General features: G+C 45.3%; 5 protein-coding genes across 6 annotated transcripts; 3 read left to right on the top strand and 2 right to left on the bottom strand.

The window, feature by feature from the left end:
* Positions 1 to 42,257: 42,257 nt before the first annotated feature.
* On the top strand, positions 42,258 to 176,718 carry LOC136299954 (sphingosine-1-phosphate transporter SPNS2-like). Its single transcript, XM_066201988.1, has 14 exons — positions 42,258 to 42,652; positions 79,153 to 79,218; positions 104,804 to 104,940; positions 125,152 to 125,303; positions 127,149 to 127,215; positions 129,755 to 129,897; positions 131,031 to 131,183; positions 132,824 to 133,013; positions 138,521 to 138,586; positions 145,655 to 145,753; positions 156,207 to 156,370; positions 166,116 to 166,227; positions 171,968 to 172,014; positions 173,771 to 176,718. Exons 1-14 carry the CDS (start codon positions 42,358 to 42,360, stop codon positions 173,931 to 173,933), a joined length of 1,854 nt encoding a protein of 617 aa, XP_066058085.1. The 5' UTR covers positions 42,258 to 42,357; the 3' UTR covers positions 173,934 to 176,718.
* A 4,317-nt stretch (positions 176,719 to 181,035) lies between these two features.
* MYBBP1A (MYB binding protein 1a) lies at positions 181,036 to 235,707 on the bottom strand. Its single transcript, XM_066201890.1, has 28 exons — positions 235,693 to 235,707; positions 235,213 to 235,494; positions 234,960 to 235,055; positions 233,672 to 233,755; positions 233,206 to 233,280; positions 232,678 to 232,785; positions 231,674 to 231,864; positions 231,215 to 231,382; positions 230,924 to 231,041; positions 228,175 to 228,464; positions 227,429 to 227,536; positions 226,724 to 226,852; positions 225,781 to 225,984; positions 225,038 to 225,146; positions 224,551 to 224,641; positions 223,313 to 223,464; positions 222,518 to 222,607; positions 221,726 to 221,851; positions 220,849 to 221,013; positions 219,649 to 219,806; positions 218,678 to 218,812; positions 217,371 to 217,476; positions 215,017 to 215,148; positions 213,447 to 213,515; positions 194,521 to 194,634; positions 183,302 to 183,403; positions 182,128 to 182,252; positions 181,036 to 181,681 (listed from the first exon to the last, which is right to left on the bottom strand). Exons 2-28 carry the CDS (start codon positions 235,408 to 235,410, stop codon positions 181,183 to 181,185), a joined length of 3,942 nt encoding a protein of 1,313 aa, XP_066057987.1. The 5' UTR covers positions 235,411 to 235,494; positions 235,693 to 235,707; the 3' UTR covers positions 181,036 to 181,182.
* A 1,505-nt stretch (positions 235,708 to 237,212) lies between these two features.
* On the top strand, positions 237,213 to 248,708 carry EIF4H (eukaryotic translation initiation factor 4H). 2 transcript variants are annotated; one of them, XM_066201734.1, is made up of 7 exons: positions 237,213 to 237,318; positions 242,632 to 242,813; positions 243,719 to 243,783; positions 243,892 to 243,991; positions 244,647 to 244,712; positions 246,562 to 246,720; positions 246,839 to 248,708. In XM_066201734.1, the coding sequence occupies exons 1-7, from the start codon at positions 237,260 to 237,262 to the stop codon at positions 246,973 to 246,975; spliced, it is 768 nt and encodes a 255-aa protein (XP_066057831.1). In that variant the 5' UTR covers positions 237,213 to 237,259; the 3' UTR covers positions 246,976 to 248,708. The 2 variants fall into 2 exon arrangements, with proteins under 2 accessions (XP_066057831.1, XP_066057832.1); XM_066201735.1 differs by lacking the exon at positions 244,647 to 244,712.
* Positions 248,709 to 255,503: 6,795 nt separating this feature from the next.
* LAT2 (linker for activation of T cells family member 2) lies at positions 255,504 to 270,063 on the top strand. The gene is given in 15 exon segments (XM_066202109.1): positions 255,504 to 255,527; positions 255,529 to 255,552; positions 255,554 to 255,643; positions 260,470 to 260,572; positions 261,170 to 261,209; positions 262,657 to 262,700; positions 263,538 to 263,589; positions 264,229 to 264,272; positions 265,023 to 265,061; positions 265,590 to 265,620; positions 265,755 to 265,825; positions 266,244 to 266,309; positions 267,045 to 267,107; positions 267,937 to 268,021; positions 269,248 to 270,063. Coding segments are annotated over 15 exon segments (795 nt in total). The 3' UTR covers positions 269,267 to 270,063.
* A 3,702-nt stretch (positions 270,064 to 273,765) lies between these two features.
* Positions 273,766 to 281,545, bottom strand: RFC2 (replication factor C subunit 2). The gene is made up of 11 exons (XM_066201672.1): positions 281,377 to 281,545; positions 280,274 to 280,343; positions 279,425 to 279,466; positions 278,939 to 279,045; positions 277,700 to 277,801; positions 276,849 to 276,949; positions 276,027 to 276,184; positions 275,587 to 275,652; positions 275,078 to 275,158; positions 274,633 to 274,746; positions 273,766 to 273,984 (listed from the first exon to the last, which is right to left on the bottom strand). Exons 1-11 carry the CDS (start codon positions 281,493 to 281,495, stop codon positions 273,874 to 273,876), a joined length of 1,071 nt encoding a protein of 356 aa, XP_066057769.1. The 5' UTR covers positions 281,496 to 281,545; the 3' UTR covers positions 273,766 to 273,873.
* Between the last annotated feature and the right edge of the window lie 1,577 nt (positions 281,546 to 283,122).

Here is a 283,122-nt window from a genome sequence, read left to right as displayed (position 1 = left end):
GTCCCTGGCAGTGGTGCCCTTGGATTTACAGCACTTTTCCTACCATAGATGAGAGGAGCAATGGAGTTTTGGTGTCATTCAGCAAACTGCCCGTGCCTGGTGGGGAGGGGAACTCATGGAACTGTGATCCAGCCTTGCATCATCATGTACTTTTGAGGTGCTCTGCACAGATCTATTTAGAAAGGCTTCAAGAGGGTTCCAGAGTAGCTGCTGATAATTATAATGCTAATTAAAAATATTACCAATGGTATTCATTGATAGTGTTGCCAGAACAGGTGAGATTTCAGTTCTCTTGCTATTCCTTTTAGAACTAGAAGAGTGTCCTGCAATGAGTTGAGATGAACTGCCTGAGCCATGGCTATTTCATGGCATTTTACTGCTTTAAGATTTCTTCAGTTTCTCTTTTTCATCTTCTCAAGGCTGTTCTGAAAGGCCTTGAGGTAACAGCCACCAGGGCAAGGATGTGCCAGTGAGGGGCCCCCAGACAGTGCCATCTCCAAGGTCAGACCTTCACAGACACCAAAGTAAAGACTTCAAATGCTCAGTCCTTGCAGCCTAAAGCAGCAGAAAACAGGTGAGTGTTCTCAGGAGAGGCCCTTGCTCCGCAGGTTTGATTGGCAGGAATTTAAAAGGCTTAGAGCGCTGTAACCTGAAAGTAGAAATGGCACAGAATGTTGGGACTGTTAACAAGAAGAAAACCGAAGACAGGAAAATCAAAGGAGAGGAATTTGGATTGGAGGGATCCACAGAAAGAAGAAAAGGGGCTGCCACATGTCTGAGTAAAAGATGTTGGCTGTTGGGCAGCTGTTGGCTTTCACACAGGAATGCCAGGACAAAGGTTGCATGACCTCTGTCCCTGGAGCCTGTGATCTCTGGGACTGCAGGACATGGAGGTTTCACCAATTTTTCTTGACTAGATCCTGTGTCATGAGGGATGTGGACAGAAACTTTCTCCAGAATTGCAAGTGAATTTAAACTTTACAAAAATCAATTTTCTGTAGCCAAGAGGAATGCTGCTTTCAGCCTTCCCCTGGAAGGCTTTAGTGCCAGCTGAAGTATTTCCAGAATCAGCAGGTTTTACCAGAGCAGTGTCCAGAAGTGCTGGTGGAAGCTGCTGCTGGTGTACAGCAAAGCACTCAGGAACCATCTGACAGGGGAGGGAGGAGTGCAAAAGTGGAAGAAGGTGAACATATGCTAAACCAGAATGTCTGAAGCTAATGAGATGTAAACCAATTCAGGTTAATGAAGCTTTTAATGAAATAAATTTATGCTAAACTCTACCTGGAATCCTGCACTGCCTCTTCCTTAGATCAAAGCGCTTTGTATTCCTCTGATGCTTACAGGTAACAATGAGGAATGTTATAATTGCTGCCCAAACACTGCTTTCCTTCACGCCTTGTGATAACCATGGGCTGGGTTTGGTGGTAAAAAGTGATGTCTGTGACACTGCTTTTTGAAGCGAGGTAGGAAGTTTGGAGACAATTTAGGTCTGTTTATGAAATCAGGATGTTGTTCAATGTCTGTTACTGGTTGCATTATAATTTTATGGGTACATTAAACATTGCAGTCTGATGTTTAACATGTACACACACAAAATATAGTCCTGAGGAGACAGTGGGACACCAGCTTGACTTGAGGCAGCGGAACAGCTGTAAAATACATCTGTACCTGCCGTACCCACAGGACACCTTCCTACAGCCCAGCAGCGCTGTGTGCACTGCAAGTAAACATTTCCAAAGGGTTTTGGTGGGCAACAACAACAAAAAAATCCCTGACATGAATGAAAGTTACTTTAAAGATCCTTAGGGAAGCGTTTTAATCTAAAATTAGGCACTAGCTTTAAACCCTGAGCAGTTTCTTTCATTTTTTCCCGAAGTAACTCCAGCTGGTCCCTGACTGAGGCAAGAGACTGTTTTTTCACTGATCTGATAAAACTTCTCCTTCATCTCCCCTGATGGAAGATGCTGCAAAATTTCAGTGAAAACAGGACTTTTTTTGTTAATATCTGCAAAAACTGCTGATACACAGCAATGATGTACAGTTTGAGACTAACTTTCAGTAATTTTGTATTACCGTGGTCTGGCTGAACAAGGTGCAAGATGTCACTCTGAATGACGTATAAGAAGAATATGGATTTAACCACTGGAAAATTCATTGAACAATCCCCAGGAGCTTCCTAAAGACATCCTGAGTGTTCCAGAACATTTTGTCTCTTCAGAGGAAGGGAAGACCAGCATTCCTACAGGATGGAGGTACTGTGCAGAGGAGTTGGGAAAATCCAATCCCATGAACTGGGAGGAGGTAGATAGAACTGACTCTTGACTGTTGCTTCCAGCTGGAGCAAAGCAAACTCTTACTTCCTGGTGGTGCTCAGATGGGCCATCTGTCCCTCTGTGACAGCAGCAGGGACACGGGCAACACAGAGAAGGGTCTCTTGGCCCAGCACAGCTCCTGCTCTTAAAAAGTCTCATCTGGTGAAAATCAGCTTTAGTATTTTGTAGAGCAGCTTCAGTGGTAACAAGCCCATTTTCTGAATGACAGGATAAAATACACAATAAAGGATGCGTGTTGAATAATTTTAGAAATACGTGTAGTGATCTGAAGGAAAAAGGGAATTAGCTAAGTGGAAAGATGAAACAGGAGTGAAGAGCTTTTTCCACAGGTGCTGGAGTGTGTCTCAGTCTGTCAAGAATAAACAAAACAACCCTTGTGTCTGCTGGGAGACTGGCCAAGCCCAGTGTCACTCAGAACCGTGCTTTAAATATTAGTCTTGCTCTGTTCTGTGGTTAAAAGGCTTGAAATGACACAAGGCAAATAGATCCACCTGCTTTTAAAGAACTGACCTGGCTGTAAGGGAGGGAAAGAGCTGCACACTCCCGGCGAGGCAAGGGGAGTGATATTTCAACATCTCTGTGTGAGACTCTCAGTCTGGGGCTCTCCAGGGTCAGGATTCCTCACCTGGGTGACAAAGAGCTGGTTTAACTCCTGGCCTAGCCCTGCTGGAGTGGCAGCTCTGGATTCTCTGTGTCATTGAGAAGCTCCAACTGAGCGATTCACTGTGTTTAATTACTGTGCAATTAGTACAGCACATTCTCCTTAAAACAGTTTCTCAGAGTGCTGCCAGACAGAGACATTCGATGTGTCATTAAATTGCATGTCACCTCCAAAACGTTCCACCAGTTCCAACAAAATAATGCTAAATTTTGTTTGTATAGCAGAAACCAGAAGAGGGATGTTAATCTCCGGTCACTGACATCCACACCCCAGCCATTGCAGCATCCCCATCTCCTTGGCTTAGTAGGGATGTAGCAGGAATATTCAGGGTATTCAGCATTGAATTTGCAGAAAAACTGCTGAAACCAGAAGTGCAGGTTTTTAATGCATGTATTACATATTTTATATACCTGTAAACCTGGGCAATGTGCTTTGCCTGTATTTAGGACATCGATCACTTTGTGTTGCACTTGCATTACTCCTATTTTAAAATCCTGTCAAACACTCTGCTATCAAATGCTAACTTTGGAATGGGTTATAAAGGCACAGGTGCTCAAACAGCCTTATTTGCTACTTTATAGGTGCTCTAAATGCTCAAAGGCGACCAGTGATGCTGATGATGCCTTTAATAACAACCAGAGGTTCTCTCATTTTAAATTAGACCACTACAACTTTATTTTTGTCTCGTCTCAAGTACAGGCAGTTCTCTAAGTCTTGTAGGAGGTCACAGTGTTTTAGCAGGGCTTTTTCTTATTTCCTGTGGGTGGGCAGGGTTTATTGTAAATCACAAATTGGTTATTTTTGTTTATTGTAAATCACAACTACTCTACTGCAGCTGATGCACTCAGGAAACATTTCTGGTTGGGCACACTCAGGATCTCACTAACTTGAGCCTCCAGCAGGAGGGATGTGTTGGGATGCTCAGGGCTGCTTTCAGATATACAAAACCCCCTGAAGCATCAGATTTCAGTATCTACAGAGAAGCAGGAAATCAAAGGGCTTCGAGCCCTTGCTCACACCTGTGAGACAGAAGGTGTAAGAAGTGTCATGGAACAAAGAACAATCCTGGGGGGGAAAAGAATAAAGCCTCTGTCAGCAAATGCATCTCTCCGGCTACAAGAAGACACTGAAGGGACTCAGTGGTGGTGCTGGTAAGTTTCTGGTTGTTAACTGTGGTTTGAAAGTTGTTGGTCTGTGTGGGATTCATCTGGAATACAAAACCTGTGGATGGAATGTCTGTTGTGCTGGGGGTGACCTTACTGGTGCTTAGGAGAGAGCATTGCTGTCCGTTAACCCCCACAGCCCCAGGGTTTCTGCCCCCTTTCCCTTTGGTGTTCTTCCCTTCAGACAGGGGGCTGGGACTCAGACATGGCTGGCACGTAGCTCTGTACTCTGTGTGCTGTAAAAGTGATCCCTAAGGAGCAGGATGATGGACAGCTGATATCCCCAGAATGGCACCAAGTCAGTTTGTCATTTGCCAGCTGAAAGAGGAAACCCTGGGAAGGGCATTTTTTGTCATCTGTGGGCAGTAAGTGACAGCATCCCCCTGTAACTGGGCTGTCTCACGCTGGGGGTTTTGCAGAGCACCGGGAGTGTCCCTGGGCTGGGCCATTCCCCTGCAGCAGGGGTCACACCAGAGCTGCTGTGGCAGGCAGGAGCTGCCTGTGCTGGCACAGTGGTACCTGGGCTGTGCCCTGAGGCACACACTGTGATGCAGGGGTTACCTGGCCCTCAGGATGGCTGCTCCATCCTCCTCCCTCTGGCACATGGGGAAACTGGAATATGAGTTCCTAAGGGACAGAACTAAATGCTGACTCTGAGGACACAGGTCCTAATATGCCATGAAAAATTATGAACTGGGAGACCTAAACATGTAGAACCCAAGTAAGTGTGGGGGTGACAAAGCAGGATTGTGTGTGTGTGTATTGGATCCGTGGTTTGCAGTGCATCCTTTGTGAGACTTACTCCTGAAATGTGTATTGGGCCAATTTATTCTTTGCTGGTGCCAGGCTGTTTCCTCTAATTTTTTTTCCTTAAATGGCATGTCAGCTTATAGCTTTTGATTGTCTTAGTTAAGTGTATCAAGAGCATTAGTAAACAGCCTTGTGGATCTCCCCATAAATTTATTCTTTGTCTGAAACTCATCCCTCCTAATGTTGTCATACAAATCCCACGTGTTAGCCTAAATATTTCCACATATACCTTTCAAGCCCTTCTCGTTCTCCCTTCCTAACCAATCCCTCCAGTCTTTTTAATTACATTTACAGTTTGCATATTTAGTTTGTCTCTGCTCTATGGAACTGTTGGAGCATTCAGTGGCAATCTTCCTTGGACTGCAGCTCTCCAAACAGCCTGCCAGCTTCCCATCTGCTCGGGAGCCTTTCTGTCACATGTAAATCACTGTCAATAGACTGGTTCTGGGAATTAAGATATTGCCTGAAGTCCCTGTTTGGCTGACAGGCCCATTTTCTGGAACACGTTTCACTGGTGCCATCAGTGAGAGCACTGCACATGCTGCAGCCTTTGTTTAGCTCAGTTCTCTCCCCAAACTAGCTGTAGAATAATTGCAGGGCTGGCTGGGGTGCTTTGGGAATCTCTTCTCCTGCAGATATTTTTTTTTCCATGTGGTTTACCACAGACTTGCTCTGAGCATGATTTTCTGTAATGAAGCACACACACATCAAAATGCTTTCATTTCTGAACGGCAGCAAGGTCCTTGAAGGGTGGGCAGGGCATGAACTGGGTAGCATAAAAAGAAAATGGGACTTTTCCCAGTCCCATAAGCTTTGGACAAGGAGCTGGGATGTGCTTTCCCATTGTGGGGCACCATGAAGGGGCTGGTGCATGTGCTGGGCTCTGCTGACTGCACTGAGTCAGCCCTGTCAGTTCTGTTACATCTCGCTGTGTAAGTGATCACTGAGGGACTCTTCTCTCTCTAATAAGGAGTAATGACAGATAACTGGAGATTACACAGCATTCTACTTCAGCTTGGAACCGCCTTTGGAACACCTTTTCCCAGTAATTCCCCCATGTTCTGGCTGATGGACACTGCTCTGTGTGTGCTGTCACACTGTGTGTGCTGTCAGGAGGGGAGATGCTGCTGGCTGGGGAAATGTGCTGGAATCCAGCATTCCTGGACTTTTTTTTAAAAAAAAAGCTGCCAAGTTTATTGTATTTTTCTTGCTTAGTGGAGATAGACAATGCTCCCTGCTCAAACCGTTGCACTTGTCTAGAGTTTGCAAAGAGATCTGATAGCTGCTTTGGTAGAAAGCTGTGGAGTCTCCTATGGTTTGTGTGAGGCAGGTCCTCTCCAGATAGAATTACCAGGAATGAATTTTCAGTTTTGGCTCTGTATGGACAACCTACATGAATGTTCTACCCTTGCTCAGGCTGTGGAAGGGAAACTCCAACAGCCCAGAGCACTGTGGGGCTCTGACCCTGCAGCTTTAATCAGTTGGCTGGGTACAACAGCCCCAAACTTCTCCTAAAACTTATGTCAGGTAATTGCTGAGCAGTGAATTTTAACGACTGTGTAGATGAAAAGAGAAGACTGAAAGCTGCTGCTGTTATCAGGCAGTGGATACAGGCAGCAGGGCTGTTCCGAGCAGGGAGGGGATGCAAAGACGTCAGCACCGATTACAAACTGTCACTGCACCCGTGCTCACCTCATTTGCGTTCCTGGCGATAATCCCTGCAGTGAATGCCATCAGGATGAACAAAAGGATTCCCTCTGGCATTCATGTCGCTTTTGCAACTTCCAAGTCTCTAATGGTGCGCTGCTGAGGAGGGCCGCTCATCCTCAATCCCGCCGGGAGGACGCGGACGCGTTTCTGCCGCAGATTAAGGTGCCTGAGGCGGATGCGAGTAGGACCATTCCCCAGTCATGTTTTTAATTACTTTGCCCTGGATCCAGCTTCATTTTATCGTAGTGCCCCAAATTAGATACTGAAGGTTGACAACTCCCTGCTGGTCACATCCGCGTTGGTCTGAAAACCGGGGCGAAGCAGGAGCTGCGGGCTCCTGAAATGAGCTGGGTACCGTTCCCCCAGGGCAGGCGGCGGTGGCACCGTCATCCGGGCCGGTGCCGACCCCGCTGGGCTCCTGTCGGGGCCGCTCCCCAGCGCCCAGCCCGTGCGCTGGGCTCCGGAGCAGGCGGGCAGGAGCTGCGGGGAGCGCCAGGAGCCTCGGCCCTGGCTGCGAGGAGTTCGAGCCGCAGCCCTCTGCGGGTGCGGGCTCTGTTCAGCTTCAGAACTTGCTGCAAAGTCCCTGCCGACACAAACCTGGGGCTGGGGGAGGGAGCCGGGAGGTGTCACAGTGATCCCCGGCACACGGGAAAGAATCCGATGGCTCTCAGTGGGTGAAGTCCTTGGGGAGCAGAGCGGTAGCCCTGTCCAGCAATAGCACCTGGCAGGGAAGGGGATGTGTTGCACTGCACCAGGTAGATGTTTTCTAAATAAGAATTCCAGTGTCACTTTAAGACTTTTAAAGGGAAACCACTAGAAGTTTCTTTGCTCTCCTGGCAGTAATTGGCTCAATGTCAAAAACACTGATAGGTCTCTTTAGCTGTTCCTCAGAAGTGTAGCTATTCTCTGTTGGGCTGTTAGCCAAAAACCCCACCTAAATAGTTCAATATTTAAGGCAGAGCACAAGGCTTCTCAGTGGATTTTTGGGGTGTTGTAGCAGGTGTGTGGGACCTGTCTCTACACTGAGTGTGGCGTTGTTCTTTTGTTTTGTATTATTTTCTTCTTTAATTAAAACCTTTTTGCTTTGTCAAGATATATTTGATCATGCTGTCTTGCAAAATATTTTAAGTAATTTCTGTGAGGTGCTGGACACCCTCAGAGTGTGTTGGACCCTCGTGGAGCTAAAAACACCTTGGTGAGAATTCCAATAGGGATCCACCCAGGCTGGTGCCTCAGGAGACCACTAGCGAATTACAACCTGAAAGGATGACTTTTGCAGGCTTCCTCTAAGGTTAGACCAAAGACAAAATAAAAATTGAATTTGCATTCCAGACTTTGGTTAAAGAGTAAAGAGACTGTTCCACATCACACACGAGCTTTTGTTGGCAAACAGTGAAATGAGAATTGGATTCATGTCAATTTAATTTTGATGCAGTTGTATAATCTCCCTGAAAGATTGCAGGGCAGTTTTCTCTTTCTTTAATGGCCTCATCCTCTCTGCAGCAGCTTTTCTCCACACAATCAGTGAGTGGTGCTGCTACAGGAGTGAGCCAACTGCTCTGCTTGGTTAATTAAAGGGTTTGTTCATCAGGGGGATGAGATCACAGGAAAGAACTGATTCCTGAGCTCTCATGTAATACCTGTAACTGCTGACTGCCAAAATACTGGACTCTGCTGCATGAGGCTGTGTCGGAAGCAATCCAAACAACTCCAGTGTCTGACATCAGCTTTAAATGTTATTTCCTGGACAACATCTTAATAATTAAAAGAAATGAATGAGATTTCAGGAATCTTCACTGTTATTGAAAGCTCTGCTTGGGAAGGGAGGGGCTCATTGTACAGCACAGCTCAGGACATCATTCTTGTGGATTTGTCTTTAAGTTTTTAATCAAAACTTTTTTCTATAGTTTTTTTTAGTTTAGCTTATGGGTGAAAGCTGGTATCAACCCCTGCATAAAGTGGATCTGGGTTCACATTCATCACCCATGGACATTTGAGACCTTAATTAACGATCTAGAGTTGCTGGTAATTTGTCATGCTAATGCTGATGATTGACTTCAGTGTCACGGAAGACTCAGTTGAGCTAAAACTTCTAATACATTGCAGGTAGGTTTTTTTTGATCTTTCACTTTCAGAGCACTGGAACATCTGGAGAGTCCTGAGCTTTTCTCCCATTACTGTAAAACTTCTGCCTTCCTCAGACTCTGTGGCTGTGATCCTGAGGGATTTGCATGAGACTTTGCACCCTGAGTGATGGTCAGGACCGTTCTCCAGCCGAGCCTCTCCGGGGCTCCTGGCAGACGGTGCCTGCTGGGCTGAGGCCTGAACCCAGTGCTTGTGCTCATCACTCCCTCACTTCAGAGGGAATGTTCCCAGTGCTGCCCTGAAGGGAGGAGAGTCAGCTACAAATGGAGCAGACTGCCCAGCAGGAAGCAGGCTGAAAGCTGGAGAGGTACCAGGCGCTCCCCAAGAAACAGCTGCTCGTGGCACGAGAGGAACAGCTGTCCTCCTCCAGAACACCAAGTGTTTATGTCTTCACACACATTTAAAGAACAAAGTTAGGTGGAAATACTCCTGTTTCCTTCTGAAACATGCTTATCTGAGCCTGTCTCTGCTCTCCTCTCTGTGGGAGAGGCTGCGCTCCAGGATTGCACCACAGTGATAGGAAATCCCTTAAATCATGTGGTGTGTGTGCTGGACACCTCTCTCACACACCTGGCCATGCAAACAGGGGAAGGCTGTGGCCTGGTACAAGTTCAATACACCCTCATCTCTCGTGTCATACAGTATCTGCCTCAAGTATTTAACTACTGAGAACAAATTTAATGCTTCATTCATCATTGAGCATGCTGGAGGGGTTAGGGAGGCTTTTGGCAATGGAACGGTGCACTGTCATTACAGGATACAGGGTTAGACCCAGCCTGCATTGCTGGGCAAATTCAGTTTGGGAGATAATGCTGCTGTTGTTATGGAAGAGAGAAGCAGCTAGCTTGAGAGTGTAAATCCTTCTGGTACCTGGCAGTGTGCAACCCTGGCAGTGGCTGGCCTGCTGAGTCAGCAGCTGCCATAGACTCCAAAGGGTGAGAAGGTCATGGAAAATGCAGAGGAGTCATTGCTGCTGGCCAGGCCTGCACCCAACACTGTCCTGCTGCTGCCTGCTCTGCTGCTCAGTGTGGAAGCAATGTGGATCAGAGACATCTGATGCCCTTTGCTGGTATCAAATGTTTTGGGTCAAATGCCATGCTGAATGTGAGGCTGTTGCCTCAGCCTTGGCCAGCAGTGGGTCCATCGTGGAGCCAGCTGGCTTTGGCTCTCTCAGACACACAGACTCTCTGGCAGCTTCTCACAGAGGCCATCCTGTACCCCTGCTACCAAAACCTTGCTACACAAACCCAATACATTAAGCTGGGCAAAAAGAAACTTTTCCCTGTTTCTATAAAGGAAATATGTGTCGGTGTTGAATCCTTAATGGTAAGCGGATTAAAAAAAAAAAAATTGGTTTAAATGACTTCATTTCACTACTTTTCTGGTGCTTTATATTTTTTTTAGCCACAACAATCTGGCGAGGTTCTGCCTTCCCCGTCACAGCAAAGGGTCACAGACAAAATGTGTCAGACAAGCTTGTTCATGCTAATGGCAGCCGTCCGTCTCCGCTTACAGAAAAGTGCTCTCCTTGCACAGTTTTAATTTTAATCCGTGAAAAAGCCTTTCTCTCATGAGGAGAGTCAAAGGCCTCTCTGCCTCTGATTTTCTCTCTTTGTCCTCATCCTTCACTCCCTGGTAGCACAGGTGCATCTCTTTCCTTTCTGCTGTAGAGTTTCGATGACTTTGACCTATGACTGACAAGGGTAATGGAAACTTGATCTTCCATTGAAAAACACATCCCATAGCTCATCATTTTTCCACTTCAGACAGCAAAATGTATTTCCTATACCTGTGGCCTCATCTGCCTGTGTGGTAGAACAGCTTTGTGCTTTATAAGATTTCTTCACTTTCTATTTTTTTTTTTCCAATTTCATCATTTAGATTGATTAGTTTGGTTAAGATTTGAAGCCTTGGCAAGCCTTGCTTGAAAAGTAGGCTTTGGTGACAATGGAGAAAGCAGTTTAGAAATCTAAGCTCTGGACTCATTTTGGCACTAGTTTGTCTGAGTCAAATTGACTGTCTGCCTTCGCTTCCTACAGGTTTCCCGGATGGGGTCTGGATGGGGGATGCATTGAGAGGCAGATCCTCTGCAGCCCTGGGAACAGCCTGGGAGCCTGGAAGTGTCTGAGTTATGGAGGGTGTTGCTTGTTGCCTCTGCCTGTTGCACTGTGTGGTTCCCCCGTCGTTAAGTGTAACACAAAACCAATTCTTCTCAGAGGGAGACACAGAAGGCTCCTGCTGGGATTGCTCTGAAGGGAAAGATTTTGTCCCTTCTGTCAGCATTTCCAAATGCTTCTTGATAGTCAAAGAGTGACAGGAGAAGGTGGTGTTTCTGAAGGTGGGTGTGACTGTGGTTCTGATGAGCTGTTCTGATGAGGGCACAGGTGCAGTGGCAGTGCAGGGTGGGCAGCAGCAGCAGCAGCAGCACAGGGGTTGTGGCCCAGCCCGTCGCTGTGCAGGTGTCCAGCCAGGGCTGCCTGAGCAGCTGCTCACAGCCACTGCCCTCTGCATTTCAGTGTCCCAATGGCTTCTCACAAGTCTCTCTTCTGAAAGGTGCATTTTTCCCTACAGTTGATGGGGAAATGGATCCTGGAGCAGCTGGGAGTGGTGCTGAGGGGAAAGCTGTGGGTTGTGCCTCAGGCCAGCACAGATGAGTGGACACAGAGTTCGGGGAGGAGCAGTAACTCAGTGACTCCTTCCCTGTCCCATCATCTGATCAGTGCAAAGCTGCTCCGAGTCAGGCACAGCAGCAGAGCAAATTGATGGCTCTGCTGTCCTGTCACTGTCCATTTCTGGGAAATAACCACCATAAACTCTTGGTGTTTTCTCTCCTCATGAACAGAAGTTGGGCATTCGCTCCTTAGGTAAGTGTTTGCATCCAGCACCTGAGGGAAGAAAACCCAGTGGCCTGTGATACAACAGTTTTAGTTTAATCTCTGCTGCAGTGATCAGACAGAGCTCCTCGGGTTCTTCTTTGCCACTTAGCAGCTCAATTATAGCCAGATAAAGACTGTGCTGGAAGGACAGTTGTGGAAAATCCTGGACAGTACAGACACAATGGGGTGCATTCAAACACAGGGAGCTTTAGCCATTCTTTGTCATTCCTCTTCAGTTCAGCCTTCTTGGTCCTGTTGTGCTGACCAGAAGTTTTAAAACAGACCAAACCAGAAATTGCAAGGGTGTCCTTAGATACCGAGTGTTCAAAGTCCTTGATAACTTAAAAACTGTTATCAGACACGAATACAAAGGATGTGTCTGTGCTACATCGTGCCTTAATCCCAGACAACTGGGACTGCGACAAGAAACACCGTGGCTGTGCTCAGCACTACATGCCTGACCAGCTGTGCCGGCCTTTGAAGCAGTTTGCAAATAATTTTAACTCAAAAGGATAAAGGACAGCACTTCTAAAATACCAAAGCATTTTGCCCTAAGACTGCCAGTTGAAAAACTTACTTTTACTTAAGAAGTATAAAGTTTGAAATCGGGGGGGAAGATTTTAAAATTATATAAGTCATGCATAATACAAAGGCAAAGTAAAAAACTTAATTTGGGCTGGAAAGCTCTTCAGTCAAAAGCTACAGGCTCTTTCTATGCACCTGAAAAACCTCATTTATCCCCAAGCAAATTTGTCTCTACGCCTCCCCACTCTGAAAATTTGTCTCTCCCATCCCCCAATTTCTCATTTGTCTGTGCAATTTCACTCTTGGACTAAAAGAGAAATCTTTTATTTGCTCATCTCTGGGTCCATAGAACCTGAAGAAGTTTGTCAGTTTTCACATCATGCTGATGTATGGAACTGATCCCATTGCCAGGGCAGTGTTGTGAAAAGTTTTGTGGATGATTTGCCAAGTCCCTTTTCTGCCTGGTCCCATGTTCATTTTGAGCAGAACTATCAAGTCAGTGATGCTTAAAACGTATGGCAGCCAAGTAACTCCACTTTGCTCTTGTCCTTTGGGTTTTTTCTGACCCTGTGTAGAGAGGCAGAGCTGGGACGTTCCCTGTCATTTGCTGATGCCCAGTGTGAGGATACTCTCACACTTCTGAGCACTGCTGCTTTATGGAAGCTTCCGTGGTGGAATTTCAGAGCTTGATATTTACAAAGATCTCAGCAGTCCTGCGTTTTTTCACCTTAAGGTGATTTTATTAATCATCCTTGTCCTGGACTGCTGCCATGGTTTGGGTGGACTTGCTTTTCTCCTGTAATTTCTGCACTTATTTGGAGGAGGAAGTGTTGCCAAAGGAGTCAGGCTAACCCTGATTTGAACCCTGAAACATTTATTTCACAGGTTGCTGTGTTTGGAAGGTGCTGTCGGGCTGAATTACAAGAAAGCTATTGCAGTTCAGGGAAATGTAAGCTGAGTGCTCAGCCCAGAGTCCCTGTGGCCTCGTCTAGGCTGGCTGAAGGGACAGTGGCTGTGCTGTGCCACTGAAGTGCATCAGCAGAGGCAGAGCAGACTTCAGTGCTCGTGTTCAAATGCACTTTCCTTTTCCTATGCTAACAATAGCCCAGCTACCACCCCAACATCCCTGTCTAGACAACCTAATGTGTACCCGAGGCAGTGGGGGAACCTGGAGAGGCTGCTGTATCCAGCTCTTCCCTCAGCTCCAAAATGAGAATTTGAGTGTTCTAAGTGAAGGCAAAAGCCCTTGGTAAACTTGACAGCAGCACCCATCAGTGAGAGGAGGAGTGAGGGCTTAGGCTTGGCTTAAACTGCTTGCCTCAAGCTCTCATCAGCCTCTGTCTTTTCTCCAACACAAATTGGCCCAGAAGTCCAGAAGATCCCTCCTTGCCCCGATGACAATGCTAAGGACTTGTCTAGACTACCCTAAAAGATGTATTTAAAGGCCATTAACTAAAATGACTTAATTATCATATTAAACAGGTGAAGCAGGCAGGAGGATCTGTTTTCTGTGGCTGCAGCCAGAGAAGGCTGCAGTGAGTCCTGGCTCTGTGTCTAATGGCCAACAGTTCTGAGCTGAGGCTGAAGTAGCCAAGAACCTGGGCTTCACCCAAATCTTGGAGAAATCAAAGGATACAGTATCAGTGTGCGCAGCTCTCACTGCAGAGCATCAGTTAATAACATAAATAGCTTTTTCACTCTGCACTCTCGCAGGCTGTTAGGTCAACTGGCATTTTATGGCCCTAATGGCTTGTGAGTTTGCTTAGTATGTCAGAATTGGTGGAACAGACTGTGTTTAAAATTCAAAGAATCCATTTCCCTATGAAATCTGTGTGAGATTTGAGCAGTGGCCAAATTAATGCATGGCACATTTGAATACTGACTAATTAGACTTAACAAATGAGTAAGAATTGAGCACTGGTGAGAACTAAACCTATTAAAGAAACAGAACATCAGTTTATTAAAAAATGAAAAAATGAGAGAAAAAAGCCCTGACACTTGATGTAGTGTTTTCCATTCATGGAGGTTTAAAAATGCTGATTAAAACAATGACCTCTGGGATAAACCTTGGCTGTGATGTGCAGAGCAGCAAGGTAAAATCTGAGTGAGAAAACAACAGGATTGAAGTCCCAAGTGATACAGCACAAAGCTCAGGTCTGTTGTTGCTGAAGGATTTCTTTTCCAGACAGTAGCAAGAGAAATGAAGTAATTGCTTAAATGACAGAGAGACAGAACTATTGATGTTTTAGAGTGGCCCCATCCATCCTTCCAGGGCATAGTGAATATTGGATTCCAAGCTAAACCAGGCTGTTTTAACCATCTGAAAGATGTGGTCCAAGGAGTTCCTCCTGGGTTTCCTCAGTGGTTTTTGCAGTGCTTTAATGGTTGTCTAATAGGAAACACCTTGGGACCCAGGATAAAGTCTCACAGGGAAAAAGACTCCAATACACCCTCATTTTCTGTCATTAATGATATGGGTCTTAGAGCTTCTGTCAGAATATATCTTGTACCTGGGACAGGAGGTGTCTGAGGCTGCTTCACTCAGGGTTTCTTGGCAGCAGCTCTGTAGGAGGGGTTCCTTCTCTGGAACTGGTTCTTTCTTTGGAACTGGGCTGCTCCAAACTGTGAACAGGAAATTCATTATCTAGGTATCCTCATTCTGTACCACTGCCCTGACCTGCAAAACCCATGAGCAGCCAAGTTCCCCCCCTTCAGCTGCTCCTTATCTGCCCTATGGAGATACTTTGCCATGAGCAGCAATCCCAAGCATTTGAGAATACCTGCACTGTGTGTGGAACTACAGTTTGCAGCGATATTTTCATGCTGCAGAAATTAACTCCCATTGTGCTTATTTTTAAGTTAGTCCTTGCTGTCTCCTAAGAGTTTCAAAGCAGTAAGTGTATCATTAATCTGACAGGCTAAATGTTGTGACACAGAAAACACTTCAGACTTTTACTGACAGCATTGCTGTACTGGGAACCACAAGTGAGGAGCTGTTTATCAGAGCCCAGAGCAAGGCTTTTGTCTTCCTTGTGATGAGGAACTTCTGTGACTTCCAACAAAGCAGCAGAATGGAGTGAGAGTGAAATATCTTGGGGTGAGAATAAAATATCTGTGTTATCATAGTCTTCAAATCAGGCTTTCTGCTTTTCTGTCTGCTTACTGCTGCTTTAAATTTTGGCATCCCTGGAGGATCCCAATTGGCAGAGGCAAGGCAGGAGACTCTTGGGTGTATCACATTTAAAGCAAAACAATCTCAGCAGAGACACAGGGGACTCCTGCCAGAGGCTCTCTGGGATGTCCCCATGTGTAAATCTGCAATGTTCCTGTTCACCACTACTCCTGTGAGGTGCAGGCCTGTATTTGTAACAGTATTTGCATCACCACAGCTTGTTCCAGGCTGGCAGGGAACCTGGTCCACCTGAAACTCCACCAAAGGATGGCTTCTCCAAGAGAATGTCATGGCCTAGTGACAGATGTGGATCTGCTCCCTGCTGGAGCCCTGATGAAGCAAAAGAGCTGGGTTCCAACCAAAGCTCCATCTTTGAGGGAACCCTCGTGAAAGGACTCCTTCAGCTCTTCTGCCAAAGAATCTCATTTTGCCCCAGTGAAAAGGAAAACTGTGGTGGGTTTGTCTGGCCTAGACACTGTTCTGGTTACTCAGGAGGGATTTACTTTAGCCTGTCTAGATCCACTGCTTTCCTAAATGCCTGGTAAGTCTTTTACCACCCAGAATTCCCTTGGTGAGTTAGCTAATGTATAGAAACGTTTTATGTCAGCCCAAAGCAGACTACTTTTCTGCTTCAGTAAGAAGACACAATTCCATCTTGTTTTCTGTTCTTGATTATTTCCCTGAAGGCTAAACACAAAATATTTTCAATCTGAGCTGTAATCATAGTCAGTAATTGCTTTTAAGGGGTCAGCACACATAAGCAGCATTTGCAGTGAACATTTTCACAAACACAGTCACATTCCAAATCAAGCTTCTTTTCACAAGCAGCCTCACTACCAACACAGAGGCACTGCTCCTCCATCCAGCTAAGGATGTTCACCCCAGAGGTACTTCCCTGTGCTCTAAATACAACTGATCTTATATCCAGAGGACAATTGTGCAGGGTTTGCTTGCTGCCTTGTGCGGAACCTGGAATTGGAGCAGTGAGTGCAGTGAGGTTTGGAACACGGACTTGGAAAAGAAATGTCTCTGTTGTAGTTAATTTTATGTAGTTGGCACTGCAGATGAGATTCTAGATGATGTGCAGATCAAAAAATTTGATTTTGCCGTGGGTGAATTTGTTTCAGTGCACATATCAACTACATGTTGGGACCCCAGATGCATTAGGGCTTTAGTATTAGGCAGGGAAAAATAGTTGGAGGATGAAAAAGATTCCTGTACAAATTCAAATTATCTAAGAGAAGCAGGACAGATAACAGTCAAGATCATGTAGATGCAATGGAGGAATTTCATATATTATGTATGTAAATAGCTTGTAATGGGTTTGTTTTCAATGGCTTGTATGAAAATTATATTGTAATAGCAACAGTGAGAACTTGCCCACTTACAGAACTTGGCTTTAGAAATGCAGAGACCCTGGGGAAAAATCTGTGACCAAAGCAGGTGTGATACCCCCTCATCCCTCAGTGGCATCTCCACAAACTCACTGGGAGCACTGGGGCCCTCTCTGGGCCCTCTGTGACTGTCACACCAGCTGCTGTGGCCTCAACTCGTGCCACTCTGTGCTTTGAAGCTGCATCTTCCCACGGAGGGAGCCTTTATCCCCGATGGCAGAACACAGATTTGAAGGAAGAGGCACTGTGTGTTCCTGCCTGCCTTCCCTGGCCCTGTCAGGAACTCCTGTCTGCCATGGACACTGCAGGTTTGCCCAGTTCCCAGATTTCCTTTATAGGAAATTGGAGACATTTGGGCCACACTTTGCCTTGTACCAAGAAGCCAAGGGATGATGCCTTTGCACTGGGGCACTTTGGTTACATTCACCTGGGTTTTGGTCAGCCTGCTTTGCCCTGGAGGGTATTTTTTTCATGGGTGCAGCCCTAAAAACTCAGATGTTGTACAGCAGAGAAACATGTTTCCTGGGTGATCCCAGGCAAGCAGAGATAAGTGCTGCTGACTCTCCTGCCAGTGCAGGGTATTACTACATCTGCACCACTGTAGGAATCACCAGTGAGCTCCATGAGGTGGAAAAGGAAAGTCCTCTTCCTTTTTTTTTTTTTTTTTCTTCCTTTTCCTTTCCTCTCCCAGCCTGGGCTGGGAGCAGCAGCTCCCCAAAGCAGTGTCACTATCCAGGTGCTCCTGCTGCTTCCTTCCACAGGTGGGATCTCCACCTGAACCTCACTCAAGGATGCTGCTGGCACCCCAGGAAGGGTAAAGAGCTCTTGGCAGTATTTCACAGTATTTCCTCATGTAATCTAATCTTTAGTGCACAATGCTGTACATGCTTGATATTGTTCCCATTTTATATTTATTTCATTTTGACTGCTACACTAAAGATTGTAGGTGTGTGTTTTTGGGTTGTTAATTGGTTGATTGGTTGGTTAGGTTTTTTTTCCCCCCACCTCCCCTCTCTTTTTCCCCCTCCTGATTTTTGCTCCAGAGTTTTGTCACCCAGATTTCTCAATTCACTGAGTTTGCAACACTCACAAGCATTTAGCATCACATCCTCATGACACTGCAGGACTATGATCCACACACATGCTTATATTTCTGTGTGTATCCTAGACTAAGTAGTATTTCACAGTAGTAAAAAACTTATAAACAACAGCACATAAATATTTTGGTAAAGAATTGTTCACTTAGAGGGTTGTCATTTTCTATGTGTGTACAATATGAGCTGTAAATGCATTTATATTTCTATCCATGTATTTAGTGTGTTAAAGCCTATTTGTTGCACACCCATGGGACTAGGGTAAAAATTTGGATAAAATACACAATTGTCAATATTAAATAGGAAAATGAGTGAAAGACCTAAAGACCTGCACACCTTCTGGAACCATTCCTGTTTAGTTTTCACTGAGTTTAGATTTTTTTTTTTTTTTTTTTTTTTTTTTTTTTTTTTTTTTTTTTTTTTTTGCTTTCTGTTACAAGGAACTTACTCAGGCTACACCTGGGACTACTTCATTTCCCACTCTGTTCAGTTGCACAGTAAATCTGAGCTATTTCCTTGGAGTTGTTGTTCCATGGTAATGTACCTCCTGCTGCACAGTGGCTAATAGACCCTGGATAAAACCCTCTTAGGGGTTGCAGAAATTACCCTCAGAGCTCAGAAGAGGACTCAGCTGGGCAGCTGGTGGTGAGCTTGTATTTAAATCTCTCCTAAAAACCAACTTGAGCTGGTACTGATGAACACAAGGCACCTTTTTCATTCAGGTAATGCAGGTTGTGGCTCTGAGTTCAGATGTTTAGAGACTAAGAAATAAAATACCCTTCCAACTGGTCTAAATGGGGTGGGAGGGTGTAACAGCTCAGAACACTGGGCAGGGAAGTCACAGGTGCCATTGATTCCAGGGCAGCAGGATTTCCTAAGCTGAATTGAAATTCTTCTGCTCTCCGTGCCCAGGTGCTGCTCAGCAGTGACCAACTGGCACCAGTCTGGCCAGTTTGGGGCACAAGGGCTCCAGTCTGCGTCCTCCAGGCTGAATGTTCCATTTCTGTCACTCCAGCCCTAAAGCTGCAGTGGTGGGTCAGTGATAGTCCTGCTGTTGGCACAGTATTGGTTCAGACCCTGAAAATGCAGGTTGGAACACTGGGCTGGGAGGTGTTTTGGGGGAACTCTGCAGTGCCTTACACCCCTTCCAGTCTCTCTGGCAGCCCAGCATCAGTGAGTTTGGCTGTGGGGTTAGCACAGTCCTAGAAGCTGAGCCAAGGTATCAGTCTGGGTGGCTGCTTCTGCCCTAACTTTGATGTAGCCAGAAGCAATAACAGCTTCTGAGAGCAATAACAGCTTAGCTGAGAGGAATTGATTTGGAAGTAAAGTCAGTACAGATTCATCTTCATGCTTTAAAGCATGGTAACCAATTTGCAGGGCTCTAGAACTCAGATATAATAATGAAAAGAGTTCAGATCACACCTGCAGAGAAATCAAAGCGAGAGATTCTTCCCTTTGCAATTTATTTAGCAGGAGAGATGAGCAAAGTGAGGAGGCATCACAGTCTAGAAGAGATATTCAAATATTGCTGGTGCAGCAAGTGCCAGCTGTGCTGTGAAGGGCAATGATGTGCTTTGGAGAACGATGTTCTTCATGCAAATGGAATACAGGCCCAGCCTGAGCAAACAGAGCTGTGAAAAGCTGATTTACTGCAAATGGGAGTTATTTCAGAGGAATCTAGGAGGTTCCAAATGTTCTTGCAGCTTCCTGTTCTCTCAGGTACTGGGGTGTGAGGAGGAAGATGGGCAGAGGTATTTGTTCTTCATGTGCTCCAGGGCTGGGTAACCTACCAAGTGTCCAACCCTGGGCTTTATCACCCCTGCTTTCAGAAATGGTCACTCCAGGAGATTTCACCGGGCACCTTGTAGGACTTCACCTAATCAGTATTGTCAGACTGCATGGGCACCATGCAACAAAAGAACTTCCTGACTATTTAACAGCTTTTTCCTTCTTTTTCCAATCTTAAACTTGCATTTTATATAGACCCTCGAGTCAGTTTGCAGCTTACCCTGCATCCTGTTTCTGCCTTGGAGAAGTCAGATGACAGTGCAGCAAAGTGAATCAAAGCCGCCACTGCTCCTGGTGAATGCCATTTCTGTAGATGTTTAAGAACTGGGATTGTATTTGCCAGACTAACCAGGTGGGGTTACAGAAGAGTAACATACTAGCTTGAGAGTGATGCTCTTTCTACCAGCTGTACACTCAGTCCTACAAACACTGACCCATTTCAGTGGGGTTTGTATCTCCATATGTTATTGATCCTATGGGCTTTAATCCTTCATACAGCAAAACTGACACAGTTCAGAAATCATAACTGGATGATGCCATTTTCTCTGGTCCTAGGATTATGAGCCAGACACAGTTAGGGTGATTAAAAGGGGTTACCTTTCTATAAGGATCCTTAGGTGCACAATTTGTCAGGTGGAAAATGCCAAAGACCCACCCCTGCATAACGTGTATACAACTTTTATAGATTTTGCAAATTAGCAAGAGTCCCCAGCTAGAAGCACACTCAGTGAAGTCATGCCCCCAGTTCTCGTACCTTCTAAATCCTCCCCCCTTAGATGAGGACTAAACTTTATTTATAAAAAATATGTCTTGAAGAGCTGGTCTCAACCTTGGTTTCTAAGGAGAACCAAGGTAGGATAAGGGTCTTGAAATGTCTTTTGTCTTTCTGCCTATTGTAGTTAAGCTACAATAATAAACTACAGAGCTACAAATATATGTGTAAAGAATACAGAGAATATGTAAAAGAAAGAGGCAAAAATCAACACAGCATCATGGGCTCTGACAGCAATTTCCAGCAAGAAAGAGCTGAGTCACCTTCATCTGAAGGCAGCTCCCTTCCCCTCCTCCTGCAAGGACAGACATTTGGGGATGTGCTTCACAGGGATGGAGCTTATGTGAAAGTGGTCAAAAGCCGCCATTCTGCCTCAATATGTTTATGAAAACATGTCTAAGCTTCCCTCTGCGGGGGTAGAAGTCTGTTGGTCCTGATGGGCAGATGGGGACCAGTGCTAGAACATCATGACAGAGATCTCTGGACTTTGCTGGAATTTCAAGCATGCCAAAGAAGGCTCAGCATCAGAGAAAGAGGACAGTGTGTGCTGAGGATGCAGCTCAGCCCAGATCTTTCCAGACTGCATAAAAGAAGCTAAACAATAATTGTTTTAGAACCCTAAAATAAACTGTGTTTGAAAAATTCCAAAGGATCCTGTGGAAGTGAACTGCTAACTCACAATCCGTTCCATCCCGGGGAAAGGGCAAGGAGAACTTTGTGCAGGAAGGATCTATTAGCACTTGTGTTTCCTGCCTGGCACTGAGAGAAAGCTGCCCCCACACAGAAAGTGCCCTCAGGAGCCCAGAGAAGGGGGAAGGTGAGAGATGGAATGAACCCTGCTGCAGAGCTGTGTCCTGGTGCTTTTGGAAGTCCCACTGCATGGAAACCAGGGAGGTTTTTACTGTTAGAGTCTGCACGTGTGGCTCATAATGGTGAATTTAAAAGCAAAGAGCTACAAAAAAGTATAAACTCAGAAGCAATGGTAGGAATTGAACAGGGACAGATGTGCAGGGAAACACCAAAATGTCATTGATGTCTGACATGTGCCCGTCAGAAGTCAAAGGGCTGAGGGCTGAAGTTCAGTGCCATGCAGAAGAAACCCCTTGTGAAGCTGTATAGATTGTGGTGCTTTCCTGACAGGGCACAATGAACTGGGACAGAGATGTATTTATACCACTTGATATTTTATTTAGTGCACATACATATTTTAACAAACCCCTCATTAGCTCCTACAGCATATCTTCAGTAAATCTTTGCACTGTGCCTGGTGAGGAACTCTTGCTTGTCCTGTTCTCCTTTCATAGCAAAAGAGATCATTCCTGCCTTAGCCTTCAGAGCAAACTGTGCTTTCCCTTTCTACTTTTTTTCCTAATTCACTTCTCCTGTGAAGGGCAGAGTCCTTCTGATCAGGGAACCACGTGTAACCCCAGCACAGGCTCTAGAGCTTTTTTATGCCAGGCAGTTCCTCTTCATTGACATTTTTCCTACTGCCCACTGCTCTTTCCATTTGAATAGCAGAAAGACAACAACTGTCCTCATACTGTTCTTACTCCCTGTCCCATGCAGGAATTCTCTGTTCTCTTCTCCCAATGCAGATTACTACTTCTGCCTTCCCTCTGCACATCTAATTAAATGTCATTTACTAAGCTTGAAGGATTTTCCTAAAAAAGATCAATACTTCTTGCTGTGTAAACTGTGCTTTTCACTTTATAGCAAAACTGCATTGATGTTGGGAGAATCCTACTGCGGGGCAGTGCTGAGGGATTTGGAAGTCTGGGATGCTGTGACTGTCGAGGGTGAGGTATCATTGTCACACATACAAGGTAGTTGCATCCTTGCTGTGACTTCCCAAGAAAGAATTAAGAGCTTTGCAATACTGACTGTGCTTTTTGGAGTTAAATGCATGGGCTTTATGGCTTGCAACTTGCTTTGCTAAATAGCTTCTTACTGTCAACAGAGAAAAAAAAAAAACAAACCAAACAAAAAACCTTCAAAACAGTAAATTTTACTCTTTCTTTTTGCATTGTTATGTGGAAACTTCTTGAGGACGAGCTGTCAGATCTGTCACGAAGTACACAGAAGAAATCAAAACAAAATGCCAGGAGAAATCTGCTGTCACACCAGCAGCTCTCTGCACGCTTTCTTTCAGAATAAAGCTCTGTGATGGCAATGTTTCTGTTTGTCTTCAGTGGGGTGAAAATGTGCTTGTAGGCTAGCAGTGAAGAGAAGCTGGAATTGAATTGCTGTATGGGCTGTTTTCACCCAGTAAATGTAACCAGACTTTTTCCTTTTATTTGTTTCTCTTTTTTTTCTACTAAATGTCACAGCTCCACTGGCTGTTTTGCTGAAAGATGAAGATCTCTGTTGTGGCATCAGCAGCAGCTTCTTCAGAACCTACAACTCTGCAGTCATCTCAAGGTTTTGCTGGAGTTCCATCAGATCTAAATCCAAGGGGCATTTCTTGCTCTGGCTTGGAGTGTTCCTTCACTCTGTGAGCAGGAGGAGCAACTCGGTGCACTCTCAGTGGGCCAGCTCTGCTCTGTAACTCTGGCACTGAGGTTACATACAGGAAGAAACTTTTCAAGTATTTCTTTTGTCTTTTTTTTTTCTAAGTTCATACCTGGTACCCCTGACTGGCCCCTGCTTTACTGGGCCCTCTTTCTTCCAGCCAGCATAAAGATCTGAACAGCTCTGTGGATTCCTTCCTAAGTGTTAAAACAAGGCTGCCCAACGTGCACTGCCTGTGCTCACCCTCAGTGGCTGATGTTCCCTCTGGGAGTGGGACATCCCAGCCTTTTTTCAGCACTTGTGTTGGTCCAGTGGCTTTGTTTCACATCACTTCCTCTTTTTTTCATATTATATTTTTCTGCTGACCTAATAATTCCTTGGGTCTTTGTAACCATCCTTCCCTAGTACAGAAAATCATGCCATGGAGTTGGTTTCTGTCTCAAAGATATCCTGGCTTGAGTGATGCAAATAAGGAAGATTTCTTTAGGTCTCCTCTGTGTCCATGATGATGATTCCACTTTATGCATCTCCCTGTAAATGCAAAGAAGCTCCTGTGTTGTGGGAAGGTTTGTGAGCAACAAAATTGAGGGACAATCAAAAGTACTTCATCAACAGGTGAACTTGTTGAAACACAGTGTGTTAATAACTGCTATAGTATATCAGGATGTGTTGATGCAGATTCTGTTAATTAAGTGATGGTAAGTCAATCCAGCCTGTGGATAACAGCATCATTCCTCTCTCCCTTTCCACTACCACTTGATGAGGACAGAAAGAAAGGGGAGAATAGGCAAGGAGAGGCTCCCAGCTGCGTTAACCATGAGTAATAAAAATCCAAAGTGTCTGGCACACACAAGAGTCATCAGAAACAGATGGTAAAAGAGAAATGAGTCGGAACTGAGAGCATACCTGGAGTAACCTGTGCTGTCAAAACAGAAAGGAAAATAATCACTATGTACCACTTCAAAGGGACCACAGGGAATCTCTTCATTTGCTGGAAGACACCCCATCTCCCATATTTGAGGAGAACATAGTGGCTCTCACCCATCTCGATGGGCTGGGTAGAAGAAAGTTGAAAATAACCTCTTCTAGGAAAGTTCATGGATGAAGGCAATAATAAAATGCATTGCTGTAAACCCAACAGTTTCAACCAACACTTTGATTTTTGTAATTCTTGTAGGAAAGCTGGAATACTTTGTGCTCCTCCATGCACCCTCTGCCCTCACCTTGGATGATTTATTTTTTACATATGTGATGTGCAGTGGTACCTGCCAAGTCCTGTGTGACACCTGGATGTTCTGCAGGTGTGGGACTGATGTGAAGCTCAAAGAAAACTGGATGTCTGTTGCAGCAGCTTCCACCCATGTGTCTTTTATTCTGACATCAGAAAATGTATTTTGTATGGAAGATAACTCCTACTTACCTCAAGGAACCCTGCCTGGTGCCAGGAACAGGGAGAGTTTGAAAAACTGATTGCAAAGAAATTCCGGGGAAAATTTTTGTTCTCTTTCCGTTCACAAGCGGATCTCAATCCTGTAAATGGTTTTATTCTTAGCATTCCTGACAAGTGCATGCAGGGACTCCTGCTGATATCTCAATGTTTCAGACATCACCTGGAAGGGCTCTGAAGGTAGTCTGGGAGCTGCTTTTTTTGGCTGAAATTCCAGACTTGAAGTTGGGAAGGAGAGCAAGTCCTTGGAGTTACAAATACAGGGAAGACCTCCTTTGTCATTGACTGAGCAATAACACATCTTTTCCAGATTCCTTTTCCTACTTCTCTCTTGTTATTTACTACATCCTCTGTACAAGGAGATTATGGGAAATCTATTTCTAAGTCAATAGCAACTTATGAGCCATTGACTACCTGGAATTATTCCTGGTTAGAAAACACAGAATCAATTTCTCCTGTAATCCTTCCCACACATTGGCATGTCTGTATTTGTGCTACATAGTTTTGATTGCTAAGGCACAATGACCTTGTAGTTGTATTTCTAAGCACTGCATTATTTCAGCAAATAAACTGGATATTGGGCATGTTCTGGATCGTGTGTTAGTGCTTCATAAAGTACCCAGACTTCATAAAGTGTCCTACATACCCCTGCAGAGGCCAGCAGGACTTTGTGTGTCTATCACCCTCCACCCAAAATTAAAGCAGGCCATGTTTTCACCCATTTACCTGGGCAAGAATATTTCCTAGGCAGCCATGTCTGGGTTACAGGAACATGAATGTTTTCACTGGCATTGCTGTGCTGGTCTCTGGGAGACTGTCCCAGCTTCTGTCCCTGTGTTACCTGGGTTTGTCAGACACCTTCTCTATTCTTTCCCTCCCATGTTTAGTCTGCACGAGGAACAGACAAATCCCTTAGAAACCTGCACATGCCTGAGCTTAGGAAGGGCTAAGCCAAGGTTAATATTTCCTCTGAAAAGCCTTCTTTGCTTTCTACAGGAACAGGCTTACAAATAGTAAAAACAAACCAGGCTTGTCTAGTTCAAACTCTGCAAGTTCCAAATGTCATTTGAAGGTGGTTAGGATTCAGCTCCTGTTTATACACTCTCAGTAGAGAAAGAGTGCATTTTACTGGGCCAGAACTAGCTGAGTGTCTTGTCACTTCAGCTTAGTAAGTCTTCTCTTTGAACAGAGCCTAAGCCACTAGAGGTCAGGGGAGGGATGGACGGGGAGAGCTTCTGAAAAATGTAGTCAAGGATAGAATTTGCCAGGGAATGTATTTTCATCCATGCCTGTATCACCTAGGTGAAGTTTTATAGCCTGGATTTTTAGATAGTCCCCCGAGGAGAACACAGGAGTGCCACTGGTATTTGACATCTTTATTCAGTCCTTGGCTGTGCTACAGACTTACAGTGACACCTTTAGGATGTCACCTAATTGCTCCGTGTCACAGCCCCCATCTGCCATGTGAGGGTTCCCACTGCACCTTGTGTTTTCTCAATTCACACAGAGCCACACGTGGCAGTGACAGTTTTTCACTGTGTGTGTGTGAAGAATGGGGCCCCACCATGCATTAGGGCTGAATGAAATACAGATAACTCACCACCTCCTTTATCTGCAAGCATTTCCTTCACCTAGAAGGAACATTTGTAAACTAACCTGGCCTGGTTGAACTGCAAGGTGAGGGCCATCTGGTTTTGATGAAAGATTTACTACATGCTGTCTTCTAGTTTTTTTCCTATTTTTGCTTTTTTGTCTGGAGATCGTTGGTTATATGCAGAGAGGTCAGTCTGTGCTTTCCAGATGAACTCCCACGGGACTGGGAAACTTGGTCCTTATGGAATTATGTCCATAAGTGAGCTGGAGCTGCAGGTAACCCTTCACCAGGAGAGGGGGCTGCCTGCCCTCAGAAGCAGCAGGCACGGGGCTGTGGTTGTAGGGGAATGCAGGACCTGGCCGTGCCCTGTCCCACCGCTCCTGCTCAAGGTCACTTTGTCACCTGAGCCTTCAAAGGCAAAGAGGGAAGGGAAGCAGAGAATATGAACGGGTCTTGCATTGGCCTTTCTCAAGGCCAGATAGGTGTTTGTTCCCACAATTTTCGTTAGACAATGAGGCTCGAATGGGAGTGACTGATATTCTCCTTGGCTGCCTGGTTGGGATGGCCACAACAAAATCCGTGGGTCCAGAACACTGCAGGGTATGACCTTTGGGAGCCCAGTAAACACAGGAAAGGAATGCCAGTATTCACCAGGATATGCATTTAAACTGCTGTGACTGAGCTGGTGTTAATAGACTTCACTATACAAACACCTTCAAATTTCTTTGCGTATTCTTCCCCTTGTATTTGTTCCGACAGAAGAAATTTGGGCTGATCCAGGAAACCTTACTTGTGTTCCAGGCTGAGCACAGCCACGAGGGCAGTGCAGGGCTACACCCAGTGGAACATTCCCCATGAAGGTGTGCTCTGCACCTGCTGCTGCCCTCCCAGGCTGAGCTCATCACTCCTGGATCATGAACAGGGCCTGTGCTCTCAGCCTCTGAGAGCTGGGAAACAAAAGGTGAGGAAGCATCACAGGGGATGTGAGATTTGTGACTTCTAATGCATCTGCTTGCTCACACTGTTCTGCAAGAAACAGAGTATTTCCTTTGTCCTACGAGGTGGTTTGATTACAGTACTGAAAGCCTTCTGCCCCCCTTTCTCTTACTTCATGCTAATAGGACTGTGACCTGTCCCCTGGGGGTGCAGGAAAATACTTCACATATTTTTCCTCATCACTGCTCCTGTGTTGTAACTCTCAGCCCTGGTCTCTCTGAGCTCGTGGCAGCAAGGAGCCCCCTCCAAGTGACCAGGGAGCACTTGTGAGCAATGTTTTCTGGATTGCTGAGCAAGGGCTCTGGCTCCTGTAGTAGTGATGGTAAGCACACTTTTCTGTACTGGAAATAGAGATTGCTACTCAGAGGAGTATTAGGCATGTGTGAATGATTGCACCCACAGCTCAGCGTTAGTGCTGCTCATTCTCCATCTGCTGCGTGGAAGAAGGAAAGATGCCAGGAAATATAGTGGTAAATAATGTTTCTATTGCACCTGCTATCAGAAACATGCAAAGTGTTTTGCAAGCTCTGCCAAAGTCCTGCTGCCACCAGGAAACGGGAGCATGTTCTTGTGCTTTCTTGTAATGTGATTAATGGGAGGTGTGAGGAGAAGACTGAACCCTGGGCAGTACGGACCTGGTGGAGTCTAGCTCTGTTCCCAGACTTGCAGTATGAACTTGGTTATGAGAGAGGCATAAAAAATTAGTTGGATGCCTCACGGCAATTTGAAGAATCTGGAAGTGCTACCAGACTGCTCAGTGAGGTAAAAATGCTGCAATGACAGAAATATTTCTGCTCCTGGGCTTGTTCTGCCTCAAACACCCATGGGGCAGGACCTTGCCCCTTCCTCTGCATGCCAGGAGGATGGCACTCCTCCACTGGGACCCTGCAATGATCTCATGGATCATTTCCTGAGGGGATACTGCTTCATCCAAAACACTGTGTGACTCTCCTGCAATTTCTTTTATGAATCAAATAAAAGATTTTAAAAACTTCAAATATTTTAACTAAAACTCCTGTCTGCTTCTTCAGCTTGCTTTGATTTGTGCCCAGGGTTTTGCCTCCTCACAGAGCATATTATGTCATGTGTGTTTGTTTGGGGCCTTACATTTGATGAGTAGATACATTCCCCTAGCAGGACACCTGACCTGAAGCTCTTTGCCGCTCTCAAGGACCAGAAGGACAAGTCAGGTTGCTGGTATGTCCCTTCTGAAGGGATCCTTTCTTTCTGCATCTACAGACCTAGATGATGACTCTGGAAGAAATGATCCTCTAGCCTTGGATTTCCTATGTAAGGAATGAAAATGCCACTGGGATGTCTCCGTAGCCACTACGCAGTATTTCTGGGAACTCGTGTTGTATCCATTTGTAGCAGGAGCTTTCCTTGTCACCTGTTTTCCAGCTGCTCAGACTCACTGGAGCCCAGCAGAGTAACCCATTTCCCAGCTAGACTGGGACTCACCGGGTGCTGGAGTACTCGTGCATCACTTTAAAGATGATTACAGACATTGAGTTCCCTTTGGAAATGCTCAGAGATAAGCTGGAGATTGTCAGCATGAGAAAGTTGTACAGGTATAACCTACAGATGTTCGATTGGACCTTGAAAGGGACACTGCTAATTTATTTTTTAAGTGCCTGTGAATAAGAGAGCCTTTCAGTGGGTTTATCTGTGCAAAGCCTTGCACCCATTTGGCCTCATTTTTTGACTTGTTTCCACCAAAACGGTCAGTCTGATCTCTCTGAGGCCACCTTGGCTGGGTGCCTATTGAATGGAAGAACAAAGGAAGTGAAGCAGCTTGTCCGGGGACAGGAATGAAATCTGTCAGAACTGCATTTATGTATCTGGTATAATTTTCCCCAATGCTGTGCCAAAACCACACCTCTCCGGTGAGCTGGTTAGATGGAGCAGAGCATTCTTACGGCCTGGAGTCACCTCGGGTTTTGCCTCCTATAAAACTAGTTTTTCTCACCCTCTTGCTGATAACTGACAAAAGTCAATCAGCTCCTACCTGTGAGACCCAAAGCTGTAAATCAGCTGTACATGTTTGTGTGGGAGGAGGATGTTTCCAAGTGCTTGGGAGGAAAGCTGCAATTGAAGTCAGTTACTTAGTGATGTTGTTTTTATGGCACACTTCTCCATGGGCTGGATGCAGAGGGCAGAGCTATTCCCATGGTGCTCAGATGTGAGAAAGTTCATTTCATTCAACCACCTGTTCCTCAGGGAGTGCAGTCCACCAAAAATCAGGGAAAAGCCCAATTTCTAAAAATACTTGCATGGAAGAGAAAACCCACAACACATTCATGTGGTATCAAGGGCCAGCTGCTTTGTGCTGGTAAAAGTTCTGTGGCTTGTGTATTGTAAAGGACTTCACAGTTCAACAAATTGTGGCTGCTTCAGAGAGAAAGATGTGGCAGCTTTCTTCAACAGTACTATTTCCAAGGCCTTGGTTTTGCTTTTATAGGCAAAAGCTGGAGATTCAGATTCAAGATATCACTGAGACTATTTTTTCATAATGGTAGAAAATGTTTTGTGAATGAATAATAAAATCAGCTTTCCCAGCTATTCCCTTCTGTCTGGGGCACAGTCTAACACTTGTGCAAACAGAACTAATGGCAGATGCCCTGTTATTTGTTTGTTCTAGCATGAAAGGTTGACTCTGTGGTGAGTTTTCAAACTTCTCAATCTTCCTTGTAACCCGGATTTTGTCTAAATTACTTCTCTGAAATCCATCTGTATTATCCAGAAAATTCAAAACATGACAACTGGTCCCCTTTCTATCTTCTGCTCAGGACAAGGCAGGTGGTGAGGAACCATGAAGGACTGCATGGATAAAGGAAGGAACCATGCAGGACTGCTTGGAAAAAAATGTTCTGCCTATTGGTGCTAGAAGGCTTCTCTCTTTTATCAGAATGATATCTGGGTAAAATCTCTGTGGTGTTATTAAAGAACCATACATTCCTGGGAACTACTGCACAAAGACAAACCTCCCAGATTATAGACTGGAGAGCAAATGCTCATCAATGTGAGGTCAGATAGCCCTGGATATAACATCTAACAGATCTTCTTTATCAGAATATGCCTGAATCAACAAGGGTGCTTGAGTACTTCTGCATCATTATAGAGATGATTACAGACATTGTATCAGACTTATCAATTATACAACTTCAAATATGGTTCTTCTAAGTGTTAATGATATGATAAAGAGGTTGCTGAAAAACATGCTAGCTGGGGTGATCATAGATTGATTCTGTTTAAATTAACTGTGAGGATAAACAAAGTAGGTTTGCGATTCAGATTTTCTGTTTCAAAGGGAGAACTGATTAGGGAAACCAACACACTTGAATATGGATAAAGGTTTGGAATTTCTTTATCAGCTGTTGTACAATTATTACCAGGATCTTACCCAAGTATAGGACCCTTCACTCCAGCATTCTGAAAGAACTGGAATATAGCAGCAAAAAGGGTTTGAACAGACTTGTCCTCTGAGAATAGAACCATCCAGGTAGAGGAGACAAACCAGGCAGTATTGAAATGAGATGAGGGTAGAGAGTAATGATGTTCCTAACAATACATGTGATATTATTTAATATTTGTATTGGTTTACTTTCATGGAGGATTTAAAAATGGAATGGAATTGAAATGGATACAATTCAGCAAGACAAAACCTGTGATTATGAGTCCACAGATTGAGGGAGATTTCTGCTGTACATGGCCTGTAAGGGTAATCAGAATGAGGAGAGGGATGGGAGGGACAGTCAAAGTCTGGATCTGACCTCCAGGAGGAAAAAATGCAATTTCAGTCCTTCCTCAGGGAAGGATGAGGGGTTATTAACGCATTGTACAAAGCAGGAATGAAGTTTTAACTACCTTTTCAGGTACTTAACTCTGAAAAAAGTGCAGAAAAAGGTTATTAATTCCCAGAGACCCTAGAAAGCCCCTTGATGAGAGAAGGAAAGAGTCTACCATCCATAAATACACTGCAGGAATGAACAACAGGAAGAGAAACATATTTAAACCAAAGGATAGCATTAGTCAAAGAGCAAAAGGATATGACTGGGCCAGGCATAAGATAAATACCTATAACCCTCAGAACAGGGAGACTTTAAAAGAGTCTCCAAACTGGTGCTGTGGGAGAAGAAATTATTCTACAAAAGGGAGGTCTGGAAGGCCTTTCCAGCCCCATGTTTTATGAAAAGGACAATGCAGATACAGTTGAACAAGTGGACATTAAAAGCACCAGGTGCCATCAGGAGATAATAATTTTGTTCTAGGTGACAGGAAACTGAACTATTTTTTTAGAAGTGCTATTGAGGTGGAGTCTGGTTATCTCCACCACTGTTTGCCAAAGGCCACTCACCTCTGTTTTTTGGGACAACAGGGCAAGTTTCAGGCCAATACACATTTTGCTACAATGCTTTCAAACCTGCCTGGGAACCAATGTTGAACATATGCATTCTTAAAGAACACGTGCCTACACCATCATCCTCTAGATCCCCTAGAGAATGTTTCCTGATTCTACAACCTGACTCTAATTCAATTAAAGGAACTGCTCATGTCAGTTTGTGCAGTTTCTGAATGGTAGGAAAACATGAGCTACAGTTGCATTGAACCAGATCCTCCATTGCAGGACACGGACCTTGCTTGCAAAGGTTTCATTTTTAATGTTCTTTACAACTAGACTGATGAACGTGTGGAATTTGTAAAATAAGCCATAGGATACATCTGTGGGAATATTGCTGCCTGTGTCATTTTAGGAAATGATGCAGGTTGGAAAGTTTACCATATTCTTCCTGCTGCAGTGAGTATTTCCCAACATACAGCTCAGCCCTCTTTACAGTGAAGCTGTCTGCCAGTCAATGCCCAGTGGTAAACTGCAACGTGGCAAGAACTGATCTGCCACAGGCTGCACGACCTTAACTGTGTCTGGGATCTGGTGCTTTGAAGGGAAGGAGGGTTCCTGCAGGTGTTCAGGCAGATGAACAGCAGGAGAGTGACAGTTCCCAGTGCTACACGTGCAGAGAGAGTTTACCTTGCTCCTTTTACCTGGCTTGCATGGTTGTGTGACTGGTCTTGCTGCAGGTTACATTCCAGGAGGAGGTTTGAGCTGCTCCAGCAGCTCAAATGAGCACTAGCTACGCTGATATACATCTTAGAAGAATTAGCTGCTAAAAAGAGCTAGTTGGAAACAGCAATCCTGAGAGGTTTGTTCTATTCTTGAGAATTAAGCACTTAAGCAATGCCCTCTAGCTTTGTTCTGACTTTGTAATTCTCTGTAATTTAGCAAAGCTTACAAACTTGCCCTCTTGCCACGTATCAATTGTGGTTCATTAGACTCTGCAGCAATGAGCATAGAAATAGACAAGTGATAAGAGGAGTTGGCATTTATGCTCTTCAGTAGCACCACTTGCCACTGCAGTTTTAAAGCCATTTTTTTCCATCTTTGCACTTGCTCAGAAAGAAAAAAGCATTTGAACAAACAGAAACACTTGCCCTAATTTATTCTTATTTTATATATGTGTGTCTGTGTGTACATATACATATATATGCATATGTGTATATATATTTGAATTTGACTCTAATTGAAAACAGATTATCAGAGCAGATGAGATCATTTTTGCCTATTTAATCTGATAACCTCTATGTTTTAGCTGTAGACTTCTGTAAATTTTGTTCCTGTTTGAACTACACAGGTTTTCAGAAAAACATCCAATTTTGACTTGAATAATTTTTGGTAAAGTAGAATTGCTACAATTGCTGGTGAATTGCCCCAGCTAATTATCCTCATTACTAATAAACATGTGCCTTGTTTGCTGTTTGTATCTAGCTGGTCAGGGGTTTTTTTACAGTTTTGTTACACAGCAAACTGTAACAATTCAATTAATCTTCCTATGTACATGCACAAACCCTGTGCAAATCAGCCATTGGCCGAAAAATCCAAACCCATGGGTGCTTCTTGAATCTGTTTTTATCAAACATCATTCCCAGCCCCTTCATCTTTCTTGCAGCTGTTTCCTGAGTGCTCTTGTGTTTATCAAGAGCCTTCCTGAGTGGCAGTCAACAGAGCTGCACTTGCCGTGTCTGGGGTAGATGTGACACAGCAATTGAACAGTGACAGCACTCGCTGCCTGTTCCAGTGCTGAGAGCACATTTTCCTACAGCTCTGGGCTGGGAACTCCTGAATTTGGGCTTCTTGCTGCCAGCCTAGTCACCTTTCCAAAGGGACTGCTTTCCAAAGCAGGATCCTTTGGCTGTAGGACTCAGATCTATGTTCTTAGACACTAAAACATTCCAGCTTGCCAAGCAACCCACATCATTCCAGCAGTGAGCTCTGCTGTCCTCATTTACTAAAAGCTATAGCATTAGGAGGCGGTTGTTAATTGTGTCCTCCCTTGTTGCTAACAATGTATTAAAGAAAACAGAGCGGATATTCCTGAGGAACTCCTTCAGAATTACACTTAGAAAAATATCCCTGCTTCTGTTGTGTGACTTGTTGTATAGCCAGGTTTAATCCCTTTAATGTCTCCTGGTAAGTCTCAGCTGCCATAGTTTCCTGATCAGCATGTCACATAATATCAAGTGAAGTGTGCAAGAGTCCAGTCCAGTGACACTGATACCTTTCAGCAGGCAAGGAAGATTTTGATCCCTTTAAAATAAAAATCTAATTCATTTGGCAAGTTCTGCCTTCTGATAAACACTTGTTTGTTGCTACTAATTAGGTGATCCCCCTGTTTTTTTATTAATCAAGCCAGCCCCTACACTACTTTACTCAGGACTGATGCCTGGCTGGCAGGCCAGCATTTCTCTTTAAAATATTGGCACAACATGAGCATCCTTCCAGGCTCCTGGAAGTTCTCTCTGTGAACAGTTATCAGCAAGTCTCGTGTCAGCAGATCAGAGCACCCTCATCCAGCTTTTTTTATGACCTGGGAAGTCCTGTCTAGGTCTCCTCAGCCTGCAGCCTGGGCTACTCCTGACAGCTCTGTCCCATTAGCTAATGAGGAGGCACTGTGCTGTCAGCACTGCTCTTGTAACAAGAATATTGCTTACAGAATGTTCTGTGTCCTTCTGCCTGTTATCAACTTGTTTTATTTTTATATTCCAAGTTATCAGAATTTGTCCTTTCTATGGTAATAGTATGTTTTTTGTAGCCTCTTTCTTAGTAGGTGGCTTTCTAGACTGTTTCAGTTCTCTAACCTTTCTCTTGACAAATTGGACTCATGATTGTTTCAGCTTTATGGAACAGTCCCTATTAAAACACCAAGCACTCAGTGGCTACATTCTGTTTGCATCCAAGAAAGATGACCCAAGTAAAAGCACACCTACAGGAACCACAACCCACATTTAGTTATGTGGTCAGTTCCCTCTGGTGTCAAAAATAAAGCCGAACTTAAAGCTTCTCTAATATAGGATACAGGATTATTTGCACTAAGAAATAGAAACTGCTAATAATGTCCAGAGTTGCAGCTAACTTTGTAATTGGCAGCACACATCCCTTTACTTAGTATCTAAGTTTTTTTATTTCCCTTATCTCTCCATTCTAAAAGAGGTAAGTTCAAGTGTACCTATCCCTTACCTATGCTACTTTACCTAGGCCGTGGATTGAGAAGCTCATTCTTTCTCTTTCCTTTTAAGGTGTGAATGATCTGAGAATAATTTGGATATTTTTTTCTCTAAATTGCCCTTGAATTCCCCGATCCTGACTATATTCAAACTGTGACCCCTTCAGAGCTTCTCACTAGTACCTGCAAGAACGATTACCTTGAGTAGAAACCTAGCTCAGCTTTCTAAATTTGGAGTAGCGCTTTGGTTTTGAAGAAGGCCTGCCTTTCTTTTGCTTTCTTTTTTATTTTAAGGCTCATGGTATGGAATTTGCTGTGATACACAAAGAGCTCTTTGACAGACGTTTCTGGTCTCTTTACAAGCTGGGCAGGGCAACCCAATAGTGAAGTAACCCCTGCATGCTCTGTTCTCTTTGATCAAGTGAATCAGTCACCAGTGTGGCCTTCAAGCTGGAAACTGTTGAACTAAGTGTTGAACCACTAGGAACAACTTCTGTTTCCTTCCATCCTATCTACCTGATTGTCAAATCCTGTCCCACAGAGTTGTAGGCAACCATTCAGCCCCAGGATGTAATTGCTGGTAGTCTAGAAGGCTGCATTCCCAATAACCTATTGTAAACCAAATGGCCTCACTGTAAATGCTGGAAAGGCATGAAAATTACTAAGTGTGAAATAAAATAATCCCCTCTTCAGAAAGCCCAGATTGACCCTTTGGGTGATGAGGTTATAGATGTATTTTGTTTAACTGAAAATGCTTCAGTCTGCTTAGAATCCAATAAATTCAAGTGACCCTGACAATGTATTAACATAAAGTACATGATGTTATGAGACTGGGCTTGCAATTTTCACAACAATGTCTGAGGCAATGAATGCTCAGTCCCATTTAGAGCTGCTAGTATTAATCCAGAATTTTCAAAGTTGCTTGAGGAAATTTGGTCTTGAAATGAGTTAAGCCAGCTGGATTGAGTAAACCACACAGTTAGAGCTGTGCAGTTCCTGCCTGTTCCACTCTGCATGACTGCATTTTTTAACTGTCCTCATGTGAGCAAAGCAAAGCAGTGGAACCATTTCTGTTCATGTTTTTGCAAGAATCCCCTTCTCATGGCTTGAGCTTTTCTGTAAGATGCCAGGAAGCTATTTAGGAATTGGTAACTGCTGGGTCTGTCCTTATTGTTTTAGGATTCCTCTGCTCCCACATGGATCTGGCAGTCTCTTCCCAAAATGCTGGGGTAGTGCAAGAATGCTATTTCTGTAGCTATCCATTCCACACTGGGTTCTTAAATGCTAGTTAATCAGACCTCAAGTATTTGGCTGTTCTGAGAAGTGGGACTAAAGGCAAAGATGCATCTTATCATCTGTAGAATCCAACTCCTCCAGTGGGCGGAGGCAGAAGTTCAGAGCCTACATCCTTCACTCAAACGGAACAAAACTTGCCAAAAATGTGGCACACTAGTAATTGTAGTTCCTGCTGGGACTTGAGGTGACACCACAAACTCCATTTATTTGGAGCATTAAGATTCCTCTGAGTATAATGAAGACCAGGACTTCTAGAGATGGGTCATGGCATCCAACAAGCCTGAACATCAAAGGCCATTTGTTAAGAAATCACAAAGGACAGTGGCAGTGTTCTCCTTCTGTACCAATGGCCTCAGGGAGTGGAGAGAACAGGGTTGTTTGGAGTGCTTGGGGTTTTTTTGGTGTGTCTTTTCCCTTTAATTTGGTTTTGGTTGGCATGGGTGATTCTAAGCAAGGCAGCCTGGAACACTATACAAATGTTGTAACTGAAAAAATCACAAACAAATATTCCAGCATTTATGTAGGATTGTAGTGGAGGGTGAGAGCAGCTGTTTGTATTGTTGCAAAAGCTAAATGTTTTCATGGAAACACAGCTTCTTCTGCATCCAATTTATCTTTTCAAGCACAACAGTGTGAGGATCAGAAAAGAACTGGGTCTGGGGATGCCAGCTTCTGTTCATGGATTTTTCTTTTGATTCACTGTCTTTGCTTCCATCATGTTTCTGTTGAATTCAAGGAATTAAAACACTGCTACACTTTCAATATTAAGTCTAATTTGGCTTCTGAGAGATTTTAAAACTTCAGAGCATCTTGGGGCACTGTTTGTATCTTCTTTGCTTAATGAAATTGTTCTGGAGGTGCCATGGTGAGTGTCCAGAGCTCTCCTCAGTGAGATGTTGTATGTGAATGTAGAGGAAAATGGATGATGACCAGAAGGTTATTCACATCAGTGAGCACTGAATGCATCAAACAGCAAGATGCAGGGGTTGGTCTCCAGAGGTAGTTTAGAGTAGAGAGCCTGTCTGAGAGAGTGACTGCTGGAAAACATGGAGATACGTGCTAATGCATATCCCCCTTCACTGCTGTGGGAGAGCTGTTTGATCCCTGTCATGTCTCCCTGGTACAGCATCTATCACAAGAAACCTCATAGCTGGATGAGCTTGTAAATGCGACTGTGTAATATCAGGTGTCAGTAACACAGGTTAATTCAGCTGAGAAATTTGTGAAGAAAAAAGAAGCCATGAGATAATCATGGGCATAATGGGAATGTAGGTGTGTAATTGCAGGGTTGTGATTCTTGTTCTGCAGAGCTGCAATCTGTTTGAAGCCCAAGAATGCACAGTGCTAGGCACAGCTGTGTCATTGTCCTGTGTTTTGCCCGCACAGCCTTGATGACCACCTGATGATATGACTTTCCATGGAATTTGGTCAGTTCAAGGCTTATATCTGGATAACCCAAAATCTGGGGTTTGTGCTCTTGTAGTGTAGTGTTCTGTGTAGCTCTGTTTTTTCTTAAGTGAGAAGCTGTGTCTCTGTGTGTCTGTGTTTGAGTCCTGATTTTGAATCAGATAAAGCAAAACACAGGAAAAGGACGATAATAGCATTGAGTCATAATTATTTACAGTTGAACATTCTAGACTGTCATATGCAGTTACTGCTCCTGATAATGACAGTGGCTACACTGGTGTACATTTTGGCAAAGCATTACTTCAGCCAGACTCCAGCCTTTTGACAGTTCTGGTTTAGAGATTGTTGTGACTTTCTGAAGACAAAAAAGTGGGTTTTTTTTCCCCAAGATTTTTATTAACTGAAGAAGAAAACTGTATTTGAAACAAGTTAGGGTAATTTCCATTATTTCCAAAAGGGCAATGTGATGTTCTCTTGATGGTTCAGTTCCTCAGGCTGTGTAAGGTCCAGCCTGGTTATCAACAGAGATCACATCTGGGTTTTGCCTTCTGCAGGTGGTCCAACTCCCTATTCTTCTCTGCAAACAGCCATGTTCCCTTGGGACAGAGGGTGGGAGTCCGGTCATGAGCTCCCTGCAGGTCAGCAACAGCCCCAGGATCAGCTACTGGACTATGCCACTGAAGTTAACACTGGTGCACTGGCAAATGTGGGTTTGTTTCCTCAAAGATAAGTTCTGTTGTCAAACAGAAGCACTTCTGCTCTTATTTACCCTCTCTAGAACTCCAGAGATGAGGAAAAATCAATAAGTGCAGACTAGGATAAACTAAAATAAACATCTTCAAGCTTTTAAGATACTAACAAAATACTGAAAGACAGAAAATAATCCCTGAAGAGATACACTCTGTTGACTGCCCTGGGAGAGAGCAGGGCTACTAACAAGTCAGTCTGTTCTTTCCTCACTGAATATGCAGCCAGATGCCTGCAAGTCCCCTCAGCACAGGACTAGTGCCTGGTTTGCTTTGGTCTCACCCTGTGTTGTGTTTGTGGCCACTGGGACCAGGCAGTGATGGGGCGTGGGCTGAGGGGCTTTCAGAGACCAGGAAGGCTGCTCATTCTCTCAGTCCTGCTAATTAATGCCTGTTAGCCTGACCGTGCAGGAACTGGCCAGGGCTCATTCGGGAGCAGAGATGATGTACATAATGTGGAAGAAGCAGGAAGATGAGCTAGCTGAGGTAAGACTTGCTTTTCAATGTATGCACAGAGCTCTTGGTAGTGACCCCACCACGAAGGAGATCCCTAGCTTTTAGACAAAACACAGTGTCCCCAGTACCCAGGAGGATGCTGTCTGTCCATCTTTACCACCTGGGCTATGCGGACACTCCTGCTTTGCAGTCACCATGTCAAGACTAGGTTGTTGTCATATGCTTTCCTAGGGGCTGTTCTCAGATCAATCTAGTGACTGAAGTAGGTGTTAGAAAATGTATGCTTGGAAATCAGAGTAAGAACTGGTATCTTCAGGGCTAGGACTTTAACCCACATAGCCTGACCTCCTGTATCATCAAATTACAGCCCATTCTCTCTGCAGGGAGTGTAAGAGCTCATTTGAATTCAATAATGCAGTTTCTAGAAAGGCAATCAAACCTGGATTGGAGGACATAAAGGGATAGAGCATACACTCCTTCCTTAGTATTTTGTTCCAGAGGATAATCACTCTGTAATAAATGTGAACCAGATGATTCATTAGAATTTTTCTAACTCCAGCTCTCAGCATTGTTCTGGTTCTTGCTATGCCATTCCCCCCTTGATTACAGCTCTCAAAACTGGCATTTTTCTCCCCATGTTAGAACTTGCACAGTGTAATCAACCTGCCTCTCAACACCCTGTAACAGCCAAGCCTAGCAATGTCTCTGAGCTAGAATCTCTGCTGTTCCTCTTAAAAGCAGCTTAGTTATATGATTCATCCTGCCAGTAAAGACCATTGTATTACACTTTTTCCAGTTCCCTCTGCTTTCCCTTTACACAAATCTTGTGACATGGATGCACTGGCATTTCTGTGTTTGTCTGTGAGTTTTCCATGGACAGTTGAAGGTGTTAGGGTTGGCTGCAAGACCCTGTGTGTCCACATAACTCACTGCCCAACCAATGTCTGTGTGCTGTATCTGTGGTTCTCTCTGAGCTGAAATTTCTCTTTGCATCAGAAAGAAAAGGATGCTCTTGCTGCTCCTTCAGCTTGGTCCTGCATTGCTCCATGTTCAATGGCCATCAGAAGTCTGCCTGAACTCTGGAACATATATGTTGACCTTTAACAGTAAGTTGGTGTTTGGAATGATTTTTTCTTTTCTTGGGGATATGCTGGATTGAGGAGATTTGGAGAAGTCACTCCACAGTCTTTTTAGGCAGTTATTCTAATGTGCACTTAGCCACCATGGCTCCAGTGTTAGCTGTGTTTGTGTGCTTGATACTGGTTAAATGAAAAGAAAAAATGAAATTAAACACCTATTCCTTAAGAAAACCATGCTTTCTTAGCTGCTTTCAGGAGAACCATCTGACTCAAAAGACTAAGGTCTTTAATTTTACCATACCTTTTAATCTCATTGACATCTTCGGAACATTATTTTCTGTGTGCAGAGCCTGGGGTAGAGCAAGCAGTGAGAAAACAGACAATGATAGTCTAATAGCAGAGAACAGAACAGACTGTGGAGTGTACCATTATTAACTGAGGGCTCCTGGACACTTTGGCTGCTCTCTGTGGAGCTCCTTGAACCTGCAGTTCAGCTGTGTTTAGTGCCTGATATGTCTGATATCTTAAAAAAAAGTGAGTTTTTCCGAGCAAGTCGAGTGGTCCTTGTGAAGCCATTTCACTTATTTTGTCCTTTTTCTCCTTTTCTTCCTTTCCTTTTTTCTTTCTTTTTCTTCTTTTCAGTTCTACCATTTTCTGTTGGTTTTGGTTGGTTTGGTTTCTGTTTGTTTGGTTTGTTTTTTGTGTTTCCTTTTGGGCTACATAACATGAGCACTGTCACTAAACCAAATTAAGTACACCACTAGAATTCTGAAATTACTGGGGACATGAATAAGCACTTTCGTCAATATAACTGTTCCCCTGTAGTCCCATCTGAACTGCAGATGCTGCTGTGGAGCAAAAAAATGATCCCCTAGACTTCAATAAGTCAACCTGAACATTATCATTAAACCAGATATGTTGTTTCTGTTACTGAAATGAACCCTGGAACATCTGTGCAGACCCAGTGTTAAAATGTCACCTCTCAGTATTTGGGAGTGCCACCTATCACCGGAAACGGTGTTTACTCCTTTCCTCAGCAGTGTTGCACAAAGAGCCCTGAATTGCAGCTGACTCACCAAAAAGTGCCCTTTTCTCTGGGAGCATCCTGAGGGTTACCTTGGTGGTATCTCACCAGATTTCTGGCGTAGTCTGAATCTGGTGTCATTGGTGGGCAGGGTGTGACACAGCCAGGCATGCTGAGCACACACACACGGGCTGTGCTGCAAGCAGCTCTGCGTTCCTCACAGAAAGGCAGTGAGGATTTGTTTAAATACCTGAGAGACAAAGGCTTTAATCACAACACATTTTCGTAGGTAAGATCAACAAACTGAGAGAAATGTGAAATTGTAACATGCTGTTCTTGGACATGCATTGGCTCCCCAGCAGCCTTTTTATTTCTCTGGTTTTAGTTACCTTTTGTAGTTTTATGACAGGTATGACAGGCTGGAGCCACTTTGGTTGCGAACACTTCTCTTTGAAGATTCTCCTTTTGAAATGAAATGTTTCTTGGCCGTTCTTAGCTCAAAGGTGGAACTCTATAGGGAGCGGGATAGAACTGTTTGCAGTGGGGGGAACTCCAGAGCAATTTTACTTCCTTTGAAGATGTGTGTTGTTCCTGAAGCTACTCCTGTGCAGTAGGAAAATCATCTGGGGCCAAGCAGGAAGTTGTGAGGTCGGTGGCATATCCCGGCGAGCCCTCACCCTGCATCACACCGTCCCTTCCCAGCCAGCCCGTGTCACTGCAGACATCTCTGGGCACTCAGGATAGGCAAGGAGAACTTTTCTATACATTTATTCGTAAAACCCACATCTGAGGGTGGGCCTGCACAGCCCACGTGGAGTTCAGTGGTTGTGCTGGAGTCATTGGTTTTGTTTGGTGGGTTTGGTTTTTTTCCAGCTACCTCCACACTTCTGCCCACCCGTGTGTTTGAAGCTCGTTGCGCAGTGCTGAAGAATCACAAAGGTAGATAAAGGAAATTCATTACATGACCCGCTGCGCTGGTGACGCTGGGTAGGTGAGCCCCGGCCCCTCTCGGGCTGAGGGGAGCTGAGCTGAGGGGGAACCTTCTCATGGCGGGGAGGAGGTGAGCTGAGGGGGAACCCCCTCATAGCCGGGCTCAGGGGATCACCTGAGGGCCAAGCTGAGACGGGCAGAAGGAAAACCTCCCCACGCCCGGGCTGGGCTGGGCTGGGCTGGGCTGAGGGGCGATCCCCTCAGGGCCGAGCTGAGGTTTCCGAGGAAGCGCCTATCATGGCCGGGCTGAGGCGGGCTGAGGGAGGACCCGCTCCTGGCTGAGCTGAGGGATTCCCTCAGGGCACCTGGGGGGTGCTGAAGGGACACCCTCAGGGCCACACTGAAAGAGACGAGGTGCCGACCTGAAGCGGCTGACGGACCTCTCAGGGTCGGTCTGAGGAGGCGCCCTGAGGGCATACCCCTGCGGGCTGGTGTGTGGACGGCTGAGGGGCCGGTGAAGAGCATGGCTGAGGGAACACCTATTCGGGCCGGTTCAAGGGCGGCTGAGAAGCCGCCCCGCTGGGCTGACCCGGGCCGCGCTCACGAACCCCTGGGGCCGCCGTGGCGGGGCGCGCACGGCCGGTGGGGCGGGGCGGGGCGGGGCGCGGGCAGGGGCGGAGCCTCCCGCGGGCCCCGCCCCGCCGGCCCCGGCCCCGCCCGGGCTGTCAGAGCCGGCCTGTCCCGGGCAGGCTCGGGGCGACCGCGGGATGCGGCGCTGAGCGCGCTCCGCTCGCTTTCTCCGTCCGTCTGTCCGTCCGTCCGCCGGTCACCCCGCCCGGGCTCCCGCACGCCGAGATTCCTTCCCGCAGCCCATGATGTGCCTGGAAAGCGACGGCTCCTCCGGCAGCAGCCCGGGCTGCGGCGGGCGGCTCCGAGCTGGCGACGAGGAGGAGGAAGAGGACGGCGAGCGGGGCTGCTGCGGCCGGGGCGCCGAGGGCGAGGTGCAGACCCTGTCGGGCAGGATGAACCCTCCGGCGAGCGGCAAGCACCCCGACCGCCCCGCCGCCCTCCGCAAGGCGCCGACCCTCGGTCGGGCCCGGGTAGCAGCCGCCGGCATCCTCAGTGTGGGCAACGTGCTCAACTACCTGGACCGGTACACGGTGGCAGGTGAGCGCACCCCGCGGCTGTGAGGGCATCCCCCGCTGTCCGGGGACAGCCCTTGCCGGGCACGGTGCAGCCGCCGCCGGCCCCGGGGTTGTCCCGGGCTGGGGTCAGCGCGGCTCGCCCGCCGTGCCGGGGCTGGAGAGGGAGGGATGGCGTGAGGGATGCGGCGCGGCCGGTGCCCATTGTGCGGCCCCTTAGGTATTGTTCTCTAGTTTGTCTGAATTTTATCGAAAATAAGAGGAGCGCCCTTTGTTTGTCTGGGCTCGATGGCGGAGTCGGTGCTCGGTGGCATCCGGGAGGGAGCGGCGGCTGCGGCGCGGTGGGAGCGGAGGGCGCTCGGCTCGGCTCGGGGTGATGGCAGACGCGTTATCGATCCCGGCAGAGGGTGAGCGCTGCGGGCGACAGGTGCAGCTGCGGCCGGAGAGACACAGCCTGCTGCCAAACGGGGGGAGAACGACTTGCGAGCGCGGGGTGTCTGTCCCTGGGTGAGAATCGCAGCGAAGCAAATCCCCTTTGCTTTGTTTCTGCGGAGTGCGTCCAGCCTAGGACACCCGGCTGCCCTTCAGCCCTGTGCCAAGGAGGGTCCCTTCCCTGCAGAACTCCCGAGCAGGTGACAGCAGAGCTGGCGGGAGCGGGCGCAGGAGGAGCAGCTAGGCAGCTGCAGTGCACTTTGCAAAGCTCGGTTTTCTTGAGGTAAACACGTAAAGTCATGCGCTGGTGGATGTGTGACCAGCCGTACTGTGTGAACCACTATGTTCCTCAGTACTTACTACTACTGTGAAGCTCAGCTCCGGAGCAAATGTCTGTTTGGATGTTTACTGTGCCATCCCTAGAGAGGACTCCTTGTTTATTCTTGTCAGGCAATAACAGCAGGGAAGCAGATCATCACTGAACTTTTTCTAATTAGAAATGAAATAGGCTTGTTGGTAATCAACTGTCTCATGTCATTAGAATATAATACATATTCTCTGTTTGGCAATACTGATAATTTTATCTTCAGAGCTTACAAAGGGGTTTGTGCATGTATAAATTTTTCTCTATGCATATATATGTTTTAATCACTAGGACTCAACGTGGTGTTAAGCAAATCCGGTATTTGTTTATACTACATTAAAATAATATATGTTTGTAGGGCAATGATAGAGAGCAAGGGACATAAATCTAAGTCGCTGTTGTCAGAGTAAGTTGGCCAGGTTGTATTTATTTTGTCTGGAGTAGGGAGATGGGGAGGATTAGAAGGAAAATTAAGCTGGCACCGTTGTGGCTTTTTTGTTTTTCTTTTTAGATGTGGCTTGTTCCTTCAGGAAATGTAAAGGCCAGTATTGGGAGATATTGAGTACTTGGCTGGTAGTCAATCTGTTACAGAAGAAAGCTTGAAGATACAAGGTTAATCTGCTATTATTGAAGGAAATTGTAGTGTGCTCCCTTGACCTCAAATAGGGATCTCTCTAAATAGAGTTTTACTACAAAGCATCTTTAATGCATGGGAAGTTTCCTTTTTAGAAAGGTATACCCCCTCATGCATTCTTAAAAAAAAAACCAAACCCCACAAAACACATCTAGTTCAGCTATTTGCTCTAGCACTTCCACTGAGACCTTTGCAATCTAAATTTTCTGCCTGCAAGAACTGAAAGCATCTTCTTTTCTGGAAAGGCTGGAAGGTGCCTGACCAAGCAGAGACTAAAAATGCCTGCCTAGTGTAATGTGGCATTGCCAAACGCAGTGCTGTGATTGCTGGTATTTCTAGGACAAGCTCTGGTATCACTGTGCTCAATAACTGCCCTGTGGAACTTATCTATTAACATTCAGCTTGATATCAAAGGTTTAAGATCTCAGACATCAGACTTGCCTATGGGGACAGAATCAAACTTTGCATGGGCTTTTTGTCTTCTGTCAATTGGTATTTACTTTTCAAACTGGTGTTATATAAAGTGCTAATCTAAAACATGAAATAATTTAAATCCACTGTAATGGAAGAGTTGTGGTAATAAAAATTATATGTTTTGAGCTCAAACTGACTTGATTATAAAGTCTTCTCTAAAAGTAATCTTTACTTTTGTATTTTGAGTCTTAGTACATACCACATGCTTATGTGATGTGCACTTGCAGATGAATCAAGCTAGCACTTTGAATATTCAGCTCATGTCTCAAGACAGGTAATAATTAGTAAATACAACTCTCCAGACCTTCAAAGTACATTTCAAATATGAATTGTTGCAGCAACATAATGAGGGATTTTAACACCAGCCACATTATGGCAGGGGAAGTAGCATCAGAAATTATGATTTACCTAAGGCCACTGGACTGTTGTGAGAACTGGAATTAATTTCTGGTTCCAGCTCTATTTGAAACAAGTGTTAGAGGAGCAGCAGTACCAATGGAAACTGATTTCTGAGGATTTGTCTCTAGGGTGATCCCTGCTGTGGATTTTCTGATGTCAAATAATAGTTGACCTTTGTCATTAGCCTTTCTCTTCTTGTCTTATAAGACTCTTGCATCTACCCAACAATTTTTTAAAATGAAAGTGTTGGAAGCTTTGGGACTTCTTCCTGCTGTCAAATTTAGTCAAAGGCAGGTCAGTGGCCTCAAAAGCAATTAGCAGGCAGCTGACAGACAGACAGACATAAGCAAACAGAGTGTCCAGCTGCATGGGCATGATACTCCAAATACATCTTCTGCCTTACTTGAGAACTTGGTTGCAACCATTTTGGTTTTCCAAAAAGTATAAGCAAATGCAAGCATATATTTAGTGTATATATATATATTTAACAAGTATATGCAAGTATGTATTTATTTACTGTGAGGAAAAATCATATACAGAGTTATTTCCAGATGTAATTTCCTGAGTATCTTCCACCGTTTTCTGGCAAATCCTCCCAGAAACTGGATAGTATGTATCCAGTCAATGCAAGCATGCAATAGAAAGATCTAGGCTGGCCTGCCCTATAGCACATCTTGCCCTTAAAAGTAAAAGCTTTTGCATTGCTACAAAGCAAACAGCAAATGTTTTACTTCTCGGTGTTTACACTCTGGACACATAAACATTGTGTATAATGAGTTGGTTTTGGATAGTCTTTTTTTTCAAGTGCAGCACACAAGGAAGTAGCTGCCTGTTGCCCTGGTTTTGGTTTAATGACTTCCCAGAATGGACTAAATGAGTTTACGATGGGATGTGCCTTTTTCGTATCTGGGACAGAGCTTGAGTGCAGTTTCCAAGATACAGGGCATACACAGCTTCACACCTGACACCAAGTTTGCAGCTTTTTTGGGAATACATGATGAAAATGGGCCTCCACTGAGGACTGGCCTGTTTCTTAAGGTTTAAGAATAAGTTTCTTCCAGTACTTAAAGAGTCTGCGCAGCATAGTGGGTATTTCAATAAGGTCCTTATGTTTACAAAGAATTGGAAATTTCCAGTGTGTGTGGAGTATGTTGGAATATACTGATATTTGGGAGAAGCTGTCCCAGACAAAAAGTGCAAGTGCCTCTGCTGTGGCTTTTGTACAGAAAAGATTGAAAACTCAATCAGTGCTGAGCATTATCAACTTGAAGGGAAATGATCGTCTGCAATTTTCTTAATAGGTCTTTGATCATACTGAAAACTGTTGCCCGTGGAAAAAGCATTCTTTCAAAAGCTGTGGTGTTTCACTGCCATTGGGATAGCAAACGAGCAAGAACAAGGGGAAAACAAAAGTAATGAAACCCTTGTGATTGAGATTTCCTGTGAAACTGCAGGATTGCAGCCATGCCATGATGCTGGGACATATCTTCTTCCTTAATGAAGTTTTGGGAAAAGTCATCTTGCCTTCAGAAGCTTGGAATGTGGTTTCACAATTATACCACGGGTGACCTTTTACTGTGCCTGCTGTTGACGATGAAAATAGTCTTGCTTCATTAGGGTGTCACCTCCACCTTTTAATTCAGGTGCTACTTCCTGGCATTTCTGTAGTGCTTTAATTTAAAGGTAATGATTTAATTAAGCTGGAGAACTACCCAGCAAAGTAAATGAGTCTCACTATCCCACTAGAGAAGGGGAAACCAAGTTGCAGAATATCGGTGATTTGCCTTTGGTGATAGAGTTAGTGGCAGAGCCTTGGCTGGTATCAGTTCATCCTTGAGGTTCTCTATCTCTGTCACACAGTATGTCACAGACTTCGGTCTGTTGGTTTTGCCCTTTAAATGTCTGCAACTTGCTAATAACTTCATTTGTGTTAATTAGCCTCTCATTACAACACATAGTTGCAAATCAAATGCCATTCTTTGAAGATACATACATGCAAATGATCACTGAAAGTTGAAAGTCAAGTTTACAGCTACGTAGTACAGACTCCAGCTGAAGGGTTAGGAAAGGTTCAGCACTAACTCTAAAGTGCAAAGACATTCAAGAGGTTGTGAGCCAAAACTGCTTCTTTTTACTTGTGAGCTCACATTTCTGATAGTCACATAGTGCCCCATTGAGTGTTTTTTAGTGAATGTAGTCAGAGAATTCACATGGAATGGGATAAAAAGAGCCCCTTCTCCCCTTTTAACAAGATTATGCTCAGTGCTTATAGCTTCAGGGAGGGAAGTGTTAAGAGGCAGTACAAGCACCCAGGACAGAGATCTGGAAGGAATGTAATGCTGGAAAATATTAGAAAATAATACTGACAGAATGCACTTGAGCCAGCAGTGCCACCAGCTCACACATCTGAGAGTTTGTGAAAGGATGACTGTTTTACTTGGGCTGCAGCGACCTGCTACTGACTCAAAATTCAACAAGTCCTGCTTTGGGAGCAGAAGTTAGATGTGAACCCCGTGCACTTCAAAAGCAGGAGACAGAAAGTGCACTGCAGCACAGTGACAGGGACTGTGCTGTGGCATCTTGTTCCCTGGTGTTCTGTTTTCCCTGTGTTGGGCTTTATTGCAAAGGCTGCTGCTTCCTGTTTGCTGCTTCTTATGCGACTTGGCAGGATTTGTTCCAGAGTATTTTACATTTCAAGTGAAGTCTTATTATGTTTAATGATAGTATTCTTTTTCTTCCTTGTGCTGTAGGTTTGCCAGATACTAACTATCTTTGTTATTATGTGCAGATTTTCCTGTTTGACTCTGAGATCCCCTTTCATGCATGTTGATTAATTTTATCCCCAAAGCATCCAAGTCGTCACAGCCAGAGAATGTGGCCTTTATTACATGGAGTTAATATACTCATAAATATTGAGTGTGTTCTTAAGAATAATGTAATGATCTCATTAGTTCCTTGATCTTTGTGACTGTCAATACCAGAAGCTTTGTGATAAAGCTTCTCTGGTCAAAAGTGTGGGAAATCTGTAATCAGTCCTTCAGAGTTTTCAGATATCATACCAACCTACAAGAGGGTTAAATTCTATCACTCAACTTGTATAATAAATGGGAATAAGTGAGAACATTTACTCTTCATTTTTTCTGCTACACTGTGCATGAGAAGCAAATAAGCTGCTGATGGCATAGCATGGTGGGTTAAAAATTTGAACAGATATTGTTAAAAACTGGTGACTTTTCCTGTAATACAAAATCCCATAGCTCTTGCTTGGTATTTCAATTGCTGAGGAACTTGTGGTTGAAAGGTGTTATAATGGATCACCTACATCAAATAAGGTTTGTAAAGGTCATGAGGTTCCTTATAACTATCAGGAAAAGCTCCTGGTACCTCTTCAGGAGATTCAATGGGAAACCATGATTTTGTTTGACTGATAAAAAATTAGGAACCCCAGATTTTTTTATTTTTTTTTTAATATCAGAAAAAAATGGAGGGTTTTTTTCTGATAAAAATCAGAACTCTTCTGAGTTACTTGTTTGCATCATCACTGCTTGATGTGTATTCCAGACCAGGACATTGTTGTGCAGCTTCTATGGAGTAAGATGGTGCACCCAAAGTACTTGTAATCCACATCTATCTCCACACCTCCAAGATATATCAGAGAGCTGCAGGCCAAGGATGGAGAGTCAGAGGGACACAAGAGACAGCATTGGTCAGTGGGAGAGGCCCTGGAAAATGAGCAGCTGGGGCTTTTTGGTAGGCAGTATAGCCAAGGGGTGAGGAGGGATTTGTGGGAAGAAAAGGGCAGCTTTCAACAAGAGTTTTCAAACAGCATCTTCCAAGCATGATGAGTGTCACAGGAGAAAGGATGAAGATGTCTCTTGGAAATGGGTAAAGGAGGATGATGCCCTTCTGGCTGAGAGAGTTTTGTGGAATTTGGCTCTATGGATGTAGGGAGGTGAGTGTTCCAGAAAAAATAATGTGTGTGCAAAGTGAGTTCTACAAAGAACCCGTGAGGTGCCTAAGGGGCATGGAAGTTAATGGGAATTGAGCAAAATGGGCTTGGGCTCAGCGCCCAGAGAGGTGTAAGTGAGGTGAACGATACCTCATGGTTTCCAGAGAAGTTTGAGTGCAGATCTTGGCATGGACTTCTCCTGTAAATCTTGACATCTCACCTCTCCTGGTGAACTGGTCTGAAATTCTTGGTCTGAAAATCAAGAGGCAAATCTGAGACAGGTAGGGGCAAAATAAGAGAAAGAAGCCCCCAAACAACCCAAACCAAACAACAATCCCCCAGTCATTACTAACTACTGAGTTCTTAACTACTGGATGCCCCCTTTGACTTAGGTGCTGTAAAACACCTCACCCTGTGACTGGACAAGTACCCAACCTAGAACTGCTGAGCACAGCAGGCAGATTTGGTTTTTCTTTTCTTGACACATCTGTTCTCGTTGTTATTTCGTGTGTGTTTTTGTCTGATGTAAGCCAGCTATTTCTGTAGGGTTGCAGGGAAAGGAAGTGAAAGGGAGGGTGCACTAATATCCGTGCTCCTGCTTTTACAGCAGTATATTAAAAATCAGGAGGATGAGAATGTAAGGGATCCTGGCTGACTGAAGGGATGTAGAATCCTTCCTGCTTGTGGTCATGACTTTGGACCTGTCACCAGTCAGGAGGGGCTGGAGGTTTCTTTTGGAAGGCTCTTGAATGAGCTGCTCAGGATGCTCTGGTGGCTCTTTCCACTCTTCATGGTGCTATGTGTTTCATGGAAGCCCCTGCACAAGGCATGGCTGGAACCACCAGGTTATCTCTCATTATATAAAATGACAGAGTAAGGAATGGAATTCCTCTGTCAGGCTGAACCTTCTGGCCAGCAGTGAAGTGTGTCCTGAGAGCAACGTAGCTGCTCCCACCTATTCTGTACTTCTGGTTTGAGGGGATAAGTAGCAATCCTCCTTCTCCAGAACTGATCTGCTGCCACAACTGAAATCATAGAGCAATTTTAGCTTTAGAGAAGGGACAGAAGCACAGAAGAAAAACTAGGCTTTATGCCTTGCCTGTCCTAAGTTCAGGCTTGAGCAATATGAACATACCAGGGTTATGTTGCTGGTGAGCAATACTATCACCTATAGAGATTTTTTGTTTCTTTCTTTGTTTTGGTTTTTTTAAAAAATACATTTCTTATGCTTCTGCTGGTGGCCAGCAACTGCAGTAGCTGAACAGAAGAGCAGGAGGAAAAGATCAGTGTTTATCTGGAGAATAGCTGCAGTAACAGCGTGGAGCTTGGCTGGCAGAGTGAGAGAACCCCATGCTGGAATGAAAATCCTTTCAGCCTTGGCATGTGATGATTTTTTCGTTTAATTTTTTTTTATTTTAAGGCTGCCTTGAACCAAAACTGCAGTAATCCATCTTACTCCTTGTTTAGGCTTCTGCCAATAATTATGTAAATAACAGATCACTGTTAATTATTTGTTTCATAGCTTCCTATTTTCTCTATTTGTATTAGTAACATGTCATTATTGTCTTAGAATACAGCTCTGTGTTCTTGGCAATATGGAAAACAACAAAAACGGGTGAACTGACAGTGGCAACAGGACTCGTGTCTGTGTGAAGTCTGCAGGGCCTGAATTAAACCTGTCTGAAGGTTGACTCTGATTCCCATGGCTGTCCTGGGATTTGCTGATTTGTGCTCTCTGCATATTCTCATTTCAGAGAAGTGATCCTTCAGGAGGGTTTGCCAACAAAGCAGTATGGATCTGAAAGGGAGGGCACTGGGGGGTCTTGCCCTGTTGTTGATTTGCAATTTCACTTCTCTCTGCCTGTCACGTTTGCATTTCGTGATTTGTGCCTGTGTGGTGGTGATGACCTTGGAAGTTTTGCTTTTAATCCTGGCTTAGGCAGCTGCTTTAGTACCGCTTTCCTACCAGGTGGGCACTTTGGGAAGTTCACAAATCACTGTGTGCTCTTGCTCTGTTCCTCTTCGGTGAGACTTTTCATTTGAAAATGGGACACTATGACAGGATTTCTTTTCCAGTAATTTTGCATAAGATACTGTATTCTCATTTTCACATTGCCTTTAGTGTTGGGTGTTTTTTTCCAACAGACTGGTGCTTGTAAACTTTGCCCCAGCCATACCCACGGGGGCTTGGCTGTCCCAAGCTGTAGGATGTAAGTAATTTGATGTGACATCAGCTGACCAAGTGCCACTGCTGTCCCAGCTTTAGTCCCTGAGCAGGTTGGTGGATGAAATGTTGCTTATGGGATGCTGAATCAGAACTGCTTAAACACTTTGGGCCAGGCACTAATTTTGTGCAGTTTCAGGCGTGTTCTCAGTGCAAAATTATAATTAATACAGAATTGCAACACTATTAATAAATACCAAGTGTGCAAACTATGCAATAAGGAGAAGTTCTTTCTATTGCAGCAGTGTGGCTCATAAAGAGGAGTCATTGCCTGTGTTGGTGTGCTGAGCTATTAGAACTCAAATTCTGCTGCAGTTATACCAGTGTTCAAACATTTCTAATAGTCTTGTTATTTCCGTCTCACAGCCAGAAATGCTGACTAACTGTCAGGATAACAATCTTTTATATATTCAGGAAACAAAATACCCAAGGGCCACTGGTGACTGACAGCTACAGTGTTCTGATTAAAACTGACAGTTCCTGATCAGCTCCGTCTTGGATGTGTTAGTTCCTTTTCTTGGGAAGACAGAGGACAAAAAAATTATTTAATGGAATAGTATTAGGATATGAGACTTTTATTTTTTCCTTTGCAACTTTTCAGGGATTTGTAACTCAGAAGTACCAAACAAAGTACCTGAGTAATAGTGCTTGGAAGGGCAAACATTAATCTCTCCATGATGACTTTCCTATAACTAGATACAGAAAATGCCAAGTGTGGCTTCTAGTCATTGATTTTTGACTGTAAGCACAATGTGCTGAGGTTCCTGAGCTTCTGATGATTAGTTAATATGTGGTGTTTGTGTGTTTTATTCCCAACTGGTATTAAGACAAGGAAGATTTTTTTTTTCCCTCTAGCTGAGAGGAATTGTGGTGTTTTTGTTCATCTGCACTTACGTACAGACTGCACAAGCAATGACTCCATCCCTAATGAAAACCTTGAGTCAGTGGTCAGAACATGAGGTTGTTGGGAGCCACTGGGCACTCAGCCACTGGTGCCCCACAAAGTGAGTGTATCTCCTGCTCTCCTCCCTTGCCCTTCTCAGCAACAGCATTTCTTAGTCATTAAGGAAATAACCAACTTTATTTCCTTTACCTCTGTGTTTATTTAATCTCCTTTTTACACATATAGAGATGCTGAATGCTCAGGAGCATTTAGCAACACCTGCCCAGCATATGTTGCTGTGTGCTTTTCAGCTCTGGGGTGTACCTTGAACTGTACAGAAGCTGCAAAAGCAATAAAATTAATGAATTCACTTCATTACTTCATTATAGCAGGGTCTTGGCAGATCTGCTAAAGTTTAGGGTCACCTGCTATTTCCTTCATGAAACGTATATTTTTAAGTAGTTGGAATTTTCACCTCTTACATGTTAGCAATTCCAGCTGGGCATAAATGAATGTTGCTCAGTTACTTTGTAAGCTGGGGCAATTTTTTGAAGGTCATGCACTGTTTTATATGTGCTTTAACACCCATGAAGGCAGACCTTCCATGACTTTAGTTTTGGGTCATGCTCTTAAGCTGCTGGAGTTGGGAGTATTGGAGAAGTGGCATTCTTAGAAGCTAAAACACTTTTCCAAGTCAAGTTATAACTATGTTTGTTCTTAAAGGTGTATTGAGATGGTATTAAGGCACATTTTTGTCAGCTATTTAAGGTGCACTGGAAGTGCTTTATGTTTCTACAAAGCTACCAAAATTTTCAAGTTTTTGGACTGTGAATCAAGAGAGTTGCAACAGTTGCTGGAGAAAAGAGAGGTAAATCAGTTTGGGTCTGTGTTTCATTGTGTTTTTTTAAACTTCTATCTGGAAGTGACCAAAATTAGTAATGCTTCTGTAGTCATATTATGTTCAAAAATATGTAATGGTTTAAATGTCAAACTGCACTTTATTGCAAGCTTACATTTGCCTCTCAAGTGTGCATTTAAATCACTTGCATTGCTGAAAGCCACTTAACAAGAATAAATTAGAAGTGGAGCTGATGTTTGAATAAAACCAGAAGTTATGAGAGTGGCTGGGGAAAGGTCTCTGTCTGTAAGCACGTGCAATAAAATCTGATTCAGGATTTAACATTTTTGTTTTAAATATTTAGTCAAGCTCTATTATACCATCCGTTCTCATTTTCTTTGTGAATGGGAAATGCGTTCATCACCATTTAGAAATTACTGGGCTTTGTAAGCTGGTGATGTTTGGTTTTATTCACTCAGACTTGTGCAATTGAAGCACAAACCACTTCAGTCCTGAGTGGGAGAGATTTCCTTACCTGCAGAAGAGGTTTGTGTGTACAGCATGAGCCCAGCAGTGGGAAACTGGGATTGTCCAGGCAATCATAGATGTTCTGCCTGTGCTCCCTGCCCAGAGACTGCCAGGAAACAACAGGCAGGCTCAGCCATGGTGTGGACACCACTAGATAGTAGATTTGTATCACTGATCTGATAATTAAGATGTTTGTAAATTCCTTTAATCACCCTTTTGGCTGGCAAGTCCTCTATTTTTCAATGCACCAGTTCTCCTTGTAGATTAAAACAAATGCATAAAAGTTTTTGCTTTAATGAAGGAAGCTGCTAAGAAGAAAATTTATTATTATTAATTATTTTATTTTATTTCTCTACTGTTTTCAGGCGTTTCTTTTATTCTGCAGGAGCAAGGTTTTGGTGGTTTTTCTGATCAATGCCTTTGACATAATATAGAAGATCCCTGTTTGCAGCTTCTATTCAAATATGTGGACTCCAGTTGCCTCTGGTAGTATTGAGTCATCAAGACAGGAGAACTAAAATACAAATCTTACAGTCATGCAGGAAGTTTCTATTTAAAAAAAAATAGGTTTGTAAGTATGGTGTTTCTAAAATATATTGAGTCCTTTGTAATTACACACTTTAGATATTAATACATATAATTATGAAAGTATAATTAGACTCTGGTAGGTAGTGTCATAACAATTTTAAGGTAGATTTAAAAATATCTTGTATCTAAATATCCCAACGAGAGCAATTTTTCTTCATTAGTGATATTCTTGGGCTTAGTCTGGAGGACCTGATGCTAGACTGGGTTTTTTGCTTTGGGTTGTTTTTTGGTTTTTTGGGGTTTTTTTTCCTTTTTAACCCATAATTCAATAGAAACTGAATTGTACTGTCTTTTAAAAGAACTGTGCCAGGGTTCTTCTACAAGATTTCAGGGCTAGAGGGAAGCAAGAGCACACTTTGGATAATTTTAGGTTAGCGATTATTGTTACAAAAGAGTCTCTTGGCATTTTTTAAAAAGCCAGGCAGTAAAGGGCACGGTTGGTGCCAAGTTGACAGAACGTAGCACCTACAAGCGTTCGGGCCGAAGTGTCGCCGTGTGTGTGAGGGACGTTCACACAGCCGCTCCAGACCCTCCTGCCCTGGGACCCGTTCCTCTGAACAGACTGCTTTCCCTTTAAATCCGGAACAGCATCTTTCCACTCCAAATTGCTATGCGGCGTGTGGTTTGCTGAGGGGAAAGCAAGTCGTTTTTTGTCTCCCAGAGGCTCGTGCCGTGTCAGCTGTCTGGTGCTCCTGTAATTTCTCGGCGGTCCCGCTCGGAGCCCCGCGCTCAGAGCCCTGTGCTCAGACCGCAGCTGCGGGCGCCCCGCACCTTCCGCATGGGTGCCCAGAGGGTCCTCGCTGCTGTCCTTGCTTCCCTCCCCCTCTCCCTCCCCCCGGCTCTCACTTGTGTGTAATCAAATTAAGCAGCGGCAGCAGCAGCCGCAGCGGAGAAGAGCAGCTCTGTTTGAAGCTGTCCCTCCAGAATGTGCGCGCAGATTTCATCGCCTGCACCTGCCGTGTCTGGCTGCTGCGGTGACCTCGTGTGCCAGCAGCCTCTGCTGATAAGCGTTCCCTGTTCCTTCCATCCCAATTAATAGTTTTAGGGACACTTAATTCTTTGCCAGCCTTGTAAAGCTTGCCTTTGTCCACAAACACTCCGCATTATTTTTGTGAAGGTCCAGTAGAAGAGTGCTTTCAGAGCATATAATGAGGGCTAGAGCAGGCAGTGTTAGGAGGTTTCTGTTAAACACATAAAGGCAGCACTTGCTGGGCAGTGATAACTGTGTGAGGATGCTGTGTCATTGGAGCCGGAGCAGTCACTCATGCAGCACTGCAGACTTCTCTTTGAAAGCCTTTGTAGGTCGGTAAAGCCTTTCTTGCTGCTTCTTTTGAGATCCTTGGCCATTGTGCCTTCCCTGGAGTACAAGGCTGGTGCCCTTTCCCTGTGCAGGACCCGGTGCCAGCCACAGCAGCTGCCGTCTGGGCAGGGTGGAGATGCAGCAGCACATGAGTGTGGAACAGGCACCAGGCTCTGAGATTGCCAGCGCTGTGCAATTCCTTCCTCTGTGCTCTTCACTGCCTGATGAACTCCTTGGGGTCAAATCAGCCTAAAACCACCTCCTCCATCACTAGCTACAGGGTATTTCCTCATGTCACGGAGCCATCTCATTGAAGTATTTTATGCATCAAAGTACTGACTGGTTTCAATCCAGAGTTCTTTGGTTCCATACAGATGTGTGTCCATTCCCTTTCTACCACTGAAGACCAGTGAGACAAGATGAGCTCAGGGGATCTTTATAAGAGCCCTGCTTAGACTAAGCATTAAGCAGTGGTGTTTGGCTTCCTTTGGAGTTCATTGCTGCAGCCCTCCCACTGAGGGTAACTTTCCATGGATGGATAATTTTCATTTATGCAGCAGATGATGCACATCCCATGAGTGAGTGTTACAGGTAACAGTACCCATGGAAGGGTGGCTCTCTGCTGGAACTGGAGAACATTAGTGGAACTGCACAGGGTGCAGCCTCCCTCGTTGATTCTGCTGTTGCATTGTTAAAAACACGATAATCTTTTTAGCTGCTCAGTCTCTCCCATTGGTAATTGCTAAATGTAGTTGCTTATGTACAAGCAAGCTCAAACAATGGAAAATATATGAAATATGAGCCCTTTCTTTGTGCTGGGGTGGGAACATTTATCTTGCTGTGGTGAGGAATGTTCACCTCACATTTCCTAACATTGTGTTCAGCAGATGAGCTGTTTCCTCCTTCTCCTTCAGGTTTTGGTCTCTCCATTGGGGACAGGGCTCAGGCCATGCTTAGATGGGCTGTTAGAGTAATTATCCAAATGAACAGGCATGGCTTTAAAGATGCTGTTGTGTGGTTTTATTGTTATTGAGTGGAGCGGGTGGAAATTGGCTTGGTTCTTGTTTTGTTTTTCCATAGTTCAGTCTATTGACATGTAGATGAGTGAGAGTCACTTTGGCAAAGATCTGCCTTTTGACTTTAGTAGTCACCAATTGGGAGAAGACTGAAAGAATGCAAGGGGACCTAAAAAAAAATCCCAGATCTGACAGCCTCCAGTCAAGCAGCATATTTGCACAGATGATGGAAATTTTCATGTGGCTACTAAATTTTATCTCTGCTGGGTGACTCTGTCACTGTTAAATGGCTGAGAGAAACCTCCTTGTACAGGCATGGGCATAATTTTACACATCCTAAGGTAAAGAGAGTAAATGATGGAGAAACATTGTTCCTAAACAGTCTCAGCCCAATTTCATGGAAACTTGAACAACAAAATATATACAAACCCTCTTTTTTTAAAAAGAAGAAAAAAAAACCTCTTAAAATAGAGATGAGGTTAAAAGGAGACTGTGTCTAATTTTGTTTGTCGCTTCTGGTGCCTTGAATTCCTCACAAATTGCTGGTTTGTCTGCAGATCTGTAATTCCCACATGCTATAATTTTGCCTTTAGAAATGTTGGCCACGGGCAGCTCTCTCTTTCTGAGCTGGAATTCTGAACACTTTTGAACACTCTTCAGCATGGTTTTTCTCTGTTTGGTGGAGGCTCCTGCCTTGCAGGGAGGATGAGCAGCTCTGGGTTTGCTGGGACAGAAAGCCCAGGGAAGGCGGTGAGGATGAGCAGGGGTGCAGGAGGTGCCTGCTGTGAGTGCCGAGGCAGCAGCGGGGTTGTGTGTTGGCTGTAAAGTTTGTACCCTTTGGAAAGCAGTGGAACCATCCAGCAGAAGGGTGTGCTGGACAAACAGGCTGTCCTCTTCTGCAGTACTTCAATATGTGAGATCAAGATACTATGGGAACAATTCTGAGGCTTTTGTTATGGAAAATCCTAGAATATTCCAAATAATGTGCCCTGCTCTTTAATTCCTATCAGCTGCTGGAAGGATCAGCTACTGCTCTGAGCCCTTGGCTGGTTTGAAATCATTATCTACATGCTTTGAGGTCAGCTAGCACCCAGTCTCTTCATTTTATGCCATATGTTTAACTGTTATGTCATAAACTGAAAGAATATATCATTTTTTATCAAATCTCAGAACTTGAAATGCTGAGATGAAAGGAGAGATGTATACGAGTTGCACTTTGATCTGGTTTTCATCGTTTCAGTTTGGTTTCATCATGGTTTTGTTGGGGTTTTTTTGGTTTTTTGGGGTGTTTTTTTTTTTTTTTTTGTTGGGTTTGGGGGTTTTTTTTATGAGTCCAAAGAAATTCAACCTTATTCTTTGTTGTTTGCTTTTTACATCAGTTTCATCCTCTTGGCATCTCCTGTTGTTATGACTGTTAATACTCTCATAGCCTTAGTATGGATCTCCCAAGTAAGAGTAAATGCAATTAACCAACTATTCAGCTCTCCAGGGGCTTATGAGGTAACTGAAGCTGTGGATGGAGGTCAGTCTCAAAGTACAAAGACACTTTCAACTCTTGGTATTTTTACTTTTCTGCTCAGCTCTAAAATTTACTGAAGTTGTGATGCTTACCAAAGTAGTCATGGGCGTGTCTTGAGTCTGAAATGGCTGGGGAAGGCTCTTTGGTTATACAGGAATTAGGAACTGTTTCCATTTACACCTAGGAATTGCAGTTAAGGACACTGTCCTGCTGGTTATGTCAGGAGACTGGAGCTCTGCTTAGCACACAGATCACCTGTGCCACAGCTGTAGGCATGGATTCCTTCCCTGGAATTTCCTTTCCTCAATCTCTCTGCCCTTGGCAGCCCTCAGTGATAAGGCTGACCATCGTTATCTGCTGCTCAACAAACTAATGGGGTTTTATGTTGATTAATATGAAGCAGAATGTGGGCCTGCAGTGTTCTCTCGTGCAGGCCCAGGGACAGAGGGAAGGCAAAACCACATGCTGCAATTTCATGAAAGGAGAGTGCGTAATTTAAGCAAAATGCTTTACTTGATAGGCTGCAAGCATCTATTTTTCAAATGTGCTGTGAAATGTTAGTAGTGGGTTTCTCTGAAGGCATTTAATTGTGAAAGAGGAATGTTTATTTTGGGTTGAAAAGTTTCAGAAAGGAAAGGATGTGCATATCTTGATCAAAGTTGAGTAATGTCAAGTTTGGCAGGAAAATAGCTGGGCTTAAGTCTCTTCACCTTACTCTGAATACAGGGCAGTTGCAGAGTGTTTATATTGCACAACTGAGATCTAGATTTTACTACTTAATTTTCCTGTGTTAGGACAAATAGGCAAAGGGACAGAGAGCTCAGACTTGGTTTTGGGCCTGCCCTGAAGTGTCCACAGGAGCAGATCCCGTTGCAGAAGTCTCTGTGCTCTCCAGCTGCTGCATCCTGGCCGTGGTGCTGTGGCAGCAGGACATCAAGGATGAAAAGGAGAGAGGGGAGGCTCAGTCATGTCAGGGTCCTGCAGCAGGCACACATGGAATTCACAGGTGGCTCTTCTTCCAGGGGGATCATTCTTCAGACCTGCTGTATGCCCTGGGATAACTAAGCCTCTCTGGCTTTGCTTTCCCACCTAGCACAGCCTCTCTGGAACATAAAAACTCCTCCCAAATAATTGGTACTTACAGTGGCCCTGTAAGTTAGTTGTTTATCATTAATACTGTAGTGTTGGTGATGATGCTGATGTCTGCCTTGTGCTTGGAAACTGGGAACAGCAACCAGGAGGAGTCGATCCTGAAATGGCTTCTCAGAGAAATGGAGGTATCTGTCATCCACCTGCTCCAGTTGTTTCCAGGCTGTCAGAAAAGCACTGCTGCTCACCTCCTGTTATTTGGCAGGGCCTTCCAGTGCTCCAGCAAATGAATAAGCAGCTAATTTGTGAATGAGCTGTCTTGCAGGCCTAATTTCCTTTCACACCTCTTGTTTGCAACTGATGGAAGTGTGCATTAAAGCAGGAAGCTTTCCCTGCTTTTTCTGAGTGTGTGTGTGTGAAAGGGAGAAAGAGGGCGAAGGCTGTAAGGAAATATATGTTGATGGAGGGCTTTTAAATACCTGTACTGTGACAGAAGTGGATGTGTTTCAGAACATATCAGTCGGTATAAAGGACTTGAAGAGGAAATTGATTCAACTCAGAGCACTTTAGGAGGCTCTGGAACCAGCCTGTATCCTGCTGGAGCAATGGAGGTTAAGGATTAGGATATGCTTCAGCTGGAATAGTGTTTGCTCATTTTTGGAGGCTTTCTGGAATATTTGTAAGCAGGAGCATTGTTGATTTTGTCTTGTAGGGCAAATTCACAGAATTCACAGAATCACAAGGTTGGAAGAGACCTTCAGGATCATCAAGTCCAACCCATGCCCTGACACCTCAACTAAACCATGGCACCGAGTGCCAAAATCAGTCTTTGTTTTCTGCAGGGAGGGGAAAGCAGTGCAGTAACATACATCTCCCTTCCCTTTCCCTTCCAGGTGATTTTGCTCCCTCTCTACTCTGGGCAGGCCACACAAGTAGTTGCTTTGGCAGGTGACTTGGGGAGCAGCAGTAAGAGGATCAGGGCAGGGCAGGTTTCTGGGAATAAGCAGCTGATAAGCAAAGTACTGCAACACTGCTGATCGGATAAGATTAGGCAATTAAATTTTTATGGGGGCAAAACCCCAGACAACATCCCTAAGGCAAGGTAGTGTTTTGTTAACACAGCAAAGGGCAGAGGATTTTATTTACTTGTAGCTCCATGGACGCATTTTGCACCAGTTATATTAACGAAAAGAGCCTTGAGTTGATCAGCATAGAATAATAAATTCATTTGGGTTGGGAAAGATCTCCAAGATCGAGTCCAACCATTCCCCCAGCACTGCCAAGGCCACCACTAACCCATGTTCCCAAGTGCTGTATCCCCATATCTGTTAAATCTCTCCAGGGATGAAGACTCCACTACTGCCCTGGGCAGCTGTGCCAGGGCGGGACAACCCTTTCAGTGAAGACATTTTTCCTAATATCCAACCTAAACCTCTGGATACCTGTTAGAGGGACAGAAATTATACATTGTTTTCTTGTATTCGCCTTCTGTTTGTGTCTCTATTAATCTGTGGCCTTGTTGTCTTATGTCTGAGCAAGATTTTTGTGTCAGGAATCATCATTTTTTCTGTTTATAAAAAAAAGAAAAGATATGATGCTGATGTCTGATGGAAATTTACACCCTACAGATAATAATTGCCACAACTGTGGCCACAATAACGAGTAGACCTTTCAATTTTGCTATGAAACTTAGAGATAAATAGGTTTTGGATGTGACAGAGTTGTATTTTGGATTAGGAGCCTGGTTTTTTCCTCTTTGGGGGATTTTTTTTGTACAACCATGTGGGTTTGTAGAGCTTAGTCTTAAAGCATTCAGTAACAGCTGTTTTAAGGAGAGTGCCAAATCTCACAGGAGATGGCATTTCTTAAATCCTACTTCTCTAAAACTTTGGGCTGATTCTGTAAGTGTTTCCTTGGAAAGCCATGGCATGAGGCAGAGCGTGTGTGCTGCTGTCAGATGGAAACTAAAACACGACAAATGTTTGCTGGTGACTCAGGAAAGATTTGCCTTATGTGGAACTTCTGTGAAGCTTCTGCTTTCCTTGCTGAAGTGGGGAGGTTTTTCAGGGAATCATAGAATTGTTTAGATTGGAAAAGACCTTTCAGATCATCAAGTCTGTGTATTCCCAGCACTGCCAAGGTCACCATGTCCCCAGGTCCCACATCTACCTTTATTACTCCATCTACCTTTATTAACCTCCTTCCTCCAGTTCTACTTTCAGGCTCATCTTACACTGAGTTGGCCCATTTTCCTAAAATTTGTTGTAAAAATAAGTACTTAAAAATTATATAAGCATGAAGTTTACTAGAAAAATAAGTAGCAGGGAATCAAGAAATCCTTTGCATATGTTTAAATAGTGCTTGCAGAGTGACTGCCATTAGGCTTAGACTATTTTGTTGATGCTGTTGCTCCACCACGGCAGAAATCTCATTCCAGCTGCGTATGTGAAGGGTGTAAATATCAGAACTAGCAATTTTCCTCAAGCATTTTCTTTGCATTTGAATGGAGCATAGAAAAAAGCATCCGATCTGACAAGCAAACCTGATGATAGCTCCAGGAAAGCAGTTTTTTGTTTTTGTTTTCAAAGCAATTTCTGTAGTTTTTCTCCACTTCTCTATTGCAGCATTTAGCTGAATGGTGATACATTCTGCCTCCAGCACACAGCAGGAACCTTATGTCTATAGATGATTTCTGCAGTCTTTTCTTTTGGCAGTATCCTAGGGTGGTGTGCCCGAGGTGAATGATTTTTCCTCCTCTTTCCCCAAAAATGGCATTAATAACAGTATAAAAAAGAGGAAATTATACAAAAAAGAAGGTAGGAGTAGGATGGAGTGTGTCTTCATGTGATGTCTTTCTCATTTCTAACACTTGAATTTTTAACATCTAATGTCTATTGTCCCTCAATATCTGCAGTCCTCCTCTGGGCCCTTAGTGTATCAGAAGAGAGGGAAGAGCAGTTTTTGACCCAACATGTGAGGAGATGAATTAATAGTGTTCTCTGAAATTATAGGCCATGTAAAATGCATTAATTGCAAGAGATTTCTCAGTTTCTGCCACTGAAGAAATCAAGCTGTATTTTCTTACCTGTTGCAGACACTGATAGGGACACAGCTAAGGCAAGAAAGAAACTGAAAGTCAGTTCCAGGTTGGAAAAGGTTGTGTGTGTTTTTAAATAATGGCCATATAAAAGTCAAACTGTTGATCATGTTTCTGAACACAGAAGGAAAAGCTGCTCTGTTTGGTTTCAGTTTCAGGGTGCAAGGAGCAGCTTTGATTCCTCAGTGTCAGGTCCATCACAAAGCGGGAGCAAAATGAGCAGGAGACAAAACAAAAATAAAATCCATTGCATGGAAATTTGAGTTGACATGGAAGGCAAGTTTCTTCATTTTGGGAGGAGCAGCCCAGATTCCTAGGAGCAGAGAAAGAAAAAAGTTAAACTGATTTATTTCTGAATATATAATATATATCCTGCACTCCATGTAAATATAGGATTTTAGGATTTGATTATACTTACATGTCGAGACTTCTTATGGTTAAAACAGTGTCTTGAGGAAAGCTGGATGGTAACTCTTTCCCAGTCCAATTTCTGTACTGAATAAATGTGTGACTGTGATCCTTCTGGCTCCTAGCAGTTATGTATATTAGATAATTTTCCATGTGTTTGCTACATCTTGGATTTCATGCAACAAGTGCAGCACTGTGATAAGTATTTCAAAGCAGTAGATACATGTTAGGCACTTCTCCAACCATTTTTGTTCTCGGTCCAACATTTCCAGATCAACCAGCCATATGACAGGTCCTCCAAATTGCATCCATTTCCTTGAGGATCACCAGGTGCCCTCCAAACATGCCATGGGTATTTCAAGCAAGGTGTTAATAAGACTCATTTCCTAGGCAGATTGCTGCTCCAGGTTTATATATGCATTAGCACAAATTATTTTCCTCTTGGTAACTGCTAGTTTTCTCTACATATTTTTTGATCCTTATTAAATTTATGTCCGTGGTTGGGGATTGCAGGAGTCTGAGGAAGTATGAACAAGACTTTCAAGGTGATCTGCTTGTGAGTTTGTGTTCCTTATTACCATTGCTCTAATGAATGAACAGGTGCCTCATAGAATGAGAAGTAGCACAAAGAGCAGTTTTTCATTTTTCTAAGATTGCATGGCAGATAAAGAAAGCCTATTGGTTTGTTTCCTTTCTCAAAACACTTGCATTTGGTCCTTCCTCACTTCCACTTTCTCTTCCCTGCCAAACCAGGTGGAGCACAGGGAATGTGCAGTTTCTCAGTCATGCACAAAGCACTTCCAGGCTTGCCAGAGAGAGGAAGAAATTGGATGACATAGATGGAATTCTCTTTTGTTTGATTTCCTTCCTCTCATTGCTGCTGTCATGAACATGTGAAAATTACCTCCAGCAAAACACTTAAGCTGAGATATAATCTGCCAAGGGAATTTGGGCATACAGTACCTGCTTAAAATAACAATAAATTAGACAGTTGGATGCCTTATTCTCAGTGCAGCTTTGAAAGTCTCTGGCTTTAAGTATAATTACAAATAAGATTTAAACGATGTCATTATTTATACAAGCTCGCGATGAGTCATGAATTGCATCTTTCTAAATTAATAAAAAAAGATTAATTTTCTCTTGTTTTCACTTCCATCATCCCCAATACCTTGCGGGGGAGAGCTCATGGAATAAACTGCTTCTGGGGCCCTGGCTGCAAACCATCCCAGTGTGGGGGCTGGTGAGGAATGCTGCAGCTCCCTTGCTGGAGTGCATCCCTCCTGGGGGCACCTGGCTGCCTGTTCAGACCTGCACAGGGATTTATCTGCTGGCTTTGGGTGGCACTCACGGCGGGCTCTTGGACTGACTTGAAAGCTCCCTCACAACTTGGCTTTGGCCTGTTTGGAAACAGCTCTTTGTGCTGGGGCAGCTCACCTGTCTGTCTTGTCAGTCCTCGTGGCTTTACCTGCCACCCTTATGTGCTCCAACATGTTCAGTGGGACCTGGATCTGCACCACGCTGGGTTCTGCACTTCCCTCCACAGCAAACTCCTCCTTCACCACAGAGGGACTGAGGTCAGCAGTGGCCAGCAGGTGCTGCGCAGCCCAGCAAACCCCTCATGCACCGTGAGGGTGCTGGGAGCCAGCCATGATTCCAGTGTCAGGAGCAGGATTGTCGCTGTAGGACACGAAAGAAAGATTCCAAATACTTCAGAAGGCAAAGAGCATAGAAAAAGAAGGCCTTTTTTGTCTAATTCTTACTACCTTTTTTAAGGTGTTCCGATACAGACTTTACATGATTGGTGAATAGGAATGACACCTCTCTAATCCCGTTGGTTAAACCAGAGTAACAGCAAAACACCACCTGGAGAAGGATTGTTTTGAGAAAGGAGAGTTGTTTGCCAAGATGGTTTTGAGAAGAAACCTTCTTGAGAAATTCTTCCTTGGGAAAAAGTTAGCAGCTGCTAGCAGGCTAAAATCTCTCAGATCCAGAAATCTCAGGCGCACACAGGATAAAGTCTGTGGGACACACCACACTTAGGCAAGACCTTCAGCCTGCTCTCCACCTCCAGCATGCATGCCCCACAGCAGGAAGCTTGATGTAGAGTTTCTTATCTCCAATATCACTTTTTCTGATGGTATCAATTTCAGTGCCCAGAGTTTGCAGTACTTCCTGAAGCCTCATTTACTGTAAATTGACTGACCATACGAGCATTTTGCAATACTGTGCATTGCCTTCAATACCCAAACAGCACCAAGGCTGGTTTTCATTTTGCTTCAGACTGGCACTGGTTTTATGTCCTCCTCTCTATATTATGCAGCATTCTAATGGGCATACAACTCAGGTGCTTTATTTTCTGCTTCATGTCTAACTCCAGAATAAATGAACAAAAGGATTGACATGTAACCTGAAAGAAGTGCTTTTCATACCAGTGACTGAAGTGCAGGACCAGTGTGTGGATTACTGACTGTCCAGATTTAGGACTGAATTGCCTTTTACTTTTGAAATTGATCTTTTCTTTTTCTTCTCTCAGTGAGAAAGGAAGTTCACAGGACACCAACAGGCTTCTTCATCAAAACTCTGCCTTTTGTGTTTCATTTGGTGGCTAGGCATGTTCTTCCTGACCCCATGTCTTCAGCTGTTTATGTATTTCTGTGCAAAAGAAAGGTGTGGGTAGGCAGGGACAGATTCTATTTATTTCAGTGTTAGTCCCTTGTGTGCAGCATCTGTGACTGATCTTGATTATCTCTGAAGATTTAACAGCTTTCTATTTGTTACATAACATCCTGAGACAAGGAATGGGAGTTAGGGACTAGCCCAAGAGCCAGCCACCACCAAAGTTTCGTGGTGTTTATCTTACTGAATGACTGAGAGCATTGATTAACAGGAGAGAGAGTTGTAAGAGACGAGGGATAAGGCACACATTTCCAAGTTTATAGATGCAGTGGAATAATACTGGTGATTTGCTTCTGTATGGACAGGAGGAGCTTCTGTGACTGGCTCTGGACCTGCAGATGGCTGTTCTGAAACAGAAAAGTCACTATTGCAGAGAATGTGGAATGAAAAATAAAAGAATTTCAGCAATTCCAGTAAATGGAGACATGAATTGCAATGGAAGCAATTTCTTTTAAACAGAGAGTGTTTTTTAAGTTGGTTTCTCTCTGGATTATTCATTATTCCCCTTCTCCCTGACTGTTTTAATCCATTGGCAATTTCAGGCACACTTGAAGGAAGACTTCTTCAGAATACAATACTGCTGGAGGGTTCGGAGACATTTGGAGCCAGGGAAAGGAGGCAGTCCCTGTAACGTGAACTTAATGTTTATGAGATGTGAAAGAAACCACAAAGGCAAAAGATTTTGAATACGCACCACCTCTGAAAAAGCTTGGAGATTGCTGTCTCGAGCATAAAGCCATAGAAGAACAGGCATCATTATTTCTACTCTTAGGAAACAACCTTTTGCTATAAACTTGCTGTGATCTGGCTTGTGGGACCTTGCCAAGGCTTTTTTTTTAAAAAATGTGGGCTTCTCTGAGCCCTGTACTGTGGTTAACTCCTGATCTAGTGATTAGCTGTCCTGACTCCAAGGTGCACCTGTCATTAAGGAATTAATGCACATTTCATGAGCAGAAGCTGAACAAATTAGAGCCTTTTGCTGTTTATAGTTAAGGGGTGAAACTCCTTTAGCTGTATTGCAGTGTGTCCTGAAACAAGTGGAGGCTATGTCCTTTATTTCTTCTAGTGCATTGTTAATTATCACAAATTAAGGTATAGGTGACTCGCTGACAGCAATTTCCAAAAGTTTGACTCTTGAGAAATGAAGGGTTCAATACCACCCTATTTTTTAAAAAACCTGAAAACTTTCTGTGCAAGGTGAAAGCAAGGAGTTTTTGTGTCCTGGAAAGAAAGTGCAATTATTAATTTTTTCCCAGGTTCCTGTACTCATTTATTTTTTAAGGAAGTCATTACTGATTACCCCAAGGGATATTTAATGAAATTTGGTATCACAATGAAGTTAGAATTGGAACTGTATTTGTCACTGGATGATGCTGAATTTAAGTTTGGCATTCATTGAGGGGCTGCAGGAGGAGAGGGAACGGCCTCCGGCTGGGCTAGGGGAGACTCAGGTTGGACATCAGGAGGAATTTCTCCATGGAAAGGGTGGTCAGATCTTGGAAGGAGCTGCCCAGGGAGGTGATGGAGTCCCCATGCCAGAAGGTGCCCAAGGAACAACTAGAGGTGGCACTCAGTGCTCTGGGCTGGGTGACAAGGTGGGAATCAGGCACAACTTGGATTCCCTGATCTGGGACATCTTTTCCATCCTCAGTGACTCTGGGATCTCTGGGACACTTTCAGCATGCTGCAGGAGAAACAGGGGTTGATCTCTGGCAGAGGAGGAAGGAGCTCCAGGGGAGAGCAGCCCAGGCTGAGGCTTGGGGAAATGCTCAGGTCTCCCTGGGCTGTGCTGCTCAGTTAGATGTGAGCTCAGATGTATCACTGTGCCTTTCCCTGTGTCCCTCTCCCCATGTTGAAACAGACAAAGATACTGACCCTAATGAGAAATACTTGGTACTTCCTGAGACCAAATCACTGTAGAAAAGATGTTTCCATTTGCACAAGTTTTTGTTAAATACCCAAGTGCTTGTTAATACAATTTCAGTGTAATGTTTCCCACTATGACTATGCTCACCATGGTGTGTTTAGCCACAGGAAATGTTTCCTTTTCTTCAGTCCTGGTCTTTCCTTCAGAGTGGCAGTAAATTTTTGCTTCCTTGTTTTGCCTCACAACAGTAAAAACACAAGGCAGGCCTGTCATCACAGACAGTGGTTGCTGTGAAATCAGACCTTCAATCAAAGGCCTTTATGTCTGCAATATGAGAAGCTCAGCAGCCTTTATCACCTACCCACCATCTACAAATAAAATTTGAACGTGGAAAGTGGTTAAAATCGGTCTGCTTTACCAACAGAGAAGTAAAAGCTGGCCTAAATCAGACAGACTCTTCACTAATAACAACAACAACAATGTTCCTGTCTGGTTTTTATTTGGGATGCACATCTTATAATTAATCTTCCTTCTCCTAATTTCTCTTTCATCTGTGGCTCTTCCAAGCACTTCATGAGAACATAATAACCAAGCCCAACTGTATCTGTGACACACATGATTATTGTTATTATCTTCATTAGGCTAATGCAGACTCTGAAATTCTGCATGATCAAGTACCCAAGGTTAAATAGTGATGTAGTGTCAGGACTGAGAACAGAGCAGCCCTGTCTCCTAATTCAGGGCTGAATTCAGGTTTTGCCCTGTCATCTAGGAGTGTGCATCACTGTCCTGTTACCACAGTCCTTCTCATGGAGGTCCTGTGGCAGTGGAGCTTGGCAAATCAAAAACCTTGCTGTGGAGGGTGTTTTATCTCCAGAAACTGCTGCAACTTGCACTGACTAAAACACCCTATAAAAAAAAAACAGGACAAGCCCTTCTTGTGCTGTGAGGACTTGCTGGTCTCACTGTAGCCACATGCCCACACCACTGACTCCTTGCAGTTCTGGAGAAGGCCTCTCTGTCATGTTTATTTTGGTGTGTCCTATTCTCATCTGGGTACACACTCTCATTCAGGTATCAGGTTTTATCCATGGATTTTTGCTATATCAGCTATGGACCTACTGTAGAACATAGTAAATGCTTTACTAGATCATTTTAAAAAGCTAGACTGATGCATTTAAATATCTCCTGTGATTACTCCAAAGCTAGTTTCTTTCCTCTAATAGTGCTGTGGGTAAGCTGTGGGTTCCTTAACAAGCTTTTGTGTCCTACACAGATCTTTAAATGCCTGTGTGCTCTTACTAATTACCTGTACAAAGCCACTTGCTTTGTCAATGAGATTAATTTAAAGACATTCTGCTTAGAATAACTAATGGACAGCTGGGCACCATAATCAGTTGTGAACTGGCACAACTTGACCAGGACCCAGGATGAAATAAAAACATTCAGTGTGTTTCTGTGGGAGATAAAAGCATGTGAGGAGTGTCACATTGCTTTGTGCTCAGGGAAAGGTGTCAGTCTGTGGGAGATGTTGGAGCAGGCAGTGGCAGGAGGGCATTTCCACTCATACATAAATTAAAAAATGCCCATGGTTAGTGCTCTGCAGTGGCAGAAAGGTCAAGGTGGTTCCAGGAACCAACATGGGCATTGTGTAGGAATGTACCGCCATTCAGCCTCATCTATGGGAAAAACATCTCCCTCAGAGCGCATGAAGATAAAACAGCACTTTTTGATTAATTTACATCATGCAGGTAGTAGAATTCCTGCGCATCAGTGCTCTTGTGATAAGACAGTTCCCCAAATGAATAGCAGAATGGAGAGAAGGAGCAGGAGGAAGGGAATGTTGGATATGAGAAGCTGCTGTAGGGATCATAGTGCCCTCCGGATCAGGGTGGGTGAGGAGACCCCAAAAGTCCTAAATATGGTTCTCTAGAGAGAACAGGGAAAAGAGGTGGATGAAAGGAAGCATTGGGTTATGGTGGCCTTGGAGCAGCTTTAGCCTCCATTCTTATCCTCCCTCTTATGAACACAGGCTAAAAGAATTGGGCTCGTTCAGCCTGAAGAAGATCAGGCTCAGGGAGACCTCAGAGCCTAAAGGGCTCCGAGAGAGCTGGAGAGGGACTTTCAACAAAGACTTGGAGTGCCAGGACAAGGGGCAATGGCTTCCCACCGCCAGAGGACAGGGATGGATGGGATATTGGGAAGGAATTCTCAGTTGTGAGGGTGGTGAGGCACTGGCACAGGCTGCCCAGAGAAGCTGTGGCTGCCCATCCCTGGAAGTGTCCAAGGCCAGGTTGGACAGGGCTTGGAGCAACCTGGTCTTGTGGAAGGTGTCCCTGGCCCATGGCAGGGGTTCAGAACAAGATGAGCTTTAACATCCGTTCCGACCTAAATCATTCCGTGTTTCTTTATGCAGGATGACAGATTCATGAACCTGCCTGCCATGTTCAGCAGCAGAGTCTCAGGGGTGTTTAAAGCATATGTCTAAGAGTAAAGGCTCTTCTGAGATTTCTAAAGTTAGGGTAAATATTTTTGTCTGAGTCCAAAAGCTTCTTCATCTGGAATTTTAAACAAGGTTTAGGTAGCTACTTGAAATACTAGGGCTTTGGGTTCTTTTACAGATTTCCTGTTGTCTTAAAAGTGGCAGCACACAGTTTGTACACACTTTTATCCAGGTTTTAATCTGTGGAGGAGATGATATAGACAATTCCAGCTTTTCCTGCTTGTGCACTTAAAGCCCCATGAGCCTGTCCAGATCCAGGTCACAGAGGGAGATTTGTGGAGTGGACACTAACACTGCACAGCCACTTGTGGAAATCAGTGCGCAGGAGCACTGAAGGTGTGCTCTTACATGCCCGTACTGGCATGAAGTTGATGACAGGAGCTCCTTGTTAGCTCAGGACCATGACAGTGGATGTTTCATTCTCTGACTGAAATCTGACAATCATGCAGTGCAGAAACCTGCCTGGAATGTGCCTGGCATTCCCTGATGGGCTGCTTTGCTCCTGGCTGCTGCTCTTCTGCAGATCTCTCTGTACAAGGTACCTCTGCATCTGGCATCTCCCTTGCATTCTGTAAAACATTCTTGGTGGTAAAAAAAAGAGTAGGAAGCCCCTTACAATTACATACAATATACCAATGTGCCCTGGACAGCTTGTGATGTTCTGAAATAGCTCCGAGGCATTGCCAAGCAGAAGCAAAATGCAAATGAGAGATGAGATGCAGTCACTTGGAAGTATGTCCAATCTGAGTGCACATTTCTACAGATTTGATAGAAACCTTCTTAACTGGAGAAATTAGCTGTCATCTGCTGTAAGTCATCAGTCACTAATTACCCCAGTTGTTCATTCAGTCTCATGTGTCACAGAAATGTGCATGGCTGTAGGAGAAAAGGAAGTGGGTAAAAACCCCTCACTTGCTAGAGTGTGGAACTAGAATATTCCTTTCACCTTCACAACCTTGAAATTTGCTTTTTTTCTCTCTCTTTTTTTTTTTTTCTTTTCAGTTTAACAGTTCGAATTTGATTTTATTATTGTGAAATAACATCCATGAGACACATCTGCTTGTACACAAAAGTGCATATAATAGCCCAGGCTTTTCGGGGGGATTTGTGTTCCCAACCTGCTTGAAAACCTCAAATCCAACAGGTGGTGTGTCAGAAGGTGTAACAGAGCAAGTTGTCGTGGTCTGTGTGAGTGAGGTGGCTGCAAAGTGGTTGTGCTTGCATAGGCTTGGGTTTAGAACTGTTACCCTCATGCCATGCACGCTATTAGTTCTCAGTTCAGTGCTGTTAAAATATTTGCATGTGCTTTGACTGGTTCCAAGTGATCAATACCCACCTATTTACTTGATAAGGTAGTGTCAGGCATTCGGTAGAATATGGTAATATGCTTCAAATGTATTTGGTGAAAATATATACTTTTATAAAAGTGAAGGCATCAAACTGATTCTGAGAACAAGAGCCCAATCATTATGTATTGTCTCTAGAACTCATAAATGCCACTTCTTGATTTTATCTAGTCAGAAAACTGTGAGGTTAGAACTGTGAAGTCCATAACCACATCCATACAAAGCCAGCAAAAATCTCCAAAATCTCTCCAAAAAGAGATTTTGTAGATATTTATTTTAATTTCCTTGCAATTTGTGGCTCATGCCAGTTTCCTGACTCATCGTCACCCTGGTATGGTGATAAGCCAAGTTTTCCAATAAGGAAAACAAGGGAGCAGTGAGTCACTGACTGAATTCATATGCACTTGATTTGCTCTATCATTATCCATACTGGTTTTATTTATTTTAATTAGTTCATATACAAAGTCTCTGAGATATGTTTCACTGCATGAATTAGCTCAACTTGTTAGTCTTGTCTAAAGATTAGAAAGGCAGAAGACAAGTAGAGCTTTTGGTGGCAGGCCCAATTTTTTCTGCTACAGAGTCCACGAGGAGAATGTGAATTGGGGGAGTATCTGAATTTTCTGAGATTTGAATAATTGAAATAATAACATTTTTTTTAAGGCTCTCCTCTTTTATGTGAAAATCTGGTGAGGCTGTTGCTTAGATCTAAAATGTCCCAAGAGTAGTGTTTTCCTCTGGTAAAGATTGTGTTTCATTCTGTGTTTGCATGAGATAAAAAAACCCAGAAACTGGGTCTAAACTGAGTCCTGAGCTAGAGATGCTGGGTGTGGGAGAAAGGTCTGGCTAGCATTGTCTGAAAGCTGTTAATGATTCCTATCCTTTCAGATGACTAATACAAACCTCAGCTACTACTTCAGTTTCTGTTTTTTCAGATTTGTAAGAGCTTCTGATTTTTCCCATTCCACATAAAGGAAGTGCTCCAAGTCTCAATGAATAAGTTTGGTTTTAAGTTCTGGTCTAGGTGCCAATTCATTTTAGTCTGTCCTTTGAGCCAAATCCTGTCACTTATCAGTAATTGAAGTCTTCCCTTGGCTTGTGGGAGCTGCCAAGATTAAGATAGGCTAAGCAGGAGTCTGCAAGTGAGATGAGGCAGGGGTGAAATTAGGGATCTCCCTGTAGGGAGCTGTGTCCCAGGTGGAGAAGAGAGTGAAGTGACACTGTTTCTCCTCAGATTTGGCCCATGTCATTTTGAGGTCTTACTGCTGAGAGCTGTTGTTGCAATGGGTCATACCTGGAAAATCTCCCATGTGTTGGAATTTATTTAAGCTCTTTTTTTCATGCTGGCCGAGTATCCCATGTTCCCTATTTGACAAGGACATCCTTCCCAGCCACAGTCCTGGGAACAGACATACACTGTAATTAAGGAGATGAAGGATTTGATTAGGGTGTGGGTTTACCAATGAGGCACCCAGCATTTGGCAGCCATGGTTGCATTCAAACTCCTATTTGTTTTGTTTTGTTTTGTGTTTTTGTTTTTTTTTTAATCCCAACAGGACTGGCTGTCCTGTGCTGCCTTCCCTAGACGCCCTGACCCTGTGTTAATGATGCCTTGTGCTAATCGATTCTACACCTGATGAACTTTTTTATCTCCTCCCAGTCTTGCAGGCAATTTTGTGCTCAGACTTTGCATACCACATTACAGTGGAGTTTGAGCTGTGTTAGAGAAAACATCATTTATTACTGCCAGAGTTAGAAGTTGCTTTTTTAATATACTTCTTCTCTATGTTCTTGATTAATCACGTTCCTTATTTTTTTTCCTGATGCTTAATTACTTGTTACATGCTATGCAGGTAAGCCAGTAGTAGCCTTTGGGAATGAAGGAATAAATGAACAGCTCAGATACTTCCCTACTGATACTATAATAATGACAAAAACATTGAATGGAAAAAGTGGGTGTGACAGGTGGTGTGAGTCTCCAAGGATAACATCAGTTTTGATTCAGAACAGGAATGTCACCTCAGACAGGCATTTCTATTCCATTTCCCAAGCAGTAGTGTGTACTTTGCAGAGCTCACAGCACCTGTCCTTCCAAAAACCCACTGCGAATGCTGCTTGGAGTGAACAGCAATTCCTCTGCTGTGCCCTGGCAGTCCAATAGCATCATCTGAGACGAGCCTCCACCTCATCACCTTCTGCAGGTGGTGGGAGGCTCCCAGTGCCTGTGAAGGCTTTGAACTCTCATGCTTCTCTGGGGTTTTGTTAGGAAATGCCTGGGGCTTTGTCAGTGGAGGTTTCTGCTGGGTATCAGGAGAACCTTCTTCCCCCAGAGGGTGCTGGGCATTGCCCAGGCTCCCCAGGGCATGGGCACGGCCCCAAGGCTGTCAGAGCTCCAGGAGCGTTTGGACACTGCTCCCAGGCACAGGGTGGGATTATTGGGGTGTCTGTGCAGGGCCAGGAGCTGGACTGGATGACCCCTATGGGTTCCTTCCAGCTCAGGATATTCTGTGATTCTATTCTGTGATTTTGAAGCAACTGTCTCGTGTCCTGTGAATGACATCAGGACCCTGGCTCACTCTGATCACAGCTTAAGCTGCTGTGATTGTCTCTTCCCAGCACTCTATTACACAGGGAAACCCCTTCCTAAGCACGCTGCTGTGGGTGTTGGCAGTTGCTTTTCAGTGCTTTCTAGGTCACAAGTTTCATGCATTCCAGTGTGAGCAGATCTTAGGAAACCCTTGTTTTGATTTGTCTAATTGCTGGGTTTGTTTTGTTTGTTTCTTTTTAATCCTGCAGCATTATTTCGAAACCAAAGACTGTTTCACCAGTGTATATTGTCATGTCATGCAACAGTGGAAACTAGTTTTGCAGAAAAAAAGTCGGTGTTTATGTCCTAAGGAAGCTCCTGTCAATGTTTTCAAGCCAGATGTCACCAGGCATTTATCAGTACTTGAAGAGCAGGCAGGGAATGCTTTCATGGCAATCCAAAGAAGGCAGTACTGCATTTATATTCTAGACTTGCTAGTTCTGGCAGCAGTGGGAATTCATCTTGAGGTACAAATATCAGTAGGGCTACCATGGTGGTTTTCTGCAGCTGAATATTTAAATGGGGCTCAAATTGTGACGCTGGTGTTTAATAGCTGGTGGGTGGCTGAGCTGAAGCAGCTCGTTTGAAGCTCAGGGATCGCTGTGTGAACTGCTGCTACACCTTGGGGTTGCAGCGAAGATGTAATCACAGAGACTTCAGAATAAACTTCTCTCCACCTAATCTTTTCACATGTCTCTGAAGAGACAGGTGTGTTGCACCACTCCTCTGCCTCCTTAATGCTTTATTTGAAGGAGGTTGAATATGGCTGCAGGCATGAGGAAGAGCCTGATGTGAGGAAGGTGGTTTGTGTCTTTAATGGATTGAAGTCCAGGGCTTGGCTATCCCTGCTTAGCTACCTGCTCCTGAGGGAGCTGGTCCTGGAAGTACCAGGGACCAGTCTGGGGAAAGAAAATGCCTTTATAAGGAAGAGAGGTAGGTAGCAAGAGGTAATAGAAGAAACAGTATTGTCAGTACAGATTCTGTGCTGGCTCTCAGGGAGCTGAGAGAGTGAATCTGGGCTCCCTGAAGAGAGGTGCAGACCTGCAGTGGGGCAGGAGGGAGGCTGCTAGGGGCACCCATCCTGTGGAAAACCATGTGCCGGTTCCTTTCAAGCACCATCATTTTTCCCCGTTAAAAAATGCCTTTAAAAGTGAACATCCTTTCTCAAGTAAGTAGTTACATTGGCCAGTGGTGCTGCAGCACACACACAATATTTAAAGAATGTGAGCTGCAAACCTGTGCCTTTACTTCTGTAGCTCTGCACTCTGTGCACAGGCCAACTCTAAATTTTGCACCTGCTTTGGAAGCAGTTTGAAGGCAAATCGTGATGTTTTGTTTTGGTGACTGGAAAATGGGGCTGAGCCAGGGAAGTTCTAATGTATTTTTGCTTTGAAATTGTCATTTCACTGTGGTTTAGCTTGTGGATACTGTTTCTTAATGTGGCAAAGCATACAGGCAGCAGTATTTGGTGAAGAGCCCACGTAGAATCCTGCAGCTTTTGATTTGTTGTAGCTCAGATCAGGGACACAAAAGCTATCTGGGCAAGCAGTTTGCCTCATGCCTCATCTGTACCTCCTACCTCTCTGTTTGAAGTGTGAACTGCACGCTTCCAGGAAAACCTGGCTTTCCCAAAGTAGTTCCCCTAAAACAGAGATAACATGTGCCATTAAATGTGCATTTGCATTCCAAAAGCCTCAGAATCAGGTCTTTTGCAATCACTGTTTGTGAAATGGTCATTAAAAATATCAGCAGTACCCTAGAAACTTCTGACCCTGTGAGTGGATGATGTCAGGCTCTGTATCTGTAGCACTCCACGACCTTTTATTCTCCAAACTGCTCCTAAAAGTCCTCTTTATGCCCAGTGCCCACAGAAGTCTGATAACTGCCTTGGTGTCTGTCAGGTGCTTAGACATTAGGCCTGGTAAAAGTCCCCTGGAGACGGCTGCAGTAACCAGGCTTTGCTCTTCTCTCTGGGTTCCCAGTAAGTCCTGTCCCTGTGCCCATCTTGATCAGCACTCCTGGCTGGGTGCTGCCTGTGTTTCATCTCACCGAGTTCCAAATCCACATCAGCATTAACAGCATCTGGTTCAGCTGCTGAGATGCTTTGGGAGATTGGCACCATGTTTCCTGTGCGTTTGCCCAATCCTGAAAATACAGAATGTGCTTAAGAAATAAAAGGGGGGAGCACACCGGGTGCCATGTAATCATACAGACATCCCAAATGACCAGCAGCCCTCCAGAGAGGTTCTCAGGAAGACTGGTGCCTACTGGCTGCTCTTGGCTATTTTGAGATCCTCCTAGGTCAGAGGTATGAGCTTTAATCCAAGAAAGGCCTTGCCAAGTGTGGTGGCTTCACTCTTGGATTACGTCAGGTGCTGTGAGACACAGCACTGCAAGCAATGTGGTCACTGTCTGGAGCCTGGCTCCAGCTCTCTCCCTTCCCATCATCTAGAAGCAGAAGGGAAAGTCAAAAGCTCTATCATTTTCCTGTATTCTCCCCTGGTCTATCATTGCTTAATTGTATCCCTAAATCTTATTAAATTCTGGGGTGAGTCATTGCCACAGTGAGGTGGAAACAGAGCAGGGTGAATTTAGGAGAGGAGGAGTGTCCTCCCAGGTGAGTGGCTGAGCAGGAAAACTCCCACAGCAGGGAACTACTATCACTTCATAGGTGTGTTGCATCATCTACCTGGTGTTGCCTCTAATTTAATGCTCTAAACCCAAATCAAAACACCTGTAGTCCAAAGAGAATATAAAATAACTTGGAGTAGGAAATCCATGCCAATTAGACATGCAGATCTCTCTTAATCATCTGAGACCTTCTTCCAAGATCACACAGGACTTATAATTGTGGTTCTCCGTTGTCCTGTTGCATTGGCTCTCCACAGAACCCACTTTCCTCTCCACCACCAGGATAAAATTGTAGGATTAATCCGAGTGTCTGTACATCTGTGTCCTAAATGTATTTCATTTGTGGCTACAGACGTTCGAGCTTGTAAAACTCATTATGGTCTGTAGGACTGTGAAACCACTGTCACTGGACAAATAACTTGTCTTGAACTGGAAACTCTCCTCTGCTGTTTTGTATGCACCATTATATTCCCCTCTGCTTTCTGTTCTGGTTTCTGATGCCAATCCATAAAAGTCTGTTTTCCATCACATCCCAGGCTCCTGCTTCTCGGAACTTTGAGAAGTTTGGTGTGCTTCTTTGGCATTCTGTCGTGGCTGAAGGCAGAGAAGCCACCTTTCAGGGTGCTGGATGGAGCTCTCAACATGTGTGTGTATTCCCTCACGGAATATATTCCATCTAGTCCAAGCCCCTGCTCAGCTGCAAGCAATGAGTAGATATTTCGTTTCTGTGCGGCACAACTGAGTGATGATAGGAGAGCACTAGAAAATACTGTACTCAGTATTTCCTCTCTTCTTCCACATTTGTTCTTGAGGATATTGATGAGTTTAGTGTCCCTAAAATTGGGATTTTAGGGCCCAGGAGTTGTTCTGACATGTTGAACTTTGCCTGATGTGGGCAGTCTGTGAGCAAGCAGTACTGGAGCACAAAGTGCTCAGAGCTGGTTAAGCTCAGCGAGGTTTCTCAGTTGGGTTGCATGAGAAATATTTTTTTTTTTGTGGAAAGGTGGTACACCAAGGGGAGCAGGGAAGTCAGCTACACCACAGAGGGGTTTGCTAGGCAAATGCAAATTTATTTTTGTTCATCAGTTGCTGCCTGGATTATGGTGTCTCAGTTGTTAATGGAGCAAACCAGGGAAGCCCAGTCAAGAAATGCCAGGGCACTTTGTAAATGGAGTTAATTCTGCCATCCAAGAGGAAGCAAAGAAATTCCTGTTGGAATTGTAGTAGACACCAATGTTCCAAAGGAAAAGAAAGGCCAGGGGAACATTGTCAGGATGGATGTAATTGGGCACTTAGTGCTTCAGGAAATTATAAAGTCACAGAATAATTGAGGTCAGAAGTGACCTCTGGAGATCATCTAATCCAAGCCCCATGCTAAAAGCAGGGTCAGCTAGAGCAGGTTGCACAGGACTGTGTCCTGTTGGGTTTTGAGTGTCTCCAGAGATGGTAAACCCACAACCTCTCTGAACATCCATGCTTCACCTCCCTCACAGCAAAAATTCATTTTCTTGTATTTAGGGGGAATTTCCTGGATTTTGGTTGTTGCCCTTTGCCTCTCTAACTGGGCACCAGTGTGAAGAGCCTGGCTCTGCATCTACCCCCTTTTTATCAGTAATGACAGACATTGATTAGGTTCACAACCTTCCCCACCCTCAGCCTTCTTGTTTGCGGCTAAACAGTCTGATGAGAGAGTAGGGAAGTGGGAGTTGTTGCAGGAGATTGAACAAATGTTTCTGGGCAGATATTGAAGCCTAAAACCCACCTGAATTCTGTCCTGAGTAAATGGTGATGTACAAGTAGTACAGAACAGCTCGAATGAGCTTTTTTGCCTTTTCTTTCCTTCTCCCCATCTTCTTTTCCTTTAGTGTCTTTAATTTATGACTGTTCCCTTGGCATTGTCCCAGATGTCTTCTGGGAATAGTTATCTCTGGGTCTTTTATCTCTCTGTCATTTAGTGTGATCTTGGCAGGCCCAAAAGCTAGGACATTTATGGTGAGTGATTCAGGTTGGTGCTCAGTTGATTTCTGTAACCTGCAGAAATGAGAAGAATGACTTTGGATAAAGCCTTGGATCAGAATTTGAGCAGGGGGTGAATTCTGTGGATCTTCAGTATAGTTAGAGAATGGGCGTCTTGTTTTTAAAAAAGAAACTTGCCTATCCTCAGGTTTGGGGAAGACAGTAGTCTAAATAAAGAAGTCCCAGATCTAAAGAGAGAGACAGCCTCTATTCCAGACCCAGGAAGTCAGATGCTCTGACTTCCAGATAACTCCAGATAACCAGATAACTCTGGTGATTTAGACCACTGACAAATATTCAGGCCTACGGATCTGCAGCTGAGACCGCTGGACCATGTACAGCTTGTCAAACCTGTGTGCCCCCAAATGAGTTATTAAAGTTCTGCTGTGGGTTTTCCTCTTGGTTTTTTGGTTACAAAAACATGGCTGTCCCATATACCTGATGTTACATGTGTCAAAATGCTTGGCACAAAAATGTTAAATCTAATTGAATGCGTAAATACTTCAAAACCTGTTAATTTTGCTTGTGCCAATTAATATATTGGGGTTTAAGGAAGACAGAAGATTTGGTTTGGTTCTGCTTGTAGTTGCTTTAAATCTGAGCATCTGGTCACTTACCCACCTTTACTAAGGTATTTTAAATGTATTTGTTCTATTTGCTTTGAAAGTAAAAACTCCCCAGTACTAGTTAAATATGAAACCTTTCATCATTGCAAATCTGTCATATCTCCTCTCAGCAGAGATTTGTTAAAACTTGTCTTGGATTTGATCTGTCTGTCTTGCCAAACCATTTAATAAGCACCTTGGGTGCGGAATCAGTTTCCCTCTATTTCTGTGAAATAACAGAATTAAGCGATCTGGATTATGCAAAAAAACACACAAATAGAAAAGCTTGATCTTATTTAAGTAGAAAGGAAAGGCCAGTTTCCATTCATGAGGATTTAATTCCCAGGCTCATTGCATGATGTTACATCTGCCCACCTCTGCTTTTATTGTAGTAGCCCAAAATTACTGAGTGTGCATGTATAGGGGAAAAAAAAGTGCAACCTTTATGTGTTTAAACTGGAATTTGAAGCTTTGCTGATGTGTCACAAAAGGTTTGAGTTGAATGCTTTTCAAAGGCTGAAGGCACTGAGCATCTTCTCTGTTTTCTTGTAGGTGTGTTACTGGACATCCAGCAGCACTTTGGAGTCAAGGACAGTGGGGCTGGCTTGTTACAGACAGGTAAGAAAGTGTTTCTTCTCTCACTGCTCTTTGTGACATTCCATTTGTCCAGTGGGTGCGTACAGATTTCTTCATCATGATGCATGGGCACACTGGTTGTGAAATCTACTCTTAGAAAGGTGAATAAATACATTCCTACTGGGAAGCTAAATGAACGTGAGGGGTTTTTTGGCCTTGATTTGCTGTTGGGCAGGAGTTTGGGTCTCAGAATGACTTGAGTATAGAATGGACTAAAAGGAAATAAACCTAATGATTTTATTTGCAGGAACTACATTCAAACAGGAGATAGTTACTTCCCCTAGATCAGAAAACCCATGATAAGCCAACAGCAGGACCCTGTGCACTTCTTTAGGTTGGTAATAAGTGTGATGTATTTTGCCCTTCAAGTGCTTGACAGAGAATCTGCTGACTGGACAGTCCCTGGGAACGTGGTGTGGCATGAAAATGTAAAACTCACTGGGGCAAGAACATGAGGATGAAAACTCTAGGCAAGGCTAGCAGTCCGTGAGAACTCATGGATTAACAATAGCCCTAAAATTCTGGTGCTGTTAGCTTCTGACATTTCTCTTGTTGTGTAAGGAAGGATTACTGCAATTCTGATATCCTCCTAATGGAGCAGGCATTTCCATGTCTCAGACATCTTCAGGCAGAGCTGAACAACCCCAGGAGAACCCCAGCTTCTCTGGGCTCTGGTCCTGAGGTGGCTCAGCGCAGGGCCTGTATCCCTGGGCTGCACAGGATGACATTGAGTACCACTCTTGTTTAGTCACAACAGCACATTTGGTCCCCATGGAGAGCTGAAAGGAGCAGCAGTATTTTTAGTACCACTGTATTTTTAAGAAATGCAGTATTTTAAGAAAACAGTCTGGTTTGAAAACCTCCTACGGAGCTATTAACTAAAAGTCACGGATTTGTGGTGCTGTGGCTGTCTTGTCACTGTCATCTGTCTGAGGGAACCACACTGGAACAATTATATCTCTGAAAAAGTGAGAATTCAGTTAGGTTTTGAAATAGTGTGCCAGCAAGACATGTTTTCCCATGCTATCACAGTGGGTACCAAACACCTGTCAAGGGCTTGTCTGTGAAATTGTGGCCAACACTGAATTGTATAAAATCATTCATTCTTTATGATCGCACTAAAGGTGAGAATATTCTGGAGCTCCATCAATTGGTCTTTGATTTCAAACTATGTGAAGCACTGCAATATCCCCTCCTTTTTTATTTCCTGCAGCCCATGGCACAGCAGGGTCCTCATCTGTGGTTGCAGCTTCTTGGTAATGTTGTAATACAAACAATTAATTACAGTTTGTATTAAATGGTTAAAAAATGCTGCCCTTGTGGGACAGCAGAGCTCAGCTCAGCTGTTGTGAGCAGCATGTGTCCAGAACAGAAGGTTTCAGCTTTACAAGTGTCATTGATTATAAGTAGCATCAATCAGTTATGCCCAAAATGGCACTGGTTGTCTGTCAGATTCTTTTCTACAGCAATTATTTGTATTTATTTATTGTACTCAGAGGAGCAGGTCCTCAGTTTATCATTAGACACTAAGTGCTTTCAAGAAAATATTCTGGTGGAAAAGGACACTTGCCAAAGCATGTATTTAATCTTCATCCTTCTGAAGATTATTCATTGACAGTCAGTAAAAGCTAACTTCAACAGGATATTCATTTGTTAATTGCAAGATATGTTATTTATTTCTCTAGCAAACACACAGGGCATCTGAAAACAGCATCAGTGAAGTATTGCAGGATTGCTCTTGAGTGTGTCAAGTTTTCTAACAAGTAATTGTTGCCTTAAGAAAAGCAGTCTTTTCTCTTGGGTATTTTTTCTGATCTGAAAACTGAGGGCTTGTCTTTGCTTCTGCAGTATAGATAATAATGTACTAATCACAGTGCTATCAGAGGAAAAGAGTGCTCAGAAAGTAAAACACCATTTCACGTAAATAAGGGTAGAGGCACATAACTGAAAGCTTATTAATTCTATTACTCCAGCTTACCAAGTTTCTGTGTTGGCAGGCGGTCCATGGCCCAGGTATCCTTAATCCTGGTTAAATAAAAGATGCTGCCCTAAACCACCCCAAACATTGCTTCTAATCTTTTGTCTTTTCTCTAAACCTGACTTCTCAATGTTGAAATTAGGGGAAATGGTGCAGGGTGTAAAAGCACTTGCCCAGGGTTGCAGAATGAGCCTGGAGCAAAGCTGGGGCCAGATGAGGCATCTCCCACTCCTCTGCCTTAACCCTGAACAGTTCCTTTGCCAGTGGAGATACAAATATTGTTTTCTTCCCATGAGATGGTCCTGCAAACTAATTGAGTGATGTGAGACGAAAGACTGTTCATCCTGATTATGTCCTTTGAATAAAGAGTGGATTAGTCCTCAGGTTGTGAATCCTACATCTAAATCAGTCCTAAATTAATTTACAGTGTTAATGAGGGGGATTGAAATGTAGTATTTGCTGGCAGTTCATATCACTCATCAAAAAGGCAATAAACTAAAAAACTTTTAAAAAATTTTAAAAGCCATTTAAGTGAGAAACAAGGTTGCAAAATTTTTAGGAGGAAATGGTTCTGAAAATCCAAACAGAAAGTGGGGAAAAGAAATCCAGCAGGGGTAATGTTTGACCCTGTGTTCGTCCCACACCCCACTCTTTGCAGGCACAGCTGATCTGGTATCTCTGTCTCTTCAACCACTGCAAGCCAATCCATACTCTCGGCTTCTGATGCTGTCTGGAAAGCAAAGCTGACTTACTCCTTAGGAACTGCAGACACAAAAAGAATTTTTGTCTTCTTTCATATTAATCCTGACATACAAGCTGTTCTTTAACCAAGACATAATGCAAACTGGTTAGAGGGACACTGTAGCTCCCTGTGCAGAAAAATCAGAGAACAATCCAACCTCATCCATAATGGAAAGAAGCAGACCATGATAGTCTCTACAGCAAGGATCCTGTGACAGCAGAGGACACGCTGACAGATGGAGCACAACTGCTGCTTGCTCAGTAGCATTCTAGAGTAGCACACATAAAACTGTGGTGATTTGAGCTTCACTTAACTCCAGATGATGCTGTAATTGTGTGCTGATGTTCCTTTTTGAAGCATTGCATATGCAGTTGTGTAAATGTTGGTTTAGCTCACCGTCCCACAGGTCTGCATCCAAGCTTTCTTGTGCTTTTCAGTTCTTACTGGCTGCTTTTCTCAGCTGAAGAAAGGATAAACCTGGCTGAACTCAGAAGGTGGTAGAGCATCTCTGTGCCTGCTTGTGTGTACAGCTGTAGTCAGTCAATACATTCATAAACCAAACCATACAAAAAGTCTTATCTATGTGTGGAGTTAGGTAGGAACAGCTACAGAACTATAGGCCACTAGGAACACAAAGAATAAGAAGGTGGACAACTGGATTTGTAGAACTGCTTCAAAATAGTGTTATCCTTCCATATACACTATACCATGGGAGTAATGCCCCAGTGCTGTACTCTGGTTTTGACTAGATTTTATTTACCCCTTCTTTCTTCAATTTTTGTGCTTTATTGCTCTGCTCTGTCTGCTCTCTGTGCCTTTGAATTTATTTTGCTTTTGTGTCTCTTGCCAGTGTCTCTGTAGCATGCAAGAGCTCTAATAATAGCAGTGGCTGGCTTGTAATACAGTTTGCTGTGCAAAAATCTCAGGATGTTTTATATTGGGAGGGCTCTTAAGGCTGACCCTTACAGCTGGGGAAACCAAGAAAGCCAAATGGGAAAAATTACCCGTCCAAAGGTGCACAGCAGGTCTGAGGCAGAGCCAGGATGAGAACTACAGTTCCTGAACATGCAGCATTAGTGTTAAAAATTAATTAATTAATGAGGTTAATGCTTAGACCCAGAGATTTGGTCCTCGTTACTGGACACCTGAATCCTCCAACCCAGACAGCTCCAGCTCAGGGACCTCTGCAGGTGGAAACTGGGAGGTATCAAATGGAGGTTATTGCAAGAATTCTATGGAAGTGCAGAGGGGCAAAGTGTCTGTCTTCAGAAAGAGCACAGAGGTGTCATTAGAGGAAAACCTGGCAGGCAAAAGTGTGTAGTGTAAGGTCACAAGCCAGGAAATGTAAGGAGGTGGGAGATCTGCAAGCACTCATTAAGGTGAATAATCATAGATAACTGAGGCTCTGAAGGAACTTGTCTTTCCTTGTGTGCAGAGAGATGGGCATTCCCCCAGATGCCTTTCAGCCTCTGGTTTCCCAGAAAGCCAGGCAATGCCAGGTACTTTTTCAAAGTCTTGTTGTGAGCCCACTTTTCCTGTAAGGGTCAATTCCATCTACAGTCTCTGTTCATTTGAGAAGTGGAACTTTTATCTCTCTGTGTTGCCCTACCTCTTGAGCTGAGGTAGTGTAACCTTGCTGTGGGTTACAACCTTGCAAATACACAATCAGCTCTGCTGTGCTGTGATTGTTCCCATCAAGCTATAGACACATGCTCTGAGAAGGGGTCTCGACATAGTGGATGCAGCACGATGGTGAGATAAATCAGGCTTGATGAATTCAGTTCCCTTTGACTCCCATCTTCTTGTCATTGGCAGCTTATGGTGGCAGCTCCAACATTTTTATTTATTCCATGCAGAGACCACATCCTCCAGGTGCTACCCCTGAATATGTGTATATTACATGAGTTACAGGTGCCGCTTGTCTCTTTTCTACCATCTGCTTCTCCCTAAATGGACACTGTCTCCTCAGCTGCGCTCTGCAGAGCTGAACTACATCTTCACGTTTTGCTTCCTACTGCACCTACTTAACTGTTCTTGCTAGAACAGAGAAAATCATCATCTAAACACTTTCTATTTTCTATTTCAAGTTCATGGGCTTTCCTTTTGGGTGAATGGCTTCCTGCACCCGAGCACTTCCCAAGGAGGTGGTTCCTCAGGTGTCCAAGCCAGGAGGTGAGATAGAATGCTTATAGAATGCTTTGTTCTTGCTCTTATGACTGCAAATGGTTTGGTCCACCATGTCCTACCCATTGCCTTCCTCCCTGCTTCCAACAGCACTAAACATTCTTCAGTCCAGGTTACTTCTCTGGCATTCTGGTGCTCAGAATGGCAGGACAAGATGAAGCTGTCTTTCTGCCAGGAGATCCTCTAAGTCCTTTCAACAATGAGCAAAACCTTTCTCCCCATTTCCCCCTCCATGCCTGACTCTGTGTCCTTTTCTCTGACATTTTTCCACCTTCTGTAGGATGCTGCTGATGTAGGGATTAAGCAAGGTCAGTTTAAGCAATGAAGAGAAAGAGAGCAGGGCTCATTCAATATGAGCCTTGATTAATGTTGTGACAAGGGTTGGTCTTATTTTACTGCATTGAGTTGACATAGTCCAAGGCTTGATTATTTCCCACCTAAGTCCTTTACAAGTTCAGACAGTCCTTTTTCCCTGTGTGCTAGAATGCTGTCTGATATCCTGAGAAGTCATGGCAGTCTGAGGGTCTGATTCATGAAAGCAGTTAAACCTATTTGGAAATGCCTCTGCAATCAAGAATGAAATTATTGTCTTGAATCAGTGGGCAGGTTAGAGGAAAACCTCTTTGTGCCCTGGCCCAGTCCCCATGCACCAAGGACTGAAGTATAAAAATGGCATTTACAGCCTGTGTTCTCACTGGACAGCCCTGGATTGCAAAGTAAATATTCCTGGGAGGGGGATAAAATGGTCAGGGTGGGAAGGGAAGGTGTCCTTGCTTCCTGCTGAGAGGAGGGGAGTGCTTCAGCTGGGGTTGTATTTTGTCCTTCTGTTGTTCGTGTCAGCAAGTGAGTGCAGGCTACTAGAACAGGGAAACTCTCCAGACTGCCTTGTCTTCATTAATATCTTCACTTTATGATACTGCATGGCCAGTAGCACAAGGTCACCATTCATTTCCCCATCCTGCCTTTCTGCTTTGCACAAGGAAAGTTTGTCCTCACTATTGGCCCTTCAGGTACTTGGGCTGGGTGTTGCGAGGGAAACTTGTGCTGCCTGTGGCACATCTGTTCTATCAGTAGAAATTGGCCTATTTTCCCTCAGGCTGTAGTTCAGGCACCTCTTGCCAAGGTTGTTTTCACTTCTGTAATTCATTATAATAATGAGGGGAAAGATTTCCCACAGATTTTAGAGAAGTAGTTATTATTCCACCCCAAGTCCCCACATCTTTTAACACAGCCTGTCCATCCCCTCCATATGTTCCTCAGACCTCAGAATTTGATTCAGGCACTGTATAGTGGAAGACAGGATTTTTGTTGGTATTGTGCAGTATTTTCAAACAACATTTTCCTCTTAGTACCAGCAGTGCAGTCTCATGTAACTGGTATCTGCGTTGTTTTGTGTACAAATAGTTCAGAAGGGCTGGTCTGGCTCCCTTGACTTTTGTTGATTACCACCATAGCTGTAATTATGGAAGAAGGAGATGAACATTTACATTATCAGTTATTTAATGGCTATCAGTTGCTGGAAGGGAAGCATGGACTTGTATTCAAAAACCTTATGAGTAGGTTACTTTCTTTCCTCCCCTTCTTCAGGCACTAAAAGCATTTGGTAGTAAAGTGGAAAATCTGCTTACCTTTAATTCTTGCTTTCACTGTGCCTATAAGTTTAATTTTCAAGTGTGGTGACCAGGGGGATGTTTGTGTATGGTCTCAGTTGCTGTTGGTATATCTTGGGCCCAATGCAAAGGGAAGTGTTAGCTCAGAAGGGAAAGGCTGTTTTTGCCTTCATCTTCAGTGAAGTTGGATCAGGGTCTTCTATGAGCTGGGGGTGAGAAAATAAACCTATTTTTTATAGTGCATTTTATACATTTATAGTACATTTTATATATTTAACATGCTTCGCCCCAGGGGAGCCTCAAGTGCTCTCTCTGAAAAGATTTATTTTAAGGTTATTTTGTCTCTCACACCTGGAGAGCTCTCACTTTTTTAGAGCTCAGACCTGCAGTTCTGCAGGGCAACGTATGGTGTAGTGAGGATGTGAACAGCAGGGTGGGATCTGGTGTTAATAGGGATCAGGCTTGGTCTGTGTCCACTGGGAGATCCCCAGGGTGATACAGCACCGCTGGAAGCTGCTGGAGGTGATGCTGGATTTGAGGGAGAGATCATGTGGAAAACCCAAATAGTCTTGGCAGAGTGTGAAGGACTCTGGAGCACTGAAGGTGCTGTCTGGGAATGGAGAGCTCTGAGGTTGGTTGCTGTCACACAGCAGGCATCCAGAAGACTGGAAGTGCAGGGGTGTGGTTGCAGTAGTGGGAATGTTGGGGTCCTGGACCAGTCCATGCAATTGTTTTGCTTCTCTATTGTCCTATCTGGAGTTCCAGGTGACTTTTCCTCCAAACCAGTGCTTCTCAAAGCTTTTGGGCCATGTATCAGACCACTCTGCATCCTTCCAATCAAAGTTGTATGGTGATTTATTACCACTATAAAAGTAGCATTGCTACATGTCTGGCTGGAAAGAACATGCTGTTATGTTGTGGGCCACAGTTTTGGGAACCGTAGCCATGGCAGAAGCCACAACAGGTCAGCAGGGCTGCAGTGATTCCCATATAAAGACCCACATGCACCTGAGGTGGAGTGACTCACTCACAGACACTTGTACCTGGCTTTGAAAATGAATTCCAGGGCATCACTTACGTAAAAAGGGAACATTCTTCATGGTATTGGGTAGTGTTAGCAGCCTGCAGAGCTGGATTCCAATTAACACAAGTAAGCCTGACTTGCATGAATGGTGTATTGTTGTATCAATCTCCCAATGCTCTCCCCTTGCCCCCAGTACATGCACATATTTGGGGATGTTTCCTGTAGGCTGATGTAGGATTGTTGAGCAAAAACCCATTTTCTGCTCAAATTATGTGGGGAACCTAGTTTTGGAGAGAAAATATTACTGATCATAATCCATTACTTACTCTGATTCACTTTACATTTACAGTCATGTGAATGTATATAAATTTTTTTGCTGAAACTCTCTTCAATTGTTTTTAAAGTAGCAAATGACTGTGGAAGGCTCAGGATTTTAAATCACAGAGGAAAAACAAACAAGTTCTTTGATGGGATGAGTTGTAGGAGGAGAGGTTCACACACAGTCTTGTGGTCTTTGCTGCTGCATGCAGGGAAGTCCTTTGGTTTTCAGTGGAGAGGATATTTCTAGGGAAAGTTCAGTTCTGATGCCTTTTATTCCCCCACTCTGTTATACATTAGGTTATTAGTAATTAAACATTTGAACAGTTTTAACCATTTGCTCCTTCCAAACTTTTCATCCACTAATGTTTACAGAAGACTTACTTTACATATTCTCCTACTGCATCATTCTCCTTGCTCTTTGTAGGTGAGCTGAACTGGAGATGAGGCACCTGTGATTTATTTCCTTGTGGGACAGTGGTGTTCAAGTGAGAACATTAATAGTAATACACCTTTCCTGCAAAGAGTTGCCCTAAAAAACTAAAGAGTTACAATAACTGGCTTATCTGGAGCTGCACTAACTTTAAATGGATGGTCACAATAAATTACTATGGGGGGGGACTTGGGAGTGAATTAGGGAGGCAGTACAGGTAAAACAATTTGAACTTTGATTTCTTTCTTGTGAATTCTATGAACTGTGAATCATGGAGTTCTGAGTTGGCAGGGCGCCACAAGGATCATGAAGTCCAACTCCTGGCCCTGCACAGGACACCCCAGCAATCCCACCCTGTGAGATCATTGCACTGACAGTGGTGGCCAAGGTGCTCTCTTCCCTGGGTCATTTGCCTGTTTCCTTCTTTGTCTGGATCTTGCTAAGAGTTACACAGTGAAATTCCCAGCAGAGGATTTGTCTGTCTGGGGTTGAGTTAGATTTGTTTTGTTTTTCTTGAAGGATGTTCGAAACACGCTCTGAATTCTTTGGTTTTAATTCTGCCTAATTCACAGTTGCTGGATTTTTCCTTGGCTCTGCTTCACCCTGGGATGTGAGGGGTCCTGGTTACCTCAGCAATTGATGGTGTCAGTTGTCAGCACTGTGTTTGTGTCTTCAGCATCCTGTGGTTTTGTCCAACCTACCTGGCAGTATAAATTACAATAAATTGTCTTAAGTGCCCTTGGCCACACCTCTTGAGCACTAGAAATCATTGACAAAGTCTGACAAAGAAGGGTACTCTTTCATGAGAGCCTTTGTGATAGAATGAGTCACATTAAGAAAGATGGGTGAGTTAAAGAATAACTACCATCCATTAAGAAAAGGAAAGAAGAAAAAGAGAAAGAGAGAAAAAGTTTTACTGAGTTCCATTCAATTTAAGCGTATGGGCTTTTTTGAGAAGCAGCCTTCCATTTTACAGGTGTAGTGTAGGATATATAAATGCTTAACTTGCTAACTGTGCCCACAAATCAAAGTGAAGTGGCACTAATTCCACCAGAAAAACTGCTCGCAGGGTAAATTAAAAGCTCAAAATTAGTGATTGAGCTAAGAATCTCTTAAAAGCCTGATACTAAAAAAATGGATATTAGTTCAGAAGGACTGATGTAAATGGTTATTATGGTGAGAACCATGCAATGTTTCACTAGATAAATCCATCTCCTTTATCTGTCTTCTTGAAAGTAGAATTACAGAACAGGAGCTTGAAAATGTCTCATCAGTTTTGCTGGTTTAGTTCTCGCCATCCCCATCCTGCTTTATTTTTGAGCTGGCATCTCCCACCATCACACGGGTGCCCACGGTGTCACTGGGCAGGGTTCAGGGAGCACCACTGAGGTGCCCCCGTTGTTCTAGCTCAGGGAGCTGAGACTGCCTCAGCTCCTGTGGAAACAGGGTCTGTCTCTAAGGGTTATTGGGTTGCATTCCTTAGAAAATTCTTACATTTTTATCAAAGTGTAGGTGGATTCATTCCTGCTTTACCCACCCAGAGCCTTCAGTTACTTCCAGCTTTTGGCTGATGTAGCAGTCCTGCTGCCTGCCAACTGCTTTGAAACCCATGGATGTGATAATGGGGAAAATTATTAGAGAGTGTGACTGCAAATATGTCAGAGTGAGGGGGAGGGTGGCAAAACAAAGAGAAAATATTAAAAGAAAATATCTCTGGGAAAAAGAAAATGTGAAGAGAGCAAACATTTTCCTGAAAAGCAAATTGTCTAAAGTTGTCCTTGTTCTCATAAAGGATGTTTTATGGCAGAAGAGGTATAATATAGGATATTATATAACAGATGTTGAATTTTCACTAAGAGCTCCCCAGTAAGATATTCCTACCTGCTGCTAATGTTACACCTTCCAGGGATGTGGGCAGTATATGACACACTGAGCAGAGAAAATACTTGCATTGTATATAACAGATGTGTTAATTTTCCTTGTTTGTACTTACTGAACTTATTCTTTCTGGATTCATAGTCCAGAAACTGGTTTCTTGTCTAGTCACCAGACAAACAAACCTCTGGCGGCTCCATGCCAGGTTTTCCCCCGTGGTTCAGTTCCAGCTGAAAAGGACTCTGATAGCAGAGCTCAGCTGGCACCTCGGGGCTTTCCTGGTCTCCTGGGAGGGGAGTGGAACAGGCACTGAACACAAACCAGCACCAGATGGGCCACTGGTCACTCATCAGGCTCATCTTCTACATTTTTCGACCTAATTGAAATGGGCTTCTTTAATACCTTGACAATCCCTGGATTTACCAAATATTGCCTTTCCTTTTTTCCATTAATGTAATTGATGATGCATGAAGGAATTGCATTTGCAAACCTTGCGCATTGCAGCATTTGTTTCAGGATGGGTTTTTTTTCCCAGTGGTACTTGTTCTCCCAGAAAAATACTGGTCCAAAGAAATTTAAACTGAGGGATTATTTGAAACAGGGTCCAGTCACGCTCCATGGATATTGAAACTGTGATTAACCCTGGAGTCTTCTACAGATGTCATGTTCTTTTATCCATAGGGGCAAGTTCAGTTGCAAAGCTCACTCCTGGAACTGCAGCTCAGCTTAGCATTAGAGTGTTTTTCCAAGTCAGGAATGACACATGGGTGATAATCTTAGAAATAACATCTTGTACAACAGAGATTCTGTAAGACACGCAGAGATTCATTCTCCATTGCATTGTAGCTGTGATCCTTTTCCAAACCGTGGCAAGTTAAACACTGGCACATGCCAGTATTTCAACAATTTCCTTAAAGTAATTTCTCCCTTTTTGAAGGCCCCCACAGCCACTGTGAAACTCTTGCTCTTTGTCTAAATTGCCATTTATAACAGCAAGAGGCAGGAGCTTTTCTAAATACTGCAAGCAACATTGAATTGGCAAAAAAATTCTGTCGAATAGCATTTACAATGGTGTGAGAGGCTTCCCTACGTCCTGTGATGTCTCTTCACTGCGGGATGAAGGCTGCTCATCACTGCAGGTGTTTATTTGTGGCCTGCTGGTTGTTCATCTCTTGTCCTAGTCCTCAATATACAAACTGCAAATTGCAGTCAATGATGGTGTTTCTTTGCATTTACTTTGTGATGCAAAAGCCTTTTGAAATGTCACTGGCATCTGGAAAAAGGGCTCTGTACCCTGGCAGAGAGTTCTTCAAGTGCTGATGAGCATCGTGTGGCATTGGATAGGAAGGAGAAAGTATTTATGGTCCCTGAGCTGTTCTCAGACCACTGGGGCTTGAATGATGGTAAAACTCTTTCTAAAGCTTGCTGACATACAAAACTGTGGGAGGCGAGGGTATTCTGGATATCCTAAGATCATCTTCAAAATGCCTCTGGCTTGCTTATGGCTCTTGTTACGTGGGGTTTTGTGGTTGTTTGGGAAGCCTGTTGTATTTTAAAATAAATATATGTCTCTGTATATCTGTGTCTAGGTAGATAAATCGATAGATAGTTTTTTATATCTATACCTGTGTTATAGTTTAGGTGCCAGACTCTCAGAGGAGAATCGGTTGAGTTACCTCATGTGTTTAACACAGGAGAAAGCAGCTTGACAACTGCTGAGAGGCTGGAGCCTTGTTTTCTGCCAAAGGTAGATCTTGCTGTCTGGTGGCTCAGACTGCTCCCTGACCCTCGCAGTGCTGGTAATCAGACTAGGAAGTGGTTCAGCATTTTATTCCCTGTCTCTTGCAGCTGGTGGTGATTGTGTCCGAGCACACGGTTTCTGTGGCTGTGTGAGTTTAATGATAGGTAATAAATGAGAATCAGCTCAGGGCTCAGGGTAAGTGACAGCAAATGGTTCCTTCCTTGCCTTGTGGAGGATTTGTGATTCATAATGAAACCAGACAGCGAGTGCATTTAAACACAAACCACACTTTGGGCCAACATATCTGGTCCAGACCAGCTAGCCCCAGCCCCTGCTGCACTCACATCATCTCACGTACACCCCACTTCCTTCTCACAGGAGAAGTCTCAGAAATTATTATTTTTAATCTGCTTGTCCTCAGAAATAAGAGGGGAGTAATGTAAAATCGCATAACATAATGAATGTCCTGAAAAGGATGTGGGGTGTATGTTTTTCTGATTTTTTTCCTCACAATGCAGAAACAATCAGTAGGGGTCAGTTTGCTGGAAAATATCCCAAAAACTTATCAGGGAAGGGTGGGAAACTTGTGGAAATGAATGTCACGAGGAATATTGTCAGGACCTGAGCTTAAAGGATCAGATCTCTATGTGGATAACCCATTATAATTCTTGGGAGGGCTGAAGCCAGCCTCTGAGTGATTCTGCTGTCTGTGTAGGAATTCTGTGTACTTTCCTCGGAAGGATCTGATTGCTGTCCCTGTCACAGACAGGATGCAAGACTACATGGTTTTCTGATCTGTTGTCATTGTTCTTGTGTTCTTAGGAAGTGGTCTCCTGAGGTTACATGAAAGATATTTTACTGGGGGACTTATTTATTCACTGGCAGTGCCTCAGGCAGAAAGAAGGACACGGCTGTTAGGGAGAAACTGTGAGATTCCACAGCGAGATGATTTTTTTTCTCCTTCTGTGTTGGTGCTTTGAATTGAAACCCAGTCATCACTACAGAAATTTCCCCTGTAAAGTTAGTGTGGTTCTGGGCCAGTTCCTAATGGGTGGTAGCTTATATAGAGACCTGTCATTGCACAAGACACTTCGCATTTTACAGGCAACTCAGAAAAAAGTAGGTAATTGAGCAGGACAAAATACTGAAATTCCCTCTGTGAGCAGCAAATAGCTCTTTGGAAGTAAGGATTGGCTGGGCAGTGTTATGAAATGTGTGGGTTTCCTCTGCAAATAAAGGTGAAGCTATCAATAGCACTAACAGCCCTGGGAGGAGGGAAATCTTTGAGGAAAATAAGACAATTCTGGGTTGTTGGATTAGCATCAAACCAAAGCAATTACCCACAATGGCTTTTATATCCATATCTTCCATGAATTTTAGCATATTCCCATTCCACAATGATTTCTACTCCTAAAAAAGGTGAATTAGCATAAGGCTGCAGATGGCAGGGTTTTAAGAGCAGTACCCCTTGCTGGCACTGCCTGCATCTTAGAGCAAGTGAATAAAAATCAGATCTTTTAGATGTCCTCTTGAAGTTTTCGTGATGAGAAATAATATCTTTTCATCCCTTAGAATTCAGTTTAATTTGATAAATGTTTGCTTTCCTCCAGATATCTAGAGGCACGCAGTGTGAGACCAGGGTGAAGTCAGTGTGTTTAGAAATCCAGAAAGATGTGAACTGACCCCTGTGAAGGGAGTCAGCTGTAATACAGAGATGAATCTATATTTTTTTCCCTTGATAATTTCCTTAGTTATTGAGTTTTATTGATTTTAAAAGATGGCATTTTACTGATCTGCTAAAAGCACTCTTGGAGACGTATGGCTTGAGTTGGAAAGGAAACAGTTCTGTGAAAAATGGTGTGGAAGGAGTTTGCCACCAAACTCTGACACACTTTTATCCGCACATGCACAAACACACACTATGAATGTGATTCCTTGTCCTTCCCTGTCCAGACATCAGTGCTTCATTCCTGTGCCGTGGTGATAACACTGAAACAAGATCTGGGGTGTCCTGGCTGTCTTTCATTCACCCCAGAGCATTTCCTGCCCATTTGCCTGTGCTCACGTGCTTTCCTGAGCAGTTTTGGGAGCGTGTAATCTGCAGAAATGTCTTCAGTTTTAACTCTAGGACAACTTTGGTGGGTGCCAATGATAGACATGAAAATTAAGGGCAAAGTTTCGTTTCATCCCTGTGTCCTACCTGATTAGATGCTGTCCTGAGGCTGTCAGTGCTGTGGTAGTTGACAGCCAGTTCCATCATTAAAATGCAACTATGGCCATTTTCCCTTCCAAAGAGGGAGCATGTGTTTTGCTAAGCCCACTATAGATGGTACAACAGCCCCCTAAAGAACTGTAAAAATAATTAAAAAGGAATCAATCAGTCCTGCTGCCAGCCTGGGGAGAATGACAGCAAAGAGCAGTGTCCCCCTGCCCATTCCCAAAGCAGAGCCATGTGGATTTCAAGGCTTTGATGTAGCTTTTCCTCACTACTCCCAGCATTTGCTTGGCTCCCAGCAGTGTAGCCATCATGACTGGTAGCTCCAAAATCCCCCCAGGCTTGTGGCCCTGGTGGAAGGCAATGGCTGAGGGTCTCTTTCTGGCCAAGACTGCTGGCAAAACGTGCCCCAGCCTTCCCCAGATCCCTCACTCCGTGACGGAGCAGGTCCTGTGCCCCGGCTGCGTGTGGTGTGTTTGGGGAACAAACGTTTGGTTACTGCAGAGTTTCTCACTCTTTGTAAATGCAACCAGCAGATATTGAGAGCTGTGTGTAGAGGCCACCAAGGTATTCCCAGCACAGAATAGTAATTTATTTAGGATTTTCATTTTAAAAACAAACCCAAACAAACCTTAAGTCTGAAAGCTGTGGGATGAAAACATATCAGATGATCTCCTGCAGTAAGTTGTTACAAAAACGTGAGGAGCTCTTGATTCCACCCTGAAGAGAAGGGGAAGCACTTCCTATTGCCTTGTTTTTCTTTTCTATTTTCTTAGGAAACTGCTGTTGTTGGTAAATTACATGTAGCAAGGAAATTTTTAGTAATACCCAGTACAAGTGTCTCCTCTCTATCCTGTTCTCTGTTGCTGCAGGAAGTAGGTTTCGAGAGTGAGACAGAGTAATTCCTACTGCATCCTAGTTAATTATTTGAAATGAAAACGTTAGTTAAAGAAGGATGCAGGATTAGTAGTGCTGTCGTAAAGAAGCTCATTTTTAGATGAAAACAGTCTTCCCTCTCTATCTCAGATTAGGGACCAGGAACATTATTTCTCTTTTTACCAGATACAAATGAAGCATCATTCTATTACGACAATAACAGATTTAAAGTATTTTATTGCTAGTTAAATCTAATTCATGGTACTCAATGCAGATTTCAAGGATCAAGGGATTTAGATTATCCTGCATTACCAGCTTTAGGCTGTCATTTCTTGGTGTGTTTAAGTGTCTGCTGTGCTTGAAAAGCCTTTGAGGACAAAGGTGCCCATCCTTGTCCCTGCCCCAAGGGGACTCAGTGTAGTTGTAGCCACCAGCTCATGCTGCCTCTCTTGGATCAGGGAACTTGCCAGAAAAGAGACAAGATTAGTTTTCAGCCCTCAGCAGGCCCCAGATTCTGCTCTCCAGATGGTCACAAGCTCTGTACTGGCACAAGGGAAAGTCTGACCAGTTCCTTGAGGAGATCTCACCTTTGCTTCCCAAGGCGGATGTGGCTCTGTGTGTGTGCCTGGAGTCATCATTGCAATGGCAAAAGAGAGAGCTCTTCGAGTAGAGGAAAGGAACAGAACAAAATAAAGCTCTTTTGGGGCTTGTGGTTATTTAAATGCTTTTTAAAGACACCTTTCTCTGGCTGTGAGCCCTGGGTATAGGTGTTTCATCCTCCTGGCGAACAGGAGCAGCTCTTCCCAGCTGGAGGGTTATTTGTGACTGTGGCTCTCAGAGAGGGATGGCAAGGGGGCAGAACATCCTGGAAAACTGCATGGAAAGGGAAAAGCAAAACTGCAATTTGTTCAGATGCAGACTTTCATGGGGGCTTGGAGTGATTGCTGCCTGTGTCTGTAACAGCAGCCAAGACTGGTTTAGGTATACTTTAGTCATGTCACAGCTGTGTCACTCACAATGCTGCCGTGCTGCACAGCTATTGACCAGTCTCTGCACCTCTGGGATCTCATGTCTAATTCAGGATTGACCAGAATGGATACAAATCCATCCTAATTGGCTAACTGAGTTAATGAACTTTCCCTGCAACTGATTGCACAACGTTGAACCGACCCTGTCACGTACTGTGTGAGCGCCGCAGCCGGGCAGGGCCGGCACGTCCTGCTGCACTGTGTCACCACAAAGTTCTCAAACTCTCAGAGCTGCTTAAGGCAATTGGAGGAGAAACTGCAAGGGGACAAAGCTCTGACTGGGAACTTTGTAACTGCACCTTGTGTATGTACAGGGTCACAGTAAATAGTGGGTTTAGAAGTGTAACGGGGAACCACATTCCAGCTTTTGGAAATAATTTCGGTGCAGCTTGGGGGATATGTTAATAAGTTAGTACCTGATCAAGCTGGTGGAAATGATGCAGATGCAGTTTTGTCTTGCTAACGTTTTTTTTTTTTTTGTTCAGAATACTGTGGGAATAGTTGTAATTTCCAGGCCACCCGTCCTTTTGGTGTATTAGCCAGTCTTTGGTTGTTATAGCATGCATAGGAAAGAAAAAGATGAACAGGACAAGATTATGGTGATAGTTCCTGGGTATACCAAATCAGCTAGCTAGCTGAGGATGTCCTGAACAAGAGGAGTTACCTTTAGCAGCCTTTTAATTAGTATTCCTAAACTCAGCTCCTGGGGCATCCTGTGATAAAATTCCAGTGTTTAGTTAAGTTTTGTGAATGAAGGGTCTCCTTTGATTTGCATTTTTCAGCTGCCAGTCTTATTTGACCACCTGGCTGGTCAGTCTTCTAAGAGAGGAGGTGATTCAGTTTTCTCCTTTTCCTTGCTCCTCATGGTGTTAGATCTCCTCCATATCCCACACTGGTTGTTCCTTTTCCAGATGTTCCATGTTTTACTGTAAAAGGACTTGTTTTGTCCTTTTGACAATTCTTTTTGATGCCTGCTGTGCCTTTCCCAGTAATAACCTTTAATATTACAGGGATGCAGTAAACTTACTAGTATAGAAGTGTTTTTATTGGCAAAGAGGTTCTGATCTCTGCTGCCATTAGAAGTCATAAGGAGTTCTATCTAAACAGAATTCTCAGCTGTAATGCCCACTGAATCAAGGAGTCCTTCCGTCAGCTTTGGTCAGGACTGTAAATGAAACCACACTGAAAGCATTTTGCAGAAAAACAACTCAAAGTGGAAGTGGCTGTAAAACAGAATTGGCCCTGGCTTATTTAATCCATCACTTCTGAACAGTAAGAAATGCAAAAGCAGAGTTTAAACACTGCCAGAAGAGCACATTTTCTGGGCTCTGCTGACAAGTGCCAGCAATCCAATGCTGTCTTAGGCAATAATCTGCATGGCTTTGTATGGCACTGCCATGGAAACCCAACTGTGCCTCCTCTTCGTGGAATGAACCAGATTGTGGAACCGACCCCAATGTCAATATTATATTTTTAATTGGTGAGGAGAGGTGGTGTCTGCTCCTCCTCAAGTGTTCTCATAGCCACAGAAGACATTCTGCTACAAATACACTGTTATTTCATTGGAAAAGCTGCTCCTTGGGGCTGGATGGCTGCTGCTCTCCCAGAGCCAGCTCACTGCAGGGTCAGGCACAAAGAAAGTGATGGACTGAGAGCTGGACACTGGAACTGTTCCTTGGAGTTGCTGCATTGCCTTACAGAGCACATCTCTAGGAACACAGCAATGATTTTGTTGATGTTCAGGTTACCCAAATCCCTTTAAACCAGTGCTAATGTGATCACTGTAATTCCCACAATGAAAAGCAGAAGAAGGGGTTTTCCTCTTTTCTATTTAAATGAAGTTGTCTGTGTGCAGCTGTTCAAAATTTAGTCTTGTAGCAAGTTAGCTCCTGCTCCAAGTGAATTTGCTGGACATCCAGAGAGATAAAACAGTACAGTAGAATTCTGTATTCTGAATTTTCCACTGTACACTTAGGTAAAAAACGTTGAAGTACAGCAGGATGGAATTGAACCTCCACGTATAAAAGGGTTGTGAATTGATAACTGTGAGTAACTGTCTCCTTATGACTTCAGCAGTAAGGAAGATATGAATGGCTGAATCTTTAAGCTGTCTGCAGCTTCAATGGACATAATATAGGAAATTAATAAAAAAAGCAGTTAAAATTTTGAGTGCTGGGTTCCTGGATATTCTTATCTTACTTTCTGTTTCCAAGGAGTGGATTTCCCAGCAATTCCCACTGAAGCAATTATTCTTGTTAGTTAAGGTGAACAAAGCAAGCCTCAGGATATCCTTTGCTGGGAATACAGGGACTAACCCTTGGAAGACTCTGGTTTCTGCAGTGAGGAAAAGGAGAGGAATTATCAGTATTGAACTCTTCCAAGCGCTGCATCTTGTGTATTATTGAGTCAATGGTGAACTTGCCAGGGAAACTGTGTCCAGGCCTTGTCTGGCTTCTGTTTTTCTAAGAAGGTTCTGACCCTGTCTCAGCAAATGGAAGTGAGTGGTATTGTACAACAACCTCCTTCCTTCTCTGTGTAAATATATGTGTCAGTTGTGTGTGCACATATTCACCCTAAACATGTTGTTTACATTTTGTATCAGTTTGTGCTAAGGGAAAAACTGGCACCTCATGGTGCAATGTACTCCCTAAAGAGGAGACAAGATTGGAGCTTGAATACTGATGAGTGGCATCTGCAGTGAGGAAAACACGACCTAGAGTGTCCTGTGAAACAGAAACACACACTGGAAAACACAGATTGTGTGAGGAGTTAGGGCCACACCTTTAAAACACTTATTCTCCTCTCTTTCCAACTTTTGGCCCATTTCCGCCTTGTCACCCAGCCCAGAGCACTGAGTGCCGTGTCCATTTGATCCAGGAACATCTACAGGGATGGGGACTCCACCTCCCTGAGAAGCCCCTTCCAATGCCTGACCACCCTTTCAGTGAAGAAATTCCTCCTGAAGTCCAGCCTGAGTCTTCCCTGCCACAGCTTGGGGCTGTTTCTTCATGTCCTGTCCCTGTTCCCTGGAAGCAGAGTCTGACTCCTCTGGCTGCCCCCTCGTGTCAGGGAGTTCTACAGAGCCACAAGGTCCCCCCTGAGTCTCCTTTTCTCCAGGCTGAGCCCCCCCAGCTCCCTCAGCTTCTTCTTATCATCCTTGTGCTCCAGACCCTTCCCCAGCTCTGCTGCCCTTCCCTGGCCGTGCTCCAGCCCCTCAATGTTCTTGCAGAGAGGGGCCCAGAACTGGATGCCGCGCTCAAGGTGTGGCCTCACCCATGCCCAGAACAGGGGGACAATGTCCCTGGTCCTGCTGGCCATGCTTTTCCTGGCAGGATGCCATTGGCCTCTTGGCCTCCTGGGCACACCTGGGCTCATGTTCAGCCCCTGTTGAGCAGCACACCCAGATCCTTTCTCACTGGGCAGCTTTCCAGCCGCTCTGCCCAGCCTGTGGCACTGCCTTGGGTTGTGACTGAAGTGCAGGACTTTTCACTTTGCCTTGTTGAACCTCAGCTTGCTGAGGAAACAACGAGGCATTTATAAAATTCTCCATTTTGTCCTGTGGTCTATTCTGGGAGAATGTTTCAGACCACATCCAACCCAAACTTTCATATACCTCACTCCAATTGATTTGGTGCATTCTCAAGTTTGTGTGTTTGTTTTTTGGGGTTTTTTTTTTTTGTGGTTTTGTTTGTTTTTTTTTTTTAATGATCCTGTGTTCAGCATTGTCAGTGTGTGACAGCTTTGCATGACATATGGAACTGATGGTGTTTCAAAGCTCCTTACACTTGTCAGAAACTTCTCGTCTGCATGGGAGTCTGGAACCCGGTGCTCTGGTGTTTTGCACCCGGCAGAGCGCAGTAACAGGATCCATCTGTTGGCTGTTGAATTAGCAATGAAGTAAAACAAAGCCCTGTGCAGAGTGATGTAACAGAGTACTTAGAGTAAAGTTTGTGGCAGGGATGGTTTTCAGGGGGATATTTTCTAAAATCAGTTGTATTGTATTAATTAATCCTCCTTCAAAAGGTGAATGTTTTAAATCACGTTGCCAAAGTTCCCAGGGCCTTGGACTGCCCCATCACTGGGTATCAATTATACCTTGGTCATATCATACAATCAATAAGGTTGAAGACCTCCTAGATCATCAGGTCAAGCCATTAATCCAGCAGTGCCACCTCCACCACTAATCCATGCCCCTCGATGTCACACCTACACAGTTTTTGAACACTTCCAGGGATGGTGATTCCACTGCTGTCCTGGGCAACTTGTTCCAATGCTTGACCATCACCACATTGTTCCTGGACTGTGGCTCTGGTTAAGTAGCATGAAAGCATCTTTGTTCTTTCTTGGCTTGAATGGTGCAGTAAAAAAAAAAAATCACTTTGAATTGTGGTTGTAGACCTTCAGAAATCCCTCCAGCATAGAGATGATCCTATAAACAGGACACTGCTGAAGCTGGAAGACATGTGTGGGTTCCAGATGTCTGTAGTTCATCATGGGCAGGTCACTTTCCTGTGTCTTGATTTGCGTAGCCCTAAAGTAGAAAGTAATGTTTAACTTTCTTTCTAAATTGTCCCACGCGTCACCGTGATTAAATGTGCTGTGTTGTATGTGCTGAGTGGTATTATTATAGCATAAAAGTGAAATTAAAAGAGGGAAGCATTGCAAAAACATGCCTTTGGAATAGAGGAGCTGGCTGGGCTGTTGGAGAGTCTTTATTCACCATTGCAGATAGATGGTAACTGGTGTCACAAGCGACTAGAGAAACACGTGCACTCATGACTGAAAGTCCCTGTGGTAGAAGTGGCTCGACCAAATCCCAGGGTTGTACTTGTACACACCCATAAATTATCCCACCCAAGGCAAGCTGCCTGTTTAGGTGTTCTCATTGTTTGGAAATTTGTTGTTGAGAAGATATTATCAACCTCTCAGCACACAGTTCTCAGCAGTGTCTCAGTGGATGCCAGTCCCTTGAGGCAGAGGCTGTCTGGGTTTGCCTTCCACAGAGCCAAGCTCACTGTCAGCACTCAATTAGATGTGTACACATGATTTGTGCTGACTCAAAGCTCAAAGATACCCACTAGGGTTTTTTTGTTGAGCATCCTTCTGTAGATAAAGCTATTTTCACCTGACCCTGAACCCTTCTTGCATTATTCCTGATAGGAAAAAATAAGCCCTGTGTGCTTAAAGTCAAAACCAAAAGAAGGGACCTTTTTTCAAACGTGTCTGTGATCCACACAACCTTCCAGAAACTGAGAAACGGCAGCCCCTGTGTGTGCCTCTGTCACTGCCTCTCTTCCTCCTTGATTCCACTCTGTGGATGACCTGCTGGCAGGAGAAGCCCCTCTCTGAGGTTATCTCTGTGTTGATAAGTCCACTAAACAAAAGTCCACTCAAGAAAAGAGCAAGTGAGATGGAGGCAAGTGTCTTTGGAATCACAGGGTGGAGAGCTGTCAGGTCAGAGCCTTTTCAGGGAACAGCTGTAGAGTCAAGCTGGTAAATTTTTGTTCAGAGAGAAAGAAGAGGCAAAATAAGAGTGATGGTGTCTAGTTCCAGGAGGCGGGAACTTTTTGTGACTATTAAATATAAAGTCTACAGTTCCTTCCTCTTCTCTCATCTCCTTTGCTTCCACTATTGGGGGATTTATTTTTCCCCTGGGTACACCGGGAGCTCTTGAGAGGGGAAAGTGTGTTCTGAATAGCAGCTCCCTGGCCATAATCCTGAAACAGCCCTGAAGCTGCAGTACATGCAGCAGCAATAGAGGCCTGGGAGGATGATTTCCTTCTCTGGTGGGTGTTTGGGTGGGACATGTAAGACTTTTTATGCTGCACATTGTTGTAATTCCAGCCATGCACAGAAAAAGCTGGGCAGTGCTGGCTGAGAAAGTGCTCATGCACCTGTACAGGGTGGGACAGGCATCCAGAGGCAGAAATAGACACCAAGCCATCCTGTTTGGGCAATTACACTCTTCCTGCCCTCTCACCACAGTCGGCTAAGCCACAAAGGGAGGAATAAAGACAAATGGGTTCTCCTTTTGAAAATACCTGTACTTAAAAGAACCTCCCTCCTTGATGGCATTCACTCTGTGTCTGTTTGTTCATCCTTTGCTCACATGATAATTTACTCCTGCAGAAATGTATCTCAGCTCCACCCTGTGCTGGGACTGAGCCACTTTTGCTGGCACTGCTGGAGATCATTTACCAGGAGAAATTAGCTGGACACATCCATAATGGGACTGCCAGAGCTATCGTTGCCCATAGCTGCTCCTGATGCCATCACTGCCTTCACAGTAGCTCATCTTAAACCAGGGTTTCTAACTCTGCCCTGACTTGCACTCTACGTCTCTTCAAGAGCTGGTAATATTCTCAGACGTCTCTCAGTGAAAATGGGAAGAGGAGCTGCTGACTGGGAAGAGGAAAGTGCAATGCCAACCTCTGTCCCACTGTTGCCCTAATAGAAAAGATTTGTGGCTGTGGTTGAGCTGAAGCAGCAGCTGCTGTGGTGTCACTTCAGTTTTATTAATTTGGGAGAGGGTGAGTGCAAGGAACAGAAAATGCTGTGGAAGAAGGGAGAGAAGCCGGAGAGGAAGAGGCTGGCACAAGTGCCAGGCTCCTTTACTGGAATGCAACCCTCTGCCTTATGCTCAGCCCTGTTCCCTACAAATGAAACGTGTTTCTGCTGCCCCTCTCTCCAGCTGAACCTGCTGCAGTTTTGTGTCTTCTGGATGAGGTCTCTCCTTCGTGGTGCTGAGTTGTCACGGAAGCTCAGCTCCTGTTCTAGAGCAGCTCAGGTTTCCATCCTACCTGGGAATGTTGCCCTGCTTTTGTTCACCTCTGTTCTGCCAGCCTAGGCTGGGGTTCAGGAGTCTCGGCTGTCACTGGCAGGAGTAATTGCAAAAATTGATTCATGAGCAATGCCTGTAACAGGCAAATCCTTTTGACAGACCATACAGCCATCATACTCTGCATTTATTCGAGTCAATCAATGCTCTGATGCATATTTGGGTCATAAATATTCTGATATAAATTGCATTTATCCTTGTGACAGCTGTGTTCCGTTACCTGTTATTTATTTGGCTCTGTTGTCCTTTTGTTTTACACCTTGTGGAGCTGTCAAGTCAGCTGCTTACCACTGACAAAGCTCACAGCTCAGAGTCTTCCAAAAATAAATCCTCCAAAGGGATTTGAGCAGCAGAAGGATGTATGTTGTTGGAAAGTCATTGAACAGACTTTTTTTTTTTGGTTTATTTGAAAGAGGAGCTTTGTACATTTCGTACATTTTGCCCAAATTCCAGAATTAGACTTTTCATTTATGATCCAGAGGTCATTGAAGCTAATAATCCCACTGATTAATGTGAGTTTTGGATCACACCCTGCATGTCTCAAAGTTGAATTAACCATGTTATTTGATATTTGAAATGGCGGGATGCTGACTTGGATGTTTCTACTTTCTAATTGGGAAGCTTTTTCAGTTTTGTTTCTTTTTACGTCGTAAAAATGGCAGAATATGGGATTCTGAGATGAATGAATTGTAGTGTCCTTCCAAGAGAAAGATCAAATCGCAGTGGTCACACTGGTCTGGGCGAGTCACAGTTATTTTCTGCTTCTCATTCCCAATGAACGGCCACAAAGCCTTCGTGCCAGGTTGCTGCACCAGCTTTGCAAGGTGCCAAGCCCTTGGTGTTAATTCAGGAAAGCACTTAATCATGGAATTGATGACTCTAAAGTGCCTAATATAAGCATGTGCTTAAGTGCCTTGTTGGAGAGGGGCCAGTGCAGATGTGCCCTTGCCGAGCAGAGATTTGTGAGCCACTTCTGCTCTAGTTTCTCTGTAAAACAGAGATGAAAACACTGCTCATAGTTTTATTTGTAGGTTTTGTTTGCACAAGGATTTTGGGATAGATGCAGGGACTGAGTTCTATCAGTAGGGTTTATGTGTGAGCTAAGCAGCAAAACTGTTCATAGCATTGCTGTTGAAGTCTGTATGATGTGTTGCATGTGCTGCATTTCAGGCCTTAACATTTCCCTATTGTCTCAATTTATTTTACTCTAAATGTAAAAAGAGTAATCCTGTAATTTAGTTCAAATATCACAGTGCAAAATACACACTCACATGGGTCACAAAACACAGATGCAAATGGATATGCATTATTTATAAAGCAGCTTTGACATCTCAATATACTAAAAGGAGAAAGACATTTAGTCATAGTTCAGCATTCTGCACATTTTTGAACTGTCGTATATCATCATCCATGAAAAATTCATTATTTGGGTCTTAACCATTTTAATTTTATATGCACATTCCACCCAAAAGGGATGTCCTCTGCTCTTGTCTTTTCTTCTTTTTCTTTATTTTTTTTTAACCTATTCTATCCCCCCACGACATTTTATACAATGAAAAGTAGACAGCTGGGGTCAGGCTATGCCAAAAGCCCACAGTGCCCTCCAAGACCTACCTGAAAACATATGAGTGTCAGGAGTGTGTGACTAAAGAGAGACCTCCAGGTGTTCTGATGCCCCAACCAAATCCTTCTGGATTTGCTGAATCCCAGACAGCCAGTTATAGTCAGAGTTCATACTACACACCAATAAAATCCATGTAATTGCCCCGATCCAATTCTCTAATGTGGACAGACAAAAACCAGCTATAAATCAGGTTAAAATGTGGCAATTTCTGCCAAAATCCAAATTAATCAGGAACATGGTGTGAATGCCCCATTTGAGGTGTTCTCAGGGGGTTCACAGGCCAGATTTTTTTGAGATGGGCAGAGGAGTGAACTCTGAATTGAGGTGATTTTGCAGAAGTTACTCTGTCAAGAGCCTCATTCCTACATGACAGAAGGTTTAAGGTTAATGCTTTGGGGGTTTTGGAGGGAACAAAGGGTGAACTTGAATTCTTTCAGGTGAGGACAATCCTGGCCTGTTTGGACTTTGTGGGTTAAAACTGTTCTAGTGAAGATGTTGCTCAGTGATGGGTTTAAATACAAGTTCAATGACGGTGAAGGGACCTGGTGAGGAGACAGGGCTGGTGTCAGTAGGATGATAGTGGTGTTTATTGGTTTTCCTCACTTTCATAATTTCTTTAAAATAGGGAGGATGCCAGGAAGGATGAAAGAACCTCAGCTTCTGTGGCCCATTTCCCTCAGGTGTCTGCTGCAAGAGCCAACAAGGAGCCCTTGGCTTGTTTTCTGTTTGCTTGAAGCTCCTTCCAACCTCCACTTCACCTTCTCAGTAACATTTAAGCAGAAGCTCTTAATTTATTCTGTCCTGGTTTTGCCCATCCCCAGATCTGAGCTCAGCTGACTGTGAGGGGCTGGTGCTTTCAAGTAATATGAGTCTGAAGTTTCTCTGGGAATGAAAAATCTGTTTGATTAAGGAAGCACTGACTTCAGAAAGCCTTCGGCCTGCACTACTCTGCAAGGCAGGGCTGCAGAATGTCTAATTATTTGGAACTGTTCTCTAGAGGCTTTGGCTTGCAGAAAATTAGTCTTCCTGCTCTTGGTCTGATGTTTATTAAACATTTCTTTCCTTTTTGTCTCCTTTGCAGTTTTTATCTGTAGTTTCATGGTCGCGGCGCCGATCTTTGGTTACCTTGGTGACCGGTTCAACAGAAAGATCATTCTCAGCTGTGGGATCTTCTTTTGGTCAGCTGTCACTTTTTCAAGCTCCTTCATCACTGAACAGGTAAGATCTTTGCAAAGACACTTTGCAGGGACAATAAATTCCTAATAACTCCCCATCCCAATGTGCTCAAGGGGAACACATCCCTCTCTTGTGTATTTAATATTTAGCCTGTTGTATTATCTGACCTTTTGTGGCAGAAGTGTGCTCTGTGTAACTGTGTTTGTCTAACTGTGAAAGCTGTCATCCTTTGATTGTGCATATTCATAAAAAGTAACAGATGAAGCATGTCCAAGCAAGAGTTTCTGTTGACATAAGGGCTTTGTTTTGTGGGAGATCCTAAAGAAGCTTTAAAAGGCTTTACAAAAGTCTTGGGAAAATGAATCCATGGCTACACAGTGGGTCTCTTGTCTTCTGATATGTAACTGAAGCCATTGGATTTTGCTGGGAAGTCTGCTCATAGTATGTGGAATAACAAAATTTATCCAGCAGTGCTTTTACAGATGCACTTTGGTTTCTGTCCACCAAGACAGAGAAAATGGATGATAACATGGAAATCAGACACAGTTTCAGCTCCTTTAACACTTGTCCATGGATTTGTCTGGGGAAACTGGTGATGGAGCTGTCAGGCTCACTTAATTTTGTCAAGATCTGCATCCCTCTCCTGCTCCCAGGACAGCTGCAGTGCCCCATTCTGAGGACTCCTCACTGCTTTAATTTTCTTGTCTGTCAGAGACATTTGGAGGAAACAATGATCTGGCAGTTTCTGGGGGGAAATATCCTCTTATTTAAATCATATTATAGCAGAGATTTAATTGCTACAGGTGGCAACATTCCTGGAGAGACAAATCACAGCTCCTGGCATCATCAGACTGATTTTCCCAGGAGAGGCAGGGGCATTCCTCATCCTTTCTGTCCAGCTGCGTTCCAGAGATTGCAGCATTGTGGTCACACCCAAAGAATGACAACCCTGGACTAAACCTCTCCACCCTTCTCCATCCTGCCCACCCACATGCTCTTCAGTTTTTATAAAAAGAGAGTTTCCACTTAAAGCAGGCAGTGGCACCCAAGTCAGTCTGGCTTTCACCAGGATTGGTTGTTGCTGCATTTCTAAAGCAAAATGCATATGGCCAAATGTGGAAGCCTTTAACTCAGTAAATTGTTCTGGGTTGCCCTTGGCCAGGAAGCACCTTTTCCAGAGAAAGAATGTCTCGCATCTAAAATAAAGAAGGATTTTTTTGTTTTCTCTATAATTTTTTTTTCTTTAAATGTTTCTCATAACATTCTGCAAAAGCAGCTTTGATCAGAGCCCAAAGGGAGAAGTATTTTAGAGAGAACCAATGACCTTTTTATAAACACTTGTTGTGTTATGGACATATATTTATTCTTAGGTTCTCACTGATCTCCCTGCAGTCAACTGGGTCCCACAGCTGGAAGTGGAGGAACAATGGAACTGGGCTGATGTTTTCAGAGCTGAATTTCAGTTTAAGGATTTGGGGCTTACTAGCTGAAGTAGTTCAGGGATTAATATATATGGTTATTTGTACACAGGGGCTCAGAGTGGCAGTAGCATATGCTTGGAATCCAAACCCCAGTGTTTTGGAAGTCATAAGAGAGACAAGATCAAAATAGCCAGACCTGTGTTGAGTCATCCAGGATATGCATCAGTACTAACTCTGGACCCCAAAGACCATCTTGACAAAATCCACCCTGATACTTAGAAAAATCCCCTGTCCTAAATTTCCTGTGATCCTCAACTCCACCAGAAGACTTAACTATCAATCCAGAGTTCTCATGCCCAGCTCCTGTTACTGACTCCAGGAGGTAATGGAAAAAGTTGCAGCTGCTGTAAGGATGTTCTCTACCCAGTGGCTGCTTAGGTCCTAAGAGTAATCCAGCTTCCCTTGTTCTCCCTCCCACCTTGTTGTCCATGTTGGAGGCCTGGTCTCTAATTGGGACGACATGCCACATTGAACAAGGTGAATTCCTGACATGCTAGAAGGGTCAGAAAAGAGCTTTTTTTTTTTTTTTTTTTTTTTTTTTTTTTTTTTTTTTTTTAATGTAGGCATTTTTTCCTGACCTTTGTTGTCTAGGATTCATTTGAGGAGTAAAATGTTGCCTTTTCTCTCAAGATTTTTTTTCCTTTTAAGACAGTACATGTATTTGTTGGGAAGGAGGACGGGGAGCTGAAATACCAAAAACTCTTTGCTGGCACAAATAAAAGCAGTAGTAAAACTGCTGCGAGTAGAGAAGTTTTTACATCCAAGTTCACCTAAGAATAGAGGGCTGGAAGGAGCAAGTTGACACAGGCTGAGCCCATTAGGGAACTCCTTTATGTGGCAGCGCCAAAAATCCTGAATTAGGTGAGAAACAGTAGCCATTCAGGAGGGACAGCAGTCTGCCTTCAGGGATTGCCTTTCTTCAAATTTTGAGGGTTCCTCATGCATCCTGTCAGTGTGCAATTAGATAGAATGCACAGCCACACAGCTCAAATTTGGAGTGCAAATGGAAAGAGACAGCTTCACAAAGGCTGAAAGCAGCTCCAGAGCTGGAGAACTCTGAAGGCTCCCAGTTTGTAAAGCTCTTTGGTAGTGTGTCAGTTCCTGGCTAAAATTTGAACATCTAAAGGAAGCCATGAAAAATGCTGTTGTTTGAGTCAACGACTAGATTGTTGTGCAAACAAATTTACAGAAAGAGACATGTTCATTCTCATTTGTCCTACTGTCTTCCCACGACTTCATCTGCTGAGTATGATGCCCTGTGGCCTGGGATATCCCTGGGCTCAGTTGGAGTCAGCTGTGGCTCTCCAATTCCTTGTGTCCCTCAGCCCTTCACTGGGGAGTGAGGAGCAGAAGAGACCTTGACTCTGTGTGAGATGCTCAGCAGTAATGAAAACATCCGTGTGTTATCAGCTCTGTTCTCAGCACAAATCTAAAACATGCTCCCTTACCAGCTACTGGGAAGAAAATTAACTCTGTCCCAGCCAAAAGCAGCACAAAAGGATTGGAGGACAGTAAACAGCTCATCTAAGATACTGTCCAAATGCTATTTTGTTTTGCTTGAGTTAAAAAAGTGACAGAAAATCAGCAAATAAATCAGGAATTGGATATGTGTGCCGTGCAGACAGTTGCTAGAGAGCTCTGCCCTTTTTATTATCATTAGTTATTTGTTACCAAGTATCTCTGGGTTCCTAGCATGGAATAATGGCTGTCAAATAAATGAAGAATTAATCTCTTATCTGCTGGTAGCTACTAAATAGGTAGAGAATAGGCTCTCACACTGAAAAAGAACATCAGGCCAAAATCTGGGGGTAGTTCCAGTGCATATAGGGGGTGACAGAAAACAGCAATGCATGAATTCCACACACAGCAAAATAGAAACAGGACAGCTCACGCTTAAAAGTTTGGTCACTGTTCATGAGATCTTAAATTAATTTTGAAACCAATCATAGTAAGAAACCAAATAAATACTGTATCAGGGTGATTCCATGAATACACCTGTTTCCATGGATAAAAAACAGCTAATGGTAAATTTATCTAAAGAAAATCATCAGAAGTAGTAAGACTGAGATAATATTGATAAGTTCACTTTTCAATGTGGTTTGATAACTTATGTTAGTGCAGAGTTTCTCTATAGAAGAATAAGACATGAGGCCTCCTCTGCTTTGGTACCTTGCCCATTTCTGCTCTATAACACTGTTTAGCACTTCCTAAAATTAAAGTTCCATTAAGAAATCATTAACAAATTTGTTCCATAATCTAAAATTAGGTAAAGTTGGTACATATTTAGACATATCTCCAGATTAACTCCATTTATAGAACTTCAATAAGTAATGTATGTATTTTAATTTTTATTTCCCAAGTACAAACACCCGCTTAGAGATTTACTCCCTTTAAGCCTGACTTTAAATCAGTTCTGCACCTACCAGCACAACTTTTGGCACTTTCACCTGCAGAATCCTTTCTTGTGTTATTTTTGGCTTTTGCCAAGCATTTGGAGAAAGCATTTGCTGGTTGTTGGTTCACGAACTGTAATAAATCAACAAAAAATCAGTAGCCTTCTGTGTGGTATAGAGTCATATCCCAAAGTAATGAACCAAGTGCACAATCTTCATGGAGTTTCTTTACCCAGATGTGTTTCCAACCCCACAAAAAGCTAAATATATGTTTGTCTTCATCCGTATCAATATAACCTCTGATTTAATAAGGAACCAGTGTATTTCCCTAGGCAGCATTTTGATGAGCACAGTGCCTGATTGCATCTGGTGGCTGATCACCCTGAGGTGGTTTATATTCCAAGCTGTCATTGGAAAGGGTCTGTAATCCCAATTGCACCATTTCTCTCTTTCTGAACAGCTTAACATGAAGCACCCTGGTTATCAGGAGTGCCCATGCCATGTGCTGAGAGTTTGTTTCTGGCTCCTTGGATATCTATTTCTGTTAGTCACGATAAATGTTCTCAGCTGGCTTGTTTGAGTGGCAGATAAACGTGGGGTTTGGTGCTAGACTCCCTGCCCCTCTCAGCACAACCTCTGGGACATCAGGACCTCTCTCCCTCGTGGGCAGACACCCCTGAAAGGAACGAGCATGGAGGTGAAAATTTGCAGACTGTTCTCTAGTCTTCGAAAATACTGCTATGTCCACGTAAATATCTTGAAGAAAGCATATTTCCGTGTAAAAGGCTTACAAATGAGCAAAGGCTTCTGCTCCACCAGGCTGGGAGACCCACTGTACCTAATAAGCAGCCAGAGCAGGCTGTGGTAATGTGGATTGGCTGGGAGACACCAGAGCTGCACATGCTAGAAAGCTGGGAAATGGAAAAGCAAAGAATTAACAAGGCAAGCCAGGAATGTGCTCTTGAATTCTCCAGTTCTTGGTGAATATTTCTGTTCAGATTTTGATACAGCTAACATGATAAAACCTTTTTGCTCCCACTGCAATTTACCTCTGGAAGAGGAAGCAAATTGTCCATGGTGGAGTTCCAGTTAGTCTGCAGTGCTTGCTCAAGTCCTGTCTTTTAGACTTGCCAGATGTATTTTTATTTCCAAAGCTTGTATTTCAAGGAGTTTCTAAAAGAGAAGCAACAAATTGTGTGCAGCATGGACCAAATGGTTAGCTGGGTTAATTTTAAAAAACACAAACATAATCCAGCCACCCCCTACACATGATGATTCACTATGGGGGGAAAAAAAAAAGCCTTTAGTCTTAAGTCCTCGGGCAGAAGTTGTAATATAAAACATACAGCTCCTGTGCCTGTGGTTCCACTGTGCAAGACAAATACACAGCTTGAAAAACATAAACAAACAAAACTAAAAATCCCCAAGCCATCATTTCATATGTAAGAAGGAGACTGAGTGTTGTCTTTGAAGTCACCACGAATTACTGGAATGTTTACATCCTACTGTTCCGGCCTATTCTTTTTGAGCAGAACTCTCTTGTAGAAAAAAAGGCAAAAGGGATTCTCCCAGCACTTTGGGAAGTCAGCTGAATGTGCACTGAGTCCTTTCCCTCAGAGGCAATTCCAGGCAGGCCCTGTGGCTGTCACAGAAGTGGTGCTGGGACTAACAAAGAGGTTCATGGCCAAAGCTCTGGGCTGGCTCTGCTGTGTTTTGCCAGCTTTGATGTGGCACAGGAGCCCTGCAGACGAGCACGTGCTGTTGACATTTGGATTTCTGCACATTTGCCCTTCGCTAGACTGCTCAGGAAAAATATTACCTACTGTGGACTCTCTGATCAGGAGGTCAGGTGGGTGCTGGGTGCTCTCTGTGCGGGTGCTGTCAGCTCCCAAATCACTCTGAGCTGCAGTTCTGGCCCTTTGTGCCGCCCCAGTGCCCCCTGCACCACAAGACACCCACAGCCTCCTGCTCTGCCTCTGCCCTCTGAAGTGAGATGGGGCAATCTGTTCATCTCCTCTTCTTCCAGCTATCAGAGCTCCCTGCTCCCCACAGTGGAGCTGTTGTGCCAGGGGCACTGGGGTCAGTGGGTGCCAGGTGAAGGGGGTGCTGTGCAGGGCTTAGGTGGCTCAGAAGTCCCAGTAAGAGAGGGAAAGGATAAAGGCTCTTGTCTCTGCTTTGCACTGCAGAGTGGAATTCTACATGAGCTGATTCTGCCTCACTGTCCCACTCTTGTGTGTCTGAAAGGAGGTAATTTAAAGACAGAGAGTTCCCACAGCCCCTTTTAGAATTATTTGTTAAGGCTGGAAAAGACTTCTGTGATCATCGAGTCCAGCCATTAACCCAGCATCAGCACCATGTGGAAATTGAACGGCACCATTTCTTTGACCCCTCACCTGCAAGAAGGCACCTGCTGTTCCTTCCAAGTGCTGTTCCCTGTGCTCTTGTAAGTTTTACTACCTCACATCTTTTCATATGGATTGTAGGAGGTGTACTGTAGGAAAAAATACACTATTGCTTATTCCTTTAATAATGGAGCACTGACTGAGCTGGTCTTAAGATATTGTGGGTATCTGTCAAGTCTGCTATCATCTTCAGTACAGCTGATTTCAAATACTGCATAGGAAACTGTTTTTCTGTAAGAACATCTTCCCTTGCACAGACAAGTGCAATGATTTGAACTCTGCAATCTTGGGTCCTCACTGTTCCCTCAGATATTGCTAACCAAGGAGGGAAGTATTGAGAAAAGATTTATATAAATGAAATAGTTGTAGAGTGCAGAATTACTGTTATGTGTTTGTCTCCTGGTCATTTTATGTTGCTACCTTGTCCCTTTGTACGTGACACTCTTCCAAGAGAACTATAAATGAAAACCAGATTAAGGTGTTCTCAGAACATCAGACCCAAAAAAGCCAATCTATGAGAGGAGGCAGCTTTTCAAAGGTGTTATCAGAAATTGAAGTGTATTTTCTGCTCAGTGTTGGGGTTTTTCCATCCAGTATCTGTGTCCATGTATCTGTGAAGCATTTGGGAAGAGTTATTGAAAACACAGCTGGTGGTGGCTGCCAGGAGACGCAGCACAGTTCCAAAGCTTACTCAGAAAGCTTATTCCTGTGATGAGAAAAATGAACTTCAAGTAACTATCGTAAGGAATATCTCTACCACACACTGCATTTCCCACCTGCAGAGTGTCTGGAGCAGGAATGGTTTTCTCTCCCTTCTGGGAGCAATCAAGATGCACCCCCAGTCCCACCTTCCCCAGGTGGGGTCAGTCTGGCACCACGTCCTGTTCACATCTCTCAAATCACCCCAGCTATGTGCAGCTATGTGTCCATCAATCTGCCTCCTGCACCCTGCCACTTCCTTTTAGGTCGTTAATTGCTCTGAAATCACACAATATCTGAATCAAACGCTGTGGATGCTGAAAGAAGAGATGTTTCCATAGCTTAGCATCAGAACTCACCTGCATTCCCGTGTGCTGCTGCAGAGGCTGCGATTCCAGCTCAGTGGAATGAGCGCAGTCACTTGCACTGAAATGCCAGACCTGCCCCTCAGAGCTCAGGCATTTTCTAGAGCAGGTGGACAGAGGTTTGTGCTGGGAGAGCATCCAGAAACAGGCTCAAAGCTCAATGCTAATTTGCACAGGATCTCAGCAAGGGCCCTCTGCAATTGCCTGTCCCGTTTCAGAGTTCCATTGGTTATCTGGGTTACTGGAAGGTGTGGAAACTGTGATCACAGGCTCTGTGATTGTGGTTCTGATTCAGCTCCTTCTTTGGAAGTCTGTGGTAGCCTTTTGTGTCTGTGGCAACTGAGATGAGACCCTGCATCAACACATATTTGATGCTGTTTCATTGGATCATGGAAATGCTTAGACACAACAGCATGGTGCATGAAAGATTTTTGCAGACCAAAGACCTTTACAGGTTTGTCCCATTTTTTTTTCAGAAAGCTGAATATATAGTCTCTAGGTTTAAGAGCAGGAAAGTTAATGCTGTGTGGAAGCAATGCCTGCCTGTAACATTCCACCTGTCCTGCTTTTGTTGTGCCTGAACAGGAAATCTTACCTGGGCCAGTTATTTGCTGAGGAGGCAGAGGGAAGAAGGCATGTTTGTTTTATTTCCAGACTGTGTGTGTCTTGGTAACATTCCTTCTTCTTGTGTGTCTATTAAAATGTATATTCTGCTTGTCATGCTGCAGCAGAGGCCTAACCCCAGGGCATGCTGATGGAACACAAAATAATGTCTTATTTCTTAACTCTGTGTAAGTGCATGTCTCCATAATGCTTTAGCGTTATGTTCTATAAATAATTATGACAGTATCTTAAGCTCAGCCTTGTTCAAAACATTGAAGGAATGGAAGAAAGGGAAAATGCTCCTTAAATAGACTGGGCTTTAATCAGCTGGTGAAAAAAAAAAAGTAGTCGTGCTGCATTTAAGTTTCCAAGCAAATGTTAAAATATGAAGGAATTGTAAAATTTCCCCTCAGCCTGACAGGATCCTTGCAGTAGTGCTGTGGCCTGAGGGTCACAAAGCATCCCTGATGTGGGGCCCATGGGTGTGTGTTGGGCTTCCATAGGGGGATGTCTGGCTTGGCCAAAGGAGTTCAGAAGGCAAAGCAAGTCACTGCGGCAGTGCCTGGGTGGTCCTGCTATTCTGAGAATTATCTTCCCAACCAGCTGTGTATTGAGAGTACAGAGAGGGTGCCAGGCTGGTGTAGAACGTGTGCCTTCATGATCCACTGGGATGGTCAGATACGGGTCTGGAGAAGTGTTACTATTTTTGAAGGCTGGAAATTGATGTGTGTTTAGCATGGATATACATGAGGCAGCTTATGGATGGTGTTCTTGAAGCTTATGCCTTGGGAGGAAGCACAATGCTTGAGCAGAGTTTGGTTAATGATGCCTCACAAAGAAAACAATCAATTCATCCCGGGTTTAGGCTCATTAGGAGGCCGGGAAACAAATCTAACCTTTCTATGAGCAGGGTGGTTCTTGAAGGTGCTGCATATTGTCCTGAAAAACAGGATGCAGGAGAGAGAGAGAATGTGTCATTCAGGCTCTGGCTTCTGTTCAGATGCAAAAGTATGGATTTGAGCCTTTCTTTGGTTGAGCTCCTGGTTGCCTGCTGATCCAAATGCATCAGTCACTCCTTGGGGAGTGGAAGTGCTTCCTCGATGGCCACACAGTCTTTGGCCTCCTGGGTTGTGCATAAAGGCTGGGAAAAGGACCATTATGTTCTAAGTCATGTGCAAATAGTGGGAAGAAGGGAAATGTCTTACAGTACCAGGTGCTAAATTAGTCTTTTGAAGTGTTGACATTTCTTTTAAATGTATAAAGTTCCCAGGCTACACAAAACACTGCATTTGCAATTCAGATAAGTCAAATTAGAGTACTAATCTCAATCCTATGTAATAGATCTTGAGCTGGAAATCCCTGGGAGTGGTGCTGATCATCAAGTCTGAAAACATGAGTGATGAAGCCTCATGAGAAGACAGTCACAAAACATCCAAATGTGTTTAGTGTGGTTTAATAGGTTGTCATTTTGTCAGATAGGCTGGATTTAAAGAATGAAATTAAGCTACAGCATGACATAACCTTGTCAATTAATAACACTTCAAAAAGGAACATGACAACTGTTCAAGGAAGATCATGAATAAGAAGCTGCTCCTAAGTAGAAGGAATTGGTGGATGCACCACTTTCTCCCTGGAAATCTGAATCTAAAAGTGAGGCATCTCTCAGAACTGGGCCAAACATACTGCAAGGTCAGCCTTGTTCTTGGGGGCCTCTGGATCTTGACTGAGTCAGCAAGCCAGGGAAGCGTGAAAACAGAAAGCAGGAACAAAAATCAGAGTTTGGAATGATTTAAATGGCTCTTCAGCAAAGCTGCCTACAAGAGCTGACCTGCTGGTGTACTTGACTTTTTAGCATATGCAAAGCAAAATATGCCAAGAATCAGCAGAACCAACAGTATGGGAAAAGTTGCAGGGACTGTAACTTTGTGCTAATTTCATTTAAACCTTGAGAAATTCCCTTAAAATGTGTCCTTCATGCACTCTCAAAACTTGTTCTACACTTGAAAATGCATCTAGTGAGGGCAAAGTTTTCACACATGGGTGTCTCAGTCAGTTGGCTGAAGCTTTTTTCAAAGGGTGCTGAGAAATCACAGTTTCTGCAATGGTCTCAGGGACAGGGACATGGGGTTGTGCTCTCCAAGAATCTCCAGTCCAACCTGTCTGATGGATTTGACTAAATTTTTGCTCAAGAATTGGTCCAAAACAAAGAGTTTGAGCCATGATGGCCCATCGTGTTAAATGGGTTGGATATCACACATTTCTGTGGACATCACTGGAGGTGGAGATGTTGTTAGTGCCAGGTATCAATGCCTATAAATATTTGTTCTGAAAAATCTGGCATCTCTTTGTTGCTTGGATTTCAGCTTTGCTTGTGGCTCATCGGTGGCCGGGACACAGTAGCCCATTGTGACCTGTGAATATCCTTCGGTTCAGTGAATGCCACCCCATATTCCAGCTGCCTTTGGGAACCTGCATGTGTCAAGAACCTTGCAGTGTTTCCACAGTTGCAAAAATTCATTGTATTTCTTCCAATCCTTATTTTAGTGATTCTGGCTGTGTTTGCAGGTCTCAGGAAGGAAACCATGATAGTGCCTAATGCCAGAGAAATTTGAGGCAAGTGCTGGGAAGTGTGTCCCATCTGACAGATCTGGAACAAAATGCAACAATTTGCTTCCGACCCAGAACTCTCAGTGTTCTTAGGGGGACAGTTTTGGAAGATACATTCTGGTGTAATGGTTTTGTAACAGGGATAAATGACCATTATTTCAGCCGTGTGAAGGGCCATGGACTCCTCTGGGCCTTACACCAGAGCCAAGGATGAAAAGAAGTGTTTTAACTCTGTTTTCTACCAGGCACTGGGAACATGGGGCTCCTTATGATCCCTGTGATTTATTAGAACATCAGCCTTTTTCTTTAAGGTCTGTTTTACAGCAACGAGGCATCTGCTGGATGGGCTTTGGTGAGTGAGCAGCCTGGTACCTTCCTCCCAGCCGCATCCCAGGTCCCTGTCATTAATCCAATATTAATGCCCAAGAAACCAAACTGAGGAGAATGTAAATCCCACCATTTGCATGTCCTAGTATTTTTACCATGGGCAGGTCAATCAACTGAAAAGCCCTTCAGTTAGGGATCTGAAATGCTGCTTTGTCTTAACTCATTTTATAAATAAACCATATTTATATATGGTTTGTGCATATATATATTTATATATATGGTATATATTTATATGAATAATCAATAAACCCTGTTTATTGTCAGGGCCTGGTGGTGCTGCTTTATCACCCAGTGTCTTGTAATTACACTACCTAATGGCCTAATGGGATGGAGAATGGGAATTGGGCTTGCTCTGTTTTTTGGGGGTTTTTTTGTGCCGCTCAAAAATGACTGAAAAGCAACTGAGGATTCCCTGAGGACTGCCACAGCTTTGAAGGGGGGAGAGTGATGGGAACCTGAATTTCAGACATTGCGATTTTAGTGTTGAAAGGGAATTTCACATTTGCAAATAGCTCAGTAAACCTTGCCACAGATTTTTGTCCCTGTGAAGCACAAAGCAGCTCTGTGTAAGAAGTGCTGTGGGAGTCTTGCTACTTCCAGGGTGGTTTGAGTTTGTTTTTTATCTCCAGAGCATTTAATTAGGTGTTTCACTTTAGAGCCTCCCTGTAGGTATGCAGTTGTTAAACACTTTAGTTGCTGATTGAAGGGTGTGATGAGTGAAAGAGGAGTATCTTACAGTTTTATTGGTTATTTTTATATACTAAATAATAATAGAAATCTCACAAGGATACTTTAATCAGCCAGAATCTTAAGTGCATTCCCAAATAAAACTTTCCACATTCAATTAAGTGTGCCTGAACAGGCTACCTGGGAGAACTGAGGCCATTAACAAATACTAGAGACAATCAAAGGAAAGGTGAGTGGACTTTGCCTCATCTCCCTTGCTCATTTTTATATTTAAATATGTATTTTGGTCTCTTCCTGCTTGCTGTAGTCTCTTTTCTCCGTGTAGGTCTCTGAGTAGCAGCTGAATTTTCCCTAAAGGGAATTGTTCAAAGGTGAAGTGTTTAGAGCTGAGAATCAGCGAGACACTTAATGCATCCAAATGAGCTGAAGTTTGGAAGTGTTTGACAAAGTGTGAATGGATGCTGCAGAGGAATCAGATCTGCTTTAGGAGCTGTTGTATAAGTCCATCCTAAATGCAAAGGGGTTCAGTATTGACCCTTGAGCAAGTGATTTAATCAATGCACTAAAGTTTCAGTAATTCAGGAGCTTGTGTTGAATCCAGGTGTGGTGAAGCGGTCTCATCTGTAGAACAGTTATAACCTCCAGCCAGCATATGTAGAATAAGTACATGTGAATAAAACTAATATGAATGTGTGAATAAAACCTGTGAACACTTGAAGGAAGAAGGCCTGGGGCATTTGCACTTGAATTTTAGTGATGTGCTTGTCAGAGCTGAGGATCTTTGGGTAAGAGAAGCATTATTTACCAGACACAAATATTCAAACTAGTATAGTTTCTATGCCAAGAAGGCTTAAGGGAAAAGGAGTGAAGAAAAACCTGGTTAGTGTGAATGTGGCAGAGACACAGCAAATGTGAGATGGTGTCTGCCATATGGATTTAGCTGAATTTAAATACTTTACCTTTGCCCAAGTGGCAGCCTCACTCTGGGACTGCTTCTGCCCCCACAGAGCCCAAAGTGCTGCTTTGGTGCATATTGATACCTGATGGGAGGTGTAGAGGTGGAGCCAGACTGTTCCCAGAGGTCCCCAGTGAAAAGATGAGTCGGGGCACAAACTAAAATACTGGAAATTTCACTTAAACATAAGAAGAAACAATTTTACATTGAGGATGGTCCAACACTGCAACAGGCTGTCCAGCGTGGTTGTGGCTCCTCCACTTTGGAGATGCTCAAAATTCAATTGGACATTTTCCTGATTAGCCTGTTGTAGTTGATCCAGACTATCTCCAAACTCCTTCAAGTCTTGGGTATTCTCTTATTCTGTGAGTCCTTGCAAAGGAGAAGAGCAGTTTAAAAATGGTGATGGAAGATGGACTTAGCATCAAGAGTTCAATTTGAAGGGAGGAAACTGTAGAACTTAAATAGAATCCAATGGTGATGGAAGTTCTGGGAAATGTGTGCAGTAGTGACTTACAAAGTAGTTGTGATGGTAGAGATGGGGAGTGAGAAGTAGGCATGGGTGAGTGACAACACACACAACGAGGGGAGAAAAGAGGATTCTAAACCCAATCACTTCCCTGCCGTGGGATGAATGGCAGAAGAAGCAGCAGCTGCATCTGCCCTGGGCTGCCCTGCCTGCAGGGCTCAGGGCTGATAAGGGGAGAACTCTTGGTGGAGGTGAGAAGGGTGGTTTATAATTGTATTTATCTGACAGGTAACTCTAGCATGAACTTCTAAGTGCACTTGTATCCCTACAGCAAACAGATAAACACTGATAACTCTCAGCATTGACTCACAGCTGATAACCCATCAGTCTGTCTCCACCTGAGCATGTGCCCTGCTGGTCCCTTTGTATCACCCAGAGACTGAGCATAATCCACTCCCTTTGGCTGTAGGAAATCCTGAAGCCAGTGCTTAGCCAACCTCTGAACAGGGGAGAAAAGTACTGATCAACAAAACATCTCAGTGCACGGTTTTGCCGCATGCTGGTTTATGTTTTGGTCTCTTGGCTGGCAGTTCCCATGAGGGATTAGGTAAGATTACTTGTCAATAAAGATAAAAGTTTTCATCTTCCTTTGTTCCTGCTCAAAGATCTCCCAGATGGTAAGACATCAAATGGCCAAAATTTGTAATGAATATTCAGTTACTTCAAAATCTGGGCTGGACTTGACAGGAGGACTTGTTCTTCATGATTATCATGGGACAATTCACCAGTACTACGTAGCCCCTCTCTGGCTCTTTACGATGTTTATTCTGTTTTTATTAGAGGAGAGTTAGAACCATCGATGTTTGAGAAGGTGAGGTATGTAACTTTGAGTTTCATATGTAGATTTGACATAGAACTCCCATCAAGTATTTGGGCCCAGGACTTGTATCTGCCAAAGGAAACCAGGTGCATTGGTAATATATATGCAAAATTCATAAAGCTTTAGGGGTGCACAGTGTTGGAAGATGTATTTAGGCTTGTCTCTTCTGCTGTGGCCTTTGTCACCCATCCAGGCACAGAATGGAATTCAAAACAGCAACCTCATTGTTTAATGTCAGCTTGTCTCTGGTGCTGTCAGTGTCCCTGTCTGACTTGGAAACTTTCAGATTCTTCAAGGTGAGCCCTCATTCCTGGGAGAGCTGAGAGAATTGGAGCGTTTAGTGTTTAAACAAATATGTAATGTCATTCCAGTGCTCAGCTCTTCAGTGACTCTCAGCTAACGAGCTGGAATTTGAGCTGTGACTGTGCAGGAGTCAATGCTCTTAGTCACCACCCCGATACTCAGAGCAGGTTCCTGCTTCGGCTTACCTCATAGTTAATAGTGCATCTTTTGGCAAAAGGTGTGGTGTGTCATCATTAACCATTTAAATCCTGCAAAGTGCTGGGAAAACTTACTGCAGCAGAGGAGGAAGTGGTGTTTGCCTGGCCAGAAAATGCAGGGTCTGCTCAAGGAGGGCAAATTCTTGCATGTGAGTGCAGGTGTCAAAGGGGACCACTGTTGTGCAGCCCCTGAATCGATATTTGAGCCCTGTGGGGTTTACTTTGTTCATCTGGCTCCAGCAGTGTCTCAGTCACAACTGATCACTTGTGACTGCTGTGCTACCCTGGCTGCCTAGTGGAAGGCTCAGCCAGCTGGAGAAATACAGGAGTGTAACTCCGGGAAATTAGGTCAATCCCGGTGCTTTCCCCTTAGTTTATTGTCATTTCACCACATTATAGGCTGTGGGGCAATGTAGGAATGCCTTCATGCTCATCTTCTTTCAAGGGGTGCAAACCCTGATTCTGTATTCTTGAATTTTGCATAATGTCTATATAACAAAAGAAGGAAAATGTGGCACAACTCAGCTCAAAGTGGAATTTAATGGTACTGAGTCCTCTTTTACATCAGCTAAATGCATTATCCACAGGAGTTTAACTCAACATCCTCACACAGGGAAGGGTACAGGTGCAAGTGCTGTAGCAGTATAAAAGATTCTTCTTTTAGACCAGCAACAGCAGGTTTAAACATGGTTTGCATTGGTGCTGTGCACACACAGGAATTCATGACTCTGGAGTGACTCTTTCTGTGGGATCTCCTCAGTCCCTGTGTCCCTCATCTGAAAGCAGCATGTGTTCAGCTTCTTTTGAGACCCTTACAAGCTATTCCACATTCAAATGCAAATACTTAATAACCAAAGCTTAAGGATCATATGATTCTTTAGAGAGTAAATCTGGTGGTTCAGAGTTGTACACATATTTGGCAGATTATAGGTTTACCACTAGCAGATAATCTTTTAAAGAACAGTGGCTTTACTCCTTTTGTTAACTAATTAAAAAAGGAGAAAGAACTTCAAGCTGTAATTAGACCTCTTAAAACACATATTACTCCCTGAATGGTCTGTACAACTAGGATAAATGTATAATTAGGAGGTTTCACCAGACATGATTAAAGCCAGTCATGTGTCCTAGGCCATCAGGCATTTATGTGTGCAGGAGATTGAGAGTAAAGTCAGTATGAAGGTGTGAATAGAAACCACATCACACATTTTATCTGTTGGATCTGATGTTCTTAGAGGTCTTTTCCAACCTAAACAACTCAATGGTTCCGTATTATAAATACTTAACTGTAACCATGAAAGCTTTTTTTTCAGGTGTAAATTCTGAAAGGATTGTCACATCCATAGCTTCTAGTGTTTGGTGACACTGGTGACAGTAATGAGACCAGGTCCCTTGGACCCCATGATCTGTCACTCTTGTTGTCTATGGCTTGCTGATAGTTCAAGAAATGTAGAAGTTGATAGGCAGAGTTTTCTGTTCCTCATTGGTACATTCCCAAGCCATAAGGATTTCTATCCCTTCTATTTTGAGGAATTTGGTTTCTTTTGCATTATGGCTAGAGGGTGTTTTTCCTTCTATATATTTAGGAGATGGGATGAAGAGAGCACACCCATTGACCTTTTGTACCTCCCATTGATAGGTATGAGTGCTTTCACTGTGCATTAATTTCTGGTGATGTCATCTCTTGAAGGGAAATTCCCAGGAAGGCTGTGGCACTTCTGGGTCTCTGCAGCCACCATTCTTTCCATATGTTGATGTTTATTATGTACTGGAATCTTCCCTGGCTTGTGTCTCACCAGCCACACAAGCTGGAGAGAGGCACTGGAAGCCCTTTTGCATCCTGAATTGCTCCTGGAACTCGTAGCAGTCCCGTTGTGTGGCTCAGGTGTTCACTCCCAATGCCACATCCAGGCTGGTGCCTTGGAATCTCAGCACAGCCACGGAGCTGCACTTCGGGCTGACACACAGGCAAGGAGGGGGATTGAGGCTATGCACTCATTCCAAGAAACCCGTGGCATCTCTCCAAACCAGATGTTGGCAGCTCTCATGGAGGTGCACACAGTCTCTGATATGACTGCTTTGCAAAATTAAAGACAAATTATTGCTTGCCCTGATAGCGCCTTGTTTCAAAAAAACCTTCAGGTTCAAGCCTTTCATTTTAGGAAAATACAACTGATAAGTGTTGAGGTTGCTGGGCTTAACCTATGGGGAAGGAACTAGTTCAGGTCCTGAAAGCTGACTCAGATATTTTCAGTTTTTCTGCCGGAAACCTACTTGCGCAGATGAACAAATTACAGCAGAGTTACCAAGTCACATAGAAAAGAACGAGCTTCTTCAATTTATATCAATTTCTGCTTGGGGAAGAGTGAAATTCAGTTAAAGTCTGAGCTGCCTGTTCTGCTTTTGTGCACTGACAGAATTGAGCTGGTGTCAGCCCTTTTTCTCTCATTTAACTCCTGAGAACCTTGAGGTAGGAAATAGATGGAAAAGCAGTGGGAGGAAAATCCAGTGCAGAGGAAATGGCAGAGGTGTCCTGCTACAGCTGTGGAGGAGAACAGAATTTTCCTCAGCATGTGGAATATCTGACTTCGCCATGTGATTGTGCAGGTTGTCCTGTCTACATACACTTGGAGAGGAAAAGGGATGTTCCTATGGGTGTACGTGTATAAATGTACACAAAGAATAGCAGCTGTCTGTGTTGCATTTGGAGTGGTTTCGGGACCAGTTTCTGAGTGGGTCATGGAATGCCTGTGGTCCAAATGAGCAGCAGCATAAGAATTTTAGAGTTGTTTTGTTCTTTGTGTTTTTCTTATATGAAAACCAAAAAGACAAGGCCTGTCGTGGCTGGGACCACTTTTTGCCTTGGGGAGCTCCCCAGCTGTCCCTCTTCAGAGACAACTAAAACATAAATTTTGAGTGACTGATTAGAGACAGAAGATGGGAGGCCCGAGCTCATTTTAACAAATTAATTTCATCATATGAGTTCCAACAGGGTGCATGCTAGCCAAGGATCCCAAAGAGCTGGTAAGAAGAGGAATCAGCCCTTTAATCCTAGATATAGAGCTCCAAAATGAGGCACAGTATAGAACCAACTATAAATAATTCCCTAAATTGTTTTAGATTTTCGGATGTTTAATCTAGTTGTCACAACATAATGGCTGCGTGGTCCATAGTCTTGAATATCTGATCTCAGAAGGGCAATACTATTCAGGTCTTTATGTGGATTATGCTTTTTAAGACTGCTTTTATTCCCAGATGAAGTCAAAATCTCATTACTTAAGTTTGAATTCCACTGCTTCTAAAAACATAGTTTAAATATTAAACAGATATTTGGAGCATGGGATAAGCCAGGGAGGAGGATTTGAGGAGGAACCGAGAGGGAAGAGTGAATGTGTTACTTGTTGCAGATGATTTCATTGTATTGGGCATCTGATTCCGTGGTATTGATGAAACTGAGTCACTCTACCACAAAAGGAATCCTTGGTACAGTTTTCCTGCTTTGCACAAGGATTGTAAGAGGGACCTTCTAACAACATTGTTTGGAGGAAATTCCTACCCAGTGCATTCACTGGGAGCAATACTGGCTGGTGAGCACAAAACTGTGTCATTTTTCTGTAGGTATTTCAAATTTGAGGAACATCCAGTGCACTTACAAACTTGTCATTGTTTAGGTGTAAATAACATTGTCCATGCTTATCCCAGGCAGGTGACTACTTTGCCTGTCACCCTCTCTGTGATCCAGATCTAAACTTCCTCAGAAACCACAGCCAGCCTCCAGTTCCCTGCTTTCTAATTCTGCATGACTAAGCCTTTCAGCACGTTATGAATACTGTTGCTCATTCTAAATACACTGGTTACCTGTGCAGCAATGCCTGCCAGCATATTTCTGCAGTGGAGTGGTTGAGCGTTGGGAAACTGACATAAATTAAATCACTTGAGTCACAGTAGTGCCCTTTCTGCTCACACCCACGTGCGTGAGTTACGTCTGTGCAGCTTTTGGGAGATGCATGAATGCCAGCAGCACTGCACACACCCTGCCAGCCAACAAGGAACTTGTACTCCTGAGAAAATGGGTATTGTTCCAGAATTCACACCAAAATATGAGGAAGTGAAGAGTACACAAAAGCGTTTTGGTTTTGTGGCTGTTGGAATCCTCAAAATATTCTTTTCAACCAGGGATTACAGTGAGGAAAACAATGCAAACGTCAGTGGTAGATTTTTGTCTGCTGATGGATATATTTGTGACTGAGGCACGTGGCTTGGAGTCTGCATGGCATTTTCCATGTTTGTGAATGAGACTTGTACTCTAGCTTGGCTTTGCTGTAGGGCACAAAATCAGTCATTTCCCTTGACTTTTTCCTATCTGAAGAAGGAGAATTGGTAATTGCTTATTTTTCCCAAAGCACTTTCATGGTTAAGGACACATCATAAGCATAGAATCACAGAGTGGTTTAGCTTGGGAAGGAACTTAAGACCCATCTCATTCCACTCCCCTGCTATGGGCAGGGACACCTTCCACTGTCTCAGGTTGCTCCAAGCCCTGTCCAACCTGGCCTTGGACACTTCCAGGGATGACGCAGCCTGTGCCAGGGCTTCACCACCCTCACAGGGAAGAATTTCTTCCTAATATCCAATCAAAACCTGCCTTCCTTCAGTTTAAATCCCTGCTGTTCTTCCCACAAATGATCTATAGAATAATGACAGTAAATTGAGGATTTGTAGAGGTTACATTTGTAGAAATAGATTTCCCTGTGCCTACATCTTTCTGCATTGACTGGTTCATTTCTGCCCCTGCAATTATTTCTGGGTGTAGCTCAAGCTGCTTAGATGGCTGAGAGTTTGCTTGTGCTCATGTTTCAGGTATTCAGGCATCAAAGCATTGTGTCTTAACCTGCACTCAGCAGCACCCAGAAAACTGCAGGGGCAGGGAAAGAGCTTAGGTTGAAGATCAGGTCCTCGCTGTTCACAGTAGTGTTGCCTGAAATGGGCCATTAAGAAAATTCTATTAGATAAACAATTCCTTTTTGATAATTTTAGATTGTGTTGTGCTGAATGTGAAGTATATCCTCACTCTGTGAGATTGTTACCCAGAAAGGGGCACTTCCCTGGGCAGCTGAGTGTCTCCTCCATGCCCCTGCCCTGTGTGGCTCCGAGTCATTCCTTGCAGTCCTGCTTTCAGAGTACATGGATGCTCCTGGGGCTCCCAGGAAAGCTCAGGTCTCCTCTGAGAGTTTTGGGGAGGTATCTTCTGCTGCTCAAGGCAGGTGGAGTGAGATGGGTGCTCAGCAACTTGGAAAGATTCCGTTATTCCCTAGTTTTTAATGAAGGAAGACATTTAATTTGGGGGATTGCAGGTTCAGCCCTTTCCCAGCTTTGAAGAGCCTTTAGGATTTCCCAGTCAGAACCTGTCCTTGGCATGCTGGGGATGGTGGCTTGTCCTTGGCAGGAGTTGCTGTTTCTGGATCCCAGAGCAGGGTTTGCTACACTCACCCACCTCCCCAGACCTTCCCAGCTCAGGCTTAGCAAGAGTGGGCTGGGATCTGGGAACAAACTGGGGGTCTTCTGGCTCTTTTAGAATATATTCTTAAATGTCACTGAGTAAATGTTTTATTATTACTTTTTTTTTTTCATGCCTACAAATCTTTACAAAAAATACAGTCCCTTTCCTCTGGGCAAAAGACAAATGAAAGAGCTCTGAAGTTCTAAAAATAAATGCATACAGGAGGATCATTTTCCAGTCACATGAATTCATATTTCCCTGTCCGTTGTGCATCCTGAATTAAAAAAACCAAGGGGGGACCTGCTAATGTTTATATTTCTTTTCTCAGTATTTCTGGCTCTTTGTGCTCTCCCGGGGTTTGGTTGGCATTGGTGAAGCGAGTTATTCCACTATTGCACCAACCATCATTGGGGACCTGTTCACCAAAAACACCAGGACCCTCATGCTGTCTGTTTTCTACTTTGCAATTCCTCTGGGCAGGTAAGTGACACCAAGCTTCTTCAACCTGGTTTTGGCTTTTCTCTTAAATAAACTCACACAGATTTGAAATTGATAATGATGATAGCTCTTGACTTTGGCTGGAATGGTTTAGACAGGAAAGTATTGTGAGCAGTGACTAATTAGTTGCAGGAATTAGATTCTTTTTTGGCCCTATTACTGGTTCATGTGTGACTTCTGGGAACTAATGGGAAGTTTGTTGTTGGTTTATTTTGGTTTTTTCCTACTTTTTTACAGCAATGGAATAAAAATATTTTAGCTGACTTTTTCTTTCAGTGGAGTTTCTTTATCAGCCCAACACTGTATCTGATTGTTGGGATGGGAGGGAATCTGTCATTGTTTTTATTTTTTAAAATAATGGCTGACCCTCTATTGTGAGATTGTCAGCAAGGTGGCTTTGCATAGTTTGCATACCAATCCCCAGAACTGGACAACATCCTGGGCAAAAGGGTTTTATGGGTTCATTTCCAGCAGGGAATACATGGGCAACATGTCCCAAACTCAGAGGAAAACTTCTGGTGGTGCATTTTACAAGCTGGAACACTTTCCTGTGAGATAAAACTCACAAACATCCTTTTGCTTTTGAGGAAAAAGAGAGAAACGGATCTTTAACTAGTGAAAAGAATATTTTGCCAAGAGGACCAAGGACTCCAAGTATTCACACAGAAAATTCAATGAACTAGAAAGAAATTACAAATATTCATCCTGTTGGGTCTGATTCTGGGACTTCATTATCTCAATATCCAGCTGCAGCGTGGATTACAAGGCCACAGAGGACAGCACAAGGGCTGTAAACTGAAAGAGGTTTTGATTGGATATTAGGAAGAAAATCATCCCTGTGAGGGTGGTGAAGCCCTGGCACAGATTCCCAGAGAAGCTGTGTCCCCCCCATCCCTGGAAGTGTCCAAGGCCAGGTTGGATGGGGCTTGGAGCAACCTGGGCTAGTGGAAGGTGTTCCTGCCCATGGCAGGGGTAAAACTGGATGGATTTTAAGATCTCTTACAACCCAGACCAGTCTGTGATGATTCATGATTTGATTTGGGGGCCTGTCTGGGTAAAATGTCCGGTTTTAGGGAGATTATAGCTGGCAACCTCCAAAGCTTAGCAGACTCTTCAATAAAGGGGCGCTGGGGAGGCCTGGGGAGGGGGGCTCACAGTTGCCCCACTGCAATCCTGGCAACCTTTTAGCCAAGGTAATCTCAGCAACAAATGCAGCAGTTTTGAAAAAGGGTATTTCCCTTCAGTTCATGGTGAGAGAAAGGTGGCTGTGTTCACCGTTAGTCTCTTGTCACACACCTTTTGTCTTACATGTGGCTGAAGGTCTCCCATCAAACTTCTTGCATGTTCTTCTTGGTTTTTCTTCCAACTAATAGAAAATAGTCTCTTCCTGTATAATTAGAATCAAGTACTATTTAGTGGCAAGGAAAAAACCTAATGATGGAATATGGCCTGTCCTTGAAGGACACTTTTTAACTGAAAGCTTGAGCATAAAGTTGTTTAATATCCATATTAGCACAGAGAAAGGCCTGATGTAGAAATGAAATTGGGAAATAAATTCTTTTTAAGTCTTTGTTTCCATCCACTGTAGATTGAAAGGTCAGCTATAAACTTCCAAATTTCCATCAGATTTGGACATTTTTAGATCAGCAGTGCTGGGTAAAGTCACATACTAGCCAACATCTGCTTCAATCCCCATACTTATTTCTGTAGGACAAGGGAGCTGAGGACACACAGTTGGTTGTGCCTCTCTTTGCCTTTGTCCAAGAACAGCTGTGACTGTGGCACACCTAAAGCTCTGACCAACTCTCATCTTGGCCTTTCTTGCAGTGGCCTGGGATACATCACTGGGTCCAGTGTGAAGCAGGTTGCTGGAGACTGGCACTGGGCACTGCGGGTAAGTCCCTCTTGATGACACCTCTTAGTGAGAGCTGGTTGGTTGGTGTTAGGAAGAGTTCCATCACACAGTGGCTCCACCTGTTACTAGATCTGAAAGGAGAAGGATTGGAAATGACATTTGTGGATGTGAAGTGCATGGCAGATGCACTCTCTAAGCAAAGATATGTGGGCTTGGATTGTGGGACTTGGTGTTTTCCCTGCTTGGGAGCAAGAATTTTCCAATCACTTCGTTATCAATCAATCAATCATGAGTTCTTGATGGGGACAGGAAGACGAGGCATTGGCCTTAAATCAACTCCACAGTCTTTCAGTCCCCTGCTGTCAAGAAACTCTGAGAATGGCTTCCTGCTTTGAGGAAAAAACACTTTGTTCCAGTTTCCGCTTGTTTTTCTGCCCTGAGACAGTCAGTTTCCTTCTATTTTAACCTCTTGGGACCCTGATAAATGGGCTGAAAAGATAATCCACTCCAATCACATACTCACAAACAGCTTCTGCACACAAAGATGTCTTGAAAGAGCTGAGAGGAAGTGTCCCAGCAGAACTGGTTTGTGACCTTTGGTGCTGTGGGTGGCATGTGAGGTGCATTCTCTGGCTGTGGCGCTTCACGGAGACCACGAAGCTCATGAAGCTCAGGCCAACGCTGTCTATAACAGTAGATGATGAAATACAGGGTTTCCCACCTGAAGCAAACATTCCCTCTGTGACACAGGCCATGCCCAGGGTAAGCAAAGCCAGGAACATCACCAGGAATGGTTCATCTGTGGCTGGGAGAGTGGAGGGCAGTTTCCAGCTGCGCACCTGGAGTGGAATATGGAGTAGCCTGAAGCTACCCACCAAGAGGATGCTGCCTCATTAGCAGAAATGTTTAAGAGTGACATGAACTTCTGAGCAGAGGCCAACACAAGGAGTGAAAACCCCAAAGCCCCTCCTCTGGTCAGTGGGCTTTAACTGGAGCAGTCTTGGAAAACCCAAATGGTTAATCTGTGAAAAGGGATCATTACTAGGACTTTTCAGATGGCATCTTCACAGTTATCCAGAGAAATCCGGGCTGTCTGCAAGACTGTACCCCTTACAGGTCATGATTTCCACTATAAATGACACACTGGTGCAGGATTCCCTGGTTCTACAAAATCTGGGGAATGTGATGAGCTGCTCACATCTGTGGTGTTTGCTTTGGACACCATTGCTCAGTCTTTGTAGTCACACAGCACAGAATGCATCCAGACATCAGTGTAAAGCAGCTTCCATCCCTGTGGCAATTATTGCACTCTTGCAAGATGGGAATGATTCCCCAAGATGATGCTTCCCTCCATGATCTCCTGTGGGCTCCAAACACAGAAGAGGTCAGGAATAAGCTGTACTTCGGTGGGCTGAAAAAGACAGGAGGGCACGTGGACAACTGCCAGCTTTGTCTCTGGATCTAATAACAAAGCAAGTGTTTCACTGCAGCATTACTGAGTGTTCATGGATATTGTCCAGGTGGCTACTTAAGCTTTTAGATAAAAATCAAAGAGACTTGCAATCATCTGGATATAGAAAAAACAGAATTTCCAATTTTTTTTACCAGTGCTGTGTCTTCTGTTCAGCTGTCATAAAGATACTGTATCAGGCTTCAGTGTATTCCAGGATGAGCGATTTTCCTGACTTTTAAGTTCTGAAATACTCCTGTCTTTCCTTCCCTGTGAGTTTGTCATCTTTGGACATAAAACACTGATCCATGTGTAAAGGCCATTCTCAGGTTAATAATGGAAGCTTTTTCTTTTTTCTAACAGGAATTTATTTTTTAAATAGCACATCTAGATGAGATGATAGTTCAGTGAAATCCGTGTTCCTGTTTTCCTGGTGCAGCTATTTTCCATTCTGACAATAATGGAATTTCAGTGTCAAAATAAGAACAGTTTTTATAGCTTGCAAAATGCTGTGGGGTCTTTGTATTTTTGCCTAGTGCTTGGGAGAAAGGATTGGATACTGGGAAGCCAAGCCTTGGATGTGTTGTTTTCCTGTCTTCCAGCCTGAATTTTCCATGTTTTTTGGTCTGTTGTACTGAGGTAACCTGAGGAAGATGCATGAAAATAGGAAGCCATTGTGGGGTGGCTGGAAGAGGAATGTATGTCAAGCAAGGGTTTTCAAAGCCAGCATGTTCCCTACATCCAGAAATCTTTCAGCTGGTCTAATTGCCTTTAAAAGGTTTCTGCACTCACCCAGAAACCAGCTGGTCTCTGAGCCCAGCTGGGAGCAAGTTTCCAAAGAGTTAAACATCACTGAAGAATCATCTCTAGATGAATCTTGGTATATATTAACACAATGGACCGCCTCGCTCAGAGTGTTTTCAAAGCTGCATGTTTCCAGAGTGAGATAAGAGAGTCCAGGGAATGACATGGAGGAAGGAAAGGAGCAGATGCCTCGACACTTACAGGTTGTGGCTGGCTGTGAGGAGCAGCCACTGAAACCACACGGATTCTGTGTTCTGCTTCTTCCTGGCCAGTCAAAGCAAACCCCCCTGACTCCTGTGCTAATTCCCTGCTCCTTTCTTGCAGGTATCTCCACTCCTAGGAATGATAACAGGGACACTCATCTTGATATTTGTGCCTGCTGCTAAAAGAGGAAATGCTGAACAACTTGGGGGGCAGCTGAAGGCTCGGACTTCGTGGCTGAGAGACATGAAAGCATTGATTAGAAAGTAAGAGCACGAGTGAAAACCGTGTTTTGCCTCTGATGCGTAATTGGAACATCCAGTGGTCTGGATTTAGCACAGTGAGACTGGAAAGTGACGACATGCAGGGAATTGCAGGAAGTTTAGTCTGTGGACCTAGGAAAGAAAATCACAGTTACATGAGGTATCGACTACTGTGACAATGATGCATTCCAAGTTTTGCTCTAACCTTTCCAAGATTGACATCTAAGAAAAAGTCTGCTTTGTTTGGCTCATACTTCACACAAATCAGGGCTTTTGAAGTGTAGAAATTGCCGTGTTCCTCTACTAATTGTTGTGCCACTGTTGTTCAGACACTTAGATCTTTTTTCTTCTTTAAAATAGCTATTCTGCTCAGGGGGAAAAGAGAGTTCTAGCAATCTAAGATAAAAGACACACACAGGAGCTTGCACTATTGCAAGTTTAAACACATGTGAACAACCACATGTGACTAAATCCATGAGAACTGACTGTGCTTGTATGTGTGAATAAAGGTTCACATGCTCATGAGTGTTTAAGCAGCTGCACTTCCTTCCAGAAAACTGGCCTGTGAATGTGCAAATACTTTCACTTGTGAATTCAGGGTTACCTTGTAATTCTGATGGGAAACTTGTGATGTCCTTCATTTTTAGAACTATTGGCTAGGGTACCTCCCTGGTATAGTCATCCAGCGCCAAAGGACTGTGAAGTGATGTTAGATAATTTATCATTATTTGAATGTTACTGCTTTTGGTAGTTTATATAAGTAGTAACCATATGGTGGCTTGGATGGGGAGGGAGAAGGGAAATTGCTCATCCAAGTGAACCGGTGACATTAGGGTGAAAGCCCTGTAATTCACATACCGTGTCTTAGTGACCAAGCACTGATTGTCTTCTCAAACAGCCCTGAAACAGTCCTGTGAAGCATCTCTGATGAGTTCAGTATATTGTTATCAGTGGAGCATCACATGTGAATATTCCATGCTTCTTATTCTCCACTCCTTTGTGCCTTTTGTTACCTCTGCCCCTTGCCAAAGGGAGGTGGCAGCTGTGGAGGAACACTGGGCTTTGTCACTGTCCTGTGTGGGGGTCCTGCCTTTTCACTTTCCCCACTAAACCTTCTCTTGCTTTTGTCTCCACAGCCGCAGCTATGTGTTCTCATCCCTGGCCACCTCAGCTGTCTCCTTTGCCACAGGGGCACTTGGTATGTGGATCCCTCTGTATCTTCACAGAGCACAGGTGGTGCAGAAGACAGCAGAGACCTGCAGCTCCCAGCCCTGTGGCACCAAAGATAGGTGAGAGTCAGAGTCAGCTGCTTTACAGAGGGGGAGGGGGCTTATTTACCAGAGGAAACAGGCAAGTCCCACAGAGACAAGGCACTAGAATGTCTGTAATTTCCTCTAGGTCCCTGCAACAATGATAGGAAATGCTGGGATTGTAAACTAGGCTTTATTTCTCTTCTTCATTGCATGGAGTCAAACCAAGGGAGAAGCAGTGACCTCAGCTCTGTCTTAGTTCCCAGGCTGCAGTGCAGAGGAGAAAAAAGAAAAGAGAAATCCTCTAAGGAGAATGTTTGGAGAGCTGAGAATTTGGGTTCTTAAGACCCATCTGTGATAGCAGCAGAATAAGCTGGCAGGTTAGGAAGCCCCAGTGGTGCCTGTAATTCAGAGGTTGGGATGGTTCCCCTAAAGCTGCAGGGGCTAATCCTGCAGGCTTTTGTTTCTGTGTGAGGCAGGACTTGCCTGTTTTATTGCTCTGTAAACTGCTGTGTTTGCTGAGTTTTGCTGAAGAATGTCCCAGAGATCTGGGACACCTTGGGCTGGAGTGTTTGATGTTATACAGTGGTTTGGGTTTTCAGTCCTGGTTATGGAATAGCACTTGCAACACACAAGCTATGGAAAGTAATTCTTCATTTTGTGATTTACAATGGTGGCAGACACCAGAAAATGCTATAAAAGCATCCCACCAGGTAAATAAAAGACATTAAAAAGCCTTTTGTCAGATCTTTTGCTTTTTAGCTCATGAGGGAAAATAATATTAGGAAAACCTTCTTGCCATAGCAGACAGAATCCCATCTCAATTAAAGTAGTTAGTGCTGTGGAGTCCCATCAACCAACCAGAGTGTCCAGCAGGCAATTTCGGGCTGTTCCACAAAAATGCACTGAGCAAAACACTCAGCTCCAGCCTGACTGCACATCTGCTGTTTGCAAAGAGAATTTCCCCTTCCTTGATGACACCTCAATTTTCAACTGTCCTCAAGCTGCTCTAATGTGGTTGCCCAAGACCCTGTGGTCCAAGTCCTGCAAATATCATATGGAGAACCCTCCAGGTGCTTTAAATTAAAATTAGCACATTTCAAATGTGTAACCTGACAGCAAAAAGCTTCTTTGAAGTGGCCTGAAAGGAGTTATAAAGTCAAAGTATTTTGGAAATCACTGGTATTTAAGAGTCTTGTTAGGTTTCCTTGCCCTGAAGCTTCCTGGTGCCTGTCCATGATATCTCCTTACATGATCAATGTACAGGTTATTAATTAGTTTTGTGTACACACAATTAGCTATTCAATGCACTTTGTAGGAATCCCAGTTCCCCCCAAAGAAGCAGTGTGAGCCTTTTGCACCCCTTTGCCCACAGATCAAGGCCTGTGTACAATGCTAAATTGCATACGCTGGCTTTTTCTTAATTGCAGGAGAAGAGGGCTAAAATCATGAGCATTTATTTTATTTAAAATTTGTAAAGCCATTTTGCAAATTGTGCAAATTTCCATTAGTCAGTTTACCCTAATAATTTGTCCAAAGACAAGGCCCATTTTGAGGAAAAACTAAAAAAAAAAAAAAAAAAAACCTAAAAAAAAAACCCCAAAAAACAACAAAACCACCCACCTTTTTCTGATTTTGTTTCTTTCTTTCCTTTTTTTTTTTTTTTTTTTTTTTAATAGTTTGATCTTTGGAGCAATCACTTGCTTCACTGGCTTCCTGGGCGTGATCACAGGGGCAGGAGCAACCAAGTGGTGCCGCTCCAAGACGCAGCGAGCCGATCCTCTTGTGTGTGCTGTTGGAATGCTGGGATCAGCCATCTTCATCTGCCTGATCTTCGTGGCTGCCAAGAGCAGCATCGTGGGAGCCTATGTGAGTATAATAATCCTCTCCATATTCCAGACTCCTTACAAGACTGACTGCATTGTCCCCTGCAGAAAGCCTGGGATGTTTTCTTGCCTCTGCCTTTCCTTCTTTTTGCCTCTTGGCGTTCTGTGCCTGACATCTACAACTGCTTATCCCTGCTGCCATCAGAATTCAGAGCTCCATGGAAACCCACAGCCTTTGGGCTGTTCTATCTGCACCTCAGTCCGCACCTTTATTGCTCTTGCCTAATGTTTTGGTACAGGAAAATTGAGCACTTCCCTTGCAGTGAGGGTATTGTAGCTGCAGTGGTACCAGATGACAATTACAGTGATTTGTCTGTGGGCAAGCTTTTGGCTCCCTTTCAGTACCATTCATTTCCATAACTAGGTGGATTGCACCAGGCCAGTATTAATTACCCAGTAATTTCAATTTGTTATCTGCAATGCCAAAGCCCAGGAACCTACAGTACTTGATGCTACACAAGTACAGATTAAAATACGGCCCCTCCCTGAGTGCTTAGAATTGAATTATATAAAAGATATCAAATAGATCCAGATAAATAGAATGGTCTGGTTTGGAGGGGACTTTTGAAGGTCATGTAATCCAACCCCCCTGCACTATGCAGGAACACCTTCCACTAGACCTTGGTACTGAGAGCCCCCTCCAATCTGGCCTTGGATGTTTCCAGGAATGAGGCATCCACCACCTCCTGGCCACCTTGTGCCAGTGCTTTACCACCTTTGTAAAACACTCCTTCCTTACATCTCATCTAAACCACCCCTCTTTTAGTTAGGCTGAAGGGAGAAAGAAAAGCTCAACTATAATAATACAGCCTCGGGCTAGAATCTTGCTTTCAGTAGGAAGTAAAAATCCTGAACAAGTCTCTGGTTCCCTTTTAATGTCAGAATGAGAGAAGCCTGGGACCTGGGAGAAGTTTATGAAGGGAAAGAATGAGATGTTTGGAGTAGTGGGATCCCTTCTGAAAGCCCACCCTTCCCTTGCACACAGCAGCACAGGCTCATCCAGCAAGCAGAATTCATTTGCAAGTAACCAGCCAAATGCTGTTCCTCATTTCTCTGTTTTTGGAGCACTGACCTGGCTGTGGTTATTTGGTGAGCCCTTCAGCAGCTGCCACAGTTATGGGGAAGCACAACCAGAGGGAGTGGAAGTTCAAAATCGTTAAGACAGACCCAAGAATACCTCCTCTGCCTATGTAAGATTCAGATCTCTGTTTTGTGACCGTGAACTAACATTTGAACTGGCAGAAAAATGATCACCTCAGACAACCTGTGAGAGGGTGTTACTGGTTGGTGAATCATTAACCCTCCTTTCACTGATCTATCACACCCCTCACCTGCTCCCTCCACCTCTTTGTGCAGACAGAGCTGTGATTTTCTCCTTTCTCAGACCTAGTGACAGACATGTTCATTTGTGCTGTTCAGTCTCTTTATACAGAAACCTCTCCCTTTTCTGGGATGGAAATACTGTTTTCAAAAATTGTGCAGCAGGAGGTAGCTATTATCAAATATAAAAATATCATTTTTGTATTTTTCCTATTTTTTCAGATAGCCATGCGACTATTCTGCATTGCTTGAGTATATAAATATAGATGGCATCATTTAAACAGTCCTAGAAACAATTTATTTTATTATGGATGAGCAGTAAATCTAATAAAGAGTCAATGATTTGCAAAGGAAGTTACAGCTGCATATGGAGAGGGGTATAAGGAAAATGAGCCTGTTTGTGATGCTGTTGGGCTGAAGCAGGAAGCATTGCCCCCCCATAGCCCTAAAGACTCTGCTGCTGGGAACCTGATGCCCAGAAAGAGAGGCCAGGTCTGGGCTGGAGCTACCAGTGTCTCATAACACAAGGTGTAGTGGCACTGCCGAACTGAATTGACTTTACAAGGCAAGTTTCTAACACAAACTCATGTTTTTCCGTGCTATTCAAAGAGCTGTTGCAATCTTGCAGAGTTCCAGAGTGTTTAATTCCCTTGTATTTCACGGAGAATAGGAGTAGGAGACCTGCATTGCCAGGTTGCATGGTGTAGCAGTTTTTCATTGACTTTATTTTAAGTCTTGTTGGTCCATAATGAAGGGGAGAGTGTTCTGTGACTGGTGGACAGAATGATGGGCTAGGTACCTTCCTTATCTCAAAATCCAGGATAAAATCTCCTTCTGGAAACAATACAGTCAAATTTATGGGCTGATTTTCTTGTCTCTGATCTCTTCCTTGACAGCTTGTCCTGGCTCACGTCCTTGAGTTCTGTGTCTGTGAAAGGCAGGGCAGTGTCTGTCCCCCAGCACGGTGGCATTTGCCAACCTTCTGTACTGTGACTGTCCTTAGGCTTCTGTCATGGATCACACGGTGCAAAAATTGACAGTGAATGTTTCTGGAACCCTCATTGGCTCAGAGCCTTAAAATTCTCACTTCCAAGCAATTAGGTGGGTCCCCATGAGGGGATGTTCTCTCTCACTGTGAGAGAGAGCTGTGGTGGCCACCAGATCACCAGCTCCCTCCCTGCTTTAGCTAACAGTTGGGAGCTTTAATGCTGACTGATACAGGCATCAGCTTAAATGAAGTGTTCAGCACTCCAGCAAGAACCTGCAGAGGCCTTGCTTTTTAATTTCTTGGGTTTATAGGTTTTATTTTTTTTGGAGAAGACCTGCATTTCCATTAACCTGGTCACTCTGCCCCTTATGTGTTGTGTGCTGTCTGCTCTCTTCCTCCCCTGAACACATTTCTCTCCTGCTCAGTCCTTTCTTGCAAGTGATTTTGGTCCTTGGGGGCAATTCCCATTCTGTAGCATCCACTCCCATTTGAGGCAGGTACACAGATGACTTTTTTCCAGCCCATCTTTTCATACTCATCCAGTAAATTATTGGCAGTGGTGAAGTGGCTGGCAAGGTGGACTAAAACAACAATTCTGTGTCATTTATCTGCCCAGACAATTGTATTTCTCTCTTTTAAGTATCTTACCTGGCTGCATAGTCCAATCACTTCTCACTCAGTTTTCCTTGCAGCATGTGGATTTGTGTGTTGTAATTCAACTCGTTAAAGCACCAATTTGCAAATCTGTAAGTCCCACTTTTTCTGAAATACAAACTCTTTGAAACTTGGTTTTCAAACCTGTCTCTGGAAACCCATTATATGTGTGGCATCATCATCTCACACTGCTCAGGCATTTCAACCGCAGATTTTACACTTGTTTAAATAGCCAAGTGACTGGAGAGAGAGATGTTCTGCTTTGCCTTCCTTTGACACTGTTCCAGCTTCCTCAATTTCAACATCTATTTCAATTCCTCAAAGACGTTTTATGATCTTGCAGAAACAGCAAATCTCAGGGTAAAACCTTGCCAGAGAGCTTTTACAGCATCTTAGTCTCAACCCCAGGGATTTTCTGTTGTCATATTGTTGGTGACCTGCCTACTTCTGAGGCATCAATATTGCCCAGAACTGAGCTGGAGTTAGAATTGCTCCAGATTCAGGAGTACATGAGGGTGTCTTACCCACCATTTCAGAGAGAAATACAAATAATGAAGATATTGACAGATAAACCCTTTGCAAACAGTCATGGAAGGCATTTGTAACCTGCTTAGAACTCGCTGTGAGAGCAGCTGGTGTGTCCACTCTGAAACCTTCTTAATTATCATTTTTGGGAGTCAGAATTGGCTAACTGATCACTTAAACAGAAAAGCACAGATGAGCAATCAGATGCCAAATGGACATGGTGAGATGTTATACAGCACAGCTAGAGTCAGAAATAGATGTATATGTAGAGGTGAAGTCTCAGTGTAAAATGAAGCTTTAAAAAGTGTGTGAGGAACCAAAACTGAGCATTTCAGGAGCTATTATCTGCTCTGGGGCTGCCCTATTTGCTGTAAGCATCCCTGGAGTCTCCTTTCTGCAGAAATGCCACATATCCTCACATGCCCTTTGCAGTGGGGGAACTCATTTTTATAAGCCCCCATCAGCAGCTGAAGGACAGACATTTTTTAATGTCAGTATCTTCTATCCTACTTTTTGATCTTCCTCTTGTTCCTCTTTTGCTTTTACCAGTACCCACCTATTAATCTCATGTTTCATGGATTGCTTGAAATACACATTCATCAGCTCAGAACTGGTGTGCTCTGAAGTTTGTAGGATTTCAGTGATTTATTTAAAGGACTTGTGCTAAATTCCTGCACAAGGGACAAGTTCTTGCAGCCTGTAGCAATTCAAATGTGTGCAGTTCATATCAGCTCAAGGCAAGCAGTTGCTGTTTGCAGTGCTGGGAGCAGGCAGGGCGCGTCGGTGCTGCATTCAGAATTGTGATTCCATTGTTCCCAGGCTCAGTTTAGTCTCTCCAGGCACAGAACCCCAGCAACAGCAGCTGCCAAGGTGTAGCAGGACAGATTTCAGAGCAGGTCTGAGGATGTACCTGGTACCCACAGGACACGAGGCTTTGCTCCTGACAGCACCTTGGTTTATTGGATGTGTTCTCACCTTGGCAGGTGTCATTTCCAGTGAGAGGCAACCCCGAGGCAGACACCAGTGGGCAATGGGAAAATGGAAATAGAGATTTCCTAACTGACCACCTGGGCTGTAATGCCTGGCTCAAACACCGTCACAGAGGAAGCAGATCCAGTCACAGAAAAAGGGGATAGGGAGGGAAAGTATTTGGGAAACAAAGACGGTTTTAGAAACAAATAGAGGAAGCTTCTGTAGGTCAGTGTGTAAGACTTGCTAAATAAAGCAAATTATTCCTGGCAATGACAGGGTGGTCTGAGCGGTTTAGGCAACCTCAGCTGGTGTGTGGGAAAGACAGTGGCAGTGGTCACATCATGTCACAGCTGCCATTCTTGCAGCTCTGTGGCTTTTAATGTCTCTTGCTGACCATCTCCACAGAGCCAAGGATTGTATTTCACCACAAGACACTGCTGTTGCAAAGCCCACACTTAATTCCAGTCTCCACTGGACAGATATTCCCATGTAATGCTGTCAGGGAGGGAAGGGATCCTCCACAGTTCTCTACAGAAAATCTCAGCTGGTTTGCTACTGAGCTGAACACATAACTGGGTTCCCAGGAATGGAAATGGCTGTGCTTTGGGGAGCTGTGGCTTTCTTGCCTTTTCTAACAGGCTTTGTAGAAAAGAATAGTGCAAGTTGGACTTGATGATCCTTAAAGGGCTTTTCCAACCTCAAGAATTCTGTGATTCTAAGTATTCAAGCCTGGGGCTGTCTCTTCATGCTGGTTTTTCATGTTCTTCTAAAATCAAATGTGTCAGCCTTTAATTTAGCTGCTCCGTAGATCATAAACTTAGTTTACAATAACAGCATTTCAAGCCAGTCCTCTAGAGCTCTGATACAAGTCTATGGTTTGTTAATAGTCAGGATAAACCACAACAGCAACAAGGAGTGTGCTGTGTAGGTATGAGAAAAATAAGCAAAAAAAGAAAGTTTATGACAAGTTATTTTTCCTCTGAATGTCAAGTGAATAAATCTTCTCCTTTTTGTGTGTTTTGTTACAACAGATTTGCATTTTTATCGGAGAAACTCTTCTGTTTTCAAACTGGGCTATCACAGCAGACATACTAATGGTGAGTGCACTTTGGAACAGCATCTTTCTGTGTTCAGAGCAGTTTGTCAACTTGAAATAACCTGAAGTTCACAATTTCTTCCAGATCCTACTCCCTACTTCAGCCTATTCTGTATTTTTATTATTGTTCTTTTTGCTTACTGAAAAGTGACATAGGGAGAAGGAGAGAAAAAAGATCCTTTTTGTCCTTTGTTCTGAGCACCAGAGAGAGATGTCCAGAAAAGACAACATTTCTGAATTCTGAATAATTATTCTGAATAATTTCCCAAAATTTTAAGTGTTTGTGCAAAACCCCACACGCACAGAATTCAGGCAGCATTTCCTAACAGTCAGCATGTTCGTGGATTTTGTTATCAATAATTCAGCTTTGTTCTGCAATAGGAAATCCCTCCCTCCCTCCCTCCTCTGACCACAAAGGCAGCCCATCTACCTACCATTCAACACATGCACAATAGAAACCCACCTCTGGGAAAGCAGAGAGGAAAAGAAAGTATAAAGAATTTTTGGACTATGTCCACCTTGTCCAAGAGGAAACTGTCAGGGCCTTTTCAACTCATGTCCTTCATTTTCCATTCTTTCTCCACCGCAGAGCTTTTCAAGTCTTTCAAACCAGCAAGCTGACCTCAGCAGCCCCATTTTCACATGAAATAGTCTGGACATTTGTTTAAGAGCTCTGCATGTTTTGCAGAGGTTTCCATCAGAGCCCATCAAACATAATATATGTTGAAACCCTGTTGTGAAGGAGGTGTTGCTAACTGTATGAAAAGAAAGGCACAGAACCATTACAGGACCTTCCCGAGGTCTTTTGTCAGCTTGTTGACAGAACTAAAAATATCAGCCTGGCATCAATAGAAAACTCCCTTGGCTTGTGTTTGTTGGTTATGCAAACATCAGTGAGGAAACAATCGGGCTCAGTATTCTTAGATGTAAAGATAATGGTGTTGATATATTGATTCAGCAAAGGACTTCAAGCCTCTGCTCAAGTTCTGTTCATGCTGAAGTTCAAGGTTGTGTTTATATCTTAAGGTAGCTCTGCAGTTGCCATCACTGCATTGCCAGATGATCTTTCTGTGTCTCACTCATTTTGTGAAGGGAACGCTCTGAGAGGTGGGGTGGGGTGGTTAAATCCACTCCTCCCAGGGTGGGTAAAGCACAGAGAAACAAAGGGTGTCAGTGGACTCTGGTAGCACTGGATGGCTTTTCATACCCATGGTTCCTGCTGCCAGGTCAGCTGTGGTGGGACAGAGCTCTGTGGAGCGTCCCTGGGGCTGAGTTCAAGGCTGCTATGGCCATTTATAATGTGGTGTCTCAACACTTGCACAGATGTGCAGCCTGGGGACAGCTGTGCTGAGGAAGAAATTACAGTGCAATATGTGTAGTTGCTCATTCCTGCCTCCTGCCACAGCTTCCTGTCACATCCTGCCCCCGGCTGTGGTGTTCCCAGGAGCTGTCCCAGTTCTCTCCACTCAGAATTAGTGGAGAGATTTAAATTGAAGCTGATTCATACCCTCCTTAATATTGGCTGGCAAAGGTAAGGGCTCAGCTGAGGTGGTCCCAGCTGCCAGGAGGGAAGATCCTGTCAGACATGGTCAAGGTCCTCCAGAAAATCTGTGCCAGAGACAGACCTGAAATTTGACCTGTGTTTTCTCAAGGTAACCCCAAAAGATATTTTCAACCAACTGCTCTGTTATATCAAGGGTATTAAGGGCTGCCATCACTGTCCCATTTAATTACAGAGGTTTTTTGTGTTGATTTCAATGTGACTTCAATATCCTGTAGCTTTTTAACAGCTTTTATAGGATTTGCCATCTGTCTTACCAGCATCCTGTAGTCAGTTGCAGTTTGTAGGGATGCATTTGCAGTTATTTATGTTACTTTAGTGCAAAAGAGTTCTGTAAGAAATGATTGCAAATAATAGTTCGATTTTCCAAAACATGGGAAAGAAACTAAAGCCGTGTTAAAAAACGGATTTTGGTAATTGCTGCCAACTTTTCAGCTCACTGTTCTCTGGTCTGTTCAGGAAAATGAACTGAGTGCTGTATATAACGCCCAGCCTGATGCATTAACAGCATGGGTGGACGTGTGAAAGTTTTAAAGAAATAAATGTAAACATCACTTAGATGAGGCCAGGGCTGGAAGCAGCCAGACTGAAGTGCAGGCAGATCACACAGGGGATGACAGGGGGCTCAGGCTGTCAGGTGAGAGCCAAGGCCACAGCCACGTTTGACTGACAGCTGGGTGGGAAGTCCTTGCCAGAGAAAGATGTGGAAATGCTTTAGCAGATGCACTTTATATGTTTAGCAAATTAATTTGACTGATTACTATTTATTTGGTGTAATCAGAAGGGTGTCTGTTCTTGCCCGAGGCTGGGAAGGAGTTTAAAAGCATTATTAGCGTAAGCTTAACAACACTTTCATCCTATACATAAATATTACCCTGTTTTCATGGATAAAAGCTCTCAATACTGGCTGAACACCGCTCTTGCTGATGTCATTATGCCAGGAGTGAGGCTTTTTGGAAACTGCATCCCCAGATGATTTCTCACAGCCTTCCCAAGATTTACAGATCCCATGACTGCTTAAGAATCCTATCGGACAAGTTGTTAAGGACCTCCAGAGGTTTTGCAAGTTCCATTTCCATGGCAAAACAAAGGATGTTTGCTTATTATCTTCCAATTTAATTGTTGGCTCTTCCTAGCTCTGTGCTTGCATTGCATCCACTGCTCCTCCTGCAGAAGGGTTGGAGCTCAGCTCCTGGGCTTTCCTGCAGTCCAAGGTGCCAAGTGCTGGCTCTGATAAAGTGTCAGTGCTGCAGAGCTCTGCACTGCCTGAGATGCTGAAAGGCTGATATTTGCTCCGAATGCAAATTTGTACAAAACAGGTCTTATTCTCCTGAGCACAACTCTCCATATCTCCTCCCAGGCACATGCTCAGATGGTGCTTGGGGAAAGGAGAGATGTTTTGTATGGAGCTTGCTAATTATGAAACAGATTTCATCAGCCATCTTTGCAAATTGGCCTTAGAATTACCAGAACCCCGAAGTAGCATTAAAACTGCCTCGTAACAGCAGTAATGAATGAGCTTCGGTGCAGCAGGCAAGTCTGAAACACTCAGACATGTGCAGTGTGTGGGGCTTTGTGGGAACCTGGTGCTGATAGTGGGGGTTTCCTCCATACCACATCTCAAAAACAGAGATGACGGACAGGGGCTTGGAATTTTTGTGTAAGAGCCACGAAGCAATTTAAAGTGCCTCTATTTCCATCACAGTCTCTTTAGACTCTTTCTCTTTGCTGAGAAAAGCCACCCTCCACTTTATGCACAGTCCTGACATCCATGCCAAAAAAAAAATTGCTCTGCATATTTCTGTTTCCTTTTAAAACATTAGTTCTTTCTAAATGGTCATGACCTGCCATGGAGGAGCTGCTTTGATGTTTTGTTGTAAAGTCAAAGTCTTCCTTTAGGCTGGAAACAGGCACAGGCTGGTGCTCAGCTGTGCCATAGGCATGTAGGAATGTTGCTTTTATTCTGATTACCTTCCCTAAAAATAAAACCCTGTTATTTATTTAGTACAAAATGCTGCCCTATTTTTATAGCCAAAGATAAATTGCATTTCCAGAGGTTCTTGTTGCTTCTCTGAGTGCCTCCACACAATACTCCAAGTGCTGCAGGTTAGATTTGAAGGCAGGGTGAGGAATGCCTGAGAATGAGCCCACTCCAAACCATCCAAGGGCTGCAGGTGGAGGTGATCTGCTCCGTGGTGTGCTGGGAACTGGAAACCACTGCAGCCTCCTTTCACTTCATTTAGGAGCATTTGTTTTAGACAGTGTCTGCCTGACTTTTGTGGAGGGTCTCTGGATCCCAGCCTTTCCCTTTTCTGAACAGCAGGGACAACTGGGCTGTTTCCAGGTTCTGTCAGGGGCTGGAACAGTGTTAGTGCATGTTTTCTTTGTCTTTGGTGCTGAAAGAGGCCAGTATGAATTGTCCTGACCCAGAAAGGGCAGCAGAGTGCTTGAAAGAGTAGAGTTTCTATTAAAGCTTAGACATAAACATCAGAACGTACCTCTTTGGCACTTGGCCTTTTCCTGGGAGAATGGTGATCTCTCCTTGGCTTTCCCCATAAACTTTTTCCAGACCAACTCCTGCTGGTTTCATCACAGGAAGGAGATGTCAGCAGTAATCCCTGGCCTTTCTGAACTTCTATTTAAAGAGCAGAGGTTTTCAGAGCTGCTTGGTCAGCCACCCTGCCCATCCTTTGTGCTGCCTGCCTCTGAACCTGGGATCAGGGCTGAGGCAGGACAGTCCCACAGGCTTCCGCCCTGGCTGCTGTGGGATGTCCAAACCAGGCCATGTATGGTTTGAATTTGCTCTATTTTGGTATTGAAATGCCCATTCAGAGTTGTAATTTACTTCTGTCTTCCACAAAAAGAAGATGTTTGCTACCAACTGCTTCCTGTCCATCAGAACAAAATGTTTTTCAAGTAGGGATAGGGTGGAATATATTAGTTTTTTGGTTTTTGAAGGTGCTGGTTTAAGCTTTTTTTTTTTTTTCTTCTTTCCAACATGTTTTTCAAGGAGGTCATGTTAATTTGCTTGCTACATGTTGGGTTTTTCTTTGATGGGGGTGTTTGTGTCTTGAATTCCAAACCAAATATACCAAGTTGTAGCACTTTATGGTGTTTTAACCATCAATAACTTCTTCAGTTAAGCTGGAAACAGTACTCCTACTTGCAAAACTGTTTGCATAATATAGCTACACATGCAAAATTATGTCGAATATATGTGTGTGTATTCATGTGTATAAATATTCATATATGCATGCACACATATGATACAGGTATCATTAAGATTTCCTTCTCTAATTAGCATCAATTCACTGCCACACCCTGAAAGTGGTAAATCTTTAATAAATGTGCCATTTATTTTGTCCTTCTGCTACACAAATGGATAGAATACAGAACCAGGCAGGGTTTTTTCTCCAGATTGGTTAACATAAACTTTACAGAAAGAAAAAATATTTTAGGTTTCAAATTTTGTGTTTCGCATTTATGCACGACTCCTGAATTAGACAGAATTTCACTTTATCTACTCAGATGCCCTTTCCCAAAGAGCTCTTGCAGAATGCTTCTCCACTGCCCCTGTGTGAACTGGGCCAAGTGGGAAGAACAAAAATAACTCACTCTTAATTTTGCTTTTCTTCTGTCTGGTCTATCCAGATTGCATCCATTATCTGCCTCTTTGGGGAGTGGGAATGAATTGTAGGGCTCTCCTACTGTTCACATCCTGACCTTCAGCACATTTCTGTGTCTCTAATGAAGTTTAGAGCTGATTTTCCTTTTGGGATTTCTTTCTTCAAGTCATGTTCTGAGTTCCTGGATGCAAAAGGAGGACAGGGCCTGACATCCACAGCTGGGCAGCTGCTCTGCATCTGAACATCTCTTGCCCTTCTGTTGCACAACAGAAGTTGAGCAGGGTGCCTGCTTAATACATAGCATGAAAGTGCTTTAGCAGTTTGCATTTGCAGCTTGGGCAAGGCAGGGATGAAGGAACTGGCAGGTCATCTGAACACACAGGGTAAACCCTAAGGAAAAGCATTTAATCTAATTTTACCTATAATTCAGAATTGCCCATGCTAGGAGCAAGCTGATAATTTTAAATATGCATCAGTTCTCTTTTAGTGTGGATTTTCTCAACGCTCTTTCTTTTGTTTCTGGTTTTTTATGCTAATTCTTTCCACTGCAGACAGGGCAATTCCCCATCCCTGTGAGGAGCAGTTCAAGCACTGTAATGTACTTTAGTCCTGTGCCCTGAGTGAGTCCTCCCTGCCAGTCAGTTCAGGTAAAGGATCTCTGTGGATCTCTGGCTGGGCGTGGGCCCACTCCTGAAATGTCACATTTAATTAATAAATTACTTTGGGAAAGGATGGCAAGGATCCTGGCAAGGCAGGACTTCTAAAGAAAGACTGAAGGCAGCCCATCAGGGAGAAAGTGGATAAATAAAAGGGACCATGGTCTCCAAAGAGCTGAACAAGAGTCATTCCTGTCAGAGCCCCAGGAAAAGGCACAGTGAGATTCAGTGCTTGCAGGCAGAGACAACGCTCACTTGGATTTAGAGACCTATTGAATTCTTCATTACTTCCAGCCTTTAAATCAAGACAGGATCAATTCATAAACTGGGATATGTGGACTTGATGCAGATGTCCACAGCCAGCATCTTTAACAATTTATGCAAGAGACAATTGCTTTCTTCTGCCTCTAAAAAGTGTATTATGAAATTAAGGTCATTCTACAGGACGGAGGGCTGCTGTCCTTTTTTTATTTTTTAATTTTTCGTCCCCTTTCCGTGGTTAGGGCTCTGCTATCTGTGAGCTCTAGTCCCTTCATGGGGAAGTAATTTGTGTTTTCCACTGCTCCTGTGTAATCTGACTGATTCTGCATGACCTGGCTAAGGGTGTCATGTCCTATTAGAGGAATGGAGACCAAAACACACTATCCTGGCTATGGAAAATTTTCCTAACGTGACTTTGTCACCTTTCACAAATGGAATCCCAAATTTTTGAGAAAAATGTAAAGTGGCTAGAGATGGAGTGGGAAGCGAGGATATGTGACCATGACCTTTCATACTGATGTGGATTGCTGATGGTTTAGGAAACATAAAAACTTTTGCTTATGGAATAAACCAAATATCCCAGGTTATAGCACAGTCCTTGGCTGGAAGGCTGATGGTGTTGAGCAACTTCAAATTTCATTCTCCCCACCAGCAAAGCAAAACACAGTCTGAGGAGCAACAGCAAAGTATCTTGTGGGCAAAGCTGACAGAGCAGGGAGGGGAGCAGAGTGGGCAGAGTGGGCAGAGCTCCCTTCCCTCAGCAGCTGCCAACAGGAAAACCCCAGAGCAAGAAGGGATCTGAGCTCCAAGTGGCCTGAGCCAGCCATGGACTGGCCAGTGGCTCTGTCTGGGGTGGCTGGTTTGTCCTGTGCTGCCCTGGGCATAAACTGAGCAGTACAAGACAGATGGGCAGGTTCTTATTTCAGCTTCTTTACCTGTTTTTGTTTCTTTCCTCTCCTTTGCAGTACGTGGTCATTCCAACTCGCCGTGCAACCGCAGTGGCCTTGCAGAGTTTCACTTCACACCTCCTGGGAGATGCTGGCAGTCCTTATCTCATTGGATTTGTAAGTGCTCGCAGCAGGCTCTGGCAGGGTTTGCTTTTGTTTCTGAACTGCTCATCTGAAATGCCAAGTTAGATCCTGCTGGGAAGGAAGGCCTGTGTTTGTCAGCAGGATGGGAAGTGCTGCAGAGCAGTGCAACTTTTTTTACCTGGTTGGGTTCTTGTGAGCTGCAGTTCAAACCAGGGGGGACTGTTTGGGTGTGCGAAATAAACTTCCACATCTTTTTAGCCTCAGGTGTTTATAAAGCTCACAGACAGCTCTGAAAAGAGAGAGCGTTCTTGCTGTGGTGTGGACATGGGACTGATAGGAATTAGGTTGGAAGAGAGTCATGTGTGTGTTTAGCTGTTAATTGACCTCAGAGACCAAATACCTGTTTATGGGCAGCAACACACAGCTGTACCTGGTTTGTATGACAGTAAATCATAGAACCACAGAATATTCTGGGCTGGAAGGGACTGACAAGGATCTGCACAGACATCCCAACAATCCCAGCCTGTGCCTGAGAGTGTTGTCCACAACACTCCTGGAGCTCTGGCAGCCTTGGGGCCGTGACCATTCCCTGGGGAGTCTGGGCACTGCCCAGCCAGGGGTTTTTATTAGTATTCCTTCCTGGGGTGTTCACTTTGGGTTCCTTTCTGTGACTGCTTCAGTGGCTGACCTTGGGCTGGCTGGGGATCTCCCTTCCTATGCCACCATTATCCTACTGCAGAACAGAGCAAGACACCCGGCTCCAAAATCTGGCAGTCAGAGAACGTTCACAGTTGAAAATAAAAAGCCTGGGAAATGTAATGAGGAAAAGAAATCTGGATGTACTGGGGAAATGTCTTTTTCCTTCAGTGGAGTTTGATGCATGGGTTTCAGAGATCACAGATCATCATTTATAAAATACAGTAGCATCCACAGAAATCCCTAAGTGACCCTGCTCCTGATGTGTTGAAAGTGCTGCTACCCAGGGATGTAACTGGGATCTTCACTGGCCCCATCACCTGAGAGACAGGGCTTTGATGTGCTTCTCCAGCTCAGACACAGCTGCTGGGTGCTCTGGGGCTTTTTTATTTTTTAACAATTATCATCGCTCATCTATTCATCCTGGAGACACCAGTGTGTGTAGCTACACATATTTATTTTTATGGACTTAATTTTGTGAGTATATCTGTTTAAATATACATAAATGTTTACTTTTGAATGGCGATGCTCTGGCTGCTCTGTAGCCTTCTGAAGCACACGGGAAAAGGCAGACAGAGATAAGACGGAGAGGACCAAAGAAATGAGAAATCTCTCAGGAGAATAAAAATGCACAGTTTTTCTTAACTCTTTATTTACTTCAATGTTCTGGGTACCTGGGGAGAAAGGATCTTATTTTAGAAGTTATTTGAAGGTGGCAAGAACAAAGGAATTGCAGGAGAGGCTGCTTCATGCAGGGCGGGTGACGTGGGGAATGTGGGAGAGGAGAAGGAGCCAGGCAGGACAAGGGCTGGAGATGAGGGCAGGGCTGGGGTAGGCCAGGCTGCCTCAGGTGGCTGCTGAACGTTCATCCTTTTCCTTACACAGGAGGGATGTCCAGGAGGAATACCTAGGACCCTGAATGATTGCAATTATTCTTGAAAGTTGCCTGGGGCTCTTCAGTGTCACAGATTAAAAAATAAAAGGTCTTTGGCTGTAGAAATAACAACCTTGCCTTGCCCTCCTGGTATTCAGAGATCAAGCAAGTTGTGAGTTACTTAAGGATTTTTGGCTGAAATATGTCTAGCCCCAGTTTAATGGCTTCATTAGGCTTTTTTTAGACTGGGAAAATATTCATTATTATTTTGAATTATCCTTCTCTAATGCTGTAATTGTTGGGCAGTTGTGATTTGGGAGGAGGTGATGCAGGTCCAAGGCTCTGTGCAGAAGAGGAGGAGTGAAGCACTCATGTCATGAAAGGAGCCAGCATCCCTTTGTGCAGCCTCTTTTCTGGATTCATCCTCCCTTTGCTACCAGGACTGAAAGATCAACTACAGCTCCACATAACAGAGGAAAACAAATACTATTTAAAGTGAAATGACAGCCAACTTCTCCATCAGAGCTAAAGCAAGCACTGAACCTGGGTATTAAAAACCACAGGAATTGTTCAGCTGCAGTGCAGGATGGAGACCTTCATACAGCACTGAAACCCCACCTGGGCAGGTGGCAGAAGGGGCTCAGATTCTGACCAGGATTTCCAAGGCAGGCTGTGAGGGCTGAGTAACCAACTCCTGCTGGAGTTAAGGGAAATTTGGGAACCTGATTCCCACAGTTCTTCTGGGAATCCCCACCCTGAGGGCATCAACTCCCACTGCTGTGACTCCAGACTCTTCAGGAGGCAGACCAAGAGCAGGGGTAGGTTTTGAAGGAGAGCAGCAGAAGGCCCTGGAGGTGTCCAAGGAATGACTGGACATGGCACTCGGTGCTCTGGTCTGGTTTACAAAGTGCTCTGGTCTGGTTTTTATTCAGTCATGGGTTGGACTTGATCATCTCAGAGGTCCTTTCCAACCTTAATGATTCTGTGATCCTGTGAGCTGCACACACAGGCAGGCTCAGAATGGGTGAAACTCAGCCTCCTGATCACTTGGATTCACCTGGGATCCTGGAGCTCTGCTTGCCTTCCAGCTGCTTACAGAACCCCCTGAATTCCCTCACTAAATGATCAATGCTTTGACCAAACATGGCTGGTGAGTTTATAGTGAGATTCCCTCTAGCAATGCTCTTAATAAAGAACTGGCGACCCTTGTCCTTGTAGGAGCGAGCTGAGGCAGGCAGTTGTCTCTGCTGGATACCGATAAATGTTGTATCGACCTTAAAATCCCCGTGTGGAACATAGAAGGTGCTGATCAGCCACAGCCTCAGGTGTGCAGTTGCTGCTGTGCTCTGTGCTGTGTCCTGAGAGCTCAAGGTCACACTCAGACTTGCTGTAACTGCACCCCATTCCAAATCTTGCACTGCAGCTCCTTAAACCACCCAAAGCAGCAAACACACATTAGTGCTTAAAAGCTAAGTGGCAGGGAGCACATATGTGTGGCTATTTTTCCTGTCTCTTGAAATATTGATAACTTTTATTATGGTAAAAAGGCTTAAGACTGACTTACAAAGGAGTTATGCAAATACAGCTTTAGGGTGGCAGCTGTAATTTGCATAAAGCTTCACTACGTGGCAAGCTCTGAGATCAATTACTGTAAATCAGCACTGCCTGTTCATTTCCAAACAAGAATAGGCATTGCTGCAGTATTTCAGTAGATGAGACAGCTTTTATTCCTAGAGAGCTGTAACTTTTTTCAGGACCTTTGTGACAACCAACCTGTAGGGTTTAAATAATTCCTTTTTAACAACTCCAGCATCACTCCACGCTTTATTCTTGACAGAGTTGGTGAGAAATCTCACCTGCTCGGTGAATTACACCCAAATATGTGCAGTACTTTTTTCTGTCTTTGACCACTCCCACTATGCAGACACGATTGCTGGAGCACAGGAGTGTTAAGAGAAATGCCCCAAATCCCACCATTAATGTTGAGTATCAGATAAAGGTCTTCAACGGCTGCCCTAGACAGCATTTCAGACTCAGAAGAGCAAGTGGAGGGAGGTGGGAGCAGCATGTGAAACAGTTAACTCTTCTCAGGCTGCATCACAACTCCAGCTCTTTGTCTCATTATTTCTGCTTTGATCTTGGTTGCCCTTTAAAATAAAACAACTGTACATCCATGCTGCTGTGTCCATCTGTGCACAGGCATGAACCTGTTTTCCCTGCTCAGGGTTTACAGCATCCTTCTTCTTGTGTCCCACTCCACTTCCTGCCTGCTCTTCTGCTTCTGGAAATCTGAATACAGGCAAAAGGGGGGGTTTATGTCATGGCTGTGGCTTGGGCCTTTTTCCTTCCTCCAAGTTTGTAATTTGCTTCCTGCCTGAGCACTTTCCTCTTCCACCCTTGCCCTGGCTCTGTGATGCCAACAGGACCTGCTGCAGGCACTGCTGTCCCCACATGTGCTGGGCAGGTGCTGCTGTGGGCACACTCTGTCCTCACTGCCCTGGTGCTGGCTGCTCTCCTGCTTGCTTAAACTCTCTCTCATCTTCTCTGGGCAGCTGTTCATCAGGTCTGAGGATGAAAACCACAGTCTGTGTCTCCCTGTCACCCGGCAACATCAGCCTGTGAGGAGGGTGTTCTAAAGTGCCAGAGGTAGTTCTCCATGAGCACCTTTTGATGGGCTAAAACTCCCTGGACTCCTCTGGTGGTGGTTCCCATTTTTCCTGCCCTCCTGGGCTGTTTCAGTTTTACTGGAAGGGCACCACCTTCAGCCTTTCCATGCCAACTGGGCTGTGGGAGCCTTGGCACCCTTCACTGTTCTCCCTTCTCCAGCTTTCCTGTGAGCAGGTTGATAAATCTAATGAGCTATTTAAGCAGCAAGAATACTAATGACCTTCCTTTAGCAAGTAGTTAGCAGAGCAGTGTTAATTATCCCTGGTGCAGAGTATCAGGGCAGGCAGATCAGCATTTCATTAAGGGCAAGGCAAGAAAAACTGTAGTAAACGCAGCAATTAAGACACTTTTTAGTGAAAGTTATAACTGGAGGTGCAGATTTCACTGCGTCCTGGCCCAGTTTGAAACAGCCTTTTTGTGGATTTGGTTTGAAAGTGTTTACCCAACCAAGTATATCTGCATAGAAAGTAGCTCTATACAGTGTGTAGAGACTTGCCTGCCTGAGAAAGCCGAATTCATGTATTGTGGTTTAAAATCCATATTTTATGGTTTAAAATGCTATGGCTGCTTCAGAGTAGGACACACTTACTCTGGAAGAACACTTCTTCCAGTGTAGTTTGCTAGACTGAAACAGGCTACAGCCCACTGGGAGTCAAATCCACTTCTTGTCTGACTTAAAACGAGGGTAATGCAGTAAAGTGGATCATTGGGATGTGATGCTGCAGTCTGGGTGTCCTGTCCCTGTCTGACCCATGCAGCCATCCCTCAAATATGCCCCATGAGGTACTTGCTGGTGCTTGCACAGTCCTGTCTCTCCTGCCAAAGCAGGCTGGGAGATGAACTGGAGGTCAAAAAGGCGGTAATGACCTGTAACAAAAGCGTGCAGAATACTCTCCTGGCACCACTCTCTGTTTCATGGACCATCAGGAGATATTCCACTGCTCTAATGGGGTTGAGGATGGAACAGAGGTCTCTGTCTCGTTGCCTTTTGCAGCATGTTCTAATACAGTGTACAGGAGTCTGTATAAGCAGCATCTCCCATCACCTGATAGAGTTGGTAGATGAAATGTGATACACATTTATGGGTTTTATTGTTCTCTCTCTATCGAGTCCCAGCTGCCTGACAGGTGTGGTGTAACCCTGATGGCATCACTCCTCTTGCAGGGATCTCTCCCCACGTTCGTGCTTGTGTGTGACCCACCCTGTGGTGGGTGAAATGGAACTTGGCCTTGCTAGTCTGAACATCTGCTGTGCTTGCCAGGGAAATATTGTGAGGATGAGAACCTCCAGCCTCTCATCCCTATTACCTGGTTCTTCAAGCAGTAACTTGAGGATTTCTCTGGTCCTGAATAATTAAAAGCGTTTCTCATAGTGCACTGAAAAACCAAATCTTTGACATAGCTGTCGGCTGCAAAATAAGAGGAGGATTAACCACCTGGAGACCAATCCTCATGGGACTGATCTCCTCATTGCAACGGGCTAACAAACTTCCCACTTCTGATGACTCAGGAACAGATAAGATATATCTGCCAATAAAATACCAAATGACTTCCCATCTCTAAAATGATCTGTGCCAAGGGTTCACAGCCTGCTTTGGTGTTTTGTCATAGCTCTGTGCATCTGTCCTGTTCATGACTTTGTTAGATGTACAGGGTCTCAGTATTTCTGATAAATGTTTAATGTGGGTGGAAGTATCCCTGTAGAGAAAGCCCAGAAATCCAAAGCAGGTTGTTGTTGCACCCAAATATTTCAAGCTCTGTCTCATCTGCTCTGTCACTCCTCTGTGCACTGAAAACCTCCTTAAATAAATGTTTTCTTCCTCTGAGCTGCCAAGGATCCTGCACACTGCCAAGATGGTCAGTTTTCATGGTGCTGAGCATCTTTCAGGATGTGTTCAGATTCTCTCCAACACAAGGAATCACTTTGTTTGCACGGAATATACAGACAGGGAAGGGCCCCATGCTGCCAGGAGAGGTGGGGACAGGGATGCTGCTCAAAATGCTGTGCCACAGACCTGTTTCTACATGGGAATGGGCATCCCCATCCCTGAAGGTTCATGTACCTGGGCCCTGTCACGGGAGTTCCTTTACATTCCCCATGGTATGAGGCATCTCTCTCTGGGATCAGAGAAAGTCCAGTCTTAACTTCGAAAATCCCTGGGCAGACCAGACCAGAGAGAAAGGCAGTTAATGGCTTGAAGAAAAGAGACTTTCAACCCTCTCCAGGGCAAATTTCTCTGACCCCCAGACGTACCAAGTCCACGTCCTGGCATAGCAAGCAGCATCCCTATGGAGCATCTTAATTTACTGTAGGCTTTTTCAAGGCCGCACCATGTATTTAATGCAGCCTGGTCATCCTGGGAGAGGGAAAATATCATTAAAAAAACAGGTTTACTTCCTCTTACTATAAAGTGTTCCTCATGCCATTTAGCACAGTGTAAGTGCTTCTGCTGCACCCCCAGGCTCAGCAAATTGTTTACTTTATAAAATCCCTCATTTTTGCTTTCTCAGCTTCATTTGCATTCATATTCCATTTTTTTAGAAAACTAAAGAAACCTTTCACATCCACACTGACTTCAGAGTGGGTGGATTCCAAACCACTGGGGGGTTCCAGGGAATATTGTGTTAAGGAACTGTACTAAAGTGATCAGCCAGGGAGAACCTGGCTTGTATCAAACTGGTAATCATGGAAATCAGATATTTCTGCCAGAAATACCCTTTTACGTAGCAGGATTTGTGCCCAAGTGGCAACATCAGAAGTTTAGAGAAGCCAACTGCAGAAGAATTGAGATGTTTACTCAGCAATGAGAGAGAGAAAATGAAATTGTGATTTCAGAGATGACGTTACCATTACACTGTGTAATTAATAAATCAGTTAATTTACCCACCCAGGCTGTTCAGCCTTCCTTGGGCTCCAGCCCACCTTGGCATCTCCTATATCCATGGCCCGTGCCCTGTTCCAGAGCACACACCACATACTTCCCAAGAACTTTCCCTTTGTTCCTCTGCTGTCTCCTGCACTCAGATGGAGACACAGTTGGGGTTTGGGGTTGGGATGTGCCCGCTGCAGCTGCACTGCTGGTTCTCTGGAGAGCAGGAGCTGTCTCCAGCTGGACTCCATCCAAGTGGCTGCCACCAGCTGGGCACACGCTGTCCATGTTCTGCTGTGAAAACGCCTCGAGCTGAGGTTTATTTAGCAAAGTCATTCCTCTTGCTCTGTGCTACACGGAGAGGGAGGAGACAGGAACCTGCACAGTTAGGCTGGTATCAAAGACTTGTGATTAGACTGCAGAGCAGCAACGGGACTTCCTCCTTGATTTTCCACCCCCGCATTCTGCATGCCTGTTTGGAAGCTTTTTGCCTCCTCCCAGCTGGAGGAACAAAGGAAGGAATCCCACACACGACTCTGTGCTGCAGGGCTGGCACCGGCCACGAACAGCCCCCGCAGTTTGTTACTCATGTTAGAGAGAAGACACCAAAAATTATGCTTGATTGGGTCTTGCCAAATCACAGTTGGCCAGCTCAGGATGCTGTCATTGCCAGGAGTCTGGAAAGCCCAAAATTGGCAATGCAGAGCAGACCATTTGGCAAACGGTGTGTCATTCTTGGAGCCTAGGTGTGTAATTATATCCTGTGTCCTCTGGAGAGGAGATGCCAAAGTTCCAGCCTTAGCAGGTGGTTTGTAACCAAATGGAACAGAACAACAGAGAACAGTGACTGTTAACAGTCATATAAAAACATATATGGGTTTTTATACACCCTGATAAAATTCCAGAGTTAAGTGATGAAGACATTGGGGAGGGAATTATATGGAACCTGGATGAGGAAGCCCAGCAGCCTTGGTGGAAAGAATTATACCTTGAAAGGCAGGAAAAGCATTTTTTATTAAACTGTGCAGTTACAGAATGTGTTTGGTTAAAATGAAAACTAGAGCAGATTTAATAATAACATGATTTCTTGCTATAAAAGGTCAACACAATGCGTTAGAAGGGAAGGTGTGGGACAAACTGCATTGGGAGATTTATTTGATGGAGGCTTTACACTTTCAAAGCTGGTTTTTAGCCTAGAATGTCGTGTCATCCATGGAGAAAGCAATCAGGAGCACATGCATGACTTTTCATCCTCTGCTGCTGACTTACCATGTCAATTTGTCAAGTGATTTATTGTCTGGTCCTTTTAGAGAATAATTGTATCCATTCCCAAAAATGAAAAGTGGTTTAGGATGTCTAGATTTCTGTTTTAGAATATCCTCAATTCAGTCTGACAGAGACATTGACTCAATGCCAAATTCTGGTTCATAATGAAGAGTAAGGGAAATGGTTGGAATTAAGGTGTCTGGATACAAAAGGGAATTAATGACCAGCTGATGTCCCTGTCTCCTGGGTGCAGAGCACATTCTGCCACTTTCCTGTGGGTACATTCTTTTCATATTCAAGTCTTGTTGCTGTTTTGTAATAAATCCCTCAGACTAATGGTCACTGTTATTTGCCTTTAGTCTCACATGAGAATTGTTTGTAAGGCTCTTGTTTTTCTTCATGTGTTTTACACAGCGAATAAAGTTCTTCTTGAGAGGACTAGAACTCTTCTCTACCCCAATCACTGAAATTTTCTCCTCGTCTTTTCTAGGGCAGGGATTGAAACAGAGAAATCAGGCTAAACCCCTTCAATTCTTTCTGTAGGTACACTCTTCCAGTGTTAATCCACTCCCTCTCATTTGAGAGGGCTCCATCCTGTAGGACAGTGTCATCTCCAGCACTGGGCTGGCAGCTCCTCCTTTCCACCCCTCCTCGAGAGCCAGGCTGAGCTGTGAGAGGGGCAAAAACACACAGACACCCCTCAGTGCTCCAGAGTCTCCCTGCTGACACACACCCAGTGACCTGTTCTTTTTTGAGTCCCCATGAGCATCTTCCTTCTGGGACCTTCTGTTGTGCTTGGCTCTGCTGAGGCATTTCCTCACTCACATTTACCTTCCGGGTCTCTGCAGAGTGGGAATTGATGATTTCTCCTGTATGCAACACTTCCTCTTTTCTCTGTCAAGATTTAAGCCTTGAATGTCAGAACTTGCTTGTAGGTTGTGTTTGGCTCCAGCTTTTCCATTACCAATGATGTGGCAGTTCAGAAGTTGCTGCACAGGCTTTGACTATTTCTGGAGCTGATCTGCGTGTGTGCACAGCAGTAGGATTTTGTGTTGCAAATTCCCTGCAGTCTTTTGGTATAAACTAGTGTTTCTCCCCCCACAAGAGGTCATGGATAAAAACGGAGCTGGACATTTAAATACCCAATGCCTTGAGACCCACCCCAACTGCTGCTGCCTCTCTGTTGGATTTATGGAGAGTAAAGTTGTTTGCTGGGCAGTAAATATTAAATATGGTAGTTTTAGCTACAGACATGCATTACATTTACATTTTACATTACATTTTAGTTCTAGCAAAAACTTTTCCTAACGAACTAAACAGTGGTGTTGCATGTCTCTGCTCCTTTGTGTAGGTGTAAATAATCTGTGTTTACTTTCATGTAATGATGCTATGTGGTTGTCAGAAGGTGCAGATTGCCTTAATCCATAAATCTGGCGGTGTGCAGTGCAAGCACAGCCCCGTGTCTGAGCCTGGGACAGTGCCACATCTTGCACACAATTACACTTCAAGCTTGGGAGGTTGGAAGAAGGAATGAGCCCCCTACCTCAGACATGGGCACAAACCCCCCATGTTCAAGTTCTATTTCCCCAGATGAGATGGGATCTCTTTTTTTTTTTTTTTTTCCTTGAGAAAACATTTTCCTCCTTCCCACTCAAGTACACAGAAATGGAATTTAATACCTCCCTTTGCTGAAAGGTAGGTCAGGTGTGGGAGTAAGCAGGACTTGATAGGCATTGCAGAAGGTTGATCACTGCCTCACCCACTGAGCAACGCCAGCATGGCCCTGCTGGCTTCCCAGGGTGTTTGGGCAGCACAGCAAGGTCACTGACACAGCCTGGGAGAACATGGAAAGGGCTGTGGGAATCATATTAGATCAGGCCAAAAGAGGGACAGCGAGAGGAGAGCCCCTGCCAAGGCCCAGAGCATAAATTGCCCAGGCTCCTGTGTGGAAGGCTGAAGGGTGCGAGGGACATTCAGCTTCTGCTGAACACCCTGTTCCATTTTAAACTGCACACATGTTTGGTGGGTGGTTGTTTCAGGAATCGTGTTCCCTTCACTACTATCGTGTCTGATTTTCATCTAAGTGACTCATTTTTTCTGCCCCTCTCTCTTAGATCTCCGACCTGATACGACAAAGCACGAAGGAGTCCCCAGTCTGGGAGTTCCTCAGCCTGGGCTATGCGCTCATGCTGTGCCCGTTTGTCGTTGTCCTGGGAGGGATGTTCTTCCTGGCCACAGCCCTCTTCTTCCTCAGTGACAGAGCTAAAGCTGAACAACAGTGAGTAGCCTGGCCATTGCGAACGGGGAGACACCACAGCCTGTTTGCTCTCTTGAACATTATGCTTGTTCTCTTCCCCTGGCCTTGGCCCTTCCCAGGTAAAGGATGTCGGGTTGTGCGTTAAGAACCTGGGCTCAGCAGAGTGCATGAGGCTGCACGAAGCACAGGGGCTTGGGTCGTGCTGGCTGGGCATCCTTTACACGCTTCTGCTCTGGTGGATCTCAGTTGTTGGCCACATGGCTCGGAGGGGAGCACAGGCCCCGCACACCCTTGCCTGAGCATGTCACAGCCCAGGCTGTCCATGGTGAGGGGCTGCTGGGTGCTGGAACCGGTGGAGTGTGAGCTGAGGAGCAGGAGGTGCTTCCCAGAGCTTGGTGGTCAGGGCTGCACCCACCCACCTCCACCCCCAGAGCCCTGCTGGCCACCTCTGGCAGTCAAGGACATGAGGCAAGGAGGAGCAAGCTGTGTGTGGGAACATGTGCGCTGAAGCGTTGCTATAAAGAGTCTTTCCCAGTCCCTTCTTGCAGCTTTGTGAAAAAAAAAGCTACTGTTTTTCAGTAAAGAAACCGATTCGGATCATCTCACGGTTGGCAACTACAGTAATTCGGAAGACGCTTCCACATGACATACAAACTTCTGGGGTTAGTCTCTTTCTCATAATTGTTGAAAAATAAGTTACTATGTGTAATGTCATGCTGAATATGTGGGTAGGTGACTAGGCTGGTGTTGACTGTAAGTTGGCTTTGCTTTTCCCCCACTGGAGAATGGGAGCCTTGATTTACCTTAAGGAGAAGGGCCCTGGAATATCACTCTAGGTGTAGTACAGGTGGAAGGGAAATAAGGTGTTTGCAGCTGACATAAGTGTGTGAACAGTTTGGATGATACTTTCTGGCTCACACTGTCTTATCAGATGGATGAAAAGAGATTTGGAAGCAGTGCCACAGATGGTGCTGTGGCACTGTAAGTGCAGTTCCACCTTCCTTTTACTAGCACACATAAAAACCAAAGAAAGGAGAAGTTCCTCTATAATGAGATGTTCGAACATTGTGGGAAAACAAGACCTCATGTCATAAGGATGGGAAGTCCTACAGAGTTGAACTTCAGTGTGGCTTTGGGGACGTGATGTGTGTGCCTGCGTTGTTATCTGCACAGAAGGGTCTTAAATGGCAGGAAGGGAAGTTGGAGATTAGATGCTAGGGAGGACTTCCCAAGATAAACAAGAGGGAAATCCTACAGCAGATTATTTGGGGAAGACATGAAAGCTGTCCCTTGTTTCTGATGGCCTCCCTGGCACGGCATGAGGCAGGAAGGTGGGATCTGCTCTCCAGCTTATGTTCTCTCTCCAGCATATGGATCTGCTCTGCAGCCCTGTTTTGTGCCTGTGCTGTGCTTGTGCACATAAGGTGTACATGCCAGTCCAGGCAGTGACCACCTGGAGACATGGCAAGATGAACGTAAGTTTCTGGGTGCTCATGGTGGCTTTCTTGCTGCAAGGAGCCCAAGGTCCTATTTGGTGTCAGTGCAGCAGATGAAACCCCCTCTGCAGTATTTTCCTTTGCTCAGGGCACTCACCTGACTATAGGAAAGGTTCAAGGCTTGTCTTTCCTGTGTTCAGAGAGGAGAGTGCTTGTTCCACTTCTGACTGTGGTGATTTGTGTCCCTTTGCATCACACAAGCTGCCAGTGTGGCATGATAGCACCTCAGGTGGTGAAGGAGGGGCTCAGGATTCCCACAGTGATGAGTTCCAGGTCACTCCCATTTTTTCAGCATGTCAAGCCCACCTGGACCTTTATGCTGGGTAGAGCACTGTGGTGTCCAGCTGTTCTCAGCTCCAGTGGAGAGTTCAAGGAAGAGCGTTTTGGTTCCCTCAGGAGACACCACAGGTCACAGGCTGGTCACCAGCTGGGTGACTCTGCTTGGCTGCCAGCACCGGTGTGTCTTACACAGTTGTTCTGCCAAAGCCCCAGCTTTTGCAGCAGTGTTAATGTGGGAATGGAGATCGCATCCACACCTCTAATTGCTGCTATGCAAAAGGGATTATTCCTCTGTTGCCGTCTACCCTTAGCAGCTTTGGTTGTACTCTATCCACGTCAGAGCAACCAGCCTCCCCAACAGCCACCGCTCCAATCTTAGAAGAAAAACATTCAGGTGTCAAGCCTGATTTTGTTTCTCTTTCTCTTTTAGCATCATTCCCTTTCCTGACTCACATTTGTTTATGAATTTTGTATTAGTCACAGATATGTTGTGTTGCAAACTGGGGAGAACAAATGTCGTAAATAATGGTCAAGAAAATAATTTCTCTCAAATGACTCCTAGGAGGGGTACTCTTTCTGGGGTGTGCCCACTCCTATGTTAAAAATACCCTGGCATCCTGCAGTGAGATTCCTGGAGTGCAGCTTCGCTCCAGTTACTGAGAAGTGAGAGTGAAGGAAGAGAGGAGTAAGGCTGGAGGCTGTGGAGGGACCCATGTGCAGCAGGGTCTGTGCTGTCAACCAGGTCCTGTCTGCCCCACCAGCAGCTTCAGTGGCTCCTCAGAATTTATGGGGCAGAATTTATTTGTTAGTGTCTCCATGCTTGCCTGTGAGAGGAAAAGTAACAGAGCATTTTGCCATTAGCAGATAAAAACTCCATGCTGGACCCCAGCTCCACCGTCCAGCTCCCACCTGTCAGGCCATCTGCACTTGGCATCACACACCTTTGGCAGAGGCTGTTTTCTGCCCAGCCACTCCTCCCCTCCATCCTACCTATTACTTGCTGGGTACAGAGGAATTTCTATTTCAGGATGCCTTGTTTTCCCTCTGCAGTCAGTCCTGCTGCTCAGACAACGGGAGTTGGAAAGGGGCTTTGCCAAAAGAAATCAATTAACCTGCGGGAATCACGAGCGCTGGTGTCACACGCCAGAGATTAAAGCCATCCATCACTGCCAGGGTCAGGGCACAGGGCAGCTCTCACCCACCCCTCCAGTGAGCTAATACAGGAGCAGAGAAGTGGAACACTGCTCCCACAGCCTATGGAAACCGAGCTGTCCCTGCTTTAGTTCCCACACTTCTGTGAAATGGAGTTCAGGGATTTATTGCTGGGATTTCTCTGTTTGTTTGTTTCTTTGTGTAAGCATCTCTGGGCATTTGCTTAGAAATTATTTCTTCTTCCAGGCAGGGCAGATACCAGGATAGCAACTCTTTCCTGTAAAGCTTCCTCCAGTTTCCACCATGCTTCCTTTCAAAAACAGAATTTCCAGGCTTTCACACTACTTTTATCATTGCCACAATTCCTGGCATATTTTGTACTTTTTCAGCGCAGGAATTCCAGTCAACAAGGCTGCTCATAAAACACTAACGAAAAAAATTCTTTCTATAGCAATTTTTTTTCAAACACAATTCTTTTATTACCATTTTCATACTGCTTCAGAAGTCTGACAGCTTAAAGAGGCTTTTAGAAAATGTAGTACTAGCAGAGAGCAGGAGAGAGTACATCAGTCTGTGCAAATAATCCAATCATTTTGGGGACTAGTTCTATAACACAAATTTAATCCCACCGTTCCAAAGCGATGAGAGAATACAGTTAAGAACGGGTTCTCTAAGAGGTCTCAGGCACTAGTAATGATAAATACTTCAATTGTTTTTTAAACCACTCCACTACAATTCCTTCTGTGGTATCACTTGACTATGTTGTTGTTATTTCTTTCCTGCTCTGCACCTCTGCAGAGGAGGATTAAAGCAGTTGTACCTTATTTCCAAACATCAGCACTCTGAACTGTAATTCTGTTACCTGCTTGAGGAATATTGGTGAGACCCAAGTTAGATTTTAGACTCTGTGGAAGACAACACAGTCTTGCCATGGCAGAGCCCTCTGAAGTGGATCAGAAATCTGGTAATTGTACTTTTATCCTCAAGCTCCATCACAGGTAGCTGTGCAGCCCTGCCAAAGAGCTGTTTCCAAGGCTGGGAGCAGTCCAGGTTCCTCACTCAATGGAAGTAAAAGCTCAGCACTGCTGAGAGTTGTGTCTCTGCTTTGTGTTCATCCCCTTCTTCACTCACAGTGCAGAGAACTGGGACAAACAAAGCTTCACCCTGTAGGGCTGCAGAGGAAAAGCCTACATTTGGTACTTGCTAAAGCTCCATCAATAATTAGGAAAAATGTTGGGGTTTTATTATGAAAAGGGATTCAAAGAAGTCCTTTTCCCAAGCTGTGACAAATTTTGGGTACCAGGGATATAAATCTCCATAATTAGTGTGTATCAGGATCCTTTCCTGGGCAGTGAATGCAGTGATCCTGCAGCCCTGTCCCCAGCCATGGCCAGTCCCAGCTGCTGCTGAGGGAAAACCAAATTCACCCGGATTCTTCCTGAAAAACCACCCTGTGCAGGTGTGTGTACTCCTCAAAGGATTATGTTGTTTTCACTTGTTTTTGTTTTTGTTTTTGTTTTTGTTTTTTTCTAACTTAATCCCTGGATTTACACCTGGAAACATTGGATTTTCTGATTTTTCCCAGAGGTATGAAAAGATGCTTAGGATGTGTGTCCAAGTTTTAGAATGGCTCAGTCCCTCTGTGCATGACAGAGGCTGGATATTTTCACCAAGGATACAGCAATGCAGATCAGGCAGTGGGATGCAGCTGCAGTGAGGATCCCTGGTGCAGCCAGAGCAGGAATAAGCAGCTGCACCAATGCAGCTGTTCAGAACAAAAGAATTCAAGTCTTTACCAGTGACCACTCAGCACTTGAGGGCCTGCACGCCTGGATCGTTCACCCCTTTGTCTGCATATTAAGAATCAAGTTATTTAAACAACTCAAGCAGGTATTTCTTTTCTCCTGAAATGAAAATTAAACATTTAATAAGGAAAAAAAATTTACTCTTAACATCTTTGATCAGATGTGGAAGCTCTTGCTGAGTAGAAGTGCTGGTGGATTTTTCATTTTAAAAGTGATATGTACAAACACTAGGAAAAAAATACTCTTTACAGAGGAGATAGCAAAATCCACAAAAAGAACCATCCCTAGTCCAGACACTTCTGCTGTCTTAAACATGGCATCTTCAAATTGCATTACAGAAAAATGAGAATAATCCATTTTCAGGCTCTGTCTTCTGCCTCATATCAGGCTTATTTTTAGCCTTTTGCAGAACTGGATATAAAATTATCTCCCAGTTCTCCTATTGCAGCAATTTGAAAGTGTCTGACCTTATTTTTGCTTTGCAGATTCTATTATGTGGGGCAGGGGAAGGACTCACAGAGCTGTCAACCCTCCCTTTCTCTCATTTTTCTGTGGCAGCAGTTGGAGACAGAAAGGACCCACCAGGTGACCTGATGTTGTTGCCAGCAAAGCCCAGAGTCCCCTCCATTAACCATTTCCCAGCTATTAAAGTGGCAGCTGACTGATGCTGAGTGTGCTCCATTCTGGTAGTTTGCACTGCCAAAAAGAACGTTCCCTCTCTGAAATAGCTGGAGCTGTATCCCAGGGGGTTTTAAGAGGTTGGACACTTATTTTAGAGGGATGTGTCAGTGCTGCATTGAGGCAGAGTTTGGATTCGAGGATTTCAGGAGCTGCAAGTGGGTTTTAACAACTCCCAAAAAGGGATATTTGAGAACAGTTTGCTCACTGCTGATACTCAGCTGCTTATGGGGAGGAATATCATTGCTTCATTTGTTTTGACTGTACAAATGAACAATAATTAAACATTTCCTGCAGTGGTAGAAACTCACAATGCTTTTTTAGCCCAGATAAGATATCCTTGGCCTTTGAAACCACATGAATTTACAGCAAAAAGCCTGGATTAAGACACAGAGGATCTGTGGTGATGGAAGGAGAGAGGCAAGGAGTGAGTTTTGAGTATCTGAGAGTGACATGATAAAACCTCACAGACTCCAGATGGAGCAAGATTAGACTATTAAATGGTTTATATGGAATCCGTGTGAAGAATAGGAAGGGGAGAGGTGGTGAAAATATAAGTAGTTCTATTATTGGCTGGAAAAGCTCCTTGTAGAGCTGTTGGTTTTCTCACCTGTTTACTGGCCATGTTTGTAACTCTATAAACAGACTTAGCAAAACCAAGAATGTACCAGCTTGGGACTTGGATTTTAAATGCTGGTTTGCTGCTGCAGTTGGGAGCTGCTGGTGTCATGCAGATGGAAAATAGTCCCCTATAGAACAAATGCTGATTTGTTGTGCCACTTTAGCCAGGCTGCGGATTTCCTGCAGGTCGGGCGGGGAGGTGTCAAAGGTCAGTGTGCTTGTTCACAGGCAGTTTGAGCTCAGCCGTGGTCCCTGCATGGTGTTTGAGACACACTGGCACCAGGAGCTTTGCTTTAGCCCAGAAAAGAAGGGGGCAGCTGGTGCTGGCACAGCTCTGGGAAACCCGGAGTTGTGTGTCTTGGTTTGGAAAGACAGGTGTCTGCCAGGGAAAGCCAGAGCTTCTCTTGCAATGGAGAATGTAAACTCCCTCCCTCCCTCCAGATTATTATAATTTTGAAATTAATGGGCTCTCAGGCAAATATATGGGAATAGGAATAATAGTTCTTTACTAGGAATATTAAAAATAAAAATGTAGTAGTACAACAAACAAACAAACAAAAAGAAAACACTCACAGGGTCAGAATACAACCTGACACCCTGTTGGTCAGGGTGTTGGGAGCAGTCCAATTAAGTCCTCCTAGAGTGACAGATGTGGTTCTGTTGGAGCAGAGATGATCCTGTAGAAGGGTCCAGTGGTGCTGAGATGCGTTTGGTCTTCCTCTGGGAATCCAGTGCAAACAGACTGTGCTCGGGTTCTGAATCCCAAGTTTTATCCAGGCAGGAATGGTGGGCTCTTCCCCCTGGGTGGAGCATCTCCCCATGGGATGATGGAATTGTATCAGCCCTGCAGGGAGCCTCGATGGCCCATGAGCAGCAGACATCCTCTGGAGGGAGGATGGGTCAAGAGATAAAGAACACCGCCCCACCTGGTTTGAACAGCTGGTAACAGAATACACACTGCTGGTTATACACTATTCCTAGCTAGTTAGTGCTCTCCCACAGCAGGAATGGAACTTCTCCATGTGCCTTATGCTATGGGAAAGCCAAAGCTCACTCTCCCAAGAGCTCCAGATCGAAAACTACTCAGGAGTCCTCCTGCTGTCTTGGCTACTGACTCTCTGCTGTGAGCCCCAAGAAGTCAGATGTTGTCCCTGAAATGTTCATCAGCTGTAAAACAGGATTGAAGGCTCATTCCCACAACGTACAAGGGGCACTGAAATCACATGCTACCAATGGACTCAGCATGTCAATTGGTGTTGGCATTGCAAAGGAGAATTCTTGGTGTAGAGGGACTTTGCCATGCAGGAGGAGATTTTAAATTCTCACTGAGACAGATTCTTTGCTAAGGCTGCCCTGGCACAGAGACAAAATCTGATCAGATCCCACGCAGGTGACTGGAGCACTGAGCAGAAGGCAGCAGCCTTCCAAGCAAGAAACAATCTCTGACATAAGGAAATGGAAGAAATCATAAAAAATTCAGCCCTGCTGTCTTCTGATGTCAGAGCATTTTGCAAAGGCTTTTGTGAGCAGCGGTGACCTCTCCTTGTGCAGCAATCTGCAAGGCAGATACTGTGACTTCGGGTGTGTTAGAGCAATTTACTTGTGTTTGGGTCCTTGACCTGGGCCAGGCTTTAACTCCAGCAATCCCTCACAGCCACCCACTCCCTGCCCCACCAGCACACTGGGGAGAACTGGAAGGGTAAGAGCTGAAAAACTCATGGGTTGAGTGTAGACAGTTTAATAGGGAAAGCAAAAGCTGCACCACAAACAAAGCAAAACAAACAAGGAATTCATTCCCCACTTCCCATGGCAGGTGGGTGTTGAGCCACCCCCCAGGAGAACAGGGCCCCTTTACACACAAGTTACATGAAAGACAAACACCTTCACTCCAAACGTGCTCCCTTCCTCATTCTTTCCCCCCATTACATACTGAGCACAGTATCACAAGGTGTGGAATATCAGTCTGGGTCTCCTGTTCTGGCTGTTCCTCCTCCCAGCTTCCCATGGACACCCAATTCCTCACCAGTGTGGCAGGACAAGGGGCAGAAAAGGCTTTGGCTCTGTGCAAGGCTGTTCAGGAATAACAAAAACATCTCTATATTATTACCCATGTTCAGCACAAATCCAAAACACGACCCCACTCCAGACACTGGAAGGAAAATTCAATTAAATCTACTCCAGCCAAACTCAGCACAGCCTGAATGACATCTTTCAGAGAAACAGGGACAAACTATTGGAGTATTACCTCCAGTGCTCCAGTAAGGACTGTCTTAAATGCTCTGGTTTGGTCATTCCCAAAGTTTCTGCCAGACCACTACCAGCCACGTGGGGATTGCCAGGACTGTCACAGGGGAGTGAAATGGATGGATGTTTCCTTGAGGCCTCCAGACCATGTTGAACAGGGCTTGGAGCAACCTGGTCTACTGGGATGTGTCCCTGCCCATGGCACGGGCTTGGAATGAGATGGTCTTCAAGGTCCCTTCCAATACAACCCTTTCCATAGTTCTTTTATTTCCCACACCTGCTAGCTCAGAGGTTGGTGAAAAGAGCTGTAGCATGAGGCAGTTATTTTGGAGGATGAGAAGTATGTTTTTAATCAAGTGCCATCAGGAAGTTCTACAGGATTTTCTATTTTAAGATTTAATTCGTTCTTATCTGCTTTTTATGTCATGTTTTCTCCCCTGTGCCATTCAATTATTCAGTCAAAAGTGAGGCACTCCACTGCCTCTTTTCTCCATTATTTCAGTGGACATAAATGTATGTTGTTACACTAAAAATCCCTCCACCTCAATGCTGAGCCCATCAGTATCTGGCAGAATTATACTTACAGAGACAGACTCAGGCACAAAGTTTCAAGACCTGCATCTTCACAGATTTCAGGGGTCCATGTCAGAGTACCCCCACAGACTGGTGAGCTCTGGAGCTCATTTCCATCCAGGTCCTTGGGACCCTGATTGGTGCTGTTAACTGCTCATCTTCACATCTGCTCTGCTGCAGCTGCCTGGGAAGATAGCAGGAAAGGTTATTGATTTTTCCTTTATGCCAGTTTTCTCCTCAGTAAAGATGTGTGAAAGAGGAAAAAAGTGAAGCTGACCCATGTTTCTGCCTCTGGACACAAATCAGCACCTGGATTAAATGAACAGATGGAAAATACAGTCTGTGCAGCTTTAAGGGGCTGAACCAAATAGAGGGGAAAATACATTTGCTGTACATGATTGTCATATTTTGTTTGCTAAACCCACTGACATGCAGAAAGAAAAGGGGATTTGAGCCAATTCATTTCTTCAGTGCAGCTGGAGGAGCCCCTGTCCCCACTGCTCTGCACTGACTGAGAAATCCAGAGGGAAGGGCAGCTGTGCCCGTGGTGCTGTGCATAATCAGCTCCCGTGGGAGCCTTGGGATGGGGAGCTGCAGGTGCACAAAGCCCCAGGCCCCCTCCCAGGCTGGGAATGAGAGCACAGGCAGGCAGCAGCCACAGTGAGCACTATTCCTGCTCCAAAGCAAACTCCACCCGTGCCAGATTATTGGTTGATTTTTGTTAAGAGTTCTTTTAGCATCCTTTTCCTTCAGCAAACTGACCTCAGCTCCATCGACAGCCCATTCCTGCAGGCTGGATAACCTGTCAGAGGCATCAGGAAGCTCAGTGACTGGACTATTTTTAACTGTGCCAACCATGTGCCATGCACTGGAAGCTCTCTGGGCTGATCTATCACTGTTGCTCTCCTTCCCTTTCAGTCACTGTTTCCAGCTGCAGCCTGCTTGGAGTCTGAAGTTCTGCAGGAATTCATGCTGTCAATCACATCTTGTCCCAGAATTACTGATTGACCATCCAAACAGCCTGACGTCAGTCAGAGCAGGAGCTGCTCTCTGAGAGCAATCCTTGATTCTGTTGTTCTTACTGATGCTAACAGGTTGTAGTGAGGGTTAATGTTCTGCAGCCTTTTTTTGGAGAGGAGTCGGAGGCTGTGGCAGCTTGTTCAGCATCCCTGGAGAACCGCTGTGGAGCAGGGAACCAAAGCCATCTCCTTCCAACTGCAGGTGAAAATGGAAACTGTGCTTAGCTCCTGCAGGGCAGCAATGGCTAACCCAGCTACCTGCTGCACTGTTGATCAAAAACTGTATAATGAAGGGCATAAAAGGTACACACCTGAACTGGAGTGTCCAGCCTGCTCCTCCTAAAGTGTCTGCTGAAAAGGTGCTGCAGGACTGGGACCAGTGTTTGCACTCAGGGTGTGGCCGAGTCCAGCTGAGAGATCTCTGGTTTGTTTTGGCTTCTGCGGTGAGCCAAACAGTGAAAGAACAGCCATGGCTTTGATTTGTTACAGGGGCTGCTCCAGCTCTCCTACTCCATAACTCTTTCATCAGTTATCTGCAGGAATCAGTGATAACAGCAGCATCAATGCAAGGCCCTTCCTGTGTTCACGGACCAGTTGATAAAATCCACTCTTACAGCTGAAGTCATACAGGTGTGGAGCTACAAATGACCATCCTTAGCCTCTGTTTTCCTTGCCCAATCTCAGGCAGCAACATCAGCCTTGAATGCTGCTGTTTCAGTAGCCGGAATTTCAGACTGCTGCATCTGGCTGGGCTGCTCATTATCCCTGAGACACAGGTGGAGGGTGATGTTGCTCTGATGCCAAAAAACACCCTTTAACTGGCTGTATTTGAAAAGAGATTTGTTTTTCATAGATTAAGGCCATGAAGTCTCATTACCTTTCAAGGATGTCTGGCCATGAACTTTTCATCACCTAAAACTTCAGGTTTCAGTGTGTTTACAAGGCCTTTTGGAGATGTTTTTAACCCCCCAATGTCTGAGGAAGTTCAGACAGGAGGAATCTGCTGGGGGCTGCCATTAGTGACTGGTGCCCCTGTGTCCCTTCCTAAAGCACTGCTTCAAACAGGCACTTGATGGCACATTGCAGTAGAAAGACGGAATTCTCTCCACTGAAATGAAGGAGAAGGATCCTAAATCAGTGGCAGGAATTGCTGCTAAGTCCAGTGGTCCAGGTGCCCCTGTAGCCCCAGTACTTCTGTCTGCTGAATGACGTCCAGCTCAAAACCTCATTACTAAAAAACTCCTGCTCAGTAACTCAAAAACTGAGTTATTTTCAGGCTAGAAGGACCCTACTGAGGCATTATATTGTTGGTTGTAAAAATTAAGTGATGTTAAGTCCAGCAGGCTGTAAAAAACAGGACATCATTTCCTAATGTGCTTCTCAGTTACAGAAGCCAGAGTCTGGCTTGTTTAGATAGCAGGAAAACTGGGCTTTGGGAAAGCTGCAGGACACTGAAATACAGGTGGTGTTTAACTTAGGCATGAAACTTGACATTAACCGGCAGCACTCCCAAAAGCTTTCTGTAAGCACAGCCTCTCTTGGAGCCTTGGGCACAGCAGTGCACACACTGAGGTATGTCCTCCTTCCTGACATCGTGCTCCTCCTGGCTGGAGCTCAGGGACAGAGGGGACGCTGCCCTGGATGTGGGATCACATCCCAGGGGTGACACGGCCCTGTCAGCAGGACAGTCACATCCCACCAGTGCTCCTCACAGCTGGAGCAGAGGGAGCTGCAGGTGAGAAAGGGGATCTGGGTTCTCCCATTGCTGGCCCAGGGTAGAGCAGATTCTTGCACTGGATGTAGGCAGCACGGATTGTTTCCAGTCCCTGGGTCTGCCCGGCAGTGCTGGCTGCACTACAACCTGTAATCTCCATTAGCTGCTGGCCTGGGGACCAGCATGGCTGGGAGGGACAGAGCATTTGGAGAATAATCCTGCCCAGTTCCTGAAATAGAGCATAGCTGACCTGTAAAAGATCCTGGCCAGTCATCTGTTATCTTAAATTGGCTGTCTTGTCCTCTTGCAGGTCTCTAACCGGCCGAGGTGCAGTGAAATTAGATCCATTTTACATTGCATAAATATTTAACAGCTCCAGAGTATGTAGTTTAATATTAAACAGACAGTCTTATAAATACTTCAGAATTATGGATGCTGTCACAGTACATGGAAATGACTTGATAGGATCTAGGAGAAATATTTAGGTTTGACAGGAGAGGAAGTGATGGAGTTAGAGAGAATCAGCCACATTTTTAACTGCTAGAGGAGTCCGTAAAAAAAAAACCAAAAAGGTTGTACAGCTTCTGTTCTTAAAAGGCAATTTGGGTGAGTTTCCTCCTCCTCCAGAAATAACAGAATGATTCCCACCCTACTCTCTTCAAGGAATGAAAACATTCACAATCTTAAAAAAACATTGCAGAAAAAACAGAACCATTTAGGAGCCAATGTTCAGTGAATCCATTCACTGTGGGATTATCATTATTAGAAAGGCAAGTGGTACTTAATGAGGGATTTAGATGTTCTGGAGCCTTGTTATTTTAAGCCCACATACTACAGTTTGCCACCTAAGAGAGTTTAAAATTTATTATTTGTAGGTTTGCTTAAAAAAAAAAAAAAACCAAAAACAAAAACAAAATCCCACCTGACCCATAAGCTGAGCCCCACTGCCATTGGTTGTGGCAGTGACCACTGTCCGCAGCATGGGGCTTCAGAGGGGCTGAGGAGGCACTGTCCCAAATTTGGGGACTATTTCAGTTCTCTCTCCTGCCCACCAGCTTCCTGTGTGATCCCTGAAAGTCATTTCTCTCCCCAGCAGGTTCACAAATCATGTGCAGTCTAATTTCCCACCAAATCTCCGAAAAGCATTTCAGGATTAGCCCCTCCAGGCCTCTGTTTCCCATCTGTGAAACAGAGATAAAGCACAACTTGAGAGAAATGTGTTAAAATAAAAGGGCAGTACATTTTATCCCCTTGGAGGCTGAAGTGTTCTACAAGCAGGAAAGTTGTGTCCATTTCCAGCTGTGTCAGCAATGCAGGTGGGTTCTCTATGCTAAAGTCATGGCAAAATTAACTTTTTCTGTGTGGACTCTGTATCCCCTGAGAACATGGAATGATGTAGCAAGGGATAGGACTTTCAAACATCATGGCTCACTCAAATCTCTGGAGTTTTTGAGTTCTGTGATAGTTTTGTGACATTCCGTAGCTTGTTTCCTACTTTTGAAGTTGGCTGTAGCATTCCCAGGTAATTTTCTCTGATGTATTCTGCACAATTCCAATGTTCAATACAATGCGATTTCCAGTGCAGTGGGGTTACCAAGAATGGGACTTGTACAAAGAAACTTGGGTCAGTTCTTCCATCAGAAATATTTCCATTTATAGCCTGGAAGGGCAGAAAAAGCACAGAGGAGACCTGTGGGGTTGGTGTGAAGTTAAGAGCTGTGGGCTGAGCTGGACCAATTCCTGATGCAGAGATTTCTTGGAATGTGTCCCCTGAGTACAGCATCATTTTTATCATGGAACGTGTTTGAATCCATTTCAGTGAAAAAAAGTGTTCTGGGTCACGTACAAAGTGTGGTGGAGAGCCACAACTAAGTTTTAATGTGTCCAGAGGAGAGTGAGTTTCCTGAGAATTTGTCACCTGGCAGGACCTCAGGCAGTGGCAGTTCTGTGACATTCCCTGTGAACCTGGCTGAGGGTTTCACTGATGCAGAGAGAAGCTGCCTTTAACAGCAGAGGTGCAAACCACGCTGGGGCACTTTGGTTCTTTGGTTCTTCTTCTTGAAGCCAGCTGTCTCACTTTGAGAGACAGGTGTCTGCTAGGGAAGGGAGGAGCCTCCTTTGGAATGGAAAATATGACCTGCTTCCCTCCGAATTGTTATTATTTTGAAATGAAGGGGCTTTCAGGCAAGGGCAAAGGAATCCCAGCTCCTTACCAGTGCGTATATCAAGGCAAACAAACAGCAGCAGCAGCAGCAGCAGCAGCAGCAGCAGCAGCAGCAGCAGCAGCAGCAGCAGCAGCAGCAGAGCCGCAGCGCGGCTTCTCCGGGCTGCAGAGAGAAGGGCCCCGTCCCCCGGGGTGCAGTTCCGGGCACGGCCGGCAGGGGCGCTGGCGGCTCCCGGCGGGCAGGGCGGGTGCGGTGGTTCCCCCGCGGCTGCAGGGGGCGCTGTGGGCGGGCTCGGGCCGCACGCGCTCATGGCGGCCGGGCTGAGGGGCCGCCACGGGCGGCGGCGGAGCCTCGGGGCGGCGGCGGCGGCGGCGGGGCGGGCTGGGCCGGGGAGCGAGGGACAGGCGGCGGGAACTCGGCAGCTGTAGCCGTAGCCGTGTGCTGGCTGTGCAGGCAGGGGGTGCGGGCTACAGTGCGGCAAAAACCCAGAGTGGGGACTGGGCAGCAGCAGCCCGGCTCCCAGACAGGGCCGGGAGAGGCTCCTTGAGGGAGAAGCAGCTCAGGTTTCCCCTGAGGCCCCGGAGCAGATGGTAAAAGTCCTTTGTTTGGCGAGGTGGGGTGTTAACGAGGTCCCAGTTCAGTGGCTGCCCGCACACCCACGGCAGAAGCAGCAGGAGCGGGCCGGGCTCCGGCGGTGGCAGCGAATTCCCTGCCTCGGGCAGCAGCGCTGAGCCGAGAGCCAGAGGCGGCAGCTGCCCCAGCCCTGCTCTTCCTCAGATCTGCCCTTCCAGAGAATCCCGCAGGTAACGAGGGAACAGCCAGCTGCGCCCCTCCACCTGAGCCGTGGCCACCTTTTGTCTCCCTTAAATACCCGGCCGTTACTGTCTCGTAGCAACACAGAGAGGAGAAAATACTTCTAGCGAAAGAAACGAAAAGCCCTAAAGCCCGGCACAGCCGACCTGCACTGGCAGGCGGAGGCTCTCCCTTGGTGACTCCGGTTTATTTCTGCTGCTGCTGCCCAAGTACAGGCAGAGCCGCTGGGTGAAGCGCTCGCAGCCTGGGCAGGGCTGGGCTGTCGGGGTGGGGGATTCCCGGTGCTGTACAACCCAGGTGTTCCCGCTGAGCTCAGTGAGCACCTGAGGTGGACAGCCAGTTCCAAAGGCCCGAGGATGACACCTCTGACAGGGCACGCTGCTGTGTGTGTCACCGTCAAGGTCCCTGAGGAACAGCAGCACGGGAGCTGCTGAGGAATGCTGCATTTTCCGGGGCGTGTTCTGCAAGGACAAGCAGCAGGTGCGAGGGATGGGCTTGGTGGGATCATTGCTGCTGTCCCCGGGTCCCGCAGAGAGACGGGAGCCGCGCCCTCGCTGCCCTCATCCCGGGAGCCTGGTGACACAGCAGTCCCTGCCAGCCGCTGGCCATCATCACCCGGGAGCAGGTGCCTGCAGCAACCGCAGGGCTGCAGGAGCTGCAGACTGAAAGACAACTCACTTTTTTAAATTTAATTTTTACCAGTGGTGACTGTTTACATTTGTGCTGTCAGGCTGAAGGAACACCAGCAGCCACTGTAGAGTCTTGTACTGGCTTAGGGAAATGGCAATCTGGGTGCCTTTGGGACCTTCCCAAATCCTTGTCAGTTAGTGCCAGCAATGTAACTTGGCGTATCCCAGCCGTTGTCAGCATTGCTGTCAGGCACCCCTGTGTGACAAGGTTTCATCTTTATACCATTGTACAGGACAGTTTTTAATGTCCTACTTCTTTAGACACTGTTCAGCAACCAAGCCCTGGATTTACCAGGCTGGTATGTTATTAGGACTCCACTTCTTTGCTAATTGCAGCTCTTACACAACACTTTTGTTTTCTTTTCACCAGGGTGAATCAGCTTGTGATGCCACCAGCCTCTGTGAAAGTCTGAGACGGTGAGTGACCCAAACCAGCAGTAGCTTTCAAGCTGCAGCTCTGCTCCAAACCCCTCTCAGCACATTTCTTTCCTTAGGAATTGCAGAGAAGTTTCCTTAGGCGGCTCTGGTTTGCACCTTTGCTGCCCTCAGCCCAAAGCAGAGCAAATCAAGAACGGGGAAACCAGGGGTCAGCTCCTGTGTTCTTAGTGGTATGGAGTTGCTTCCAGAACGTGGTGCTCTCTTCTTTGAGCAGAAAATCCCATGTTCCCCGCGTCCCCTTGACCACCAGCAGTGTGACTGTCCCAGGCCAGAACTTAAAACGTTTCAGTGTTCACAGAACCTCCTGCCGCCCTGCTCTGGGTCAAACACGGGCTGCTACCAAACCACCACTCCTGGCACAGTCCAGATTCTCTGCAGAAAGGGTTTCTTGGCAGCACCTGACCCCGCGTGTTATTGCTGGGCTGTCCCCTGTGCCCCCTGGATCCAGGGCCACACCTCTGGGGCGGAGGGACCGTCCCCTTCCTGCCGCCCGCCCTGTCCCTGCTGTCCTTATCGCTGCCCCACAGCGCTGCCGCTCGGGGCTGGGAGCGATCGGCACTTCCCAGCATTTCACTGCAGCCAGAATTCATTAAAGCAAGTTTTTTTTTTTGAAGAGGAGATTTCTTTCCCATAAATTAAATGCATTGAAAGACTAATCAGAAAATCAGAACTCAATGAGACACTTCAGAACGGCCTTTGGAGGGGAAAGATTTAATGCAATCTCCAGCACAGCAGATGTGTTATTTCCACAGAGGGGAGTGGATTCAGGCATAGGGCTGCCTGGAGTTGGCAGGCTCTGAGCTGCATGTGTATTCACACAGTATTATTTAGCAGTAGCTTTTAGATAAAGTTGGAGGTTTGTTTGGGGTTTTGTTTTTTTTTTAAAAGCCATCAAAAAATCTGGGAGGAAGTACTTGGTGCTGTTGCTGTAACTTGTCTTATAAAGTAGTCACTAGCTGTGTCCTGGGCACGCCAAGGTTTTTCACTGCACTTTCCTGTCTTTTGGTCCAGTTTTACACGGGTTGAAAGAAACCAGGGCACCATCCTAGGGGAATTTTTCTGTAATGCAGCAGCCACTAATTTTTGAGGCCAGGGCAATTTCCTGCATAACATGGAGCATAGACCCTGTCACAGGAGATCGTGCAGTGAGAGAACTGGTTATCCTTGCCCCATTATCTAGGAAAGCAGCTGGCTGCTGGACAGGCCACCAGAGTGGCGCCTCAGCAGTGAGGAGAGGTGCTGACATGCTCCTTAAAGGCAGCAGGGACCAGAGCAGCGCCTGCTCTGCCTTGTCAGCACCATGGGCTGGGCTGTGCTGGGCTCTCCAAGGGACAGCCCTTCCCAAAATGACAATTTAAGCACAAGGCAGTCCCTCTTTAGTAGCTGAGGGGGTCAAAGAGAGCGTACAGAACTGGAAGCTGTGATGTGCTGAGCTGCCCCGGCCCACAGCAGGAGCAGTTGTGCTGCACACCTGCCCTGGAATCCTGCCTGGGGGCTGCACCTGCTGTCACCTACTGGAGCAGGCTGGGCCAGGACCACAGTGCAGTTATTCCCATTCCAAATGGCTTCAGCACGTCCCAAAGTGCTGCCTCCACCACGGGCAGGCTTTGCCAAGCCCCTGCCTGCACAGAGACCAGGGCTGTCCCAGCTGGCCCCACCACCACAGGAGCTGGTGCACCATCACCAGTCCATGCCTGGACCTCCCCAGTAACCACCTTGTGCTCCCTGTTTGCAGCTGCCAGTGGAGGCAATGGACTCCTGCTCCCACCACACCAATCTCAGTCTGGAGATTCCCTCCTGTCCTGGATATCAGTGGATCCTGCAGCTCCACAGCACACAGGGGCTCTCCAGCACCACATCCATCTCTCCAGCCTGCAGGGCCAGGCACCAGGAGATGAGCAGGGCAGCTGGGAACGTGGCAACTTCGGGAACACAAGGACATTGACAGGGTCTCCTGAGCACGGAAAGCAGCTCTCCACTGGACCCAGAAAAGTGCTGCCCAAGTGAGCAACTGTAGATTGTGTAAATGGTTTTAGTTGTAGCCAATGAAGTCCACACTGTTTGTAGGGCAGCTGGTGTCCTATGAATGCTGCTGCTCTGCCAGCACTCCCACTCCCACAGACTGCACTAGTTGAGGACCTGTTCTGTACATCACCTTTTCTTTGACACTGAAGGCTTGATTCAGATTATTATTTTTTATTTAAATATGTTATAAGATGCTTTATCTCTGCTGAAGACATTAGATGAGATATATATATATATAAATACTTAGATGAACAGGTTTTATTTAAACATTTGAAATCTGGAGCTGCCTGTGCAACCACAGCAGACATGAATAACGTCCACAGCTCTCCTCCTCTCAGTGCCCTGGTGCCAGGGCCTGCAAGGGCACCACAGGAAAACTTCCAGTGGGTCACCTACCTGAGCAATGGGACAGAGGAGAGAGTTTCACTGCACTGGGTGTGCTGGTGGTTGTCACAGAAAGGCCCAGAAGAACGTTGGACAGAAATCCCTATGGGCTCTGGAGTTTTCCATATGCTAAATTCAGCCTTCCTAGGAGGTTCACAGGCTTTTAAAATACCAAAATCCACCTGGCTGGATGGCTGTACCTTGGGCCTGGGAGTGCAATACTGCTGTGCCAGTGACCTCGTGCTTTGTTTACATGATGCCATATCAGACTGTCAATGCTAATTCTCCCTGTCAGTATTCCAGAGCAGGGCGCTGACACTGCCCTGGGAGCAGTGCTTGGCCCCCTGCACCCCAAGCCTGCCCTGTCCCAGAGCACTGTCCCAGAGCACTGTCACTGGGCTGTCACCTGGGCCACAGAAGGGGCATCTGAGAGATTTCACACACGGCCAGTGCCTGGGCTGGCTTAGACTCAAATGCAGGAGCACATCCTGGTGCCTCCCACTGGAGTCTGGCCTCCTGCACTTGGCCTCCACGGGCCAGATCCGTGCTGTGTCAGCTGGATGGGGGAGGAAGGGGAGCACAGAGCCTGCAGAGGGCCAGGCTGCCACAGGGAGGGCACTGCCACAGGGAGGGCACTGCCATTCCCTCTGTTCTGAGCCCTCTCTCCCAGTGCAGACCCCCCCTCCCGTTGAGCGCAGCTTGGGCAGGTGAAAGCAGCTCATCCTTGTGCTCATGGCTCACAAGTGTCTGCACTTGGGGATCAGCTCAGGAAATGTCAGAGCAGGACTGGATGTGAGTTCAGGCTGGAGCTGCTGTCCTGGTTGTGCCAGAAGATGACTCAGGCACAGGAAGGCACTGTTAGTAAATCTGGGTTTGTCTCCCATTCCCTGCCAGGATGGGCTGGGACCTACAGCAGAGACGCTTCTAATTCCAGGTGCTCCCCCCACAGCAAGTCCCTGCCCAGGCTGGGGATTCCTGTAATCCCGTGAGCCTTTCCTCCTCCCCAGACCTCACAGGACTCCTTTGCAAGGGTTCTGTCACCTGAAATTCCTCAACAAAGCTCTTAAGACTTGGCTAAAGCAGCAGAGCCAGAAATGTTCCTCTAGTGCCTGAGCAGCAGGTGCTAGAAATAACAAAGCAAAGCAAATCCCAACAATGCTTCACTTCCTACCTCGTGCCACTATTTACACTTGGAGGGGAAACACAGCCAAACACTTGGCTTTAAAGGCACATGAATTTCTGATTCCCATTAAGAAATTCCTTTTTAAGCTGTTTAAAAAGAAGCAAAAAGCAACCCAACAATCAGTCATTTCATCTCAGAGACCAAAGAAGATTAGATTAACCACATTTCCTAAATTGCTTTTCTGATAGGCTCTCTGTTGTAGCATTTACTGTCAACAAAATGGAACATTTCTGCTGGGGTTCAGAGATTAGGAATTCTCCTTAATTCTCAGGAGTCAGCAATGAAAAGGGAACTGAAGTGTTCTGTAATGTCACTGGCAGTCCCTGTCAGAGCTGGGTGCTGGTTTTATCCTTTGTGCACATGAAGGAAATGCTGTGGATTCTGTTTAAACAAGGACAGAGGGAAGGGAGCAAACAAGGGAGTGAGAAGCGAGTCTTACTTTCACCAAGGGATCCCTGAATCCCTGCTCCCACGTTTTCCAGGCTGAGGGAGGCTCGGGCATCTTCCAGATCCTTGCTGCATTCACCAGGCTCTGTGCAAGTGTCCAGAGGCACCAGGGAGGCTCCAGCTGCCCCTCAGTTAATCACAAGGGGTTTTCCTCTCCACCACTTCATAAAGGGGATTTTTTAAGCATCAACTCCCCCAGCTGATGCTGCCCTGGCAGTGAGGCGGCTGGGACACTGTGGGAAGCTGAGGCAGCGGGAGGTGCCCAGAGAGGCAGGAGAATGACCCAGGAGCTCCTGTGCCACCGCTCCCAGAGCAGCTCTGGTGGCCCCAGGAGCCTCTCCCCTTACAGTCAGGCTGACTGACCCCCGTCAGTGTCTGGCTGTGCTCTGGGAGGCAGAGTTCTCCCAAGCTCCACCCCAAATGCTTGTTCTCTTCTCCATCTGCTTTATTGTCTGGTAAACCAGCACTTACAATCACTTTTACTACGTGATGTACGGGAGTATTAGCACATTTTCTTGTTATACAAGGGAGGAGTATAAAATAGTTTTCTGATTTCTTTCAGAAGTAAATGACTATTTTATTTTTTAAGAGCAATTGATTGTGAATCTCAGAGTATAAAAAAAAAGATAAGCCAAATATATACCTTTATGTAAATTAAGAAATAAAAGTATTTAAAATGTACCTCCTGGCTCCTTTTCCTGTGGTTGCTGCCTGCAGGGCTGGTCCCTGGGATAAGGATGCTCCAAGCTCCAGCAGCCTCAGAGCTGCCAAGAACTGACCTGGACACCAGCCTGCCTGGAGTTTGTTGAGAAAGAACAGCAGGAGCAGGGAGGGTGGTGGATTCCAGCCTCCCTTTCCCTCCGAGCTGGATCCAGCCAGGATCAGAGCTGGGCGAAGGAGTCAGTGTGGGCACAGGGGTGGGGTCCTGCTCCAGCCCCATTTGGCCCCTCACAGCACAACCAAAGGACCTGGCTGATGGAAATGGGTGCTGTGGGAGCCGTGGGTCAGGTGCTCAGGAGGATGGACAGGGAGCCGCGACTGCAATTCCCAGGTGGTCCCACCGTGGCCATCACGGCTGCCCTTCCCAGTGATCCCAGCAGCCCCCAGGATGGTGACCTGTGGGCAGAAGGAGCGAAGGGGCTGGTCCTGGAGCCCTCAGCTCAGCCTTGGGCTGCCCTGACACACGGACAGGGGTGTCTGCGGCCCCCTGAGCAGCTGGGACGGACCCTCCCCTCAGAGTCCTCCTTCAGCACAGGGCAAGGGGCCAAGCCAGGAAACTGCAAAAGCAAAGGCTCTGTCACTGAAAACAATCATCCCTGATGGCCTTTTGTCTGCGCTTCTCGGGGCTTTCAGCTTAATCATTCTTGTAAATTACGTGATTAAGAATAATTTTCCAAATTCTGATGTTCCAGCAGATAGAGAAGCTCTGAAGCTCAGCAGCTTTAGCTTCCATCCACCAACTGCTAACAAGAGTGTGCTATCCACACTGGGAGTGGATCGCAGACATACCTCTCTGTGTGTGTGTGTGTGTTATGTGTGTGTGTGTTATATGTGTGTGTGTGTGTGTTACGTGTGTGTGTGTTATGTGTGTGCCCCCACACTCGCTCACTCCCCATCCCTGCTTTCACACACCCTCCCCCGGCTGCCTGTAGAGCTCTCACAGCCACTCAGGCTCTGACAAAGCCCCACGGGCTGGCACAGGGTGACTGCCCTGACCTCTCCTGAGCTGGTCTGTCCAAGCTGATGTTCTTTGTGCTGGTCACTGGTGCATTTACATTTATCACATTGTACACAGAGTGCCGATTGCATGGAAACCTCTCCTGAGCAACTCCAGCACTGCACCCATTGCCCAGAGCCCCTGGCAAAACCTCTGTCTGAATACAGGGTATTACATCAGAAATCACAGAACCATGGAATGGTTTGGGCTGGGAGGACCATAAAGACCAATTCATTCCACCCCCCTGCCATGGCAGGGACACGTTCCACTGTCCCAGGTTGCTCCAAGCCCCATCCAGCCTGGCCCTGGACACTGCCAGGGATCCAGGGGCAGCCACAGCTGCTCTGGGCACCCCGTGCCAGGGCCTGCCCACCCTCACAGGACTCCACGTACCTTGATTTGTCCCATGGCCTTGGCCAGTCTCCAGCATTGCAGCCCTCCCCTGAGCTCAGTGCCCAGGGCCTGTGGCTGTTTCCCTGCATCCAGAGGAACCCCTGAGCTCTGTGCCAAAGAGCCCAGGACGGCTGGGAAGAAAAGGCTTCTTTTAAATCACAGCAAGATCAGTCATCAAAGCCCCAACGGTCGAGCAACAGACAGGACCTGAAATCAAGTAACATAAAACCTTTGTGGTTATTTAAAGGGCCAAATAAGTGCTGGTGAAACACAGTTTGACTTGGATTAGTGACTGCATTCTATAAACAGTGCAGCAAAGCCAGCCTCCAGTCAGGTAATTTAACTGGCAAAAGAGTTGTTAGGGCAGCGTGACTTGCCCTGTGCCCTGCAGCTCTCCTGTCCCTTTTCCCCTTGACCACTCTGCAGCTCCTGAAGGCTGAACACACCGATGAGCACAGGAAGCGGAGGTCAGCCAGCCTCTCCAGCCTGACAGCTGGCACTGCCATCCTTCTGTCAGAAACAACAGCTGGCACAGCTTGGCCCTCGTGCTTTGCCCTTCCCAAAGTGACAGTGACAAGCTGATCCACTCGAACTCTTCACTGCAGTGGCCCTGGCAGGTCTCCCAGAGCGGCTCTGTGGCCTCACATGGGCAAGGACTTGCCCAGTGCGGTGGCTCTGGGTGCCACAGCTGCGCTGTCTGCGGGCAGGTGAAGATTCCCTCCCTAAACTGCCTGGAGAGAACCCTCTCACCCAGCTCGCTCTTGCTTCCCACCCACCACACCTGCCTGCTCTTCCCCCTCTGGTTCCACACAGCAGAGGCACAAAATCCCAGGATGTCCCACTTAGAGGCAGAGAGAAAGAAGGAAATCATTAGGGAGACACTTCAGATCTGAAGCCCCTTGTCCCCTTTGGAGCCCCTGCGGATCATTAAACCGTGACCTGCTGGCCTCCTGTGTGCTGCATTTGCATAATACATGAAAAGTCTTCACTGGGGACAGCTGGAGGGGCTTAGCTGGGATTGAGGTTTTAACGAGGCAATGAAGCAGCTCTCAGCAGTAAATGGCAGAGGCAGGGCAGCATCCCCAGCGTCAACAGCCCCGTTTGGGGCAGAGGGAGGATTGGCAGTAATTGCCAACACCTCCTGCCCGGGAATAGAGATTTGCAGCTCTTCTTCAGGCTGCAACAGCAGCTACTGCAGTCAGCAGCCTACAGCCACCTCCAGATGAACCAGTGCTTTGGGAGAAAAGGTCCAGCAGGGTGAGTCCAGCCCTGAACTGCTCAGACACGCGTGGGAGCACCACAGAGGGCAGGAACCGGCCACCTCCTGAAGGTCTGACCTGCAATGTCCTGGTGACACCTGCAGCCCCAATCCCCATCCTGGCTGGGTACCTCTGCAAACCCTGCTGAAGGAAGGCTGGAGGCCAACGGTCATCAAGGGTGGGCACAAGGAGAGCTGCCCTGCACCACCTGCCCAGTCTGTGCCAGTACTTGAAAGACTCGACTCGGAGAGTCCAGAGCCTGCCAACTCCTCATCCAGCTGCACAAGGGCTGTGTCCTCCAAGGCACCACCACCACCAAGTGCCCCTCAGCCCTGACTCCCCCGAGTGCCCGAGGAGCCAGCAGTGGAGGCAGGGAGTGAGAGGCAGGCACAGGAAGGATTCTGTGCTGAACTGTGGCACAGAAACTGCAGTCATCACCTGCTGCTCACAGGAGCCAACACACACCTTGGATGTGCAGCTCAGTCGTGGGATCGCTGCTGGGACAGGCAAAGTGGGAGGTGCAGGTCTGCAGTGGGGTTGACCAGGGGATGTGTCTGTGCTGCTGGCAGTCTCTGTCTCGCAGGAGTTCTGTGCCATTTGAGCAGAGAATCATTGCAAAGGCAGATAAATGGCCACGGGCAAGCACAGCCCTTTGCAGCTCTTCTCTCACCCCCTCCAACAGCAACATGACATTCCCAGTGCCCCGATCTCTGCCTGGTGGCACAGACCCACCTGCAGGATGACAGCTGAAGGCACAGCGGAGTCAGGGCCAGGCACCAACAGCCGTGCTCTGGCATCCAGGAGCGGGGTGCTCGGCAGGTGGGGAGGAGCAGGGGAGGCTTCAGTGGCAACTACAGCATGAGCAGCATCTCAAACACTTCTAGCCTCAGCTCTCAACAAGAACCAGGTACCCAACACATGGGAGAACTTGGTCCTGGCACTCTCCAAAGGGATGATGGCATTCCAGCATTCAGGAGCCTGGGGATAAACGAGCAGATGCAGTTCCAGGCAGTCACCTTCCCAGACTGTTTGCTGCAGGCCTGCTGTTCCAGGTGCCCTGCATGGCTGCACACAGGCTGCCAGCCTGGCACAGTGGCCAAGCAATCGAGCATTTCAATTGTTTCACTGATTTATTGATGTCCCTGCACTACCACAGGGACCATGACCTCTCCTGCACCCAGCAGCAAAAAGGCAAAAACCAGATCATGGTAGTTACAGACAATACCAGAGTGGTCAGACTGGAAATGACTGAGCCCAGAGTTGGCCTGTGCAAACCCATTTAACCCCAGGCATTTTAGAGGCTGCATCTCCCACACTGGAAAAGCTGTGAGCACTGCTGGGCCTGGGCAGGACAGGGCTGAGCCTTCAGGAGTAACTTCTGAATCTCCCACACAGGCTTGACCACTAACTCAGCAGTGGCAGCACACCCACCCCAACTCCCCAAGGAATCCAAACCAGACTCCCACTTCTGCCTTGGGAAATGATGGAGACAGGATTCTCTGGCACTGCCAGAGTAGAGAGTGGGGGCATCTCCCAGAGCCTGCAGGGTATGTAACCTCCTGAAGCTCTGTGCTCTAGGCTGAACCTTCCACACAAGGCAGACCCACAGCTTTACAGCTCAGCATTATGGAAGGTTTATTTAAAAGTCATGGAGAGCATAAAAAATAGAGATATTAAAGATATTTCAACAGTCTACTGAGCCATGCTAGGCATGCCAGGCCTGGCTGAGTCCATGGAGTTTACTCCTGCTGCACTGGAGCTTGTTTCTCTTTTCTTTTCTTCTTGGCTTTGTCTTGCTTCTGCTGGGTCTCCTGGGCAACACTCCCCTTGGTTTTCTTTGCAGCTGGAACCTGCTCACCTTCATTGTCTGCAGCACCTTTTCTTTTTCTGTTTTTCCTCTTCCTTTTCTTCTTCTTCTTGTCAGCCACAGCATCTCCTCCATTAGCAGTGGGGAGGTCCCCACCATCCACCTTTGCCACCCCATTCTCCCTGCCCCCCCTGTTTGGATGCTTTTTGCTGCCCCCAGGCACGAGGCCTTTCTTGTGCTTGGGGTTTTCTGTTCCCTGGGGCTGCTCCTCTGCTGGTTCTCCATCCTCCCCTGCTGCCACCCCGTTCTCCTGGATGCTTTTCTTGCGATTCTTGCGTTTCTTGGTCTCTGGCAGGAAGCCTTTCTTCTTCTTCTTGGGCAGCTCCTCTCCCTGTGTGGGCTTAGTGGCTGGCTTCTCTTTCTTGGGCTTCCTGCAGGGAGAATGCCAAAAACCAACAGCAACTTCATTTACAGTCAGGGAACAGTGTGATCCATGTGACAGGCAGTCCACAAACGGGCAGAAGCACCAGAAAGGTGCAGGAAGCACAGGATGAGGATGAGTGTTACCCATGGAGGTGGGACAATGCCTGCCTGTGGCCCCTCAGTGAATTTCTCAGAGGATCAGGCATCAGACACATCAGTCATGTGTTGCAGCCTTTTCCCATCAAGGACAAACCCCAAGATGTAAGCACACAGAACAATGAGCCCTGGTATTATTCCAAACAAGCATTAAGGAGTCCCTCAACCCCACCAACCAGGGAGCTCCCTTAAACTCCACCCTGAACCTGCTGCCTTGACTTCCTTTCTGTTCCCACCTCCCCCCACAGTGTACCAGGCAGGGCAGGCAGGCACAAGGCACAAGGCCGGGCACACTCACGTGTAGTTCAGCCAGCGCATGACGTTCCAGTAGAGAGAGTCGAGCCGAGGTGAATTCCCAATATCCTCCAGCTGGCTCAGAGGGACCAGCACCTTCTCCACCTCTGTCAGCTTCACATTCAGCTTCTGCAAGAGGCAGGCAGAGGCAGTCTGCACAGTGAACTCCAGAGGGGCACTCACAGCAGTGCAGCAGGGCGCAGGCCGTGGCAGGAATTGCCAATCCTGGCTCCTCCGAGCCACTGCCCTGGGTCTGTCTGCACCACTTCAGCGTGGGGCCAAAACTGCTCAGTCACACCACACCATCAGCTACTGGGTTTGCTTCAGAACGTGAGTTCCTGCCATGAGTCCTACAGAACTGTGGTGGCATAAAAACAACTGGAGGGTCCTTCAGTCCCCTTTCCTTTTCATGGCTGGGAGCAGGGAAAAGAAGACATGACTGTGCCCACCCAGGAGAAAAGCAGAGAATCTAAAGATCTTCTATAACCCACTGCACAATCTCAGCCAGACCAGGCAGAAAGGGGTGTCTCAAAGGCCATTCAGCTCCTACAAGAGCCTTGGAATAATCTCTCTTCTCCACCCATTTTCCCATTAGGTCTTCACAAAGAAATAGGCTCTGGGCTGAGCTCTGGGCTTATCAGTAGGAAACTGGGCTTTGGCAATTCTGCTGCTTGTGGCGTTTTCCTCCAGTAAATAAGACCCCATTAGGGATGTATTTTGTCACGTATAGAAAATCTTTGCAAGCTCAAAAAAAGTAATTTTTGATTAGGGAAAACAAAGCCCCAGAACAAAGCTTCACTTCTGCTCTTAAAGCTATGAAGTCTGGTTTTGGGAATCATGATCTCTGAAATTCAGTGGAGAGGAAAGAGCAATCACCTGAGATAAAACCTACCCTCACTGTACCCCAGGTGGTATTTCTGCTGCTAAGAAAGCAGATGCCACAAGTGTTTGCTGAACACTGCATTAATTCTCCTCTGGAGATCAGCTCACGAAGACTGTGGGTCACTCCTTCAGACAGGAGGGTTCTTCTGCCCCCAGATCCAACCAGGCATTCCCTCTAGAGGTACTTTTGGTAGGAAGTGAGGTGGGATGTAGCAATCACGTGGCAAAATCCAAGTGTGACATTTAGAAGATACTCAGAAAACAGCCATTTGCCACATACTGGGTCACACACTCACCTGCCCTGTCACAGTTTTAAGGAGAAAGTTCAGCAGTTCCAAGCTCTTGGCAATTTTCTCTTTCTCAGCCTTCATGAGGGGTTTTCCAAGTGTTTTCAAACACTGCAAATTAAATGAGAAGATTGAGAAGAAACACACATGAGATGGGGAAACAAGTCACACTTCACAGGAGAAAGCAGAAAACAAGTCATGAATGGCAGGATTCACCTGTCAGCAAAGTAATTCTGGAACACAAACCCCACCAAACTCTGCAAAAGTTCAGGAAGGCACTTGGTGAAAGCTTCTGATACCCAGTTTAATTAAGAAAAAACTGGACAAAATAAGAGCAAGCAATATTGCAGAAGCAGAACCTTGCTGCTGTCCATAGTTTCCAAGTTAAAACACAACTGGAGATGCTTTCCTGGAGAAAAAGAGGCACAATAATCCCTGACCCTGCCCTGGAAAGGCAAGAAGCTGCCAGACAACACACACACCTGATGGAACACAGCTACTCAGCTTCAGGAGCATTGCTGCAAAAATCCATTAAGAGTCATGCCCAGGAAATCCCAGGTGCCAGCCTGTAACAGGGCTTGTCAAGTTTAAGTTCACTGAAATATCTGAGGGAAAAATCTCCCCTGTGTTCTCTCCATGTGCTGCAGGGTTTCTGAGACACTGAAAGGTCCGGCTTAGAGGAAAATCATGCCCAAGATAGGTCAAACAAAAGCCAGTTCTTTACAAAAAGGGCAGAAAATAGCCATAAAAAGGCAGCTGGATCGAAGAGGTGGCCCAGTGGCTCAGGGGCACTGATCCTCTGCCTGCAGCTGGTCCTTCATCCCTGTCACATGGTCCTTTTCCTCCCCACTCTATTTCTGTGTGGACACACCGCAGCAAACCCCACACAGATCACATTGATATGAAATAATGACTAATAGATCACTAATAATATGAAACACAATTTGCAGAGACAAGTGTGCTACAGACAGTGGCATGTCCCACCAAAGCCTGTTCCTCTAGAGAAGGCTGCACCTGTGGCCAAGCCCTCCTCTCCTTGGAATTTGGACATTTCAGCACAGCCAAGGGGCAAAGCCCAGCCCATGCTCAGCATCCTCAGTTCCTCAGGCTGAGAAGTCCCTGCCCCAAACCTGTACCGTACATGTCATCATTCTCTCACAGATCCTGTATTCCAATCAGATTGGAAACAATTTAAGAACTCAGCAAACTATTCTCTATCTACATCAGCATAAAGTTGGCAAATAAAATAAAAAATCCTTGTAGTCGCTGAAAGACATAAGAAATCTATTCCCCAAAGCAAATTCTTTCAGTAATGACACTCACAACAGAAAAATAATGATGCCCAGCAAGAGTGTAGGGAACACTTTCAGCATAGAAAGTGGGGAGACAAGATAACATGTCTGCAAAACCAGCAGCCTTCAAGTAGAATTATTCACTGTCTGTACAGGCTCCACACACCCTGGGAGTATCTTTTTTAAATAATAAAGATGCAGTTATTTCCTGTTCAGGATGGTCCACTCAAGCCCTGTATTAGGAAGCCATTCTGCTGGCTGGAATTCAAGCTGCAACTTCATCTGACTATCAATAACTTGCTAATTACTCTCTCCTGATACAGACAGATGCACTGCAACTCTATTCCAGAGCTGTCATTAACCTACAAGGTCACACAGTTCCACAGCTCTGAAGTCTCCCAGGTAAAAAGAGAGACAAATATAGGGGGTGTGATTGAAAAAAAAAAAATTCACATGTAGGATATAACACCCTGTGGGTCAGGCACATTCAGTTTATTAGGTTTACCACTAGCATTAAGCAATAATAAACAAAAAAGGCTGATTTACATAAGCATTTTCTCTGTAATTTTAAGGACAAAATATTGCCAGACTAATGGTCTTCCTTGTGGTTAAATCACCTTTCAGAGAGATTGGAAGGTTGAGATCCTTATTTTGCTAAGCTGTGCACAAGTTCACAGGATGAGAAAATCAGCATGGATTGTCAGCTCCTTGGGACAAGAAGAATCAGGGCACTGCTGTGAGATGGAGCCCAAGTGAAGTCAACTGTCATTTCATCTTTTCAATATACAAACACTTTAGAATTAAAAAGGTGTTAAAAATAAATTGCATTTTCTCTTCACTGTATATGAGTGATGTAGACAACTGCATTTAAATCATGCTGGCTTGGCTCTGCCTGTTCTTGCTGCCCTGATGCTTTTGAAATAAAGGTTTGAAATAAATCCTACTGAAGTCAACAGAAACGTCCTGCAGCTCTGGAACAGCACCTGAGGGGCTGATTTTCAGCAGTACACAAGTTTTCAGGTGCTGGGGAAACTGGGAGGTGCATCTAGCGGGGGGTACCCCACCAAATTCTTGCAGACCTATGGAAAGAAAAGAGTGGCTGGCCCAGCTGGAGATGGAAAACATCAATGGTCTGGTGACTAAACATCTATATTAAAAGCAGTGTTTTGCATGAATCTGGAAACTGCACTTCCACCAGTATAAACAGCCAGAAGCAAACTGGTACAATTTAGATGCTCTGGAAACAAAGAGCTCCCTACTGAAATGGATCACTTTAAAACAGCTCTCAAAGACCAGGAAGGAACAAGGAGGGTGAGAGGAGAAGCCAAAGAAGCAGCAGATAATTCATTCCTACAGCCTAGACAATCTTCTCTAGCCCAGAAGCAGAAGGATTGGCTTTAAGGAAGCTGGATTCAGAGAAAGCTTTATTATTTCTCAACATATGCCTCCTCCCTTTCCCTTCTGGTACAAAGGGTGTAAAACAAATTTGCTACTCAAGCACAAAACCACCACCACCTCTGTTTGTGGTAGGCTGAGACAGCCAATCCTCCCTAAAGACTTGAGCCCAACTCCTGCTCAGCCCAGAGTCCCTTATTATCTTGATGTCACCACTCAGAGCACTTCCCATTTAGCATTCCAAAGATGGTATCTGTGATTAGGCACTGCTTCATTCTCCTGCTCCCAATAGCAGGGAGTACACAGAATGGAGCATTTGCTTTCATGGGATTTGTGTTATTTGTGTTAGCATGAGACACTAACACCAACACAAACACAAACATGCTCACGCTGGTTACATAGAAGAAGCTGACTTTGGGCTGGGACTGCTGGCAAGCCTGAGGAAACGGCTCCCAGGGAATGAAATCCAAAGCCTCTTCAATGGGAACTGGGTCCAGAAGTCAAAAGCAGCTTTCCCAAGAATTTATATAACTTAATCTCAAGTAATTCTAAAATTTCCGGCTACATAGGGGACCAATCATTGTCTGCATGCTGCGTTCTGCTCCCTCACTCAGGTCCCCAAGAGATGAAATCAGCTCGGCCACCCCAACTGCAGAGGTCCATCATTTCACAGGCCTACTCTGATTTTATTTGGGGAATGCACATAATCCAATCATAAAATCAAAGCAAAAGCTATTATGTAACAGATGGCAAACTGCAACACATGGCAGACATGCCTTAAAAAGAGAAGTAGTATTTCAGTCCTCTGCAGCACCCTCGGGAGAGCTTTGAACACTGATCAGATCACAAACACTTGCACAAGGCTGGTAAAGATGTGTTTTACATAGCAAGACACAAAGCAGGGGTTTGCTTCCAGCTATGCTACAGGTCAGTGGTAGAGAGTTAAAGGAAAACCCAGGAGAACTTGTCTAACCACCTATTCTGTGGTTCCCTGCCATGTGCTGTTCCAGAGGCATCCAACTCCCTCTCTCCCTGGCCTCTGAAAGCATTACCAGCCCAAGGGTCACACAACCCAATTATGCAATACTAAAAGCAGAGAGACCACATGATTTACACCCAACAGCTACACTGGCATCACTTGCTGATTTATGTTGTTTTTCTCCCATTTTCTGCTTTTCTTCCTCTGCTCAGGCAGTCCCATTTCGCAGGATATCTCAGTTACGCTTCCAGCTCAGCAATACCTGTGATGGTTAATCATGTCTGTACATCTGAGCTGTCAGCAGATCCGGGCAGGTCATTTTCCAAAAGGAAAAACTATGGAGGCAATTTTCACAGCTGGAGCTCCCATCTCACCTCAAGCCAACACAGCTCCTGCCTCACCCTACGTGGATTCAGCTGGCAGAGATGGGTTTGTCTTGTTATGTCAGACACGCTGCTTCCAAAAGCCTCTGGCTGTTTCTGGAGGAGGGCACTCCTGGATCCAAAGTTCTCTGCTTCTCAGATTTCTACAAGAACTGCACACTGCCAGCATCTTAACAATCAGTGGGTTTTATTATATCACTCATTCCTGTATCACACATCAATATATCCCAACTACTGCAGGATCCAGCCTTTGTGCCATGTCACGTTGCACTTCACAGCATTCCCCCATCTTCACAAAGTGTAAAACAAGTCAGAGCACAGGAGGTGAATACCTGCAGTAATTCAGTCACACAGGTAGGACAGAGAGCTGGCAGGTAGTTATAACCACACAGCTCAGTTTCAAAGTCCAAAACTCCCCTGAAACCCATCACACACAGAAGAAGAAGCAGCAGCTGTATGTGCCCCTAGAGCCAGAGTCGGCATCCCAGCCAGTGCCCAACATCCCTGCAGGGGAGATGGCAATATGCTGTCACATGGAGCCATGCACTGTTCCTGGAAGTCTCCACATCCACACCTGCCTGCACCTCTGCCCTTGCACAGGGACCACTGGGGGACACACTCAGCCCACACTCACAAGACACAGCAGCATCCCAAGTGCCACAGAGTGCCCTGCCACCAGAGACAAGCTCAGTTCCCAGCTGGAAGTTTGAATACCATTTCATATTTATGCATTCCCAGCATGTCCTTCAGCCTAGTCCGTTGTTTGGAACACAGAGCCTTTCCCCTCCGTGGCATCAGCCTGACAGATCCATCAGTGAGCGCTGGAGAAGCCTGGCCAGCTTGCATTCTCCCTGCACTACCTCCATCCGTGCCCTCCTCCCACACAGCACACCAAAGCTGATGGATGAATGTGTGGATTCATGGACACAGCACTAGGTCCTTCCACAGACAACTCTCCATGACCTTACACCACTGGACAGCCCAGGGCTCCTCAGGGAAAGTCTCTTCAGCAGCAGCAGAGTTCAGCAAAGGTTCCACCCCAGAATGTCCCCAGCCATAAGGAGGAAGTGCATGCAGGATCCCAGAGCAATGGCACAGCCTGGGATCTGGCTGGTGCTGTGCCTCAGGTCCCTGAGGTGGCATCACACCCAGAGGGGCCCAGCAAGCACATCTGGGGTCCTACAAGCAGTGTCCAGTACCTGAGCCAAAGCACAAGATGTCCCATGTCACCATACAGGTGAGGTTCAGGAAGGGCAGAGCCTTCCTGTGCTCTTGGGAGGTTAAAAAGAAACTGACAACCAACTGAAAGCCTGCAGTACTCTGTATGCTCACAGCTCCTGCTTCTATCCCATGTGAGCATCCAGAACACTCGTGCTCAGTATCCCTCACCTGTTATTGTGCTCATGCTTCTCCTGAGAGGAAAGAGGCAAGCCAGCATCATTCCTCCTATCTCACACATCTCACACAAGTAACATGGTGCCACACAAATGGCAGAGCCAGGAATCAACTCTGAGCTTCCCAAACCCAGACATGCCAGCCCCAAACACTTCCTTTCATGATAACATTCACTGTACAACAGATCCCAAGCCAGAACTCAGGGCTAAACCACAGAAGACAAAGAAGAGAGGAGGGAAGAGTCTCTTCACTTCAGGTTTCATCTACCCACAGAGCCACATCCACTTCCAACACCAGGCACACAAGGAGAGGTGGTCACTCCCCTCACCTGAGCAGCACAGCAGCTGCTGCTGAGAGCACTTAAAGGCAGGAAAGAAGCACTGACTGTCCCTCCTCCATCCATTTTCTCTCACTCAGTTTCTAAAGACTGAAAGTGCAAGTGTTTAAAACTTACTTCCTTGCATTCCTAACACAAACAAGTCATCAAGAAATGCTCCCAAAGGGTGGGAAGCCCCAAGCCTCTGCTTGCCCCTGACTGAGAAGAAGGGAAGGCAGGGGACTAAGCAGACCCACATGCTGAATGAAGGCTGTAAATAAAGACATTTTTGGTGATGTTTATTTTGGCAGTTATTAGAGGGAGGAGACAAAAAATCCAGAAGCCATCCTCACAGAAAATGTCAACACTTTCCCAAGTTTAATGAGCTTGATTTTTTTTTTTCCCCAAAGGCCATATGAAAATGCAGCAGCGAAAAACCACACAGGACAGCTGAGGGAACAGAGGAAAAGGATGTCTCCACAGAGACATCCAGTATTCTGAAAGATATCAGTTAAATCACTACTGGCCTCATTTTACAAGCTAAGAGGCTGAGAAAGGGCAATGAATTAAGAATTTATAAAGATGGACAGATAAAGGTTCAGGCAAATCTTCAAGGAAAAAAATTGAAGGATGGCTTTTTTAGAGATTTGATGAAGTCACTTTAATAATTTATCTCACTACAAATTAAGACACTGATAATCAAAGGTGATGCCCTTCAGAAATTAAGGGCATGTCCACACTGGAAGGCAAGATAGTATATCCCTCTCTCCCCCACACGTTCTCAGTAGCTCCAGATAGTTATTTTAAATCCCTCATTGAACAACACCAAATTAACAAAACCCTGGAATGCTGTACAACAGCGGTCTCCAGGGAGCACACAGAAACTTGCACAGGATATGGAAAAGAGGTCTTGGGTTATCTCTGCCATCCTTCCCAGGCCATGTAATTCCCTATCTGCTTGCATTCATGCCTGCCCAGTCCAAGCCTAAGAGTGTATGGAAGCATCAGATGCATCCCACTGGGATTGTGTATAATTATCTGAAACAATCACCTCCAGAACTGGTGACCAGGAGTGCTCTGGGCTTGCCCTGAACCTAGCTATTAGATTCTGTTAGCATTTTACAGTGCACGATGCCTTGATCCTGTTTGGGTTTCAAACAGCCAACTGCAACACTGCTCTGCCCAGTCCTTATGACACTGACAAAACAAGCAAAGGAAAATCAGTAGTAAAGTTTGTCTCTTCTTATGATGTACTTATTGCAGAAGAAAGACAAAGGAAACCATCAGGAAACCACTGTGTTCAAGCCAGAGAAAGCAGTTTTAATAACAGTTTTCTGAGGGCTGTTCTGTTTAGAAGTTCACAGCCATCAAAATATGTATTTTCTGGTCTATTCCCTTTGACTTCCACATCATAACTGGGAGTTTCAGCATAAGTTGGGAGTTACACACAGAACACCTCAGTTCAGCAGGGCAAGCTGGTCCCTAGGAAAGGGATGACAAAGAAAGGTAATGAAATTATGTATTCAGAACCTGGAACGTCCTGCTCTGAATCTGTCAGTGAGTTACTGAAAAATTGGTACAGGTTCAAGATCTCTCCAAAGCCAAGACAGCAATTTCGTAACATATAAAAAGAAAACATAAATATCTCTAACAAGGGATGCAAACACCAAAACTGCCTACAGTGACAACTGGGGGAGCTGAAAGATCAAATTGAGAGATGCTGGATAGAGTAAAAAAGAGTGTGTGTGCCACAGCAGCAAACCCAGAGATCCCTCACCAAAACTGGGTGAGAGCTTCCTGTACGGAAGGGGAACTGGACCCCTCAGGCTCTGCAGCTACTTCACTGTGTTATTTGGGGCAGCTCCCAACAGTCAGCAGAGATGACCCGGGGACAGAGATGACTGTCCAACACACAGGGCTGTTCTGAAGCCAAGTTAAGAGATGGTCAGACTGTCCATGCACAAAAGTGTCTCTGAGATGTCTCAGGAGACCCAAGTTTGATTCTTGGCTCACTCCCAGCCAAGGAGTGTCACCTGTAGAACAGGATGAACAGCTTTAGCAAACCAAATCCATTATGTCTTGGGTTTCTGCAAAATACTTTCTTCATTACATCAACAACTCCCTGCTTTGAACTTCCTTTGTAAAGCACTTTGAGACCGACTGATAAAGAACAAAGCTCTCCAAGAGGAAGATGTTTCTGTCAGATGTTCCAGCATCCCAGGTGAGCTCTGTCACTTACAGCATGAAGCAACTCTATTTTTTATACTGTGAACACAACTAAATCACCCAGATTCCCAGTTAGAACAGACTTGAACAATCTTGTAGCAAGATTCTGCTTTGTGTAAAGTAGCTATATAGGATTTGGGAGGCCAAAACTGTGCCAGAGCTGTTTTTCTGCCTCCTCACCTTTGCAGTGCAGGGCTGTGGATGACACTTTCTGCCCAGGTGACCCCGCAGCACAAGCCAAGCGCACCAACAGCAAGCAGAGCTCTCACACAAACAACTGAACTCTAAAGCACCTGATGGGACATCGAGACCTGCCTCACTGACAGCAAGGAGAGGGCAAACCTGGATCCCTCATGGCCATGGTGTATGTTTTATAAGCATGCTTAAACAATTTGGGAACAAATAAGGTCAAGTTAGCTTATGTAAGCACAAGAGCCATTGCCTTGCAGCAGCTAGAGCTGCTATTTCAGGAATCTGTCTCTTCACTTAATGTTCCTGGCCGTTGATTCTCCCTCATCTGCCTCTTAGCTTTGCCTGCATAATTCAGTGATATCCAAGACTGCACTTTTGTCTCGCATTGCTTCTTCCCCAGTTCCAGCTCATATCACTGCCTAACCCATCCCAGATCTCCCTGGTGAGGATGCCCCTCACCAAGGGATCTCAGCAGGTATGCAGTGCAATCCCTGAGGCAAGACAGGATAAGCAGGCAGACACCAGGAGATAATATCTTGTCCTCTCTGACAGCCTTAAGCCTGCCAGGGCAATCCTGCAGCTGGGGAGCTACAGCCTCCTAGCTGCAGATGTGACCCAGGACACAGAGCGTGGCAAAGCCTTCAGGTGACAGTCTCCTCGTGAGCAACAGCACTGCTTGAATTACAAGAGCACATCAGTTAAAGAGTCCCAAACCTGTCCCTGGGTCAAGGGAAAGGTACAAAATTCTCGGTTATCACTTGTCAGGGACAGTGGCGGGAATGGCCAATGACAAATACAAACATTTCAAGCAGATGCAAGGCAATAAATATCATTTTCTACAGCATCTTTCAGTCCAGGTTCTCATAGGTAAGCACCCACATCTGCCAGCATCTACTCACTTACATACTCACCTCTAAAATATGGCCCATGGAAACAAGTCTCAGAAGAAAAGGGATGAGACCGAGCTGCAGGAGAAACTCAGAGTTCTGCAAATATCATCCCAGTCCTCCAGCCAAGCAGGAGCATGTGAGGACAGCAGTGACAGAAAGGGCTGTTGTTTAGTCCAAGCTCTTCCCAAACAAAGTCACCCCATAACTTCAACATCAGGCCTGGAACTTCTGCCCAACCTGCAGCTTCTCTGTCAGCCAAGCACACAACTTCCACCTGGAGACTCAGGGCTAATAAACTCTTCAGCAAGTTACCTTAGTGGTGGAATAGTCTCTTTGACAAATACCTACTTTCTACAGATTCTAAATTTGCTCAGTTTCCAGCCTCTGAGTTCCCCTAGAAGAGATTTTTTTTTACCATCTTTAAAAGAGATCAGTGACACTGTGAATATTGTTTTACTACACCATAGAACCACTGCACATTTTTACAGCTCTTACTCAGAGAAGTGCGCATTTCTGCACCACCAAAAAGACACAGAATTCCTTCTGCAGCTTTAGAAAGTCTTTCAGCACAAGTGGCAGCCTTTGGCTATGAACCAAAAACATTATGTAGAATTTAAGTCCTTGACCCCTTCCCACTACAACAATATTTAATGTGCAGCTGCCCCAGCCCCACAGAGCCACTCCAGCTGGGTTAAGTACATGGGGAAGCAGGAGGAAGGGAGACAAAACCCCCACATGTATGAACACCACCAGCAGTCTGTAAAAATGTTATCTCAGGACTTTTACAGGCCAAAAAGAGAACCAGCAGCTATATGCCACTGCCATTTAACAGTATGGGAGGCCTCCTGCCCACAGGGTAAACCTTGGACAACCCAAACAAACTGACAGTATTTCTCAGGAATTTTTCTTTAAACACACATGACCACAGACATGAGAGGCACTGAGGAAACTTCAATAGCAAAGCTCATTATAATCTTGGATGGGTTGCAAGTTGCTAAACTCTCCCTGACAAGAACAACATAAAGGCATTGTAAATGCTTGTGGTTTCCTAGTGAATCACTGAGTTCTGCATGTGTTCAGCTGCTAGAGAGAAACATGGAAATGACCAGGTTGGGAGGAGTGGCATGTTTTATGTAGCTGAGAAACGAAATCATACCTAACTCCACTCACTGGATTCCTGATGTAATCTTTAAATAAAAACTATTTCATGAAACTGAGGGTCCAGAATTATAAACAACATCTTTAAATTCCCTGTTTTAAACTTGCTTAGATTTTTGACTCTCCTTGACAGAAAGAAACAGATCTAATTGTTCTGCTTCAATACAGCAAATTATAGAAAAGCCGAAATTACCGTGTAGCCAGCATGAGTAAGTAATGAAAGCTACCCTTAGAAAGAGGTCATTATTACAGTTATGTAGAAACTCCAAGACTGGAATCTCCCATGTCATCAAATTTAGTCACCACATCACAGCATTAATTTGTCTGCTTGGTTCGCCCCACATCAATCCACAAGAATAAAATGAATAGCATTTGCTTCTTCAACCTCCTGTCCCACAGATCATCTCCCATGTAACAGCTGCACCCAAACACTGTCCTCAGGTACAATTTGCACTTGCCACTGACTCAGGAGCGCTGCAATTTCTGTCACTCTTTCTTCTGTACAGATTATTTTCCAAAGTATTTTCAGGTTTCCCTGATGAACAGGGTTAGCAAGGGAGTCTGCTCCAGAAGGCCTGCAATGCCCAGGAGCCAAAAGTCCAGTGCACCTCAGCTCTACTTTTGTGGCCCTGAAGTTCATTCCAATACAGAACTTGCATGACATGTCCTGAAATTAATGTTCACAATACCATTCCATTCTTTTTCTTTTTTTTTTTAAACACCTTAAATTGATCTGTATGAGTGTATTCCCTAAAATTCAAGCTCCATCTCTTGATCTACACACAGCCTCATTGAGCTGCACCAGGAATATCACAGTGGTGTTCCAAGAATTCTGCCAGCCTGGCAGGCACAACCCAGAGCTGGTGCCATCAGGTACAAGGTCTCTAAGACCACTTAGGCTGAGCACAGTCCCAGACTGCAGCTCTGAGACCAAGCACCAGGTGAATGAAAGCAGCACCCATCAGGTGTCATCTGTACTTCAAACATGTTGGAGCTTCTTACCTCTGTCACTTGGCTGATGCTTCTGGAGATCAATTGCTCCCACTCCTCCTCTGTAACAAAGAGCTTCAGTTCATGAAGGAGCAGAACTTTGTGGAGAAGCATACAGGCCAAGGCCTGAAAGAGAAAGGGGAGAGAAGAACATGAGACTCTCCAGGGAAGGTGTTCGCAGTGTAAATACCCTGCTAAAACAAACAGCTACACACACCATCTAGGGGAGGCCAGCTTACAAAGGCTGCATACCCTCACCAAACGAGCATATCACAGACTGATTTGGGTTGGCAGGGACCCTAAAGATTATCTCATGACAGGGACCAGAACAGGGACAGGGACACCTTCCACTATCCCAGGTTGCTCCAAGCCCTGTCCTGCCTGCCCTTGGACACTTCCAGGGATGGGGCAGCCACAGCTTCTCTGGGCAACCTGTGCCAGGGCTTCACACCCTCACAGGGAAGAATTTCTTCCTAATATCCAACCTAAACCTGCCCTCCTTCAGCAAAAGGCTCAGTTTGAAAACATTCTCTGGGTTGTTACAGAGTCACCCCTCAGGAGAAAGGGTGGTGGGTTTTGGCTGAATGCACATATATATAAAAAAGAAGGTCAAAGGGGAGTGAAGGGATCATTACAGTTCTAGATTTAGGCACGAATATCCAAAACATGTTTTAGCAGTTGCTCCAAGGGCATCACTGTCAGTCTCCCCAGGTTTTCAGGCAGCACCTTCAAGTGACTGCATCCTTACTGGGTCCTGACCAATGCAATAGGCACAAATAATAAAAAATAAAAGCTGGCAGGAAAGCAAATGCTTCATTTCTAAGGAATACTAGATGGGAGCTGCTGTTCACAGCAGCACTCGGCCTTGCCCTGGAGCCAAACTTGCTCATTAAGCCTCTACATTAACACAGAAATGAAAAGAATGGCCACTAGAAAACCAACAGTAATCTGCAATCTTCTTAGATATCCTTTTCTATTCCAGAGTTCCTATTTTAAGGCTTTCTTAGGTACAAGAAAAAAAATGCAGCATTAGTCAAAGCCAAAATAGAGAAATGCACAAAATACAGTAATGAGGATTAGTACAAATAGCTTAGAGGATTTAAGGGGGAATTTTTTGTAGCAGCATGCAGTTAGTAAGTAAATTCTACACATATAAAGAAAATAACGTTGCCTCTAGCTGCCATCACACAGACCAGACTTGAATGCAGTTACAAACATCAAAAATCAGGATTTACAAGAGCTAATCTCATCCAAAGAAAGCAATGGCTGCTGTTCTTCAACCACATATCACAGAAAACAAATGAGCAAAGCTTGCAAAGCTCCTTATGAAAGACATCATTGAGATTAAAAGTCTGAGACCTCAAGGGTAAAAACAACCTGGTGATACCCAACCTGGCCTCCAGGGACCCCTTGGGTCCAACAGAAACAACCTGAAAAACATGGAGCAGGAGGCGAAAAACTTCTTTTGGGTCATTTCCAGGGAGTTATTTACTGAATAATTGAAAGTGAGCAAAGGGAAGAAATCCCTGGAACTCCTGAGCTCAGAAGAACCAGCCAGAGTCGAAGGCAGTCAAACAGAACACATCCCAAGCTCAAGGAGGTCTGTGTTTCCTATACAACACATTCCAGGCTTCTGGGACTGAAGGGATACTGGAACACAGGTTGTTCCCTGGAGAACACCAGCACTTGTATCTGTTTCACCACAGATAATGTCACACATCCTTGTAAGCTTACCTCCAGTTTGCACCAGTATGGCCAGCAAAGAGAATTAGCCAAACAGAAGGAGCTTTCATTACACACAGAAATTCCGTTCTTTACTGGAAGGTAAAAATGCAGCAGGGAACCAGTGAGACCATGTCAGAAGATTTTTGCTCATTCAGTGAGAGAGAACACCCTAACACCATCTTCAAGGCAGGCAGGTTTACACATTCCTTGTAATTATGGAGAGGCTGTGTCTCACAGAACAAATTATGGCACGTCTGCATGTGTCTACCAAATGTAGTGAAAAGTCACTTCAGCGCAATTACAAAGAGAACATGACCCTCGGAGTGGATGAAAGACTGTAATTCATTCTGAAGGGCCCAGGCAGGGTCACAAACCTCAGGGCACCAGCTCCTCTCTGACAATTACAAACACATTTATACTGCAAGTGGGTGTAAAGCAGAGAGAAGGATCATGTTAAGGCATCCTGGGATATCCCAGGACTACAGGTTAACTCCAGAGGCACCAGTGACAAGGGCCAGCTCGGGGACTGCTCCAGTCAGCAGTGCGTAGGAGCACTGCAATTTAATGAGGAGAAGAACTGGGAGGAAATCAAACCATCCAACGGAATGGGAGCTCTGGAGACTTGAGACTCATACAGTGCACTGACAGCAGTCCCTGAATGGGACCTGCCCTTCAGTAAGCACTAAGCTTGAAAAGTATTTTAAAAGAAAGGGAAAAAAAATCCAAACCACTGGGCATTCCCTTCTGTGTGACATAAATGAGGAAGCCAGAACACCCAATCATCTGAGGATCCTGGCTGGTGCTAGCACTCTTCAGTAATTCTGTCACACTCAGAGCTTTCACACCTCCAGCCTGTGTATTAGATTCCAGAAAAGTGAAAATGTGTTTTGAGTTTCACATAATTAAAACACTGCTATTGCTCTACTCAAAATTATTCTTTTTCCTGATTGTTTTTTAAACCAATGATAATTTAGTACTAAGCACGAACAACTTTTCTCATTTGAAACAAAAAAATAAAATATTTTCTTGTTGGTTGAAATAAAATTTGGTTTAAGAACATCTCAGTTAGAGAGTAAACATGACACTAATAACTACAGGGTCATCAGCACCATGCTATGCTATAGTTTAAGGTTATCATACTCATCCCAGAGTCAATGACTTCTCTGCTCCTAGAGCTGTTATTAACATACAGCCCTTGTACAGCCTATTCTTTCACAGCAAACTGAACACTTCAACACCAAAGTTAAACCACAAGGAGAGGGACTGACATCAGTGGACTCAGCCAAAAACATCAGGGGCAGAACCAAAACTAAAATCAAGTTCTTCAATCTTTCTCCAAGGGTAAACCCACTTCTCAATCCTCCTGCTGATGCCATCCCACCTCAGCAAATTCAAACCAAACCAGGAGGGGCACCAAGCTTTCTTTAGAAGGTGGTGCAACCATCACATGTCACTCACAGCATCCGTAAGCACATGCAAAAGGATCCTGATGTCACCAGAAGATTGCTTAACAGGCAAATGTACCAAAGAAAACAATCCAGCAACCAGGAGCACAAAGCTGCCACATCCTCTTGGAAAGCAACAGTCCTCAGCAATGGCTTTTCAGCCACAATTCATCTATCAGGGCTGGGAAACATCAAACCACTGGGTGGGAGGGCATGGAATAGCTCCCTGTCGAGTAGTCCCTGGCAGGAATTGCAAAAAGGATTTTGAACACTCAAAGAACAATCCCTTTCATGACCTTCAGGAGTTTCACCAGGCACAAAGAGCTTTGCTTTATCATCTCATACAAAGGGGGGTAAGAGTATGAGCACTTTCCATAAGTAAAGAGAGACCCAAAGTCAGTCAGGTCTTCAGGAGTCATTTCCTTGAGGTGGCAGAGAAACAGCTCTGCTGTTGCATTTCATTTTCCTTGTTTTATCTTCTCCAATACATGGGCACAATGCAGCTGAAAGCAGATGTGTTAGAGGTGTGACATTCATGCACATGGGAGTGAACGTTCATCACCCCACACCTGCTTTAGAGGGCTAGTCAGAGACACCACAAGCCACCTTCTTGCCCATCTCAACACATCCCACTTTCCGGGAATGCAAACACTCAATGTTTTTAATGAAAATAGCCTAAAAAACAAAATGAGCATGCTCAGGGGATTTTTGAAGCCATCTCCTGGGAATGAGGATCTTCCCATCCCCAGCCACTTCTGGAAACACGTCACTGGAGCACCACCAAATTTTAGTAGCGGATTTTAGTAATCCAAAAAAGATCTTTTCAGAAATGAAGAACAGTCACAAAATTTACCCATGTTCAGTTCTATGATGCAAAGCTTTCATCAAAACTTCTGAAATACAGAACCACACACAGAGCACCTTAGGAGGAGCCAAACCACCCCAGCCAGCTCCAATCTTTTGCATCAATATTTTCAGCCCTTGTAATTTCTCACAGCTCATCATTCACCCTTAATATATTCATGATGTGTCTTTTACACATGACCAGCTGCATGTTTTACCATCAAATCACAGACCAGCAGCAATCTGAAGTTTGGAGAGTACTTCCATAAAATCCAGCACATACCTGGAGCTCAAGCACTTGACAACCCAGTTGCCTCTCTCCCTCCTGCCCTCCCCAGCAACACTGGTATTTTGGAATGTCTTACAAGCATTTGGCAGTTTTGGAGGCTGGCAGAACAATACTGTCCCCAAGAATATCATAGAAGATTCTCTGCATTTTCTCAGTGCCAAATCAAGCCTGCTGTGTTCCTGACAGCCCTACAAGAGAGCCAAGTATTATCAACACTTCCCAAATGGACAAAAATAGCGGGAGACTCAAGAGTCCCAGCTACCAAACTCCAGTCCAGTTGAGAAAAGAGGGTTGTCATCCCCCCATATCCACAGTCTCTGAAATGAGAATGTGTGAGAATAGTTACAAGCAGCTGACAGCCAGATCAGAGCTTTTTCTAAAGGGAGCTGTATGCTGCAGTGCATCCTATGCACTAAAAGCCACCCAGTTGCCATAATTTTCTCCTTAATGTCAGTTTCTAAAAAGAACATAAAACAGTAAAAATTGTAAAAAAAATAAAATACAAGGGAAGTCTTTTCAAGCAGGCACAGTAGATACACATACAGACTCCCACATATATTTATCAAGCATACTACTAAATAAGGCAGAAAGGCTCATTATCAGTCCACGTGGGAGCAGAGAACAAGCAATAACTAAGGGCAGTGCTGACCCTAAGATTTTCCGTGGCTTTGTTCATTTCTCTCTTATCTACAACAATTACACAAAACACCATCCTGTGCACAATGTTGGGATTCCTTTCTGAAACAGGCAATGTGCTCACTGCAGTCACCAAGATGTGTCAGATACAAAAAAGGAGCATGAGTGGAGTTTGCACACAACCCAACTTTACCCTGCACAGGGAAGGACAAGACATCTGGCCTAACCATTAAATATGGTAATGGTTAAACCCCCACCAATCCAGCCACTGTTTTCCCGTTGACAGCAGGTCTCTAGCACAGGTAGGTCGGAAGTTGCTCTCCCCAGTCACCAGCCAGGTGAGCTGGATGGAGGGGAACAGATGGAGATGTTTTCAATCACTGCAGTTGTGAAAGAGAAAAAGAACAAAACAAACAAGCCTTTGCAAGACTGTAGAGATTCTGTTTGCAATCCTGAAGAGATGAAGGCATGACCTAAATTCAGAGTTGTTCTTCCAAAGAAAAGCACTCTGTTAAATAGAAGGACACTTGTTTCTGATGCAAAAATAAACACTTTTCAGTCCCAGGTGGTTTAGGATACTGGCTGGAGGTGGCTTCGCAAACAAGTGAAAAAAGACTGCCACCCAGGCACACTCCTGAGGGAAAAGACACTGAAAGCAGCAGCCACCACTGCCACCATCAGAGGAGCAGGAGCCTTAAGATGTGCCTGCACTGTGACACACCAAACCCCAACTCTGAGTTTTCACACAGCTGCTCTGCTGGGTGATCCCAAAGCAGTTTGCAGGCTACAGCTGAGTAACCCTTCCAAATTCCCTGACAGCCATTTCCAGCTTTCAGAAAAGAGGCAGCAAGTTTGCCTGGCTTGCCTCAAGCACATGGCAGGACAAAAACTCCCATTAAATCTGACCCAGGACAGTATTTGAGCTTATCACACCTCCTTACATTTTGTAAAAGAAGCAGTGGGGAGTTTAAATGCTAGCCAAAGACACGAAGATGGATTTTCCCTCATCTTTTGGCTGTTGTTTTTGCAGCATGAACAAAGTTTATTAACATGAAACATGTCACCAAGTGTAGCAAGAGCATCTTATCCCCTTTATGTTATATATACACATGTATATATAAACCATTTTACTTGAAAAATTACAGGTTTGTGCAATGCAAATACATTTTAAGAAGTGCAGAAGCATCAGGAGTTTTAGTAGTATCAACATTCCACTGCTCTTGGAAGTCCAGGAGACAAAAATATACAGCTGATATCACACCACAAAGGCCACTGGTATTTCAGAGCACTGATGTCTCCCTTCTGGCACAGAGCCTGCCCTGCCAGCACATCTGACTCAGTGCCAGCACACAGCATAAAACAGCAGCTCTCAGTGTGTAATCCTCAGCATTAAGACTATTCTACAGCAACAGGGATATGGCAAAAAATAATTGCACTTCTAGAAATTCTCTCCTCCCAAGCCCTTTGAGACTCCAGTCTCATGAATCACATGCTGCACTTGTGACAAATGCTACCAGGAAAGCTGGGTAAAAGAACAGAGGCCAAGAATATGGGGAATTCTAAATAAGTTTTCTTTGAATTGTAATAAATAAACTATGAAATAAATTCCTCAGCTATCTGTAATTTATGACATGTTTGAAATAAACCAGCCAACCCACTCCAAAATCCAAAAGCTCCACCTTACAGCGGTATTGGTTACAGAAGAACAACCTGTCATTTGTTACTACAGAGCAGGAGATCCAGAGCATCACAGCAAAAGCCTCTTCCAATTACTCTTAAAGCTTTTTTAAAAAGAAAACAAATAGCATCCGAAGCCATGAAGCAAGATCCAATCTACCTCTACCCTCACTTCTGCTCATACAGTCAAACTATTTTAATTTTACATTCACACTGGATGTGGGATGGAGACAAAGGCTCCAACAGAGCAGTTTTGAGTTTCAGGGTCTCTTATTTCTCAGCCAGGTTTGATTCATTCATTTGAGTATTTCTGAGCCCATGAGCTACAAGTCTGTTTGGTATCAGTTTGTCAGCTGAATCTGAGCTAGAAACTCACCCTTGAAGGTTATTCAAAAGGACAAATTATTAGAGGGATGGGACAAGACCCACAACAATGGATCTGTTCCACCCAGCAAATTCCCAGTAGTCTGTTCAGAGGCAATGGCTGTAAATATCATCTATGCTGTATATACCATATACTTAAAACATACAAAACTTATTTGAATGCTTTAGATAGAAAAAGTGAAAGCCAGAGGTGCTTAAGAAACGTTTGCCAAATCACTTTTCTTCAATCCCCAAATTGTAAGTGCACTATCTCACACACAGCATGTGCACACAGACATGATTCATACGTATTTCAAATCCAATGGGGAGGGAGGATAAGACAAAGCCCTGGCTTTGAAAACTATTAAGAAATAGTGGCTTAAGAAAACTATTTTTGGAAACAAAAGCTCATTTTCCCTCCTCACCACCAGTGAAACAAGGCATACACAAATAGTAGAGCCAAGACTATCATTCAGTAGCCGTCTAAAAGTTTTCAGTGTGGAAAGTGCTCACAGCTTCCGGGATAAGTGGATTGTTAGGAGGATGTAGCTGGCATGTTCAGCTGTGCAGAACTGCCCATGCAAGGACATCTGAGCAACATCACAACTATTTCTTGGTTTAAAAATCAGACATCAACTGTCACCCCAAATTTACCCTGTTATCCCTCTGATTAAGGGACCTGAGAAGAGCCTTCCCTGCACCCTGTTCCTGGCTGGCTCCATTGTCCTGCCTGGCACAAGGACATTGTCAGTCACTAGACAGACTCCTGGTACCTGAAAGCACAGGTCAGAGAGAGCTCACACTCCCCACAATGACCATGAAAACATCTCGTGTATGATCTCCTGGCTTTGGAGCCAAATTCAGTAATTCCTGCTGGAACCCAGTGTCCTCAGACTAACAAAATGGCTTTTTCAATGCATTCCCTCAGCCAGCCCTGACAAGGTGTGATGTTGCTGTCCAAGATCAGCAGCAGTCAGAAGTCAGGTCTGTCCTCCTGCCTCCAGAAACAGAGATCGTAGAAGAATGCAGAAGTGAAAACTTAGCAGAACCCCTCACCCATCATCCACCATCCCCTGCTCCCACACCTTCACAGTGCTCCACACATGCTCTGGGCCAGAAAGCAGGTTCCTCCCTCAGGGTGGCCTTGCCAAAAAGAAAAAAAAAAAAAAAGGAGATTTACGAGCTCAGGAATAAAATACTCCGTGCTAAAAAGTGATGAAAACAAATGATGTTCTATAGCTTAAAGTAAGTTCCTGTGACAAACGGATGAGAAAAATTTTGCAAGGCTGGTTAATTACAACATGTAAAGCATTTAAGTGACACCTAAATCACATTTTACAACCTTGGACAAGAAAGGCAATTTCAGTGTACTCCCACCAAACATCCTACGTCATCCAGCTCTTGCAGTCTTCAGTGATTTAGGGCAAGCCAACCTGCACTGCAGCCCAGCTTTAGACATCTTTATCTGTTCTTCCTTCCTAAAAATGCAGATTTCCACAGATCTGGCAGGTACCTTTAAACCACTCACAACACCTTACATATAATTAGCACATTGAAAATAACCGCCATACAAGACATGTTTTGCTCATTTGACCACCAGCATCATAGAGATGATCTGTTCAGGCCTTCTGGAGCACAAAAATGATGAATGAACTCTGTGGGTTTAACTTTTATTCCTAAACCTCTCCTTCTGGCTGGTTTAAACATGCAGAACAGCAATGTGCAAACAAAAAGTGGTTGTGTGTCCTCCTGGGACTGTTTGAAAATACATCCATACAGTAATTCCATTGCAGCTCAACTTCCCAGTCACTATCTCAGCAGTGGAAAAAATGGAAAAGCAATCACCTGCTGAAGTAGCAGGTGAACTGGATCCCTCATCTCCATGAGAAAGGCTCAAGACCAAGACTCAGGGATGACAAAAGTGCCTCCAAGTAGAGGAAAACCACAGGATGTGCAGCTAGATCAAACCTTGGTCCCTAGTTTGGATAGTCTACTTTTGGGTTTCAGGTGTTGCTACCTTTCTTCTGGAAAAGAACAAAGCTCCCTGGAGCAGAGACAAAACTGTCTGCAAAGGAATCTCCATCTTCCCACCCCTCCTGCTAACTCCCCTCTCCTGTCTATTTTTATCATCCTTCACCTATGGCTCAGGTGTCCTGCTCTAGCAGCAAGGAGAAGTTAAGCAACCTGTTATGATTCCACTGCTACTCCCAGGGCTCTGAAGAGCAGCAGCTGATTGATCAGATGAGGTGCTCACTTCATTCTGCTGTGACTGAGGATTTGCCAGACAACAGAAAGTTTATGCCATTAGTCACACTGGCACATCCTCCTCCTCCCCCACAACCTGAGAATGGCTATAGCATGACAAGCACTTTAACCACTGCTGCTCAATCTGGCTGAAAATGTGGATTGAGCTACACCTCACACAAACCACCTTTATATAATGCTGCTGTACCTACAGGAGTTGTGTCAGTCTAGACCCTGCAGGTAAAGATTCTCATTGATTTCACTGACACAGCCACAACAGATGGGTTTTAAATGTACTTGAGACAGCAGAAACCCCAGGACTAGCAGTCCTGGCAGATCATTTATACAGCTTGCAGACCTCATATACAGCATTCACTCACACACAGGGTTCTTCATGCCCTAAACCATCATTAATTGTTTAACCAGGGACTCTGCAAATCACATTCTCTTCACTGCTGCCAAGGAATGGACTTTTTCATTGCTTGGTTCTCCTACAAACAGTGCTCTGGAGGGTGTTCTTGCCAGAGGAAAAGCCTCAGCTTGCACTTGACCAACCAGAAGGGCCAATTTGGGAGAGTCTGCTCACTGCAGCAGGACATCTGTGCCCAGTACAAGTGTGCACAGGTACAGCTGCTTCCTTCAGCACTGTTCTGTTGGCAGCTGGGAGAGGCAAAAAAAAATAATTAAAAGTTAAAGCTTTCTTGTATGGTGAGCACAGTCTAACAAGACACAGTGATACAAATGAGAAGTTGCCGTATTTTAAAGGGAGTAGACAGGAATCAATACACAGAGAGATCTGACAGTGCAGTTTTTCAGAGGATACCTGCATGTTAAATACTGGGGTGCACTGGCAGGTTTTCTGCTTCAGACAAAGGGTCTGCAGGACATCTGTGCAGTCCAAACAACAATCAGATAAAATAATACCCAGGCCCCCCTGGGCCAGGCCTGGCTGATGGGATTAGATACCAGCTCTGAGGGTTTCATTGGCATACAACAAATGCTGAGCATTCAGGGCTGGGGAAAACCTTGCACTCTTCTTTCAGCAGAGGCCAACAGGCAGACCCTTGGGACACAGCAATCCATACACTGGACTGCTGCTTTGGTCAACACAGAGACTCATTTCTCCCTGGGGTAACCACTTATCATATCAGAAAGGCCAATCAATCTAAACATTTTGCTCAAAAAAAAAACAAGTCAATATATTATTACCCTGAATTCCTGGGAAATGAAAAGATGCCATTATTAAGTGAGCCATGAGGACACAAGATAAATCAGCAGCAGAACACAGATTAGCATCCATGAGCTCTGATGGTTTTTTGCTCTTCCTGTAATGCCCAGTTACAGGAGTGAAACACTGGTGGGGAATACTGGTACCACAGGACATACTGAGACCAGAGGAGAAAAGAACAGGAATGGACTCTGTGCAAAGCAACCAAGCCTCCCTTTCCCACATTAAAAATAATAATCTGAAAATATGCCTATTTTCCTTCTTCTCTCCCCCATTAAGGATACAGTCACATTTAAAAAAAATAATCCAAACCAAACTGATTTCTTAATATGAACCTATTTATTTTGGAGCATTTCTAGTTTGCTTTTACTAGTTTCTCACTCTAAACATCAGAGCAAGAAATGTACTTTTGTTAAGAAGACAAAGCAAAGACCCTTGCAGGACATCCAGTATCTGAGGCTCAAAGAAACATGACCAAGAAATCCTTCAGGAAATCATCTGGGACACTCTCCTTTCTCTCAAGTCTGGCTTTCCACCTGAAAAAAAAATCCCAACCAAACCCATCCCCAACGCTTTAATTTTGCCAATTTCTATTTAACTTAGTATTTATATATTGTAGTACTGAACACCAAGAGGCTCCACTGACACCTTAAGTTACTCACACACATTGGTAAGACCAAGACCAAAACTGTCCCAGCTGCCTCACCCTCACTGCTCCTCACTAAACTTTCCAAGGCAGTTGTCTCCTGCACAGCAAAGCCCTCAATTCAGAAGAGACTCCCAACAGGATTTTCTTGAGGCAATTCAGAAGGCAGCTACAGCATAATGCAGCCTATTTAAGGAGACTTTGCTGAAGTCTAATTTAATAATTTAGGAGATTTAAGAGCAGCACACATTTAAAAAAAGCCCATGTTGCCTAGGCAGTGTGTGCTTTCAGCTGCTGCTCCTGATACACCAGACCAGGTTTGATATTGCAAGAACAAAGGTTTTCATCTTTTGAGAACATTTATCAGCAGATAATGAGAAATTAGAATTCCAATTCACTCAAACATCAACCACTGCAGTTTAGCTTCCATGCAGTATTAAAAAATGGTACTCGCACGCCAGTAAAATTGTTAGCTTGGAATATTGAAATAAAGCATTGCTAAGAAAAAAAAAAGTTGGAAATTGTACTGGGTTGAACTTTGAAGATTCATTGTTTTGGATGCTCACCAGCAGACCTCTTTTCATTCTGCAGGATCCACTGAGAGAGGCATGATGACAAGAGAGAGGGCACAGTGCCCTTGGGAAGAGGGACAGGGCTGGAAACCCTGTTCTGTGTGGAGGCTGCTGAGAATGCTGCAGAGCTACCCGAACTCCTTTCTTGTTCTTCAACGTTTGCAGAGTGGCGTTTTAATATGTGCCAAGGGAAAGCAGAGAGAGAAGCAGCCAAACTCCACTACTCCCACGTCCCCATACTACAACAGAAATGGACCTGCCACCTAGTACACAAACACTTGGGGACATCCTTGTCGGTGAGCAGAGCCCAGATTGGCATTTCATTTTATGCTGCAGAAGCCCTAATCTTTATTCACTTGCCAACAAAACACCCTTCCAACACACCTCCTAGTACTCCCACACCAAGATCCCACAGCTCACTGTAAGCAGAACATAAATCATTCCCCAGAACTTCCACAGGATTCTATCCTGATTTTTTTTAATATATTTTGCAGCATTAATATATCTTGAGTCCATATGACTGAGAGTAACTAATTTTGTCACACCACAGCCACTTCTTCCCCTCCTGTGTTTGTTAGGCCATTATTAAATACATGGCAATGACCTTGTCTCCGAGCAAACTTTTCCCATTTGCTCTACACAAACACCTACTCCTCAAACTGTTGGAGGGGCTGTGTTTGGGAGGCTGAGCACAACACACTTGGGTGGTTCAATCTCTTTTTAAAAACTATCAACTCAGTTTTTAAAAACTATCAACTCCCCATGTGTCAGATGGCAAGTTTAATTTAGTAGGCTAGGAAATTACTCAGAGTTGGAAAATCACTGCAATATGGTTTAGCTCAAACTCAGCAAGTCCATCCTACATGCAGGGCTGTTACTGCTCTGGAGCACTTCCCTCCTTGGACAGCTCTTCCCAGCAGCTGTGTCTACAGCAAGAATTAAAGTTTATGTGACCTTTTAATTTTTTAATTTCTTCCCAGGAACAGACTAGAATGTTTCCTCCATTACTGAGGATTTGCTACATGATCATCAACACAACCAGCTGAACAGTAGGGAGCCGAATAAATACAGCCTAGACCTCCAGAATCACAATAAAGAGGCAAACAGAAGCGTTTTTATATTCTGCTTGTGCTACACTGAATATGGTGGAATATAAAGATAAACAGGGCAGTTTCTCTGTGCCAGTCAATTAATGCCTGGTATCACTATGGATTTGTTTGTGGGCAATGCAGACAACCGTCTGTTAGACACTTCTGGCAAAAGACAGAGAGGCCACTAGAAGGCACTAAGAAGTACAACAACAACAAAAAAAAAACTGTATGAAGGAAAAATAAACAAACATGAACAGCTCACAACAGTCATGATGCTCCCAAGTGACCCTGCAGGTTCAGTGACAGGGGTCCCACATTCAACTGAAATACACCACCAGCACACCAAGTTCTCAATGCAAATACAAGTGAAAACTCATGCCATGGGATTTCGAGCACTCAGCTTTAGATGCAATCAGGAGGACCTGAAAAATTTAAACAGACCTTTTAAAATTTTCAACCGTCTCACACAACTGAGAGAGAAACACAGCTTAGAAAGCAATTCCTCAGGGAGACACGTTCTGCTGTGGCATCAGACACCTTTCCAAAGAACATCAGAGACTATTTATAGATGCTATGTCCTCCTGCTCACCGAAGGAAAATGTTTTTTCTGCACAATCCCAGCGCAAGAAACACTCTCCAAAATGAAAGGCTGGGATGCAATAATCCACATGCACAACCATCCTAAAGGTCTGGAACTAAAAATCTCCGCACAAAAATGTAGAGTATTCTGGCTCTGAACCAGCAAAGCATTTAAGCATTCAACTGCTTTCCCTTCAACTTTAGTGGACAGTTTACATATCCAGAGCTAGTTCATGTCACAGGGCTTTGCTGGCTCGTGATGAAAAAGAGATCAAGAATGCCCAAGAGCCCATCCATAGTTTAGCCTTACCTTGCAAAACACAGACTCTCCTTGACCATCACCTTACACAAAACAAAAACAGGAACAGGACACTGACTGGAGCCAAAGCATGTCAGTTTGCCGTAGATTTTCCAGCTGCAAATGATTTCTTTTTATTGAGGAGAGGGAACATACTGAACCAAGGAATATATAAAGGATGGATTCTCCAGCACTGCATGCCTTGGATCTCACTGCCTGCAGACAATTCACCTTCTGAAGGTCTGTCCACCAGTGCCACCGCTACAGAGGACACAGGCACAGGGTGTCTGACCTGTGCCAAGGACAGAGGATGCTCTGAAGGAAGGGAGCCTCCTTTCACTCATGGCCTATTGCTCAACTCCCACCAGCTGCCTGCCCAGTGCTCACTCCTGATACAAAGGAGGTAGAGCTGAACTGGTGCTGGTTCTTATCAGGGGAGGTTTATTTTGCTCCATTTCTAGTAACAGCTTATGCAAAATGTTCCATAACAAGCTCTTCCTCTACTACCTGCTGGCAGTTATCTGTGAGCACACAGGCAGGGCATGGAGCATTAATGTAGGGATCCATTCATCTCCCCCAGCATGAAGTGAAATACTCCCAAACACTCACACAGAGGGGCGCCGGCTTCTGAGGCTTTGCAGCACTTTTACTGCTCTTGCTGTGTTGAAGTTTAATTAATTTTTAACTTAGATATTTACATAGGACATAAACTGTTCGGAAGGACAACTGTCAACCAGCCAAGACCTCTTTGGCAAGAGTTTGGGATCATATTTTACTCTTCTGGTGATGGCAGCTCTGGCACAGACCTGCTTCAATTGTGTAAAATTATGTGTATATATGTTTGATCCCTTTGGGGAGACTGCCAAAGCACCAAGATTAATTAGCAACTTACCTAAAATACACTCCCTGTTAGATAGATCTTAAAGGGTTCCTTGTCACAGACAGTTTTATAAAAACACATTCTGAAATACTAATGAATCTGTATGACATAAGATGACATTTTGAACTCTGTCTCAGTGCCCATTCTCATTTCCACACTAAGTAAAATTACTTTTATTAGTTTCATGACAGCTCTGCACTTACATCAGCTCTGGAGAGTTCCAGCCAAATCACAGAAAATAAACTCACTTGATGGACAAATATAGCCTCATTACCCAGCTTCCAGCTACTGCAACATCCTCAATCAATATAGCTTTGAATGTAAATAAGAAGGCAGGAATGCATTCAAATTGATGCGTGACCACAGTGCTAAAGTAATTGCAGAGGCTCTTAGCAATGGTGTTGATGTGTACACTCCCAGTGCCTTTCCCAAAGGAACAGAACAAGGGATGGATATGAAACCATTTCCCTAAATCCATGGAAAAAGCTTCAGACTAGAAGAGGTTTTAAGTGTCTGCCACGAGAAAGATGGAGACAACTCCTTACTCCTGGCAGTAGTAACATTTCATTTATTAGTGCTCATTTCCAAACTGGTTCCAATACTGCTGGCCAACAAGCTGGACTTCTCAGGGAAAAGCACAGCTGTTCCAGGCCAGGCTTCCAGAGAGGCTGTGCTCCAGCCTGTTTCCAACTGGGAGCTGCCAGGTGCCCTTGCCTGCAGGAGCCTGCATCAGCAGCACACCTGGGTACTGCAGTGCAACCAGCCACACGTTTTCCCTCTTCACCCGATCCTCACACTCACAGAGAGAGTTTTTAGGGCAGAAACATTAGTTCATGGACTCATCCAGCCCTCATATATGGGAATGGGGGGATACTGCAGTGAGAACCTCACCACAATTGCCACTGCAGCACTCAGGGGTTTGTGCTGCAACAGCATCAGCCCAGGGACAGCCCAGCACACTTACAGAATTAGAAGTTACTGTAGCTCTGCTCATCAGACCAATGCAGCTAAAAATAAACCAGGAAGACATTCCTCACCTAAGGCTCAGGAGGGTTCTGGTATGTAGCTGAGTCATGCAATAATCATTAAATTAAACACATCTTGATCCCTGGTTTATGCTCCATCAGCACAAACTAAAAAAACCAAGCTTTTGTGCATATTGAAAAAGCAACATTACAGCCACTGAAACAGGCACAAGGAAGAAATTTGAAGGTCAAGGTCTCCTGGAAAGTGACTGCAGCAGTAAGAATGAATTGTCCCAAGAAAGGAGGAAGTGAGGACTAGCTCACACACATTTTTCTCCAAACAGAATTTGAGAGAATATGTTTAGTGCTTGTGGAAGACATCAGGCTGACAGGAACATCCTTTGTCCATGAAATGACTCCAGTCTCCCCCATCCTGTCAGCACCACACACATGCTGCTGGCTAACTGCACTGCCAGTGAGATCATCATGCCAGACACTCATCACAATTCACTAGCACCAGGACAACTCCGAGGGAAAATGCAAGCTCCACCTGTGATGGCTTGTCATTTTCCCATGCCAGTTCTCCCTGGGGTCGCTTTCCCCAGCTGCCATTTGTACCTGAGCTGCCTGGAGCGCTGGTGTGTGACAGGTTTGTGCCTGGTTACTGCACCCCAGGAATGGAGCTGCACCTCACTCTGCTGTAAGCACCTTGTCTGTAAGGGGAAGTGTTCAGACCAAGGTTGTGATGTGGGCACTGGCCCCATTCTCCCACCACTGAAGACATTTCTGCAAGGACAAGGTCACAGTGTGACTGATTCTTAGGACCTCAGTCTGCAGAGCTGCAGTCAACAGATTAGACTGCACTACAAAGTCATTCTTTACCTCTTCCTTCCTTTTTTTCACTTTAACTTGTAGCACTTCTCCCACACTAAAGGTCCTCTTGAAAAGCTTCACAGTTGCTGCTTGCAATCAAGTGATTTTGCGTAGTTTCTAGTCACTTCTTTCTACAACAGAGAACACTGCAAGGACACATGGCAGGGATGAGGCAGGCCATATTCTGAGAAGGCAGTACAGCCTTAAGTTATATGTTGGTTTAACATACATATGGGATGGCAAGGATCAACAAAAGTTTGTGAAAGGGATCCCAACTGCTACTGCAGGAAAAGAACCAAAATAAAAAAAGCCCACAAACAAAACCAAACAAAAAACAACCCACCCAAACCATCACAAACCACACCAGATTTCTCAGTTCAATAAATGAATGACAACCAAACACTGGGTTTTTTTTAAAGCCTGAAGCATTTTAACTTTCACACAGACATGTTTGGGACTTTAACTTCCCACTTGAAGAAAGGCAGAGTTTGAAAACAGGCCAGCCAATATCACTGAGCATTCAGAGCTCCAGCTGCCACAGGCACAATGCATTTGAACTAGCAGAGCACGAGCCACAGGGTCCTGCAGCCAGTGTGGTCTCACAACGGGTGAGAAGTCCAGCTGGGAAGCATGAACTGCCTGGAACAAGGTGGTTTTGCAGATCCACTGTCTCACACATCTTGTATCTTTCTGATGTACAGGTTTAAACAGGTACTAAATGAATTCAGGGTAGGAAGACAATCCCCCTTCCCTGGTTAAAACATCCCTTGCCTTTGTTCCCCCCCTCACAAATAACACCCATCTCTCCATCTCTTTCCTTTTCCAGGGAAACTGCTGCATTACTGTCTCCTGCAGGCATCTGTGCCCCAGTAGTAATATCAGAGGAGCAGAACTTGGCCACAGGTACAAGCTTCAGTCTCAGTAAGATCACTGCAAATTCACCTTTCCAGTTTAAAACTTGTTATACAGGTTGAGCTTACTGCTAAGAAAACTTACCAACCCAATCACTGGGAGCCACACTTAAAACTGCCTTGAGAGCTCTCACCGCTCCCAAAATATTGTTTTATCTCATAAATTACTTCAACATGGGGCTGTACAACCTCACTGCTCCTTTAGGCATGCAGGAACAGTGTCAGAGGGAAAAGACTTCTACCCTACCCACCAGGATACCACCAAAACACACTTGCATTGACAATCAGTGGGAAAAATTAATTGTAGACCTGACAAACTGGACATCTGATGCTGGGAAGCCAGAATTCCTCAAAACTAAGCACTGTAAAAAAATGTAAAGCTGCAACTCCAAGCTCCCCAGGCTTTCCAGAGCTCACTCTCCATGTGCCTGTGTTTGAACAGCAGTATATCCATGTTCTGTACCCAGCTCCCACACACTCCACATGTCCTCCCCTACTCCTCCCACCCACAGGCAAACAGGCTCTGCAAACAAAGCTCACGCAGCTTTGTGGAAGCCCTGGTGGAAGGACAATGCTAGTCCCTGCAGAGAAGCAAAGATGCCCACATAATGGAGCTGTCTGCTTGGGATGCTGTTCTGGTCTCCTGAGGATGGGATCAAGTATGTGCCTTACAATTAATTTGTTATTTGTGTAACACATCCTTATTACCATCCACTGAAATTATTAATAGCTCAATTCACACTTTTTTTTTTTTTTGTCTTCTTTAAATCAAAGCCATTTCTGTTGGGTAAAACAGTCTGAGCTGCAATTTACAGTGATAAAGTAAAGCAGCCCTACTGTAAACACACACCTACCCCTTCACATTCCCTCCAATGATCAGAAACAATAAACCAGCTATTTATGAAACAGAAAGATCAATCTAGGATGCACTTCTGCAGGGGACAGACACAGGGTACAGCTGGGGGGTGGGAAAGTTTGAGACAGTGCTACTGGCCTAGAGGGGTTTTGGTTATTAACTGTGTGGAAAGCCCCCCCACTGCAGTGAAAATCCAGACAGGCCTCATTCCCTGCTCCAGCAACACTGAGCTGTGCACTCACCCTGCAATGTTTTATTGATAAGGCTCCACTAATTTTGTGTTAGTCAGGCACAGGCAACCAGCCATCAAAAATCAGATCTGTGGTACAGGTGGTTTTAAACTAAACACAGCAGCACATGGACTGTAAAATGCAGGAGAGCTGGCAAGGCACAAGACAGACTCCAGAACCTGACCTCGAGGCAGCACGAGGTCATCATACTCCATTAATACCAAGGAACATCTTAGCAAGAAAGAAGTAATCAAGGAATAAGCAACTGGAGTCAACCCCGACCACAATCAGGTCTCAACCCTGAAAGCTGCAGGCAGTCTTTAAAGGAGATGCTACCGAAGAACCCCCATGATTGTGGATATATTGTGTGGCACTTCCACCACATCACACACCTGAAGCAGCAAGGCAGTATTTGCAAAAGCTCTGGCCCCCCAAGAAGCCACTTCCAATGTTGAACAGCCTTAGAAGTATATTATAAACTTATTAAAAACCATCTGAGCTGCCATGTTTAAGTGACTTTTCTTACTGACTCTTATACAGCTTTGTATACTTTGTTTACTTTACAGTTTGTTTGCTTTCATTCTTACCTGCTGATGTTGCCTGGCTGCTGCTGTGATAAACTCAACCAGAGTATTTACTAATGGCTTACACATGATCTGCAACAAAAAAAGACAGTCTCTTATTAGTGCTTTGCTGACAGACAGGTTTGTTTTTCAAGCAAAACAGTCTATATTTTACACAGCCTCTTAAGTAAGAAGAAAATGACACAAGAAAGAGAAGTGTCCAGAAATCAGCAACAGTTTTTTTGAAAATTAACAGCTTTGTTCACACCAGCTCTGAGTGAAATCTTGATCACAGCATAAAGCAGCAGCAAAACTCTTCACTTGTCATCTGGAAGAAACAGGCAAGCATTTTTCACCCCCTATGTTCTGCCAATTGAAAACTGAAGTCTGCATCTGGCTGACACTTTTTGTAGTGTCAATGCACTTTGTGCAGAGCCCCAGCCCCAGGCAAAGAAGAACATGTTGAGCTGTAGCCAGGTGTGGGTTGGTCTCCCAGGGAACAAATGACAGGACATAAGAAAAAAGCCTAAAGTTGCACCAGGAGAGGTTTACACTGGGTATAAGGAAAAATCTCTTCACTGAAAGGGTTGTCAGGCACTGGCACAGGCTTCTCAGGGAAGTGGCTGAGTCACCATCCCTGGAGGTATTAAGAAAGAAATGTAGATGTGGTGATTTTAAAAGACAATTCTACAAGGAACAGTCATATGGAATCCAAAGGGTTTAGAAACTTGCAGATAGGATCTAAAATTTCCTGTCCACGTGGGCTACACACAACCTTGCTCTCCCTCCATTTCTCAGATCCACATAGGCTGGTGCCCTAAGAAACCTGGCAAGCAGATGAACTCCCACCTGGACGGAGTCCTCTGAGTCTAAAAGCATCCTCCCCCAGTTACACAAGCCCACATCTCCTCCCACCCTCACATCAGACATCAATTCTAATAGGTTTTGAGAAAAGAGCTTCTGGCAGCTGTCTCTAGATTGCTCTTACCTAAAAGCCCCTGAAGAACTGTATGACATTCAGGCCCATAAAAACTGGCTGTCCTCATAGAGACCAGCCCCAGGCATAGGTCAAGCTTGCAGGAAATATCTCAAACATTTCAGACGCTTGCACTGTTTGAATATCAGGCTTGGAGATTAGATTCCAATTAGATTTTACACTCCTCAGCCTTCTTGGAAGAAAACTGAAAAACTGAGGATGCAGTCAGAGCAGAGCTGGACAGGAACTACATGGCTGTTCAAACAAGGTGACCTGTTTTGCCTTTATACAAACCTTGCTCGTCCATGCTGTCTTACATACTGGTAAAACATTAGAGCTTCTTAGACTATGTTTTAAAGAGAAGCCTGCTGTTCACCTGCTTTCTGCATTTGGTATCCCAGTCCAAACCATAAATAAGATCCTGGCCTCCTGCAGTGTTGCTATAAAAACTGAGTCTGAGTTTAAGAGTCTGAGCAGGTGAAAATCCAAGGAAATCCTCACAGCAAATTCAGAAGTCTGCAATAAGGCAGAAAAGTTTCACTCCCTGCTTTCTCCAGAATTATAATCATTCTTTGGAACCAGCGGAAGACAACACAGCACACAGTCAGCAGCACTTACTGGGAAGCGTTTGAAGAGATCATGGAACATGGAGCATGTCAGGGGACTGTTCCGTTTACTGAGGAACTGGGTCAGTGCCTGCTGGTAGATAACAGTCACCTTCTTCATGTTCAAACAGCCTGGGTTCAAAAGCTGTAGGGAAAAAAAAAACAGAACAAAAGCATTTCCAGTGAAATACAAGAATGAATCACCAACAATGAATAAATTAATTTTCATCAGTTCTAAGAGGCTTTTCTGACAACTAGTGATGCTTGAGATATGACACAGAACCATGAAGAAACAGCCCAGTGGGCCCCAGATGTGCTCCCCCAGGCACTGACAGCCACATGACCTCGTCACTGAGGGGCAGCACAGCTTCCTCACAGGACTACACACACTCCATGTAGTGTGGGGGCTGTGCTCTAGGTTTGTGGTTGCCCTGTCTAGTACACGAGGCTCACAGAGCACTGCAAACCCACCCTGCAGTAGCTGGGCTGTGCACACGGTGTTCTCAGCTGAGGAGCTACTTGTATCTGTAGATTTTAGTGTATGTACACATCTGTGTCTTCATACACTTAACAGCTATGCCCAGGACTCCTGGGTACTCAGCAGACAAGCCCTAGCACTGATCAGGGATCCAGCAATCCCAAAACTGTGTCCATGCTCCAATATCCCCCTCTGGTGGGGAACAAGAATCCCAGAAACACACACGCCTGCTCAGGCTACATGGGTCTAAACAAACAGGAGTCATTGAAGAGAAAAGTGTGGAGCACTGCATCCCAATGTTCCTGACAGTTGTCATATTGCCAGGGAAGTACTGCTCCTTGGGAACAGTGAAAAATTAGGGCCCAGGAGGAAAAAGCTGTGGTGAAGCACACAGTGAACCTCTGCCCAAGGAATTCTTCCACAGCCCCACGGAAATCTAAAGCCAAGTTGATGTGGTGTCCCATCCTCAGGTCAAACTCCCAGTGCTACTGCAGCTGAATACAGGTGAAAGTGGAACAAGGAAAATAGGTCTTGAAATATGACTTCAGGTTTTCTAGCTGAGTGTCTCTACACTCAACACACACGTCTGCAGGGGAAATAATTGATTTCTCCTTCCACGCATACATTTACAAAAAAATTTCTTCTATAGTTTCTCCATAAACTTGGCTACTGCATCCTAGTGTCTACTCTAGTTCCACTTTCCTGCTTATTAAAAAGCTCCAAATTATGCTCACAAAGCACAGCTCACTGGAAACACACCACACCTCTGTCTCTGGTTACCCACTGCAAAACCTCCCTGGCCTCAACACAATGTCAGCATCAGCAGCATCACAAGAACTGAGCTGTCATTTCCCTCAAACGGACAGCTCATGTCAGTGCTGGCTCTGTCCCTGCCTAGTCAAGGCCGGAGTTCTGCTCCCACTGGAAATAAGAGGCTTCCCTGTGAATCTGCACAAGGATGCTGTGAAGCATGCCTCACTCTAGCCTCAAAGTCAAGTATGTTGTTCGTATTTCCCCCAGATCTCCCATTTTGTTTTTCTTTCACAAAAGGCCCAGAATTGCACAGGAGTTACTTGGATTAACACTTTCCACATCTCATAAGCCCTAGAAACACTGGCTGTCTTCTCAGCCTCCAGTAATAACTCAGAGTGTGTGTCATCTCCAGGAGGGAGCTCTGTTTATTTTTCTACCCCACAAGATGTCAGCAAGATTAAGGTACTAATTCCTGTGCTCAGTTTGAGGGGTTCAGAGGCAAGGTCAGGGTCAGCTGGTGAGACTGAGACACTACTTGCTAAGTTTCTAGTGGAGGTGACTGGAATGGGGTGCCCAATATAAAGGGTCACCATACTGAGACCTGTGAAATGCAGCAGAGACAGTAGGGAAAACTGGATCAGACTAAGGGTCTCATAGTAAAGGACACCTGCAGCACAACCAGATCAAGTCTCCCTCCAAAGAACTACCATCAAAATCAGGGCTGCCCCACACATTCTTCACCCTTCTCTCTTCCCCTCAGCCCAAACCTCAGGGGAATAGGAGTTTACTCTCATCCACCACTGTTCTGTGTCTTCCTGCTCCTCCAGCCCCCTGTGGAAAACACCTCAAGAGTGATTGCCAGGAGTTTAATAGAAAAAACAGCAAGTCAGGGAGAAGAACAGCACAAAGACACGTGAGGCTTCTTTGGACATCAACCTGGATCCAATCAGCAGCCCCTGTGCCTATGGGTAAGCACACACTGAAAGGCAGGAGGGTGAGGGCCAGAAAGGAATGGGGAATTTTTCAGTGTTATGGAAATCATGTAGACAGGTACCTGCAAGCAGCAATGAACAAGGAAGGCCCACTCAGCAGAACCAGGCAAACAACACATCCTCAGGAGCAGCCTCGTGTCTTACCTGGCTCGCCTGCTTCGCTCTGCTGTCACTCTGCTCCTCGGGCTCAGGGGGAGGAAGAGTTGATGATGTGTTTCCTTTCAACACTTTGAGCAGGTATAATGAGGCACTGTAAAAGGAAAGGTGAGAACACAGCAGTTACCACAGTGCCACTGCAAAGCTACCTAAGGGCAGAGGCCAAGCAGTGCAGGCAGCTTACTCTGTAGCAAAGATGGTTATAGAGTTTGAGAGGGTCTCTTCTATCAATCTAACCCGCTCTGGCCAGAACTAAAGACAAAGAAATCTCAGGAAGCTGAATCATTTCATTATGTGTCATCACAGTCTGATATCCCTACTATCAGCCTGGTTTCCTCAAACTCATGCTTCTGACTGGCACTGCTGGAGGAGTTCTGCACCTTGCCCAGGATTTCTGAGCCTGCACAGTGCTGCAGCATGGCCTCTCAGCCTCAGCTGCCACATGCTGGAGAACTCGGCTGTATCCACTGGGAGAGCATGCAGACCTCTGTGCTTTTGGAAAACCACAGTATTTACTGGGCACTGCTGCACTGAGGACTGCCACTGCTGGGAAGTTTCAGGGAGCCATGCAGCATGCACAGCCAGCCCCATGCTGCCAGAAGTACCACAGTTCCTGCACTGCCAAGGGGGACGTGCTCCAGAGCCAACAATGTCCAATGGCACTGGGCTGACCATGCAACACGGTACCCACTGCAGACACTGCTGAGCTGAAAAATCCCAGATTGAGTATGAAAGTCCTTGTAAAACCAGCTGCATGTCACAGGAGAGCCTGCTGGTAAATGGCACTCCTATTTATACCACAGAACAGCCAGACCGCTCATCTTTCTAACAAATACACATCTGGCTTGTCCTAATTTTCCTGTATTCCACAGCAAAGGAGAAAATACTGGTATGTACAGTCAGGACTTATTGCTATTGTCCTCATTATGCTATCATGGAGACAGTAAACACCACATTTAAAGAACCATCATCACAGGTTGACTAGGAATTACACTCATGCCCCACTGAATCACACACACTGCATTACTCCCAGAGGAAGCCTCAAGAAAGCACTTCCCACCAGCAATGCTATACCAGACCATTTCCGTATCACAGAAGTAGTAAAAGACAATCACCAAAAACTAGACATGTCTGAAAATGCTTCAGACTGCCAGGACTAACCAGTCCTTATGTAAGACACAGATGCTGGTATCAAGCCTTCTGCAAGGCTCCTGCTTCCCAGAGCTCTTAACACACAACATCATGCCTGCTCAGATCTCACAGCATCAGTAGAGATGCTCCTTCTGAACACTCACCTGAAGTAATAGAGAGCCACTGCAGAGTCGTTGTGCTTGCAGGCTTTCTGGACAAGTCTCTGCACTAAATCATGCACATCTTCTTGCAGGGGGGCCACTCTCTTGCAGTACTGCTTATTGCGGCACAGCGAGTTCCTGCACAGCACCAAAACAAAGCCAAAGCCATTACCTACAGACAGAACTCCGAGGAACACTTATCACTTCATCAGCGTGAGTGAATACAAAACCAGAACACAGTGAGTGATAACAAACAATGCTAGCTGTGGGCAGCACGTGGCTGTGGCAAGAAGGGTGAAGGCACTTAACACTCCTCACCTTCAAGCACAAATTTAGTCATCAGAGCCGACTCCCCTTCAAAGCTCCCACAAAGGGGACTGACTACCTCAAACCTTGTTACTTCACAACTGCTTCTCAACTGGGGAAAGCAAGCAGCATTGAAAATGCTTTAGAGAGTGCTGAGGATGTCAAGAAGTGGTGCTCAGAGGACACATGTGACACACCATGCATTGTGTCTGTCAAGATGGTATTATCCCTCACTTCTGGGCCTGAACAGAGAATCTGCACTCTGCCTGTCTCAGAAATAACTTGCTGAGAGTTTGTTCCAGCCACAGCAGCAACTCTGTAAGCCTTGGGAGGTGTTGCAGAGTCTGACTCAGAGGTCAGAGGCCCATGGAGGTATTCAGTGACATGGCTCCATACCTGCAATGCCTGTGTTTGTTCTTGAGGCGTTCACCTGCAAACAGGTTTGACACTTCAAGTCCTTTAGCCTAGAAAATCCAGGTCCTAATTCCTTTCCTGCAGGATATGCCTAAGCATTGTGTATGTGTGTGGTGCTGGAAATCTAACCTACACAACCTCTAAGCACAGCAATTGCCTTCAACCTTAGGAAGACCAGCTCCTGGTGTTCAACCAATACCACAGTTGTTCATCAAAAGCCATTGTCTATTATCTGGAGGTCTTAAGACACTTACTTGAAAATATTAGCTGTTTTCTGGAGGAAGTCAAGCTCCTGCTTGTCAGAGTCTGAGCTCATGCACTGTTCAATCAATTGAAGCAGGGGCTCAATGACATCAAACACCAAGGGGTTCTCTGCTTGCTTAATCAGGAACACATCAATCAGATCCAACACCTGCAAGCACAGTTATTGATGTGAGGAGTACTGCAGACAGGGAAACAAGATGGATTTACCCAGAGCACCTACCAGTAGGCTGTGGAGCAGCTGGAGGGGGCTGAAGAAAATTATTTACAGCTGAGATCTATACACATTCTGGTATCATTTCTACTGTTAGCGCATGGGAAACTGAAAATTAAAATTTCAAACTGAAGATTAAGAGTTGTCTGTTGGTTCCAACTCTGTTTTGTTGTGTGACGCCATGTAGAAAGAACAGTTACAAGAATCAGTGTCACCTGGCCAGACCTGCAGTCACTGTAACCTGGCACAGGTCCCTGTTAGCACCACTGACTGACAGCTCCCACCCCTGCAAGCCCCCTTTGAATTACAGACAGTGCATTAGCATAAAATCAGCTTTTATAGAACAGCATCAGAAGGGAAATGCAGCAGAGCCACTGGCTCACTTCACTATTCAGCTTTGGTTAACCTGACTCCTGACTCCCATTTCTGTCTGGGAGCAGCTGGAGCTGTCCCTGGATGCTGAAATGTCCCAGAAGGTCCATGCTGACACCAGGCGGCCTGAACTCAGCATTACAGCCACAACCAACCAGGGGGTTTATCAAAATCTCCTCCCATTTTACCAGCATACCAAGCCAAAAAAAGCTGATGTTGCAAAATGACCCCAAGCCATTTCATGAATGTCTCATGAAGGAACACCAAGCTTGTCGAGTTAAAAAAAACCCCGGACACACATCTTCGGGTAGCTGTGGGAAAGGATCTTATCAATTTAAGCATTTCAGATCAGCAAATGAAAACTACAGTGCACTTTATTGACAGCACAATCCTGGTTTTCACACAGGCCTATGAAGTCCCAGTCACTGACCCCAATAGTGCTGTCCCAGATGCTGTACAAAGCCAAACAATCCAGTCCCACCTCCCAGGAGCCCATGACATATGTGAATGTGCAAGCTGTTCAGTGTTAGGTAGCTCATGGCATGCACAGGCCTCCATTAACATGCTACTTAGCCAGAGGTCTTCACAGCAAACACTTCTCTCCCACCTTAGTCTTGAAATCCCTCCGTAGGATCTTCTCTTTCCGTATTCTGTCCTTCTCATCTTTCTTCGCCTGGATCCGTTTCTGCTGCTCAGCAAAAAGGGCTGAGATGTTCTTATCAAGAGCCATCATAGCCTCATCATCCAGCTCTTCATCACTCTTGTCTCCTTCCTTTTGTTTTCAGAAGAGAAAACCCAACACATCAACTCATACACTTCATAAAGACAGTGGGGAGGGAACCAGAGCCAAGACAAGACTCAAGCAGGGATGTAGCTAACCCAGAATGATACAGTAGGGAGGGAACACAGATGCTCAAACCCATGAGAAATCTCACTCATATTTCCCATCAGGTAATCTGGCTGCACAACACTAACGTGTAGAGAGGATCAGGAGAGGAAAGAGGTTGAGGTTTTGACCTGACTCCCTCTGTGCTGTTCCTCCTTCAATTTTACCTTCAGTAAAGAGGTTCATATGTTGCTATGTCTGCAACCTTTACCAGAATCATTAAACCAAACTCTGTCGCTGCTATAGTTAAGTCTCCAGAGTGGCCTCCAGGGAACACCCCTCCTCACAGGCCAGCCCACATACGTAACAGTATCTCAGTGCTTTAGTTCACATCAATCTCATTCAGTACAGGCAGGAGCACAGGCTGTGTCAGGCTAGACTGAACAAGCTAAAGTGCTCAAGACATATGAACAATAAATAAGAGGACAAGTGACTTATTCCCACGGCTCACCTAAGACCCTGAGCTGTTTCAAGTGCCATACAAAGATGGTTGCAAGGGCTGAGACTGCATGAGTTCAGGCAGGATGAGGGTTACTAGATCATCTCTCACCATCCCACCCTCCTGGTATCTCTATCAAGGTAGGCAGTGGAAACATACCACAGTATTCCCTGCTTGGAGAACTTTCATCAGCTGACTGCGAAAATTTTCATCAACTTCTTCATTCTCCTCATCTCCACTGTCAGTGTCGTCCTCATCCGAGGAGTCTTCGCTTCCTCCTTCATCCTAAGGAAGGAAAGTTCATCTCCTGAGTCCACCATACAAGTCCAGCTCAATGCTCAGATGTGCCACTGCTCAGAAAAAAACCCTCAACCCTGCCCTCCCCTACTGCCTTCCTTCCAGCCCTCAGATCCAAGTTCAGACACCTCAGATAATGGGGTACCAACCAGGTCTCCACAAGAGCTTGAAGTGGAATATAATACAGACTGTCTATAATACAGACTGGGTCTTTGTCATATTAAATAAGTACCAAAGAGAAGCTTCCAAGGAACAGCTCCCATCTGACCCTCCTCTCTGCTGATGCCTGTAATGATTCGTGCCTTGAATCTCTACAGTCCTTAAAAATGTGAGATCTGGAATCCAGCTGTGCCTTACAGACACAATCCTGTCTGTGGCTGCAAAAAGGAGAGAGGCCTGTGCTCACTTCAGGATGCAGCTGTTTCTTCTCAGAAAGGCATCTATCAACCAGCCACACCTACAGCAGCAGGTCAAGAGACTGGAGCATACACTTCCAACAAGCCATTTGTGTGTTGAACCTTTAAATAAATCTTAACAGAGTGATAGCCATTCTCCTCAAATAGAGAAATGATGCTAATCTATCAACACAGTTCAGGGGAAACATTAAACACTGAGGATATGAAGAGTGTTTGTCACTGGCAATGGCACAATTACCGTGTCCTGTGCAGATTTGGTCTTTTTGTTTGATTCTTCCATCACAACGACTGCACTTTCTTCGTCTTGCTCTTGGCTAGGGTCAAAAACCTAAAAAAAAAAGTGGACTTGTGTTTTTTCAATGTTCCGTTTTTAAGCATTTCTTGTGTATAACAGACAGAAATTTCAGCACAGTAAACCAGCTGAATAATGGAATTTTAAGTAAGGGCATTAACCTTCTGCTTGTTAATATATCAAGTTCTTTCTGTAAGTAACAAAAAAGGTGGAGAAAACTGAAGAGGCTGGTGGCATCACACATCTTGGCTTCTTACAAATGAAGCATTAGGTTCATCACAAAGTACCTGACAGCCCACCTTTGCAATCCACATATTTTCTCAGTAGACATCACTTTTCTTAGTGATATGACCATTTCAGATTTTTAGTGTCACTTATTTTTAGCACCTCTATGAAAAAAGTACCTTTCTAGAAAAAAAGAAATGTTACCATTTATACTCACATATAAAATCTACCAGTTATATAAACTGACCCAGGAATTCCTTCAGCCTAAAACTGCCAAATAATACAGCTTAAAGTTACCAGATCTCAGGCTCCTGTAAAAAAACCCAAACTCCTCCCCCACAAAAAAAAGCCCCAACTCTCTCTAAACTACAGTTCAAATTCAGTAGCACACATCATTGGATGTTTCCTAAATCAAGTAGACTTTTAATTAAACCCAAAATCGAGACATGCTTGTACATACATCTGTTAGGGACAAAACAGGCAAACAGTACAAGGCCCTACTAGTGCCTCACTTACATCCAGGATCAGCTGCAAGCCCCTCTTGGTCAGGTTAGGGCATATCCATACAAACACGCTCTTGGATATCCGACGTAAGAGGAGGCTGGGCTGGGCAAGGAGAGAGAGAAGGATTTCCACCATCACTTCAACCCATCCTGGCTCTGAGTTGTCTGCACAGGAACAAACAAACAACGACAGGAAGATGCATTGGTGTATCAGTAAGAAACTACAGAAAAATTCACCAAGGAATAAAAAAAAAAAATTGTCCTTCTAGCTGACTCTTAAAGTACCCACTGAGCAACACAGACCAGAAGGCTGGGAGGGAGAAACCACAGGAGAAACTACAGGGAGGAACATGCTTGAAATGGTCTTTTGACCACTGCAAAGGCTTACCAAGTAACAAGAGCTACTATTTATTAAATCATTATGTTAAGTTAGTAATGATTTATTAAATCATTACTTAGTTCTGCAAGTTGCATGACACCTACTTTGCCACATTAAAGCAATTAGCAGCTCATTAGCAAAATTACATCCATTTTATAGTGTTTCCAGTGAAATCAGAAGTCACAGCAGCCCATGAAAAGTGATGGCATTTGAAATTTATCCTGTAGTCCAAAACTCTGGGAATCCTGCTCTACAACCAATCAAATCACCAAAGAATTACAGCTTTTATTTCCACAGTGCCTTCAAATTGATTTACACAGATTTCAGGAGAAGACCACAGCTGGAGAGGAAATCAAAAGATCAAGCCAAGTTTTTTCCTGGTCAAGTCCCAACCTAGAGGGTCCACAGGCCTTAAACAAGGATCAGCCTGCATCTCCAAACATGCTGTGTATACACAAAGGACACAGTCAGTTTGCTCAGAAGTCAGGCTAAGAAGAAAACATGTTCCATGCCTGCTGGGTGTTTGAGCCCACAGCTTCGCCAGGCAGACGCCAGCAGCTCACCACCAGCCCACACAGAACAGTGACTGAAGGAGAATGGAGTCCCTTGGAGTGCTCCCCCAAACAAGGGCAGCTACAGAGCTCAGCTCTCCTTTCTGAGGTACACAGGAACACAACACATTGACAGTGCAGACAGAGCTGGAGCAGAAGACTTAGAATGGCACGGAAAGAGAATGAAGAGGGGATTCTCCTGGGGGTAATGCATCAAGCCAGAACCTGTGCAGAGTGCTTCACTAATGTAGAACTGCCATCTTCTGTCTTTGACAGATCACTGACAGTCCCACTGCCTTTCTTTCTCTAGGAAGGACTCACCAGTCTTCTTCTTCTTCTTGGCTTCTTTGCTGAATGCCCTCTCTGTGCAGTTCAGAAGGTCACTCAGAACATCCACTGTTTCAGGCTGATTCTGTTTGATCACAAGCAGAGAGTAAACAGTCTCAGAACTCCCCACTACCAACAACACAAGGAATATGCTCTAAATCTAAGGACCACTCTAAATAGGTACAAATATTACAATCAGCTACAACAATTCTTTTGCAGAAAAAAAACCCATAAAATTAAGTAAAAATTGCTCCAGTCAGCAGCAAATCAAGGACAGAACTAATGCTCAGGCCAAACTTTGCCCACTACACCTCTACAAGTAGTGTAAGAATCACAGTTGATTAACTGCCAGTTGCCCATTTTCGGAAGCCAGAAGTTCTGAAAGGCTGGATCTCTGAACACACAGAAACTCACCATCTTGATGTTCAGAAAGCCCAACTATCAGCCTATTTTATACTACAAACATATTCACAGATCTTACCTTGAAAAGATGAATGGCTATTGAAAGCAGAAGTTGTTGGAAAGCACCAACTTTGGCACTGTCTGATTTGTTTTCCTTCTTCTGCAGATTCTTCACAGACTGAAGCGTTCTGAAGAAAGAAACCTCTCTGAGTTTTTCACAATTACAACAGCAAATCATCTCATATGATCAGACTAAAAACGTGACCAAAACTATAGTACTGTTTTGCATACTTAACATTTCATTTAATAGCATTGGATACTCTTTTAGTACACAGTCTTAACCCAACAAAAGTATCTCACTCAATGTGAGTTATAAAAAAACTGCACTTGTGCACAGACTACATCACTAACACCAGAACCAAGGCTAGATCCTTACGGGGAATCAAACCCAGAAGAGTCATTGAGAAGTTTGTACAGGCATTTTTAAGAGAAAAGATGACTGTTACAATCATGTTTGGGAGAAGGACTATGATCAAAAATAGAAAACGACATGGCTATCACATAGTTAACACACAGAAGGAAGAGGAAGAAAGGAATGGGGTGAAAATAAACAGACACTCTGAAACCCAACCATGGGTGCAGGATACTCAAAGGGAAGAAAAAGAACTGCCACTGCCTGTGAAATGGCTGTGCTACAGCAACCAGAACAGCAGGAGGCAAAGAGAATACGTATTTTTTACTGTCCTAAAGAGAAAGCAAGACCAGGGCTTTCCCACCTTTCTCATTTCACCAACCCAGCACCCAGTTTCCCAAGCGTCTCACCTGTCCCAGATATCCCTCTGTTCCTCGGTAAAAGGTTTCACAGCTTTGACATGTTCACTGGAGAGCAGCTTGTTGGCATACTCAACGAGGAGAAGGATCCACAGCTTCCCATCTGCAGTCACACCATGGATGTGCTTCCCTCTCAAGGCTGCAGTCTCTGCTGTATCCCCCAAAACAGGCAGGGTGTTTAATGTCTGAAGTAACCTGCAAAGAAAGACAGCTACCACATTACTGTCAGAGGAAACAAGTGCCCTGCTCCTACTTTCCAAAATAACACCCTCCAGCAAGCACTCTCATCCCAGAGCTCTGGTCACTCACTGCAGCCCCAACTGACAGTGCCCAGCTTTCAACCCACACATGTAGCCAACAGTAGCGTGGAGCTCATTATCTTGGTGGCCCCAAACCATCTCGTGCTCTCAAGGACACTATTAATCTCAGTTGTTTCTCACTCTGTGTCCCGCTATGTCCTCTGCTTTCCTTCTACTGAGGTTTGGCAATCATCTCAAAATATCTATGACCAACTCTATCTTCCTGAGTACAGGAAGTCCCTTCCTTAGGGAGGGCTGTGGAGCCACCAGCACCTCTCCCACAGAGCGGACAGAAAGCCAACAGCCACCAGCACAACCTCACTACCTCCCTCTTGGCTCCTTCCCCTTCCAGTTTGCAAGAGAGGCAATGGAAATATTATGGGAAGAAGCAGTATGAGCTCAACTCCACACCTGCCATATCATCCCACATATATCAGCAGATTTGCCATGGACAAAACACAGATCTTTGAAAAGTCCATCTCCTTAAAAATAGCCATTTCCTGCTGCTGGAGTCAGAGAAATGCTCCTACAGCAGCTACCATTCCAAACTTCTTGCCCCACTGTTCACAAGCTGGTATTATCATCAGGAAAAAAAGAGAAATTTCCAAGCTTAAAACATACAATCGAATCCTTACCCAAAGAAGTAGTTTTCTATCTCCGTATGATCCTGTTCATTCAGGGGCTCTGATGGAAGGACACTAGCCTCAGCTATCTGGGAATTCTTCTTCTTCTTAGCAACAAAGAAAGCATGGAAAAAGCAAAACCTAGAATAGACAGAAATAAGAACAAAATGAAAACCCAGATTGGTCATAACAAAGCAAAATCAGCTCATGCATGCAAACCAAACAGCTCCATGTTGAAGGAAGTCCAAGCACGGAAAAAAAGCCCCTATTTACAGTGAGACTGTTTGCTCAAGATACACAGGGTAAAGAAGAGAAAAAGATGCTCAGGACTTCACAAAAGTGAAGCACCAACACGTAAGGCCACAAAACACAATACTAAGACCATAATACTCTCCAAGACACTTTAAGTGACAGATAAATACTTATTAAGACCTGATGTTAAAAATAGTATCTTCAAGCAGTTTAGGCAAGCAGGAATGGAAAATTTATTGAAAAGAAATGGACTAATGTGATTTTAGGCAGCAACTACTTATGACATAGGTTAGTCCAATTATGCAGAAGGTATTTTGAAAACAAAACCTAGTCTCCTAAATGATTTATTATGGAGCATTTCCACCACTGGATTTGCCCAGTGTCATGGGGGACAGCTTATCTGGAATACTGCTGTTGAGCTACACAGAATTATCCCAAGCACACGTGTCTTCACATCAGTCTCACCTGGCAATGTCCATCACAAGGCTCTCTTCTTTTCTCGTGGCACTTTCAGTGATGTTAACCAGTCGGTGCATGATCCATTTTCTCAATCGAGCAGTCTTCTGTTGTGCCCTTTGAATAAAAAGGTGGACACAATCAGCAGTTTGAACACTAACCCAAAATAAATGCACGCTACCCAATCCACTGCATCAAGAAGTGCCTTTCAGATATTTAGAGGTTTTAAACACTAAAATTGGCAAAGTTAGGTAGTAAAAAGAAACAGGTACAAGAAAAGAGATAATCTTCTCAAGTTTGCTTTTTACTGTGTAAAAGGCAATCTATTTACCCCACAGTGTGCAGATGAGCCAAAAGCACTTCAAGAATTGCAGCAGCCAGTAGAGTGAGGTTTATAGGTGCCAGGCAACACATAATCTGCCCTGAATGCCAGCATGTCCAATTCACAGATAAAAGAGAGGCACAATTCCTACAAAGACCTGAGAGGCTGTAGTGAAATAGGAAACCACTGGACATATTCTCCAAAGTAACTGTCAGGGCTAGAAAAAGACAAGAAAAGGCTCTTTTGGTGATCCAATCTGCTTTGGGCAGGCTGCCTGGTTCTCAGTATGCTTGCAGAATTTGCAGAATTGAATTTTATCCCAGCAAAAGAGTCAGATGCTGGGGCTAAACTTTCTGAGACAGAGGAAATAAACAATTGCCAGCTCATGGCAAGGGAACCAGCAAACATTGAGAGGAAGGTGCAGTGTACTCACGTGTCTGCATTTTCCCGGTTCTGTTTTCGCCGGTTACTGGAGAAGTCTAAACAACAGTCCAAGTCTGGCCTGAGGAACATGTCTTTGAGCCAGCAGACGTATTTTTGCAAGGCCACTGCCTGCAGGTGTCTGACTACCCTGGAAGCACTCAACAACACTGGCTTCCCTTCATTGGTGAGGGTAGAGAAGCCCACCATCACAGCCAGCTGCCTTTCTGGGTCATCACAGCCACTCAGGAATGTATCTATGTATCCCTCCATTTCTGCAGCAAACTTAAATCCCTGTGGAAACTGAAAAACATGGTCAAAGAAGCAGGTCAGGAACCTCACACTCCGTCTGAATGGCTCTGTAAATGCAAATCATAGAATCACAGAAGGGCCTGGGTTGGAAGGGACCTCAAAGCTCATCTCATTCCCAAACCCCCTGGCATGGGCCTGAAGGGACAACTTCCACTAGATCAGGTTGCTCCAAGCCCCATCCAACCTGGCCTTGAACACTTGCAGTGTAAATCACATGAAAGAATTTGGCTGCAGTAATTAAATTAAAGCCATGTGCCTGAATATTTGTCCTAAGGCTTACAGGCAGTCATATATTTCATCTCATGGTCTTCCTCTCACAGCAGCAGCCACTGTAAGCAACCACAGAACCCTGTCATGTACCAGCATCAGCACTGGGATTTGTACCTTCCAGAACAGTGAGACTTCAGCAGGATGGACTACATGCTAAGCTCCCAGGCTCATCAACTCTTTGCTTTGGGTGAAAGCTCCAGGATGCTTCTCACATCATCTGCCTTAGAGTTTCCCTAGATTTGGAAATTCCTCACCATCAATTCCAGTCTCATCTAGCAGCCCTGGAGCTGCTGACCTACAGGGCTTAGAATAAATGCCACCTCCTCTCCCTGGGGTGTCCAAAGTATTGGGGCATTCTGAAAGGAGGGAGAGTTGATTTGTTTAAGCGAAAACTCGTATCCTGAGGTGTGGCTGTTTTGTGCTAAGCCTTATCTTGGGTCCTGCCACTGCCCTACAAGGCTGGGGCAAAGCTGGCAGGCTGCTGGCCCTGGACACTGTCCACCAGCACAGAGACCACCAGGACACGTCCCATTCCACCATGCACCCTATTCCCTTAGTTTTTAACAGCCCACAGCGTTCAATCCCTCTCAACTTGCTCTAGAAAAAAAACCAAATGCTTAACGGGAGAAATCTTGAAGAGGTGGTCTCATTCCAAAAGGCCAACACATCTTTTTTTAAATTAACAAAACAACTTGTTTGGTCTACTGTCACATTCAATACTGTCACATTCAATACAGTGACTTGGCAGGAGCAGAAACAGTAACAAAAGTCTAGGGCACACTGTTCTTTTAAATAAAGGGGCTATAAACTTGTAATGAACTACAAATCCATCCAATTATAACATAAATACCCCTGAAAGAAATCTCACAGAAAACACAACTTAGCAAGGTACTGCTTCCACTGTTGGAGAACTCAATACTTTTGCATCAATACGAAAACTGGGAGAAAAAAATCCAGGAAGGACACTGTAAACTGGCTAATAGCTCACAATAAGAGTTCAGCAATCACATCTCAAGAAAAGCAAATCAGGTTAATTTGCTCCCTTGTTGATAAAAAAGGGGAATCAGGAGGATAACTGCCAGTAAATATCAGACTCCAGCTTGGTCTAGTTCCATCTCCAACAATCATCAGAATCCCATAAGGAAGTACAAGGTAACAGCATTTACTTCTCAAAACGAACAACCTAATGTCAAGAAACAAAACAAAACAAACCCCAAAACCAGAATCAAATTCAAACTAAGATCTTTTCTACTCTCTCATCATCAACAATATTAGGAGCTTCTTCCATTTAGTCTCATTGTCTTCAGGGGATTTGTACATTTCAGACAGGAATCAAATTAAAAAAAAATTTGATGCACATGGAAGAATACAGCCTAATTTACTGTGCAACAAGCACAAAAAGAAAGAGGAAAACTACTAATCCAGTGGATAAATTCTGGAGAAGGCTGGTCCATTTAGGGAGGCATCATGATATGCAGTATTTGCAGAGCAAACCCACACACCTATGGCTGGTCTGATAACAGAACAAAAAGATCACACAGACCTGTCTCTCCCGAGAGACGACAACTATTTTTGGGCGCACATGAGGAGGTTTAACAGTATTTTTAACAGTATTTCCTTTTTACTTTTCCTCTGTTTATTGCAGGGTTGTGTTGTTTGCTGACTTCCCAGTACGAAAAGAGGAAGAGGAGCTCCAAAATCCAATTCCAAATAAATTTTGTGCTTAAACCTCAGATGTGCTTATTGAAACAGGGGCTAACAAACAAAAGCACGAGTTGTCCCTTTTTGTCTTTGCAACACCCAGCAAATTGATAAACAAAAAGGAGCTTCTGGACACACAGAAGCAAAGGGACTGTCAAAGGACAACACATGACACTGCCAATTTGCTGAGGGCTGCCCTTCCTCTGCTTCCCCCATCATTAGAGCTTTCCTGGCCGCAGCAATGAAAGCAGGTGGGGCAGGGCTGAACAGTTTCCATACCCTTAAAATAGGCAATGACAATCAAACACAGGCTACACTCAGCCCACTGTACCCAGTGGTCATACAATAACCTTGCTTTTAGTAAGAGTTCAAGGTCTAAAATTACATAAACCGTTTTTATACAAGATAATCTGAAACTAGGAGTGGGGCAGAGATGACTTGTGCTCAAGACCTGGCCTTTAGCTTGTCCAATGACCTACCTGAGTGGCCACCACGTGTTCTCCATAGTGCAGCATCACCTTCCCTTTGAGAACCACCTGCAGCTGCTCCAGGGACAGCAAGGGGAGAGCACTGCCCAGCAGTCGGTAGCACATGTAACTGAGGGGGAACAAAGAACATCCCCTCAGGCTAAAGCACTGCAGTAAATATACACACAGAGGAAGGGCTGGGGCAGGGTCCAGGAGCATGCAGGGAGATGGAAGTCAAAGCCTCTGGGTCGAGAAACAGAAGGGTAACATGGGAGACAACAAAGAGTGTATGCTAAAACAAACCTCACAGGTCCTGATTTCTCCTTCAATAGCCCGTCCTCCACAACTTCATTCCAGAACAGTTCAAAGGCACCTTCCTTCAGTGCAACTTGTAGCAAATCAAATACTACACTGGGCAATTTCTTGTCTTCCTTCTCAGACTTAGCAGTACTTTTCAGAAGTTCTACAAGTCTAGAAGAAGAAATAAAATAATCTGAGAGATCTGACCTGAAAGGGAATTGGTGAAGGCCAAATTCATCCTACTGGAAGACAGAGAACATTTCCCAAGCACTGCATGCTGTGCCTCCTGGGAGAAATGACACAACTATAACTTGGGAACCTGCATAACAATTAACATCTAACCCTTAGCAGCACCTGCAGTGGCAAATACACAAGCAGGAATCAGAATCACAGCCACATTTCTCTCACTGCTAGCCAAGAGGAAACTAATGTTCATTTAAACCTCCTTATTTAAGAACTTACCTGGAAATATTTTCCTTATTTACAACAGTAGGTGAGCCAAACAGCTTCTTCAGCTTTTTAGGTTTCAGGACACCAGGGAATTTCTGCATACCCACAAGTAAAAGGTGCAGGTTCTCTGGAGATGTGAAGGCTGAAGAGAGGTCACCTTGCAAGATGTCAAACAGGACCTCCTCAAACACAGTTTCAGGTACCTAGACAGGAACGAGGGTGAGAGGGCATGTGAAATATCTGAGGGCATTTTACTAACTTGCAGTGAAGTAAGTACATTAAAGTATCTGCATTGGAGGACATTTTACTAAAAACGTGCAGAGTTCTGGAAACTCTAGAAATAGTCCTTGCAGTGACACAACGAAAAATAAATAATGGATGTGCCCATGACTGCCAGACAGTCCCAGGTGCTAAACCATGGGGAGTAGGACAGTTTGCTGTCATAAGACAGCAATTCTGGTCAACTGATTCCAGCTGTAATTGTTCTCTTGCTGCCTGACTGCGCTGCCTGTACAGCCAGGCAACCCAGGGACAAGGAAACTATTTTTAACACCCCAAGTCTTCATGTCTACAAATAATGTCCACTTAAAAAAAAAAAGGAAATAAACTCTTTTCTTTTACTACATATTCAGAGCCCTTTACTCCTTGTCCCTACATTGTTTCATTTCCAACAGCCTAAAATTCAATCTTGGACCCAGGCTTGGTGCATGAAAAAAGGTGGTTTGCTGTTCAGAGTTTTCAGCATACATCTGTTCAAAAGAGCAGATGGTCTAACACATCATCCAAGCAAGTGAAACAGGAAACAGCAGCCTGTGGGATTGTCCATGACAGAGACAAACTAAACTAAGCCCTTCCCAGAATACAAGCATCTGCCCACAGGCAATATAGGGACAGCTCCCACAGTTTACACTCACTCTCCCACACCCCCTATAACTCCCAGCTATAACAAAGCAAAGGAAAAGCTGATCCCAAAGCCAAGCCCTCTCCTCCTGCCCCACCAAGTCCCAAGCCTGTACCTCAGAGGTGATGTCAATGAGAGTTCTGCGGGGCAGATCTCTGAGGTGTGTTTGGTGATTTGTCAGCTGCTGGAGAAGCTGGATGCTCTCCAGCAGAGCTTTCCGGTCCTACAAAGGAAAGACAGACCAAAAACAGAGAAATATATCAGAAATTAGGCTGAAGGCTCAGGTAACAATCCACTCTTTAAATGCTTATGTCTACTTGTGATAAAAAACACAAAATAGTTTCTTGATATGCTACTCAGCTTTTTCCAAAATCATGTTTTCCAGCTGGATATGACAACAGATCCCTTCCTTCCAGGAGAGGAAGGGACCTCCTGCACTATTTGACACAGTTCCTACATTCTACTCAGGAACAGACATTAACAAGGCACAAGGAGCCCATGGATGATGCAATAAGTATTAACGGAACTTGATGCTTCAAGTGCCACTGCATTGATTACCCAGTGGCCCAACCTTTCTCTGTCAATCCTCTTCCCACATCAGCAGCCCCAGAACCAGCACCGACACACCTGAGAGCAGCATTACCTTCACGAGCCGCCCAGATTGGAACAGGGCCATAACTCCAAAAAAGTTCCCAAAAGCAGCATTTCTCACAAGTTTCTGAAAGGAAAAAAAAAAAAAAAAAAAAAAAAAAAAGGGTAAAAATCTACTTTCCTGAGAGGCTAGATTTCACACGATCAGTGGAGCAAGATGGCAGGAAGATCCAGCCTTGAATAGACCACCATGGGAAGAGAACATACTGAAAAGCAACCCCCTGCATGATGTTTAATAACTGTCCTAGAGCACTTCTTCATCACACTGACAAATCTCACCTAAAGCAGGGCCAGACGACAATGTCATCAACGTCCACGCTTTAGAAATGTTTGTTATTTCATTACAGTCACTTGCTTTAACAAGAACCCCAAAACAAGACTTTACAGCAAGACTTCAAACAATAGAGAACAGTTCATTTAAAGTAGCAGTTGGCAAATGTTGCCATGAGCTGACTTACTTTTTTCACTTTTTCCAGATTGTGTTTTTCTTTTATCTGTTCCAAAATGCTGCAGAGTGGAATTTCCTCAAAAGCCTGCAAAACCTGAGGGGAGAGATGGAATAGGTGTTTGCAGTTCTTCCATTTCGGGACATTGTATTGGGTTAAGCTAAAACAGAGCTGAACAGTTGCTCAGCACAGCAGCAGATGTGCTGCTTTATCAGGCCAGAATAAAGACAACCAAATCAGTAAAGATGTATAGAAAAGGAACCAGGCTGGGAGAGCTGGGGTTGTGCAGCTTGGAGAAGGCTCCAGGGAGATCTGAGCGTTTCTTAGAGATCTAAAGAGGCTCCAAGAGAGCTGCAGAGGGACTCTGGAGTCCCAGAGACCCAGGACAAGGAGGAACGACTTCACATTGACAGAAGGTCAACTTAGGTTAGATATTAGGAAGAAATCATTCCCTGTGAGGGTGGAGAGGCCCTGGCACAGGCTGCCCAGAGAAGCTGTAGCTGCTCCATCCCTGGAAATGTTCAAGGCCAGGCTGGATGGGACTTGGAGCAACCTGGTCTAGAAGAAGGTGTCCCTGCCCATGGCAAGGGGTGGTCCAAGATAATTTTTAAGGTCCCATCCAATTCAAACCATACTAGGATTCTATGCAAACACAAATATACCTGCTGATATTCTAGGGTTTTTCCCTGTATACAACAGAATAATAATGAGAACATTTTGCTGAAACTGCCTGACCCCACAATGGAGGTAATCAAACTTTTTATCATGGGCAAGGCTCTGGCCAAAACGGGAAACACACAGACTCTTCTGCTTTCTCAAATTCTCAGGTGAGATGAGGTCACACACCACTGGTGATACCAGTTGCTGGGAGTCTTTGCCATGTTACAGACTCGATCACTGTGGTGGAAAACAACACTGAAGTGTTTGCTAAAGAGTTACCTTTTCTGATGTCCCACATCAACCGACCAAGAACAAGAGCAGGACAGTTTTAAGAAGTGGAAACAGTACTAAACACAGAGTAATTGAGAACTTGGTCAAGATTTGTAAATTAAGGATGGTCCTTGAAGTAGGACTGAATTCTGTAGTACAAATGTGATACTGGTATAGCTCATAACTTCATGAGTTTCTAAAGCAGAGTAGCACCATTTAAAACCACTACGGTTATTGTGCGAGCCTTCCCTCCCATGTACACACAGGAGCGGCCAGAAGGGAGCCCTCCAGCCTTGCACGGACAGCAAAAGACACCCCAAGTATGGACAGAAGCTGCCGACGGTTCTGATCCGCGCTGGGAAACACTGACCTGTGCCAAGGCCAAGCTGAAACCAGGGCGGGCGGCCTCGCGGGTGGCTCCCAATCCCTCCACCAGCCGCTTCAGGGTGTACTTGAGCTCATCGTCCTGCAAAAAGAGACCGAGCTGGGCGGTGTCCGGGCTGCTCGGCCCACGGCCCGGCCCGTGTCTGTCCGCACTGACGCGTTCCCGAGCGGGAGCGGAGGGATGAGCCCTGTGACCCACTGCCCGCCCGCACCCACCGCCCCTCCGGCGCCCGCCTCACCTTCTTGCCCTCCTGCAGGTGCCGCAGGAGGTTCTCAGTGGCCGCCAGCCGCACCTCCTGCTCCGGCTTGGCGATGTCCCAGAAGAAGTCGAGGAAGGCGCGGCCCTGCCGCAGCACCCCGCGGGGGTCGGTCACCGGCGCGCCGCCGCCCCGCTGCTCCATCTCCTCCATCTCCTCCATCTCCTCCATCCCCGCCATGCCGCCACCGCTGCCGCACGTGGGGCCGCCCGCCCGCTCCGCCTCTTCCGGGGCAGCGGGGCCGCCGCGGGACGGGCTCGGCCGCTGTGTGAGGCGCTACCGTCGGTGCCCCCGGTACCTCAGCCCCGCTCCCCTCAGCGCCTCCCGGCCCTTCAGCCTCCTTCCCCTCAGTGCCCCCCGCTCCTCTCAGCCCCACCCCGTCCCCTCAGCCCCGCTCCCCTCATGGCCGCCCCTCACACCCCGCTCCCTCAGCCCCTCATCCCACAAAATCGCATTGCTTACCCGCTGTGCCGCAAGACAACCGTGACACACTCGACGGACACATTGATTGTTTCAGAGCTGCGCGAGCCGCTTTGCTCGGTGCTGTTCCGCTAATCCAGCACACCCCACCCGGCTTTTCACACCGTTATTTACACTCAGAAGTTCAGAGTTAGTAAGTTTCCAAGTACAGCCCGTCTGTCGTGATTGATTAGTAATTTACAGGCTGCGTAACTTCAGCTAACTTCTACACATGCTGAGGGGAAGGGTCTTCACAGCGTCTTTAGAATTATAATAAACATAGATCAGCTGTAGGATACATGGACCTTGAGTTTTTTGCTAAATTAGCGAAGTCTACGCGGACGTATACGAACATCTGAATTTAATATCCTTAATGCTCAGTAGTTCCAGAATATCCTTTGCGTAAGGGATCCTGGCTGCTGCCTGCCCCACGGGTTAGGTTTCCTTTCTTGCTGAAAGTATGCAAAGATCTTACATTAAAGAACATAACTACTTGAGATAATCTTGACACATTCCACACTTTGCAACAGCCCCGCTCCCCTCAGCGCCACGTTCCCTCCCTGATCCCCATCCCTGCTCCTCCTCAGTACTCAATCGTCCCTCCTCTGCCCCAAGAGCTCCTGGGCTTCTCTCGCCCTCTTCGCATCTCTGGAGGGAGGGTTGGATCCAGCCTGGATCCTGGATCCTGGATCCTGGATCCCGTCTCCGCGGGGCTCCATGGGGACAGAGGGGCAAAGCCTGCGGGGTGAGCCGGGATCGGCAGCGCACGGTCAGGGACAAGACGAGTGGACATAGTTGGTTATCGCATGAGAATCTGCCATGTGGTTTTATCAGGAAACATTAAATTATGGCCCGGCAAAAGGAGACAAACCGGTTGGTACAAATGGTATTTTTAAGGACACTGTGAAACTCTCGGGTACAGCCCGTTGTCTTAATTTGCATTAAAATCCAGGACTGCCCTCCAGCAGCCCTGTGAACGCTGCGTGTTACTGCTATCCTGCCAGACACCGGTGCCAGCCGCGGGAGGGCAGGGAATGACCCCGGAGCAGGATCCATCCCTGTTATCACTGTGCATGACTGTGACACCCGGAGCAGGATCCATTTCCATGACCTCTGTGATCCCTGCCCGCGGCGACAGCGGGATGCTTGGGGAACCAGAGGCGCGGGCTGGGCTCGTATCAGCGCCGGAGTGTCCAACGCTCACCGGAGGCGGTACCGCGGCGCGGCCCGGGCAGATCCCGCGGGGATCCCCGACAGACTCCGGGCACAGCCACGGGCACATCCCGGGCAGATCCGGAGCAGATCTCCGGGCAGAGCCGCGGGCAAACGCCGCGCAGATCCCCGAGCAGATCGCGCAGCTCCGCGGGCAGATCCCGTCCCAGAGCCGACGGAAGGGAGCCCCGCCGTGCACCTCCCGACAGGCAGCAGCGCAGACAGCCCCGGCGGGGCGGCTGGCTGGACGCAGGCACTGCGCGGGGCAGCCCCGGCCCGCGCGCCGCCGTATATAAGCGTTGCGGGGTCCTCGGGCGTGGTCCTGTCACGCTCGCACGGGGACGAGGCCGCGGCGGCGATGGCGGATTTCGATCCCTACGACGACCGGGCCTACAGCAGCTTCGGCGGCGGCCGCGGGTAAGCGGCGCCGGGGGCGGCACTCGGGGTTCCCCCCGTAGCTGGGACGGGAGCGGGGAGCCGCAGCACCGGCCGGGCGCGGCGGGGGCGCGGCCGCAGGGCCGGGCCTGCCCCGCTCGGCGGGGATGGCGGGCGGGGGTTACGGGCCGGGGGCGCTGCCTCTGGGAGCTGTTCGGGCTCGTTCTGCCCCCGCCAGCCCTCCTCCAGGGCGGGGGGTGCCCTTCGGCCGGCCCGCTTTGTGCGGCGGGGCGGGGGCTGCGGCTCGGGGGGTCCCGGCCGTGGCCGCGCCGCAGGATTCGGGCCCGGCGGCTCGGGAGCGCCGGGAAGGGGCGGCAGGAGGAGGGGGTCGCTGTTCCCGCCGTCCCGGAGGCGAGCGGAGGGGGGATTTAGGGAGGTGCTGGGCCAGAGCCAAGGAAGGCCTTGAGGAGCTGCAGCGGGCTGGGCGGAGGGAACGTTCCTGAGGGGCTGGAGCGGGGCAGGACGCCGCTGTGCTGGCGGGAGCAGGCGCCCCCGGGAGCGGGCAGCGCTGTGGTGCCTGCGGCGGGAGGAAATGGGAGGCCTTTGTGGTGTCTGGGCTCGAGCAGCGCCGGGAGCCGCCGTCCTGCGTTATCCGGGGCTCCGGGTGCTGACTGCAAATCCCTGATCCTCAGGAATCGGGCTCGTCCCTGTCCCTTTGCCGAAGGAGCTACAGAGACAATAACCAGTAATTACAAGTTTGTCTTAAATCAGGAAGGTGCAATCAAACAATTTATTTTTTTTTTTGGAGTTGGTGCTGCTACAAGTTTCTGTGTGTGCTGAAATTTAAAGCAGTAGGCATAAATCTGTGGAATAAGCTTCCTTGTGAGGCAAGTGTATTCCCAAGTGTATTCTTCCCTTCACAAGTGTGCTGCTGTATAATCTAATCTCCCACGGTGTATTTCCTGATCAATAGTGTTCCTGCTCTTTTCTGCTCTTAGATAAGTAACTTGGTTTTGTTTCAGACTCTTTAGGTAGCAGGGAGGAGCTGCTGCAGTCAAAACAGCAGTAAGTTTTTCTTGTCTTTGGAAGTACTCTGACACTTTAAGCTTTTCAAGCCCATTTTCATGCACTGGTTCCCTTTGTGCCTAATTCAGAGAGATCCCAGAGCAAACAGATGATGTAGCCACTTGGATTATTGTTATTTTTTTAAAATTCTGTGACAAAACAGCCTTGCCAGCAGCCTGAAGTGGTACTTGACCCACTATAAACTCAGATATTGCTGCACAAGGTATCCTGGTCAATTTAGGCATGTTCTGTGAAGTAATAAAATGCCAGTTAAAATGTTATTTTATATTCAGATTCCTGTAAGAGAACTTTATTTTGCTGTCAGGGAAGATGTGGATCCTTGCCTGGGAAACTAAAGGCAGATTACTAGATGTCTTTACCAATAAGAAAATGTACTTACTCTAATTTACCTGCAGTTCTAAACATCAGATACTACTAATATTAGAGACCAGTGTATACTACTATCTAATTTGTTGTTATCATTATTAACTTACTAATAGTTAATTCACAATTTAACAGGTCTCTGTGGATGTTGTATGAAGTGTAATGAAAACATGACTGTTCTTGAAGGTTCTGATTAAAGAATCCCATGTTGATTTAAAGTGGCTCCTGCTCATTTTTAGGCACTCTAGGACTGCAGGAACAGTGTGAACTCAGCTGAGATGTAGTAGTTTATGTGGAAGTTGCATTTTCCATAACCTTTGGTGTGCACAGGGAGTGAGCACAGGATTTCAGTGTGACAGAGGAGAAATCAGTGCCCAACAAGTTCTGACATCTGTCAGTTACCTGTCTCTTTCCCATAATCATCAAAATAATGGTGCAAGAGCACCAAGATCTGACTCGTGTGATGAGATGGGATTTTGCTGCACCTGAGATGTTTAGTGATGCACTGACTAAAAGCTGAATCATAATATTAGGGGATGCAGAAGTTACTTTATTCCTGGTGAAAAAAGTGATGCTGACGGAAATGACAAAAGGCTTATTGTAAGCTTTTTAGAAAATATTCTGGAGCCCAACATTTGACAGGAAAACCTGTAGTTAAGCATACTGAGGCCTAGTTGAAACTGAAAGTCTGGAGAACTTCTCAGTGCTGAAAGAAAGGGAGTGTTTCCCACTCCTAACTCCCTGCTGGGCTGTTTATTTAGGTGTGGCTTGGAGTGCTGAGCACCCTACTAAAGGTTAAGATTCACCTGCTGAAGTGAAATTCCCAGTTCAGTGAAAACGGGGAGTTAGTCCTGGGGCTCCTGGCAGCTTGCATCCCATGTCTTACCCATCCAGCATTAAAAGATATCTCTGAATTTTCAGGCTTGGGTAAGCATTTTGCTGAAGACATCTGATACTTCAGACATGTCCTAGGTTGCTTGAATAAATTGGGTTTGAATTTAGTGTTGTGATCTTGGAGGGTTGAGCCTGTCCTCCTGCCAACCCTTGTGCTGCCCCAGAAAAGCTCTGATGCCAGAACCCAGCTGGGCTGTTGCCTCTGTGCTGTGCAAAAGGTAAATCTTGAGCTTTCATCTCTATTTAACTCAAATACTGGCTTTCAAAATAGCCTTCATGTTGAACTTTTGGCAGATCTTCTTTTCTGGAGACATAACTAAACTTTGCAAAAGAGTAGCTTTAAAATGGGAGTTGAGTTGTTTTCTAGCCAATGTGGCCAAAGTCATTAACTCAGCCCACCAAAGTTTAATGATGGGGATGTTGCTAGAAGCAAGCTCTCTTCTTCAGCTTTCTGCTTTGGTTTTCTGAGAAGGGAATCAAGTCATGTCATTCAGGTTCTCACAGTAAGATCACATAATTATTATCTAATTGTGTCCAAGCAAAAGTTTAGAGTGGGAAATGCAGATATTTATTCAGAACTCTGGGTTGCTTAGTTCAGATGTGTTTGCAATTATTTTTTTTTTTTTTTTGCTTTTGTCCTAGTTTGTTGCAAATGAGAGAATCTTCTTCCAATTTCATTGTTTGGTTACTGAACTCAGTCCTTTTCTTTTATTTCACTGTTTCAGTGAAAATGCAGGGAAGTACAGAAACAGTTTCTTTTTGTGTTGCCTGAGTTCCATAAGAAACTTAAATTTGAAACTTAGTTATTGACCATTCCTGTTCTTCAAATGGAAACTAAAATATCAAAGGTACAGTTATATATTTGATAACCAAACCAAAGCCTTAATATCAAATTGGAGGAGAATATTTAATTTTCTGACTTTAAAATCAGTCTGGATTACACAACAGGGCATGGATTTCCACACATGCAGCCTGTGAAGTTCTGGTGCACTGTGGTAGGAAGGAGGTTTGTCTGTAGCACAGAAAATCCTTTTGGGGATTGAGAGTGTGGTTTTAGTAGTGGCTCAAATGGAGCTGGGTGGAGGTTGCTGAGGAAAGTTGTAGTTCCAGGCCTTGTTCTCCTCCTCATTCCCAAAGTGCTCTTTGCAGCTGTCCAGATCACTGTTGGTCTGACTGGGGACTCAGCTCCAGGGTGGGATTTTGGGGGAATCAGCTTCCTGTGAGGTGACTGGCAGCTCAGGGGACGTCCTGAGAATATGTGCAAGGAGAGAATGCTCCTTTGAAACTCAATTCTGATGCTCCTGTGGGACATAAACATTAAGATTTTCTTTTTTGGATGCAAGTTAAATGTTTGGTATGTTAATGGCTGTTCCTAATGCTGTAGATGATAAATAAGGACAAAGGCATGGAACTGATTCTGTGTGTTATGAGATTTAGAATTGAAATGGAGTTTCTCCTTGAAACTCAGTCTTGTGACTAAAGTAATGCACAACTATTACAGCTTTAGTTCTCCAGTACCTTTTTGACTTGTTAATGAGACAAAGGCAGATGAGGAATATTGTCAAAAGTGCTAAAATGCAAACCTGGGTGGACACTAATTAAAGATATGTAGATTGTGATTCAAGTTGATTTAGCAGCATGTTGATAGTGTTGGTGACAAATGATTTGTGCATGGAGCTGCTAAATAAGGCACAAATCACAGGCTCACCTAGGAAGAGTTAAAGAATCTTATTCAAGCTTAATGCATTATCTGATTCATTAGTGGTAAAATATTTATTCTTGAATGAAAAAAAATACTGTCGAATACCTTGCTTGCCCAATGGATTTTCTGACTACGTGCAACCAGCCAGAATAAAAGGAAATGATAAAATTATTTGACCTTCTGGATTTTAGGAAGGACTCTGCAGCAGTTGAATTTGTCCATGTCACATTGGCAAATCCTGCTTTGGTACAGCCTGTGTTCCACTGTGGTTTTAAATGCACAGGGAGCCTCAGGGAAAGGGAACAGACACAAGCAAAGGCCAGTAGAGGGAAGGTGATAAAGGGAAGATGGACAGAGTAGAAAGTGGATATTTAGGTAAAAGTCACAGGTTGCTTATGTGGGGCAAGTGGTGTTGGAAACAGTGGCATCCTATAGTGTACAGGTCTAGGAGCTGTAACTTCAGGTTGCCTTGTACAGACCTTGCTCTCTGTACAGAAATTCCAGGTTGGCCTTTGAAGATGAGGCTCTGCAGGAAGTTCACACAGGTGTGTTACATTAGTACAGTAAAGAATTTAACTGGTCCAATTTAGTTCTCAGCACCCAGTGCCAAGAGTTTAACTGGTACTGAGGGACAAGACAGGAAAAGACCACCCAGTTTACCTCTGTAATTCACATGACAAAAGAAGTAAGCATCCAGACAGCACTTGTTGTTTTCTGCCTCAGAACCCCTTGTTCAACCAGATTTATTTTGTGTTCAGTTCAAAGCATTCCAGTCCACATATCTAACAGTTATGGTCACAGCTTCAGACTTAGGGGAAGGTGTTTCTTTTAAGCTAAATGTTGCTGAGATAATTTGGATGATTGTGGAGTGGGTGTTGGTAATACACTGTTTCGTTAAAAGCGTTGGATCCAGCTTAATTTCTGGATAAATTGGCAAACCTGTGCCATACAAGTCTTCACCACCGTGAAGTATTCTCAAAATCTATTCTAAGATATGTTTTTTTATAGGTAAAGTTTTTTGAGCAAGGGAACATTAGAGGTAACCTTCTGTTGCTTTCCTTAATGAGTTGTGGGTTGAGAAGTTCATTCATCACTTCATGAATGAGTTCACCTCATAATATATTCAGTTCCTCAGTGAAATACTGCATCAGGTAATACTGGAAAGGAGTTGTCCAACAGTTCAGGTGGCAGGTACAGGCAAAAGGATAGAAAAACTAAACAAAGGTGTGGGAAAATGGACCTCTGAACACAGCAGCTGAGTGTGGCTGTGCTGGGAGGCAGTTCCAGGGGCACTGTGCTTTTCCCAACAGGTCTCGTGGTGGTGGCCTTGGTTCCCGCAGAAATAAAGAGCTGCCCACAGAACCCCCTTTCACAGCCTATGTGGGAAATCTGCCCTTCAACACTGTCCAAGGAGACATAGATGCCATTTTCAAGGATCTCAGCATAAGGAGTGTACGACTAGTCAGAGACAAGGAAACAGACAAATTTAAAGGTGAGCCTTTAGAGTTCTTGGGTGGTAGATGAAAAATTAGAGAAAAAGTCACTTTAAAAGGGAATTTCAGTCTGAAGCACAGTTGTTCTCTGCTTTTATGTTGACTTAGGCAGGTTTTCTTATTCACTAATATGTGTGTCCTTTGAATGAGAGGCACTGTTTCATCATCTGGTGATACAGAATAACCTGAGTGAGCAGTCAATGTTTGCCCTGACATACAAGAATTTTCTCAAACTTTGTCTGGTATGAATCCTACCAGAGCTGACCCACTTAAGCCCCATGACCTTAAGTATTGAGTAATTGCTTTACTTGAGAAGATTCCCATTGCTTCAGCTCTGTCTCTTTTTAGTAGACAGGGAGAAAAAGCTAGTAGATAACCCATTCAGGCAGTTGTTTTAGAGGATGCAAATTCATTTGCTATGGGAATTGTCTGGTGGAAATGGACTATATTTGTAAGTTACTTTAAGGGGTGGAAAAGGCTTGTCTTGGATGACAGAGGGCCTCTGAAAAGGAGTAAATCCACTAAATGATATGATGACAAATCACACTACTGACCATATAAGTATTTCAATTTCTTTTTTAAACCACTAGGAACAAAGTGTCAGTATTCATCTGAATAACTGTCTGAAGGCATAGATCAGATCTAATCTATAATGAGAACCCTGTGGAAAAGGGAATTAGGCTCTTGGCATTCACAGAGTGCCTAGAGTTCTGTTTCAGGATATGCCCCATCATTAACAGGTGCAGGTAAATGTGTTCATTGTTGATGATGATTGGTTTCTGAGCCATGTGCACATCACAACTCATGTTTAAAAGTGAAGGAAGCTGTTAGCAGGCATGCAGGAGGAGCAGCCTCTTACAAAGGCTTTTTAAAGTGCTTTTAACTTGAGCTTTGTTTCTTACAGGATTTTGTTATGTAGAGTTCGATGAGGTGGAGTCACTCAAGGAAGCTCTTACATACGATGGTGCAGTAAGTACACTTGCAGTTAATTTGTGAAATCAAAGACAAGCATAAGTCTGAAACTCTTTGGCAGCCCTTCTGATAGATCCTGAGCAGATTCTCCCCTTGGTTTGACAGCTTTTGGGTGACCGGTCACTCCGAGTGGACATAGCAGAAGGCAGGAAACAGGACAAAGGTGGCTTTGGCTTCAGAAAAGGCGGCGGGCCCGATGACAGAGGTGACTCCCGTTTTTTTAAGTAGCTTCTTAAATATAATGGTTGTAGTCATGGCTTCTGGTGCTGACTGATGCTAAGACAAGGCATGCAAGTGAACATGAAGATTATACTGAAAGGTGAAATTTTGTATGTATATGTGTTTCTAACCAGCTGCTGCTGCTGCTCCTGAGGTGTCTGAAATTTAGCTGTGCTTTGTGTCCAAAGGCTGGATGTGTTGTCACTCCTAACCCAGGAAGTGAGACCAATACCCCTAATAACTTGTGTCTTGCAGAGGACAGTCATAAGCCCAACAGTCTGATCTGCTACTATTTTATGATGATGTATGAAAAGTGAGTAAGCACATGTAGATAAGTGCTTATTTTGGAGTGTGTCTCTTGTTCCAGTGTAAAAACATTCTTGCCTGTAGTTGAAGGTTGGTTGAACTGGACTCACCAGAGGTTTCCATTGAATGTGTATTAAAGAAACTTTTCTGGCCATTTATTCCTGGTTAACTTAAACTGTTTGTTCCTGTGCAATGGAACTTGGTACTACCAAAAGAAAAGGATTTTCCAGCAGCATAACTTTGAATATTGAAGGACTGAAACATTTGTTTGGTATTCCCTTGCTCAGTCTTTCCCACAGCTTCAGACTTGAACACAATTGTGGCTTTTTTCCTAGGAATGGGAGGAGGTTCCAGAGAATCCAGAGGAGGTGGATGGGAGTCCAGAGATGACTTCAATTCTGGTATCAGTATTAACACTTATACAGATAGGAAGCCTAAAAGGCACTGAAATGTTCTCATTTTCATTTGTCACCATTACTGGTTTGATTGAATCTACTGTATGTGCCAGCTTTGGACATTGTGCAGCTGTGGTGGGATTCCTCATAGGGAATCTTCCTTTGCCTTGAGAGGAAAGTGTCTCAATAGAAGATTCTATGAAACAACCATAAATGACAGAATTCTTGTCCAGATGCAGCCTATGGGTGATTGTTCTAAGCATTTCTCAAACATACAACTGAGTAAATTTCTGAATAGTAGCAGGAACAGACAGATCATGTAGGAAGGCTGATAATCTGTCAGAGCAGAGGCTTTCATCTTCTCAGGGAGATGTGATGTCATTATTTGTGTGTCCCTGAAGTAACTGACTTCTCCCAAGTCAGATTAGTGTCCCAAAGCACTTGTTAAAGCAAGATGTCCCTGAATGTTTTGGCCTGTTCTGGTAATGCAGCTGCAGCAAGTGACTGAGCTTGCTGAGTGGAAGGTAGTGACGGAGCCACTGGGTGTGCTCTTGACTTCCAGTCAGTTCCAGCTATTAGAATGCAGGGTGGCATTAACACAATTGCTTTTGTCCTCTGAACTCCTGGGTTTGGTCCATTTTCTGATGGGGAGATGTTGGCAAATACAAATTTGCAATGTCTGGTCTCTGCGTGAGTGGAATGAACGATGTAGGAAAAGCCAAGCGTGCCCTTGCCCCCGGCATGAATTGGAGCATGGTGCTGGAGAGAGGAGCTTGCTGCAGTGCTGCTTAACCTGCCTTTGGAGCTAAGTGTTCTGTGTCACAGCTTTGTGCCTTCTTTGGCAGCTTCTCCAAATGTGGATGCATTTCAGCCTGTTAAATGCTGGATGAGTGATTCCTGAGCCAAAAGTTTAGCATTTCAGTTTTAGCTGCTACAGAAGTTTTTCTTCTCAGGTTGTACAGCCTTGCTCTTGATCAAGTCTTTTAAGGTGGCTTGTTTGGCATTGAAGTAAGTAAGGGACAGCTCTACAGCTCTGCCAAATACTGAAGTGGAAAGGAAAATCTCAGTTGGGAACCAAAAAACTTTCTCTTCCAGGCAGCTTCTGAAAATCTGAATGTATTCCCTTTCCTTATGCTGATAGCCTGAAGTATCCTCCTCCCACTGAAATGCAGGCAGTGGGGGCCTGGGGAGATACTCAAGGGTAGTCACTGGTACAGACTAGAGCTCTGGTCAGTGACAAATAGCTCTTGATTTACTTTTTTGTTTGTGATACATAAACTGAAGAAATGCAGTCAGTTTGAAGCCTGATCTGTTTTTTTCCCCAGCCCTGTAACTAGTTTAGTAAATGCCTGGTCAGTTTATAGTACAGCTAAACAGCCCTGAGGTTTTATTCTGTTTTATAAATGCATCACTACTCCCCAGCTATTTTCCCATTTGCACTGCTCCTGCGGATTTCGTGCTAAGGCTGTAGTCAGTGTGATGATCTGGCTGTGGAAGTACTCTGAGCACTTGTAATGTTGTCTGTCAAGTCAGCTAATGATGTTAACAAACTGAAATTGCAGCCAAGGTTCATATTTTAAACTCACTTGACCCACTCTCCGACACTCCAATAAGCCTCTAAGTGGATAAAGCACTTTCTGAACTTGGCATAGTGTACTTGGTTTCAAGTGGAACCCGAACAGCTCCTCCAGAAGGTGCCAGAGCTCTGTGAAACAATCTGCCTGCAGACAAAGGCTCTCAGTGCATCACCTTGGACTGACAGCGGTGACTAGCAAGTTTTTCCAGTCATCCAGATAAGTCTAGATTAAAAACATTGCAAAAGATGCTCGTTAAATTCACTGTCTTCCATCTTCAGGATTCAAAGATGATGACTTCTTGGGAGGTCGGGGTAGAGGAACCCGCCCTGGAGACCGGCGACCACCGGGTGCCTCCATGGGGAGTGGTGGCACTGGTCGCTTCAGAGATGGGCCTCCCCTCCGTGGGTCTTCCATGGACTTTAGAGAGCCAACAGAAGGTAAACTCCTGCCGGGTGGGGTTTGTCTTCCTCTGCAGAGGAGGCTCCTGTTCATTGTCAGGTTAAAGCTCCTGCCCTTCCCAGGCAGATCTCACAAGTGGAATGTTTTTCCTTTCAGAGGAAAGAGCACAGCGGCCCCGACTGCAGCTCAAACCTCGAACAGTCGATACTCCCCTCAATCAAGTAGCCAATCCAAACTCTGCCATCTTCGGAGGAGCCAAGCCCCGGGAGGAAGTAGTAAAAGAACACGACTGAGTTTGGGGTTGAGAGGGAATGGGGAGGCGGGAGAAAAAGCAAGACAGTACAGAGTGACTAGCTCTGCTGGAATGTCAACCCTGCAGTTTACCATTCCTGCCATCTGGTATTTGTCCTCTTTGAAACCGAAAACACAGAGCTTGTGAATGCATGTCAGCTGTTAACAAGTGGTTTTTAGTACGTTCTTGGCTTTGCTGTATCTAGTGCCTGCTTTGTGCTGAGTTTCCCTCTTCTGTTTCCTTCCAAGCAGCACAGTTGCCAGTAGAAAAGGCAGTGTGACTGCTTCCACAAGTGTGGAGGTCTCTGGACAAAGGTGCTGCTTCACTTCTTCCTTTCTGGGTTTGTTTTACTTTAGAAGCACAGGTTAGACTTAGTTATTTCCCTGTATTGTTTCCTTTTACTTCCTCAGTGTTCCTCTTCTGACTTGCATGTCTCGTTCTGTATTGCTGTGGCTCTGAAGAGGAAAACTGAAGAGTCCAGATGAGTTGAACAGAAATTTACAGTTCTAACCAAGTAGTGAAATACCATTTATGACAATTGGTGATAGTCACTGTTCACAGCAGAGCCCCTTATTAAACTAAGGGGGGCAGCTGCCCTTTCACATGGGTTGTCAGGAAGGATCAATTTAAAGGATGCCTTGCCTGACAAGCCTGGTGAATAGCTGGTGGAATCAGTATGGGTACAGCCTCTGCCAGCAGCCTCTTCCTGCTGGCTCTTGACTTCCAAATGGTATGATGCTACTACAACTCTGAGCTCAAGGTTAGTGCTGCAAAGCCATGCCTGTTTGAGCACAACTGCTCACTGGCTCTTTCTGCTTACTTTTTTGGGTTTTACATGTTTGGTAAATTTTTAAATGAAGTTTCTACAAATAAAATTGACTTTTTTATTTTTGTTGAAGGAGTGTATACTTTGCCATGCAGTATTTGATCGTCACTATGCCCTGTATTTCTTTGCCCAGTGGGGTACAGTTTTAGGACCTCAGCTTTCAGAGTACCCTGAAAATGGGCAGATTAGAAATCTTTCTGCTATAGATTCTCATGTAGAAGTTTGGGTAAAAAGCATCTCTTGTTACTACACCTCTCTTCACTTGAAATGTTTCTTGTCAGTGTTGTGTGGGAGGAGGGGAGGGGAGGCTGAAGCAAAAGGAGAAATCATTAATGTTTTAAACCAAAACCTGGTTCTACCACGCTGGAGTTTGGACTTGTCCAGTGTATAGGAAAAGCTTGGGCCCATATTGCCAGTGCTGAGAGCCTTCAGATAAACCAGCCAGCACCCCAGAGTACTTACAAGAGGAGGTTGGAAGCACGGCTGCCCCACTACCAGCACCACTGCTAGTGATGAATTTCTTCCCTAAGGTTCCCATTGTAAGTCAGAGTCCCAGCAATTTACAGAACTGCTCTTTCCTTCTTTCTGCCTTTCACTTAATCTGCTTCTGAGATAAGAACCATTTGTCTAACACTAATACTTAATTTAAGACAGACATGCATTTGTGTGGTTGTATTCCAAACCAATAATTGATCTATTTACATCTTCAATGTGGAAAAGATTTTAAGAACAAATTCCCATATAAAAAACTCACTTCTAGTCAAGGCAGTTGACTTTTAAATGTAAAAACAAAGAAAAAAAAAAAAAGAATTCCAAACACTTAGCACATTCTGCTTCATAACAAAATAAATTTATGGATATGGTATTTTGTGAATGATCTTTTAAATAAAAGAAAACATTAAGTAATATTTAACATTGGTCTTTATTTGAGTCTACTCTACCATGTTTTTCCCCCCCTCAGTTTTCAAATATTGTGTTAATTTGTCCTAGAGCCATTCTGATACAAAATAAGGGGGGGAAGAGGAAAAGATAAAGGGGAGGAATCTAATCTAAAGAGTGCTGGAACAGTGAAGTGAAAATTAATTATGGGAAGAAACGAGCCCATCTTCTTTGTCCTGTGACTTCAGTGTCACTTGAGTGCATTGGTATGGCTGCCAGGTGGCATTTTGAATCCCTGCAGCTGCTCAGGCTGTGCTCCTCCAGATGGGTGCTGCTGCTGCTGCTGCCCTGTGGCTGGCACTGGGCAGGATGTGTCCTTCCAGTGAGCACTGAACAGTGTCCCGTGGGCTTTGTGCTGAGGCAGTCAATGGATCAACTACTGCTGTTTTGCCGACTTCCTCCAAACTTTTCCAGCTGACCCCTTTCCCACTGGGCATAATGGTTAAGGAGGCTGTTGCCCTGTGGCTTTGAACGATGTGCTTTAATGTACTGCAGGGTAAGTTGAAAGAGGTAGAGCCATGTTTTTATTGAGGAAATGAGCTCTGACCTCCCTGCTGGTTTTAATGCTTTCCATAGCCTGAAAAGATGGGAAGTGTTCCTGCTTCCAGCTAGTCACCCTCTCTTTAGACCTGCTCTTACCACAGCTTGAGCACAGTCCCAGTCCTGCGCTGGAGCTGTGTGTGCCAGCACCTGGCTGTCCTGCCGGTGTGGGAGAGCAGGCCTGGTTGAGAGTTGGTCCGCTGCAGCTCTTGCCATGTTTATCCACAGCTGCTCTGTCAAACTGGTGCTGCTGGAAGCAGGGGTTTCATGACTGCATGGAGAAAAGGAACCCTGATGAGTGAGAGAGGTGGCAAATGGGTCATCTTAGTTCTGGATGTCTGTTTGTGCTAATGCTGGTTTGGTTAAGGGTTTCCCATTAGTGAGTGCAGCCTGATCCCAAAATCATTGTGTCTTTTTTTAATATGCAAACATTGGTGCATTGCCTGGTTTCTTTGGAGCATTCCACACTGTGCTTCCCCATGTGGCTCAGGGTCAGACTCCTCCAGTCCTTTTTCTTTCCCTCCTTCAAAAATGTAGTGGATGAAAACTTTCCTATACAAAAGCTTATCAAACCAGCTTTTGTCAACAGTTAACACAACTGTATTTAATGTATGGATGTGGCATTTAGTTTTGTTAGGAGGAAGCAAGATTATTTTCTTCCCACCCTACCTGGAAAAGCAGTTGAAGTTTAACTTGTGATGCTTAACATTACCTGCTGCATAAAGCTAAGCCTAGCATGGCAAAGCCCAGACTGAGGAGGTACCAGCAGTGCAGCAAATGGATCATTCACTTTGTGGCTATTCGTGTTCTCACTGAGTTATTTCTGGTAGCTGTACAGTGCTTTCTTCCAGCTTAAACTTAAAAAAAAATAAACAAACTGAAGGCAGGAAGGCACCAGGCAGGTTTTGGAACTGAAACCAAGTTTGCTTTGCTACTGTAGGAAGTGCTTTGCCGTGTTATTCCAGTTTGGTTGCAAGTGGGGAAGGTGGGAGTCTGGAAGAGCTGTTGGACACTGCAGCAGTGGACAGTAGCATTTAATGTGCTGCAAAGCTCTGCTGTCAACCACCAGAAAATAATCCCCACTGAACTCCTGAGTGCAGGAATGCCCTTGGAAGAGCTCATCCCAGTCCTCAGGGCAGCACCCAGTGCTGGCACGGGGGTGTTGCCGACTCGCTGGGCTGTGCAAGCCTGGAGCAACTTCTGAAGGGGCTCTTTGTGCTTGTGGCCATCGAAGTTGTTCTGATGACTGGAGAAAGAGGTGGAGGAGTGTTCACACACTCACATAACGGGCTGGTGATGGTAGAGTCACATTAAATTCATGCCCTCGAGTGTGGCTTACTGGCCTCCTAAAGCAGCAACAACTTGTTCACATGCTGAGATTTGTTGCCACTATTCAGAGTCTCCAGTGCTGACCATGAACTTCTAAAGTTCTGCAGGTGTCCCAGGGCTGATGATGATTGTGGCCAAGCTTGCTGTCCCAGGGCAATTTTGGATGATACTGATATTTTTAACTTATTAATACTGTTATAGTTTCAATCCTGACTTTAGTACATAGTCTAGTAGGAGCATTTGCTACTTGTAGTACTGGCTGCTGACTTGTTTTCAGGACAGATGATAAAATTGTGAGAATTTTAGAGCAAATCCTGTAATATTCCAACCCTTCCTCTTTGTAGGAAAGATTTAATACTAAAGCCAGCAAATTTCGGAATGTATGTGCAGCCTCTTCAACCAGAGTGCTGGTGTGTTGCAGCTTACAGAGCAGCCCTTGTCCTGCTGCCTGCTTTGGATAAATCTGCTTGGAGTGACTTTGCTGGAAGCCCCCAGTTCCCCTGGGTGTGTTTTGGACACAGGCTCTGTGTGGCAGGTTGGCTCCAAGGCGTAGTCACAGGTTTTCTGTTCCAATCCCGTTCATTCCCTCTCTGTGCACAGAAGCCATCTCGGGGTTATTTGCACCCACAGCAAGAGCACGGGGAGGAGCTGTTAACATTGAGCATCTGGAAATCTATGTTAAGTTTATGTTTATGTTCTTACATTCTGATGGTTTCTGTGTTTCACTGCCAGTGGAGGGCAAAGGCTCTGAGGGAAAGGGACCGCTCTCCTATTCCAGCATATTCTAGTGTAGGATCTGTTACCTTTGTACTTCTCAAGGGCTTCCCTGGATGAATTTTTGGGATGCAATTTAGCTGGTGTTGCTTAAGTTTTTAGAAAGGGGAGTTTCTGTGACTGAAAAAGAATTTGATTTCCAGCTGAGAGTGGAATTTTCTCAGCTGGTAGTTGACTCCCTCCTCTTAAATGCCACTTACCCACTGCAGGAACCAAGTGGCAGCAAGACATCTTTTATTTGGTGCATACATTTTATTTATATAATCTGTAATTTATTCTGTTGTTCGTGATAGCACTTGCTGTAGCAGTATTAAACCAAACTGAATAGAAGCATTTAGGATGGTGTAATCGTCTTTTTGGCCCTGCTTGCTGAAAGGCTTTAATCCTTCAGTGCCAGACACTTGACTCTCAAGCCTGATGCACATTAGTGATAGCAATACCTTGATGACATTATGTGTTCAGCCCCTCTCCTGTGCATTAGGGCCTGCAGGGAAGCTCTGCTGTTATTCTGTCTGCTCACAGGAACCCCAGATGGACACAGGACACGAGCCATCAGGTTCTGGTGGCACACGTGGTGTCTCGGTGGCCACATGCTGTCAGCGTTACTAGGTCTGGAGTCGTGTTCCTCATCTCACTGTACCTGTTTGAGTGACTAAAGCATTTTCAGGTTTCCTTTTCCACCGTTCCGTGGCATCACCTGCTCAGCAGCGGGTTCAGTGTGACATCAGCTTCCCTCATTTGTGTCCCCTCTGCAGCAAAGTACATCCAAGGGCTTCGAGGACTTCCAGCGCTGTTACAGGAACAACCCTCTTACCTGTGTGCTCACCAATTCCTGTGTAAAGCTCTAGAGTATCCCAGGGTTGATGTTCTGGGGATGTTATTGCTGGGAATGCTACCACCACCTTTCTGCCCAGTAGGTTTCAGCCAGGTTAGTGTTCCCTGTGGTCAGGATTTGCCTCCTACCACGAGATTGTTTTGTTCATGTCACCGTGCTCCCGAGATCTGCCTCTTTCTTTTAAATAAACCAAAAACTCACAAAGTACCTCTATAAACCCCTGCAAAATCTGTACTGTAACGAATCTGTATAATTTGTATTGCTGTATAAAAATTCAAATAAAAGCATTCAAACCTTCTAGGTTTTTGTCTTCAGATTGAGAATTATCGTGTCCACAAGGATGAACTCAGCAGGGTAAGAACAGGAAGCTTTGTACCACAGGGATGTTTGGGATTAGTCTTTGCAAAGCTTTCTTGGCCAAGGTTTTGTGAAGCACCCGGGGATCCTGGCTGTGAGATGACTTTCCACTGGGTGGTAGCAGCATTTATTTTCCTTCAGCAGGAACGGAGCCACTTTCGGTTTCAGCTCAGAGAGAACCAATGTGCAGCTGGGGCAGGGGAGGAGGCAGCACTTCCCCTTTGCCCGGGGCAAGGCTCATTCCACTACAGCTGACAGAAAAGCCTCTGGGTGTACACAAAACTATCCAGCACTACTTCAGCACATCAGAAAATTTCCTCCAAGACGTGGCTTGCATTAGAGCTGCCTTGAAAATGTTGCTAAACAAACGGAAAGCATTGTAATCCCAGTTAGTGGTTAGGATGAGACACGTGCTCATTCTGTCCCAAAGCAAGAGGGGCTTGATGCTGGTGCACAGCAATGCTTGACTTGCAAAGCTTGGAGCCTGTTGGAGCTTGGAAAACTCGTTGGAGCTTTCTCAAACCTTCCCGCACTGGGTGTGTTTGTGCAGAAGAAGGGGTTTAGATGATGCCCTGTTTTTCAGTCCTTGTTTCACTGCTGATTTTTGATCACTGTTAGTCACAACACCTGATTCAAGCGAAGTCAGCTGGTCTTAGAGCAGTTCCCACCTTTATTTGAAAGGATGTAAATCAGCCCTCGGCATATTTGGCTTCCCAGGCCCTGGTAAGCCGGGAGGAGGATGGGTTCTAAGGAATTTTCTGAACCCAAGAGATCTCTCTGCAGCTTGTCAGCTTTGTGTCAAAAGGTGAACTGGTTAGGTTAGTTAGGTTAACTGGTGAACCTGCCGGAAGGAGTAGGAACTCTGTTATGGGGGGAAAACAAACCCAAATTGAAATGGGTGAACTTTGAAAAGAACATGAAAGGTGAAATTACAACGGGGTGGTTCTATAGCTTACTGCAATAGATAAAAAGGTGCTGCTCCTGTGTTTTGACCTTTTGTCAAATCAGAAATCGTTTCTAGCAGCGGGTCTCTTTGTGGCAGAGGGGTTTCAGGAGGGTAGAGCCCCATTTCCCAAGCTGGGTTTGGTGCCTGAGGAGTCACTCTGTGTTGGAGGAGAGTTGGTCTGGCCCCGTGAAGAGCAGAACCTGTGGCTGTGCTGGAAAGTGCTCGGAGTGAGGATTCGTCCTAGACCTTTATATCCAGCCCTTCTGAGGAGAAATGTGAAGAAGGGAGTTAGGACCCACCCAGAGGTGTGTGCTGCTGCAGAAACTACCCTCTAATCAAGGTGTTGGCCTCTGCAGAGGACTGATGCCTTTGAGGGGCATCGCTCTGCCCAGGAGCTGTTACATCACACTGGGCTGACCCTGCTGTGTCGCTCCTTGGGCACAGGAGCAGCTTCTGCCTGAGTGCTCCATCAGGGGACAGTCTGGGGACAAACACGAGGTGCAGCCCAAACCAGCCAGGGTAATGTCCCCACCACAGCACTGAGTCATACCTGAAGCTGAGACCCACCAGAGAACCTGTAAACAAATACGTGGCACCTTTTGAGCAGTGGCTGTTCCTGATGAAATTAATTTCGGGTACAAAAGATGAACTTTAAATGTCTCCAGCATATTTTGAGTATCAGTTCTGCTATAAAGAACTCTTTTGCAAAACTTCTGCTGTCAGCTTACGCTTGAACACGTAAAAACCCTGCCAGAAAGCTGTTAATAAATATTTAATCACTAAGACCTCTGCTAGAAATGCCAGTTTTGTAACAACTCTTTTGGCAGTGAAAAAAACATTTCACACTTTGCAATGTCCTTTACACAGGGACCACCCAGAAAACCATGTGAGCAATTAAAAGCTGAGTCTGCCTCTTTTTATCTTTGGTTCAGATTATGCTAAATTCAAGATAGGCTTCAGCACTCACATTTTGACTGGGTGGGAATGGCTCTGGAAGGTGCATTATTTTTGCATCTCCGGTTAGAATTGGAAGAGAGAAATGTGTATTTGCACATACAGTGGATAATTATCTAATTGAAGTAACGTTTCCTCTGAAAGCTCGATAGCCAGATTTCATCCCAGTGTTGCAGAAATTGTAACCAGTTGGTCTTTGATCATTTTTCTGATGAAGAGTCACCTTCTTGCACAGAGAGCTGGGTGTAGGTGGCTCGTTGTGGCAGCTTCAGAGTGCCCTAATTTAAATATAACGAAATTTCCCTTCACTGAACAATTTACATGTAAGGGAGGCTTTGTAGAGCCTTGGTGAGAGCAGCATGAAACGTTTTGTTTATGGTTGTAACTCGTGCGCCCCGTGGCTCTTGTACTGTCGATGCACAACTACACATTTGTGTGTGTGTGCAGACTTCCCTCGTGCCGGAGCAGGATCCCTCTTGCATGGACTGTGACAGGGCTTTAAGCCAACACATGAATTCCCAATGGGGAATTCACCAACCCTCCTTATTCCATTCAAGCACCAAAAAGTTGGAGGAATTACATTTTCCAAGAGTGCAGTGAAGTTGTGCCTGCTGTGTGCAAACTGCCAGTGCTGGAGCATAAGAAGTGGTTTTGTTCTTACTGCATTAGACAGGAGCTCCAGGTTTGGCCACTAGCACTAGTGACCTCGGGCTATTTGCTGCCTTTGAAACTTGTTGCCACCTTTTTCAGAAAAACCAAGGGCTCACAGTTTGCCGTGCCTGCTTTGAGATTTCCCTGGCAGCACCTGCCGCTTCCAGCGCGCAGGGTTATTCCTGTGAAGGCTCTTTGCTCAAAGGAAACCCTGGACTTTTTTTTTGGGGCACCCTCTGAACCTCAAGGGGAGTGCCCTCAGTGCTGTGTGTGGTTCCACGCTGTCCAAGCCTCCTCCTCTGCCCACAGGAGACCAAGTGACCCTTTGGGGTGGGTTTGTGCAGGCGTCGCTCGCGGAGCCGCGGGGCTGGGCAGCGGATGTTGGGGTTGGTGATTCACAGGGGGACAGGAAACCAGCAACTGCTCACCAGCCCTGGAGGAACCTCCAGCCCCGGCAGCTGCTGCCCAGAGGTGCTGGAGCAGCTGGGACACATCGGGGAGAGCGGCAGAGGCTGTGGGTAAGGTGGGTGAGGGAGGGAGGGATGGGGAGAGCAAAGTGCCCGAAGTGCTTGGGGCTCCTGTGGGGACAGTGGGGTGTCCCACTGAGCTCAGAGATCCCAGGTCAGACCTTGGTCACCATTTAAAGAAGTTCAAGGTCATCCCTGTAAAACCTCTCTGAAAAGCAGCGTAGTGGATGTTCCCTCCTCCCTGCTGCTCCAGGCCATCACCAGCTCCAAGGTAGGAATTACCAACTCTCTCTTCTCCGCCCCGTTTAGACCCCTCTGGACCTGAGCTGAGTCCATCCCACACAGCCTGGATTGTCGGTTTTACTGTACTCTTCTTTACATCTCCTCGTCCATCTGCTGATGGAAGCGTGGGCTTAATTACATTATTTCTGCATTCACATCTTCTAAAATATTCTGGAAGATTCAGTCTGTGCTGAGCTTCCCTCATCCCTGCATGGTCCTTCTGTAGCTTCTGGGACTGCTGCAGCCCACGCTGCTCCCCCTCCAAAGCCCAGTCCTTAAAATAGCTGATTCAAACAACACTTCCTGGGTTTTCCATTGATTTCAGAGCTGACTGGCATCAATGTATTTATTTTACTTCATGTAAGTGCTTGAAATAGCTAATTCTAGATAGAAAGAGATCTGGTTTTGCAACAGTTTTCTCTTGTGTGAGCAATGTTCAGTGTAATATGGGCCATGAGGCAGATAATTCAGCAGAAGAGGATAATTTGGGGATAATCTTGTCTGAGATTGGCTCATTTTCGTGGTTCTGGAGTCTGTAGTTACACAGGGGTTGCCTGTGTTGTTAACGTGGCATCCCCTGGGCTCCCAGTGGAAATGAATGCTGCTGTGAGGCTTCAGTGCTGCCTGGAACAGGGAAGTTACAAATACAAGATGTATCTGTGAGTTACCTTCTTGTGCTGCCATGCCTGCTGTGATTGGGGTTTTGCACCGTATTTTCCACCCAAGGTTTTAAAAGCATTTTCCAAAGTTATAATTGATGTGAGCGTTGGTTTATCAATTCTAATTTTCCCCTTTTATCATATGTTCTACTGAAATGCCTCTGTTGGCACAAAAGCCTGATCTGCCTGAATGGCTGTAAAAACCCCAGACTTTAACTCTATGGCAGCAGCTTTCCTAAGAAGCCTGACACTGGCATAAATCCGGTAGGAAATGAGATGTGCAGACCTCTGGAAAGGAGCTTTTCTGAAGGCTCAGCCCTGGCCATTGAACTCATTCCAGCCACAGGAGCTTCCTTGGTGTGAGACTTTCATTTCTGAATTGTTGGGACTTTCTGTGGCAATCTGTGCCACACAGGCAAACAGAAAGTGGAGCTGCTTTTCTTAGACATGTTAGAGACGTTGACTCAAGCTGAATATTGCATCTGTTCAACAAGTCAGTGTGCTGAATTTCATATGGTGAGTCTTTAAATACACTCTCCACTTCATTTTTCATGCCAGTGACTCATCCTACCAGCCTGAATTAGAATTAATTTACTGCAAACTGGTGCAGACCACAAAACTTTCTGGAGGGGAGAGAAAGTGGCTGGTTTATATTTGCCTTTCAGGCATGTTTTGATTGATGGATAGAATGCATAATATAAATACATGATTTTAGTCTTTATCTCGCAGTGTGAACTCAGGGGTGGGCTTGAAGTCTGCAAGGGGCTAAAATATCTCAATCAGAAATTATCTCATGGAAAACCAGGCATTGCTGAGGCCCCATCAGCACATTCCTCACTCGCCTGGTTTCTCAGCAAAAAGTTAAAGTTCACTTTAAGTGCTCTTGCAGGTTTTTTTTTAGTGAGCTTTGTGCCTCTTCTGCTGCTTTTGGGAAGTTCTTCCAGACTTTCCATCCATTAGGAATTTTATTTCTAGCCTGTGCATATCCAGCTTATATCCACTCATTTTATAAGCTTTTATTTCAATTCAAAAGTTTTATCTCACTTTGTTGTGCTGCTCTTGGACAGATGGATGGTGAGTGTCCGTGTCATCTTACTCTCCATTTCAGTGGAATTAAAAGCAAAAGACCTTTTAATCTTCCTGGATAAAACCACCTCTCCTTCCTTTGGATCTTCGTAGTGAGCCTGGTTACTGGGGTGAATCCTTAAATTAGGACAGGACCTGGCACAGAGTACAGAAGCTTTTGCATGTTCATTAACTTTCCCAATTTTTTTTGGTAAGAAAAAGCCTGTCTCCTTGATTGCTAAAATTATCTGAGGCCAGAGGAGGAGCAGCCCCTGTTGGGGAAGATGAGCTTCCCCCTCTGAAGGAGAGCACAGCTGTGTCCACACCCCAGAGTGTTTCTCTCCCAGGAATTGCCTGTCTGGAGCAGCTGCTCCTGAGGGATTTGTGGGGTCATGGTGCTCGGGGTGTGCCCTGGTCCCACTGGCTTCCTCTGCACAAAAAAGGGAAAAAAAACAGGCAAAAGGAGAAGAGGGAAGTGCATGAACAGAACAGGGCATTGCAACACTATCCCAGTGTCACTCCTAAACAAGATGGGAGCCTGTTTTCTCCCTGAGTGTGGGTTTAGCATCCTGACAGCAGAGCTGGCCATCCCTGAACTCCACACGTCCTTCTGTGAGGAATTTGTTCTCTCCAGCTCCCCGAGGCAGAGTGCAGGGAAGCACATTCAGCCTTCCAAATATTTTATTTATATCCTGCTAGCCGTGAGTAAGTGCTTCCAGCCTTCTGCTTGTCATAAATCTGTTCATCACCTCCTTCTGTCAGCTTTGCACCCGAGCAGGCCTTGTCCCAAAAGAAAGGATTTTCCATGGACTTGGATATTTGGGGAGCACGAATGATCTCCAGGCTGATGGTGTTTATGTGACTTTCTTGGTGGGGTGGGACACCCCATGTCCTGTTCATCAGCCCCTCAAATACCCACTTTTTGTGTCCCCGGTGAGTGGGGGCTCAGGAGCAGACAGGTTTTGCTGCCTCACTGCCCGAGACCAAAATAAAACTGGCTCTGGAAGGGAGAAGGAGGCCTGCCATGCGATGGGACAAACCAGGTCACCGCTGTCAGGTGCCTTCAGCTCTGCCTTGCCTTCACTTTAAAGGAAAAAAAAGAAGAAAAAAAAAAAAAAAGAAAAGAAAATAAGCTAGGAAACCTTCAAGAGAAGCAGCAGCATTGCAGCCCTTTGTATGTTAGTCACCAGCACTGAACCAGCTTCCCTCAGCTGCCTCTTGGAGACGCTTTAGAGATGATCCACAGCTCATGATTTCCATGGGGGATGCTGAGCAAAGGAAAAAACGATGGCAGAAACCACATGGTTTTGGCAGGGCTCTTTTGGGTTCTGGTCCTGCACCTCTGGGGTGGGTGCGTGGAGGTCTGGGCACTTAAATTTAGAATAATTCATCTTCTTCAGAAAGTGCTGCAAAAAACTGTGCAGGGAAAGAGAGGCCTCTGGGGGGCTATAAAAGGCAAAACCATGGTGGGGTGAGTGCTGGGAGCTGCCAGGCCCTGGAGAGCCCAGAGAAGCTGGAACGTAATAAGAATAAGCCCAGTGTGGTCTCAAAGCCTCATCGAGGTGACTCCTGGACACTCAGATGGTGTTTGGGGACCTCTGAGAAGATGCTGACACCAAACCCCTTCAGCCATTGCTCCTGGCTTTGCTCAAGGTCTGTCTGAGTGGAAATGAGGGATTTTCCTTCCTCTCCTTTCCCTGCCCCATGCTGATTTACACCATGATTATTTTCACTGTGCTCTAGAATTAGGACCGTGGCACAGGACTGAGACTTCAACGACAAAGTGGACCACAAACCTGCCACCAACATGCTCAGCTGCAGTTCCAAGGGCCTGGCAGGGACAGGAGGGGTTTGCTCAGCCCCCACAGGCTCAGCTGCCATGGGAGGCTTTGGGTTTTCTCCAAGGTGAACGGGCTGTCAGAGCAACTTCCAAACTTCTGCCGAGTTTGGGCAGAGAAATGTTGTTTTTTCCACTTTAATCAGGCAGAGGCAGAAGGTGCTGAGCAGGGCAGAATCAAGCTGCTGCTTTCTATTGTCCGCTACTGGCATTTGTTGCATTATTTTGAATTATTTTCATTATCAATTGCTATAATATGTCTTTCCTCCTCTATCCACCACGATAATACAGGCTCAAGTTGTAATGAGAGAGGTTGAAGGTACAGTAGGAAATCTTCCTGCCAGCCAGAGTGATGATGTACTGGCCTTTGGCATGTTGAAGTGTCTCCATCCCTAGGGAAAAAAGGATGTTTTTTAAAAACAAAAATAAATTAAAAATAATCTGTAACTAAAGAAAACCTGACCCTGGGGAATAGGAATGGGCTGAATGATCCATCTCAGTGCCAGCAGGCTGCTTTCTGTGATATTTGCAGGATGTTTTGTATTTTAAAGGAAGAAGCTGAAGCCAAATCGAGCTGATTATTTTAAAATGTTAGCTGCTGTTTGTGAAAAAGCCTGTCATGGAGAGGAGGGGAAGAGCCGGTGGCTGAGCCAGCTCGGTGCACAGAAAGTCGTGCGGAATTTAACACTGGAAGTCGCTCTGAGCTGCAGGAAAGAGCCAGAGCACTTTGTGCAAAGGTCTTGATCATTTAAATATTGCCCAGTGCCTGCCTTTTGCCCTCCCTTCTAGATATGAAAAACAGCGTTGGGTGGCAGTGGGGTGGGTTTGGGGCTGGGAATGAGCAATTCAGAGCAGTGCAGGAAAGGGCATTGCCCCTCTCACTCAACCCCGAAGCCCCCCGTGCATCCTCAGCAGCCCCGTGGGGGTGTGAGGGCGAACAGCACCTGGTTTTGGGGGGCAAAAGCTCTCTGAGGGATGTCCCCACACCCCCGCGTACCCCCGAAGCTCACGGGGTGCCCTGGCGTGTGTTTCAGGCCGGGGCTGGCCGGGCCATGGTGCCGCCGGAGCTGTGGGCGGCCGCGGCGCTGATGCTGCTCGGCGCGGCCGTCAGCCTCTGCATCAGGTGCCAGCGCTCCGGTGAGTCCTGCCCGCCCGCTTCGTGTCCTGCCCGCTGCCCCGGCCGCCCTTTCCTCTCCCTTTCCCTTCCCTCTCCCCCGCGGTGTGCGTTCGGCTGTGCTCGGCTGGGTTCCAGCTCGGCGGGGAGAGCCGGGAGGGAAGGAGCCCCAAAGCTGCAGCCGCCCTTCCCTGGGCGGGGGTGACCCCGAGGGATGCGCCTGGGAGGATTGACTCGGGTTACACAAATCCTGCGGAGGGTCTGGAACAAAGGGGCGGGCAAGGAAGGGAATCTGCGGGATAAATTCATAGAGAGAGTACGGGGAGCACACCGTGGGGTTTGAGCCCCTGCCTGAGCCTTGGGTGGGTTTTCATGGGGGAGAAGCTGCTCTTTGGGGTTTGGGGGCAGGACTGGCTGCTTTGCTCTGTGGGGTTTGAGACGGAACCCACAGTTTAAACATAGTTTGAAAAAATTTAATCAAAACCCTACTGCGACTGCTGCTCGCTGCCTCCGCCGCCCTGACCTGCTGAGGAAGTTTTGTGGGTGTATTTTATTGGCCTTTCTGATCTCTAAGTCCCAAATCACCCTTTCTAAGAGCTTGTTGTTCCCTTGTCTTCCAGCTACCAAACGGGAGACACAGCTGAGTCAACGGAGGAGCCAGTAAGTTGCCTTTCCCAGTCGTGTTTTTTCTCCCCCAAACAACTCACCCAGAGCCAGACCCAAGCTGAAATCTGGGTTTATAAAAAAATAAAATAATGCCAGGATGGGGTGCAAGCCCCCGTGTGCCCCAGCCCAAGGTGCTGCTGAAGGGGCAATGCCTTTGCAGAGAATAATCCAAAATTAACCTGAAGCTCTGACTGTGATGTCACCGAGTCATTAACTAATTGGGAAAGGTCTGGGAGAGAAGGGCGAGTTGTTATCCTGCTCCGTTGTACCCTGAGATGAGATAGAAAGGTTATTTACTTCCTAAAGAAGCCCCTGGCCTTGGCTGGTGCTGGTTGGACCGTGTACCAGAGCAACCACTGACCTGCAGCACAAGAAATGAAGGAAATGCAGTGTACACATGTGCACTGCCCCTTATTTCCTTCAGCAACAGACAAACCACAGTAAATGATGTTAGAAAAAACCAAAGCTGGGTTGTAAGCTTTGTTACAGGAGCAAACGAGGTGCAGTGGGGCTCTGCAAAGGGTTGTGGATTCTGTTTCTGTGGGGAAAGCTCTGGAGTGATCCATTGTAGACTGATGGAGCACCCACTGAAGGCTCCGTCCCCCACAGGCTCCATCCCTCATGGGCTCCTGCTGAATTGTCCCAACTTCTTGAAATGTATACCTGGGTTAGGTGGTTTGGGTTCAGGTTTGTGGTGTTGTGTGCTCTTTTTAGAGGAGTGCTTTGGGTGTCTTGCAAGCAAAATGTCTTGGCTCTGTTTGGGTTTTTTGACAGCTCTCCCACCAGCCCTGGGCCATGAGTCCCAGCTGGGTATGGAGCAAACTCAATGAAAAAGGGGAAAAGCGTTTCCAAAATTGGAATTAATAAGTAACTGTGTAGAAACACCTGCAGTAGAAAAGGTGTTCAGTTCTCTGGTGTTCTGAAAAGCAGCTCTCCTATTAACTAAAAAGTAAAGATGTAACTGGGCACAGGTTATCACTGATAATGTTATTTTATTCATGTTGATGTTAAGGGATGATGGGAGGGGCAGAGGCAGCAGTGGAGGTGAAGCAGTGGGGTTTGAAGCCATTTCATGCTTGAGCATCCGTTTTTTTTTGTGGGTAAAAAGGTTCTTCTGGCCTTTGGTGGCTGATGCATCAGAATGGGAATTATCCTAAATGACGTTTTCCTCATCCCTGGATCCTTCCCTTGCTGATGTTGGCTGCTCTATCTGGTGGTTCAAAACCACATCTTGTCTTTGAAGGATCAAAGAAGAGCCCAGGAAGATTCTCCCAGGTCACACAGGCCCTGCAGGACACGCTGAGTGATGCAGCTTGGCATCTTGCAGAGCCCAGCACGGTGCTCTCTGCCCTCCACTCACCAACCAGTCAGATGTCTGGCATCTGTTTTCCTTGTCATAAACCCCAAAATCCAGCTGAGGCTGTCCTGCTGTTTCTTCCAGGCTCGAAAGCCAGCCAAGGTTTGCAGTGATCCGATCCCATACCAGTGAGTATGAGCATTGCCTGGGGCTCGTGCTGTGAGGGCCCTGCATGCATGGGACAGGGGGAAGTAACCTTCAAATGGGCACCTTGAGGCCAGGCCACGAAATGGTGAGACCTGCATTGTCCAAGCCACCTTGGATGCTTCTAGGTATGTGAGTTCTGAGCTCGAGGAAACAAATGCCCTTTCCATTGAAAATAATTCTCCAAAGCGATGTCGTTGAGAAGTGACACCTCAGCTGCTGGGGCTCTTGGAAGCATGCAGTGCTTTCACCCTGTGAAAACGAAGGTGTGGGTGACAGGAGTGACTCATTCCTCATCCCCCCTCACTGCTTCCTGCAGCAGGTTGGGTTCAGAGCTGAACTTTTGAGCTTTATGCCACAACGAGCAGCTGCCAGGTCCATGTGAAATGTGTCCGTCTGCAGGTGGCTCTGCCCTGCCCAAGGACTCTGCTGGCTCCAACCAGCAGGTCCCTCTACAAGCCTTTCATCCCAGCCTGACCAACGCTCTCAACTGCACCTTGCAGTGTGGAGGGAGGGGAATGGCCCCCAAATCAGGCAGGTTTGGGGGACAAGAGACAACGAGGCAGCAGCTGGGATTGTAGCTTCCCCCAGCGAGGGTTTGCAAGCTCGGTGGTCTGCACAGACACCAGCTTTTTCTCTGGTTGTTTCTTGTTTTGACCATTTTTGAGCATTCAAGGAACAATTTGGAAGCTATTTTAGGATGCATTAGGAAAATGCTTCCCAGTCCTGGGGATTCCTCTCTGGTGGATGTTCTGTGCTCTTTGAAATATCTGCTGCTGCCATAATAATTAACATGGTAATTCTGTTGTTGTTGCCAACAGCAACCCGAAGGCTGGAACAAATTAAGGAAACTGAAAATTTACCAATAGCAAGGTAGGAAAAAAACCAAATAAAATTTAGCTCTAGAGCCAATGTTGGATGAAGTTCACCATGATGAACATATAAGAACATTTGGGATTGCATTCTGGGCCCTACAGATGTGGCTTGGGCTGTATTTTAGAATCAAAGAATAGTTTGGGTTGTAAGGGACCTTTGAAGGTCATCTAGTCCAACCCCCTGGTGAGGAGCAGGGACATCTTCAACCTGATCAAGTTGCTTCACCTATTGATGGTCAATAGTATGTTTAGACTTTTTCTGGATTTTCTTCAGTCTGACTGCATTCTTTCTGGCAACTGATTAAATCAAAGCCAGGAAAGTGGGCTGTGGCTGTACATAATAGATACATCATGAAACAAAAATGGCCATTATTCACTTATGAGCAGTTTGGTGTCATAAATCCCCTTCTCCCCATCACCAAAACCCTCAGTAACTACACAGCCATGATAACGGCTGCAATATTCAAGCACAGTTATTCCCATCTTGGGATTTTACCCCAAATTCTTAATCTCCCCTTGCTGTGTGTGTGGTTCATAACCTCGCAGGGAGGTTTCATGGATGGTCTGTCTGATGGTGTGTAACTGCTGGTAGGGTTGGCTCAGACCCAGGATTTTAGGTCTCTTTTCTCTCTTTCAGGAAAGCCATTGAAGAGCTCAGTGCCTGCCATCACAATGGATATGGTGAGCAGCTTCCTGGGACAGGGACAAATACATGAATCACAATGGGGTTGGAGTTGAAAAGGACCTTGAAAATCATCTTCCAACCCCTGCCATGGGCAGGGACACCTTCCATTAGACCAGGCTGCTCCAAGCCCCATCCAACCTGGCCTTGGACACTGCCAGGGATGGGGCAGCCACAGCTGCTCTGGGCAACCTGTGCCAGCGCCTCACCACCCTCACAGGGAGAAATCTCTTCCCAATATCCAATCCAACCCTGTCCTCTGTGAGTGGGAAGCCATACCCCCTTGTTCTGCCACTCCCAGCCCTTGTCAAAAGTCCCTCTCCCCTTTAGAAGGGGCTCTGAGGTCTCCCCAGACCCTTCTCTCTTCCAGGCTGAACAATCCCAGCTTTCCCAGGCTGTCTCCAGAGCAGAGGGGCTCCAGCCCTTGGAGCATCTTCGTGCACCCCTCTGGACTTGCTCCAACAGGTCCACATCCATCTTAATTTGGGTCTGAGTTTGAAGCCCAGTCCTCGTCCTGCTGTGGCTGACCAGTCCTGGTCAGATCCACAGGCACAGGTTATTTAAAATACCACCCCTGGCTGTCCCAGTTCCTGTACCCTGGAGTGTCCAGCCCTGCAGCCATGTGCCCTGACCTCAGAGCCGAGTGGGGGTAGAGCTGCTGCTGCTGAAGTACTTGGTGCCTCCGTTGTCCAACTGCTCCCATCACTCAGCTCGAGTTCCTGTGTAATGTGCCCCTCTCTTGTCCCTAGGGAGCAGGGACGAGTCCAGGTACCAGAATTTCCTGGCAGGTAAATGCTGCAGCTCTGTGTCTGGGGCTTTGGGAAGGAAGGCTGCCGAGGGGATGGGAGCTGGCAGGGAGCACACAGGCGGCCAGCCCTGCAGCTGGCAGAGCTCTGCCTGGGTCCATTTAGAGATTGCTTTGTGAGACACACTCTGATCTCATTACCGGGCAGGGCGGAGGGGGATGGACGCTCCCCAGCCCCCTGCTCCCTCCCAGGGCAGTGTGAGCTGGTGCTTGCCCTAAGAGGATTATCGGTGTGTGCAGAGCTGTGCTCTCCTTTCCCAAGCCAGGGAGCATATTCCCCATCTCCCTGCCAGCTGCCAGGATGCGTCCATGATGAGTGGAGCTGGGGTTTTCTCAGGAGCTGGGGTGGATCAGGGCTGTGTGCTCCAGCCGCCTGGCCCTGCTGTGGACAGGCTTTGGGGCTGTGCCAGGGCTTTGTGGCTGCTGGGGATGGTGGCTGTGGCTGTGTTGGGGAGGGTTGTTCAGGGTGATGCCACGGTGGGGTGCTGACAGCAGACCCTTGTTCTTGCAGAGAGCTGCCTGCAAGAAGAGACTGCCTATGTGTAAGTACCCTGTGCTGCCACCAGCACGGTCCAGTGGAGCCACACTGGTCCCAGTGCTGTCCTGGTGCTCCCACAGCTCAGCCTGGGAAGGCTGTGCCGGGCAGGAGGAGCTAACAGTGCTGCTCTTCTCACAGGGAGCCCATATCTTTGGGTCACTACTACAACTGCACCAGGTTATTCAGTCCACCCCAGGGTAGGTCTCCAGGTAAGTGAGGTGGGTTCCCTCATCCAGCCTGTCCCATGGAGCTCGTGAGGCTGTTCCTGCTGAGCTCTGTGCATCACTGTGTATGGCCTGAAGCAAGTGTGGGTCCAGGAGATACATTTATTAAAAGGGTGTAGCAGAGCTGTGGGATCTGAGGGATGTCCAAGCCCCCATCAGTCCATCTGTTGCCCATAAACACGACAGCCCAAAACCACTGGTGATTGTGCTCCTGTGGGAGTGACCACCCAATCCCACTGCACTCAGATATCCCATCCCTTGGTCACCACAAGGACTAACAATTTTTTAGCTAATCTACATTTCATTGTGGGAAACAGCCCCCTCCTGCAGCTGCTGAGGGATCTTCCCACATCACTTACACTTCTCTAGGTCCTTTGTCACTCCTCTTTCTTCTCTCCATCAGACAAAGGTGAGGATTCCTATTCCTATGAAAATGTCATCATTGGAGCATCTCAAGGCTCTGATTCAGGTAAGCGAGTTGTGTCACAGATTTTGTGTGTCACACAAAGTGCAGAGAAGGTGACCTGCTTAGCTATGAGGGACCTGGTTCTTCACAGCTCAGCCGTGGAGCTGGCACACAGGGGCTGCTGCACACAGAGCAGGCCTGGAACATTTCCCCTTTCCACAGGAAAATGCACGTGGTGATACCTCCACCCTGGTGCTTTTGACTTGGTGGTTTCTGCAGCAATTCAGGAGCTTTGGGGTCTGCATCTCTAGGTTTTTAGTGTTGTTTTAGCCAGGATGGTTATGGCTCTAGCTCCTAGCTCAGGTTTCTCACCAAATCCAGCGCAAGAAGGCTGCAGCCCGGAAGCTTCTGGAGGATGACACTGAACCACACTGTCCCTTCAGGGCTTCCAGCGTCAGTCCTGGGATGTTGCAATCAAAATAAGAAGTCAGTTTCGTTTCCTTCTGTGAGTTAGCACACGCTCTCTGCACTGCTGAAGCCTGCCCTGCTCCTGCCTGGCTTTGTGCAGGGTGATTAGAGGAGGCAGGAGCAGCAGGGACCTGTCTGATCCCCATCCGTGCCTGCAGATATCCAGGCACGTGGCCAGGGCTGGAAAAATGATGAGGCAGCATCAGCAGATCTGTGCTGGCTGGAGACTCAGCCACGTGCACGGCCCAGTCAGGGTGCAGTGGTAGGAGGGGGTTTCACAAAGGCCCTTTTTTAGTCCATTTGTCCTGTCTAAACTGTTCCCTGTCACAGATGACGCTCTAGACTATGAGAACAGCACGGCAATACACACGTGGAAACTCCAGCAAGGGCAAGGTACGTCCTCAGCTGTTATTTGCTGTTTGGGGATGGGGCTCGGGGGCAGAGTGCCTGGTGAACTAGGCCAGTATAGACCATGCAAAGGCAACACAGCCGTCACCCTTGTCTTGAGTTCATTTTCCCCCAACTGTCCATGATAAACATCCAAGGCAACGTGCAAATTGCAACAGATTCCTGCAACTGAATGCTGCTGTGCTGGCACGTGGTGTTTGTCCTACTCCAAAGGGCACCATTTGGGTGGCTGTGCCTAAACCCTGTCCATGGGATGCTACAGAAAAATGTTTCTCTTCAGGTGTTGCATCCTCTTACATTTGAGGTCGCCAGCGGAAGCAGAGCCGTGTAATCCCCCGTGACACAGAACTCTGTGCACACACCCAGTGTGGTCAGCCCGTGGCTCTCCTGCTGTAGGCAGGGGCTCTATTTCTCAAGCTGACCTTTTAACCACAGTTTCATTTAACGTGTGGCTTCCTGTGAGGCATGAGGGTAGTTCTGGCCTGGGGGATAGTGGGGAGTGTACACACATACATTTAAGAGCTTTGTGTCTCTGGTGTGAAAGTTGTCTAAGCAAACTGATTCCTGTTTGCACACTCTCGAGATTAAATCTTTTTTGGCTCTGAAGAGCTGCCCAGAGTGTTTGCAAATTTGCTGTGATCATTTTGAAGCCTCTTCAAGGAGACCTTGACACTGATCTGAGTTTTCTTAGCCCAGGCACAAAAACATGTCAGCACCAAAGGCTAAATATTGGCAGGATGCATGGTGTGTCAGTGGTCTGTGTGTTTTTACATCAACCCACTCACTGATAAATGCTTCCCATGCTCACCCACAGCCTCGCTGACAGAAAGCCTGGATGATGAGCCAGACTACATCAACACTGGTCCTGCGTCAGGCCTTGCCCTGCTGTCAGAGCAAAGGTAGGAGCACAGTAAATGGTTGATATGATAGTGTAGGTGGAAGGATTTGGTTTATGGTGTTTATTTAGGGGTGGGAGGATTTGGTTTATGCCAAAGGGAGTTCAGCTGGAGCTCTGCCCTTGCTGGCAGCACCAGCACAGCAGCCCACGTGGGCACTGGAGGAGTGTGAGGAGCCCGCCCTGTGCAGGGCCTCATCTCTGGCTGATGCCAAGCTGGCGAACGTGGACCATGGAGAGAAATTTGTCCAAGTCCATGTCCCAGCTCCAGCACTGCCCTCCTCCAATAGGCACAGGAACTGCTCCAGAGCAGCTTGAGACAGCTCTGCTCCATGCTGTGGGCAGGGACACCCAGAACCCCTGCTCTGAGCAGGGATTCCCTCAGCTGAGCCCTGCCTGCTGTGCTAAAACCACGTATCCTGCCCCATTATCAGCACCAACCTCATGCTGCTGATAAAGAATTAGTCAAGGCAGATAAAGCAAAAAAAAACATGGGAAGGTTGCATGACACTGAGGGACAGTGAATGATGTGCTGGTTAGTGCTGGTCACCCTGCTCCAGACTGGACTAGGACTCCAGCTGGGAGATGGACTGGCACCAGTATTGCTCTCCTCGTTGGGTTTTTACTCTCTTGAGCACCTATGGAGACCCAGTGGGATTGTCCTTATGCCACGTGCCAGCTGCTCTAGTTTTATAGGGTTTTATATTCCCCAGACTGTAGGCACCAGCAGTGGGCAGACTCCCAAAATCAGGTCTTTCTGACGCCATGCAGAATACTTAAGATTTGTGCCCACCATGCAAAGCACAGCCATCCTATTCTGCACACTATGGCATTTGCTTCTGCTGGACATGGAAAAACCCAGCCTGAGGAACCTGACCCTGCCATGTCTTGCTGCCAGGCATCTTTCTGCCATTATAATGATGCCTCTGTTGTAGCCTTTGCTAGCAGAGTAATATTCTGAAATCTCAACGTCCAACCAACAAGTGCCAGCAGAAGTTCTCCACCAAGGGAGGCTGAATTGAGAAATGGGCTCCTGGTGCCTCTGTGCCTCCTGCTCTGATCAGGGATCATCCTCCAGGAGCACAACTGGGGTTTATGCATAGACATGGACATTTGGTAGTGTATGTCACTACTCGTCCCTGGAAAGAAAATGTGTCAGGCAGCAGAATTATGTTGAAAGCAGGGATTAAAGGTCAGTGGACTCACTGGTTTTTCTCCTCTTATTTCAAGAATTCTGCATGAAGTCTGAAGAAATCTTTTGTTGAGCTGTAAGAGCACACCCAGAGAACACGCACACAGGGAGAGGGGAGATTTCCATCCCTCAGTGAAATCTCTTCTCCAAACTGCCTGCCATGACGCAGAAGGGGTGTTACTGAAAGGAAGAAATGCACTGCTTGAAGCCCCAAGGAAGTCCAACTGCAAAACCAGCAACTGGAGAAAGCACTCTGCCCACAGCAACCACGGGCAAGCCCCAGGCTCCTCACCCCAATCTCATTTCCCTGCATGTCCCCTCGAAGGTGGCCAGTCTGGGCAATGTTTGCTCCTGTCAGGCATGAAATGAATCCTTAACTTGCTGAGCAGTAACACAGCCAGCTACTTAATCTGTCAGGGTGACTCATGCACCGTGGTATTAAGCCACAGGGATTACAGTTCTGGTTTAGTTCCTGGGCTCTCCTACAGAAGCAGTTTCCTACGTGAGAGGAACTGGCAAGGCTGAGGCTGTGTTTATAACAGCAGTGGTTGTCTGGAGCTGAATGAGATTCCAACCTGTTCACAAAAGCTAAAGAGGATTAAATGCCTGCCTTATCCATGGCTTGTAATTCACAGTGTTGGTCTATGGCAGTTTTCCTCATGCTTCAGTATCTGTTTTATAATGATACGAAGAACCAGCAGCAACTGTGAGAGTCAGATCCACAGCCACCAGCCTCACAAACTGTACCAGTCCCTCAATAGGGAGTTGGAACATCATCCCAGAACCAGAATCCCTATCTCCTGAGCCCTGATGTACAGACCTGGCACTTCTGGAATACTTATTTATTAAAACTGAAAAACTTCCAAAGAAAATGGGGTGTTTTGCTCTGGTTTGCGCTGATACATGTCTGCATGATCAGGTGACACAGAAATGGGAGGACATGAGGTGACATGGAGTGATGTGTAGGATCATATGGGGAGAAAATGCATTAAAAGCCTTGCTCCTCAAAATCAGATCAGGAAACTGTGTTTCAGGAAAGAACACAGCCCACACTCACGGTGAGTGAGCAGAGAAGGGGAGCTGAGGGTTAGAGAGATGTGGAGTGGGAGAAGGGATGTCAGGTGCTTCCTGCTGCAAATGACTTGGCTCTAATTTTAGCAGAACCACCAAGAGACCACAGGTGCCCACCGTTGGTGTAGCTGAAACAGGGGGTGGGTTAGAGTTCGGCTCAGGATGTTTGCTAGTGGTTCCTACAAATGCTACAAGTTCCCACAGGACTTTTACAACAGAGAAAATCTAGTGCACTTCAGGGATGCACACAGGCAGGGAGCTACAGCCTGGTTTTCTGCTCACACCCTCAGGTTTCCTGATGGTCAAATGCTCTGCAGAAAGTCTGCACAGGTGCATGGCAGCAGGGTCCCCATGAGCCAGAGGCAGAGAGTGACAGCCTGTGCTGGCTGTGCACAGGCTCCCAGGCAAGCAAGGGGTGCTTCTGTCACCGAAATCATGCCTGTACCTCACAGGGCTATGAGACTGTTGGCATTCATCCTCAGCGCCTGAAGAAGCTCCCACTTCCCGCGAAGTGCTGCAGAGTGGGTTGTTTACTGCAAGGGTGAGCTGGTTCTGGGTGATGTCTGGTGATGTTACCCACTGGTAATGATTCATCTCCCAGCCAAGGGAGCCATTCATGAACAGGAGATTAGCAGCACTGACAGATCCTTGGCACACAGCAACACATCCACCTGGAGACCTCCCAGAAAGTTCTAGGCATTAGGTCAGTGCCTGGTCAGAACGTGAACATACAAGATTTACTGCTCTCCTCACTAAGCAGGGAGGCAGATTACACCAGTTAAGATTTTCTCGGTACAAGGTTCAGCCATTGCCAAAGTCTGAGTCTGAAAGTCGTGGAGCCAAAGCAGGCAGGGCAGAACTGGATGTGGAGAATCTTCCCTTCACTTCCTGGGGTGTGAGCAAATCCCCCTTTGCAGCTCTCCAGATCAGTCAGCTGTGGTGAGGGGTAAATCCTTGGCTTTGTAAAGCTTCTGGAGCACTTCTCAGCCAGTCATCTCATTACCATCTTCCATTCCCTGGAAGGTATCCAGGGTATCCAGGGACTGTTTCAGGAACTCCCACCAGCGTTATCAGTCTTGCTCTGAACAGCCTCACGGTTTTTCTTTGCAATGCGTTTGAATGTGTGTGTTCATTGCCATGCTGCCCTTTTGGGACTGGCTTTAGGTGTGCAAGGATTTCTGGTGCTCAACCAGAATTGCTAGACACTGTTGTTTGAACCTAATGCAAGGAGACTTTCATCTCCCCTGGGTCCACCTCTCTCTCTTCACATTAAGTAGGCAGTCAAGTGAGAAAGTCACTTCCTGTTTTCAATTTAAAATGCTTTAGAAAAGTAGTTCTGGCTGGTGCAGCTCTGAAAATGGAGCTGGGGAGTCTGTGCTAAGTGCTGGAAAGCAGCAGCTCTGCACTCAGAGGGGGGAAAAAACACCTTTGGAGAGCAGGAGGTGTTGGTGGCCTCTGGGATCAATACCAGTCCTCTTCTGAGGAAAAGTGAGTGTGATTATGTCCCTGCAGAGCTGGAAAGGATTAGACCAAAGGAGAGTCTGCTCCAAACTGGAGCTGTGAAATGCAGCTACTGAATATAGTTGAGAAGAAACCCTCTGAAACCAGGTAGGAACAGGAACCATGACCCTCCATGTTCCTCACCCTTCCACTGGCACCACCACTGTGGGACGGCACATCCCACAGGGTAAAGACTGGCCTTGAGTCATCCAGACAGTGTTTGCTGGTTTATGAAACATCCATGGAAACACCTCTTCCTTCCCCATTCAGCAATGAACACATTAAATGAGAAAGCAAAGACGGAGTAGGCTGGCTGTGATGCGTAGTCAAAGGAAAATTAACCTTATTTAAATTTTTGGGGACAAAAGCTGGGATGCTGTGTCTGTAGAGAACTCAGCAGCTCAAGCCTCAGCACTAAAGTATTAGTTGTGTAATTAATAGAGTTTGTGCTGATAGTGGCTCACTGGCTGGGAACCAAAGCCTGAGTTCGGTACATATCTAGTGAAGAAAGAATACTTTGTGCATTACATCCATTATTCCAAGCGCTGTTTGCTGCATTCCCTGCACTTTAGCTGCCAATCCTCTTGCTCCCCTGCACGTTCAATCACAAAGGTTTGTCTGCAGGCTCTGCCAGAGGAGCTGCAGGAAGACTTGAGGGGGAAGTCACGATGCCAGCAGCTCTTGCTGCTGAAACTTGTGAGCCCTTTGGGTTGTCAGAGAACAGGAGGGTGTGCCCAGCCCCTGCCTCAGTGCAGGACCAGCCCCCAGGCTGGAGCCAACTGGTGCTGCCAGGAAACATCCATTTGGCACTGAGACAGCTGCAGTGGGGAACTGAACACTTGGGGTGGAAATCATCAACAAAATGTGCAGAGTGAAGTGCAAGCACCAGCAACTTGTGCCTCTGAACTCTTTTGTGTGACTGCTGTAACCAGACCATGCCTAATTGCAAGGCTTTGACACTGTCTCCCACAGCATGTTCCTGGAAAAGCTGGCAGCCCGGGGCTTGGACAGGAGCACTCTGCTGTGTTAGGAACTGGCTGCATGGCCGGGCCCAGAGAGTGGTGGGGAATGGTGCTGGATCCAGCTGGGGACAGTCACCGCTGGTGTCCCTCAGGGGCCTGTGCCGGGGCCAGTCCTGTTCAATATTTTTATTGATGACATGGATGAGGGTATTGAGTCTCTCAGTAAATCTGCAGATGACACCAAGCTGGGAGCATTTGCTGATCTGTTGGCAGGTAGGAGGGCTCTGCAGAGAGACCTGGAATGGTTGGATGGATGGGCAGAGTCCAATAGGATGAAGTTTAGTAAGTCCAAGTGCTGAGTCCTGCACTTTGGCCACAATAACCCCCTGCAATGCTCTAGGCTGGGGACGGTGTGGCTGGACAGTGCCCAGGAGGAAAGAGACCTGGGGGCACTGGTGACAGCAGCTGGACATGAGCCAGCAGTGTGCCCAGGTGGCCAAGAAGGCCAATGGCTCCTGGCCTGGATCAGGAATGGTGTGGCCAGCAGGAGCAGGGAGGTCATTCTGCCCCTGTGCTGGGCACTGGTGAGGCCACACCTCGAGTGCTGTGTCCAGCTCTGACCCCTCAGTTTAGGAAGGACGTTGAGACGCTTGAGTGCATCCAGAGGAGGCCACGAGGCTGATGAGGGGCTGGGAACACAAGTGGCACCATTAAGAAATGTGTAATGGTTCTCCTGAATGTTTGGTGAAAATACCTTCCCTACCCACAAAGTGGCAGTTGCTCAATGTGTCTCAATTATAACTTCAGTAAATGTTGTATTTTGTGTAAAAAAAATGCTTCTTGGTCTTGGTAAGATCACTCGTGACCAGGCTTGATGTGTTACCCCAAACAACAGGATTCCATTTTTGTTTCTCCTGCTTAGGTCTCAACACCATGGACATAAGCAGTTTTGCTGAGTGCACTGGACAGACCTTAATTGCTCTGGACTGTCACAGTTCTCTCTTGGTTATAAAACACATACAATTTCCTGGATTAAAGTAAATTTTAGAGCTTTATTGGTCTAAATAAAAAAGCATGAAACATTTTTTTGCAACAAAACCTGGTTTCTTCCCAGCAGGCTTGAGGAGGTGCCTAGCTGGCTGCAGGGGCTGCAGTCTTCTGGCAGAGCCGGGCCAGCAGCCCAGCCATTTGTAAAAGGGAGTTCACGCCCTCTGCTATCTTCATGTGAGTGTACCCAATTTCCTGGGGACAGAGACATTGTCAAGTCTTCTGTTTACTCCCCCAGTCTGTGTATATGTTACAAATGACTGAACAGAACATCCCCCTTACTGCTAAAAGACCAGCTTTGAGTCACTCGTGCCTCAGAGAATCTATCTCCTCCTATAAACCAACTAAAATGCCTTTTGTTTTTAAAATCAAAGCCTGCATTTCCCCACTTCCTTTATAAGAAGCAAGGTGCCTGCATACGAGGACAGGTTTCAGATATGAAAAGTAGTTCCATTGGCACCAGCTTACTGTTCGTCAACTCTGTTAATTTAGTATTTTACTATCTATTGGACTAGAATCAAGTATGCATTGAAAAACATTTTCAAGGAGTTATCTGAGGCTTTGATATAACTAATAAATTCAACATTGCATCTGCTATTAATTTTAGCTGATCACTGAAATGACTTCTGGCACTTCTGTGGGTGTTCAGATGCTAAACTTCAAGTGACTTCTCACTGACAAACTGATGATGCAGTGGGAAGGAAAGCAGTAATGAGTCAAGGAGCACTCTCTTAGTGCTAATATACACCAAAGTTTAAACAGAAACCCCTGAGGCTGCCCCTGATCACATCCTCTTCTTAAAAAGGCCCAAAAGGTCCCAACAGGAGCTGAGTTAATACTAACCTTGATAAATTCCAGCTTCAGATATTCTGGCATTTGAAAGGTCTTGCACACACGGAAGATATTGCCAATGACATCTTCTGGAGAGTATCCAAGGCGCCACAGGTGGGCAAGAATCTGTGCAGGCAAGAAAAATTTATCTGCCAGCTGAGTCAAGGATATTCACCTTTGGAACAGCTGTATATACTCACTGAAATTGAATGTACTATTTATCATCTGATTTAACCTCAAGCATCTAGTAATTAATTTCACTATAACTTCTCTTTTTGCTTGTCAGCTTATTTATCTGAACAAACTCCTGCCCAAAAGGGATTTAGTTTATCAACTCATCTACATGGTATTGCCCTTATCTTAAAAAGCAACACACATTGTGAATCCCTCAAAGCAAACAAAAAATTTTGTAGAGAAAGAATGCCAGACCATAGTGACACAAGACATGAAAACCAACCTTGTATGCTTCGTCAATATTTGCATTTACACAGTGCTGTATCATTTCCTTTACAAGCAGAGGATGAGGCTCGTCACACACCTGTATCCAAAAGAAATATTACACTTAAAATATCAGAAGTCTTCGCATTAAACTTCTGGTATTTTCACCAAGGTTCTATGGAGATGAAGTACTGAATCAGAAATATTCCATAATACAGAATAAATTTTAAGTAATCTGACTTTTCAGACAGTCTGTCTTGGCTGACTCAACAGCATGAAATGAGAACATCCAAGTAATAGATTCCCAAGTTACCACTGAAATTTCCCTGCAGTTACTGGATTTGTTGATTTGAGAGACTTGCAAAGGTCTCAGATGTGCCACTAGGGATGATTTTTCAAAAGGCACATGGGCTGTAACTGCTACATACCCAGGGCTGTCTGCAAACTAGCAAAAAGGCTTATGTGTCCAATGGAATCACACAGCCATGGGACAGTCTTCTGGCAAAACTATTTTATGCTATTACTGACCTTAAAGACATTTTCACTGTTTATGAAGCCAAATCCAGAGTATGTGGACTGTAAGTTGTTTAATGCCTGTGAAAGAAAAAAAAAATAAGACTTAATTTATTTTCTGAAGTGCTGTACTTCTCACTCCCCTCCTCAGGATGAAAGGCACCTTAGAAAATTAGGCCAAGTGAGCAGTTTGCCATTTAACAACAGAAAAAAAAAAAACAACCATAAATTTATGCTGACTTTATTTCCTCCCACAAATTTGGTATCCACTTCCCACCAACTCACTTTTAAGGAGCATTTTAAACTCTCACAAAAGCAAACAGTTTTGTTACTCTTGGCCCTCAAGTCACATCCTCCTTTGCTTTACCTCTCCAGAGAGAAATCCTTGAAAGCTGCAATTCAGAAGTTTTTTGCTTTAAATAGAAGCCTTTGTTTCATTGTCTCTCTCCTTTTACCTGTCTCATATCACCTTGGGCTGTGAAGATAATGGCTTCTAGTCCATCATCTGTATATGCCACATCTTCTTTCTCAACAATTTTCAGTAGCCTGGCAAGTATTTGTGCATCTGTCAGCTTGGTGTAACGCAGCACTGCACACCGGGACTGAATAGGTTCTGAGGACAGAGATGTGTCATTAGCTTCTCTCTCTTCTTCCCAAACAACACCACAACCAAACATATGCCTTCAACAAAGTTTCCAACAAGAAAAAGGACATGGTAAGGTCCAAGCAGAACACAGCCTCTCCTTAAGCACATACAGTTGTTACAGTCCTTCCCTTGAGCCCAAATGTGCCACTGGAGTTTTCCCAGATATGTGGAAGTATATACAAAGCTCAGCTTCCTCTGTTCTCCTGCATTTCTGAACAAAGATGTTTATGACGTTATTTTTTCAAGAGAAGTCTAAATGTCTGCAATGTGTTTACCTATAGGCAAAATGAAGATAATAATTCAGAAAGAACAAAAAGAGTTCAATACCTAGTAAACAATTCATCAAACATCCTAAACTGTAGCAGAGTTGGATGCAGATTAAGCCCAGAGCATGAGAAATCTGTTTCTGCAGTCACATATGGCACTATCCATCAAAAAGGGCTGCTCAGAGGGTGCCCTGACTACACAAATAAACTCCTTTATCAGCTGAAGTACAGGTGGCTTAACTTTTTAGAAATCCCATGTTTTCTTGCAGCAAGCTGCATTCAGGTATTTCTGGAAGCTGCCTTGGAAGTGAGCCAGCAGTATGGAGAACATATGACATGAACACCCAGGAACCAGCAGCACTTACCTATGATTTTGTCAGAGGCATTGCATGCCAGTGCAAAGCGTGTGGTTTTGGAATAAATTTCCATTGTTCTTCTCAGGGCTTGCTGTGCTCCATCTGTCATGCTGAGGGGAGACAAGGAGTCAGCACAGATTTTGTTCTTCACTCACTCATAGGTGCAGCCTAAGAACTATTTTCATACAAGCTGCAGAGTTTACTGATATAAAGCTGTGCTTTGTAATATTCTGATTTGATAAGTTAAGCAGCTTTTTCTAGTCATGTGGACAAACCACTCTGCAATGCAGGTAGTCACAGAGACTTCTATAACGTGCAAAATGACATCCATGACATGCAAAATGAAATCGTTAATGCTCTGGAGAACACTGCTAACAGTATGGAGGAGGAGAATGTCCCATTTTCATCCAGGGAAATTCTCAAAATGAGCCAAACTCTTTCCAAAGAGAAAGAATCCCAGAGCCACAAAATGGTTTGGGTTGGAAGGCACCTTAAAGCTCATCCAGTTCCAACCCCCTGCCATGGACAGGGACACCTTTTCCTAGATCAGGTTGCTCCAAGTCCCATCCAACCTGGCCTTGAACAGTTCCAGGGGTGGGACATCCTTCCAGTAAACTTCTGTGTTTCATATCCAGAGCATTCCACGTCAATATTCGGCATCTCTTTTGAAGCAATGATCTCTTCCTGCTGTGAGTACTCCCATAAGATCACTGTTCAATCCATATTCATTTCCTAACAACTTATTTTGACCAGCTTGATAGAAACACTCAACACTGTCCAAGACTGGAGCTCCACAGACATAACAAGGAGAGATGCAGCACATTTCACACAGTAGCTGAGGTCAAGAAAAAACAACATACCTGTCTGCTTCATCGAGGATGATTATTTTATGCCGTCCTTTTGGAAGTGTGACCTTTTGCTGGGCAAACATTTTGATTTTGTTTCTTACAACATCAATGCCTCTGGAACAATAATTCAATTGATTCATGATCAGTTGGGTGAAAATACAGAATAGATTTTTTTCAGCAGCCACAGCAGCTGAAGTGCTCCTGGTTCTACCACTGTTTGTTCCTGCCCCTTCAGCTGTTTCAGCACAACTGCTGTGGAACCATGCCTTAAGCCAGACTGTCCAACTGATTTAGATTCAAACACCAACAATCCTTGGCTTTGGGGGTCATGAAGAAAACAATTTAACGTTCGCAATATAAATATACACAAAGCCACTAACCTTACTTGCAGCACCACCACAAAATGACTTATGTTTGGCACAAGGGAAGGGTAATAAATAAACAAAGGCAGAAGCGTGTAAGATTGCTTTGCCAGTTCTTCTTACAGCTCCATCCACAGCCCCAGCTGTAGCTCAGAAGAGTTTAAGAAATACAGCTGGATAGACTGAATCATATCAACACAACACAGACACTTTTCTGAAGAGAGTCCATTCAAAGACCTACTTTTATTAAGAGAGGATTTTCCTTTTTTGTTCTGTTTAGAAAAAGAATGTTGGGATTCTGTAGTTGCTCTATAACTGATAGTAACAGAGGAGGTAAAGTGTATTGTGCTCAGACAACCCACCAAGAAATGTCAGAATACTTCAGGATGGGTCTGAACAGAACTTGGGAAATATAATCTGCTCTTAGTGCCTGAATCCTTGGAGTACAGTCAGTGTCCTCTACACACCTAACACCCTGATCCTACATTTTAATCCCCAAGTGCCCTTATAGCCCTAATTCCTCTCACTCTAAGCACTGAAGAGTTTGAGTATAAACTCCCTGTTCACTTTTCATTCTTAGGATCCTCATGAATGCAGTGAGAAACTTAACTCTTTCGAATAAATTTGAGAAAAAAAGTACTATAATGGATTCTGCACTCTACCTGTTCATATTTTCACATATGAAAGTATCTCTAAAGTTTATAAAACATCAAGAAATAATATCTGTGTTGATGGGTGGACACCAAAGACTGCCTACCTTTTAGTTGGAAAGACTGCACTAAAATAAGTCTTAGAGGCCTTACTATAGCATTAAGCCTATCAAACTGGCCTGGGTTTAATGAAAACTTGCTTCTTCATTAAAAATGTGGTAAGGTTTATTCATTCTCACCTGTCATTTGAGGCATTCAGCTCCAGAACAGCATCCTTCAGTGCAGGACCAAGCAGAGCACGAGCCAAACACAGGATACTGGTGGTTTTACCTGTGCCTGGAGGGCCCTAAAAATGTGACAATGCAACAACTGCTGGTGAGTTTAATGCAATTTTCTAAGCTGTGCTGTCTACAAATCTCCTCAGTCATGAAAAAAGTTTGCAAGAGAGGAATTGCAAAGAAAGCATCAGCCTGGAAACTGTGCCTGAGCTCAGGATTCTGCTCCTGACATGCTGCAGGGAGAAGCATAGGATGTGTTTCAGCAGGCACCTGAGGTAGATTTAAACTTGTTTCCCTGTTTATTCTGCCAAGAACATTGCTCCAAGACCACACATCTCCCTCAGCAGTACACTCAGGGACAAAGCTGATCTGTACTGGGAGGCCAGCCTGGCTAGATTTCAAATCCAGGACCAACACTGAAATACAGCACAGCACAGCAATACTCACAGCAATTATAATATTTGGCACATTCCCCTCTTTTGCAAAGACCTAAGAAAGAAAGATAATAAGAAATCATGTAAGAAAAAAAAAATTACTATGAACAAATAGTTTCAATTCTGTTCTATTTTAAGCATCAGAAAGAAACTTCTTTTGTTACTCTCATATTTTCATTTTTTGAACCTTGCTGCTTTCATATGTTTGTTTTTTGAATTGAACTGTTAGAAATCAGCCCCTAGAATAATAGGGAAATATTAAAAAGCACTTAATGCCACTGGTCTTTAGTACTCTTGCCTTTCCTTTGCATCTGTTTTAATTATATACTTGCTAGTATAATTTTTCTGTTAACAAAGACTGTGTTCACAGATAAATTTGTCATAGAATTGTACAATCCTGGAATAGTTAGGGACCTTAAAGCCCATCTCATTCCAACCCCCTGCCATGGACAGGGACACCTTCCACTAGACCAGGTTGCTCCAAGCCCCATCCAACATTGCCTTGGACACTTTCAGGGAAGAATTGATATGGCAAACATTTCTTTAAAAAAAAAAAAAACCAAACCCATTATATTTCTTTCTGTTCTTATATGAATTTCATTTATTAATTGAAACAGTATTATATCTCTAAACTATGTCAAATGGTCAAATTTAAACATCCCAATTGAAGAAGGCAAATTTCCTTACACACCACTCAAATATCATGTAAAACTTGTAATTTTTTAAGTAAATCAGGAAGCTTCCTTCCACGTACTCAAGTATGGATGTAAAAATACAATCGTGTTTTTACTAGCCTGTGGATCTATGCAGAAACACGTTCTTTTGAGATAACATGTAAAAAGGTACAGGGACAGGTACACACCTCCAACCTGCTCACTGTATCTTCATTTCCAACTATTTCGGACAGTTTCATGGGCCTGTATTTTTCCACCCTGTAAAAGTAAAACTCCACACACTTCACCACATCCAATAACACTTTAATAGTGCTTTAGAGGGATGGAGGATTATGTCAAGAGCGCGCATGACAAAGACAGCTGGACATGTCTTCAGTGCAAGCGCTGCAGGGTGTCTGTCATTGCCAAGCACAGCATTCCACAACACTAATCATAGAGAATCCCAGAAAAATTTCCAGTTTGGCTTGGAAAGGACCTTAGAGACCATCTCATCTCATCTCATCTCCCTGCCGTGGCACGGACACCTTCCACCGGACCAGGTTGTTCCAGGTCCAATCTGGCCTTGGACACTTCCAAGGATGGGGCAGCCGCAGCTTCTCTGGGCACCTTGTGCCAGGGCCTCACCACCCCGAAAGGTTTTACTTCCATTGGTATAAAAAAGTAAAAGGCAGGACTTAAACAGGAATTCGGTGTCTCAGCCTGAGGCAAGAAGCCACCCTGTGTGTTGTCAACAGAGTGTAGGGCTGACTTTCTCTGCGTTACAAAGGAAAACAATGGATTTTTTTCACTGTTGATTCCTGGAAGTGTTCAAGGCCAGGCTGGACGGGGCTTGGAGCAATCCGGTCTAGTGGAAGGCGCCCCTGCCAGGAGGCTGGAACGAGATGGCCTTTAAGGCCCTTTCAAACCAAAACCATTCTGTAATTCTGTGATTCCTGCCTTCCCAGCCCCGGCAACAGACAGGACAGGTCACAGGGCGCAGGCAGAGTCCCCGATTCCGGGTCAGACCGAGCTCCTGCAGCCCGGCGGGCCCCGGGGCACAGCCTGGAACACGAGGCTCTGGCCATGGCCGGCTCCCCCGGCTCCCCGCGGCCGCCACAGCCCAACCGCCGCCTTCCCGCCACCAGCGCCCCGCCCTCAGCTCATTGGCTATGCCGCACGCGGGCCCGCCCCCTCCCCGCTCTGCACCAATCACCGCGCGCCCCGCCCGCCCCTCGCCCCGCCCCCGCCGGCTCTGGCGGGCAGTCATGGCGGCTCGGCGCGGCGCCGCTCCCCGCCGGCTGCCGCGGCTCACCAGGGCAGCTCGTAGTGGCCGCTGCCGCCGCCGGGCGCGGCCCCCGCGGAGTCGGCGGGTCCCCGCTTCTCGCCTGCCGACGGCCCGGCCTTCTCGTCCTCCGCCATATCCACCTCCATGGCGGCGCAGCTGGTGCTCCCGGCCCGTCTCCCCGCCGCCGCCGTGAGGGGAGGGAGGGCCGCGCTGCCGGCACGCCTCCGGGGCGGGCCTGCGGGGGTAGCCGGGGTGTGCGCTCGCCGGGCGGTCACCGGCTCCGGTGGCTGCTCGCTGAGGCGGGCAGGCGGCAGCGCAGGCCCCTGGTGGTCGCGCCGGACCGGACCGGACCGGACCGGGCCGGGCTGGGCTGGGCTGTATACAGCTTGCCCAGGGAAGCTCTGCCTGCCCTGTTCCTGGATGCGTTCAAGGGCAGCTTGGATGGGCTTGGAGCAATCTTGTTTACTGGAAAGTGTCCCCATGGCAGAGGGTGAAATGAAAAGAGCTTTATGATCCTTTCCAACTGAAACCATTCTGAGATTCTATGATTCTAAATGTTCTTTTCCACGTTAAGTAAAGGTGGGTCATCCACCTAAGTCAAGACTCTTCTTTTTCCTTAATTGATAATTTTGATGAAGTGTTACAGTACTAAGTTCATTGGTGCCCCTACATGCTACCACCCCTGACAGAGAACCGGGTTGTTGTATCCATAGCATTAGAGTTTGGAAATCAGTATTCATTTTCGACCTCAGTAGTTGGTGGGGCCTTGGTACATCTTTCTGTTTATGCTCCACATAATTAATGACATTTGTGTTAGCTCAGTGCACAGAGCATCTGTTCTTCAGTCTGAGCCCTGGTTCCTTGGGAAGTGTTTCTAATTTAAGATTGGTGTGAGGCAGGAACTCTGAACTGACCATATTTGCAGCTCAGTGTGAGCAGTGACGCTCCTCTGAGGGAGCAACTTCCTCTTACTCATCACAACATTTGTATTCTAGTGTTACTGTCAGTGCCTGTTATTGGTATTTTGAGGTTGACATACGGGCATTTGCCTTCAGCCTGTAAAACTGCTTCTGCCTATGGCCTGACAGTGATGGAGTTTAATGAGTTTCTCCTAGGACTCTAAAACTCTGGAGGTTGAAGTTTGTGTTTTTGCAAATGCAGTTTCATATCTAAGTTTTTATGGTAAATGCTTTAATCCTGTTTTGCACATTGTTTTTATTAATAGCTGTAGTGGTTCCTCGTGGCTGTAGGATAACTGTTATGGAAGAGTAAAACTGGAAGTGTTCTGCACCCCTCATGTGCCAGCTGAGTTAACATCAACAGTGGATTAACCAACTCCATTGGAGGTAAAGAAAATAATGAAATAACACCACGATTATATGACATATGAGGGTGAGAGTTGGCTTTTTTTTTTTTTTTTGGTATTCAGACTGTGTGTTCCTGTAATACTCACACTCACTCTGTTACTCTTGTCTTTAGATTTAATTTTCTGCAGTGCTCATCAGAACCCAACATGAGACAGTGAAATGCTGTTGGTGATAGCAGCTGTCAGTGCAGCACCGTGGATATGCTTTGATTTCTTGCCAAATTAAATGGTAGTTCTGCTCTTAGGAAGTACCAGCTTCTAGATAAGATATCATTTTCCTGGCCAGCATTAATTCTACCACTCTATGTGTAGAATTGCTGCTGATAAGCACTCAAAGGACAATAAGAAAGGCTAATGATAAGAATCGTTGCAGAGAGCCTGATGACAGGTTTTGTGATATGTTTCTG

The sequence above is a fragment of the Chamaea fasciata genome, unplaced genomic scaffold (assembly GCF_029207755.1).
Source record: "Chamaea fasciata isolate MVZ Bird 193981 ecotype frontalis unplaced genomic scaffold, bChaFas1.0.hap1 SCAF_21, whole genome shotgun sequence".
Classification (NCBI taxonomy): domain Eukaryota; kingdom Metazoa; phylum Chordata; class Aves; order Passeriformes; family Sylviidae; genus Chamaea; species Chamaea fasciata.
Note: the sequence above shows the minus strand (reverse complement) of the source record. Positions and strands in the feature narration are given on the sequence as shown.

Bases quoted from the DNA above. Each gene is read 5' to 3' on its own strand.
- LOC136299954 (XM_066201988.1), top strand. From the start codon at position 42,358: ATGATGTGCCTGGAAAGCGACGGCTCCTCCGGCAGCAGCCCGGGCTGC. The intron at 129,898-131,030 runs GTAAGAGCACGA...TTGTCTCCACAG, and splicing joins ATGAAAGCATTGATTAGAAA to CCGCAGCTATGTGTTCTCAT. The intron at 145,754-156,206 runs GTAAGTGCTCGC...CCTCTCTCTTAG, and splicing joins GTCCTTATCTCATTGGATTT to ATCTCCGACCTGATACGACA.
- MYBBP1A (XM_066201890.1), bottom strand. From the start codon at position 235,410: ATGGCGGGGATGGAGGAGATGGAGGAGATGGAGGAGATGGAGCAGCGG. The intron at 232,786-233,205 runs GTAATGCTGCTC...TTTCCTTTGTAG, and splicing joins AATCTGGGCGGCTCGTGAAG to GACCGGAAAGCTCTGCTGGA. The intron at 226,853-227,428 runs GTGAGACTGATG...TGTCTATTCTAG, and splicing joins CTTGTGATGGACATTGCCAG to GTTTTGCTTTTTCCATGCTT.
- EIF4H (XM_066201734.1), top strand. From the start codon at position 237,260: ATGGCGGATTTCGATCCCTACGACGACCGGGCCTACAGCAGCTTCGGC. The intron at 242,814-243,718 runs GTGAGCCTTTAG...TGTTTCTTACAG, and splicing joins GGAAACAGACAAATTTAAAG to GATTTTGTTATGTAGAGTTC. The intron at 246,721-246,838 runs GTAAACTCCTGC...TTTTCCTTTCAG, and splicing joins CTTTAGAGAGCCAACAGAAG to AGGAAAGAGCACAGCGGCCC.
- RFC2 (XM_066201672.1), bottom strand. From the start codon at position 281,495: ATGGAGGTGGATATGGCGGAGGACGAGAAGGCCGGGCCGTCGGCAGGC. The intron at 277,802-278,938 runs GTGAGAATGAAT...TTATTGTTCCAG, and splicing joins CTGAATGCCTCAAATGACAG to AGGCATTGATGTTGTAAGAA. The intron at 276,185-276,848 runs GTAAGTGCTGCT...CTCTGTCCTCAG, and splicing joins TGCCTCTGACAAAATCATAG to AACCTATTCAGTCCCGGTGT.